The following is a 288,358-nucleotide window of genomic DNA, read 5'->3' as shown; positions in this document are numbered from 1 at the left end:
GCCCACCAGGCTCCCCCGTCCCTGGGATTCTCCAGGCAAGAACACTGGAGTGGGTTGCTATCTCCTTCTCCAATGCATGAAAGTGAAAGTGAAGTTGCTTAGTCTCGTCCGACTCTTAGGGACCCCATGGACTGTAGCCTACCAGGCTCCTCTGTCCATGGGATTCTCCAGGCAAGAGTACTGGAGTGGGGTGCCGTTGACTTCTCTGGCAATTTTGTATAGTTGCACGTAAATCCATGTCTACTTAACATAACCTTTGTTCCTATGATCCTGACCCACCTTTTACCTACCTCTGGATCTCTTTAACCTGTGCACACTGGATTTCAAGAATCTTCAACTTGTTCGCCTTACGTAATCACTAACATATTTCAGGAATATTCTAGTTGAGATTGACTAGGTGTACTTAACCTCTTTCATATTTCACATCTTCCCTGCTTTCTCAAAAATACCCCTCAAAAGCCTTATCCCTTAGAACTAACACTTTTGAGCTTTTGCTATGTGCCAACTCCTTTGCATCTTTAACCATCACAGCCCTAAGAATCATGAGTATCATAAGTATCATGGGTTCATCATTCTATAGATGAGGAAACTGAGGCTAGCAAGGTTTTGAGACTTAGTGTCATTTTCAAATAAATAGCGGAGTGAGGCTTTAAATCCACATGTCAGTCTCACAAATCAACATATCAAGTCTTAAATGATCAGCTTAAGAGACTTATCCATTATGTAAAAAATAAAGAGATGAGAAAAAATAAAGAAAACAATAAAGTAGGTAAAAACAATACATATTTATAATGGCGATCATTTTTAAAGCAAATCTTAGAATGTGAACTACTTGTGTTAGGGGTCATATATTTTGAATGCTCTAACCAATACAGAACACACTGTGGATGTTTAATTAATACTAAACCAAAAAACTGTCAAGATTATTATCTTGTGGAAAAATGACTGATGAATAAAAAAATTACAATTAACCAATAAATACTATATGATAAAATTTCTTTGACCTAATGATAGCTCACCTCTTTCAAGATTACCTTTTCCAACTGAGTTAGACCCTCATTTTCATTAAAGCTCCATACTGATGATATCACCGTGGTGCAAAAGGACAGATATTGTTATAATTCATTAAATCCCATTCTCTTTATCCAGGCTATTGCCATCCCTGGGTATTCTAAATTTTCTCAATTATTTGCAACACTTCTAAAGTCATCTTCATGTCAGTCCAGGAAACTTAGTCCACTGACATATTTCTAAGTTGTTGTAGTTTTCCAAGAAAAGATGGATTATGTATTTCAACATTTTTAATAATCTGTGTTGCTGCTGCTGCTGCTAAGTCACGTCAGTGTGCGACCCCACAGACGGCAGCCCACCAGGTAATTCATCAAAGATAAATCTCAAAAATAATAAGTGAAAAAACATAATAGGATAAACAGAATACCACAATTACCTAAGGTTTAAAAACACAACATATATCTATGCCATATGTGGATACATGTAGAGAACTATAAATCTTGCATGGAATGATGAATCTAAATTTTAAATGGGGATCCCCCTTGGCATGGAGAAGAGGATGGGATACGAATGGATTTGCCAAGGGCTTGGTGGCTCAGAAGGTAAAGCATCTGCCTGCAATGTGGGAGACCTGGATCGGGAAGATCCCCTGGAGAAGGAAATGGCAATCCACTCCAGCACTCTTGCCTGGAGAATCCCGTGGATGGAGGAGCCTGATAGGCTACAGCCCATGGGGTCGCAAAGAGTGGGACACGACTGAGCGACTTCACTTTCACTTTCACTTTCTTTGTTTGCATTTGCAAGTTTTGCTTAAGCTAAGCTGAGTATACTATTTTATGCTAGTGTTGTTTATTACTACCCTGTTTGCTTAAATATTTCATAATCATTATTTTAAACAAAAAAGAATAAATTAATACACGAGTGTATGGTAGAGGTAGTAAATCAGCACGGCCAGGCAGCTGATTGACTGAAGGGGTAGAGGGGAGGGAGAGGATGATTCACATATGACTAAGTTTTCCAGCTTTAGTAACTGGAAAGATGAGCTGGAATAAAGAACATAAAAAACTGAATGAGTATGGGATGAACAATCATGAGTTTGATTTTAGATGTGTTGAGTTGGAGGTGCTAACAGGATATCCATGAGATATCCAACAGCCTATTATGGACTTAAACCCATAGCTAAAAAGAGAAGCAAATGCAGGTCAGGGAGTTGGGAGCCTATAAAATAACAGAAAATAGACATATTGCTCTCTGTTCCCCCATCCACCCCTCCTTCCTGGCACAGAGCTCCTAACATCTTGTGATTCCCTGAGTGATAAGGGCATTAGGAGCATCTTTTGTTCAAATATTTGGTCTTTTACCCTGTATCTTGACACAGAGCTCCTAAATCCCTCGAAATTTCCTGGATGATAGGAGTATCTTTTGTTCTAATGAGTGGACTTTGAGTGGGGCTCCTGGATGGGGCTGAGCATCATAGATTGTTTTATTGGACAGCATTACAAAGATATAGAGAAATACTCATTTGAGAGAAAGTCAGAGGCCAGGTGACTTTTCAAGGGAGGAGAAAATTTAAGGAAGAAATATTAACAGTGTCAAATGATGAAAAAGAATGAGAATCAGGGTAGGGGCAATCCATGGATTTGGCAATGAGGAAGTCATTGGAATCTTTAATATAGTATTTTGTTGACACCATCCATTATAGTAACCACTACATTATAGTAACACGTGACTAGCGAGCACTTGAAAGGTGGCTATTGTGACCCAAAATGAATTTTTTTATTGTTTTTAATTAATTTAAATTTATGGGCTTCCCAGGTGGGGTTAGTAGTAAAGCACCCACCTGCCAAGGCAAGAGACGAAAGAGGTGAGGGTTTGATCCCTGGATTGGAAAGATCCCGTGGAGTAAGAAATGGCAATCCACTCCAGTATTCTTCCCTGGAAAATTCCATGGACAGAGGAGTCTGGAGGTCTGCAGTCCATGAGGCTCCAAAGAGTCAGACACAATGAGCAGGAGCACACATAATTTAAATTTAGATGGCCACATGTGACTACTAACTACCATACTTGCCAGTGTACTTTTAGGGTTTCTTTTGCTCCTTCCAGCCCCTAAGTGATGAACGTTACTCCAGACTTGGGTTTGGATTCCCTGAGCTTTTCTTAACAAACTCATCCCCAGGAAGCACCACCATTCCTCCAACTTCAGCCGTCTCTGAATTCAATCCCCAAGCTCTGTATCGTCTCCTGTTCCCTGAGTTCCAGTTCCATTACATCAAGCACTGTCAGTTCCTCTGGAATGTCTCTTTAACCTCAAACTCAGGACGTTCAAAGCTAAACCCATAACTTTCTACAGAACCAGATCCCTTCTCCCTGTGACATTCCTGTCTCTGACAGCAATTTCCTCATCCTTTTCTCACATGCCCATACATGAAATTGCCTTGGACACATTTCTCTCTTTTCTTTTTCACTGGCAGCCAGTTCCAAGGTGCTAACAAGTTTTCCTGCAGAATCTCCTTCAGGTACCCACTGAAACCACGTAATTTATTGAGCTTTATTCCATAAAGAAGGCTGAGTGCCGAAGAATTGATGTTTTCGAACTGTGGTGCTGGAAAAGACTCTTGAGAGTCCCTTGGACAGCAAGGAGATCAAACCAATCAATCCTTTGGGAAATCAATCCTGACTATTTACTGGGAAGGACTGATGCTGAAGCTGAAGCTCCAATACTTTGGCTACCTGATGCAAGGAGCCAACTCATTGGAAAAGACCCTGATGCTGGGAAAGACTGAAGGCAAAAGAAGAGGGTGGCAGAGAATGAGATGATTGGATAGCATCAATCCAACCGATTCAGTGGACATGAACTTGGTCGAACTCCAGGAGATGACGAGGGCAGCCTGGCGTGCTGCAGTCCATGGGGTGGCGAAGAGTCAGACACGACATAGCAACTAAACAACAAATTCCATAAGATAGTGCATAGCCCCTGCCTCCAAGCCGCAGATAATCCATTTATGAGAAGAAAGATAAACATACACACATTCAGATAAAATAGAAGAGAAATAACAAAGTCTAAAGCTGGCTATATGCATTGATAGGGGAGTATCTTCCAAATTGAGAAATCACTGAGGGTTAGTTGGCTCCTTCTGAAAGAAATCAGAGCATGCTTTGCCCTGTCTGGACTTCTATAGCTCTAGATAGTATTCCAGACTTTCCTGCTCCCACCCCTAAATTAACCTTCCACTGCCTCAAAAATGTTAGTGATTCCCATTATCTAACCTATACAAGGGTCTCTCTCAAAACCCTTCACTGCCCTATATGTAATCACTCTGTGCTGTGTGTTAAGTTGCTCAGTCGCGTCCAATTCTGTGTGACCCCATGAACTGTAGCCCACCAGGCTTCTCTGTCCATGGGATTCTTCAGGCCAGAGACTGGAGTGATTTCCATGCCCTCTAGGAGATCTTCCCAGTGCGGTGATTGAACCCACATCTCATATGCCTTCTGCATTGGCAGGCAGGTTCTTTATCACTAGCACCACCTGGGAAGCCCAAAAATATTGTATGGAGTAGTTTGCATGGGGTATTTCTTGCATTGTAGCACTTCAAGCCAAGTCTGAGACAGAAGAGACCAAGAGAGAGAGAATATGGAGAATACTAACCTTTTGTTTCCTTTCCTATGTGAGTCACTCTGGCATGTCCAACTCTTTGTGACTGCATGGACTGTAGCCCACCAGGCTTCTCTGTCCATGGAATTCTCCAGGCAAGAATACTGGAGTGGTTAGCCATTCCATTCTCCAGGGGATCTTCGTGATGCAGGGATCAAACCCGGGTCTCCTGCGTTGCAGGCAGATTCTTTACCATCTGAGCCATCAGGGAAGCCTGAACCTTTATCACCAGGCTTGTCGTGCCCTCTCTCCTGTGTTCTTGAAAATTCTAAAAAGCCTTTAAGCCTCAGTTCAAGCCTTAACCTTGTCTCCATAAAGCCACTGCGTCCAGCAATTAGTAATTCCCTCGCTTTTAACTGTCTGTGTGCCCTTAATATTACGCTTAATTCACAAACACGTTGTCCTCACTGTTTAAATCCTACACATTTTGTGCCCAAGCATGCTATCTCACCCTTTTCCTGTGACTTGTAAGCAGTGATTCTCAAGGAAGGACAGGAGTATGGTTTGAAAAGAAAACAGCTCTTCATTTGTCCCACTGGAAGTTTTGGTTTTTTAAGGTATGACATTAACTTATTTGAATTTCAGATATTAAAAGAAAATGCTAGGGCTTCCCTGGTGGCTCAGTGGTAAAGAATCTGCCTGCTAATGCAGGAGATGAGTTTGATCCCAAGATTCCCCATGCCTTGGAGCAACTAAGCCAGTGCTCCACAACTATTGAGTCTGTGCTTTAGAGCCCAGGAACCACAACTGCTGAGCCAATAGGCTCTAGAGCCTGCTCAGACGGTAAAGCATCTGTCTGCAGTGCAGGAAACACGGGTTCAATCCCTGGGTTCGGAAGGTCCTCTGGAGAAGGCAATGGCAACCCACTCCAGTACTCTTGCCTGGAAAAGCCCATGGACGAAGGAGCCTGGTAGGCTATGGTCCATGGGGGTCGCAAAAGAGTCGGACACGACTGAGTGACCTCGCTGTGCTGTGCAACAGGAGAGGCCACTGCAATGACAAGTCCACACATCACAACCAGAGAGCTGTGCAGCTAGAGGAAAGCTCACTTGGCAACGAAGACCCAGAATAAACAAATAAATAAAGGTGTAACCAAAAGAGAACAAGAGAGAAAATGCTAGATTTTTTAAAACTTTTTATTTTGTATTAGAGTAAGCTGATTAACAACGTGATAGTTTCAGGTGAACAGCAGAGCAACTCAGCCATCCAAACACATGTGACAAATCTCTTAGAAAAGGTTAGATTTTTACACTTTATCAAAAGAGACGTATTTAAGTACAAGAAACAATTATATTTGTTGTGCAAAGAAAAGATAATCAACAACCATATATTGAATGGCTCACTGATTTCAATACACCACAAATTTGGATTCTGTTAAAGTAAAAGTTTCAGACATCTTATTTTGATGGAGAAACTGCTAATAATATGACCTGCTGATTGTAATCAGGTCACAAAACTAGTATTGATCAGGTGAACAAATCATCAAAAATTTGTAATGAAATCTTTAAATATTTTTATTATATACCACTTGATATATATAAAATATGTCCAATGTATATGTAAATTATAAAGCATCATACATAAATTAAGTGGCTCTACAACCTAATTTAATATATTTCTGGTATTGATGCACTACCCAGAATGCAAGTGATCTATCATCCTTGACAGCAAGTGTCATTATTATATATATTTTTTTGGCCCCACCTCACATCTTGTAGAAACTTAGTTCCTGGGCCAGGGATTGAACCCAGGCCCTTGAAAGTGAGAGCTCAGAGTCCTAACCCCTGGACTGCCAGGGGATTCCCAAAGCATCATTATTTTTCCTTTAATTATACATATTTCAGTGAGTTATTTTCTTAGTCTACTATACTAAAGAAACAACGTTTTTACTTAAAATATTCATATTTAAACTCAATAGCCAATATTCCTTTCTTACTCATAGCATTTGAATTATTTTATTTATAGCATGTTTATTTACTCACCTAATGAGTTTCCACTCTTTCACTCTACTTGAACATTGTGATTTCATATTACTGTGAGGTAATCTTCCTACTTCATATTTCCTCCACCCTGAACTGAATAAGCCACTTATGTGCTTATGTTCCTAGTCTACTCAAGTCATTTCATTCCTGTTTTGTATCGACTGTCCCTCCCTCTGGTTTTGTATGACAAGCTTACTGCATGTTCCACTGACAAATAAAATGAATAAAATCGGTCTTAATATTGATCCCTAGAGCTTTATAATCCATCCATCCCAAACTATTCCACACGTTGATATCAAAGTCAATGTGTAATCTACTTAAGTAGTTCATCCCCATACCATACTTTACTTCTAGATTAGTTATTTGTATAGCATTCTTTGCATGATCCCAAATAATTGGTTCATGGCTTCCCTGAGCTGATATTTGTCGTTAGACCCAGAGATTAATTCCCATAACTGTGGCAGATAAGATGTGAATTCATGCTGATTTTTTAAATTAAATCATAACTTTCTGATACTTTCGATCATTTTTTCCTATGGAATTTACTTACGTCTTGTCCTCCATGAAATTTAAACTCAATAATTCTAAACCTTGTACTCAAGAGAAAAGGGGTATTTAAGAAATGAACAAAACTTTAATGAAGATTTTATTTATTATAACTGGTATTCAGTTCAGTTCAGTTCAGTCGCTCAGTCGTGTCCAACTCTTTGTGACCCCATGAATTGTAGCACGCCAGGCCTCCCTGTCCATCACCAACTCCCGGAGTTCACTCAGACTCACGTCCATCAACTTCGTGATGCCATCCAGCCATCTCATCCGCGGTCATCCTCTTCTCCTCCTGCCCTCAATCCCTCCCAGCATCAGAGTCTTTCCCAATGAGTCAGCTCTTCGCATGAGGTGGCCAAAGTACTGGAGCTTCAGCTTTAGCATCATTCCTTCCAAAGAAATCCCAGGGTTGATCTTCAGAATGGACTGGTTGGATCTCCTTGCAGTCCAAGGGACTCTCAAGAGTCTTCTCCAACACCACAGCTCAAAAGCATCAATTCTTCAGCCTCAGCCTTCTTCACAGTCCAACTCTCACATCCATACATGACCACAGGAAAAACCATAGCCTTGAGTAGATGGACCTTAGTCGGCAAAGTAATGTCTCTGCTTTTTAATATACTATCTAGGTTGGTCATAACTTTTCTTCCAAGGAGGAAGTGTCTTTTAATTTCATGGCTGCAGTCACCATCTGCAGTGATTTTGGAGCCCAAAAAAATAAAGTCTGACACTGTTTCTACTGTTTCCCCATCTATTTCCCATGAAGTGATGGGACCAGATGCCATGATCTTCGTTTTCTGAATGTTGAGCTTTAAGCCAACTTTTTCACTCTCCTCTTGCACTTTCATCAAGAGGCTTTTTAGCTCCTCTTTACTTTCTGCCATAAGGGTGGTGTCATCTGCATATCTGAGGTGATTGATATTTCTCCCGGCAATCTTGATTCCAGCTTGTATTTCTTCCAGCCCAGCGTTTCTCATGATGTACTCTGCATAGAAGTTAAATAAGCAGAGTGACAATATACAGCCTTGACGTACTCCTTTTCCTATTTGGAACCAGTCTGTTGTTCCATGTCCAGTTCTAACTGTTGCTTCCTGACCTGCATACAGATTTCTCAAGAGGCAGGTTAGGTGGTCTGGTATTCCCATCTCTTTCATAATTTTCCACAGTTTATTGTGATCCACACAGTCAAAGGCTTTGGCATAGTCAAAGCAGAAATAGATGTTTTCCTGGAACTCTCTTGCTTTTTCCATGATCCAGTGGATGTTGGCAATTTGATCTCTGGTTCCTCTGCCCTTTCTAAAACCAGCTTGAACATCAGGGAGTTCACAGTTCACGTATTGCTGAAGCCTGGCTTGGAGAATTTTGAGCCATTACTTTACTAGCATGTGAGATGAGTGCAATTGTGCGGTAATTCGAGCACTCTTTGGCATTGCCTTTCTTTGGGATTGGAATGAAAACTGACCTTTTCCAGTCTTGTGGCCACTGCTGAGTTTTCCAAATTTGCCGGCATATTGAGTGCAGCACTTTCACAGCATCAGCTTTCAGGATTTGAAACAGCTCAACTGGAATTCCATCACCTCCACTAGCTTTGTTCATAGTCATGCTTTCTAGTCTATCGGTATTTCAAGTCACCTTTAACTTTATTGATGAATTCAAACATCTGTGAAGAATCAAGAAGATAATATCTGAATTACAGTTTTAAAAAACCTAGTAGTCAAAAATTCATAGTCTTGTGTTTTAGAAGGATGTCTCCTTTAGATGACCGAGCATGCTATGCTCCGTCACTCAGTTGTGTCTGACTCTTTGCAGCCCCATGAACTGCAGCCCCATGAACTGCAGCCTTCAAAGGCTTCTCAGTTCATGGAATTTTCCAGGCAAGTATACTGGAGTGGACTGCCATTTCCTTCTTCAGGGGAATCTTCCCAACTCAGAGACTGAACCCAGGTCTCCCACATTGGCAGGTGGATTCTTTTACCACCCAGCCAGTTATACTTTGATTATATATATATATATATATATATATATATATATATATATATATACTGATTCTGAATTATTGGAATTTCTTGTCATAAAAATATTAAAAAATGGACTTCAAAAAATAAATAATAAAAGCTGATTCTGTGTGTGTGTGTTTTGTTGCCCTGGGTCTTAATTGTGGCACACGGATCTTCATTGCCAAGTGCAGGACCTAATTCCCTGCCCAGGGATGGAACCCAGGCCCCCGCACTGGGAGCACAGAGTCTTTAATCAGTGGACCACCAGGGAACTCCCTACCTTGATTTTTAAATGAGAGGGCAAAAAGTAAGAACCTTCACTTTAAAAAATCTAGTAGAAAAAAAAAATCTAGTAGGATACTGAGAGTGGAAGATTCTGTAAGAACAGCATAGGGACCCATGCATAGAGGGGTTTAAGCAATCATGGAAACTTTTTAGAGCAGGAGATGAGAGCATGTGAACAAAGGCTTGGAAATGAATATTTAAAATGAATATTTTAAAATCCAGGGAGAAAGCAATGGAATGGAAGGGAGTACAAACTTTTTAAACCTTTTTTAAAGTATGTTAAGAGTGAATGCACAAAAAGGCCAAATAAATAACCACACAGAATACCCTGCAAACAAATATCTCTGAAAACATAAACCGCAAGATAATACAAAGACAAGCAGTGTATATCTCATATATGGAAAGTACCCCCCCAAGACAAACCAGGGTGGTTAGTCACCCTACAATGTTAACATCTTATATGACCATAGTAGATCCGTCAAAACTAAGAAACCAACATTGGTGAGTTATTTCCAACTAAACTCCAGACTTTATTTGGATTTCACCTGTATGTCCACTAAGGTTCTTCTGTTCAGGATATAACTCGAGATGCCACACAGTGTTCTTTGTCCTGTCTTCATGTCCTCTGGCCCACGGCAGTTTCTCAGTCTTCCCTTGCTTCTCGAAACCTTGACTCTTTTGAGGAGTAATTGTATTCTGTAGAAGGTTGCCCTCAATTTGGGTTTGTCTGATGTTTTTCTCATGTGTAGGCTGGTATAATGGGCTTTGGGGCCCTATTTTATTTTTAAACTCTGCAAATGTCAGTGCTCATTTTCATGGTTGCATTAGTCATTGTGGACTTTAATTTCCTCAGAACATCATTTTAATTTTTTAAAAGGGATTAAATCATTTGTTTTAGTTCTAGAGAGAGTTCTTACATTACAATTTCACAGAAAGAAAAATCAAATTGCTTCAAAATTCAAAAAATTCTTATTTAAAATTTGAAAATGACAGAGCTCATTGCTCAAGTTACCTTTGAAGCCATAAGACTTCTTCCACTGGCACCATTCTCAGGGGGTAAAAATATATCAACATTTGACTAAATAAATAATGCCATGAAGGTTTATTTTTCTATTTGTGGAAAGAAAATATATTCTCTGTAGAAAATTTGTAAAACAGAGATGATGACAAGAAAGAAAAATTAACTACAATTCTACGATCTTAGAAAAACAGCTGGTTATAGCTGTTAACCTTCTTTTATATTCTTTTAGTGGGAATAGATTTGATAGACAGAGTGCCTGATGAACTATGGATGGAGGTTCGTGACATTGTACGGGAGGCAGGAATCAAGACCATCCCCGAGAAAAAGAAATCCAAAAAAGCAAAATGCCTGTCTGAGGAGGCCTTACAAACAGCTGTGAAAAGAAGGGAAGCAAAAAGTGAAGGAGAAAAGGAAAGATATACCCATTTGAATGCAGAGTTCCAAAGAATAGCAAGAAGAGATAAGAAAGCCTTCCTCAGCAATCAATGCAAAAAAATAGAGGAAAACAATAGAATGGGAAAGACTAGAAATCTCTTCAAGAAAATCAGAGATACCAAGGGAACATTTCGTGCAAAGATGGGCTCAATAAAGGGAAGAAATGGTAGGGACCTAACAGAAGAGGAAGATATTAAGAAGAGGTGGCAAGAATACACAGAAGAACTGTACAAAAAAGATCTTCACAACCCAGATAATCATGATGCTGTGATCACTCTCCTAGAGCTAGACATCCTGGAAGCATCACTATGAACAAAGCTAGTGGAGGTGATGGAATTCCAGTTGAGCTGTTTCAAATCCTAAAACATGATGCTGTGAAAGTGCTACACTCAATATGTCAGCAAATTTGGAAAACTCAGCAGTGGCCACAGGACTGGAAAAGGTCAGTTTTCATTCCAATCCTAAAGAAAGACAACGCCAAAGAATGCTCAAACTACTGCACAATTGCACTCATTTCACACACTAGCGATTTATGCTCAAAATTCTCCAAGCCAGGCTTCAACAGTATGTGAACCATGAAATTCCAGATGTTCAAGCTGGTTTTAGAAAAGTCAGAGGAACCAGAGTTCAAATTGCTAACAACCATTGGATCATAGGAAAAGCAAGAGAGTTCCAGAAAAACATCTATTTCTGTTTTATTGACTATGCCAAAGCCTTTGACTGTGTGAATCACAATAAACTGTGGAAAATTCTGAAGGAGATGGAAATACCAGACCACCTGACCTGCCTCTTGAGAAACCTGTATGCAGGTCAGGAAGCAACAGTTAGAACTGGACATGGAACAACAGACTGGTTCCAAATTGGAAAAGAAGTACGTCAAGGCTGTATATTGTCACCCTGCTTTTTTAACTTATATGCAGAGTACATCATGAGAAACGCTGGACTGGAAGAAGCACAAGCTGGAATCAAGATTGCCGGGAGAAATATCAATAACCTCAGATATGCAGATGACACCACTCTTATGGCAGAAAATGAAGAACTAAACAGTCTCTTGAAGAAAGTGAAAGAGGAGAGTGAAAAAGTTGGCTTAAAGCTCAACATTCAGAAAACGAAGATCATGGCATCTGGTCCCATCACATCATGGCAAATAGATGGGGAAACAGTGGAAACAATGTCAGATTTCTCCAAAATCATTGCAGATAGTGACTGAAGGCATGAAATTAAAAGACGCTTACTCCTTGGAAGGAAAGTTATGACCAACCTAAACAGCATATTAAAAAGCAGAGACATTACTTTGCCAACAAAGATCCGTCTAGTCAAGGCAATTGTTTTTCCAGTAGTCATGTATGGATGTGAGAGCTGGACTGTGAAGAAAGCTGAGTGCCAAAGAATTGATGCTTTTCAACTGTGGTGTTGGAGAAGACTCTTGAGAGTCCTTTGGACTGCAAGGAGATCCACCCAGCTCATCCTAAAGGAGATCAATCCTGGTTGTTCATTGGAAGGACTGATGTTGAAGCTGAAATTCCAATATTTTGGCTACCTGATGTGAAGAGCTGACTCATTTGAAAATACCCTGATGCTGGGAAAGATTGAGGGCAGGAGGAGAAGATGACAGAGGATGAGATGGTTGGATGGCATCACCAACTCCATGGACATGGGTTTGGGTGGACTCTGGGAGTTGGTGTTGGACAGGGAGGCCTCGCGTGCTGCAGTTCATGGGGTCACAAAGAGTCAGACACAACTGAGCGATTGAACTGAACTAAACTGAAGTCTTTCTTTCTATTCATCAGATTTTCTTTTGTTAAACTGGATTACAGTTATATGCTAATTTTAGCTAACTTAAAATTTGATATATTATGAATATCCTTTTATACAATTAAATACCTATGACATCATTTTTAATACATGCATATTTCATAGTATGGGTATAATATTTAACATCCTTGTAGCTAAATAGTTACACAGATCTCAGATAATTTCCTTAAGATTAATACCTTTTTCATTTTTGGCTGTACCGTGTGGCCTGTGGAATTTTAGTTCCGTGACCAGGGATAGAATTCATGTCCTTGCAAGTGCAGAATCCTAATCACTGGACTATCAGGGAATCCCCTAAAGTTAAATGCCTTTGACTAGATCTACTGTACTAAAGGGTGCACACAAGTTTAAGTTCTCTGATATACACTGCCACATTGCCCTCCAATATATATGCTCACTAGCTACTCATTAAGTACCCATTTCTCCACATACTCACCAACCCAGTTATTTTTAATCCTTACCAATCTGATAATCAAAAATATGGCCTTTTTGTTTAAGTTGCATTTCTTTGATTACTAGGCAGAGTGAGCATTTTTATATAGTTAGTACCATTTGTATTTCTTATACTGTGCATTATTATGCTATTATACCTTAGATCAAGATATTCACCATTTTCTTCTTGATTTGAAAGTGCATTTTTCAGAGGAGGGGGAAACACCGTGATACACAGCTTACAGTCTTGGTTCCCTGACCAGGAACAGAACCTGTGCTCCTTGCAGTGAAAGCAGGGAGTCCTAACCACTGGGCCACCAGGGAGCTCCTGAAGGGGTACTTTCAGATGACCTTAAGCTTCTCTTACATATATTTAAACATACTTTTTCCAGTTTTTAATTTGTCTTTTAATTTTGATATTCAGAGGTGTGAAATGTTCTCATTTGTTTCCTGCCTTTGATAGATGGTTTTGGTTTGTTTTTATATTGAGCTCAGCCCTGAATCCTGCTTGTCCCTGCTCAGGGCACCCCAGGTGAGTCTAGGCACCCTGTCATGTAGCAGTTTCAGCACAGGTTGACACGTTCTCCTTCCTAATAAGGCAATGCCCTGAATCCTCAGAACTCCAAGTTTTAGGAGAGAAAAAAGAAGGAAAGAAAGAAATGAAAGCAAATTCAAAAGCACACTGCCCTGAAAACTGCCAAATTCTGGCTGCCACCAACCTCCAAGGAAATAGATTCCAAGGATAGTAATAACTCTCAGAAAAAAAAGAAAAAAGAAAAAAAAAGACTAGCTCTTAAGACATTTCAGCTTCCAAGCCTCAAATTTATCTGTTTCAGTAGCTTTCGTGCTGTGTGGAGTAGGGCTTCCCAGCCCACTGTGAGCACCCCTGCCTTCAAGCCCTTCCCTGGGGCTCCTGGCTCCTACAGAGAGAGGAGAGCTTGGGCTCTGAAGTCAGGTTCAGGGAGGCCACCAGTTCTCTTCCTGTTTCTCCTTCTCCTTGCCAAAGTCATGACAATTTCAAGGCAGATGTCAGGACTGAAAGTTATTAGAAAGAATCAGAAAGATTCAAAAGACTTCTTCTCCCCCTCCCTTTTTTTAAAAAAATGTAAACATTTAACACAGCAAAGTTTTACCTAAATATAAGCCAAGAAAAAATAATAGAAAAGGAAAACAGGGGAGGAAGGTAGGAGTGGGGTACAGGAGGGAGGAGACACATGTATACCTATGGCCAATTCATATTGATGTACGGCAAAAACCATCACAATATTGTTAAGTAACTATCCTCCAATTAAAATAAATTAATACATTTTTTTTTTCAAAGAAAAGAAAAACATAAGGCAAGAAGAATTCTTGGTTCACAGACAGTAGACGTTGTCACTTTTGTGTTGTGAATCAAGGAACCTGGTCAAGGCTTCCTCCTCACACATTTCCCAGAACATCTCCCTACCACAAACTCACCATAAACAGCTCCTTTCTGAAGTGCCTGACCTGATACCCAGATAGAGTGGGTGTTTATGAGTAACTGTTAGAAATTCTTGGGAAGTACTGGAGTATATGATGGAGAAGGAAATGGCAACCCACTCCAGTATTCTTGCTCGGAGAATCACATGGACAGAGGAACCTGGTGGGCTGCAGTCCATGGGGTCACAAAGAGTTGGACGCGACTGAAGTAACTTGGCAGCAGCAGCGCTGGAGTATACGACCTAGGTGTTTATCTTCAGAAATACAGATTGGCCTTCCGAATATAAAGGAGTACCGCTATACCCCAGGGCACGGTTCTCCTTGATTTGCCATTTCCAGTTGAGAAGGGGATCTGATGAGGTGAGAACCATACAGCTGTGATTAAAGTGGGAGTAGCAACTGGGAGCGGAGAAGGCAGTGGCACCCCGCTCCAGTGCTCTTGCCTGGAAAATCCCATGGGCAGAGGAGCCTGGTAGGCTGCAGTCCATGGGGTCGCTAAGAGTCGGACACGACTGAGCGACTTCACTTTCACTTTTCACTTTCATGCATTGGAGAAAGAAATGGCAACCCACTCCAGTGTTCTTGCCTGGAGAATCCCAGGACGGGGGAGCCTGGTGGGCTGCCATCTATAGGGTCGCACAAAGTCGGACACGACTGAAGCGACTTAGCAGCTGCAGCAGCAGCAGCAGCAACTGGGAGAGGGGATTGCCTTCTCCCAGAGTAAGAAACACATGCTTACTCTGCACATCCAGTAATCTAGACTTGGTCCTGAGGGAGATACCACACTGACGTTCAGTGACCTTCAAAATAGGGAAAGGAGGCGGTTTTCACCCCAACCTACTCATGACTCCCAGAGGCCCAGTCTAATTCCAGAGCTGCAGATCAGAACAGCTCAACATCCTGGGTCACATCCCTGATTCTAAAAGGCTCCAGCCCAGCTCCTGCTCAAGGAAGTTGTGACAGAGAATTATTTTAACACTTGCAAATGGCCTGCTTTCTAGAGTTTCCTTGTTGGTGACCTTACTTTGCCATCTGGCTTCAATATTAACTCAGCATGCAAGGTGAGTGGAGGGATGTCCCAGCTCGAGCCTAAGCTGGGCTCACAGCCAGGGTTCAGATTCATCTGGGCATGTCTGATGGGTTTGCCAAGCAAGAGTCTCAGCACCAGGGACGCAGGAGGCTCATACATAATAACATCCTCAGGCAGTGGGTGTGGAGGGACACATCAGGGGTATCAGAGTCACGAGGGAAATGTTAAAAACAAATGGGTGCACCCTGCACAAATGCATTCCCCATTCTGATTGTGTGTGCATGCCTGTGTGTATAGACACATAGGTGTACATTAGCAAGGAGCACTGCTTTGGTGTCAATTGGCCCCAAAGGTTGGTTCTCTGGAGGACTCCAGAGAACACACTGTGGCTTCTGTGCGTGAGAGCTGCTCCCAGCGTGCTAACAGTCAGACTCTGCTCTGTAGCTCTGAACTCTGATGGCTTCCACACTTCAGGGACTCTCTACCTCAGGAATCCTTAAACGAGATCACGGATTCCTGGGAGTCCAAGAAGGCTGTACGGGTCCACGAACTCTTGAAAACTGTGTGTAACTATCTGGGTATATACATTTATTTCTCTGGAAATAGGTTCCATAACTTTCTCAGATGCTGAAAAGAGGATATGATTCTCAAATAGTTCAGAACTGGCAAGGCCCAAAAAAAATATTGGGGCAAGAAGATTGGGTAAGGTTTAGAAAGCCACTATAATAGACGTGGACCAAAGCCAGAAAAATACTGTTTTTTCAGTTGCCAGTTGCGATGACTTATTTTCACCTTGAGGCATCAGTGACCTGGTGAAACCTTGAAAATATGAAATCCCACCTGTGCTTCAAACCTGCCTCAAATGTCTCCACCTCCTCTTTAGCCAAAAAGTATTGCTTCCTTGCCTAAGCCTTCTTAGCGTACCTCTCGAAACACTGAATGCTTCCCGCCTTGTGTTTTAGACAGGCATGTGTACACATCATGTCTCCTCTACAAGCTACAAGCTTTGAGAGTAGGAACTGTGTCATACCATCTTCTTTCTGTTACTGTGTCCAACATAGCGTATTTACTTAGTTATTACTGAAGGAGGGAATGAACAGACAGATCACAAGTCTGTCCTATATGCCAGACTTTTTTCCTCTACTAAAAGCAATAAACCCTATTTTCTTGTAAATTATGCATTTTGAATATATTCAAGCATTCAATGTATTGTCATAGTTAATTGATTTGCTTTTTTACACCTTATCCAATATTTACCTGCTTTATCTGTTTACCTGGTAGTAAATCGCTTAAAGGGTAAGGATCATGTGTAACTCAAACTAGGTAAACCCACATGCCTCTTAGGAAGAATGCATGGGGCTAATCAATGAGTTCAGTGGCCAGCATACCCAAGAGGAAATCTTTCATCCGAAGACATAGACTCAGAGGGAACAGAGGTTGATAGAAAAGAAAAAAAAAGCAACTGTTAACAGAAACGAAGAAGAGCAAAATCATCAAGCTATGGAGCCGAATTCTAAAGAGGAGATAAACCAAAGAGAACAGCCGGAACCTGCATAAGGAAGACGAGTATGAACCAGAAACAGCCCTGCCTCCGAGGAGGCGTGGCTGGACCGCAGCTCAGCCTTTTGGCCCTGGCTCCAGGCAGGTTTTTCAAGAGCTGCCAGGTTTTTCCTAGCACTGTTACCCTATTTGGATTATTCCCTGTTTGTGTCAGGCTTTTCTTGTGTTCAAAAAACCCTGACTTTTTAAATATGTTATTATACGTGCAATGATGTTAATCAATTTGTTTTACAAAGTTAAGACTGTTTGCAGAGTGGAACACAAGCCAAGCAGAGAATTTCTCAACTTCTCTGAGCCCGTCCCTGATTATCAGAGCGAGGCATATGCAAAGACAAAGCAGCTCTCTCCTCTTTTTCTCCTCTTCGACCTCAGTTTAATATTTACTTACAAACATATCCATCCACATGTTACCACACCCTTAGTTCTCCACAGTCAAGTCTGGAGGGTTGTGTAGTCTTGTGGACCATATCAGTTTAATGACTCAATTGTACAGTATGATTGCTCTGGGGAAGTTTATTAATTGATGATGGGCAGAGCCAAAAATGTGAGACCAACCATTGCACAGACAAGGGTCACACCAAAGAAAGCGCAAGTACAAGGAGAAAAGGCCAAGCCACTTAGCGTCTATGTGGACAGTAGCTTAGCTAGTGAGTCATAACTGTCCAGAGACCAGCCTTAGGGCACAGGGGGCATTTTGGGGGTGAATGCAGTTAGGTAAATTAGATCTTCTCACATCGTTTATTTAACTTATCACAGGTTTGAAGTATTCACTCGTCATTCAACAGCATGTATTGAGTGCCTAGGTGTGAGATTCATCACTAAACAGAACAAAAATCCCTGCTGCCCTGGTGAAGTTCACGTTCCAGCAGCAAAGAGTGCCATCCGGGCATCATCTGTTAACCCGTGCGCTAGGTTTGCATCCTCTAGGTCTGAACTCTCAGGGGTCCTCATCTTGCTTGTCTCCATTATTTGCATCTCTGGGCCTCAGATGAGTTTGTATTCAGCTCCCTAAGTCTTTAGAAAAGCAGGGTCTCTACATTTCTGGGTCCCAGGTACAAGTCGACCCTCTCTTGTATGCATGCTTAAATATGACATTTTCCTCACCACCTCAGCCTGGCCATTGGAAATCTGTGACTACTGGGAGAGACTTCCAGGACAAAGGCTGAGGAAAATATGGCAGATATGGATATTTGAACCCATGTACTTCTCAGATGAGGAAGCTGAGATGGAGGAAGGCAAAGTGACTTGCCAGCATCACCCATGGGGACCTGGTCTTACCTCTTGGCTCCTTCCTCCCTGCCTAGTGCTTTTCTATCATATGATAAATAACACAATCTTTGGAATCAAACATCCACCCCAAACAGGATGGAAACAAGGCCTAGGAACTGGAGCTGGGTGTTTGTCCTAAAAGCTAATGAATCTATCGGCCAGACTATTGTTAAGTTAGAATTTTAAAATCTGTGTTGCATAAATTAATCCATGTATGTGTTTTCACAACTGCTTTCTCAGTTTGCTAGGATGAGCCAATTTTGAAAGGGTCCAATGTTGTCACAGCTGGGCTGGACTCCGCTAAGAGGAAAGAGAATTTTTCTAGATCTCATTCAATATTAGGACAAGGAAAAACAGTTGCTTGAGCCAGCAAACCTGACAAATATGGGACAGAGGGAGCTGAAGCCATAGGAAGCCTGAGCTTCCTAACTCACTGAGATTTCCTTTTAAAGAACTCTCACAAACTTTAAAACTTTAATAAGAAACCATATGATGCAAGACACATATACATAATTCATTCGCTTTTAGCAATCATTACCAAACTCATCAGTTAGGGGTTAAGGAAGAACATGGGGGTGGGATACGAAGTCTTACATTCTTCACGTGCCAGTTTTATGAGTTGGGACAAAAATCCTTAACTTTCCTAAGCCTTGGCCTCTCTGTTCATAAACTAGAGAGAGTAAAACCTACTTGGTGGCTCAGGGGTAAAGAATCCACTTGCCATTGCGGGAGACAGGGTTCAATCGCAGTGTTGGGAAGATCCCCTGGAGAAGTAAATGGTAACCCACTCCAGTATGCTTGCCTGGAAAATCCCATGGACAGAGGAGCCTGGCGGGTTATAGTCCAGGGGTCACAAAGAGTGGGACACAATTTAGTGACTAAACAACAACAGAAAACAACATCTTCCTTCCTCTCTACATTGTGAAAATTAAGCAAGCATGTGAATGTGCTTTATAAACTGTAGAGAACTATAAGATTTTATTATCGATGAACATTCAACTTGAAAACTTTCCTAATTAAACTCAATCTTAACTTTAGCAACAATATGAACTTGAAACTGCTTGGGGGGGAGGTGGCGATGGTTGCATATTACCAACATTAATATTTTAAAATTCAAAGAAACAAAAAAAATTCCTACAGATATAATCATATGAATAAAAATAACTTTTCTTTCTTCTTTAAATAAAAAATACAATTTCTTTCCCTTGTCAAGGAGAAGTTTTGTTTTCTTTTCTTTTCTTTAAAAAAAAAAAAAAAAAAGAGCCACTGGAGGCTTCCCTGGTGGCTCAGTGGTAAAGAATCCTTCTGCTGCCGCAGGAAACACGGCTTCCATCCCTGGTCTGGAAAGATGCCACACGCCCAGAGCAACTAAGCCCATGTGCCACAACTACTGAGCCTCTGCTCTAGAGCCTGAGATTCGCAACTACCGAGCCCGTATGCCGTAACTACTGAAGCTCGTGCACCCTAGAGGCCATGCTCAGAGACAAGAGAAGCCACTGCAATGAGAAGCCAGCACACTGCAACTAGAGAGTAGCCCCTACTCACCACAACTAGAGAAAAACCCTAGCAGCAACAGAGACCCGGCACAGCCAGAAATAAATCATTTTAGAAATACATTTTTTCTTTTTTTAAGAGCCAAAGGGGTGAATTTTTTTAATATACACTTTATGGAGCAGATAAGATATTATTTACTCAATTGCTGTAGCCGCCTAGCCTTCAAAAGGGCTCACACTTTGACTGCAGGCAAAATCTTGTGCTGTCACATCCTCTCCTTTCATTTTACATCATGGAAACGTTTGTGACTTAGTCCCAAACTGCATGAAGCACTTCTTTGCTGAGATAAGCAAAGCTTTGCCATTTGAGTACTTCTGATCTCAGACTGATTCTACAGCTCCGCCCAGACAAGCCGACGGTTGCGCAGGTACTTACCAGTATGCATGTAACTGAGGGATTCCCTTACAGTGCAGTAATTCTTAAGCCCGCATCTGCTGACCTTCAGGGCATAATTAGCATTATTTTATTTTTAAAATTGCACCTTGTGCAACACAGCCGTTGGGTACTTGTAGAGAAAATGAGCACATTATAACAAAATATTACAAAACAATAGCTTAAACCCAGTAAAAATAAGAACCCACAAAATAGCCTTTTTCCTGGGCCACTGGGGAAGAGCAGCGTCCTTTAACCACTGAGACTGGGATGCACTAGAAAGAAGAGACTTTGCTTAGGCAATGCAGGAGAAGCCAGAGTTGGTCACAGGCAGAGGGTTGGAGGAAGAGACATCAAGCTCTACCAGGAGCACATGACTTCTCAGCAGGCCCACCAGAGGTCCCTGTGTACGGCAGAGGGCCAGTACTGCCCTGGCAACCACAGGTGGGTAGGATCATGTTTGGTTTCTTGAGCTGTGTAGTCCCAATTTACATCACTGACTGAAGACTTCCCTGTTTCACTGCCAGACTTAGACCCTGATATCATCTCTTTTATTTTTTCAAATAGGAGAAGCTCTATATTATTTTAAAACTTAAACAGAACGTTTCTATTTCATATACACAAATCATAAGAGTAAAAATTTATAAATAAGTGTACACAGGCATATACACACACACACATATACATACGCACTCCCGCATGTGAACTTGTCCTTCTACAGACAACAACACAGGGTAACCTAATTAATCTACTAGCCAACATGCAAAGCCAGTAGGCGTTCTTGAAATAAGAGTGTACTCTAACTTTTCTTTAAGCCTCCTACAAAGTTTTGCATTGCTATCAAAATATTTTTGGAAATTCTGTAATGTTTCTCCTTTTCCCTTAGCTTCTTATTTCTGGCAAGGATTAAACCCCAAAATATCTTCCCTCTGGGACACTGAAATAACTGTCCCAAAGCAGCTGCCAGAGCTATAGCTATTCAGAATTTTAGGACTGATTTCCAAGGAAGGCCACTTGCAATTGTAATTGTTAGAGTCAAAAGCCCCACCCTCTCAGAGTCTCAAAGAACAGGTGTGAGGGGTGGTGGGTATGAAGGGTGGGGGTGGTAATGAAAGAATCTCCTGAATCCTTTCATTTTCGTTCATGACTATCTGTTGTTTCAGTTCTGCTTCTTCCCTCTTTGTCTTTGCCCTATCCCTCCTCTGGGTTTTATTTTAAATGCCAAGAAAAAACCAACAGAACGCTCCCTCTCCTTTCAGTGCTCTGCTGACTTTCCAAAAGCTCTCTTCCTATAATGGTGCCACAGAACTGGGTTCTTTGTACCCAGGACCACCTCCCTCAAGCTTGGAACAAGTTAGAAGAGGTATCTGGTAGATAAAGAGAGAAAGAGGTCTTCACCACCAAGTAGAGCTGCCTGACTGGCCCAAACTTAGGGCCTCTGGCAGATGAAGCAGGTTTGGGCCCGCTATGTAGCACCTAGGAACCTTGACTGTGTCCATGTCTAGGCTACCCAGCTTTTCCATGAGTGGTTCTCAACCCTGGTTGCATCTCTGAATCACCAGGAATGGTGACCAAAATTACCTTTGTCATACAAAACAGAAAAACAAAACAAAAAAACAAACAAAGGAAATTCTGTGCAAGTCTGATGCACTGAATCTGGACCTGGACCCGAGGGTCTCAATTTTTTTTAACAGCTCCCAGATAATTCCATTGTGCAGCAGGGTTAAGATTCTGCTCGTGGAAGTTATCCAACCCTGAGCTTACTCGCTTCCTTCCAACTATACCCCAGGAGATTCCTCTGCCTGTTCTCACACCAAGGATTTCTGGGAGCCAGGAAATAGAGTCCTGCAGCCTAGAGAATGCAGTTTAGATTTCGAAGGGAAAGGAGTTGAAAAGAGAGGTGGTGGTGCCAAGGCGTGGAGGAGGCTGGCCTTGGTGGTCCTCCTGGTCTCCCTGGATCTGACAGCACACAGCTGGTTCCTCTCCCCAGGGCCTGGTCCTCTTAAGACTCAGAGGACGAGATGTTTCAGGCATCACAACGCTCAGTTTCTTTCTTGCCTGTGTAGGAGTGGGGAGAACTAAGTTGTGGGGGGTGCTGGAGACTCGGGAATTGTGATGCTGAGACTTGGGAAAAGATTACAATCCCCAGGCAGCAAAAGGACAATTTGAAAATGAAGTCACATCTATGCTGAAAAGGTTAGGATACAATAACAAGTATGATTTTACATGCGGATTGTAGCTGGAGAGACACACAGCTGCTGCCATGACTCAGCCCACTCTGATCACGGGACTCAGCTGGCCGGGGGGAGGAAGCTCTAGAAGCCCCCAAACACCAAGATGGCCACTCAGACCCTCCAGCTGCTCGCCCTGCAGTTTGAAAAGAACCAGGAGGCCCCTCCTTGGAGTCCAGAGTTCTAACAAACCCCTGGGGGTTCCACCACCCCCTGGTTGCTGAGGCAACTGGAGGGTACCATCCAATTTTCTAGGCCTGCTGGTGCTGGGAGAGGAGCCTGTCCCGCTGCTCGGCTCTCACTCACAGACTCTTGGCTCCCTGCCTGCCTCCCTCTGGCACGTTTATGCTGCTGCTGCACTCTTGGCTTCTTCCACACAGAGAAGGTCTCCCTGCCTCCACCCTCTTTCTTCCAGTCTCTCTCTCTCTCTCTCCTCAGATAGATCAGGGGCCATGTGGGAAAGCATGTTCTTACAGCTTACAAGAGAGAGTTTCAGGGTCATGCTTGCCCTGTAGCCTCCGGAGTCCACGGTGTCTAGGTGGTGTATAAAGGAGTATTTGCAATGACTATTTGCATTCTCTGGGTAGAGTTGCTAAATTCTCTGCATAGAGTTTCTGGGTTTCCCCTGGCATGGTTCTGATTAGTCAGCGTCCAAAACTGAGCTCCTGGTCCTCAGAGACAATCGTGCAAAGCACAGGCAGTTGGATCGATGCAGATGTGCAACCTGAGTGAGCTAGGGAGGAGCAGGGGTTTATGTTTTCTTGTTCAGGTAAAATCCTCCCCATTCACACAACCTTGGTGCTTCCAACTTAAGTTCTATTACTTCAAATGTGGGGAGATGCTTTGTTTTGTTTTGTTTTTCCAAAAGAACTTCGAGCAATGACCACATGAGAATGAAAGATCTCTCTAAGATAATGACCCTCCAGAGACCAGACTGAGCAGTGTCCCAACAAACCAGCATGTGTCAGCCCATGCTGGTCACCATCGCTCCTTCCAGAGTCATACCATGTAGCCTGACTCCTCTGGGGCTTCGGGATGGTCCCTTCTTAGAGTTTCAGCATGATATTAGTAAACGTGTACCTCCCAACTTCACGAATAGTCTTTATTTTAATCAAATGAAACTGTATAATCTACTATATTTACATCTGACCCAACAGGCAGACCTGGACACCAAGTGTGATACATCTTTAAAACTTATCAGAGTGATCACATACCGAGGTAGGGGAATAGGAATGCCCAAAGGCAGGCCCTCCTACAGGAGACTGGCAGGAACGCCCTGCCTGGAACAAACACTCCTGCTGCAGGGATGTCTTGCCCTGTTTCGTTTTTAGAAACCAGAAAAACGTGAAATGAAAAAAGGGCTCCAGTTCTAACCATCCACTCAGGCCTGGCCCCAGGCAAAATGAGGACAAGAGCCAGCAGGACCAGGCCAGGCTTCCAGCCCCTTCTGCCCCTGTGAAAGCCAAGAACACAGCCAGGGGCACCCTACCCCTTAGCCCAGAGGAGAAGGAGCAGCTCAGGGGTGCATGCACTCCAGAGATCTCTGTTACAGGACAGAGAGCCCAAAACAGAAGCATATCAGGGAGCCAATATTATAACCATACGATGATAATAACAAAACAATAATGGCTCCAAGGATTCTTATCCTACTTCTGTTACTTAGAGGCTTTATAACCTCAGACAATCATTTAATCTTTCTTCACCTGTAAAATGATTATAATTATCTACCCTGTCCTTGTTGCAAAGTTGTCATAAGAACCAGTTGAGAGCATATGAAAGTTATTTTGAAAAGTGTAAAGTTGATTTGTAACCTGTTCAGAATATTTATTCTTTTTGAGACTACTTAACCAGATATCATACCTAATAGATAATATCTTAGTTAGCTATTGTTGTTGTTTAGTCGTGTCTGACTCTTTTGTGACCCCATAGACTGTAGCCCCCCAGGTTCCTCCATCCATGGAATTTTCCAGGCAAGAATACTGGAGTGAGTTGCCATTTCCTTCTCCAGGGGATCTTCCTGACTCAGGGACTGAACCCAAGACTTCTGCACTGGCAGGTGGATTCTTTACCACTGAGCCGCCAGGGAAGCCCCTAGTTAGCTACTGATAAGGGCTAAATGTGCACAATTCAGTGGGCATGTCTGCTGCACTGTATTTTCCTTATACTAGTCCACACTGTTACTGAAGACACGAAAACAGCCTCCTTGCACAAAACCAGTTATAATGCCATTTGCAAAAGTGGGCTTCTACCAGTGACGTGGCCTGGTTTCAAGGGTCCTTACCAAGTGCTCTGCACAGCTCTGAATGGGTGGTGCACATCTTTAACTAGACCACATAAAAATGATCTCTATTCTCACTGAGCACAGCTATCTCTGTGATTTGTGAGTAGGCTGTTCAATGAGTTCAAAAAAACATTTCCCTCTAGCTCCAGCTGGCAAGATGTCAAGACTGAAAAACACATTTCCTGGTTTTCTTTCTTGCCCCAGTTGGGATGAATGACCCTAATTCTCACCACCCCATTTCCTTAAGGCATTAGTGGTGATTGAATCTCTGCTCATTGCAATGAGCCTCACACAGATAATTTTAATGCACAGCAGCACCCGTAATATAGAGAACTATGTTGTGAAACTTCAAATTTACTTTTAATTCCATCTTTGACAGACCAAATTGCAGCCATGGGTTATACTTTGCTATGGCCACTTAACGCTAGCTGGAAATTCAGGCACCCTTCAGTTTGTAGAAGTTTCCCTCTCTCATTAGCCCCAGATCACTGGTGGCTTTCAGTCCGTGGAAAGGATTCATTTTGACAGGGAAGTGATATAGGAAGGACAGCCAGAAGCCAGCATCCCTGAGGAACTGGGAACCCAATAGGAGAAAGACAATGAGTTAGCCAAGTGTCCTTTTAAATGTATATACATTCACTGTCCACTTGTTAAGTACTGCTGAGTGAGGACAGTTTCATGAAACATACAAAAGCACTGCAAGAAATAGTCACTCATTCTTAAGTGACCAAGGATATCATCTATCTGCTGGAAAGTTTCCGAGAAAAGAAAGATTGATAGCAATGTCACCATTGACTACTATCTCCCTTCATTCTTTCAACTAACCTATGAGGTACTATGATCCTCATTTTACAGGTAAGGTAATAGGAGGCTTAGAAAGGCTCCCTAATAGGCAATAGATACTGAGCGATAGACCAAAAATTTGAATCCAGATTCATCTGATTCCCAAGGCTTTTATCTTATCCACTACACTCAGCTGCCTACTAAGTTGGCCAGAGAAGTCAATCAGGAAACCTTTAGGAAAATGAGGCTTGAATTGAGTCTTGAAGGCAGTGTATGGTTTGGATTGCCTTGGATTAAGGAAGAAGGGAAGAGGGCATGGTCCAAATTGCAGAGTTTGTATCCCCAAGACACAAAACACTGCTTCACATATAGCTTATGCTCAATATCCATTTAATGAAGGAATGAATGAGAAACTGTACAAATAAAGACAAAGAGACGGGTTCAAGGTTGGACAGCAAGAGCTGGGGAAGGGAAACTGAGAAAGTGGAAGGGGAAAGAAGAGCAAAGAGACTGGAGCACAGTGTTCACTGTGCCAAGAAGCTGAAGTCATCTAATCCAGGAGGGTAAGGACTTTGGATCTAATTCTACACATGCTTTAAAATTAATTCCTAAAGAGGGACCTGATAAAGTGAAAGTCATGATTTAGAAGAATTCATCTGGCTCTTGTGAGCAGGAGGGGCTAGAGGTGAAGGGACCAGAGACAGTGAGACCAGCAGATGATGAACACTGGGGGACCCACTAAGAAGGATCTGGGGTCTCTGATTGGTGAGCTAGGGTAAGAGTCAAGCCCAGACTTATGTTGCAGTTAGAGTAGAGACTGAAGTGTTTACAGCAGGAAAACATACAATCTCTCTTCATAACCAGCGTATTCCAATATGGAGGTACATTGAAGATATTCAGCTAAGCCTCACTGTACAATTATTTTAAAATTCTTTGGGGCTTCCTTGATGGCTCAGTGGTAAATAACCCACCTCCTAATTCAGGAGACATGGGTTCGATCCCTGGACCAGGAAGACTCCACATGTCGCGGAGCAACTAAGTCTGTGTGCCACAGATATCAAGCCTGTGTGTTAGAGCCTGGGAGCCGCAACTGCTGAGCCCACGTGCCTCAGTTACCGAAGCCCTTGGGTCCGAGAGCCTGTGCTCCATGAGAAGCGCCACTGCAGTAAGAAGCCTGTGCACTCAACTAGAGAGTACCCCTGCCTGCTGAAGCTAGAGAAAAGCGCACACAGCAGCAGACGCAGCACAGCCATAAATAAATACATGAAATTATTTTGAAAAAAACAACCTTGGATACCAGGTCAAAGGAATTGGCTCTGCTGGTCTATGCAAGAGGTTACATGTGCTTTTAATGATCTTCATTGACTTGAGTTTTTAAGTCCTCAGACTGGATCAGTTCTTTGGTTTACCTTAGGTGGATCTTCTTACTAATAAGAGTCATGAACCATAGGTAGCCATTTCTACAGAAACTTCCCCAGCCAGATGGCCATCTTATTGAAAACAAGGACAGCGCTTTCTCATTTCCAGGGACCCTCAGTGGGTTCAGCCTAGGTATATAAGAAATGAATGCTTCACAAATACATACTGTCTTTCCAGTCACTAAGAGGCTTTGTCCTTACATCCTATACAGACTGTGCATTCAGCTGCTTCTGGTAAATGCTCAAAGAGCAGATGGAGCATCAAATACTCGTGTCTAACATCAGTTCTCTGACTACACCTTGATCACATGCACCACAGGGGTTTTGCCTTTAAAAAATGCAGCTTAGGTTAGACGTTAGTAGAATTCTGTGAATAGAAGATGTTTTGAGAGTGCATATATATAATGTCCATCAATCATTCAACAAACATTTGCTGTGTCCTAGATATATACCAGGCACTGTTATATATATCGGAGAAGGCAATGGCACCCCACTCCAGTACTCTTGCCTGGAAAATCCCATGGACGGAGGAGCCTGGTAGGCTGCAGTCCATGGGGTCGCTAAGAGTCGGGCACGACTGAGCGACTTCACTTTCACTTTTCACTTTCATGCACTGGAGAAGGAAATGGCAACCCACTCCAGTGTTATTGCCTGGAGAATCCCAGGGACGGGGGAGCCTGGTGGGCTGCCGTCTATGGGGTCGCACAGAGTCGGACACGACTGAAGCGACTTAGCAGCAGCAGCAGCTGTTATATATATATATGGTAAACAACATGGGCAATCTTGTCTTCATGAAGGTTACTTTCTAGTAGAAGGAGGAAAATTATAAACAATAAATATAATAAATAAGTAAATTAGATTGGAAAGTGATATGGAGAAAAGAAAGAGTGTGATGGTTGTGGGTGGTATCACAATTTTAAATAAGGTGGTCAAGGACTTCCCAGGTGGTCCAGTGGTTAAGAATCCTCCTGCCAATTCAAGGGACACGGGCTCCATTCCTGGTCTGGGAGGATTCTACAGGCCACAGGGTAACTGAAGCCTGTGCCCCAACTTCTGAAGCCCGAGTGCTCTAGAACCCGTGCTCCGCAGCGAGAGAAGCCTGCTCATCGCAACAGGGAGCCCGAGTGCCTCGGCGAAGGCTCAGGGCAGGCAAAATAAGTGAGGCGGTCAAAGAAACGAATAAATCAGGTGGTCAAAGGTGGCTTCATGGAGGTGGTGATATTGGTCAGCGACTTGAAGGAAATAATTGTCTGTACTGTCCCTTAGTTATAATACTTAAAGTTTTCCTTCAAACTTAAGGTAAAAATTAAGCTTTCGCTTATATCAGGTATAGGAAGAATTGGGAACTGACCTGCTTATCGTGAAACTAATCAGACATGTATTTTATACCTCTGGATCTTAACAACAAAAGCAATCAGCAAAGTTAATCTTCTGCAGGAGACTGTGTTAAAATACCATCTCCAAAATCTTTCTGTGTAACAAAACTCCCCTTGTTAATACTCTGGCCTCATCTGTAAATGCTAGTCTCTCTCAGGTCCCATTATTCCTCTGAAGACTACAATAACAACTGCTCTTATATCAAGATTAAAAACAGAAACCAAATATTTATAAGGGATAGTTAGTAGCCGACAGCAAGTTTTAGCATTGATGCAGTGGCATATGGGGTCACAAAGAGTTGGAAACAATTTAGTAACTGAACAACAACAAAAAAAATGAATAAATTACAAAAAGTTCCTTTGCTAGAGAAACAATCAACTGTCTTACCCATCACCCAGCAGCCTTTATTTCCCCTTTCGTACTATATATGTGGCTTTTACAGGGGGAAGAAAGAAACTGAGAATTATGGGTTGAATAAATTTGCTATCTAACTAATGATAACAATTCACATTTAAGTGCATCAAGTTAAACTGTGATCTCTGTTTCAGATTCTAAGCTTGTGATATGCTTTAAGACTTTCAGATTTCAAATGGCTCCTAAATCTAGAAAATTATCTTACTGGTCAGCTAACCAAAAGACTGACCTTGAATGAAATCAGTTTAGAGAGCGTTGCCCATGGGGGATCTTTTAAGAACCCTGAAACATAACGTGTATCTGAGGAATTAGCTAATCCATTACATGTGTTTCTGTTACATGATAATAACTGGGTTTGTGAGTGGTGCTCGTGGCTGCTAAGTGGTTCTGCTCAAAGATTCACCCTCCTCTGCTCAAAGATGTCTGCCTCCTGCCTGCATTCCTCTGCTTCTGCATAAATCTTCAGCCTGACTTTGCTCAGCACAGCTCATGCCTTCCCCAATTCTGGGCTTCGAAGACCACAGTGTGTGGCTGAAACATTTTTGAATACTCATGTGAAAGGAACCCAACTTCTGCTTTTGAGTCATTTAGTAACAGTCGTTCTATTTCCTTCTCTTCTATTAAGCAATTCTATTTGCACAGGAAAATATAACCAACACGTGATTTTTTTTCAACCAAGTAATAAAAACAATGATAATAAATTAAACAATGCCAGATAATTACATAACCTACTCCATGCTCTCTGGTCACATCTGGCAATGTGCTGTGAGCCCTTTTCAAAGGAGAAATAACAGAGAACTTAAAAGACAAAAAAACATTTTTAAAGGGAAAAGAAAGCATGGTTTTGTTGTGACCTGACCTGATAAGAAACACTTCCTGCTTCAAGCAAAAAAATCTTCAGACTATTGGACACATTATCAAACTGATGTTGAATACCTCTGTTTATTTTCTCCATCTTTTGCTAGATGCTCAATTCAACTTGGTCTAGAACCAATAAATATTTCCCGTTAAAGCACAGGCAGGAAATAGATGCTTTCTTCCAGGGGAAGGCTCAACATACAAGCACTGTCCCCTTGGCCAATCCATTCTTGAGGCTCCATCCATGACTTTCTACATGCACCAAGCAACCCTGTATCTCACTATAATCTCAGCCATGCCCCTACTGTGTAGATGAATTAACTGAGACAAGATAAAGCAACGTGCCCAAGATCCAAGTGCAGGAGTCAGCATGGAGCTAGAACTCAGGTCTCACTGCCAAGGGGCTCTACTGCCCGAGGTTACACAAACAATTAATGAAAAGTGACATCATTCCCTACTTTCCAGCTTCCAGCAACACCCAACTCCCCTACCCTCGAGCACCGTCCCCCAACACACCTAGCCTGCGCCTCACACAGAGTGGGAATGTCTGACTGCTATAAAACGCACTTGTATCTGCCTTCTTCTGTGTCATTTGGTTGAGCGCCGCCCATCTTAGATAGAGGGCTGATATCCAAAATACTTAACAACTGGACTTCCCTGGTGGTACAGTGGGTAAGAATCTGCTTGCCAGTGCAAGGGTCGTGGGTTCCATTCTTGATCCGGGAAGATTCCACGTGCCCGTGGAGCAACTAAGCCCAGGAGCCGCGACGACTGAGCCCGTGCTCTCGAGCCTGTGGGCCACAATTGCTGCTCTCCTGAGCCACGGCTACTGGAGCCTGCAGGCCCTGGAGCCCATGCTCTGCAACGAGAAGTCCGCGCACCCCAACTAGAGAGTAGCCCCCACTCTCTGCAACTAGAGAGACCCCTCTCACAGCAACGAAGACCCAGCGCAGCCAAAAGGAAACAAGGACCTAGAGGCTCCCCTCTCCCTGAGACAGGCCCCTTAAGCTGCAGGTATGTGGGGGGATTAGAGGGACCCCAGGAGAGCCCTGCTTGGGGCAACTTCTGAAAGGAAACTTGTAAAGGATCCTGTCTTCTGTAATTTGTGCACCACATACATAATGCTTCCAATTTATTATTCATTCAACAAATATTAAGTACCTACAATGTGCAGAACCTTATAGAAAAGCAAAGGTGGTCAGACATGCCCTCGGGTCCTACCTTATTTCCTGGTTGGAGAGATAAGAAATGTATCTCAATAGCTACAGTAGAAACTAGAAATTTGTCTATGTTTTAGGATAGGTCCAGAAAAATGGGCACTGGCCAAAAAAATAAAGGAGAGATCCTTTCTGGTTGTAGATCATGGAAGACTTTCTGCAGGGCTCATTTCAGCTGTGGTTTTTAAAGGGTAGGGGAGGAGTGAAGATCATTTTTGTAATATACACAAATATTAAAACACTATGTTGTATACAAGGAACTAAGACTGTAGGTCAATTATACTTCAAAATCTAACAAACAAACCACTCATAGATGTGGGGCCCTACACGGGAAACCTTAAAAAAGAAGGACTAGCTTTGCGGTTTAGAACTAAGATGGCGCCTAGCGGACGAGATGAGGGCGTGGCCTAAGTTTGTTAAAACTTTTGATTGGCTCGCTTGATTTCCGTGCACGTGGACAGCACGTGATCACCATAGACTCTTGTTACAATGAAGCGCATGACGGCTTGACCTTTAACGTGATTGGTGCACCTATGACGTGATCACCATAGACTTGTTACAATGAAGCGCCTGACGGCTTGACCTTTAAAGTGATTGGTGCAACTATGCTATATTAAGATTTGACCTTTAACATGATTGGTGCAACTATGGTATATTACAATTTGACCTTTAACATGATTGGTCCTAACCCTCGCAAACACCCCCTTGCTTGCCTATATAAACCAAGAGTTTGTGGTAATAGAGCAGAACTACTTAGACGGAACTTTGTTTCTGTTGTGTCTAGTTTGCGAGGAGCTGGGTTGGCGGACAGCAGGCTCACGTCTTCTCGAGGCACCTCAGGTTTGCTGAGGGAAGTTCCATTGCCTCTCTCTTTCTGCAGAGCGGCCCCCCACACATAAAGAGATCAGATCTGTGGTTACCAGAGGCAAGGAGTAGGGGGAGTTACATGAAGGTGGTCCAGAGGTACAAACTTCCAGCAATAAATACTTAGGGATGCAAAGTACAGTATGATAAATATAATTAATGCCACTGAGTGCTACATGTGAAGGTTGTTAAAGAGAACAAATCCTAAGAGCTCTCCATCACAAAACTTTTTTTCTTCTATTTTGTATCTATATGAGATGATGGATGTTCACCAAACGTGGTGATCATTTCATGATGTGTATAAGTCAAATTACTATGCTGAACACCTTAGCCTTACACTGTATGTCAATTACATCTCAATAAAACTGGAAGAGAGAAGAATGAATGAATGGTGGAGAGGATTTGGCGAGGAGGAACTAAAAGGGACGAGTATTCCCGACAATGGGAAGAAGTTGACGGTACACATTTCTGAGAAATGGTAGGGTAGAGAAAGGCAGCAGTGGCTGGACTGAAAGGTGCTGGGCTGACGGGGAGGTGGCACTAGTGATGGCTCAGCAGGCATCTACTCCAATTGACATGTTCAACCAGGTAAGGGGACTCAGTGACAACCACGTGCTCTGGATCAAGGCTCCCTGGACTTCAGGACATGTCCCCTAGGGGCCCTCTGATTCCTAAACCGTCCAGCTACACCTGTCTCCGTTCTGACCATCCTAGAGAACAGACATTTGCCAAGTGGCCTAAGGGATTACATGCCCTTGCCTGGCTCCGACCAGCCGGGGAAGAACTGGCAACTGAACGCTGCCCCTGGGAACAGGATGCATTCTCTCAGGCTGCTTGGAGGCAGCCCAGCTCTGAATCTGGCTCCAGTTCAATCCAGGGCTGGAGCCAGGACGGAGGACATGGCGATGGACGGTGGGTGCTCCCGGTTCCTAGCACTGACTCAACTGAGGCTGGAGGTGGGGAAAGGGAGGGTTGGTCAAAAGCAGACTTAAAAGAGGAGTAGGCAGACAACACAGGCAGAAGTCATTTGAGGAAAATGATAGATTTCTCAGTCTGCTGTGGACGAATTGGAAGAGATTTAAAAGTTGTTTTTACCATCTCCTCTAGTACATAAGCGTCCCTCATAATTTTAGTTCAATGACAAAAACTAGCTACGAGGTAATTGGAAAGAGCACAGGCTCCAGAGTTTCCTGATCTGGTCCAAGTTCCTTCCTTGCCAGGAGAAGAGCACAGTTCCTACTTACCTATAAATGCTGCATTGACAGGCTTCATGAATTCATGGTCAAATCCGGGAAAAGGGAAGTTATTGTTTAGTCGCTGAGTCGTGTCCAGCTCTTCTGTGACCCCCATGGATTATAGTCCACCAGGCTCCTCCGTCCATGGGATTCTTCAGGCAAGAATACTGGAGTAGGCTCCCATTTCCTTCTCCAGGGCATCTTCCTGACCCAGGGGTCAAACTCTTGTCTCCTCCATTGGCAGGTGGATTTTTTTACCTTTTTTTTTTTTTTGGTCAATGTCCTTTTTTTCAAACCTTTTTTTTTTTTCCCCTTTTTTTGATCAATGTCCTTTTTTTTTGTGAACTCTTTTTTTTTTTCGTCAATCTCCATTTTCCTGAGCCACCATGGAAGCCCAAGGGGAAGTTACTGAACAATAATTTGTTGGTGCTTTTCCATCATAAGGCAAGAAAGATGGAGCTCTGTTCTCCATGACTGGTAGAATCTTAAAACAGAAATATCTGAAGAGCAAATGCAGGTTAGGATAACCAGCTACCTTTGTCTGAGGGCTGTGTTCCCTGAGAACAACCAACTCCCTCTGTTCTTATTCTACACCCACCAATCTGCCTTCTGATCTGCATTCTGGTTTCCTGAATGGACTTGCTTTAGAGTATCCTGTATACGTAACTAGCTCCAGTTTTCAAACAAAGCCTTTCTCCTATTGCATTGTTTTTCATATTTGAGTCTCAATTATATTCTCAGAAATCTAGGAATTCTCTAGAATAATTAAAAATTTTTGTGCTTTATTTTAAGGCTAACATAAATTTTAACAGAAGCATCACTTGGATTACCATCTTTTCTAGAGTAACACCATGTAATATCAATGTCCAGACTAGATTTATGACTTTTGATCAAGTGATCACCAAAAGTCCCATAATTTAAATGTTTCTCAAGTGGGATATATTCAAGAGTCTACAGGTTTTCAAGTTTGAGAAGTATTTCCTATTATAAATAATCTAACAAGCTGGTCTATACATCAGTTTCGTATAAGTTTGGCTATAATGAATTAAGAGGTAGCAAGAATACACAGAGGAACCATACAAATAAGATCTTAATGACCCAGATAACCACGATGGTGTGGTCATTCATGTAAAGCCAGACATCCTGGAGTGTAAAGTCAAGGAAGAATTACTACAAACAAAGCTAGTGGAGATGATGGAGTTCCAGCTGAGCTATTTCAGATCCTAAAAGACGATGCTGTTAATGCACTGCACTCAATATGCCAGCAAATTTGGAAAACTCAGCAGTGGCCACTGGGCTGGAAAAAAGTCAGTGTTTATCCAATCTCAAAGAAGAGCAGTGTCAAAGAATGTTCAAACTACTGGACAATTGCACTCATTTCACATGCTACTAAGGTTATGCTCAAAATCCTTCAAGCTAGGCTTCAGCATTATGTGAACCAAGAACTTCCAGATATACAGGCTGGGTTTAGAAAAGACAGAGGAACAAGAGATCAAATTGCCACCATCCATTAGATCATAGAGAAAGCAAAGGAATTCTAGAAAAACATCTACTTCAGCTTCATTAACTACACTAAAGCCTTTGACTATGTGGGTCACAACAAACTGTGGAAAATTCTTAAAGAGATGGGGATACCAGATCACCTTACCTGTCTTCTAAGAAACCTGTATGTGGGTCAGGAAGCAATGGTCAGAACTGGACATAGAACAACTGATTGGTTCAAAATTGGGAAAGGAATACGAAAAGGCTGTATACTGTCACCCTGCTTATTTAACTTATATGCAGAGTACATCATGCAAAATGCCAGGCTGGATGAAGCACAAGCTGAAATCAAGATTGCTGGGAGAATTATCAACCTCAGATATGCATATGATATGGCATATACATGATACTCTAATGGCAGAAAGTAAAGAGGAACTAAAGAGCCTCTTGATGAGGGTTAAAGATGAGAGTGAAAAAGTTGGCTTGAAACTCAACATGAAAAAAACTGAGATCAAGGCATTCAGTCCCATCACTTCATGGCAAACAAATGGGGAAAAAGTGGTAGCAGTGACAGATTTTATTTTCTTGAGCTCCAAAATCACTGCAGACAGTGACTGCAGCCATGAAATTCAAAGAAGCTTGCTCCTCAGAAGGAAAACTGACAAATCTAGACAGCATATTAAAAAACAGAGACATCTCTTTGCCAACAAAGGTTCACACAGTCAAAGCTACTGTTTCCCCAGGAGTCATGTATAGATGTGAGAGCTGGACCACAAAGAAGGCCAAAGAACTGATGCCTTCAAATTGTGGTGCTGGAGAAGACTCTTCAGATTCCCTTGGAAGAGTCAAGTTAAGGAGATCAAACCAGTCAATCCTAAAGGAAACCAACCCTGACTGATGCTGAAGCTCCAATACTTTGGTCACCTGAAGCAAACAGCCAATTCATTGGAAAAGATCCTGATGCTGGGAAAGATTCAAGCCAAAAGGAGAAGAGGGTGGCAGAGGATGAGATGGTTGGATAGCATCACCAACTCAATGGACATGAATCTGAGCAAACTCCAGGAGATAATGAAGGACCGGGACACCTGGCATGCTACAGTCCATGGGGTTGCAAAGAGTCGGACACAACTTAGCAATTGAACAACAATGAGTACTGCTACGGTTTTAAAATATACACAAATAAATCTACCAGTAGTTGAATATGAAAATGAACATTAAATTTCGGACTATGCTAATTGTGAAACACAAAAATAATGAGTACAGTTATTAAGTAAGGCAGTACTTCATAGCCTAGTATGAGGCAAGGAATGGGGAACACCAGGGTGTAGGGATGTTGTTAATACTCCAGAGGACCACATCTCTGGCATACCACTTTTTCAACTTGCAATATAGCCATTGAGAAATTAGATGTACTACTACTAAACAACAACAACATATAATGAATCAATCCTTTCCAGTCTAATCACTCTGAGTGAAGGGGCCAGTAGTTATTTAATCTGTAAAGCTGAGGATCAGATCTGTGGTGTTTGCACCAATATAGTGCCAGTCAGTGAAGCGACCAGCCAGATGTCCCCCTCCTAAAAAGCTCTGCTCTCTTCTATGTGATAGATAGATTGTAATTGATTAATCAGAGAAGTCTACCTTAGATTTGAAACAGAAGACATTCTGATCCTGGGTAAATCCCTTAATCTCTGCTCTCAATTTTATAAAATACAGATGATACTACCACCACTATCACTACCAACAACAGAAATCTTGTAACAATTCCACACTTTTCTGATGTGCCAGGTCTGTCTGGCCCTCTTCCTGCTTTAATGGGCTTACAATTTGCCAAGAGACCAATGAGATGAGGGAGGCATGGGAAGGAATATTTGGGGAGTCATCCCCGAGGTCTGGAGACTAGCTCTGGCGGAACTGTGAGAAGGATCTTTAGGCAAATAGTGCATCTGAAAGACATCTCAGGATCTGGGTGGGAATAACAGTAAACTTATTTTAGAGCCAAGTAACTAAGAGTTTCTCATGAGGCTCAGTGGTAAAGAATCCTCAACCCCTGGGTCAGGAAGATTCCCTGAGAAGGAAATGGCAACCACTCCAGTATTCTTGCTGGGAAATCCCATGGACAGAGGAGCCTGGTGGGCTACAGTCCATGGGCTCAGACACAACTGAGCACACACTCAGAAAACGACATTACAAAGGACCCACTGGCTCTTGTAACTGGAAGCAGAGAGGCAGATCAGGCTTCAGGCTTAGCACAGTCCTCAAGACCATTTCTTTCTGCCAGTCTGCCCTGCTGCCCACAGGCTGACTTTCCTCGTGGGCACACGATGGCTGCTATGTGCCTTCTCATCTGGATACGCTTCTGTTCAGCATTCCGAGGAAGGACTCTGAGGCTCACCTTGATCAGAGCCCTCCTTGATATTGTGCTTCTCCAGCATTCACATCCGATCTGTCAAAATGGCTCTGCCTTCAGATCTTATCCGACTTCAACATCAGGTTGTATCCTCTCACCATCTCCACTACTATCACTACGGCCAACCACCACCATTTCACCTGGGTTGCTGGAGTCATCTCCTAACTGGTCCCTCCCTGCTTCTGCTGCTCACCCTCCTGCTGAAGCCTGAACGATACTTTAAAAATGTAAGTCAGATCACATCACTACTCAGTCTTCCAGCGGCTTCCCATCTCACTGGAGTAAAAGCCGACAATCTTGCAATGCCCTGTAAGGACATGATCTGACTCCCCTGTAAGCCCCGACCTCAGCTTCTGCCTCCTCCATCCCTTTCATTACTCCACCCCAGTCACACTGGCCTCTTGGTTCTGTTAACAGGCCAGGTAAGCTCAGCTTCTGATCAGGGACTTTATACCAGCTGTCTCCTCTGCCTGGAACAGTCTTCTCAAAACCCACATGGCTCGCCTAAGTTACACTGTCAGTGAGGCCTACCCAGGACACCCTGTTGAACACTGTAACCCTTGTAGACCTTCTTCATTCACAACCCTTCTACACTACTTGCTTTGCCTGTAGTAATGCTCACCTGGTATATTTATTGATTTGTTGATTTCTTCCGCCCAGGTAAAATGTAAGGGATTTGAGTCTCTTTGTTTTACTGATGTATTTCCAGATCTTAGAACAGTATTTACTTCATAGCAGGTGCCCAAAAAGTTCTGTTGAATGAATGAATGAATGAATTGGGCTGGCTTGGACTCCCACTCTTCTTCTGAACATTTAGGACTTAGAATACCTAAGTCCTTAAAGCTAGGAGTACAACCTACCAAGCGTGGACCAAGCTGGGTGTCTCCAGAACCTGGAATTTAGATTATGCTCTAAGAAAGAATCAAGCAGAAATCAACAGATAATCATGAAGTTGACAGCACTGTGATGCTTACTTATTGTAAGTATTCTTGGGTCCTACCATAAACTTATAAATCAAAATTTTGAGGGACAAGGGTCACAAATTGACTTTTTGGGGGTCTGTTTGTCTCTTTTTTTTAAAATCAGCAGCTTCCAGTTTATTCCTTTGTTCACTAAAACAGAATAGTCTGTGGGGAACGTGTAAACGCTTGGCAGGAGCAACACAGGTGTACTATGAGACATAACTGGAGGATGGCAAAGAAAATTGAGACATGATGAATTGTATTTGAACCCCTGGTGGTTCAGACAGTAAAGAATCTGCCTGCAATGCACGAGACTCAAGTTCTATCCCTGGGTAGGGAAGATCCCCTCGAGAAGGGAATGGCTACCCACTCCAGTATTCTTGCCTGGAGAATCCCACAGACAGAGAAGCCTGGTGGACTACAGTCCATGGGGTCACCAGAGTCGGACAGGACTGAAGTGACTTAGCACAGCACAGCAAATGGCACTGACCATCAGAAAAAGAACGGGGGGGCTTCCCTGGTGGCTCAGTGGTAAAGAATTTGCCTGCCAATGCAGGAAACATGGGTTCAATCCCTGATCCAGGAAGATCCCACATATCTCACAGCAACTAAGCCTGTGCACCGCAACTACTGAGCCTGTGCTCCAGAGCCCAGGAACCGCAACTACTGAGCTCAGGTGCTACTGAGCTGAAGCCTCCATGCCTTGGACCCTGTGCTCTGAAACAGGAGATAACACTGCAAGAAGAAGCCCACTCACCGCAACTAGAGAAAGCCCACATAGCAACACAGACCCAGCACAGCCAAAAATAAATAAAATTAAATTTTAAAAAAAAGAAAAAAGACATAAACAGAAGAAGGGAGATGTAATATGTCATCTGCAAACAGTAACCTTTTTCTTTCTTCCCAAATTGAGTTTGTCCCCTAAAGACTGGGCAATGAATGTATACGGCTTAAGTAAAAATAAAAAGTTTAAGGTGTTTTCTAAGCCTCAACCGCATCTAATGAAAGGACTTATATATTTGAAAATTTTGACCAGTCCTTGCAATACGATGGAATAGGACTTGACCATGATAAACACACTGTGCCTATCAAGGACATAAGGAATCACAAAGCATACCCTTAATGTGTCAGAGAATGTAATAAGATGACCTAATTAAGACAAAGTATGGGGAAAAAATAAGTTTCACATCAGGAAGGACTACTATACTATACTACCACTACTTTAAGCTAAAGATTTGTAATCGGCCCAAATAACTAGTTTTCTATAAAGCTTTTCCTGCCTCCTCCTTCCCACTGTCCTCTAGACCCACTAGAACTGGCTACTCCTTTGTGTCCCACTGGCTGCTGTAGGTTTGTCTACTCAGGAATTTAGTAAAGTCCCTGCAGTAATTCTCTATAACTTCATTATTTTTTTTTAAATTTATTTAGCTGTGCCAGCATGTGGGATCTTGTAGTTGCGGCATGCAAACTCTCAGTTGCAGCGTGTGAAATCTTGTTCCCTGACCACGGATAGAACCCTGGCCCCCTGCATTTGGAATGGAGACTCTTGGCCACTGGACCATCAGGAAAGTGCTTGTAATAACATCATTATTTACATATACATGTCCATCAGTGAGACGCTAAGCTCTTGGAAGAAAAGGACCAGGTCTTGACTGGCATTCACAGCATCAGCACAGGCTATGGCATTTGGTAGGTAAAATTTTGATGAATGGATGAATGTACAGATAAATCAAGCTGTTGTCCTAGTTTTCAATAAAAATGGAAAGCAACTCTGAAGTAAACTGTAAATTTAAAATTAAAAAAAGGAAAAAGTGTTATAGTAATACAAGCAGAAAGCCACTGGTGCACCCCTAAGCCAAAAAAGAAAATCACTGGAAAGGTCAAAATTTATTAGATTGAGCTTGACTGAAATAACCATTAAGACCATTCTGCCTTGACTCTGGATTTAATATGAACTCTTCAGTGATTTTCGTTCCCAGCCTGGGATCTTGATCCTTCAAAGGAAATCCCTAAATAGGCAAGACAAGTATTCTGGCCACTGAACAGGAGACATCGTTATACTTCAAACTAATAAATTGATTTTCTAGCACAAATCAGAAAAGATTGGCTGGTCAGGAAAAAATAAAACTGTTGCTTTAGTCTAAAGATTTTTTTCCCTTCCATCTGAGTATCCAAAATATGATCATTTTTATCACCTAAATTATATAAAGTACTTTTCCTGAGTAACAGAAAAATACATACTGACTGTAGAAAAGTTGGAAAGGACCAAAAAAAGTATAAATAGGAGAAGAAAATACATTTATAATTCTACTCTAGCAGGGCATCTACTCTATACTTGGTTGTGTTCACTTCCAACTGTTGTTTTTACAGTTTTTAAAATATAATCATAATTACCTTTTTATGGTCCTAAACTAACAAGACAATTTCATTTATTAAGGGGTTTTTTTTTTTTCTGTTTACTCTGCCCCATGAAGAGTTTTCCCTTTCTATAACTTCAAAATTTTCTAGAAAAATCTCTTTCTAGGTATCAGAGAGATTTCATTAATCATTCAATCCACAAACATTTATTGACCACAAGCTATGTGAAATATATCAAACTGATGTCAGAATATACACAGACATGTATGTTTAAAGAACTTAGAAAGCATGTTAAGGGAACAATCCACCTATATGATGTACACAAGGAAAACATGTCATGCCACCTCCTTCTTAATGGTTTAGGTGGCAAAGTAACAGGATGCAAAAGAGGGGTTATCCAGGGTAGCGTAGGAGAAAGGGGGCTCATGGTTCTGACAGATACGGCTAGATAAACTCTGTGTGAATCATTTCATTGAATTCTCCAGTCAGTCTTGTTAGGTGGGTATTACTATTATTACCTTCATGTCACAGTGTTGGAAACTGCAGTGTAGCCGAGATTAAGCAATTTGCCTCAAAGCATTGAGTTAGTTGTCAGGTGGCTCAGACTGTAAAGTGTCTGCCTACAACACGGGAGACCAAGGTTCAATCCCTGGGTGGGGAAGATCTCCTGCAGAAGCAAATGGCAACCCACTCCAATATTCTTGCCTGGAAAATCCCATCAACGGTGGAGCCTGGTAGGCTACAGTCCACAGGGTCGCAAAGAATCGGACATGACTGATCAACTTCACTTCATTGAGTTAGTCAGTAGTGGAGCTGAGATTCAGTCAAGTCTTTCTCCAGAGCTGGGCTCTTGGCACTGTCTTCTATGAGATGTCCAAAAGCCAAAAGGAGTCAAAGAATAAGGGGAGACATCCAATCAAGTACTAGCAGAAACTAAAGTATGAGCTTGTTACCTGGAGTTTGGAGCAGAGAATAAGGAAGGAAAGAAACAAACGCAATAAACATCCCTATTCAGTGACCGGCTTCACAGATCACATGAGCAGGACAGGAAGGAAGGCAAGGTGCCTGGACCATTCTTCAGAGATGCTCAGCACTTTGGTTCTGTTGGAAGACAGGGCTTCCCAGAGGGCCTTCAAGCTTTTTGAATTCGGACAAACTGCGTCGCCTTCACTCCACCACTCGGTAGAGGTTTGGGGAGAGGGGTTCCTGGTACAAAAACATTCTTTTTCATGGATGCACAGTCCTGCTCACATAGCTCGGTTTATGCTCGCAATCACACATCTTAACCTGGAAGTTTCCCCCGCACTTTTTCTGCCAGTTTCCCATTTGAGGGCAACGGATATTCAGACCTCGGTCTCCGAAATGGGAGTCCCTTAGAGGGGTTGGTTGGGGAATCAGAGGAGTCACACTGAACATCAAGCCATCACGCTCCCGCCATTCAGGCCTGAGCACCAGAAGCGAGGTGCGCTCTTGGCCACTGCCTTCTACAGAAAGCCCCTCACGGCCACACTCCAGCCTCACACTTGCGTTTTGGGCAGGAGCACATCTGAACCGGCCTCGGGGGCTGCGGGGCCTCCTGCCACGGCTTCGGCTCTGACTTCCGCTTCCCCGCCCGGGCCAAGACGCCTCTGCTGTTCCTCGGGCCTCCCCCGGACGCGAGAAACAGGAGCTGGCGCTCCCCTCGACGTAAGCAAGCACTCACCAGCCTGCTCGCACAACTTCCCAGCGCCCCGCCCGAATTCTGGGGGCGCGGGCGGGAGGGTGGGGCCAGGACCCGCCCCGCCCCAGCCCCGCCCCCTCCCGTGCCCGGCGTTCCCCACCCCCGCGCCGCCCCCGCTCTTCCTCTTTCCCAGCCCCCACTCTCTTTCCTCTCTCCTTCCTCCCTCTCGGGTCCTGATCTCCCTCCGTCCCTCTTTCCCACGTCCCCTGCCCCTCCTCCTTCCTTCCTGCTTCCCTCCCCCGCACCCCGCAGGTAAGGGGGCACCCGGCCAAAGTGAAGACCCCCTTCCCTCCCCAGGGATGGGAACCGTGACACTTACGGCCCTGGCCACGCCGGCCGCCTGTGTCCGGGCGATTCTCGACCCGGAATCTGGAAAACCTTGAGCCAGTGACACACGCCAAACGGGTTAAAGGTGCCCAGAGGAGTTTGGACGAGGCTCTTTCGGCAAATCTAGCTATTCCCACGAGTGGCTCCTCCCTTAGGGCCGGGCAAGTGAGAGGCAGTTTGGAACCCCTTAGAGAAAATGTTTGGACACGCTCGGCCCGAAGGCAAGGTGAAGAGTGGGAAAGATTTTAGGTGAAGGAGCAAAAGGCCCGGGTCAGGCCCAGCCCGCCCGCGTCTTCAAGGGGATTTGAGTCCCTGGTGTCCGTGCAGGTGCCCTCCAGGCCCTCGAGATGCTGGAACCCCGTCAGTGCCTTCCCTCGGTAACCCTCCAGGCTTCACTTGAAAACTATTTCCGGTTGGGGGAGGGGATTTGGACAACCCCAAATCCTAGGAGTTTAGAGCCAGCATTCTGATTTGACCAGAAAACAAAGTGCTGTGCTCAAGGCGCGGGGGGGGGGAGTTCAGTTGGAAATACAGGAAGATTTCCCGACCTGAAGTATAAAGATTGACTTAGGTTTTGACGTTGCCTCAGGCTAGTTTTAGGTCTTGAGTGAGTCACTGAAGCTCTGAAACCATTTCTTCATCCATAAAATGGAATAATAATCCCTACCCTCAGGGTTGTTGCAAAGAGAAACTGAGGTAATGATCTGATCACGTAAACTAGAAAAAGCCGTAGAAATGTGAGCTATTACATCTTCTGAGATTTATGACTCAGGCTAAGGAGAAAAGAAAACAGGAAACAGTAACCCCAACTCCCAGCAAGACCACAGTGAAAGCCGGATTTCCCAATACTGTTTTGGCAATACCCTGGAGGAGACTCCGGGGACCTGTGCGACTGTCACAAAACTTGCAAAATTGTTTTTAACTGGGGATATTTGTATTTTATCATCATTTCTTAAAAGCTCACCATCTGAGAAGAGGGAATGTTACGAATCAAAGTTGGGTGTCAAAATAGTGAAAATATCATTGAGGATTAGGAAACACTCATTCAAGCCAGATAAACCCCCTTGTTTCTTTGTTGTTTTACTACAGAATTCCTCAGCGCCTTTGGTGTATTATGCTCCAGAAAACAAATTAGTGTTTGTATTAATGTTGTACTAATAGTTGTACAAATGTTGATGGGATCCAAGTATTTGCAACTTGGCATCTTTGTCAGCCTTAAGCTTTTACCCAGAAAGACCCCATCTTCCTTTCAGTAGGCAATAACCAAACCAGAGAATAGTGCAGACTACAGAATCACTGGGATAGACCCCAGGCGACATCTCCTCATCGTGAGTCCTTACCACAGTGCCCTGTGTGCCTGCCCTCCACCCTGCAGACTTCTGACTCAGCACCCTTCACCCTCGCTCTTCCCTGTCACCTTGCCTCCAACCTCTTGGAACTCAGAAACTCTTAGGTTTGCCAATGGTGCTTGCTGCGAGTGTTTTCTTATTTAAAGGAAACTGCTTCCGTGAAGTGAAAAGGAAATAGCAACCCACTCCAGTATTCTTGCCTGGAGAATCCCAAGGACAGAGGAGCCTGATGGGCTGCAGTCCACGGGGTCGCACAGAGTCGGACACGACTGAAGCGACTTAACAGCAGCAGCAGCCTCCGTGAAGAGAGCCTAGTTTCTCCTCTAGGCCCCTGTCCACCCTGCTTCTGTTCCCAGCCAAGCCATAGTGGATGTTTCCTCATCGAGAGGGGAGACCCTGCCTAGCCTTTGGCTGAAGTCACTGACCTTATGGACATGAGAGCCCTGTGGATATTGTTGGTCAAGATGAGGCTAACATGGGCATCATGTTTTTCAAATGTGAGTTTACTAAAAGAAAAATATTAAATGATAATCCATATGGCCTGTGGATAAAACAAAATCATGAAGGTTGTTCACAAATGGCTATAGTAAGGGAACATTTACCCAGTGAACAACTCAGTGAGAGCAAAGGGGACGGAATCCCCTTTGTGTCCAGCCTGAGCCAGAAGGGCCTTCCCTTATGTCGTCACACCTCCACACTCTTCCTTGAGTGGAGCTTCAGCCGCACTTTAACACTAATAGTGAGAAAATCCTAATGTTCTTGATGAGAAAACTCATGGGAATTTTCAGCAGGAGGGAAGGAGTGTTCATGACACTTCATTCCACAATTAAAACAGGGCGGGGATTACCCTTGGATGCTTGACTTCCTGTGCACGGAGGAGAGGGGCGACAACTGTCACTCTGCAGCAATCAATTGCCAATTTAATTATCTGCTAACGTCCTGCAAACTGTAACTCATTTGATATTTCCTCCAAGAAAACATCTCCAAACTGACAGCCATCTCCCCTGCGTCCTAATTATTTTGTCACTAACTATGTTGGTTCTGTTTCTTTTTTCCACAAAATGGGTCCTTCAGCATTGGCTGATCAGTTAGCATTCTTTAATGTTCAAATCTGATGGATTTACAGAGTTTCCCCAAAGCCGCTGGCCATTCGAGCCAAATGCATCATCGTGAGACGAATGTGAATTGAGTAATTCTATTTCAGCCATTTGTCAACACCTCAGAGGAAAAAATGTCAGCAGCACGTGACAGTGATCAAAACAGTTATGAATTTGAGTTTGGCTATACTCCTTTAGGATTATAACTGCATAATATTAACCATCTATGTTAACTACCTTTACATTTCCTAGTTTGTCTATAGTTTAATTTTCTACCATAATTCTTGGCTTAAGAACTATGGGTAGGATACCACCAAAGGAACTAGAGATTTAGAGTATATAATAATAGTAATTACAAAAACAATGATACCTAACAGTTAACAAGTATTTACTATATGCTAGGCCCTGTTTAGAGCACTTTGTATGTATTAACTCATTTAACCCAACAAAAACTCTCCGGGATAGTTATTGTTATTATCCCCGTTTTACAGATGAGAAACTGAGGCACAGGTTTTTTTAAGGTTACAAAGCCAGGCAGTCTGCCACAAGCCCATGAAGCAGTGGAATCTTCATATCATAAAAAAATATTTTGAATACTTATGATGGGCAAGTGAACTGCTTCACAAGCATTCTCTCAATTAATTCACACATGAACCCCATCAGTTCAGTTCAGTTCAGTTCAGTCACTCAGCCGTGTCCAACTCTTTGCAACCCCATGAACCACAGCACGCCAGGCCTCCCTGTCCAACACCAACTGCCAGAGTCTACCCAAACCCATTTCCATTGAGTCAGTGATGCCATCCAACCATCTCATCCTCTGTCATCCCCTTCTCCTCCTACCCTCAATCTTTCCCAGCATCAGGGTCTTTTCCAATGAGTCAGCTCTTCTCATCAGGTGGCCAAAGTATTGGAGTTTCAGCTTCCAAATCAGTGCTTCCAGTGAACATCCAGGACTGATCTCCTTTAGGATGGACTGGTAGGATCTCCTTGCAGTCCAAGGGACTCTCAAGAGTCTTCTCCAACACCACACTTCAAAAGCATCTGTTCTTCAGCGCTCAGCTTTCTTCACAGTCCAATTCTCACATCCATACATGACCACTGGAAAACCATAGCCTTGACGAGTCGGACCTTTGTTGGCAAAGGAATGTCTCTGCTTCTTAATATGCTGTCTAGGTCTAACCTTCCTTCCAAGGAGTAAGTGTGTTTTAATTTCATGGCTGCAATCACCATCTACAGTGATTTTGGAGCCCAAAAAAATAAAGTCAGCCACTGTTTCCACAGTTTCTCCATCTATTTGCCATGAAGTGAACAGACTGGATGCCATGATCTTAGTTTTCTGAATGTTGAGCTTTAAGCCAACTTTTTCACTCTCCTCTTTCACTTTCATCAAGAGGCTGTTTAGTTCCTCTTCACTTTCTGCCATAAGAGTGGTGTTGTCTGCATATCTGAGGTTATTGATATTTCTCCCAGCAATCTTGATTCCAGCTTGTGCTTCATCCAGCCCAGCGTTTCTCATGATGTACTCTGCATAGAAGTTAAATAAGCAGAGTGACAATATACAGCCTTGACGTACTCCTTTTCCTATTTGGAACCAGTCTGTTGTTCCATGTCTAGTTCTAAATGTTGCTTCCTGACCTGCATACAGGTTTCTCAAAAGGCAGGTCAGGTGGTCTGGTATTTCCATTTCTGCAGAATTTTCCACAGTTTATTGTGATCCACACAGTCAAAGGCTTTGGCATAGTCAATAAAGCAGAAATAGATGTTTTTCTGGAACTCTCTTGCTTTTTCAATGACCCAGCAGATGTTGGCAATTTGATTTCTGGTTCCTCTGCCTTTTCTAAAACCATCTTGAACATCTGGAAGTTCACAGTTCACATATTGCTGAAGCCTGGCTTGGAGAATTTTGAGCATTACTTGACTAGCGTGTGAGATGAGTGCAATTGATCGGTAGTTTGAGCATTCTTTTCCATTGCCTTTCTTTGGGATTGGGATGAAAACTGACCTTTTCCAGTCCTGTGGCCACTGCTGAGTCTTCCAAATTTGCTGACATATTGAGTGAAGCACTTTCACAGCATCATCTTTTAGGATTTGAAATAGCTCAACTGGAATTCCATCACCTCCACTAGCTTTGTTTGTACTGATGCTTCCTAAGGCCCACTTGACTTCACATTCCAGGATGTCTGACTCTAGGTGAGTGTGAGTGATCACACCATCATGATTATCTGGGTCGTGAAGATCTTTTTTGTACAGTTCTTCTGTGTATTCTTGCCACCTTTTCCTAATATCTTCTGCTTCTGTTAGGTCCATACCATTTCTGTCCTTTATTGAGCCCATCTTTGCATGAAATGTTCCCTTGGTATCTCTGATTTTCTTGAAGAGATCTGTAGTCTTTCCCATTCTATTGTTTTCCTCTATTTCTTTGCATTGATCTCTGAGGAAGGCTTTCCTGTCTCTTCTTGCTATTCTTTGGAACGCTGCATTCAAATGGGTATATCTTTCCTTCTCTCCTTTGCTTTTCACTTCCCTTCTTTTCACAGCTTTTTGTAAGGCCTCCTCAGACAGCCATTTTTCTTTTTTGCATTTCTTTTTCTTGGAGATGGTCTTGATTCCTGTCTCCTGTACAATGTCACGAACCTCCATCTATAGTTCATTGGGCACTCTATCAGATCTAGTCCCTTAAATCTATTTCTCACTTCCACTGTGTAATCATAAGGGATCTGATTTAGGTCATAGATGAATGGTCTAGTGGTTTCCCCCACTTTCTTCAATTTAAGTCTGAATTTGGCAATAAGGAGTTCATGATCTGAGCTACAGTCAGCTCCTGGTCTTGTTTTTGCTGATTGTATAGAGCGTCTCCATCTTTGGCTGCAAAAAATATAATGAATCTGATTTCGGTATTGACCCATCTGGTGATGTCCATATATAGAGTCTTCTCTTGTGTTGTTGGAAGAGGATGTTTGCAATGACCAGTGAGTTCTCTTGGCAAAACTCTATTAGCCTTTGCCCTACTTTATTCTATATTCCAAAGCTTAATTTGCCTGTTACTCCAGGTGTTTCTTGACTTCCTACTTTTGCATTCCAGTCCCCTATAATGAAAAGGACAGCTTTTCTGGGTGCTAGTTCTATAAGGTCTTGTGAGTCTTCATAAAACCGTTCAACTTCAGCTTCTTCAGCATTACTGTTCGGGGCATAGACTTGGATTACTGTGATATTGAATGGTTTGCATTGGAAACAAACAGAGATCATTCTGTCGTTTTTGAGACTGCATCCAAGTACTGCATTTTGGACTCTTTTGTTGACCATGATGGCTACTCCATTTCTTCTAAGGGATTCCTGCCCACAGTAGTAGATATAATGGTCATCTGAGTTTAAATCACCCATTCCAGTCCTTCTTAGTTCACTGATTCCTAGAATGTCAACGTTCACTGTTGCCATCTCCTATTTGACCACTTCCAATTTGCCTTGATTCATGGACCTGACATTCCAGGTTCTTATGCAGTATTGCTCTTTACAGCATTGGACCTCACTTCTATCACCAGTCACATCCACAACTGGGTATTGTTTTTGCTTTGGCTCCATCCCTTCATTCTCTCTGGAGTTATTTCTCCATTGATCTCCAGTAGCAAATTGGGCACCTATCGACCTGGGGAGTTCCTCTTTCAGTGTCCTATTTTACTGCCTTCTCATACTGTTCATGGGGTTCTCAAGGCAAGAATATTGAAGTGGTTTGCCATTCCCTTCTCCAGTGGACCACATTCTGTCAGACCTCTCCACCATGACCCGTCCGTCTTGGGTGGCCCCACATGGCATGGCTTAGTTTCACTGAGTTAGACAAGGCTGTGGTCCATGTGATCAGATTGGCTAGTTGTCTGTGATAGTGGTTTCAGTGTGTCTGCCCTCTGATGCCCTCTCTCAGTGCCTACCATCTTACTTAAGTTTCTCTTATCTTGGACGTATCTCTTCACAGCTGCTCCAGCAAAGCGCTGTGAACCCCATAAAGAAGTGCAATTAAGCTCCTTCCTCCAGAGAAGGAGTTTAATTTCTTTCCTCTTGAGTGTGGGCTAAATTTAATGTCTTGCTGGTATCCTTGTTAGGATACGGAAAAGAAAATTAGTAACTTCATAGTGGCAAAACCTAGCAGATAGCACCTTAGCCAAGTGACCAAGGTTCACATCGTCTGTAATATGTCCTGCTCATATCATGAGCCCCTTGATACAGTGTCATGAGAAAGGCACCTCCCCTTTGGGGTCTTCTTCCCAAATATTCATAACTCCAGTCTAGTCATGAGAACACATCAAGCCCAAGCCAAAATTGAAGGACATTCTACAAAATTCCCGACCAATGCTCTTCAGAAACATCAAGGTCGTGAAAGACAAAGAAAACCTGAGACGCTGTCGCAGGTTGGAGAAGACTAAGGAGGCAGGACAAGTACCTGGTGTCTCGGGTTGGATTCTAGAGCAGAAAAAATCAGATGTTAGCAGGAGAATGGGTGAAATCTGAACAGAGTCCGTGGTTAAGAGTCTCCTGTTGATGCTCGTTTCTCAGTTTTGATAAGTGTATCGTGATATATTAGGTATTAACAGTAGGGGGAGCGAGATTAAGGGCTTAGGGGACCCCTATGTGCTGGCTTCAGGGACGGAAGGGCCCAGAGGTGAGGGCTGGGTGGGGGCTGTTGATAACCCCTTGCCCCTGTAGGTTGCTGTGTGGTTCTTAGTGCATCCAGATGTTCTCTCCTCACACTGGAGCCCCCTCACCCAGTCTCGGGACTTTTTCTACCAGCTTTTGAAAGCCTGGCAGGGGCTTGTGAAAACAGGTAGCCAGATTAGGGAGTGGCAGAGCGGGCATGGAGACAACATCTTGGCTTGATGGTAAAAACTAAGAAAATCAGAATTCAACATGGACTTTAATTAATAATATATTATTACTGGTTCATTAATTGTAACAAATGCTCCATGGTAACATAAGGGGAGGTATGAGGGTGGGAGAGGCTAATATGGCAACTCTGTACTATTTTCTCAACTTTTATGGAAAATTAAATTCTAAAAATATAGGCCATTTAAAATGAAAAATACAGGACTTCCCTGGTGGTCCAGTGGTTAAGAATCCACCTTCCAATGCAGAGGACATGGATGTGATACCTGGTCAGAGAACTAAGATCCCACACATCCCAGGGCAACTAAGCCCGTCTGTGTGCCACAACCAGAGAAGTACACGCGCCACAACTGTTCACTCCTTGTGCTCTGGAGCCCGCGCTCCACAAGAGAAGCCCCCACAGGCTGCGACTAGAGAAAGCCCCCGTGCCGCAACAGAAAGCCTGCACCGCCTCGAGGACCCAGCACAGCTAAATTAAAAAATCACCCTGCCTGTGCTTCTAAGATAAACAGAGCATCCAAATTCACTGAAGGTTCGGCAGAGCTGCCCTGGTTTGGCTCCAGGGCACTGGTGATGATGCCACAGAGAGAATGCAACAAGCATCAGAAGAACCACAGAGATGACCGAAGGACACGGAAAAGGGGGACACAATTAGTCGAAAGAAAACAGGAAAGGGAGGGCAGGTGGGAGGGCAGATGAAGGACACCTGGGCTTCAGGCCCTCTGTTTCATGTGGCTGCCCTGCCCCATAGTTCACCCCCCTTACCTGCTCCTCTTCTTCCTAAATCTGTTGCCTTTTAATAAGCTCTATGACGATGCTACATACTCTCTCCCTGCAGATGCCCCCTCCGCTAGTTCCTGCTCTGTGTCCCAGGATACTCCCTGCTCGTGGCTTCCCTGGGGCCTGCCCAGTGGGCAGAGAGGAGACTGGGGTCTGAAGCATTAGGTGCCTTCCCTCTCTGTGTGTCTCTCCTAGCCTGGGGCCCCAGCAGAGGCCACAGCCTCTCCCTTCAGCTCTCCCTGGCTTCTGATGATCGCTTCTCCTTTTGTCCTTTTAGGCCTAGTGTGTGTGTGCTTCCCCACAAGGGGCAATTCTGGGGCACTGCACCATTCCTTGCTGGTTTCTGTAAAGTCAGCCCACCCTGGTGCATCCTCCCTTTATTAATCTCTTCTCAGTTACTCAATCAAATGCATCATCTGTTTCCTGCTGGGACCACAACCAATATGCTCATTGTCTCTTGTTTATCTTGTCCTTTAGAACAGAAACTCCATGAGGGCAGAGATTTTGTATGCTTCCTCCACTGCTGTGGCTCTTAGAAAATATTTGTTGGATAAATGAGTGAATGTTCATCTTATCTGTACTCATATAGTAGTTACTAATCTGCATGTGGCTATGGAGCACTTGAAATGTGGCTGGTACCACTGAAAAGCAATTTTAACTTTTATTTAACTCAGACAGCTATATATGGTTAGTGGCTACAGTGCTGGTCTAAGGAAACTGCCTGAGCTCAAGGCATTTCTCTAGCTACTGAGGTCCACTCTGCCCCAACAGGGGTTGAACAGGAATGACTCAAAGGCCTTGGCTATATCCCTCGCCCTGGGGAACTGCAATGCTAGGCTTTCTGGCATTCTCTCTAGGCTGGCAAACTTGGGAACATGTGTCTTGCTACTATTATACATTTACCTTTTTATTTCATTGCAAACTCAGTGTTCCTTGGGTAGTGGTGGTTGTTTAGTCGCTAAGTCATGTCCGATTCTTTGCAACCCATGGACTGTAGCCCATCAAGCTCCTATGTCCATGGGATTTTCCAGGCAAGAATACTGGAGTGGGTTGTTATTTCCTTCTCCAGGGTATCTTCCCAACCCAGGGATTGAACCCACAACTCCTGCGTCTCCTGCAATGGCAGGCGGATTCTTTACCACTAAGCCACCAATAGAGTTACAGTGTGCTCACCAGGCCCTTACAAACTTGCAGCTTACAAAAGAGCTCTGGCCCCTAGCCAAGGGAGTCTCCAGCTGCTAACTGACCCTGCCTGGAAAGTCAACTTGGAAAAGACACGAATGTCCTAATCCTCTTCCAAACCACTCTAAGTAGGTTTTATCCAGTGACCTGTAAAACCAAATTAGTAAAGGGACACTTTAATTCCAGCTCATTAGAGAGCTTCTAAAATCTTTGAAAAAGCCAACACAGCAAATTTTTCTGTGCTGGGGGGCTAAGAAACCCATCAGTTTTTAAAGCAAAATGTCCTTGCTTTCCCATGGTTTCTCTCACATCATGCAGCATACAGAAGATATTTTCTAAGGCTTTCACAGGGGGTCTCTGGTGAAGCTGGGAAGCAGCTGTCCAGAAGGAGAAAAATACGGTTGCCCAGCAAGGTCAAGAGATTTCCCCCAAGTTCTGCCAAGTTTGGTCCCCCTTCTGGTCTCCTGACTCTCATACAGGGAACATTTGCACTGTTCTGATTATTACCCCAGGAGCTGGTTTATTGCACAATATCAGGAAATAGTCCATATGAAATCCTGGCCCACAGAGTGTACATGTTCTGCTTTTTATTCTGCAGCTTTTTTATACAGTGTGTTTTCCTTTCCCATAATGTCATCTGGAAGCAATTCCTCCCAACAGCTGGATTTGCTTTCCCAATTGGTAAACACGTAAAATGGAAGGCAGGAGAAGATGCTGCGTGTCACCAGAGAGCCCTTTCCCCACCCGCTTGGCTCACGTTCTGAGGCTTATCTTGGGTCTCTGCACAATCCTCATCAAAACCGAGAATGTCTTCAAACAGACGACCGACCCTGCACTCCCTCCTTCAGAGGGGTCAGTGTGTTCTTTGGGGGAGACATTTTCTGAATACTTTGCAGATAAAATGGATCAGATGCAGACCAGATTCCAGCTTGCCAGGATCTCTGCACTACATGTGAGGGCCGACAAAGTAGCATCTCCCAAAGTTCCCACCATCTTGGTGCAGTCAGAACCTCTGGGGTCCCCCACGGAGCCTGAGAGCAGAGCCCTCCCAGTGTCACGGTCACCAAAGCCAGTAAAGAGAAGAGGGGAGCCCAAAGAGCCCTAAGTGGGTCATCAAAGAAGATGAATGTCCCCCAAACACACTCCGCAGGAACATTTCCATAAGGACACAAGCAGAAAGGCCGGCCCGTGCTCTGGAACAGCCAAGGCCCTGAGCACAGCTGGCCTCTGGGTGTTGGCTCACACCTCTCAGCTCTGTTCACAAGCATGGCTAGCTGTGGTCCTAGAGTTCCAGGGGCACACTGACGCTGGAATACCACAGTAGAGAACAAAGCTCAGGCTCCAGGCACTTCCTGCTCTCATGTAAAAAATGTTATTCTTTAGATCAGAGTTTCAAATCTAGGGGAAATCAGCCTCGCATATGGCTGAACTCTCAGAGGGAACGTGAGGGTATGCCAGTGACCAGGCAGCAGCTAAAGATATAGGAGACAACGTGTGCGACCTGGCGTCACTGCGTGGATGACCTCAGTGCAGTGCTGGCCAGCTTCAGGGTGGGTGTGGGAGTGGGAGGGACTTCCTGTCAAGTTCCACCAACCCTGTAGGTAGCCAGGGCCAGGAACCCATGAAGGGGCTTCCCTGGGTTGTGGGCCTTTGACTGCAGAGTTCTCCTGGCAGGCAGCAATGGGCATCCCTCCCATTGGACGTATTAAAGGAGAGTTAGGGGCAGTGTTCACCAGGGGGCCTTGAGGAGGGCGGCTACATCAGCCCCTCTGCCCGGACCCAACTGCATCATACATTTCCCCAAATCTCACGGTCTCATACCTGGAATTTTGAAAATCTGCGATTCTGGTTCCATGACAGGGCTGATACCTTCAGACTGCGGTCACTCTGGTCTGGTCACCTGAATTGCTCTGGGGGGCCCTCAGGATATACTTGGAAAGCATCACAGAAGCCTAGGATAGAAGGATGGGTGGCGAGAGCAACCCACTGGTTCACGCTGCACAATGATCCTCTAGATCAAAGCACCAGAAAAGACTTGCAACCAAATGCAAGTGTGCACCTGGCTTGGATTCCCAGTTCAAACAAGCCAATTATAAGAAGGCGTTTTTGGATAATCAGGAAGATTCGCATTTGAACTATGGCCACACCACCTTGACTGAGCCTGATCTTTCATTGGGACTGGATATTAGAAAATGTTTAAGACTTTATTGTGAATTTTGATAGGTGTGATAATGGTTATATGGTTATTATATAAGAAAATGTCATCATCTCTTTAAAAACATAGGCTAAAATGTTTAGGGGTGAAATATGACATCTGGCATTTATTTTAAAATACTTCAGGAAAAAAAGCTGGTGAAGCAAATTGGTTTCTTAGTTCATTTGGGCTGTTGTAACAAATACCACAGGCTGAGTGGACTACAAACAAGAAGCACTTATTTCTCATAGTTCTGGAGGCTGGAGGTCCAAGATCAAGGTACTAGCAGATCTGGTGTCTGATGAACCTCTTTCAGGCTCATATATGTCTGTTCTCTCAACCTCACAAAGTGGAAGAGGTGAGAGAGCTCTCTGGGGTCTTCTTTATTGGGATCCACCCTTATGACATACCACCTGCTAAAGGCCCAACCTCTTAATTTCACAGTAGGGATCAGGTTATTCGACACATGAATTTAGGAGGGAACATAAGCATGCAGTCTATATAGCATGTGGCAAGCTGTTAATGTTTAAATTTAGATGATGGATATATGGGAGCTTTTTTTTTAGTAAAATGATTTTAAAATTTTTAATGGCTGCATAGTAGTCTATCATATGGTTGAAGAAGAGTTTTTTTAATTAGTTTTTAGAATTGAGATATAACTGATATATTGTCAACACATTGTGTAAGTCTAAGGTGTACAATTTGAGATTCTTTATACTTTGATATATGTTGAACTTTTTTATAATAAAAAGTTTAAAATATAGACTATTTTATCACAAAAACAAGAACCAAACACCATTCAATGGTGGCTGAATTCTGCACTAAGATTCTTAATCCTAATGGCTAAACCAGGGGTCAGTGCTCAGGTATAATGGGGAGGTGACCCCTGCAAGCTTTGACTGGGAGTTTGACATACCTCCCAGGTCTTCCGCCTGGTCAGAAGTGGAAGGAACTAGTCTCCCAGGACAAACACAGCCTTCTTTGCTCCAGTTCCCACTGGCCTTTAGGGCTGTGGTTTCCTCCTGTGCGAACTGCATTAGTGCATGAGCAGTTTGGGGCCCGCAGGAGCTGAAGTAGGACACAGACCATATGCCACTGTAACTGCCAAACAAAGCTCTGGTTATTCCAGCTTCAGGTGATTCTTGCTGCCCTCACCCCCAATGTTCCACTGTGCTGACTGTCCTACACTGGTTCACACACAGGCTTGTAAATCAGGAATAATCCTCTGCTGGTCCCCTCTCCTCCAGCGGCAAAGGGAAAGCCTCTACTTAGAAGAGTTAGTGCAGGCGTGACACGTAATTCTCCTCCTAGCCCTTGCTCTTGCCACCTTCCCAACTTCTGCCTTCCCATTCCAGGCTAACTACAATAGTTAGCCTTAACCTGGTCTTGGGAAGGAGAGGATTCTTTGCTAGTTTCTTTCTTTTTTGTTTGTTTGGCTGCACACCATGGCACATGGAACTTCCCTGACTAGGAATCGAACCTGTGACCCCTGCAGTGGAAGCATAGAATCTTAACCACTGAACCACCAGAGAAGTCCCAGGTGATTCTTTGCTAGTTTCTTATCTTCTCTTTCTGGCTGAAACAGTATTTTCTAGAAAACCATCTTTCTTCTTCCTGCTTGAAATATGTGGAGTTTTCTATTTTCCTTCAAGTCCTGAGTGAAAGGTAAGTGCATTTTCATGGTACAGGGCCATATGTGGTACTTTCTCAGTCCCAGCCTGGGCACCCAGCCCTCTGGAGTGGAAAAAGGCCTCCCCATGTAGAGGTGGGGTCTAGAGAGTGCTATTGCCAAGAACCTGCCCAAGCTGTTGCCAGCATGTTATAAGGAAGACTGCTCTAAACAGAAAACAAATTTGAAAAGTCCTAATTACACTTCGTGTGACTAAAGATGTAATATTCTTACAACATTTTAAATATGTTCTCTCATTTTCCTTTTTTCCCTTCCTGTTTGTCTCAGTTATAAGTTCATGAGAACTTACTTTCACTTTTAAAATTTCTGCTCATTTTTAGTAAATACTAAGGGTACCAATCAGAGAAGGCAATGGCACCCCACTCCAGTACTCTTGCCTGGAAAATCCCATGGACGGAAGAGCCTGGTAGGCTGCACTCCATGGGGTCGCTGAGGGTTGGGCACGACTGAGAGACTTCACTTTCACTTTTCACTTTCATGCATGTGAGAAGGAAATGGCAACCCACTCCAGTGTTCTTGCCTGGAGGATCCCAGGGACGGGGGAGCCTGGTGGGCTGCCGTCTGTGGGGTCGTACAGAGTCGGACACGACTGACGCGACTTCGCAGCAGCAGCAGTGGCAAGGGAACCAATACTACACAAACTGTACTGGCGTGACATCACACAATAGCTCAGACATTTCACTTGTCAGTGGATACGTGAAAGTCCAAATTCAGTCTACAAAAGAAGGTTGGAGAAGATCAATGGATAAAGTTGTGAGTTATTCAAAGCCAAATATACAATAGTTGAAAACGATGCTCCATTTTCAGCCCAGCCCCAACTAGAATGTAAGTGCCCTGCAGGCAGGAATGTTGTCCATTTTGTACAGAGCAGTGTCCCAGTGCCTAGAACAGGGTCTGCCACATGTAGATGCTTAGCACTTACTGGATGTATGAATGGTCTGTGCTTTGAAATTCTTGTAGCCACTTGTCACAAGCTACCATTGCTATTACCACTATTGCATCATAATTCAAGACAGAAAGTTTCTCGGAAGCAGAAGTAAATCTTTCTGTCTCATAAGAGCTACATCATCCATAACTGGGATTCAATAACTGTCTATTGAACAGATAGAAATCCGTTCTGTTGGGAACTAGCTAGTTACTAAATAATTTAAAAACGTAATCCCACATAGGTCATGAGAAAAGCCATCGGCCATGCTATAGAAATGAACAGTTGCTGGAACCCCAGAAGTTTCTAATGTACTGTGTGGTAGGGAGGTAAATTTCCTGCCCTAGAAATCTGGCAAAAGAATTCGCTTGAGGATTTAAGTCTCAGAAAAAAAGACCACGGGAAGGAGGCAGAGAAGGGGGAGGTCTTTTCCAGGGCCAATAGATTAAGGGTATTTAGATACCACTTAAGAAAGGAACCAGATGCCAGCCAGGTTTGTGCTTCAGTTTAACCACATTCCCTGCAAAACGTGCTTACGGGGAAGATCAGAAGCTTTGGCGATCATTACTGAAAAGGATTCAGAGAAATTATCGCCTACTCCCGGTTGAAGAGAGAACAACCTCTACTGGTTTCGGTGTCAACCTCTACTGAGATGTGCTGTTGTCAAATCAAAAAGGGGACAGATCTGGAATTTTACAACTCTGATGAAAGTGAAATAAAAGGAAATCTGTATCATCTTGATCAAAGCGTGTGCCACCTGAGTCGGCTCCCTGTCTCGTCCCTTGGCCTTGGTGACTCTCCTGTGCTGGAGGTTAAGGATTTGTTAAAGAAGACGGGTTTTGATTAAGTGTTAACATTTAGTGCGATGTGACATGCTCTTTATCATTGCAAGGGAAGGTTGGGGGCCAAGAGGAGCTTTAGAGATAGTTCCCAATATAAATTAGGAGTCTTGGGGAATGGGTGCTTTGCAGTCAGCCTTGATCTCTCTATGGCCCACTGAATGTGTATATGTGAGAATGTGCACACATGTGCGTGCGTATGTGTGTGTGTTTGGAGAGATGGCAGAAAAGTCAGTTTTCAAGTGCCTGTGCTAATGGGCTGGTTACCCCTACTTGGAGTTTGGCTTGCAATTGTAATGCAAGGCTCCAGCTCTAAATTTGTCCACATTCTTAATGTGCCGGGCAAAGGTCTCTGCGCCTTTTACTCCTTTGGCATTTCAGTGTTGCTTAGGGAAATCTTGGTGGCTCAGACGGTAAAAGCATCTGCCTATAACGCGGGAGACCGGGTTCGATCCCTGGGTTGGGAAGATCCTCTGGAGAAGGAAATGGCAGCCCACTCCAGTATTCTTGCCTGGAAAATCCCATGGACAGAGGACCCCAGCAGGCTGCAGTCCATGGGGTCGCAGAGAGTCCCACGTGACTGAGCAACTTACGTATACGTATAGGGAAATCTGTCAGCATTCATTCATTCCTCTTGGGGACCACAGCGCAAATTTGAAGATGGAGAAGGAGGAGGAAGCATTCCAAGTGCCGCATGCCATTTCTAACCAGAGGCTGTGGGTAATGGCTCCCCTGGCTTCACCTAGAAAAAGGGGAGCAGGCGGAGCCAAGGTCACCTCCCTCCAAATCTATGATGTGCCGCACACCTTCAGATTCTGACTCTGGCTTAGCATGGGATAGTGAGAACATGGAGGAAATGCAGGCACAGAAGAGTCCCAGGCTAATGGGGACTGGGGGTCTAGGAGAATATCCAAGAGGGGACCCCCTTTCCAGGTTAATCTTCCTAAACTACTACTGGCATCAAGAACTTTTCCTGCCCAGAACCTTCCATACTCCTTCTCTTCCTTCCCATTGTCTGTGAAAGAAAAGCCACAGCCTTGATCCTGGTACTTGATGCTGCACAGCCTGGGCAGCATCAAGCCAGCCCACTTGCTGCCTCCCCAGTGATTTCCTTGCCCCTGTCTCTCAGCCTTTGCTCGTGTTGCTCCCCTGCCTGGTTGGCCTCCCTGTTTCTCTGATGGAAAGCCTGCCCATCCTCCAAGGACTGGCCAAAGCCCTTCCTGTTTCATGAAGGACTCATGGCTCCCTGGGAGAAGTCCTTTTTTTTTTTCCAAAAATATGAGTGGGGGGTGTACTAGTTGCCCACAATTGCTCCAAGCACCTGGAATAAGAGAACAAAATAGATAAATATGCCTGCTTTCAAGGCGCTTGCACTGTAGCAGTCAGGGGGAAATGTGCAGTAAACCCCAAAGATAAGGCATAAGTAGTAATTAAGTAGGATTACTTAGTAGCTGACAGCTGCTATGGGGGAAAAAAAGGAACAAAATAGGGCAGGGAAAGGAGCCCCTGAAGTTGGAGAGCAGGGGGCTGGCTGCCGTATTACAGGATGATCATAGTAGGTCTCAATGTTGGTGGAAGAGAGAGGCACACAGCGAGGAGAGACACCGGAGGGGAGAGTTCTGGGCAGTGGGCATATCTGCGGTGACGGATGGAGGGTCCCTCCTCCCTTTTCACTTTCCAGGTGGCCCTGCAGGCATTATGGCTCTAGAAAAGTGTCTATGGACAAAGGAAACGTAGGAAAATCCATAATGTCAAATATTGAACAGAAAGGCCTGCAGTGTTACTTATGGCCAGCTCTGCTTTAAGGAGGACGATAGCAAAGCAATGGAAAGGTGCTTCAGTTTTCATTGCCATGTTCAAAGAAATTTTTTTTTTAATCTTTTGCCCATTAAATAAATAAATAAATAAATAAATAAATAAATATATATATATATATATATATATACATACACACACACATACACTAATTTACTTATTTATTTGGCTGTGCTGGGTCTTTAGTTGTGGCATGTGGGATCTGTTACTCGAGGCATTCTGAGTAGTTGTGGCATATAGGATTCAGTTCCTTGACCAGAGATTGAAACCCGGACCCCCGCATTGGGAGGGTGGAGTCTTAGCCACTGTACCAAAAGGGAAGACCCAAAGGTAGTTTTTTTAATTAGAAAAAAATTATTTCTGCTCCTTTCTTACTACTGAGGAAACAGTTTTAAATATATATCTGAAACAATGTACTATCACACAGTTTTTAAAGGTAAAGCACCATAGATAAAGTTGATCAGCCATCCATGGTTCTCAGTATATGGAATCTTGCTTCCTGATTTCACACTAATTCTTGAAAATCAGAAACATCTCCAAAACATGTTAAGAGGGTTGTAAAAGAGATTGTTTTATTTGATCATCTAGTTGTAGAAATGGGGTATATTTTCTTTAAGAAGCGAAAAACTAAGATCATGTCACTTCACATCATTAATGTATGTCATATAGGTCAGCAGGAAAAAAAATACTGTGATAAGCTTCTCTCTTCCATATGCAGAAGGCTTTCTAGTCCGAGCTTTATATGCTTCCTATCTATTCACAGATGCTTCTTTTTCTGCTGCTTTTCATTCTTTCCCACATTTCATGTTAGAGGATTGATACAGCCTTCAAAACTTTATTAACAGGAGCAAATCCATTATCCACTGATTTTTTTCTCAGAAGGCATGTTAACATTCAGATAGCCTGGCAGTTTCATTCTCATGAATACCCTAGCCATGAAAAAACTCTATAGGACACAAATCCAATGAACAGAACAAGAAATCTATTGAGTTTTGGAATGTCTGCTGCATTGGATCAGCCCAGGATTATGAAACCTAAGCCTCCCATTGTAAACAGGAAGCTGGCTGCGGTCCTTCATAAGATACTGTCCATTTGCTCTGTAGGCCAAGAAAACTGCAGGCCTCCAAGGCCACGATCACCAGTCATGGACACGACACTGGGAGGTTCCACAGTGACGTCATCAGCCATTCCTCTGATGATGAGAACAAGACACCGCCAGCAGAGCACACCATCATGGTCAGGCACCCGGGGCCGCTTCTTCAGCCCAGCTTGGGACATCAGATTGCTATGCGTGGGATGTAGGACAAAGTCTCCCTGTTTTTGGCAGAAGAAGCTCTCAAACCCTGCAGGCTACCCCAAACCAGCTAAGATGATTTTAAAAAGAAATTAAATTGTAAAAGTATAAACTGGCAATTGTTTCTTGGTATCAAATACATTCATGAAATTGCAAGCACCGCTGCACTTCATTAAACAGCCACCCACTGTCTCCTTGACTGATTGCTGACTCACCAGTTCCCCTGCAGTTTGGCCAGGGCCCTCATCACAGACACTGCCCTGAGGCTCTCTAATACCACCCCCTGGGGACATTCTTCCAGCCTCACTTGCACTTGGAGGTAATCTCTCTCTTGTTGTGATGGAGTCTGAAGTGCAGTCCCTGAGTCTTCACTTCCTTCCTCTACATCTTTGGGCAGCTTAGCCCATCTGTGCCTCAATTCACTCATCTATAAAAACAGGTTTATCCTAACACTGACCTGCAGATCACCTGAGATGATCCCCACAAAGCACAGACCAGGGCCAGGCACAGACTCAACCCACTTGAGTGTTCACGTCTATTACTGGCCTCTCGCCCAGCGTTCAAGCCTCCTGGTACAGCTTTCTTCCTCTTTCTGCTGGAACCACTCAGACCTCATAGACCCTGCCGTCTTTACCATGTTTTCTCCCACCCCACGAGTGCTGAGGCTTCCCAGGCTCTCTGCCTGCACTTCCTACATGGCCTCTACACAACCACTGCAGCAGCTCCAGCCCCTGCTCCCCACCATTTATACTGGTGGCCCCCATCTGGTTCTCTATCCCAGCCTCTCCCCTGCCCTCCAGACTGAAGTATCCCCATGGACCCAGCACCTGTACGTACCCAGAGGTCGCACAGTCTGCTCAACCCAACCCTGTCTCTGGCTGCCCTCAACTCCAAACCCCCGCCACACCTGCCTTCTCCAAATCCTGTCCGTCTTTTGCACCCCATGCTGTCTCTCCCATCCCGTCATCCCTTCATTTAATCCCCAACACCTGGGAGCATTCACAAGGTTAAGAAAGATCTTCACAAAGTGGTCCCTACTCTCAGGGATCTCCCGGGGCAGCGGCAGATAATTACAATTCAAAGAGGTTTGATAAAAAGCAGCACAGGATTTAGGAGTGAGGGCAGGAGGGGGCCTACCTAGCCTCAGGGGTCAGGGCTGGCTTCTTTCAAGAGGGCATATTCAGCAGGGACAGACTTGAATACATTCTCATCTAGTAGAAGGGCAAGGTGCGGCAGGAGGCCTCTTAATCAACTGCTTATTATCTGAGGCAAAGAACAAGGAGACCTCCAAGACCCAGATACCCTCACCTGTGAAGTCTCTGTCCTACCTTAGAACAGGCTTATTAATACTATTATTATTATTTCAGCCACACCCTGCAGCACGAAGGCTCTTAGTTCCCCCACCAGGGACTGAACCAGTGCCTCCTGTAGTGGAAGCACGGACTTCCAACTACTGGACTTCCCTGGTGGTCTAGTAATTAGGCATTCAAATACATGTCTATCCCACAGGAAACAATTATATTGCTGTTTCAGAGAGATTTATCACTTTGCTTTTAAAAATTATATAGCTACCAAAAAAAATAATTTAATATATACTAGCTATGAATTTCTCTCAAAAGTCATGAATGTCAGGAACCTGAATATGAGAGAAATTTAACCTACAAATGGATCTCCAATTTAATGACATTTTTATGAAATCAAAGGTAACGATGAAAGAAGCTGACATAATTTACATTTTGTAACCACTGCAATAAATGTCTGTACATTTTAATTTTGTACTTTTCTTCTCATATTTTCGAACTCCTGCTTTCCCCACGCCTCACACCTCTGGATTTCAAGTGTTTAAGTAGGGCCTTGGCACTCTTGTAGCAAGAGAATTCACTGCATCATCAGAGCCAAGCCCACATCGTTCAGGATGGAGAGGACAGTTGGTTCATGTCCTCCCCCAGAGAAGCTAGCTTTCAATGCTGGTTCCATTCCACCCAGGATGGTGACATTAGACACCTACACAGACTGGCTGGTGTCCAGGGACCCAGGAGAAATAGAGGACAGCGCCTTCCAAAATGAGTGGAAGGCACAAGACTGACCTTAGAGCATTCCCTCCTTTACCAAAGTAATGCAGGCTCATTCAATAAAACTAGATGACATGGGAAAGTACACTAAAAAAATTATATCCCACATAGACCTGTTAACCAAACCACAAGCATTGCTTTTTTTTTTCCATCTTCTGGTGATTTTCTTTGCACAGTTTCGCCCCCTTTTTTTAATGTAGTTGTAATTGTTGTGTCTACTATCTCACATTCTGCTTTTCCTACAGACTGTACTGTGTTCCCTTCTCTCACTACTCACTTCAGCTTATTGTAACATGTCCATAAAATGTCATCATGGGATTTATCAAAATTTTCTTAACTGTTGCCCTATAGTCAACCATTTATAATTGTTTGCAATGTTTTGCTATTGTACATTTTTGGTTACTTTCAATGAGATTGCAACTTTAAACTTTTTTTTTTTTTTGACATTTAGGATTGTTTCTTAAGATAGAGTCTCGGAAGTGGAACTATTGAGTTAACAAATAGGAATATTTCTAAGAGTTCAAATCCATATTGCTGAATTGTTCCCCAGAGAAGGCTGTATTCATGTACACTGCCTCTAGCAATATGTGAAAATTCCAGCTTCTTGATGACTTCAAAAAAAAAAGGTTTTTTGTTGCCAGCTTAATAAGACTTTTTTTTTTTTTTTGGGTAAACCTTATTGTGTAGTTTATCATACATACAGAGAAGTATACAAATCATGAGTAAATGGTTACAAAGTGAACACCCCCAAGTAACCAGCACTCTGATCATGAAACTGAACATTTCCAGACCCCAGAAGCCCCTGCATTTCACCCGTTCACCCTCCTGCACCCTACCCAAGGGTGATTGCTATCCTGACATCTCACACCATAGGATAGTTTTGGAAAGCAGCATTATAGAGAATTTTCATTTCCTTGATGACTAGAGGAGCTAACCATTTTTCCATATATTACTCGATGAATACATTTTTTCATATGTTAGTCGATGAATACATTTTTCCATATATTAACAGTTCCTCTTTTGTAAATTGTCTTTTCAAGTTCTTTGTCCAGGAAATGGTTGACTCTTAAGCAATCTCCTAATTAAAGTTTGGCTAAAGTTGGACCGTAGTCACCATGACATTGTTCAAAAATGGAGAAGTGTGGGTATGCGGGTGTGTTTACGCTCCCATGACCTCACTCTGACAATACTCCTCCCATTTATTTATGCGTCTTTACTTCAAAGCAAGATGGCGCCTCTGTAGGCCACACCTGGGCAGGGGTAACTTTCAGTGACACAGAGCTGAGCCTAAATAGACTCTGCTGTTCTTTCGGTGTCTATGAGAATTACAGAAATAGGTCACTGAACCTTTTTAAAAATAGAACTGACACATTTGGGGAAAGCATATTTTCTGCTAAGATAGCTCAGTCTAAGATGAAATGATCTGTAGGGAGCAGATGAATTTAGACATCTGATATTAAAAATAAATATTCTTAATGGCAATAACTCACAGGAAATACAGTGTCTTTCATAGGAAAGGTCTCTAAACGTTGTTCCTGAACAGCTTACATAACGTTTTCCCACTCTGGTTCCAGTGTGGGTTCTTCTAAGGGGCAAGTAGTCACTTGCTAACCCCTGCCCAGCCACACCTGGCAGCAGCTGTGCATGGAGATCAGCCCGCATCACCAGCAGTGGTCAGCGCTTGCTCCATCACCAAAGTCGAGATCTCTGGTCTCACCCGGTTTGCCTTCTCTCTTCTTAAGTAGTACACAACCAGCTGCTCACCCTTGTATGGCTCTCCACAGCTGCAAAACAGGTGGGGACAAGGCCATCTCATTACCTTGGTGCAACTCCATTCCAGGCCTTCCCAGGGCTTGCCTGATTTGTGGAAGGCCAGCTCCAGCATCTTTGCACACCAGCTCCCCAAGAGCTATCTAGGAGCCTCAGGCCTGCCCTGTGGGGGAGAGACATCCTCAGAAAGTTCCCTCTAGCTGTTGCCCTGACCCTCCTTACACCCTCCACATCCTGCTGACTTCAGAAGCCCCATGCACCTCAGAGGCAGACACTTATGTCTTCTCCAGGGACTTCACTGCTTACACGGCCATGCTTGGGCTCCACTAATGAGAGAGCTAGATCTGTTGACCGAAAAAGTAGGGCCTGCAGGTAGATATGGGAAAGACACTTCAATTCAGCCCCCCAGATGGCAAGAAGGACTCATGAGGAGGCTGGCTGTCCCATGAGTGGGGGCTTGGCGGGAGCAAGAGAGGAGGATACAGAGCTGGAGACCTGTGTTTCAGGGAAGTTTGGCAGCAGGGAGATAGATACAGGGAATCTGGGGGTTTGGAGCAGGGCAGAGACAGCACGATGCATTTCTTAGAAGCTGAACACACAGGCAGGACCTGATGACACACGCTGGCACTGAGGGAAGAAGAGTCAAAATGCTTACGCAGCACTTCCTTTCTCTTTTTTAGAAGCTGGAGGCCTCTTTTTCACCGCTCTTATTTTTCTTTTCTTTTCTTTATTTATTTTTTGGCCACACCACTCAGCATGCAGAACTTCCCTGACTAGGGATCAAACTTCCGCCCCCTGCAGAGGAAGCACAGAGTCTTAACCACTAGACCATCAGGGTAGTCTTGATGCACCACTTTCTGCCAAGAACACGATTCCTTCTATGTAACACTTATACATTCAGTAAATATGTGTTGAGTGCTTCCCCACATCAGAATCTGATGCAGACCCTGGGAATACTATGTTACTGCCCACATTTCATTTTCACTCTGCTGAGTGGGGGTCTGGCAGTGCAGATAAAAAACAAGATGGCACAGCTGGTAAAGAATCAGCCTGCAATGCAGGAGACCCTGGTTCTATTCCTGGGATGAGAAGATTCCCTGGACAAGGAATAGGCTACCCATTCCAGTATTCTTGGGCTTCTCCAGTGGCTCAGACTGTAAAGAATCCACCTGCAATGTAGGAGGCCTGGGTTCAATCGCTCGGTTGGGAAGATCCCCTGGAGGAGAGCATGGCAACCCACTCCAGTATTCTTGACTGGAGAATCTCCACGGACAGAGGAGCCTGGTGGGCTGCAGTCCATGGGGTCACAAAGAGTCGGACATGATTGAGCGACGAAGCACAAACAAATAAAAAAGATGATTTCCCATAGTGATGGTTACTCTTGAAAGATAATTTGGGCTGGAGGAATTGTGTGATCAGGGAGGACTTTTCTGAGGAAGTAACCATACAACTGAGACCTGGATGATATGAAAGAGCACGTCAGGAGAAGACCCAGGGCAAGAATGTTCTAGGTAATCAAATATGCCTATGCAAAAGGCCCCAAGACAGGGATGATCTTGGCATATTCCAGGAACACAGGGAAGACCACTGCAGCATGACAAGAGTTTACAAAATTGTTTTTCTAATGTATTTGCTGAGCTGCCCCTGGACCACACTGCTTCAGGGTTTCACCTTCGCTTTTTAGACACCACAGACTCCTTCTAGAGCCTTCCCACATCTCTTTTATCCTTCTTTCCAGACCAGCTCCACTAAGAAGTGAGACTAGTAGCCAAAAGATCCAATCGGGCTGAGGAAGGAGCTAGGGCCAGTTTAAACCTTGCAGAGTTAAATGGGGAAGGGCCCCTGGGACTGGACTGGCTTCTTTTTTCATCTGGTTCTTATTCATATTTGAATGAAGAACTCCTATAGCAATCTGATAAAAGCTGTGAAAACTGCACACATATATAATTCTGTGCACAATTTCAGGGGGTTTAGCGATCCTTACGGAGAAGGCAATGGCACCCCACTCCAGTACTCTTGCCTGGAAAATCCCACGGATGGAGGAGCCTGGTGGGCTACAGTCCATGGGGTTGCTAAGAGTCGGACACGACTGAGTGACTTCATTTTCACTTTTCACTTTCATGCACTGGAGGAGGAAATGGCAACCCACTCCAGTGTCTTTGCCTGGAGAATCCCAGGGATGGGGAGCCTGGTGGGCTGCTGTCTATGGGGTCGCAGAGTCAGACACGACTGAAGCGACTTAGCAGCAGCAGCAGCAGGGATCCTTAGGAAAGCTCGTTGTGAGCCTCTTCTAGGGACTGTATTTCAGCAGTTTGTTTTAAGCTAATCTTCTAAATTTTCTCATGAAGTCTGTGTTGCTTCCACGAGAGGAAAGATACATGGAAAAATCACCTTTTACAGCAAAGTAGCCTATAACTGCAAATTCCTTTGGCCATTATATTCTCCCAGAGAGACAAATTCATATCTGATAAGATGTAACCATGATGACAGTACAAATGCATTTGTACAGTGTTTTTTTACTTTGCACACACGTTTCCATTTACATCACTTTATTCCACTGACATCTTTGGCATACAGGCAGGGAAGGCATTATTGTTCCATTTTACAGATGAGGCTACTGAGGAACAGGAGGTTAGGCATTTCATGCACCAGTTGGCAGTGGCTTTGGGCAGGAACTAAGGTCTTATCACCCCCAGGCCCAGGCTCCCAGAGAAGTAGAGGTCAGGACAGGGGCCATCTTGACCTCTCTGCCCATTGCCTCACCCCAGGGCCTGGAGACACCGAGAAGGCCATCTCTGTGCACACACACTCGGCCCACATAGCCTTCCTGCTAGGAAACAGAGACATGGAGGAAGTGATATTTTCTAACGTGAGGAAAGAAGCACCGAGCTGCCTATAGAAGTCAAGGTTGTGTGGATGGAGGGGAACTTCCCACTAGATGCTTCCTCTTGGCCAATGAAACCTAACCAGTCAGTCACTTCCTTTTTGTTCTAACGATTTACAGTATTTCCTCCTCCAGCCCCGCAGAAACGAATCTAGAGGAGCGCCACCTAGAGGCCGAGGCCATAAGAACGGCCGCTTATTCTCCCCACCGCCACCCCCGCCCCCGGGCATCTCCAAGGGCCACCTTGCCTACCAGAAAATAGGCATACCTCATACTTCCTACCATCCACCAGGACAAACGCCAAGTGGAACAGAAATTTAAGTGTAAAAGATGAAACCACACAAAAGTAAAAAATGTTAGTCCCTCAGCCGTTTCTGGCTCTTTCCGACCCACGGAGGGTAGGTAGCTCTGTGGAATTCTCCAGGCAAGAACACTCCAGTGGATTGCCATTTCCTTCTCCAGGGAATCTTACCGATCCTGGGATCAAACTCAGGTCTCCTGCATTGCAGGCAGATTCTTTACCGTCCAAGCCATCAGGGGAGCACACAAGTATTAGGAAAAAATAAGGTGGACTTATTTATACCCCGGATAGTCTTTCTCTGACTCAAAACCCGTGTGCAGTCCAAGGGCAGCTCGGGGTACCTGCTTTCCCAGCTGAGACAGAGAATGTGCAGCTTGCTCTCTCAGGGTGGCATCCACCACTCCCAATGAGAGCTAAGCAACTGTCCCCAACCAATAGGTCCTTGGGTCAAGGAGAGATGTGGAACTCCCAAGAGAGAAACAAACTAACCAGACTGGCTAGGCTCACAGCTCCCATGGCAGAAGGGGAAAGAAGTCTCCTCACACTGACTCACAAAAGGGAGATACAACACTGGCAAGCACAGAAACCTGGTCCAGGCTCAATCCAACTCCCAAATAAATGCTTTCTAATGAAAACTTAAGTAGCCAGATACAAAAATGAAAATATTAATAAATTCAATGTTTTAAAAAATCCTGCTTCATGGCAAAAAATAAAAAGATAGCTATCGTCTTGTCTATAATATTAAGGATATAGGAGACACTGAGCGGAGGGACTTCCCTGGTGGTCCAGGGGCTAAGACTCTGTGCTCCCAATGCAGGGGGCCTGGGTTTGATTCCTGGTCAGGGAACTAGATCCCACAGGCTCCAAAGAAGATTGAAGATCCCTTGTGCTGTGACTAAGATCAAACACAGCAAAATAAATAAATAAATATTTTAAATAATAAATATTGGGGGGAGGGAAGGGTAAGATGATAGAAAATTGGGAAATCATGGATAGACAGTTCACACAGACACAAAATGTGTAAATTGACTTTAAAAGTATGAAAAGATGTTCAGCTTCACACATAATGATATAGATGTATATCTGAACTACATTAAGAAACTAGTCTTTCTCAAATCGTCAAAAATTCAAAAGTTTAGTAATATACTCTGTTGGTGAGGCTCTAAGGAGAAAGGGATTCTTGTAATTACTGGTGAGACTGCAAAATGATACAACGCCTATGGAGGGATTTTGGAATATCTAACAAGACAACATATGCATTTCCCCTTTGACCCAACACTCCTGATTTCCAGGAATTCATCCTGAAAGTACACTTCCAGAAATATAAAACAACATATTTATAATGTTATTCACTGAGACATTATTTACAATAACAAAGTATTAGAAACAATTTAAATGCCAAACAGTGATGAATTCACACAATGGAGTAATATAAAGCTGAAAAAGACTGAGAAATACTTCTAGTGGATTAACATGTGGTGACTTCTAAGATACAGTAAGTGAAAAAAATCAAGGTGATAGAGAATGGATACTACTTTTGGTATACTATAAACACAGGAAGAAAACATCAGAACCTAATACAAATGGATGGATAGGACTGGAGCGAAAGGAATAAAAGTGGGAGGGAAATTTCTCAGTATACTTTTTATAGAGAGAGTTTTGACTTTTGAAAAATATACAAAATTTTAAAAGATTTGAAGAAAGCGTTTCTTGAAACTAAATGCAAATAGAAACAAAGAAAACTAACTGCATAGCAAATTGATAATGGACCCCCCCTCCCCACCTCCGACCACATACACACAGTTAATTTCAATGATGTGTGACTGCTGTACTCTGTATAACTTTGGTGGGATACATTCTAAGAATAAATAGAACTGCAAAGTCTGAATTTTTCTTAGAAGTCTTCTTGTTGGAAATGATATTAGGATAGTAATTCTGAAACTATTTTGAGTATGTTGTAGGATGGAACAAGTGATTAATATACAGTGTTTCTGAGAATCAAGGTTTTCACTGCGGAGAAAGAGAAACAGAAATATAGAGTGGGAAGGTGAGGAAGAACCCTGTGGAGGTGGATTTGAATTGGAGGAAATTTCTATTAGAAAATAATGCATTTCCTAGCTCTGTCCACTCAAAGGTCTATAAGCAATGATAACCCAGTGGCAATGAGCAAACTCAGTGATCAGAGCCTGGTTTCTGAAGGCCATTCTCTACTAAAAGAAACCTTGCAGAGTTGACTGACTCCAGGTCCGGGGCAGGAAAAAATACAAAGTGAGCCAGAAAGTAAGAAAGTACTCAAACATGGATGGAAATAGGTCAAAAGGATATAGACCTCAGCCTGAAAGAACGTCTCCTAACGAAATTTTGGACGGTCTGGTTAGAAGTTCTGATAGTCAATTCTATCACTCAGGTGGCAGGCCTCTGAAGATTCACTTTCCAGACTACTCCTGTGGACCTCTCCCTACGGCCACCTTCACACGCGCGTGCACACACACACACACACACATGAATGGCAACTGGCTTCCCCCAGGGCAAGTGATGCATATGAAGAGAGCTCCCAAAATGCAAACCACGGTCTTTCTATAACCTAATTTCCGGAGGGACGTTTTATATCTCCTACCATAGGCTAATCTTCAGAAGTAAGTCACTAAATCCAGCTCACACTCAAGGGAAGGCGGACACATGGGACATGAACACCCATGGTAGGGACTATTGGGAGCTATCTAAGAGGCTGCCCTTCACACCAAATAATCAAACATGATAATACCACCAATAACGTGACAAACTGACATCATGTGCCTCCTGATAAATGCAGCAGGACATACGCAATGACATGTATGTATGTGCCACTCTCGGGGAGAAAAATACAAGGGAGCAAATAGAGAAATCCAGAATGTGGGACACTCTACAAGAAAATTAGTCTGGACTCAAAATGTCAGTATCATGAAAAAGAAAAAAAAAGTCAAACTGTTTTAGATTATAGGAGACCAAAGAGATAGGAGACCAATTGAGATAACTCAATTAATTAGATCTTGGATCAAAAAACAAAAATAGGTATGAAAGGACATTCCTAAACCAGTTAGGGAATTTGAGTATAGACCATTAATTGGCTGGGTGTGATATTAACCATTAATTGGCTGGGTGTGATAATGGTATTGTGATTATGGAAGAGAATCTTTCTCCTTAACAGAAGCCTGCTAAAATATTTAGGAGTCTGCTAATTATTTTCAAATAGTTTACCAAGAAATCTGAACCATGCAGAAAATTTTAAATTCCTAACGTGTAAATACATATATTAGAGTTTATTTATATGCAAATATGAAGCATATACTCATGTTTATTGTCCTACTCTTTCAACTTTTCTGCAGGTTTAAAGTTTTCCAAATAAAAGGTAATGAGGATAGGAGAAAGGGTCGGGGTAAGGTGTGATTACCAGGAGCTCAATTTAAATCTCCAGGAAGAAGACCCTTGGTATTTGCTAGGCTATCATAAAGATTCCAAGGAACTGATAAACACCACGAAGATCTCTTGGTGGTGCCCAGGGTACATCTTGGGGGTTCTTTGAGTCAGTCTTCACTCCATGATGTGGGTGAAAAGGTGGACTGGGGAATCAGCAGACTTGCTCTGTCCCTTTCTGGCTGTATAACCTGGGGCAGGTCACTAAACATCTCTGACCCTCCCTTTTCCCATTTGTACAAAGAAAGATCATGCTTACCCTGCAGGGCGATTGTTATACACTCAATAAATAATGTTTCCTGTTCCCACCTCCCAAACTGTCAGATTATTCATTCATTCAGTAACCATTTATTGTTATTCCCTGCAATGGGCAAGGAATACAAAGATGGCTCTAGTTATTTCATGATCAAATGGGGGGACACACTGTGGTAAACGGTAAAAGATAAATGCCGGGTGTGACTTCATATGTAGGGTACATGGGGTGACAGGGTGCTCCAGAAGACCTCACAGAGGTGGTGCGCTCTGCAATGGTGAGTTTGGGGGCCTGCATGGGTGTTGAGGAAAGACAGTGATCTGTATGGAGGACCCTCAGGGGAAAAGAGTTAAGAGAGTTGGGCAGAGTGGTCAGGGCCAGGTCAGCAAATGGATGGGCCCTGGTGAGCCCATGTTGGCTCTGGTTGTAGGATGATGCGGTGCCCCTATAGGATGCATTTCTAAAGATCTTTTCTTATCACTGAGCACAGCAGGCCTTGATGTTTGGTTCAGAAAATATAGTCAGCAGAGCTCAGTTGTATTAGTTTAAAAAATACTTGTAGGAGAATAGTTTACCAATACAGAAAAGAAATAAGATAAAATAAAAATTAAAAATACTTGACTTGGAATTCCCTGGCGGCCCAGTGGTTAAGATTTGGCGCTTTCACTGCCAGAGGCCTGGGTTCAATCCCTGGTCAGAGAACTAAGATCCTGCAAGCCAAACTGTGTGTGTGTGTGTGTGTGTGTGTGTGTGTGTGTGTGTGTGTGTTGGTGAGGGGGAGAAAGGGGGATGAAACTTGACAAACAGAAGGAAGTTATGGACCCTAACCTTTTCCCTGTTGCCCTTTGCCCAGCCCTCTTCCCAGAAGAAGAGAGAAAGTGACAGAAAGTGATTGCCAAAAGTAAAGCTCCCCTGCCAGCACCCCCTTCACAGTCTCTCTCCCCAAGCACCTAAGATGGTTAGGCCCACCCACCGCCCAAGACAGGATTTCTACTTTCTAAATTCTGCATTTCTATGACGCACTGATACCAAACCCCACGCTGGGGGAGGCACGGAAGACACCGCCCCGGCCCCGCCAGCACCCAGGGCTGAGAACTCCTGGTCTCCTGTCCCAGCGGCAGGGTGGTGGGGGCCGGGGAGCGCCCAGAGTCGAGGGTGCACGTGGGGAAGGAAGCTTCTTGCTTAATTCCAAATCATTTTTCTAAGAACAAAAACTATGTACAAATGAATATTTCCATCTTTATTTCAAATTCTAGGTTTCAACTGCAATATTAATGCTACTCCACAGTGTAATTTACTTGTAATAATATATCATTATTTCCATTTTACAGTTCTCTTCTTAAAGTAGTAAAGCAAATGTTTAAAACAGCACCAATCCACAGCCCCACAATTCTCCATTCAGGCTCAGAATTTGTGCTCTCCTTTCAGAATTGCACATAATTGAAAACAATGAAAACCCCCGATGTGTTAAATGCTCTAGTCATTAAAACATTTTTTTTTTTTTAACTTCAGAATAAAAGACCGTTCTTGTGGTTGTGGCTATTATTTATTTATTTATTTCCAGACGCCCCAGAGAAGCTGCTTCCTGTTCCCAGACTGACATCTGCTGGGGGCACCAGGCTGACCCGCCTCCCAGTCAGGCCCGCAGCCGGCTGCCACTCAGGCTGGCCCTGGGGAGGCGGGGCAGGGGGCGGACCCCAGGGGGCCAAGGGGCCTCTGCTCAGGACAGCTCTCCCCTGGGCTGAGATCCAAGCTCAGCCACTGTCCCCAGCATCCCCAGTTTCTCTACTGCGCTCAGCAGTGGGGTTAAGCCCCAGAACGGCACTGGCTTGGCACAGGGTTCCTGGTGTTGGTAGCTCAGACAAGGGGCTGATGGGCAAGAAATAATTTGAAGGCAAAAATAGGCACGTAGACTACACTGGTGTCCTCCGCGTGCACACAGGCCCCCAGACTCTGCAGAGGCAAGCCCTGTTTCCTTGCTTTCTCTAGGGCGTCTCCATGCACATCTTTTGTTCTTGTTTTGGTATGGGTTCCTCTCCCTTTGGTAGAGCAGCTCCCTGCATTGGCAGTCCTGGGCATCCAGTCCTCTAGGGGAGGGTCTCCATCTTTTACCTGTTAGATCCCGATTCCACTGGCTTCTTGGTTAACAACAAGGACCAAGCCTTCTTTTCCACCTACAATGAAGGTCCCTCTGCCTATTTCGCACCGTGTAGGAAGCCTGGGATCCAGGCGAGGGTAGAGGTAGGGACGTGAGGGGCCAGGGCAGTGGAGTGTTCTTTTCTCTCTCCTGCAGATGTCTTCCAGCTCTAGGGCCCCAGTGTGCAAAAAGGTCAGCGTCCAAAACTGCCTCTCTGGCTCCGAGCTCTACTTCCAGTCCTACGAAGGTTTTTCTGTAAGGTGCCCTTGGTCCCTTCAAAGTCAGCTCCCTGCCCCAGCAGGCCCCCTAATGCACTCTCCTCCATACCCTGGCCCTGTTCCAGCATCTGGGGGGGTGGGGGCTGAATCCCCACCCCTTCGATCCTCCCACCTTTCTACATGACCACCAAACTTTCCCTCCCCTGCCCAGCTCCTCCTGCTTCAGCCAAACTGTTCACCCCATCCCCAGATGATACTCTCAAAGGTACCCCCAAATCTACTTAAACAACATTAATGTACCCAGAGCACTCACAGAAAAAGCCCAAACCCTTGGCCTGAACTTCAGAGAGCATGGCTTAGCCCAGACCCAGGCAGGGTTTCCCAAGTCTGGGAGCTTGCCCTGGGAGTTAAGGAATCAATCCATGGGGAAGATTACAGATGGGATGAGGAGGGAGCAATAGAAAATAAAATGACTGAATGAGAAGATGATTCTGCTTTTTATTCTCTTTAGTTCTCAATGTTAAGAGAAAGTTAACTTAAAAAAAATTAATTTTAGAATAGTTTCAACTTTCCAGAAAAGTTGCAAGGATATCACTTAGAATTTCTGTCCACCCTCCACCCAGTTCCCCAAATTGTGCATTGTTAGTGTTGCCAGGGGAGACTGAATGCCTACAGCAGGGGGGTGAGCTGGGCCTGAGTCACGTGGATTTCCTGTGCAATGAATATATTTTCTGTTACCTTCCATCTAAAGCAAGTGATACTACTCATCCACATTCTAAAATGCAAAAAGCTCTGAATAATGAAAAAAAATTTTTGGAAGTTTGGAGCCAAAGTTGATTTGAAGCAAGCTATGTATGTAGTATTTGTTTTCGTTGTTGTTCGGTTGCCAAGTTGCGTCCGACTCTTCAGAGACCCCCATGGACTGTAGCCCGCCAGGCTCCTCTGTCCATTGGGATTTCCCAGGCAAGAATACCGGAGTAGGTTGCCATTTCCTCCTCCAGGGGATCTTCTTTCCTTGACGCAGGGGTTGAACCCAGGTCTCCTGAATTGGCAGGTGGATTCTTTACCACTGAGCCACCAGGGAAGCCCTTATGAATAGTCTTTATCTTAGTGTAAATACGCATTTAGTGTAAAATTGGTGATGTAAAAATGGCATCACCGATTCAAGAGACAGGAGTTTGAGCAAATTCTGGGAGATGGTGGGGGGCCTGGTGTGCTACAGTCCATGGAGTTGCCAAGGGTTGGACTAAGCGACTGAACAACAAAATATGCATACATTTCTCTGAAGAAATATTCATCAGTTCTTTTGCCCTTGGGGGGATGTTAACTAATGTTGAGTATATGCATTATATCACCTTTCTGAATCAGAAAAAATCTGAATTTCAAAACACATCTGCCATTTTGAGCTTTCCATTTACTGCTGTGATATAATTTCTTTGAAAGATCAATTTAAGCTAAAAGAACATCATAAAAAAAGCAATAAGTAAATTATAAGTACAGATGACCTATATTTTTAAGTTTCTCCTTCACTCTTTTCCACTCTACATATAAACATATAACTAGTACCGAAAACAAAACAAAGAATCTGCAAGGCTTTCAAGATCCAGACCAAACTCTTCACGTGTGCTCTGCCCACTCCGTCTGCCAAACCACAGAGACCTCAATTCCCCCAACACATCAGTCATGCTTTCACACAATCAGGGGACTTCGCACAAACAGCTCCATCTTCTCAAAATGCCTTCCACCACTGGCTAAGTCCTGGCCCTTCTTTCAAACTCAGCTTGGCTGCCACTTCTACAGAAAGTCTTCCTTGGTTACACCCAGTCTTTTTTTTTTTTACTGTTTATTTATTTATTTGGTTGCACTGGGTCTTAGCTGTGGCACTCAGGATCCTCGATTTTCTTTGTGGCATGCAAGATCTAGTTCCCTGACCAGGGACTGAACCCCGGACCCCTGCATTGGCAGCATGGAGTCTTAGCCACTGGACCACCAGGCAAGTCCCTGCACCCAGTCTTGACCTGCGTGGTCCCGTACACTCTATAGCATTGCAGTAAGGAAGTGGTTTGACCCCTGGCTCTGCCCCTTTTCAGCTGGCTGATTTGGGTCAATTATACTCAATAAACTTAATCCGGGAGATTAGTAATGAAATGATAGCTATTATTTATTGAATTTATGTACTATTCTCAGCGTTTTACATATGTAAACTTATTTCATACTCACAAGCCTGAGAGGTAGAAACCAAGGCCAGCGAGATTACGTTCCTTTACCCAAGGTCACAGTAAGCAAGGACAGCTGGAATTTCTTCCTCTATCCCTCTCACTCTTCACTACGGAGCAACTGGGGCAGCACCTGAACCATAGAGCTACTGGGAGTATAGAATGGGATAAGCTTGGCGATGCTGTGTTTCATCCTCTCAGGTTCCTCCTGGCCAAGCCTGCACTGTACCCCAGGCACTGTAGGCTTTTACTTGCTACAGAGGGGAGCTCAGCAAGGGGGCTGCAATCCCTGCTCCTGCTGCTCAGAGGCAGGGGACTCCTGCCTCTGCTGCTCCTCTTTGCTTTATTTCCTCATTGGAATCTTCCGGGCCAAGCCCCAGCTGGGTGGGGCCTGCCCACAGTTTTATGCTGTAATCAGTATTTACAAATTTGGCCTCTCCCTCTGAGCTCAGCAGAAAGACGTGTGCCAAGCTCACATTTGTCTCTCATCAAGTACCCTGCACAGCATCTGAACCAAAGGAGTTTGGTAAACATGCAACGAATAAATGATGAAGCAAATGAATGGATAGATGGATGGATGGATGGATGGATGAAATGACAAGAAATGGACACATTTTTGTCTTTAGCATATCCAACACATTTGGCACACCATGACTAAAGCAGAGTGAAAAATAACACTATTCAGATAACACACTTCCAACCAGATGTTCAGAGGCTGAAGAAGAAAGGCGGGGGGAGGGAGGGGGAGAAATCAAAACAAAACCCTTCACACTGCATTGCACTCTGTGTCTGCATAAAATAATGTGATAGTCATATTCAACCCTTACAATTCTCACTTGAGATGGGAAGCTGGGAAGGGAACTACTGGCATTTGTGTTACTTAAGACACATTAACTGGCGTTGAATACATGTGATGATATTGTTCAGTTCAGTTCAGTTCAGTCGCTCAGTTGTGTCCGACTCTGTGCGACCCCATGAATCGCAGCATGCCAGGCCTCCCTGTCCATCACCAACTTCCAGAGTTCACTCAAACTCATATCGAGTCGGTGATGCCATCCAGCCATCTCATCCTCTGTCGTCCCCTTCTCCTCCTGCCCCCAATCCCTCCCAGCATCAGGGTCTTTTCCAGTCAGTCATATCTTCACATAAGGTGGCCAAAATATAGGAGTTTCAGCTTTAGCATCAGTCCTTCCAACAAATACCCAGGACTGATCTCCTTTAGGATGGACTGGTTGGATCTCCTTGAAGTCCAAGGGACTCTCAAGAGTCTTCTCCAACACCACAATTCAAAAGCATAATTTTTTTGGCACTCAGCTTTCTTCACAGTCCAGTTCTCACATCCATACCTGACTACTGGAAAAACCATAGCCTTGACTAGACAGACCTTTGTTGGCAAAGGTATGTCTCTGCTTTTGAATATACTATCAAGGTTGGTCATAACTTTCCTTCCAAGGAGTAACCATCTTTTAATTTCATGGCTGCACTCACCATCTGCAGTGATTTTGGAGCCGCCCACCAAAAACAGTCTGACACTGTTTCCACTGTTTCCCCATCCATTTGCCATGAAGTGATGGGACCAGATGCCATGATCTTCGTTTTCTGAATGTTGAGCTTTAAGCCAACTTTTTCACTCTCCTCTTTCACTTTCATCAAGAGGCTTTTTAGCTCCTCTTCACTTTCTGCCATAAGGGTGGTGTCATCTGCATATCTGAGGTGATTGATATTTCTCCCTGCAATCTTGATTCCACCTTGTGTTTCTTCCAGCCCAGCGTTTCTCATGATGTACTCTGCATAGAAGTTAAATAAGCAGGGTGACAATATACAGCCTTGACGTACTCCTTTTCCTATTTGGAACTAGTCTGTTGTTCCATGTCCAGTTCTAACTGTTGCTTCCTGACCTGCATACAGATTTCTCAAGAGGCAGGACAGGTGGTCTGGTATTCCCATCTCTCTCAGAATTTTCCACAGTTTATTGTGATCCACACAGTCAAAGGCTTTGGCATAGCCAATAAAGCAGAAATAGATGTTTTTCTGGAACTCTCTTGCTTTTTCGATGATCCAGCGGATGTTGGCAATTTGATCTCTGGTTCTTCTGCCTTTTCTAAAACCATCTTGAACATCAGGAAGTTCACGGTTCACATATTGTTGAAGCCTGACTTGGAGAATTTTGAGCATGACTCTACTAGCATGTGAGATGAGTGCAATTGTGTGGTAGTTTGAGCATTCTTTGGCATTGCCTTTCTTTGGGATTGGAATGAAAACTGACATTTTCCAGTCCTGTGGCCACTGCTGAGTCTTCCAAATTTGCTGGCATGTTGAGTGCAGCACTTTCACAGCATCATCTTTCAGGATTTGAAACAGCTCAACTGGAATTCCATCACCTCCACTAGCTTTGTTTGTAGTGATGCTTTTTAAGGCCCACTTGACTTCACATTCCAGGATGTCTGGCTCTAGGTGAGTGATCACACCATTGTGATTATCTTGGTCGTGAAGATCTTTTTTGTACAATTCTTCTGTGTATTCTTGCCACCTCTTCTTAGTATCTTCTGCTTCTGTTAGGTCCATACCATTTCTGTCCTTTATTGAGCCCATCTTTGCATGAAATGTTCCCTTGGTATCTCTAATTTTCTTGAAGAGATCTGTAGTCTTTCCCATTCTATTGTTTTCCTCTATTTCTTTGCACTGATCACTGAGGAAGGCTTTCTTATCTCTTCTTGCTAGTCTTTGGAACTCTGCATTCAGATGCTTATATCTTTCCTTTTCTCCTTTGCTTTTCACTTCTCTTCTTTTCACAGCTATTTGTAAGGCCTCTGCAGACAGCCATTTTGCTTTTTTGCATTTCTTTTCCATGGGGATGGTCTTGATCCCTGTCTCCTGTACAATGTCACGAACCTCCGTCCATAGTTCATCAGGCACTCCATCTATCAGATCTAGGCCCTTAAATCTATTTCTCACTTCCACTGTATAATCATAGAGGACTTGATTTAGATCATATCTGAGTGGTCTAGTGGTTTCCCTACTTTCTTCAATTTCAGTCTGAATTTGGCAGGAAGGAGTTCATGATCTGAGCCACAGTCAGCTCCCAGTCTTGTTTTTGCTGACTGTATAGAGCTTCTCCATCTTTGGCTAGAAAGAATATAAGCAATCTGATTTCGGTGTTGACCATCTGGTGATGTCACGTGTAGAGTCTTCTCTTGTGTTGTTGGAAGAGGGTGTTTGCTATGACCAGTGAGTTCTCTTGGCAAAACCCTATTAGCCTTTGCCCGGCTTCATTCCATATTCCAAGACCAAATTTGCCTGTTACCCCAGGTGTTTTTTGACTTCCTACTTTGCATTCCAGTCCCCTATAATGAAAAGGACATCTTTTTTGGGTGTTAGTACTAAAAGGTCTTATAGGTCTTCATAGAACCGTTCAACCTAAGATGGTATTGTTAGGAAGTTAGTATAGGGAAATGGAGTCCAAAATGGCAGTGGCTAAAAGAAAAGGAAGGGAAAGTCTGAGAAAATAGAATAGAGGAAAGTCAAAGGAAGGTTCGAGGACCGAGTGAGGACTTCGGGTAGAACAGCACTCCTGACTAAGCCCAATTTGCATAGCGCAGGCCCAGGGGGGAGAAAAAAACACATAAAAAGAGGAGCCAAAGGGCTCTCTCTCTCTCTTTCTCTCTCTCTCCACACCCCTTCACGTGCTGGGGCGCTCTTCTGTTCGTCTTTGGATGGACGTGCCCTCATGCCTCGAAGATGGATTTTCCTGCTATCTTCTAAATAAAATAGAGCTGTAACACTGATTTGTCTAAGAGCTATAACATGGTCTGTCCAAGACCCAAGAGCTGTGACGCGCCGAGGGGGCTTTAATGTCCATCACTCCAAATCTTTGTTGTGACGAGAAAAAGAACCAAGCAGCATACACTCGCCTGACAGTATAATGACACTTTTAAGTGAATTCGAGGCAGAAGCAGAAATGGAAGCAAACAGCTGCCGTGGACCAGCAGGGTACTGAAGGGAGCCAGGCCATGCAGGACGAGAAGAGATGATCGGCATGCTTCAGTGCTGGGAAAGTAGCTCCTTACAGAAAAACTACATAGATGACCAGTTATGATCCAAGATAGTCTGTACTTCAATGATGACAAAAGGATGAAATGTCATTGACATTTAATATATTAGAGCGCTGTCCCCCTTATCTTTTTTCTTCTCTTCTATATTTGGCAGAGGATACCCTATTCTTTAAGGAGTGCAGTTTTTAAAGGTTCAGTTCAGTTCAGTTCAGTCGCTCAGTCGTGTCCGACTCTTTGCGACCCCATGAATTGCAGCACACCAGGCCTCCCTGTCCATCACCATCTCCCGGAGTTCACTCAGACTCATGTCCATCAAGTCAGTGATGCCACCCAGCCATCTCATCCTTTGTCGTCCCCTTCTCCTCCTACCCCCAATCCCTCCCAGCATCAAAGTCTTTTCCAATGAGTCAACTCTTCACATGAGGTGGCCAAAGTACTAGAGTTTCAGCTTTAGCATCATTCCTTCCAAAGAAATCCCAGGGCTGATCTCCTTCAGAATGGACTGGTTGGATTTTTAAAGGTAGAAGTGTCTAATTATAGGATAAGAGGAAATTATTTTGCCAGCGAGGGCAGAAGAGCCCAGGAGTCTAGCAATGGCACCCTTGGGCACTACTGTTTAATTTATAAGCTATTTATCTCCTCACTTACACCTGGCAGAAACAATTAGCACTTGGTAATTTGTTGATCCTATCAAGGCCCTAGGATTTGTTATCATAGTTGCCACCAATATAAATGCTATCTGAAATAAACAAGGTAGACATGGCCTGCTATTAACCATGCCCGTTTAACCAGGTTTGAATCTATGTTAGTCAGGTGGAGTCTTTACCTTTTGGCGTCACTTCTATTGGCAAATCGGAGAAGGCAATGGCACCCCACTCCAGTATTCTTGCCTGGAAAATCCCATGGACAAAGGAGCCTGGTGGGCTGCAGTCCGAGGAGTCTCAACTGAGCGACTTCACTTTCACTTTTCACTTTCATGCATTGGAGAAGGAAATGGCAACCTACTCCAGTATTCTTGCCTGGAGAATCCCAGGGACAGCGGAGCCTGGTGGGCTGCCGTCTATCGGGTTGCACAGAGTCGGACACGACTGAAGCGATTTAGCAGCAGCAGCAGCTATTGGTAAATCAACATGCTATTTTTCCAAGAGATTTTAAGATGCTTTCGGAGTCCTATCACAATGCGGATCAGGGTCCTTTCCAGAAGTGCCAACGGCGCCTCAGAAATCAGGGCCGGTGGAGACACAAGTGCAAAGGCGTTGAAGGAGCAGTCTTACAAGTTTTCAAAACGCCACCTAGAACAGCAACCTCCCCCAACTCGCCCTCTGCAGCCCGGGGGCCCAGCTCCTCCAGGCCGACCTCGGCTCCACGCTTCGGCTTTTGGGTCTATGATCGGGAAGGGCAGACAGAATCCGGGGAGGAAAACCTCCCCTCCAGTCTGTGTGGGTCTGCAGACTGTGAGCCCTGGGGCCAGCCCGGGGCTCTCCCTGGGCACCTGGCAGGCTTCTCAGGGCGCCACCTGAGAAGCTGCTGGCAGACTTTCCCTGAGATAGCCCCAAGTTCAAACCAGTGTGATGGAGCCAAAGGTATTTTCAGAGATGAGCTTCTTTATCCCACCTCCCCCAATTTCACTGTCTCCCCCCACTGAAGGAGCTAGGGGTTCAGTGCTCAGAGCCATAACGGAGGCTTTAGTTAGGACAGAAAAAACGGCCAGTCTTTCTGGCTTTTGTTATTTAAAACCAAAAATCCTTAGGAGAATTCAGCCGATTTTCCAGCGAAGACTGGTTGACTAGAGAGGGATTTCCCTTGCCGGGAAAGTAAGTACTTGAGCTGGGGAAGGGAGGAGGGAAGGAACCAGGAAGGGGGGAGCAGTGGGGGGCGGGGGAGGCGCGGAGCAAGGAAAGCGGGAGTCGGGGAAAGAGGCAGGCAGGCATTCCCCGACTGCGTGTCGCGCAGCGGCCCAGGGCGGGGGCGAAGGGAAAGGTCAGCACGACCGGGACCAGGGCTTCAGCCAGGGGCTCTCGGGAGCCAGGAGAAAGCGGGGCCCAGCCCGAGGCGATGGGAGCGGTGCCGACAGGGGAGCTGGAGGGAGCGGCTCCCGCCTGCAAGACAGGATTCCTTTGCTCTGAGTGTCACAGAAGGACTAGCCCAGACCACAGGTCTGGCAGGGCTGTGTGGGCGGGGATGTGGGACGTCTAAGCAGTGCCTGCGTGCACCAGCGAGCGAGAACCAGAAAATTCCTGCAGCCACTTGGAAAGGGGGAGAGGGTAGTATGGTGTCCAGCCCCCGGGGGGTGGGGGTGGGGGGCCGGATACAGGTGGTGAGAGAACTTCAGGAAGGGAGGTTATGTTTGGTTTGGTTTCCCTATCAATCTGAAAGAAAGGGATCCAAAGTCAGAAATTAAATAGCTTCTTGTCAACTTGAGCCGGTGGCCTAAGATTTGTAACTATGCCATATGTTTGGGAAATGCTTATTTCAAAAATTAAACACTTTTCCTTAATGTGGGGCTACTAAGAATTTTAAAATGCTAAAATAATAGATTTTGCATCTCAGAGAAAGGATTCAATAGATCACTTGTGTGCTGGTAAATGATCAATAACTGACTCAGGGATCAGATCAGGGATTAAAAACTCTGATTTGGAGCCAGTTTTCCATGGTGGAAATAATCTGAAGAGCCATCCTAGCTCTAGATCTCCCCTGGGTATTTGCCGAGGCCTTTGTTATAGTTCAACAGATCCCCCGCCTTCTGCTGGCACTCTCCATGGGTGAGGGCATGGTGGTCCAGAGGGCTCTCACAATGAACTTCTCACATGCAAATCTGCCTTGCAGACCTGACCTAAGACTTGTCCTTTTGCATGTGTATCTTTAGTTTTGATTAAAGGAAACAAAGTCCTGATTCATTATAGTATTTCTGCATAATTGGGTTAAGTGATTATACCAATGCCAAGATCTCCGACATATGGGCATAACATACAGTTTGGGTCCCCATGGTAGCCAGAATCCAGAATGACCATAAATGATTCTTACTTCCTAATTAGGGGTGAATACGGGTGTATTCACACCCCCTAAAAAAGGGCTTTTCTGTGTAACCAGTAGGATATTTTGCAAATGAATGTGTGACTTACGAGTCTCCAGTCTCGGTTATAAAAGCCACTGTGGCTTTTGCCTTGTCCTTTTTTGGGTCATTCACTCTGGGGGAAGCCAGATGCCACGTCATGCAGACTGTGGAGTAGCTCTGTGGAGGAGTCCACGTGATGAGAAACTTTGTAGCATCAATTTGCCAGGGTGAGAATTCACTGTCTCTGGAGCAGATCCTCCAGCTCTAGTCAAGCCTTTACTTATATGACTGCAGCCCAACTCCTAAACTTCTGAGCTGCAGACACTATGCTAGAAAATAAATGTTTGCTGTTGTTTTAAGCTGCTAAATTGGGAGGTAATTTGTTATGCTAACTTACAACTAACAGAGCACCTAATCCCTAAGGAGCTTTGTAATTAGCAAGGGAGAAAAGATGGCCACGATACATACAAACATGGGAAGCCAGTGTGTGTAATCATATACTGCCTGCTACAGGTTCTGCAAACTGGGCGGGGGGAAGTGAGGGTGTGCAACTGGAAAATAAGGAGTTCCACGTGAGAAGATTTCAAGAGGCCAATTCTGGAAGAAAAGGTTTGAAGAAAGGCAGGACCAAATTTGGGGGTTTCACCTTTTTGGAGAAATCAAATTCCTGAGGAGTTGATTCAAATGTTCTTTGAAAAATGTGAAATTCATTTGAAAATCCAGAGTGTATCTTTTGGGACTTCCTGGCAGTCCAGTGGATAGACTCTGCACTTCCATTGCAGGGGGCCCAGGTTTGATACCTGGTTGGAGAACTAAAATCCCACACGTTGTGTGGCAAGGCCAAATATATGTATATATATCTTTAGAACAACATACAAGTCAACCTGTTTTTTAAAAAGTAATTCAGTCTTATACAGTTTGTTCTCTACCACCTTTTATGTTGGGTGAGAAATAACAGAGTATATATTTATTCAGTTCAGTTCAGTTCAGTCGCTCAGTCTTTGCGACCCCATGAATCGCAGCACGCCAGGCATCCCTGTCCATCACCAACTCCCGGAGTTCACTCAGACTCACGTCCATCGAGTCAGTGATGCCATCCAGCCATCTCATCCTCAGTCGTCCCCTTCTCCTCCTGCCCCCAATCCCTCCCAGCATCAGGGTCCTTTCCAATGAGTCAACTCTTCTCATGAGGTGGCCAAAGTACTGGAGTTTCAGCTTCAGCATCATTCCTTCCAAAGAAATCCCAGGGCTGATCTCCTTCAGAATGGACTGGTTAGATCTCCTTGCAGTCTAAGGGACTCTCAAGAGTCTTCTCCAACACCACAATTCAAAAGCATCAATTCTTCGGCGCTCAGCCTTCTTCACAGTCCAACTCTCACATCCATACATGACTACTGGAAAAACCATAGCCTTGACTAGACGGACCTTAGTTGGCAAAGTAATGTCTCTGCTTTTGAATATACTATCAAGGTTGGTCACAAATTTTCTTCCAAGGAGTAAGCATCTTTTAATTTCATGGCTGCAGTCACCATCTGCAGTGATTTTGGAGCCCAGAAAAATAAAGTCTGACACTGTTTCCACTGTTTCCCATCTATTTCCCATGAAGTGACCAGGCCAGATGCCATGGTCTTCATTTTCTGAATGTTGAGCTTTAAGCCAGCTTTTTCACTCTCCTCTTTCACTTTCATCAAGAGGCTTTTTAGTTCCTCTTCACTTTCTGCCATAAGGGTGGTGTCATCTGCATATCTGAGGTGATTGATATTTCTCCCGGCAATCTTGATTCCAGCTTGTGTTTCTTCCAGTCCAGCATTTCTCATGATGTACTCTGCATAGAAGTGAAATAAGAAGGGTGACAATATACAGCCTTGACGTACTCCTTTTCCTATTTGGAACCAGTCTGTTGTTCCATGTCCAGTTCTAACTGTTGCTTCCTGACCTGCATACAGATTTCTCAAGAGGCAGGTCAGGTGGTCTGGTATTCCCATCTCCCTCAGAATTTTCCACAGTTTATTGTGATTCACACAGTCAAAGGCTTTGGCATAGTCAATAAAGCAGAAATAGATGTTTTTCTGGAACTCTCTTGCCTTTTTGATGATCCAGCGGATGTTGGCAATTTGATCTCTGGTTCCTCTGCCTTTTCTAAAACCATCTTGAACATCAGGAAGTTCACGGTTCACATATTGTTGAAGCCTGACTTGGAGAATTTTGAGCATTACTTTACTAGCATGTGAGATGAGTGCAATTGTGTGGTAGTTTGAGCATTCTTTGGCATTGCCTTTCTTTGGGATTGGAGTGAAAACTGACATTTTCCAGTCCTGTGGCCACTGCTGAGTTTTCCGAATTTGCTGGCATGTTGAGTGCAGCACTTTCACAGCATCATCTTTCAGGATTTGAAATAGCTCAACTGGAATTCCATCACCTCCACTAGCTTTGTTTGTAGTGATGCTTTCTAAGGCCCACTTGACTTCACATTCCAGGATGTCTGGCTGTAGGTGAGTGATCACACCATCGTGATTATCTGGGTCTTGAAGACCTTTTTTGTACAGTTCTTCTGTGTATTCTTGCCACCTCTTCTTAGTATCTTCTGCTTCTGTTAGGTCCATACCATTTCTGTCCTTTATCGAGCCCCTCTTTGCATGAAATATTCCCTTGGTATCTCTAATTTTCTTGAAGAGATCGCTAGTCTTTCCCATTCTGTTGTTTTCCTCTATTTCTTTGCATTGATTGCTGAAGAAGGCTTTCTTATCTCTCCTTGCTGTTCTTTGGAACTCTGCATTCAGATGCTTATATCTTTCCTTTTCTCCTTTGCTTTTCACTTCTCTTCTTTTCACAGCTATTTGTAAGGCCTCCCCAGACAGCCATTTTGCTTTTTTGCATTTCTTTTCCATGGGGATGGTCTTGATCCCTGTCTCCTGTACAATGTCATGAACCTCATTCCATAGTTCATCAGGCACTCTATCTATCAGATCTAGGCCCTTAAATCTATTTCTCATTTCCACTATATAATCATAAGGGATTTGATTTAGATCATATCTGAGTGGTCTAGCGGTTTTCCCTACTTTCTTCAATTTCAGTCTGAATTTGGCAGGAAGGAGTTCATGATCTGAGCCACAGTCAGCTCCCTGTCTTGTTTTTGCTGCCTGTATAGAGCTTCTCCATCTTTGGCTGCAAAGAATATAATCAATCTGATTTATATTATCAATCTGATTTAGTTATTAGGTTGACTTAAAAAGATTCAGTTCTTGGTGGGTTGGTTTCTATGCTGGAGAAATGGATATAAGCTGGATTAAAAGGAATGAGTTCTATTTGAGAAGAATAAACAAATAAACAAAAGCCCATCAATCAGCCAGAGGAAATAAGTACTTTTTTCCAGTTTATTGTTTTACATTTAGCTTGGCTTTTTTTCTTTTTTATTTTTTTAAAGGAAGTTTAAAACCATAGTGGAAGTCACGATGGTGTGGAAATTCTGGCTGGGAGAGCATCTTGGTATCTTTTCATTTTGCTTGATTCTTATTCAAGATAGTTTCAAATGGCATGGAAAGTTTGCTTAAATCAATGAGAAAATTAAAGCACATAAATTAACCAGCTGGAAGAAAAAGTACTATAAGTATAAAGTAAATGCATAAATGTATTTAAAAAGATGCCCAGCCTCACAATAATTCAAAAGATGCCCAGCCTCACAATAATTAAAGAAATGCAAACTAAACTGCAAGGAGATGAAATTTTTAAAAGCCTATCAGGTTGCTAAAAACCAGAAAGTTGGATAATGCTCGAGTAAGGGGAATTTCAGGCAAATCACAGGCCAGGGGTAGGAATGTAAATTGGTACAACCATTTTAGACAGCAATTTGAAAACACCTAGCAAAATGCGAAATGCATATACCCTTTTGGCATACCAATTCCATTCCTAGAAATTTATCCCAGATGTGAATGTATAAGTACAAGCTCAAGGAGATTCATTGTGGCCTTGTTAGAAATAATGAGAAAATTAGATATAGCAATGTACACAACAGAGGGCAGGCTAAATAAACAAAAAAATAATAACACATGGAATGCTTGCCTGTTTTGTGTTAGTACTATTCTAAGAGCTCCTACATATGTGAAATCACGTGATCTCACAAGACCCCTGACACTTGGCTCCCTTCTTATGATGTCACAGCCACAGAAGACCACCCAGCCATCCCAAAGCCCAGGAGCAGGTCAGCTGCGCCGACACAAGGACTACTCATGAAATAGAAGGGATAGAAGGGGATTTCAGGATGGGCTGTAGAGCACAATTTCATCTATGATTAAAGGAGTAATAAAGTGTGTGTGCGGCTCAGTCGTGTCCACCTCTTTGTGGCCCCGTGGACTGTAGCCCACCAGGTTCCTCTGCCCGTGGAATTTTCCAGGCAAGAATCCTGGAGTAGGGTGCCATTTGCTCCTCCAGGGGACCTTCCCGACTCAGGGACTGAACCTTGCATCGCCTGTTTCTTGTGCATTGGCTGGTGGACTCTTTCCCACTCGTGCCACACATATATCAAGTGTGTATATGTTTATATTTGTGCAGGGAATGTCTAGAAAGACAAACCAGGAAGAAACAAAGTGGGATCCCCTAGGGGACTGGAAGTAGTGAAGCCAGAGAAGGGAGGAAAATCTTCCATTTTTAAATGAATACCTTCTTTACTTTTTTTAAATGTACCATGCGTGTGTGTATACTTTTTGCCTGGAATCAGACAAAAACTGCAACGTTTGAGGGCACAGTTCCCAAGACTGTCTTCCCAGTTGATACCAACTGCATGTTTGGGGAGAGTGATTCCCAAATCAGCCTCAAGTTTCATAATTCACTAGAAAGAAAATGAAAGTGTTAGTTGCTCAGTTCTGTTCAACACTTTGCAACCCCATGGACTGTAGCCCACCGGACTCCTCTGTCCATGGAATTCTCCAGGCAAGGATACTGGAGTGGGTTGCCATTTTCTCCTCCAGGTGATCTTCCCGACCCAGGGATCAAACCTAGGTCTCCCACATTACAGGCAGGTTCTTTGCCATCTGAGTCACCAGGGAAGCTTCCAATCTGATAATGCACTGCTGCTGCTGCTAAGTTGCTTCAGTCGTGTCCGACTCTGTGCGTCCCCATAGACAGCAGCCCACCAGGCTCCCCCGTCCCTGGGATTCTCCAGGCAAGAACATTGGAATGGGTTGCCATTTCCTTCTCCAATGCATGAAAGTGAAAAGTGAAAGTGAAGTCACTCAGTCGTGTCTGACTCTTAGCGACCCCATGGATTGCAGCCTACCAGGCTCCTCCCATGGGATTTTGCAGGCAAGAGTACTGGAGTGGGGTGCCATCGCCTTCTCCAGATAATGCACTAGAGGGGCTCTTATGCTCATGCTATGGTTTACTTCAGGAAAAGGAGACAAATTAAAATCAAAGGAAGAGAGGCAGCGGGCAGAGTGTGGGAGGGTTCCAGATGTGCAGCTTCCCTTATCCTGTCCGTGGAGTTAGGATGCCTTTCCCTGCAGGCATCTCCACGTATGTATGGAGTACTGGCTACAGGGGAAGCTCACCTGAGCATCGGTGTCCAGAGTTTTTATTGAGGTTTCATTATGTAGGCATGAATGAGTGCCCATACGGTTGAACTCAGCCCATAGGTCGATACTGTGTGACATAAGCCCCATCCTAAATTACCTGGCTGGTCTTTCTAGAAACACCACTCCCATGCTGTATCCAGTGTGTCCATCCTGGGCCCTACTCAAAGGACACAGATTAATCCCAGAAGCTGAGGACAAAGGGCAGACCTCTCTTTGGGTGAGGCCAAATTCTTTACTGAACATTTCTATAATTAAAAGCTGCAATAACTATGTGGTTGGTTTTCCATATGTCCGTCTGTATGCAATATAATTTCTAAGCTGTGTTTTCATGTAAGAGGATTGAGACTCACGGATCCTGTCGATTCTTCCTCTGTGCTTTCTTAGATTCTATATTTGTCTACTTGGCATCCACTGGGCTTCCCCGATGACCCAGTGGGTAAAGAAGCTGCTTGCAGTGCAGGAGACACAGGAGACATGGGTTCAGTCCCTGGGTGAGGAAGATCCCCTGGAGGAAGGCATGGCAACCCACTGCAGTATTCTTGACTCAAGAATCCCATGGACTGAGGAGCCTGACGGGCTACAGTCAAAAGGGTCAAAGAGTTGGACATGACTGAGCAATTAAACAAACATCCATTTATCCCAGGCCCAGATTAATGGCCACCATTGTTGACATCTTCCTGGAGAAAACAGTAGCGGTCTGGGACACGTTTTCCCTTTGCTGCTCTGCCTCCTGGCCAAACCTGTTGCTTCCCTGTGAGGCCCTACATGCTATGGTGAGCTCTCTTCTCTTGGGAAATGTAAGTAATCACAGTCCTCTTTCAATGGCATTACTATTAGCCTCTCCATGTTGTCATTCAGTCACCTCCGTAAAGTCCTGTGGATAAAATCAAGACAACTTGAAAACCCCTCCTCCATGGGCTTATGTTTCAAGTGGGTGATAGTCTTTACTAGTTGGCACAAGCCTGGCTCGTACCTGATAGCTGGATTTAATGAACAAGTTTACAGTCATTGCTCCAGTGATGCGGAAGATAAATTATTCATCTTGCTTTATGTAATTAGCACTCTATGTGGAATTTGAAAATAAATTCCATAAATCACTTGCGGAAATGTGCCTTGGCCTACAAATTCCGCACTGACGGAGTTTACTGGAAGTGCTTATGTCCTAACTTGGTCACTGTTCTTTTTGTCAGTCTTCCCTCCCCTCTCTCCCTCCTCCACCCTAATTCATTTAGTTAGCAGATAAGCTTGTACCTACCATCAGTAACTAAATCTGCCTTGGCCAACATAAAAGCTAAAACTTAGAATGACGAGAAAGAGGTGCTTATTCCACCCAGGCTTGTTGCATGGTTTATTTTAGGCTCTGAGAAAATGTTACTTTATGACTATTTTTGATTACTACAAAATGTCAGGGATTTCCTGGAGCTGGTTTTAACCCAAACACCTTAACTGTATTCTAAGATAAAGATATGAAAGAACAGAAAACCTGGTAAACTGAAGATGTACTTTTAGTAGTTAATTACAAATGACAGTATTATCGTCTTCCGTTTGACCCAGTAGTTCTCAAACTGAGATTTGGCCACATTTCCAGGGACACAAGGTGTAAAGATATGAATGGGTTGGAAAGGAGAAAACTGTGATAAAAATATTAAATACAGAACAAATATAAGTTTCTAGTAGTAAAAGTGAGTGAAGTGCTGAAGTTATGGACAAATAAAGTTTAAAATGCCAAGCCATAAAGGACGAAGGCTATTTGGGGTTTTTTAATAAGACAGGTGAGCTTTCATAGCAACAATAATAAAAGAAAACCCCTAGTAACTGCCTTAGGCAATAGCAGAAGCTGTTTATGGTTGGTTTCCAATAATTCCCAAAGGCTGACTCAATTAAGAGTTCACACTCTGAACCAGAAAGGTTGAAAAACACTTTAAAGAAGAAAACTCTAAAACGGCTATTTGAGAACACTGGCATTCTCTCTTCTACATTTAGTATAGTTTCAGTTAATGAAAAATCACTTTATTTATATTATTCCACTTAGCCAAAGTACACTAGAAAATCAGAAGAATTGAAACACTTTGCTGTTATAATTCTCTTGGATCTTTAACTATATTTAACAAGCTACTAAGAAACCATGGTTTAACAGCCAAGTAGAAGATGGGGAATTGTTTTTATTGAGTCAGGATAAGGAGTGCTATAGATGCTCTTGAGCAAAGAAAGTTCTGTGAAGTCAGGTGTATCCAGAGGCTTTTAGCTGCAAGTAACAGAATACTCAATTAGAAGCAGTTTAAACAATGAGAGCATTTAATTCTTGTAAAAAGCAAGAATCTGGAAGGAGGCTGACCCAGGATTGGTTGACAGTCAGGGACCCTCCTTTGTCCATGTCTTTCCTGGCTTTCCTTTCCCACAGTTCAAACACAGTTCCTTACTAAATCGATTTTCAAATAACAAAGGAATGATGTACAGAGGAATTCACTCCAAGTCCCTCAGAGCAGGAGGGAAAAGAGGGGAGCAATGTCTTCTTGTCTTAGTCTTTACATCAGGGAGGAATTTCCCCCCAAAGTTCTGCCAAGCCCTCTCCCTAGACCTTTCTACATTTCACAGGTCAGATCTGGGTCATCTGCTTATCCCTGTCCTGGCAAAGGGGAAGAGAGATTACATGATGAACTTAAACCAGAAATACTGTACTTCCTGGAGCTGGAGACCCTTACTCTCTGTTGAACAAAACTGAGATTTTTTTGCAAGGAAAAGGGGGTGTGAGATGGTTATGGGTAAGTAATCAACAGTGTTTGTGATATTTAAAGGCATTAGCAGGTAAAAGGTGAGACACTGGTTCCAGGGCTTTAGCAGGTCATCACTCTTCAAGGCATGCATAAGAAAGGAAATCTATCTTTCATTTGTTACACTGTTTAAATTGGGTAAAGATCTTAGTGAAACCAGACATCGGACTTTGGAGGAGTTAAGCCACAGGACAGACTCCTTGCTTGGAAATAAAACTTGGCCAAATCTAATACACTTCTTCATTACATCTATTTTCAAGTAAAAAAGGAATGATGTCCCAGTGGTCCCTGGAATTCAGCCCCAAATGATACAAATACAATAAGCCAAATGGCTGAAATCACTTAAAAAATTTGACCAAAGCAAATATGCTTGCTCTCACGCTGTGATCAGAAGAGCTGCAAACTGAAGGCTTTGTTCAAAGCAGAGCGAGCAGTGAATTCTAAAGATGAGGGTCTTCAGAGGGGGCCGAAAGATATTAGTAAACAGGCTTAGTTAATCCACTCAGGCAAGAGTCACAAGAGTCCGAGGGGTGCTCTCTGGTCTGCACTGTCATGAGATTTCAAAGGACTGAAATGAAAGACTATGAACTGCACACACACACACCCATAACTCCATTTATATTGCTGATAGCAGCAGGCGTGACTGCTGTTCTCTACTGAGACTGAAACTTTTTTGAAAAGGGTAGTTACTCTAAACAGGAACTACTCAGACTGGGCAGGCCTACGAGAGAAAGAATAGAGGAATCGTCCCACAAAAATAGAAAGATAAAGAGCTTCCTGAGAGATGACCTTAAATGCTGGTATTTCCTATTCCCTGGAAAAAGGTAAAAAGAGCAGGCGCACAAGGGGCAAGAAGATGCCCTTCCCCCAGGACTGACACTCAGCTGGTGCCCTGTCCCTGCTGAAACTGGAATCCTTCTAAAGTTGACTCGAACCCCAAGCACTCCTCCGCCTCCCCACGACCCAATAAATGAAGGATTAATGAATGAAGGCTTACAGGAGTCTGTTGTAGCCCATGGAAACTTGGCTAAAAACAAAACAAAACAAAACAAAGGGGCAAGTTGAAGAGGGCTGTGGAAAAGCTTCTACTAACCCTTCAAACCTACTCTCTTCACACACCCTGTTACGGCTTTGATCCGAACATCACTGGGAAAAACTATATCTCTCCTCAGGTTCTCACTGTCTTCTCCTGTCTGCCAGTGGAAGAAGCATTCTTGTGTCTACCAAAGGCCAGTCCCTCCAGCTGGGCTCCCCAGATCGAACCCTCCCACCCCATACCCTCTTAAAACTACACCTCTATCCTCTTCCTCTCTTTCCTCACCAGCCTCAAACTCTCCTTCTATCCAGGAGCATACCTATCAACACCCAGACATGCTCCAGTATTTCCCATCACACAAAACCAAAAAACCTACCAACCAACCAAAAAACCCCTATGCCTGAACATCTCCTTCCAGCCTCTACCCCATTTTTCTTGTTTCCTTTATGGAAAAACTTCTCAAAAGAGTAATCCCGACTTGCTTCAAATGAAACAGAGCTTGTCAACCAATATTTGCTTGCTTTCTGGAATCTGCTTCTCCTGGACGCTCTGTCCATACTCCCCCTTTTTTTTTTTACCTCATTAGCTGCTTCTCTTCTTGAGGTCTGGCGAGGCTCATTCTTGGGCTCATTCCTTTCTAGTTTGGTGACCTTCTCTAATCCTCAGGTTTTACATGCCATCCATATAGTGATGATTTTATTGATAAATTTTTATATCTGCGCTTCAAACTTTCTTCTGAGCTTCAGATGTAGGTAGTGGCCAACTCCAGACCTACCCGTCTTGAACTTACATTTTAAAAAGTATTTGACTGCACTGGATCTTAGCTGTGGCCTGCAGGATCTTTAGTTATGGCATGTGAAATCTTCCCTCCTAGCTCAGTCAGTACAAAGAATGCCTGCAATGCAGACCTGGGTTCAATTCCTGGGTTGGGAAGATCCCCTGGAGAAGGAAATGGAAACCCATTCCTGGAGAATCCCATGGACAGAGGAGCCTGGCAGGCTAGTCTGTGGGGCCACAAAGAGTCAGACACGACTGAGCAACTAAGCACACAGCACACACCGGTGAACTCTACTTGTGGCCTGTGGGGTCTAGTTCCCTGACCGGGGATTGAACCCAGGCCCCCTGCATTGGAAGCACAGTCTTTTCACTACTGAACTGCCAGGGAAGCCCCTTGCACCTATGTTTAAAACATTTTAAAGCTGGGTTGTTTCTTATTGTTGAGTGTTAAGAGTTCTTTATTTTAATATATTTTGGGTAGCAGTTCTTTACCAGATATATCTTCTGCAAGTATTTTCCCCCAGTCTGTGGCTTGTCTTCTCATTCTCTCGACAGTGTCTTTTGCAGAGCATAATTTTTGAATTTTAATGCAGTCCAGCTCATTGATGGATTGCCATCTTCGGGCAATTCATCTAAAATATTGTATTTATATGTTGTATCTAAACTATCATATTTAAATGTTGTATCTAAAATATCATCACCATGCCTAAGGTGATGCAGACTTTCTCTATGTTATCTTCTAGGATTTTTATAGTTTTGCATTTTACATTAAGGTCTGTAATCTACTTTGAGGTTTTTTTTGGTGACAGGGGTAAGGTCTATGTCAGGATCCTTTTTTCTTGGTATGTGGATGTCAGTGGTTCCAGCACCATTTGAAAGATTCGTTGAAAATCTTTGCCCTGTTGTATTGCCTTTGATCCTTGTCAATGGTCAGTTGACTGTATCTTATGTGGGTTTATTTCTGGGCTCTCTGTTTCGTTAACCTATTTGTCTATTCTTTCAGCAGTATCACACTGTTTTGATTAGTGTAGGTTTATAGTAAATCTTTCCCCTGGAGAAGGAAATGGCAACCCACTCCAGTATTCTTGCCTGGAGAATCCCATGGACGGAGGAGCCTGGTGGGTTACAGTCCACGGGGTGGCAAAGAGTCGGACACGACTGAGCGACTTCACTTTCACTTTCATAGTAAATCTTAAAGTTGGGCAGTATCACCTACATTCAAGATTCTTGACTCCCACCCTTATATACATCCCATACCTGCTCCTCTCCCAGGTCTTTCCCATCTCAGTAAGTGGCAGCACCAGGCATCTGCTTGCTCAGAATAAAAACCTGGGAGTCATTCTCAGTTCTTCACTTCCCACCTCTCATCCATTCCATCGATGTGTCTTGTGAACTCTTCCAATAAGCAGATCAAATCAAGCTGCATCTTGCCACTTCTTCTTTGTTCAAGTCAAGAGTCAATCTCACTGGTACCTTTTATAACTGATCTCTCCTGTGTCCTGCTCTAAAGTCAGTGAGCCCCCTCACCCTCTTTTCTTGAGGGAAAAAAAAAAAAAAAGCCAGGAATAAGGATTTATCATACTTTTTACATTCAGCCTTAAATGAAAACACAGCCAGTCTAAGCACAGTGGGTTTTTATGCACTCTGTTGAAATCAGTTGGAGATAGAGTTCAGGCTAAATTCCTGAGGAGGAAGGGTAAAGCCCTAGACCTTCACTGTCCACTACAGCGGCCACGAAGGCACATGAGGCTGCTGAGCACTGGAAATGCGTCCAGTTTAAGCCGAAGTGTTGTAGGTATAAAATACACTCCAAATTTCGAAAACTTAGTATGAAAAAAATTGAAAGTGACTTACAATTTTTAGGTTGATTATATATTAAAATGATAAAACAGGATATATTGGGTTAAATAAAATACTGTATCAAAATGCATTATTTAAAAATGTGGCAGTTGGAAAAATCTAAGTCACATACATGGCTCAGTATTTTTCTACTGGTCAGCAACACATGCTGGGTGCCACTCTCTAACCTCCGACACTGCCCTTTCCTACCCCCAGGATCTCTTTGGGAATGATGGCAGATGGGTCGAGATTCTAGGTGATTTTTGAAAATACAAACCAGATTGTAGATCCATATAGTTTAAAACTCTTTAATCTAAGAGCTAATCTGACTTTTATCTAAGTCAGAATAAGATGTCAGAACTTTTTCATGAGTGGAAGGTCCTGCATAAGCAAGAACCTTTTACTCATTACACTTTAGCCACTCTGCCCCCCCATTTCTCCCAAACTCCAGGTCCTATCCTGCCTCCCAACCTCTGCGTTTGCTCCTACTTCTGCCTGGGATGCTTGTACCCTGCTTGTTCTGATGGCTGCATACTTTCCCTTCTCCGCGTCTTGGCTTAAAGGAATACACGAATGTTCTGAGATATGATGTACCTCTAGATGCTTTCTTATTCATCCACTGCCTTTAAAACATTCATTGTTATTTGGGTGAAAACTGCGTAACAACTATGATCCCATTTATGGAAAAACATACGTCGATGTTGCAAAGTGTCAGACATGACTTAGCAACTGAACAACATGATATGCAGATGTATACATATATGTAAGTACAATGATAACCATTGGCAAGAATACACACCAACTAACTGAAGGTGACCTCTGTGACCACACTATGCATATCGCTCTGCCACTTACTTTTCACAAAGCAAAACGAGTAAGAAATCTTTCTGTGCTGCTCATATAGATTACTTTATTCTTTTTAATGGCCGAAGGTATTCTTTTCTGTGGATATTTTAGAATTCATCTCACCATTTTCCTATATGGATGAATATTTAAATTGTTTCCAATTGTTTTTGCTATTACAATGGAATCTTATTACAGCTGATATAGATTTCAGTTCTTTGGACCACAGAAAATAATTTATCTTCTCATCTATGGGAATGAGTCTTTTATCATAGTTTCTGAGATACCTCCCATTCAGCTGTGACTGTGTCCATCTTAAGCATTAACAATTTTTTTGTCTATAGTTTATATACTGATATTACTAACCAACATCTTTAAAAATTTAAAGTATATAAGCACCTTACAAAGACTCAACATTGCCAGTCACTCTTTGGATATAAGGGCTGTACCAAGCAATCATTTAATGGAGGGGTGCGTTTCTTTTCTTTCTAAAATTGAGGTATAACTTAGATACAGTAAAGTACTCAAATCTTGACTGTACAGCTGGATGAAAATTTACACATGTGCTGAGTGGCATGTAGGACCTAGTTCCCTAACCGGGGATGGAAACGTGCCCTCTGAAGTGAAAGTGCTTAGTTTTAATCACTGGACCACCAGGGGAAGTCCCAAGTAGGATACTTTTCAAGCTGTCTTTTCTTTAAGTTTCCACATTCTTCACTTCTTTAGGATAAATACTCCTTTATGATTCTCATGGTAATAATAATTTGAAGGAGGGAGGGTAAGGTGAAGAAACAGAGGCACCACAAGGGTCTGTTGGATATTCTATTATCTCTAAGCATCCCCAGTCATTTATTTATTTTTAGATAATGCTCATGGATATCCTAGGCTGGATTAATGGGAAAATCGTGGACTGCTGAAACCTTTGGTGTTTATGTGATTCAGGCCAGCAAGATTTCCATTCTACCCTCCCAAACTTGTTACTATTCATTAAGGCCAAACTGGGTCATTCAATGCAAATAATGCTCTACTGTACTGGTCTAAAAATTACAATCATTTTTTTTTCTTGGACAAATAATGAGCTGTGTTATTTGGTTAAGAGATTTAATTTCCTTGTGTCTTTACAAAAAAAGTAATAATGAGAGAGAAACAGGCCGTGGGCAGATTGTCAGTGACCTCAACTGCCAGCTGGAGATGTCTGGATCTCCTTACCCTTTCTTTTTCCCTTGCTGTCCAAAACGCCCTATGGTATTTCAGTTTACATTGTGTTGAATGGGATTTTGTGGCTATTCTGAAAATGTAATAATCAATTTCTGTGTGAAAATTTCAACTTCTAAATATAGAATTTATAATCTTTGCAACACAGTTTATTATTTGACTTGTCATTATGGTTAGTATTATTTAATCTTTCTGCTCCTCAGTTACTTCTTATTTATAGGATAGGTAAATTAAGCAAGATATTCTGAAACAACATTTTCAGCCTCAGAATTCCATGATTTAGATGAGGTCCTGGCATGTTATTAGCAAAATATCAACATTCATCACTCAATGCAACTATTTCCTCTTTCAGAATATTCTTTAGCAACAATCAAGTATTAACATTTATTCTACAGGACAGGTATTTGAGAAATATATGCTCTATAGTCTTCTCGTGTGTGGTTCATAAGGCCTGTTTAAGAGTGGTTACACTTTGGGGTGATGTTAGAGGTAACTATATGGAATTCACATTCACTGTGTGGTTACTATGTATCTGGAACGCTCTTTAGTCCTTTTACACTAGGCCAGTTAATCTATGATCTTCATCAAACATGTCAAGAGTCCAAGACAGGAGGAGGAACTTACAGAAGGCAGCACTGAAGCAGTAGCAGTGGTGCCTGACCCAGACCGGGTTAGAAGCTCTTTCCACCCACAAAATCTGTGCTCTTAACACAGAACAGAAGGTATAGATTCCAAAGAAGGTATGATGCAGACAAGGCCAGGCAATGTCTATATGTGCCTAGGTAAAAAGCCAGCTGCTACAAAAGAAATATGGTAGCTCGAATACAGGAGCTTAAAGAACAGTACGGTTTATTTCTCTTTCACGCACCAGTCCCAAGGGAAGTGGTCAGGTCCTGTGTGCTCTGCTCACCAGAGTCCTTCAGAGATGCAGGTTCCTGCCATACCTTTGCTCTGCGGTCCGCTAAGGTGCTGTCTTTGTTTGCGTGATTAACAGTGGGTTTTCTGGGAGGACAGGAGCTCCTGAGGGGAGCAGTTTCCAAGGTCTTAAGGCATTCATTCACATTCCTCTGACAAGAACTTAGTCACATGACCTCTGTCTAGCTGCAGAGTCTGCCTGATAGCCTGCAGCTGGGTGCCCAGCTATTCTCTATTTAAAACTATAAAGAATGCACTGTGGTAGACAACTAGCATACCCTCCTACAAAGTCATTTTCTCACAATAAAATCCACACAGGATGGATGAGATAACCTGCAAATAACCTTCCTCAAACAAATAGTTTATACTTATGATCTAGAGAGTTAAGTTTTATAAAACAATACCAACAGGACTAGGAATATGTGATTGAAAATTAAATGAAGATTTGTTCTACTCCTTATACTCTAAGGCAACCAAGATGGTTTATTTCACCAGAAAAAAATGGCAATTTGCATGAAGACCAGGAGGAGGACCAAAGAAACTGAACACATCATGTTTATCCCTCTTTTCCACCCTCCTGAGGCAAAAGACTGCACTCGATGGGCTCCACGGGCCCTCCCTGCAGGCCACAGACACAGGCCCCTGATGACAGGTTCTTCCTTCCTTGGTTGCTTGCCAAAGTATGAAAGCAACTCTACTATCTGTGTAAGAAAGCAGATACAGAAATGCTCCCCTGGAGTGGGATCAAAATAGGGTTTGAGCCAAGCCCAAAGTGAAGTTATGAAGGTGATATGATAAAAACGACATGAAAATGCTACTGGGAACTTTTTAAAATCAAATTTCTCTTACCAAAAAATCTGATTAAGATGGATCTATAGATAAGTGAAAAAAAATTCAGTTATAATCCTAAAAATACATTAACTATCACCAATATTAAAAGAGGGAAAACATGAAGATATATAAGCATATACCCAGTTAATCTATATGCAAAAGTTCTTAGAATTCTCAACTTTTGTAGAAAACAAAAATTTGTACACACATGCAGAACACTAGGACTTCTAACCAAATTAAACATCCTCAGCATTTAATTTCAGCCCTAATGAAGGCAGCTACCTCAAAATGAACTCCTGTCTCTTATTAAAACTTCTATTCTGCAATGTGCAATTATCATATTAGAAGTTAAGAGAAAGTAAAATTACACAATCTTGAAGCTTTTTAAATGAGATTCCAAACTTCTTTAAGAGATCTATGCAATTTATTTTGGAGAGGACTCAAAAGCAAGAGATTGGATTTCTTCTTATATTGGTGAAATCCCAAACAATCCACAAATCTCTACATTTCTTCAATTCAGAAGTATAACAGGAATTTTCACTGCAAACTTGGTCAACTGCAACTGTACCCGAGTTTCACTTATGTTTTACTTAATTCTTGAAAAAAAAATTTTTTTTTTTCACTTAATTTTATTATTTCCCTGCTACAGTTGTGATTTTTATGTTAGCAAAAGAATATCAGTATCTGACTCTCATAAAGAACATACTCAACTGAAGAGCTTCAAACTGTATTCATTACTCAATCAAATCCTCTTTAAGCACCCTTTCCTCTTTATAGCAAGTGAAAGAAGTGAAAGTGTTAATCGCTCAGTTGTGTCTGACTCTTTATGACCCCATGAACTGTAGCCCACCAGGCTCCTCTGTCCATGAATTCTCCAGGCAAGAACACTGGACTGGGTTGCCACTCCCTTCTCCAGGGGATCTTTCCGACCCAGGGATGGAACCCAGGTCTCCTGCATTGCAGGCAGATTCTTTATCATCTGGGCCACCAGGGAAGCCCTCTTTATAGCAAATTGCCCTTAAAATCACTTCTTGCTTTTTGTGCTACATTAAGTAACTTTCAATGTTAAGTTTATGTGTGTTTTTACCTTTAATGTAACAAAATAACACAGTAGAGGCAAGAGCTCACCTAGTTGGGGGTCTGCACTTGACTGAAATGGTCCTCTGATCAGAGGAGCACAAAAGGGCCATGGGTGGGGACAAGGGCAGCCTTGCAGGAGTGTTAACTGGGAGAGAAAGGGAGGGTTCAGGGAGGAAGGCTGCAACTGTCACCATAAGAGAAGAAGGCTAAGTGGCAAACGATCTCCAGATAACTGCTTAACCATATTTTTCTTTCAGAATTTTCTGCTACAATTTTGTAAAGTGCTTAACTTGCACATGCTAAAGTTTCAACTCATCTTAAAATATTTTAATAGCAAGTATTTTAAAAGTTTCATAATTTTCAAGATCTAATCTTTTTAGTAACTAATTTTTATACTCACTATTGAATTGAAACAAAATTATAACTCACCAGATATGAATGGGTTAGTTTTCACAACAATTTCATCACAATAATTACAAAGGAATAATTAAAAATGAACATTCTCTCCAATACGGTCAGAACAACAACAAGAAATCCTTTAATTTTTGAGGTAGAATTTTCCCCCAGCAGTATTTTCTTTCTGGTCATAGTCACCTTAGGATATATCTTTTGTGATATCATTGCTATCATCTTTCAATAAATGTCCATCTACAAATTAATTAACTTTCTGGAGACAAATCCCTGGTATACTATTCTTCTGATTCCTATGAAAGACCCACTTTTAAGATACAATTGCAGCTGCCCCACACGCTAGTTACTGTGTCATACACACGCCTTAAAATTCTGTAATCAGCAACCGCCAGGTGCCGTATCGCATTCAGCACACCACAGTCAGTCAATACAGACATCCCCAAACACACCAAGGCTGGTTTTGTCAAATGTTTTATTGAGTGTAGACATCTGGAGTACTGTAAAACATGCATTATCTGTAGATTCAAAAAGGAGCAAGCCACATTGTCCTCACTGTCAAATGTGTCAGGCTTGGCATACATGATGGAGATTAATGAAGTATCATGAGAGTAATATGGTTCCTGAAAAGCTTCTACAATTTGGAGTAGGGTCTTAATCACGTGAAAAGCAAAGCTGTTCACATTTGGTGAACTTGCATCTCATTGGAGGTACACAGTATTTTAATTTTAAAACAAATAAAAATAATTGTTTGTAGAAGATTCCCATCACCCCAACTTTACCTGCCCTTTCAGTTTTCAGAAATTTTAATTAAAAAAAAAAGTATATGCCTTTTGGGAGTTGTACATTTATCTGAGCAATAATTAAAATTTATTTCTTCTTTGGTTGCTGAGGTGTGTTAAATTTGAAAAAGATAATATCTCCATCTTCAACAATATAATTTCTGCCTTGTTGTCTGTACTTTCCAGCAGCCTGTAAATAAGAAATACAAAGAAAATGTGTTAGTTTACAACGAAATATATAAGGTAAGTGGTAGGAGCACATGCAAAAAGTATTCTACATCTTGGGTCAAATTAGAGAAAAAAAAAAACAGGAAGGCACACAAGTTCAAAACTAGACTTGGAGAGAAGCAAAGTATTCCTGATTTGGGCAGCACTAGATTTTCCATACATACATAATCATAATGTATTCTCCACTAAATTGTTGGTACATAAATGTAATTATACCAATATCATTAAGTTTCATTACATGCTGTTTATGGTACATTTCTGATGTGTCTGCAAACATCCGGGAAGTCACTGTAACAAACAGATCAAACCAGGCAGGAAAAAAAGATTATATAGCTAGGTTAAAGCTGCAATATTTACTTAAAGAAATTCTTTGGTGATACTGATGATGCCAAAGACACAGCATGCTACAAGTATCAACTGCAATTACAGATTCTAAATTGCTTCTTTGTAGTTTTTAATCTGATCTTGACAATGACCGTATACAGTGGTGTATACTAAAATTCAACACACTGAAGTTTACTGACTAATGGCCCTAGTTACAAGCAGACTCTAACAGGTTGGAAATGCAAAGACAGATTTTTTTTTCCCACTTGTAAATCAGTCGGCAAAGCAACTGATTCCACCTGCTGGCACGCAGATCAAGATGAGCAATCTTCCGGTGATTCTTATACAAATAAGCAGCAGTTACACAGAGACTCAGGTTCACCGCAGGGCACAGCACACACACTTCATCCTCAGCACAACAGGCTCTTCAACATCTACACATCTACACTGAACACTGCACACCACCAACCCTGCCCCACGTGACCTGACATCAACCACTCAACACAGAGGACCTGAGGATCTTTGAGAAAAACAAAAAATTCTCAAAAGTATTTTCCTTCTGCTAGAATTTATCGAGAACACAAAAAACCTTTGACCAACAAGATTAGTACTTCCCTTTGAAGATATTGATAAGAGTGTTCAAAGTCAAGTGCAATTATACTAATCAGAAATAAGACTGAGATCATACATCTGAGGTTAAAATCAACAAACCAGGTCATAGAGCCCTGGTAAGCATATTACAATTATCTAGACCACATATAAAAATCACTAAGTGCTTTTAAAAATGAAGCTAATTTTTAAAAAGTCAACATACCCTAACATTTTAAAAGGCATACACACACACACACACACACACACACACAATACTCTTGTATGATTTTTCCAAAGTTGTGATGTATGGAAGGCCGTGTGCTACTTGTTTTGAGAATCTAAAGTCCAATGTTATAAAACTATATAGACAATTTAAATCAAATACATAATTGGCATGACATATTAAATATAAGTTTATATACTTTGTTATGACTCAAGTTTACTACTAATTAAAGGTGACAGTGTTCCTTTAAATTCTCTGGAGACCATTTAATCCATTTCCACTGCTATCAGAAACACTGGTTGGAAAAAAAAATCAATACCCATTTGTGAATCTTGAGTATGTATTAAACAAGACACGTCTAACCAGTTCATTTGCACTTGAAAGCAGCCATCTGTAGAAGCCAGCTTTGCCTAAGCAGATATGATTGCTAATAATGTGATATCCCTGTAGACTACAAAGCCCACACAGAGCTATTCAGTATATAGTTCACAGCACTGGCATTAAATTAGTTATGCTGCACTGATGTCTGAAATACATATACATACATACACATATACACAATCTCGCTCTCAAACCTAAAACTTAGGTGATAATATGCAAGTATCTGTTGAATAAAAGAAATTCATAAATGCTTTATTTAATTTGGAGTTCAAATTTTGAAATGTTAGTTTTGTAAATTAAAAAAAAAAAAAAAACAGCAAAAAATACTTAATGGTATTCTAAGCTGAAAAGCCAGAGGTCAACCTTTTCCAGTTTATTTCATAAAACCTCCTAGTTAGTGTTAAGCATTTCTACAAGCAGGCAACATTTTTATTTTTTTTACGGTATATTATAAAATTTCTGTATTGTTAAAGGAAGTATTCACAATTTCTATAACTTTCAAGTTTATAAATTACAACATAGACATCTATTGAGAGTTGGTAAAACAGGCTTATCCTATGAGAATATAAAAAAGAAGTGTCTGATTTCTGAATTCTAGTAATAGAAAAATATCCTTATTTTAACCTTTAGTCTATGAAAAATATATATGCCAGCATGACATAACATGTTGAAAAATAATCTGAGATTTTTCAAGTCTAATTAGTATTCTTGACAAAGTTCAATCTTAATATACTGAAGTTGCATATCTAACTATCGCCACAGATGACAACATTAAGAAGTTAATGACTTTGTTTAGTTATAAACTGTAACTTCTTTCACGCCTTTTAAAAAAGCAAAATGGCTCTCATTCCACACTGAACCAACTACACCAAGACTTCCCCCTTCTCTTCCTGGGGTTCCCACAACTCTGTTGCAGTGCTGCTGTTCCGCATGATCTCTCCAATGATACCAATGAGAATAAACTTGAAACAGACTTTTTTTGGAGTTCTTTAAAACTAGGAAATATACAAGACTTCTCTAAAAATTTTTTAAAAACATTTTCTGTACTAGTCTCCAAATAACAGATTAAAGGTAAAGACACCTGCTTGCAATGTCAGTTTACCTCCCTGATCTGTCTGTTGGTTAGAGTTGACACACCTACTGGATTTTGCTAAGTAAACCTAATAAAGCCAAACAAAATCAAGTCTGTAACAGTTTACATTAAAAGAAATCATTCATTACGTCTGTGTAACACAGCTTCACTATTAGTGGATGCAAACTAAATTATACTTATTAGCTAAAATAAAGCACAATTTTGGACCTGCCCTCTAGTGTTGAGAAAGCAAATTAAGCTCTTAGAGATCTTTTTTTAAAAAAGTACAACCATGAAGTTCAGCAAAAACAGGTTTTATTTGACTAAATTTACATTGTTTCCCTTGAATTAACCCATATGCATATAATACTACTTTTATTTCAGATATTCAGGTATAACAAGTGCAAGTTTTCACTGGTCATCAGTGAACAAACTCTTTGAAATTATTGATAACTACTTAAAGCCAGCTTTAAAATTTCTTTTTCAGTTTTAGAAAAACACCACAAAATTACTAACAATTTATACATTTAAAAAACTGCCTAAAAGCATGTAAATATCTACGGCTCAGTTGATAGTACATACAGTTGATAGTTAACACTAATGCTGACACAATTTAAAAGATCGTTATCATTCATTTGAATCATGAGTGTCTTCATATTAGCAAAAATTATTAAGTATGAAACTAGAAAATAATTCCTTACCTTGACTGCATTTTCAGAACCTTCCTCTTTAAAATCTTCGTATTTCATTACTTCAGCCATAATGAACCCTTTTTCAAAATCTGTGTGAATCTTTCCTGCAGCTTGAGGAGCCTTCGTCCCTTTCTTTGAAAAGGAAGACCAGGGAAAACTAATTGCATTTAAGATGACTGATTGAAAGCGTTGAGTTTCTTTTCTTTTATCTGCAGTTGGGTTCGACTTAAACTTAGTTTAATAATAGTTAAGATGTCTGATATACAATTAGAACATTTTCAATATAGGGCACTATCTGTGTAGCAGATTTAGCACAGACAAATCAGTAGATGTTAAAGAAGCGTAGCTTTGTTTTTCCTAACAGTCATCCACAGATTTATCGATTTAGATGCAGTGGCCTGGTCTGGTGTAGGTTTCATTTCGATTTTCTATTCTTCACGGTGGAAAAAAAAAAATAAGGATTTAAAAAGTAGCTTTCAAGCTGAATTATCAAAGGTTTTAAAAAGATAAAAAGCCTTGAAAATTTCAGCTCATCTAAAGAACATATAAAAATCAATATATAAAGGGACATTTTTAAGATATTTCCAACAAATCATACAATCTATGTTCAGCAAATAATTTTTAAATCCTCATAAAATTTTGAACACTTTACATAATAAACCCTGCCTCTAACCACCATGAGAGAAAATTCAAGTTGATATAGGAAGAGAAATGTCTTATAATTACCCCATATGTTAAACTACAAGGACATACATTCCAGACACACACAACCATGGAAAGAAATTTGAGAAATAATGGTGACCTAAAGGCTGCTTAATAAAGCATGTTAAAGTGATAAGGAGTCTGACACTATAAAGCACAGTTTTTACAATAAAAGATGTATTGGGTTAATATGGCTACTCACTGATGCTTACCTGACTAAATATCCTAGCACATTAAATCATGGATACTTACAATCAGTCTTAAGATAAACCAGCTTTCACATTTTCAAGCCCAGAACATGTTATCTTTCCTTTTGCACATACTTAAGTTTGGAAGTTTTAAGGCTTTAAAATATACATTAAAAATAAACCCTAGCAATTTGTTTACCAACCCAAATTGCTTTGACATAATTTGTATGTCAATATAAAAGGACCTTAGTTATAAGTCAATCAAACATTTTTTTTTTAAACAAAGAAAAGAGGAGATCAAAGAAAAGTGAATCTCACATTCACAGGACGCCTTTAACATTATGCTGAACTGACTTCATGTTCCTATCCATCTTAAATCAAAATAAATGTAATAATAAATTAATGTAGCCAGTGAAAACAGGAATGAAAGCAGCCCTAAAATTCATAATAAAAGAATGAATAAGACACTGAATATTTCTGAAAGTTCAGATGTTATTTTTAGATTCTGTAACACGATTTTGGATTACATCTGTTTCAAAATATTTTTCAACAGTAACTACCGTATCACAACGTATTTTCATTTAAAAGCCAGCCATTACAGGTCTGTTTCTATTGTCCTTTGGGAATAAATTAGTCATTCTTTCTGGTGGCAATCAGTTATATATCAATATTTTAAAAATACGCATCACATTATTAAAGAAGACTGAATATAAAACACTGTAAAAATAAACACTATTTCTATAAATTCAAATTTTAAAAGGCATGAATTATTACACATTGAGTTTAGCTCTTTGAGCCCAACTGTGTATCTATGAAGAGCATAATGATGTCATATTGCTTTTATTGCTGAAAATGTAATCCGAGCAAAGCAAAGGAGGAAAGAACCACCCGCAACCCAAACAAACTTAGCGAATACAAAATGAAAAGCAACATCAATTTCACTGCAGACAAACCCAGTCACACAGATTAAGCAAGCACAATACTGGTGCGTCTTATCTCTGACCACAGGAGGAGGGTAGACAGATTCTACAGGATGAAGAAATTCAGACTATGTAATAGGCAGAATCAATTGTTACCTGCCTCAATCAATGCCGCTCCACTTTCACTGTTCAGCAGCTCACAAATAATTAAAGTTATCCTGGACAAAAACCTCATCTGTAATGACTAGCTAACCGCCACCATGACAAACTTCAAAGTCAGTGATATCAATCTGAATTCAATAGTGTGGAACTGGATATAGCTGATGAATAAGTATGAATCTTACCCTGATGGTCCATGCACGCACTTCATCTGGGCCTGCAGTGAAAAAGTATTCTAGTTGGAGTGCTGCAAACCCAGCCTTAATGATCTTTGGCAAAGCGCTGAAATAAAATGAAACAAATTCACTCAACATATAAGTAGATTGTGCCAGAGATCAGTACGAACTTAAAATATTCATTTCAAGCAGAAAATGTTACAGAGATTAGTAAATGACCATTTTTTTTTAATAATACACTTGAAGAGGTCAGAAAGCATATAACTATTCCTAAAAAAATCTCTTCAAAAATTAGTTTTAATTATATTAGTCTGAATATATCATTTTGAATTGTTTACTATAGAAAAAGAAAAATTTGATCTACCTATTCTATAGTTATTTTCCTCCAATATCAATTATTTCCCAGACGTGGGTCATGAAAGCAAAATTATTTGATTGAAATCCAATGTTTAAACAATATATTACTGTTACTCAGAGAAAATTTAAGGCAACTGATTCACTCTTTCCCCGCCCCCACTGAACATGACGAAAGAGTTTTGGCGATCATTCCGTCTCAAAAATATACATAACTAATACCTATGTTATAATTAAAACACTGTACGGAGATGACAGATGACAGTTAAAAACTTAATTTAAAATAAATCTTTTCACTCTGTCTCATGGTAAAGAAAGGAGAAGATTCCCTCTTTATAATGGTAATTACTCTGTCATTTATTATTCTATCAGCGCAAGCAATTAAATTACTGCAAGGAAATAGTTGATAATAAAGTGTAGGGAAAATGAATGCTAATTAACCTTTGTGTCATGTTCGCTTCCAGATACTTCTGTCTCTCCTCAGCACTCAATTCTTGCAACCTGAGCTCCAAGGCCCCACTAAAAGGGATGACCAAGGCACCTGGGTCATACTTGTCCACCCACTCTTTAATTTTTATCAACCTGTAGACAAAAAAGGGCACAACATTATCTTGTAGTGCATGCATGACTGTACCACATTCATTATTATCAAGTAGCACATACATATTCATAAGAATTGCACGGTTTTATGATGCCATCTTTTTGTGTATAGCTTTCCAAGGTCAAGGCATTAACAGGCAGCAACTGCTTCAGGTATACGCCATAATATTTTACTGTAATCTGGTTTTACTTTAACATATTATCTATAGGAACTATCGTACAAATATTTTAAAACTTTTTGCAGTTACACTAAATTCTTTCAGTATTAACACCTGTGACCTTGAGAATCTCAGTGTTATGATTTATTATCTTCCTTTACAAAATAAATTTTTAAAAAGCAAAAAACACAAAGTTCTGGATTTATAGGAATCACACCTAAAAGTATCAGCTAATTTTGAGGAGCTTTGACAAATAATTAATTTGTTCCCCCCAGATATCTATATATATGCCTGGTTCAATTCCTTCTTGGACTAACAAGACCTTACAGTTGTTACTGGTTTTGAGAGTTTTGCTAATCCCCCTCAAAAAGTCCAAATATACAGGTTTACAAACCTAGTTGATTGTGTATACATTGTTCTTACGAATCTCACTTTTGTAGGATCATGAATAACAGAACTACAGAGGAAATAAATTCCTTTAATAGAAAAGGGTTTGGAAAGTCAAATCAGTTAGGAAATTGATATCAAGTATTACCTGAAAAGACATTATTGATTCTTTTCAGAATCATTTCAAATTCTAAATCATTATTGAGTGATTTCTTCCCAAGCATGGAATTATTTTTATTTTTAATATATTTTTTTATTGAAGGATAATTGCTTTACAGAATTTTGTAAGCATGGAGCAATTTAGCAAAGTGGCAGTTAGAGCATAAATAAAATAAGCGTAGTGAGTATATTAACCAGGTTCTGAACCTACCACTATGCTAGCTTTTTACTCTTGGGCAGGTTTCTAAACCTTTCTAAACTTCAGTTTCCTTATTCACAGAAATAGTAAGAGTACACATTATACTGTAGGTAAAGAACCTAGAAAAGCAAAGCTTGGCATATCATAAACAAATATTAACATCAATTACTACTGATATTTTTTATTCTCAGTTAATCACAGCAGATATGCCTATGATTCTGGGATTAGAGCTTGGTATGGAAACGGGTATAGATTTCACAGTTCAATGTATATCACTTATACTTGTCTCCCCATATTTAGACCAAGGCTTTAATTAACTATCATGGTAGAAAATTGAGGCAGAAATCCTTAAAAAAAGACAATGTAAAATGTCACTATAGTGGATAAGAAACACAAGAACTAAACCCTAACACTCACCATCAAACAAAACAGCAGGGATCAGAGTTATCAGAAAGTTAAGAACATGGACTACTGAGTAGAATGGGATAAAAGAATGAAAAATTCACACAATAGTTTATACATGTTTGCTATATGAGGCTAACCTATAATTTATTTATTTAATATTTATCAATGGGGAACTCCCTGGTGGTCCAGTGGTTAAGATTCCATGCTTTCATTGCAAGGGGCACAAGTTCAATCCCTGGTTGGGGAACTAAGATCCCACATGCTGCATGGTGTGGCCAAAAAAAAAAAAAACAAACCTATCAGTGATTTTTTATCTTTGTAATATTTTTTCCCCCCTTTTGGTCATATCCTAGAAATAATGGACCAATCCCTAAGATGTATTTTGGAATCAAATATATGTCCTTTAAAAGAAGAAATCCAAACCAGTTGTTTTCTTATCCAAAATTATGAAGGAAAGAACATTATGAGATTCTATCTTATTTTATAGACTTACACTATTCAAACAAAGCTGTATTTTAAAATTTGTCATTGATGGTTTAGTAACCGTAAGCCAAAATCAGAAATCAGAAATGTAATAAAGAAAAAGGAAAAATAACATACCAAATATAGATTCAATGAAAATAAAACAAGCCCATGCAAAAGAAAACAAAAATATCATATACATTTTGTTTAACAAATATGGTCAACATAGCTAATAAAACTAGAACAGTTATGAGACAACAAGATAAGAAATAATGACTTTGGCTAAAATATCAATTCAGAATAACAATAGTTTTACCCTGTCATTTTAACAGCCTTTCCTGCAGATTCCTCAGAGGGATTATTTGCATTCCTCAGGTGTTCTATTGTACAATTCAGATGAATAAAGACTTACAAATCATTCCTCTACCGCCAATGTGAGACTTTGATCTGGTGAATACACTATTGTACCTTAACTATAATTGGCAAAAAACCTGACAGTGTAGAGCATCACAAGCTTAATAACAAAGGAGAATATCTCAAAGTGTTGACAGATGATCTTCATAATGCAGAAGCAGAGCTGGTACATTTTAGCAATAAATGAGCACTGAGGTCTAAAGGTCTCTAAAGTGACTGACATCAGACCTGCTATAGCCTCACTGAAAGAAAAAGGTACCGTGGCACTCTCCGTAAAGTGAGTTAGGTCTTTGCCTGCAAGCTTCACTTTTGTGACTTTCCCTGTCATAGAAAACACAGGGAAGATGAAAAGTGAGTTAGGTTCTTTGGCTGTCTGCTTTACTTTTATTACTTTTACTATCAAACAAAAGTGAGAAATGCCCCTAAGTAATTTTTAATTACATATTTGAAATAAACCTTGAGTAATTAAAAATATGACTTGATTTCAAGATTATAGACTAAAATACATATAATATATCTATTACGTCTGATGGTTACAAAAGTGTGATAATGAGGCCAAGATCACAAGTTTGAACCCCATTGGGACCAGTTACCTTTTGCAGAAAGCTATCTATTCTGTTGCTGCAAAACGTACCCCAAACTCATCTCAAAAATGTGAGCTATGGCACATGAGGGAATATGGAAAATCAAAGTTGCACTCAGGACCACTACAAGAAAAACAATTTCAAGTACAATACATTCTGTCAAAGTGACTGAATAGTAATCTCCATATACAAATGTTAGCAAATGTCTAAAGAAAACTATCTAATAGTAACCAAAATAATAATGATATTGTCATAGAATACCAAATTATAGGAGGGGGGAAGAAACAGTAAAGATTAAACTGTAAAGACTTCCACAACATTTATTTTATAAATTTATATAAATAGATTATTGCACAAAGCTGCAGATTACCGATAAGGAGTCAGAGCCACACTGATTTCCCCAAAGTTTTATGAGTGACAAATGGAAAAAAGAACTGCCATTAGTGGTACTTTTCTTCCTACTAATGATTCTACAGCAAGTGGACTAAGCAGGGACAATCAATTTTAAGGCTAAAGGGTTATGCTTTGAAATTCACTGGCAGGTTTTGATATGGTAGAGTCTTTGGCAAAATGAGATCTTTAGTATTAAGCTAACTTTAGATTTCTAAAAGATTATCTCAAATTTATTTTTGGTTTTATAATGTGACCTTCTTACCCAGTCATGAAATTTCAGATTTTATAATTTGATTTTCCTTGGGTTAATTTACATGGTTTGTATTTCTCTTCCCAGATGCAAATTTTATTTCTAAAAATTACATTTGCCTGTCTCTGAAATCTACCTGTTCTTTTTTGGTAACATTTTATTCTTGTTTAATGAATTCTCATTCCCTACAATATTTTTAAAAGATTAATTGAAGGTTTCTTTCAGACTGTTCTAATTACTGCTAGTTTCTTGTGTGTAACTCTGCCTGACTCCCTTTAACACGCCATCTTCTAACCTCTCAAAACAGGTGGCTCCTGTGTATGTGCTGTTGTTCTTGGATGTGTGATCATTTGGCAGGAGCTGTTTTGTTCCAAGAGAACCTGTGATCAAACCCCTGGGTTGCTGACATATATCTATGACATAGTTTTGTGGGTTTTTTCCTTCTAGGGAAAGACCTATGGAGGATTTGGGTCTCTGGATCATTTGGAGGCTTAGAGTTTCTGCACTAGGTTATTGGTAATGTACACAGTGAGGCCCAGTCTCTAGTTTCCTGAGAATAACAGTTTCTTCCCTTTTATAAAAGGGTGGGAGCTGGGGGTGCAGGTTTCTAGTGTCTGGCGTGGAAAGGACAGCTCTTTCTAGGTTTTACGAGTGTGCGGTTCTGGCACCTGTAGCGTGTGCCTTGAGTCTTATTCCTATATGGATACTAAGGCCTCTAAGCCATATGAGATATTTTCCCTGAGGGCCATACACTGTTGAGTTCACTGTCTACTATCAAAAGAGTTTCATTTGTTTCTGACACCTTGAGAGCCCCTTTTCTTGCTTTCAAGTCCTGCCATGTTCTAAAACTACCACATCATCAAAAATACTATCTTTCCTGGTTATATCCTCTGATGTTTCTATATACTGGAAACAAGAAAGGAGCTTCTTATAGTGGCTGAGTCCACCTCAGTGGTACTATTTGATATTCTGCATAAAACTAAATTTTTGCAACTTAAATTCCTGAAATACTTTTCTCTGATATACTTTAATATGAATTTTAATTCTTTTCTACACTTCATGTCCATCCAGCCATTCAACTATACCCAGCTATTCAAATTCTGATTTTCTAAAAATCCTTTAAAGATGCCACAATTTAGCACTAAAGCCAAGTTCAGTTCAGTTCAGTTGCTCAATTGTGTCTGACTCTTTGCGACCCCATGAACTGCAGCACGCCAGGCCTCCCTGTCCATCACCAACTCCTGGAGTCCACCCAAACCCATGTCCATTGAATTGGTGATGCCATCCAACCATCTCATCCTCTGTCGTTCCCTTCTCCTCCTGTCCTCAATCTTTCCCAGCATCAGGGTCTTTTCAAATGAGTCAGCTCTTCGCATCATGTAGCCAAAGTATTGGAGCTTCAGCTTCAACATCAATCCTTCCAATGAACACCCAGGACTGATCTCCTTTAGGATGGACTGGTTGGATCTCCTTGCAGTCCAAGGGACTCTCAAGAGTCTTCTCCAACACCACACTTCAAAAGCATCACTTCTTTGGTGCTCAGCTTTCTTTATAGTCCAACTCTCACATCCATACATGACCACCACAAAAACCATAGCCTTGACTAGACGGACCTTAGTCAGCAAAGTAATGTTTCTGCTTTTTAATATGCTGTCTAGGTTGGTCATAACCTTCCTTCGAAGGAGTAAGCATCATTTAACTTCATGGCTGCAGTCATCATCTGCAGTGATTTTGGAGCCCAGAAAAATAAAGTCAGCCACTGTTTCCACATCTATTTCCCATGAAGTGATGGGACCAGATGCCATGATCTTCGTTTTCTGAATGTTGAGCTTTAAGCCAACTTTTTCACTCTCCTCTTTCACTTTCATCAAGAGGTTCTTCAGTTCCTCTTCACTTTCTGCCATAAGGGTGGTGTCATCTGCATATCTGAGGTTATTGATATTTCTCCCGACAATCTTGATTCCAGCTTGCGCTTCCTCCAGCCCAGCGTTTCTCATGATGTACTCTGCATATAAGTTAAATCAGCAGGGTGACAATATACAGCCTTGACGTACTCCTTTTCCTATTTGGAACCAGTCTGTTGTTCCATGCCCAGTTCTAACTGTTGCTTCTTGACATGCATACAGATTTCTCAGGAGGCAGGTCAGGTGGTCTGGTATTCCCATCTCTTAAAGAATTTTCCAAAGTATAGATATACCATAAATCCAGGGGGCACTGATAAACACTGAGCTTATGTCTAGTCTTCTTCCTTGCAAGTTTCCTCTCATTTTTATTAAAACTGCTCACAGTCCCAAATAATGACTTTAAGAAAATCACATTTTTCTTTTCCATTTTCCAAACATGTTCCCTGCAAATTAATGCTCATTTGCAGCGTTCTAAAAGAGACAAACATATACCCCATAAACAATATTCATTCAAGATCAAATAATTAGCTCTAGAACATTCAAAGTTCCCAACCCTTCAAAATTTTGTTTGAATAAAGTTACTAGAGTGAGGTTATTAAGGAAGTCAAAGGGAAAAAAAGAGCTAGAAAGAAGTAATACCAAAAACTTCTAATCTAATTATTAGTCTTGGAAATCTAATCCCTCTTCTAAAAGAGATCCCCATCTGTTACCCACGTAACTGACTTCAGGTTTCAATGTTCTTGTCTGACTTGACGGAACTGTGCAGGACAACAATTAAACTCTGCTCCACAGAGTGTGGTCTCATCACCTGGGTGCTTTTTAGAAATGAAGAATCTCAGAATTTGCATTTTAGTAAGATCCTCAGGAATTTCACATGCACACTAAACTTTCAGAAGCACTGAATTAAAGGACTCTGAAAATAAAAGCACTTTAAGTGAAAACATGAAAATGTCTGCAAGAATTCTGCAGACCAACTGATAACTAAGCAGATGTTGACCACCTATCCCATTGACATGAGAGGAGTGAGAATAATAGAGAAATTCGTGCTTACATCTCCCAGGCTCAAAACTAAAAGAGAAAAAACTTACCAGAATTTCAGAAAGTATAAGGAAAATGTTTGCTCTGACACCCCTGCAGTATCAAAGACGTTTTAGATTCAGGGTAAAAATAACTGAACAGAATCACTATGGTCAACAGTTTCTTTATAAGACATAATTATGTCTCTCTTATTCTAGTAAGCCTCAATACCTGGAAGTTCGCTTTGGAATCTAGATTCAAATTATAAGAAATGAGCCCAGCAAAGAGGACTCTGTGAAATCTGAATTCATATCGAGTAAAAGGGATATTACCACAAATTGTTCCCTATGAGGACCTCACAGAACCACTGTCTGGAAAACTCTGTTCATTTTTGTAGTCACTGTATTAAAAGTGGCATTTGTACATATACACATTTGTGTACACACACATACACACAAATGTTGCAATGAATAAATAGTAGAAAACTTAAGGATGAATCCTAATTACTTTGAATAAATCATAGTAATCCCATTCTCCAGCTGGCAACTTGACTGAGAGTTGCCATGTGAACCAGTTCTGGTCAATAGGGCATGAGAGGAAGCTTGCTACAGGCTTCAAGAAGATTCTGAAAGGCTCCTTTAGCTCTTAAAAAGGGTAAAGAAGAGTGTCTCTGCTGGACACAATGTCTGGATTTTATCTCTAGAATTCTAACAGCTATACTTTGACCAAAAGAATGGATGTAAGGAAAGATGAGAAAAACCCTTGTTCTTAAAACTATCACAGGAACATTGAATTAACCAAACCTGGAGACAAACTACCCTGGGTTTAACTATTACCTGTTGGGACTGCCTTCGTTATTTGTAGCATCCTGATACTGACTCTGATCACATTTTAGGGTTCTCTTCATTTGAATATATGAATGCAGCTCCTCTTAAATGGTCTAACTTATTTTTTAGAATAGCAGCTACTGTAGAGCTTTCCCTGAGCGTCCATATAGATAGATGTTATTACTACACTCCACCCTATGTTATAAACTGCCTATTGGGTGGGGGGGGGGGTGGGGGATGCGGGGGGGGTGCGGGGGTTATCTCTTCCCACTATAATAAAAACTTTGTGAGGTCAGGCACTTGTCTTTGTTCCCTGATATATCTACAGAACTCTACTAGCACAGCACTGGCATAAAGTGAACATTCAAACATTTTCTGAATGGATAACAAAGTGGAAAGTGTTTTGAAAATGATTAGCTGAGGGACTATAGGTAGTATTTAAGTTCTCTTAGCTTTAGTTTATGCACCTGCAAAATGCTGAGTAGTTTTCAAATGGTTCTGGGTTCCCTACAGGAACTTTCAAGGTGCTAGGAGGAGAAACCGTGGAAAGAGAAAAAGAAGAACAAAAGGGAGGTTTGAAACTCTCCACTTTTGCATTTCAACCAAGAGCTGCATCATTCTGCCATGTTGGATTTTTGTATCAGAGTTCATCAGAAGAAAGAGTTCTGTTGATTTCAACAACTCTATGTATACTATCATGTGAATTGAATCGCCAGTCTATGTCTGATGCATATGGGGATGACCCAGAAAGATGTTACGGGGAGGGGGGTGGGAGGGGGGTTCATGTTTGGGAATGCATGTAAGAATTAAAGATTTTAAAATTTAAAAATAAAAAAAAAAAAAAAAAAAAGATTTCAACAACTCTAAAGTTCAATGATTAAGTGATCCTTTTAAGACTGCAAACTCTATCATTTTATGCCATATGCCAGACAGTGAATACAAATGCTGAAATCTTAAAGAACTTCAAATTTTTGCTTAAATGTTATTTTCTACCATCTTAAAAAAAGAAAAAGCTCTCCTTTTCCGTTTTCTGTCACTCTATTCCCTCACTTTGACTTATTTTTCTTCATAGCACTTATTATGTTCTTAGTGTTTATTGTCTTCCACTCATTATTTCATTCCCTACTCCAGGTGATCTTCCCGACGCAGGCATTGAACCTGTGTCTCTTGTGTCTCCTGCATTGGCAGGCGGATTCTTTACCACCAGTGCCAAGTGGGAAGCCCCACTGGTAAACCCGCTTACTCACTTATTCAGTTCAGTTCAGTCGCTCAGTCATGTCCGACTCTTTGCGACCCCATGAACTGCAGCACACCAGGCCTCCTTGTCCATCACCAACTCCTGGAGTCCACCCAAACCCATGTCCATTGAATTGGTGATGCCATCCAACCATCTCATCCTCTGTCGTTCCCTTCTCCTCCTGCCCTCAATCTTTCCCAGCATCAGGGTCTTTTCAAATGAGTCAGCTCTTCACATCATGTAGCCAAAGTATTGGAGCTTCAGCTTCAACATCAGACCTTCCAATGAACACCCAGGACTGATCTCCTTTAGGATGGACTGGTTGGATCTCCTTGCAGTCCAAGGGACTCTCAAGAGTCTTCTCCAACACCACACTTCAAAAGCATCAATTCTTCAGCGCTCAGCTTTCTTTATAGTCCAACTCTCACATCCATACATGACCACTGGAAAAACCATAGCCTTAACTAGATGGACCTTTGTTGACAAAGTAATGTCTCTGCTTTTCAATATGCTGTCTAGGTTGGTCATAGCTTTCCTTCCAAGGAGTAAGCAAGCGTCTTTTAATTTCATGGCTGCAATCACCATCTGCAGTGATTTTGGAGCCCAGAAAAATAAAGTCAGCCACTGTTTATTAGGGCAAGGAATTTTTAAAAATATTTTGTTCACTGCAATATTTCCAGCACCACTTATGATAGAAAAAAAAAATCACAATATAGTGGATTTTCATTCCCTAGGTAAATCTGTGGCTTGAACTACTACACCCCACCCTACCTCACCCCCAGCTGTGCAACAATCATTTATGCAAGGAACTATATTCAATATCTTATAATAAACTACAATGGAAAATAATCTGAAAAAATATATAACTGAATTACTTTGCCGTATACCTGAAACCAATACAATATTATATATCAAATATATACTTGAATAAAAAAGCACCACTAAATAATAATGAAAACTTACCACTCAGTAATAAAAAGAAACTCAATTTTAAATGGCCAAAGGATTTGAACAGACATTTCTCCCAAAGGTATACAAATGGCCAACATGTATATGAAAAGATGTTTCATATCACTAATCATCAGAGAAATGTACAAATCAAAACCAAAATGGGACATCATTCTATACCCACTGAAGTGAAGTGAAGTCACTCAGCTGTGTCACTCTTTGCGACCCCATGGACTATAGGCTACCAGGCTCCTCCGTCCATGGGATTTTCGAAGCAAGAGTACTGGAGTGGGGTGCCATTTCCTTCTCCAGGGGATCTTCCCGACCCAGGGACTGAACCCAGGTCTCCCACATTGTAGGCAGAAGCTTTACCGTCTGAGCCACTAGGGAAGTCCTCTATATCCACTAGGATGGTTAAAAACATAAAAAGATGGACAATAAGTGCTATATCCATACAGTGGAAAGTAATTCAGTCATAAAAAGAAATGAAGTAGTGATACATGCTACAACATGGATGAACCTTAAAAAACATTATACTAAATAAAAGAAGCCACAGACAAAAGGCTACATTCGTATGATTCAATTTATATGAAATATCCTCAATGGACAAATTCAAAGACACAGAAAGTAGATTAGTGGTTGCCTGGGCCTAGGCAGAGAAGGCAATGGGGAGTGACTATTAATGGGCAAAGAGCTTCTTTCTGGGGTGATGAAAATGTTTTGAAACTAGCGTTGATGGTGGCAAATTGTGGATATACTAAAACCCACTTTAAAAAGGAAACTTTTGTGCATATTAATTATCTGAAAAATAAAAAACCCAAAGTTAAACTGAGAATTTAAAAATAAAAGACAAAAATGCTAATACTTTGCACATTTTGATCCTATAATATCTAACCTTCCTGTAGAAATAGAAGGGATCAATAGAAAAAGCAGAGATTTTGGAGTAAGTACCAATTCAAATGCTAGTTTAATCACATACTAGCTATAAGATTCTGGGAAAGCTATTTAAGCTTCCTGAACCTCAGTTTAATCACTAACAACACAAATAATATATCCTCACAGGCTGATGTATTTAAAGTGCTTGGAACACAGGAGGCCTTCAAAGGTTAGTCCCCAATCTTAGCTGTCTCCTATCAGTGTGTGGGTTTAATACAAAATTTTAAAAAAATGTTAGATTGCCTGGAAATAAAGAATGATGGTTCTTTAAAAACTGGGTCTGTATTTCCGGGAAGAAGTCTTGCCTAACCAACTTTTTATAGATAGAAAAGTAACTGGAAAGAATGCAAGCACAATGATTATAAACACATACATTAAGTAACTAAGTGTACTGATAAGCATTATGTTAAACCTTGAACAATCAACTTTGAAAAGGGGGAGTGTAAGGGATGGGGAAGGAAAAACAGATAAATGCATAATTTAAAAAGAGAATGATGAGCATTGTGTAATGTACCACAGGCATGATTAAGAGGAGAAGATAAACAATCTTGATAAAGCAAGATTTTGGCCTCATTAAAATAGAGAATTTTAGGAAAAGAAACCAATACATTCAGTGGTCTTTTCAATTATGTAACTTATAAAAACAGGAAAAGCAGAAAAGGAACAGGGTTTTTGTTCATGACAGTAAGAAAGTAAGAAAGAAAGAAAGAAACCCCCAAGGGAAAGATCAATATGGGTATGTATGTCAGAATCAATCTGCACAGACTTCCTTTCCCATATGGATGCTTCTTGCTTGCTGCTGCTGCTGCTGCTAAGTCGCTTCAGTCGTGTCTGACTCTGTGCGACCCCACAGACGGAAGCCCAGCAGGGTCTCTCGTCCCTGGGATTCTCTAGGCAAGAACACTGGAGTGGGTTCATCCTCTGGAGGGGGCTTCCATATTCTAACAAAGGAGTCCATTCCCTCATGATCCAAATCCTCAGTCTATTTATCATGTGGGATACACACGGACTGCATAACGGAGCCGACACAGAAGGATACAAACCCAAGGTAAACAGTCATAAAAAAGAGAAAGGTCACCCATTTGTGTATTTTTGGAGAACAGTGATTTGGGGACAGTGGAGAAGCAAGAAGCACTTAAAAAGACACAGGTTCTTAATGCAAGCTTCAGTAGTTGCAGATAGGTACACTGCTTCTGAAAGAAGATTATTCTGTTATAGAAATATCTATTTCAACATAATTTGGTATGCATAGTCTTAAAGTGCCAACTGGCTTTAGTAGACTATGTTTATACAAGAAAAGGGATAACTAGGAAATGTCGGAGTAGAATCACATCTATCAAAATTTGTAGTTGGTTTCATAGCTTATAGTTTGTACTAGCAAGTAATAATACATTGGAGTCCATTATTCTATTGAAAAGACATTATATGTAAAATGAGCTTTTGTAAATAAGGCACAAAAGTTAATTTACTTTAATGAAAGGAATCCTATAATTAAAGGATACTCACACATAATCTCTTTGCCAAGAGAGGCAGTATAGAATATGGTTACAGAGTACTGAAGCCAGACAGACGAGATTATCCTAGCCATGTCATGGAATCTTTGTAAAGTCTCAGTTTTCTCATCAATAAGTGAGAGATAATAATAGCATCTACATCACAGGATTGCTGTGAAGATTAAATGAGAAAGTGCATATAAGATGCTTAGCATGCTGATACAAGGTAAGTGATCAACATATGCTATCTAGTATTAATAAAGCGAAGAATGGCTTTGCCTCTTTTGAACACCTCAATGTTGAGAACACAATTTCTTAAAAAGAAGTGTGTTGTATGTTTATCTGTGATCTGGCTATTAGTTAAATTTATCCGAGAAGACAGGTCTAGCACTAACCACTTCAAACTTTATTTATAGGGATTTCTTTTCTTTCTTATTTTCTTCTTAAACTGTCCTACCTGTGGTAAAGGAAAATGGAAAGATTTGCTACTCATTAAATTGCTGCTTCGTGATACTCTGGCAGTTTCCAAGAAGGGCAAAAATTTACCTAAGGTGCAAATATATTAAAAGAAAAACAGATTTGAAGTGAACCAGCAGGAAGTATATTTCACTTTGCTATAATTTCTAAACCAATATTAATCAAAGCAGTCAGTCTAGGCACCATTTGTTACTTGTCTCTGAGTATGAAAAGCAATGTCTTACTTCCTCTTCCCTGGCCATACTGGGAGACACAAAATTAATAAAACCTTTATTCCTTTGCTTGCATTCTCAGTTCAAAGGTTTTTCTCTATCACCTTTACACATTCCTGGCTATATTTATATACTGTTTTAGCTAAATTCACTTGAAAAGAAATTGCCAAAAGTAATTTTATTAATGACATATTAAACTATACTCTTGAATAGTTTCTCTTACTTTAAATAAGATTTCTGCTCTCAGAATACACCAAAATAATAACTATAAATGAGACATCAAATTCTATACAACTGACTTAAGCCCATGTTTAATTCTGTTCCTAGTGTAGATATATTTTTTCTCTAATAATTAGTCTAAAAGCCATTAAAGTTAACCTATCTTTACATCATAATCAGGTAAATAAAATTAAAATAACATACCACTTTGGGGCTATTAAATGAGAAACGATTAAAGCAAGACTAACATCCAGTATTGGCCGGGGTTAATGAAAATGTACTTTCTTGGATGTTCATTGTACCTTACTCACACACACACACAAGTCAAATAATCTCAACAGAAAACAACAGTGTGGGATCTGGATAACTGAAGAGTTAATATCCAAATTATATAAAGGACTCATAAATTATAATTACTTTATAATTATATAAAGGAATGCAAAGTGGTACAGCCACTACAGAAAAAGTACGAAGGTTCCTCAGAAAGTTAAAAGTAACACTACTATATGATCCATTAATTCCATTTGTAGGTACATACCAAAGAAAAAAAGGACTAATTTGAAAAGATACATGCACCCCTATGCTCACTATAGCATCATTTACAATAGCCAAGACATGGAAGCAACCTGTGCCCACTGATGGATGAATGGATAAAGATCATCCTCCCCCTGCACCTCCCCACTGAAGTGGCATTCAGTCATAAAGAAGAACGAAATCTTGCCGTTGTGACAACGTGGATAGACCTAGAAGGTATTACTATTCTAACTGAAATAAGTCAGAGAAAGACAAATTCCTATGATCTCAGTTACATGTGGAATCTAAAAAACAAAATGAAAACAGACTCAGATACAGAGAACAAACTGGTGGTTGCTAGAGGGGAGAGGCTTTGCTGGAGATTGAGTAAAACAGACCCAAGGATAGGAGGAACAAACTTCCAGTGAGAAGATATTTAAGTTATGGGCATGAAATATACAGCATAAAGAATATTTAGTGAAGTGCTGGGTTGGTAGGATAAACGAGATAAACACTGTCATCATTTTCACACAACTTTATCAAGTCAGCCTATTGATCTTTTCAGGTATTTTAACATATATTTGGATATACTTGCCAGGGGAACAAGGAGATTTTTTTATTTTATTATTTTTTGATGCAATATGATTAATAAAAATAAAATGTACAGATCTTAAATCTTCGATTCAATGAATTTTGAGAATTTTATATACATATGTAACCACCACCCTCAAACAGACAACACTTTCAATGTCCCCAGAAAGTTCCCTTATGACCTTTCCCAGTCAATCCCCACTGCCTCTCCATGCTGATCTATGTATTTTATTGGTGAGATGTATGATTTCCATCATATAAATATGTCACAATTTATTTATCTATTTTTCTACTAATGTGAGTTGCTTCCAGTTTGGGGTCATTATGAATAAAGCTGTTATTATTTTGCAAAACAATATTTATAAAATATGTATATATATTTTCATTTATTTTAGATAAATATTAAAAGTTGGAATCACTGGACTGGGTCAGAGGGTAGATGTCTACCTAAAATAAATGGCCAATTTTCCAAGGTGATACAACAATTCCTGTCCTCCTTCCTTGTCCACATTTGGTGTTCTTAGTTACTTTAATTTTAGCCATTTCAGTGATTATGAAATCATATCTTACTGTGGTTTTAAACTGTCTTTCCCTGATGACTTAAGAGATGCTGAGTACCTTTTCATGTTTATTCATGTATCTTCTTTTGTGAAGTGTATGTATAAGTCGTTTGCCCATCCTTCAAATTAGGTTACTGGCCTTTATACTATTCTTTTGTAGAAATTTAAAAATATATTCTGGATATAAGTCCTTAGTCAGATATATGTATAATGAATATATTTTTCCAGTTTGTGGCTAATCTATTCATTTTCTTAATAGTGTTTTTTGGTGAACAGAAGTTATTCATTATAATGAAATTGTTTTCTTTTATATTCAGTCAGTTCAGTTCAGTTCAGTTGCTCAGTTGTGTCCAACTCTTTGCGACCCCATGAATCGCAGCACGCCAGGCCTCCCTGTCCATCACCAATTCCCGGAGTTCACTCAGATTCATGTCCATTGAGTCAGTGATGCCATCCAGCCATCTCATCCTCTGTCGTTCCCTTCTCCTCCTGCCCACAATCCCTCCCAGCATCAGAGACTTTTCCAATGAGTCAACTCTTCTCATGAGGTGGCCAAAGTACTGGAGTTTCAGCTTTAGCATCATTCCTTCCAAAGAAATCCCAGGGCTGATCTCCTTTAGGATGGACTGGTTAGATCTCCTTGCAGTCCAAGGGACTCTCAAGAGTCTTCTCCAAAACCACAGTTCAAAAGCATCAATTCTTCGGCGCTCAGCCTTCTTCACAGTCCAACTCTCACATCCATACATGACCACTGGAAAAACCATAGCCTTGACTAGACGGACCTTAGTCGGCAAAGTAATGTCTCTACTTTGAATATGCTATCTAGGTTGGTCATAACTTTTCTTCCAAGGAGTAAGCATCTTTTAATTCATGGCTGCAATCACCATCTGCAGTGATTTTGGAGCCCCCCAAAATAAAGTCTGACACCGTTTCCACTGTTTCCCCATCTGTTTCCCATGAAGTGATGGGACTGGATGCCATGATCTTCATTTTCTGAATGTTGAGCTTTAAGCCAACTTTTTCACTCTCTTTCACTTTCATCAAGAGGCTTTTTAGTTCCTCTTCACTTTCTGCCATAAGGGTGGTATCATCTTGCTTCCAGCTTGTTTTTCTTCCAGTCCAGCGTTTCTCATGATGTACTCTGCATATATTAGCCTTTTTTAAAATTTTGTATTTCATCCAACGGATCTTTGCCTATCCCAAATTGTGAAGATACTCTCCTGTTTCAGAGAAGGATCATCGACTGAGAAAATGTCAGTGAGCATGTTTAAAGCTAACAATGTTTACAGGAAAACAACCTACAAAGTTAAGGATGATAAGCTAGCAGCCTGTTACCCAACTTTAAAATGAATTGATATGGCTTTGGTCTGGGTTGATAAGCAGTGTAGCGGAAGAGGAAAGAACAAGTAAGGGCCAGATTTAGAAGAAAAAAGATGTAACTTAGTGATGAACTGAATCAGATGTATGAAAGAACACATGTTAAAATGATTTGAAGAAATGAGCTTAAAAGATTCAAAGAGAGCCAGTAGTACTAACAAAGATAAAAAAGGTCGAAAGTAGTTTCTACCACAGTTGTATTATAGGAAAAAATAAGGAGTTTAGTTTTACACAGATTACACTTCCTAATGATAATGGAAGAGCCAAATGGAGATTCCCTGTTGCCAGTCTGGAATAATGAAACTTGAAAAGGGCTAAGAGGAAAATTAAGGCTACAGATTTGCATATCATTTGCAGAGAGCAGTACATCTCAAAGTAACACACCTATGTGCCAGCAGTACCTAGGAATTTGTTGGACTTGACAATTCTCAGGCCCCATCCTCAACCTAATGAATCAGAAACTGTGGCAGTAAAGACAGAAATCTGTGTTTTAATAAATACTCCAGAGGATTCTGGTGCACTTTAAACTTTGAGAACCACTAGCATACTGGTTCGGAGAAGGGAATGGCACCTCACTCCAGCACTCTTGCCTGGAAAATCCCATGGACAGAGGAGCCTGGTGGGCTGCACTCCATGGGGTCGCTAAGAGTCGGACTTTCACTTTTCACTTTTGTGCATTGGAGAAGGAAATGGCAACCCATTCCAGTGTTCTTGCCTGGAGAATCCCAGGGACAGGGGAACCTCATGGGCTGCCGTCTATGGGGTCGCACAGAGTCGGACATGACTGAAGCGACTTAGCAGCAGCAGCAGCATACCAGTTAGAGTTGAAGGCATGAGTGCAGAGGGCAAGTGAAAAAATTAACAAGAATCACTCAATTACTAATTGCTAAGGAAGACCTATGGCAGGCAGAGAGGAAATTAGTAAACAGGAAGAGATTACAACTGGAAGGCTGATACGTTTGTCACCCAAAAGCCAAGAAAGAGAATGTCATGAAGTTTCTAAGCAGTTTATTCAGAAAGAGACAGAACGAGAAAGGTACACAGAATGGAGCCTTCCTCCCATCTGTTATTTTATATATCTCTTCTTTCCCACCCTGCCTCCCAATGGCGTCTTATTATTTAGTTTTCTTTTAAATAAAATCTGCAAACAAAGTTAACACAAAAAAATACAACTGTACAACTTTTTTCTTTTGAAAGGAGAAAATGATAGGTATCTTAGATATTTAGGTTCATTTACTACTCATATATAACTTTTCAGAGCAAGGAGAGAATGTGCTGCAATGTGAAAGGCAAGTGGGGTCAAAATAAGTTGTTGTTCTTAAGACTGGAGAAATGACAGCATGCCTATATGCTGATGGGAAATATCCACTTGGGAAGGAAAAACTGATGATGCAGGAAAGGAAGGAGGAACTACTTCAGTAGATGAGTGAGGATATATAATCATATGCAAAACCTAAAGGCTGTCTCTGGCTAAGTACACAGAACAGGGATCAGCAAATCACTGCACATTTTTGTAATGCCACAGGTTGAAAAGGGTTTTTACATTTTGAAGTTATTTCTAGAACACAACAACAGCAACAAAGGAAGACTATTCCGTGGCAGTGAGATTATATGAAACTCAATGTAAGTGTCCACAAATGAAATGCTATTGGCACAATGCCATGCCCATTTGCTTGCATACTGTCTATAGCTGCCTTTGCAAGGGTGAGGAGCTGCTCACAGAGACTGTGTGGGCCTCAAAGCTGAAAATATTTACTTTCTGAAATTATCTACTGCCTCCTGGCAGAGACATCTATCTATCTGTGCTCTAAACCTTTGATATATCTAACCGGAACAGACAGACTTCAAGTGATCTACATATTGCTATTAATGAAGACTAAAAGTCAGAGTTGAAACATAAGGGATAAAGTTAATTGATTTCATCCAGCTAGCCATTCAATCAACAAAATTTACCGAGTCTGGTGCCAGGCACTGGAGATACAGAATAAACAAAGCAGGCATGATTCTCATTCCCATGGGAATGTAAATGCTTATGGGACAGAAAGAGAGGCAAATAGTGAGATTATATAACTTGTGATAAATGCTCAGAAGCAAATACACAAGATGCTGTGAACATAGGGGAGCCTGGGGATTATTCTAGACAAGGCAGTCAGGGAAGAAGGGGTTTCTTAGCCCTGAGGAGCCAACCATGGAGGGAGAAAGGAGGCGTAGACAATTAAGTGTTTTTAGGTTTCCACAGACACAGAAACATGCCAGGATGGAGAAATTTATACATTGTGAGGAGCACATGCATGGAACACTTTCCCTGATAAACTCTCCAATGGTATTTTTACTACAAAGTACACACAGAATAATTATATAATGGGTTCAAATGGTTTGGGAACAAAATACAAATTAAAAAAAAAAAAAAAAACCCACAACACTGTATAATTACCTAATTACCCGAAAGATAGGAATGGTTCCAGAAAGCCATTTCTGCTTATCAGGTATATACAGTAACGGCCTTTTTTTCTTTCTTTCTTTTTATTAATATGGGGAGGAAACATTCCACACGATATACATTTTACAGGATACTGGTAAATGCAAACATAGCAAGGAAAGTATAATGGTAGGTATTTCTTAATTGCTGAAAATAAAACTAAGCTTTTCCTACTACATCACAACAAATAAATATAAAAAATGATCATAAAATGACAAACAGTACTAGAAACCATAGAATGTGCTTCAATTGTAATTCATACACAGCTGCTGCTGCTGCTGCTGCTAAGTTGCTTCAGTCGTGTCTGACTCTGTGCGACCCCATAGACAGCAGCTCACCAGGCTCCCCTGTCCCTGGGATTCTCCAGGCAAGAACACTGGAGTGGGTTGCCATTTCCTTCTCCAATGCATGAAAGTGAAAAGGGAAAGTGAAGACACTCAGTTGTGTCCAACTCTTAGCGACCCCATGGAGTGCAGCCCACCAGGCTCCTCTGTCCATGGGATTTTCCAGGCAAGAGTACTGGAGTGGGGTGCCATTGCCTTCTCCCATACACAGCTAATTCAGTATAATAAACCAGGGGAAGCTTCACAAATGATAAGCTATGAACTTTGGCAAAGAATTAGTGCCATTTGGTGCTTAATTTTAAATTTCTTATTTGGCATATAACAAATTAACTATTTAAAACACAACCTGTCCATTTCATGGGTTGGTTATGTAGTTTCTTCCATATTAAAATAATCAATTTTTTCATTATCTTGATTTTCAGCCACAAATAACTTCATACTTTGAGCAGACTTAGGGAGTATAAAATAAAATGTTCAGTAATCTTTTAGATATTTATAAAATCATGCAATTCTAGTTTATTTCTCCTCATGAAAAATGATAAAACATGACTTTCAACCATTTGAAAAGCCAGACAGAGGTGTATCGAAATGTAAGGTACATTCAATGTAATGATTCATAGTGTCTCTAATAGAAAGATTCAGCAGTTCTCAATCGAGACCTTTATTCCTTCTCTGAATAAATGATGCCTGAAATTTTTATTCTTGTTCTAATGGAATTTCAATGGCCTTCACTGCAAATCTACTGGAAATTTTTGCATATTAAGTGGAAAAAATTAAATGATGTTAACCACATTTTAATGTGATTAAGGCTGACAGGGTCATTATTTCTGCTAATCACTCAGTTTAAAAAGCTCAAACAAAACTTTATAACAGACAAGGTTTTTAATTTTCTGTATATCTTGTTGAATTAAAAAAAAAAAAAAAAACTACAGAAGAAAAAGAAAGGAAAAAACCATACTGCAGTCTTTGACAAAAACCAACGAGTATTTCCTACAATTCACAGATGGGTTTCATTATACTTAATCTGGTGATGTAAAAACAAAAATGCAAAACAATCTTATACTGCACATGCTTCCCTGGTTTCTCTCCCTTTAAACATGAAGATGGTAAGAAAATACACTTTGTAGAATTTTGAGTTCTGTGTTTCCTATTTGCTGCTAAATGGAAACAAATATAGTTGTTTCTTTAGATCTTGGAGCAAACTAAAAACAGAATTAATGTATAATACAGCCTCAAACAATTCTTCAGTGTTCTTTTAGATTAATCTATGCCATGCAACATAAAATATTTCAATTATATCAAAAGAGTGATGCTAATTGCTGTAAGAATAATAGGAATTCTACTCACAGATAATTTGTTTTTTCTATTTTCTGATAAGAAATTACTTTGTTCGTGGTCATTCTATACTAGAAACTTAATATTAAATTAATTACTTAAGATGGCAGGTGCTCTACTTGCAAGGAATTATTTTTAAAAGTATAATATTTTTGAAACAAAAATGACTTGGAATCTAGCCTAAAAGACTCAGCCAGTATCTTCTCTAATTTTCTGGGCATTTCAATATTTTCCATAAATAATAAGTTACTATACAACTATATAATGAATAAGCCAAGTATCTCACTACTCCTTTTGTTGGCTGTCAGCTGCTTAACCACCATGGGTTGTTGAAAATCATTATCTTTCAGCTACTAAATGGTAACTTCTAAAAATTATTTTAGGACTGTAGTTCATTTTGACATATAAAGGAAATATGACTATTCCTAATCCAGGAGTTATAGTTTTTACAGAAACAAAATTAATTAGCCTTTAGAAAAATACGACGAGCAAATGATTTTTGAAAAGAAACACACACGTGAAGTTCAGACAGTCTAATTCATGTCGATTCATCCCAATTTAGTAAACTTAAACCACATTCAATGACTAAAAACAAAACACTTCATACATAAAAAAGATTAAGTAAATATTTTTTTGCATTGTAGTTTTTCTAAAGCTGTATAAACTATGATCACTGCAAATAATAGTTAAACCAACAATTATAAAGCTTAAGTTACAGGTGCAGTATCTTTATCCAAAAAAACAAACCCAAACCCAAAACAAAAAAATAAATGATCGTTCTTTTCATGGTAAATTACTCAACTGCATGCAAATAGATAAATGGGTTTACCTCACTGATCATCATCTAAGCAGCTAACAAAAGCAGAGCACCTGGACACAAACAAGTTCTTTGAAATACAATTCAGTATGAAGTTTGAGAGACTGCTGTTCCTCTTTCATATTAAAAATCATAACCAAATTACTTTCTAGAAGAAAGCTCAGTCTTTTGTGAAAAGAAAGAGATTAGGGTCTGTTAGTACATTATGTAAATATCAGTAAGTTTTAATGCTGCATTGTGTTTGTAATCTTTGATGCTTGTCCAAAGAATTAATATTACTGAACTTTTAAAAAAATTTAACATGATGCTCTGCAATGGTGCATCAACTAATAACCCTCCAGAATTTCTGTGCTCATCTAAAAAGAGTCCCTGCTGAATGTTCTAATGTATCTTATTGTGAATCTTCAGCAAATAAAACTTCATGTATGAGCTCATGATGTGCTTTGCTACCGGAAAGTCACAGACTCTGTGGGAAGCTCTTTATCTTCCCAGCAGTCAGTTCTCTGAGAACATCAGTGCAGCTACTGTAGTTACCTGTAGATTACTTGTATTTTCTCACATCTGTGTCCAGCAATCTAAACCATGATGATAAAGGGTCATTAGGTTTTGAGTGAGGAAGGGGATGGACTAGACAATTTGCTCTGATAAGCTCCTTGTCGGGAGCTCCAGTTTAGAATGTGAAATGTTGGTATGTTCAGTTTTACACTAAAAAGAAAAATAATTTCACTCTGCTGCACTAACAATTAAAAATGATGCAGTTTAACCACTCACTATGGTCTTACTGATTCACATTTTATTTGGGGGGTTTATAATTAAAAGTATTTAAGAAAAATAATTTTCGGCTTGTAAAATGGACTCTACGCTCTATTAGCCACAAAGAATTCAGGTACAATTACTAAGATAACTGCTGTTTGGAGCACAGCAAAGCAATTTCCCACAGTGGGACTTACAGTTCAATTTACCAGTTGGGCAAATATTTTGTGCTCCGTAGTGGCCTAGAGAGTTAAAAAGCTATAGGTAACAGTTGAGCCGTGTTATACCTGGAGAAAAGTTTCTTCAATTCAAATGGATGGTTTTGATTTCAAAGTAAAGACAATATCCCCCAAAACATTACCCCAAATTAAAATTATGCAATTTAAAAACTAACACAAAATAGTTGTCACAGAGATCCTGAGTGACCTCTTGTCCTCCCCCAAAATAGAGCTCATAATTCAGAATTCGACACTGTTTTATTTTCATATTTGTGTTGCATCCTAAAGCATTCTGATACTTAATCACATTTTCCTAGTAATCAGCTGATAGAATAGTGATATTCTTGATTAGATTATAGAACGAGAATACTAATTACTCAATTTCAAAAGGCTTAGAATAACATGTCAGGTTACAGAAATATAAAAAAGAAAATTTTCTGGCAACCTTCAGTTACTACGTGACATACCACATAGAAAGGATAAAAAAGGAGAAGTGTTTTAGTTTAGCAAAAGTAAGAAGAGCTTAAAAAAATGCTTGCCTAAATATGCATTCATAACTTATTTCTTTATTTAGATATGCTTATTTTTGTATGATATTATATCTTCTACACATCTTCCTCCAAAAAGAAATTTTAAGAGATAATAGTGACTGGAATAAATAAAATACTCCTCTGCCTTAAACTATATTAAAATTACAAAAGTATGTGAATTAAAAACATGTTGTTGTTGTTTAGTTGCTAAGTCATGTCCAACTCTTTAGTGACCCCGTGGACTGTAGCCCATCAGGCTCCTAAATAAAACACCAAGTAGTGATTTGGCTTTTTGGAAATAGCGTGAAAACACTTGGACCATTTGAAGGCTTTCCAATGCTGCTGGAGAAGAAAAACAAAAATACTTACTTTGAAAGTTATTTGCCTGTACTAAACACAAGCAAGCAATATTTTCCAACAGATTAAAGATAAAGTAAGCATTTAAAAACTCCTGTTCTTCCTTTCAAATATATGAATTGTCTAAAATCCTTTTAAGGAAGACCATAAGATGGAAGATATGTCACTACTACCAATAAGGAGATACTTCTTAAAATTAAAATTACCATAAAATACAACATTTGAGTAACTAACATTAACATCCTAAGGCAATATGGGAACACAAATCCTTAATAATTATTCATACACCAAGCCACTGTAAACCTAAATCATTTCTGAAGACCTGAATGTGTCAAGAACTTTGACAATTATGACTGGAGCCAGGAAACTGTAGCAGTGCAGAATTTCTTATGAATTTCTCCAGTTACTTTTTATAAATGCTGTCTTGGATGACAGCTTAATGTGTACCACATGCAATATTTATTCTTCTTCAGTGTCAGACTGTCTAGCCATCCAAGGGAATACAAAGAATGTCACTTATTAGGATAAAAGCACAGGGAAGGTAATCAAGGACATATGTAACATCAGCCAATCATGCCCTATTTCAACATCCTATTCCATTCATAACAGTTCAACAATTATTTGCTTACTGATAACTTGCTTTCAGGCTGTTTGTGTTCACCATAATGGTGGTTTGCATTTATTTTGCTCTTTAGAATTGGACACTTGCTGTGCCATACGTGTTTGTCAAAACTTTATATCTTCTGTCAGAAATGGCTTAGCATGTCAAATAATTTCTATTTGTCAGGAACTACTAATACAACAATCAGTAACCCTTGATGTCAATAGGGCACTGAAATAACCATAAGACAGCAAATGCGTAACTAAATATTTTACCAAAAAAAAAACCCTCTGTAAGTGATAAATAATAAGAAAGTTGTTACTATCAGCTACGTTATACACACATTCGCCTGCATATAGCTAGGAATACTAAATAGGCACTGGTTTTTCTTTTGTTTTAGTTTTTCAAGACTGTAAAGCCGTTAAGAATGTCCCAGTGTAATCTAGAGGTCTTTAAACAATATAGCCAAAATTTCTAAGCAACACCAAGTCACATTAAAATACAAACTTTGGCAACAATATAAATTTCACTTAATAATAGATTTAAGATAATTCCTCACCATACATCACAAACATGAAATGAGTAACTGTAGAAACACAATTATTTTATCACATTTAAACATTAAATGATATGACTTCAACTATTTATTCAATTTGCATTTAAAAACTTATAAAAGTACAAATTTCAAGAGATCTAGACAGCGAAGATGTTTACCTCTGAACACAGGAAAGGAAGGGCTTCCCTGGTGACTCAGACTGTAAAGAATTGGTCTGCAATGTGTGAGACCCAGGTTTGATCCCTGGGTTGGGAAGGTCCCTGGAGAAGGGAATGGCTAACTCCGGTACTCTTGCCTGGAGAATCCCATGGACTGAGGAGCCTGGCGGGCTACAGTCCATGGAGTCACAGAGTCAGACAGGACTGAGTGACTAACACAGGGAAGGAAGCGCAAGGTTGGTGTTCCCCATCTTCTCTCTCTTGATCTCTTCTTCTGCCACAGATCTGGCCTGAAGTAACGTTCTACAATGCAAGAAATAGTCCAGGAAAACTATTTTTCACAATATATTTTTTTAAAGACTCAGGAAAAAACCACTTTAAATAATAAAAACATTATTACAAGCTGTTCTTTTTCAGTCTACATCTATCTGAAAGTGAAAGAAAGCAAAGTGAAGTCACTCAGTTGTGTCTGCCTCTTTGTGACCCCATGGACACCAGGCTCCTCTGTCCATGGGATTTTCCAGGCAAGAGTACTGGAGTGGGTTGCCATTTCCTTTCCAGGGAATCTTCCCGACCCAGGGATCAAACCCAGGTCTCCCACATTGTAGACAGACGCTTTACCGCCTAAGCCACCAGGAAGTCCAACATCTATCTGAACTGCCTTGTAAACCACTGATTTTCTTAGCTACATAGTATGTGTTACAGCATACCTGCTGATAAGATAAGGAAAAATCCATTAGGATAGAGATGGAAAGGTATACAGATTAGTCTTGATTAATGACAAGGAGAAACAGCAAGATTTTCTAAGTGCTACTGTTCCATTCAAAAGTCTTAGAGCATTCATGAAATAGTAAAATCACTCCAAATACAAACTCTGATACTTATATTTCTAAATAGATTTTTAACTGGATCCCAAACCTTAAAATATATATATATATTTGGTAGGAAAAGGAGAGAGGAAACAAAGATGCAGTGAAAGGAAAAGAAAATGTAAGTGACCTTTATCCTTATAAATTTCAGAAGGCAGAACATTACATCATAAAAAATAAAAATATGTATATTTAGAATAGAAGAAAATGGAAAATTGCTATCCTTTATTTCTTGGGAATTAACAGGTTAAAAAATACTTTAAAGATACTTTTTAACTTGAGCTCATGAGAGAAAGTATGAAACACTTGATTGCATTTATAGCATGCTTTTCATTCAACTAAAAGTACAAAAAAAGACTTGTCTATGGTGGTTGTATACCAGTGAAAATTACAGAAATGCATCCTCAGCCAGTAAAGAATCCGCCTGCAATAAAGGAGGCCCTGGTTCGATGCCTGGCAGGAAGACCCGCAGGAGGAGAAACAGGCCGCCCACGCCAGCATTCCTGGGCTTCCCTGGTGACTCTGACCATGAAGAGTCCGCCTGCAACACGGGAGACCGGGGTTCACTCCCTGGGTCAGGAAGATCCCCTGGAGGAGTAAAGGCAACCCAAACCAGTATTCTTGTCTGGAAAATCCAATGGACTGAGAAGCCTGGCAGCTACAGTCCATGGGATCACAAAGAGCTGGACATGACTGAGTGACTTTCACTTTCATACTTGCCAGGAAGCAAACCTAACTGCAGTGTTTTACTTAAGCAGCACTCAAAAAGTTAAAGAGAATTTATTGTGCAATTGCAATGCCAGGGATTAGTTAACTATAGATCATATATTATATTAATACATGCTTTTTTCATCAAATTATGAGAATTAAATTCCAAGACAAATGTACTTATCTACCACAGAATAATTTTACTTAATATGCGTAAAATATTTCATTCAATTCTCATTCTATAAGAAAGTTATTATTCTTTCTGTTTCACAGATGAGGAAACAAGGGTTATAAGGAAACCAACCAGAGTATATTGAGTCCTGCTTACATAAAACTCTTGCTGGAATGAGTTTCTGTGTAATTTTTAGCAGGATACAGCCAAAATGTATTCTCTCATGTGCTTGAGAGAAAGACAGATATTTGGGTAGATATTTTCCTTTTTGTGAGCGTTAAACAAAATGAGAGAACATATGTAAGAGCCCCAAAGTGCAGCATATAATAGATGTTCAATGAATGGTAGTCATTATTTTGCTCAAGACTCAGATCTTTGGAGACATACACATAACATGAATATGCATATATAATGTTCTTTCAATTACATTGCTATGTGTTACCACAGTATTTGAACAGAACATTATACAAATTATCTGCTTACACTTCAGTTAACAAAAGAAATACACACACAATTCCATACTCCCAGGAAGTTCTCAAAAACACATCCAAGTTACTGAAAATGCAAGGAAATAGAACAAATCACTGTGTGGTTAAAAACAAACACACAATCAACCAAATGGTGGAAGAAAGTACTTATCTTCAAAAAGAACTGATAACATATATTTTCCATGTAAAAATATATAAATTATTTGAATTATTGACCCTACAAAGGACTATTAAATTGGTACACATTTAGGAAATAGCTTTCAGAGATAAGTTCATGAAAATAAAGATAAGAGTTTCAGACAAAAAGTTTTTATATTATCTTCAGTTAGCATTCTCTAGCCAGGTTACTGTGAATTTTTAGTCTCAAATTTTGTAGTGCATGAACTATGTCTGAACGAAATGTGCAGTGACAGGGAATGAGGCTGGTATGTTACCTAGTCTCAGGCCTTGTCTACTTTTCAACAGCACCAGTGCCCCAGCACTGAGATAGCATGGTGCAGAAGTAAGAACCAGAAGTCTGGACAGAAACTGCTTAGGTTTGAATCTTGGCACCATTCTCCACTAAGTTTCTCAGTCTTGCTATACTTGCTTAGCCTTCCTTAAAATAGTAATAGTTCTTACTCTACAAGGTTGGTGAGAGTCTTAAATGTAATGCATATAGTTAAGTGTTCAGTACTTCTTGACTGACCCTGACTACTACTAACACAGCAACACTTTAGGCGCATGAATTTATCTGTTGTTCTATTTCATGACAGTCTCCCATTTCCCTGTTCATTTACATATCAACTCCCTCACCTCAGCAGTGAAGAACAGTTCTTAACAAATTGCATGGTATGCTAGAAGAAAGAAAAAAGGAAAATTCTTTTTTATCATGTAAATATATAAGAACTGATCCATAGTCACAGCTGTTTTCTGGGGTCTTTTCTGTAGTATTATTTTAGATGTGGCAACTTGATGTAATTTTTATATGGGCTTCAATGAGAAACACAGTATTTTCTCCACCAAAATTTTCATATGTGGTATATTTTAAAATGGATGCTGAAGCAGGTGCTAAAATATTTTGCTGTAACCATATTATATAGTTAACAAAATTAAAAGGCAAGGCAAAAATGGCAGCAGCTGAAACTTATTATCCTAAGAAGAGCACACAGTTTCATCTTGAGAATTGTTTCCTTTCATTAACTAAAACTAAACAATTTCATAGAGATGACATTTTCTGAGATAAAACATAGCAGAACACAAAGTTAATTAAAGCAGTATTTTCAAAGATTTCTGAAGATTCACAAATATATCCTGCAGTGTCACGCATGGGACTAGCATAAACATTCTAATCAAATGGGTCTATTTCTTCTACTACTGTAAGAAATTGGGCACGTTTTGAATCTCTCCAACTGTCTTATCTGTAAAATAGGCATGATACTATTTATGTTTCATAAATATTCTTAAAATTTTCACATGTTTCACTACTTTTCCATTAACATCTCACCCATTTCTAAACTCAAAGGGGTGCCTGGCACATAGCAGGAACTCAATAATGAAGGTTTGCTATGTGTCCCCCTGTTGGTTTGGTACACGAAAAGCTAAGTCACTGTCACTTAATGGGAGGGTGGGGACAGGACAGAGAAAAGAGAAATGGCACAATTTAAAAGCTAACAATTTAAAATATAAATTACGTATGAAAACTACTAGTGACCTTCATGTTTCATACATTCAGATAGGCTCTTTGGGGAAAACACAATCACCAGCAGACAGATGTTATTTGATCGTTTCCTTTTAAATTTCAAAATGAACTAAACTCAAAGATGTTTTTCACAGACTGTTCTTTTTAAAGAATTTCTAAGGAAATGTTGATAATGACCTAGCAATACTGATGAGTACCCCTTTATATTAATGACAAACACTTGAAGTACTGAAAAGGCACTTTTGTATCTCTTAATGGAAACACAAAACTTATTTATCTGTTAGCTTAACCCATTAGTAAGCTAAAATGCAGATCTCTTAATCCAATTATGAAAATGCTTTATTGTAATAAAACTTCAATTCAAGGCAAATGACAGTGTCTGAGGCCATTTCAAGATCTGAGTATCCAATGAAGTAACGTAAATTAAAACACTGTAAAGTTGTGACAAATGTAGGTTGTTACTCTTAGTAAAGTTCATTCTACTTCTTTGAGGTCATACATCAAGCGACTTTTAAAAGTGGTTTGCCAGTAATAGTATGGGTTAGCAAGTTGCTAGACAAGCATCAAAAAGAAAAGATGAAATTTTAAACAAATCTCAGTTCAGTTCAGTCGCTCAGTCATAGTCAACTCTTTGCAACCCATGAACCACAGCACGCCAGGCCTCCCTGTCCATCACCAACTCCTGGAGTTTACTCAAACTCACGTCCATCGAGTTGGTGATGCCATCCAAGCATCTCATCCTCTGTCATCCCCTTCTCCTCCTGCCTTCAATCTTTCCCGGCATCAGGGTCTTTTCAAATGAGTCAGTTCTTCGCATGAGGTGGCCAAAGTATTAGAGTTTCAGCTTTACCATCAGTCCTTCCAAAGAACACCCAGGACTGATCTCCTTTAGAATGGACTGGTTGGATCTCCTTGCAGTCCAAGGGACTCTCCAAGAGTCTTCTCCAACACCACAGTTCAAAAGCATCAATTCTTTGGCACTCAGCTTTCTTTAGAGTCCAACTCTCACATCCATACCTGACTACTGGAAAACCCATAGCTTTGGCTAGATGGACCTTTGTTGGCAAAGTAATGTCTCTGCTTTTTAATATGCTGTCTAGGTTGGTCATAGCTTTTCTTCCAAGGAGCAAACGTCTTTTAATTTCATGGTTGCAGTTACCATCTGCAATGATTCTAGAGCCCAAAAAAATAGTCTGTCACTGTTTTCATTGTTTCCCAATCTAATTGTCATGAACTGATGGGACCAGATGCCATGATCTTAGTGTTCTGAATGTTGAGTTCTAAGTCAACTTTTTCACTCTCTTTCACTTTTATCAAGAGGCTCTTTAGTCCCTCTTTGCTTTCTTCCATAAAGGTGGTGTCATCTGCATATCTGAGGTTTTTGATATTTCTCCCAGCAATCTTGATCATTGCAAATTTATACTATATATAAATAATCTATATAATTGCAAATTTTACTTGCACACATTTAGGATACGTTTTAATCTTTTTAATTGCAATGCAGTTGAATAAGAATTTATTAGCTCTTATCAAATGGTTGCCTTCACATTTTACACTCTTTTTCCGATGGTCCATCACACTTGCCTTTGCATTTGCTATTCCCCCTCTCTAGACCAAGTTTTCCTCAGATCGTTCCTCTGTCATGTGTATTCCTTTACTTCTTAAGGGCCTTCCCTGACCACCCTAACTAAAATTAGCAACCTGTTACCTTGATTTACTTATTTATTTAATTCGTGCATTTATTTTTTCATTCATTTGTAAACACTGAAAATTCTGGGGGCAGAATTTACTATGTACCAATTACTATCGTAAATGATCAAAGTGTATCAACTGATATAATAGTCATAACAATTTTATGAGGAAGACAGAGTTATTATTTTTATTTTACCTTTCTCATTTTATTTTTAAAATATTTTTAAAATTTTTATTTTTAAAATGAGAAAGGCAAAATTTCCAAAAGACAGACTTTAAAAGCCAGATATAAAATTCCAGCAGCCTAATTTTCACAACTCATAAATAACACCCCAACATTATTCATTGAGCAAATATAATCTGGCTGTTAACTAAATTTTAGTTATGCATTATGCTACATGCTCGATTTATCTGAAAAAAGTAGATAGAGTGATAGTCTTAGAGCAATAAAATTATATGTGATAGGGCTGTGGCAAAGGAAATGGGGGAAAAAGACATTAAAATGTGAGAGATATGATGAAAAAAGTTCAAGCTAATAATTAATTTTGAAGAAAAAGTATAAATCTTAAATATTAATTCTGAGATTTCAAAGATGTAAACTAGCATAATGAAGGTATCATAAACAGATGATAAAGTATTTTATAAAAATGATCAAGTGAAAAAAAATGATCAAGTGAAATAGTGATATAAGTTAAGCCACTGAGGTTATTTTTCTTTCTTTTTCTTTGTTTTAAAAAAATGTTTTATTTATATTGGAGCATAGTTGATTAACAATGTTATATTATTTCAGGTGTACAGCAAAGTGATTCTAATCACTTCTTGACATTATATTAAATATTTGTTTGTTAGTTGTCTATTATCCCATGAGACTATAACCCTTATGGGGGCAAAGGTTTTTTCTGTCCAGGCTCAATGATTATTTGCTTAGAAAAGGAAAAAGAAAGCACAGTACCTATCTTCTTGATAAGCCTACAGTATTCATACGAATCTACAAATTTTAAATTCATGATGACAGTTTTTATAAAGTTAATTGTCTTCTTGATAAAGCATTAAAAAGACTGAACCAGCATGCAGCCCCCAGTTTACAGAGGTGTACTCAGAGTTCCTGTGTCAGTTATTCTGAAACATATTTTTTACCAGAATTTTAAACTGATAATAAAAATGGTCAGATACCAAAATATGTTTCACCCAAACTGTACTATTTTTACTACGTGGTGGATTTAGTAGGCTTTTGAGGGCATTTTGTAATCAAATGTTTTTGATGGGGAAACGCTTTCTAGGGCAATTTAGAATAAGGAAGTGTAATATTTTGAGTAATGTAACTAGTTTCAAATATAGACATGCCAATTCTACAAGTAAGTTTTATTTCCACTTTGTTCTCATTCTAGCCAGAGCAATAGCTGCCCACTATGAGAAAGACAAGAGCATGGTAAGATCCAAAAAAGACTTATTTTCAAGGGGTAGAGGTATGGGAGTGGGAATGAGAGGAGGGAAAAAGGCCAGGTCTTATCATCAATTCAATCCGGAAGAGTTGCTCATGAATTGTGTACCTGTAACCTCAGGAATGCTCTGGATTGTCCCACAGTTAGAAAAAAATCCTACCACGACAAACCTACATATGAGAGTTGAGAAGAAATCTGCATGGGCATCTCTTCTTTTGAATGACAATAAAATCCTCTAAACTGCAAATAATGAAGTCATGGGTCCTAACCTGACTATGAGATAAGGGCAGAACCCTACAGAAGATGGTGGTGATAAGGGTTTTATTGCTACCCATACTGCACAATAGAGACAGTTCTCAGTTTGTTTTGGATGACAACTGTCTCAAAGCATACATTTTTTCCATTATCTATATAATGGAAAGAAAAAACAAGAGAATGTATCCCCCAAAGACACATGTAGAAGACTTAACAAGTCCCTTTTCTATTACTGTATTTTTTGTGTTATGCTAATTAAATTTGGGAAATACTGTTTATACAAAACACATTTTATGTGAACATTCAGATGAACTGTCTTCAATATGTAAAAGGCTATCACTTGCCTGAGGTCAAAGAACCAGTTAGCATCAAATAAGGACCACAACACTAGCATTTCAAATTCTAAAGCAGTTATATTCTTAATACACCAAACTTCCTAATAACATACTATCTAATTATAAATAGACTTTATGCTCTAAGTTTCTTAGAACTCACTTTCCTTGTAGCACCAATGTTATCAGTGGTATCCAGCATTTTGGTCTAGCCTTCAGAAGTCTATTGAACTTACAATATAGTTAGACTATAGCAGTATCTCCAAAGGTAGGTCTAGTGACGGGGGAACACAGGAGAGGCCACAGAGGGAAGGGCGCAGAAAATACTCCTCCTCTCCTGTCCTGCGTAAGCACAGGGTATTAGGCCCAACAGTGGAACTGCCCCAAGGGGCCTCTTTGCTTTCCTTTTCCACACTGTTAGTTACTGAGATCACTTACACCGCAGTGAGACTGCGTTCCTCAGTCTTCACAAGGCCCTGCCCTCTTATCACCAACAGTTCTAAGATTTTGGAGCGTCAACATTCTCCTCTACCTTCACCAACTACTATTCAAAACTTCCATTTAATGAGTGTAGTTCACCTCAACTCATAGTTTTAGAAACAAAATCTGACTCAGCCATCCTTAATCTATAGGGACACAGATTTTTAAGAATAACAACAGAACTTGCAGTATTCACCAAAGTGAGTCAGGTAGAGAGGCAGAGAAACGTTCTGTGTACATGAGACTCACTTGTGATCTGAGGAACATTATATAGCTGTATGCCCAAGTTTGCCTTTTATTTCCTAGTTTTTATATGTGTGTGTGTGTGTGTGTGTGTGTGTGTGTGTGTGTGCATGTATGGAGAATATATGTTTTAATTTCATAAGAGAATCCTAGAGAACACTGTTTTTTTAAAAGAGCTTTAGTCTCTTAGAGCTGGAAGAAAATTTGTAAAACTACTCCCTATTATTAATATATACAGTGAAATTCTTCAGCTACTTCAGCTGAAATACTTCAGCTAAAAAAGATGAGTCCTGACACATTTGATAAAGCATATTGCTCATAAATCAATAAGTCAACGAACAATGGTGCTAATGAAAATAAAACTGACTCTCCTGAAAGTATCTTTCTCAAATTCAGTGAACAATCTTGCAAAGAGAAATTACTGTCTATAAACTGTACTGGGTAAAAAGGAAAATAGGCCAGGGGCAATTCCTACCATGCCTAATATGGTAGGTCAATAGCTTTATATCCATATAAAAAGATGCGCTTTCTTCTATAATTACCTTTTTCAAATATGGCATCAGACGTGCGATTTGGTTTCATTATGACTATATGATTTAGGGTAATAATATCTCTTGATAGGACTATGAAACTGCTGAACGAGTAACCCAAAACAATTTAATGAAAACCAGGAAAGTTCAAAAGTATTATTACATATACATACATTTATAAATTCCAAAGGGCATTTCAAATAAAAGCACTCCTGAATAGCTAAAGGTCTTTTCCCTCCTACTTCTTTCAGCCTTCCATGTTTTGAAATAAAAAGATTATCTTGCTTTAGTATATTCTTTTCAACTTTTAAGATTTTTATCAGAGAAATTAAGAAACAACCAACTCTACAAAATCCATTCACTAGAAATTATTTGAAATCCTAATTCATAGCACATATGATACTTTCAAAGCTTTATCATAACACAAATTAAAAAATAACTAATTGATAATTATTCAGTAGCAAAAACAAGAAAACAGAAAACAGAAAAGGATAAGAAAATATTTTCTTTTTAGATTTATTTACACTTACTTCAGTAAAATTAAGGCTATTTTTGTATAGCATTTACCAATTTAATCAATCCCATACTGGGGGAAAAAAAAAAAAAAAAAAGCTCAGTTTAGGCTTCCAGAATACCCTTGACCTGTCTTATCATCCTTTTCTATCTGGCAATGAAGAAAACAAGCAGTAGTCCTCATAAAGCAATCTCTAGTAAAAATTACAAATTATAGCTATCCAAATTTAATTCAGCTAAAAAACTCTTCATGTGTTAAATAGAAATTATAATCCCAAAGAAACACTGCTGCTACTGCTGCTGCTAAGTCGCTTCAGTCGTGTCTGACTCTGAAACCCCAGAGATGGCAGCCCACCAGGCTCCCCCGTGCCTGGGATTCTCCAGGCAAGAACACTGGAGTGGGTTGCCATTGCCTTCTCCAATGTATGAAAGTGAAAGGTGAAACTGAAGTTGCTCAGTCGTGTCCGACTCTTTGCAACCCCATGGACTGCAGCCTATCAGGCTCCTCCGTCCATAGGATTTTCCAGGCAAGAGTACTGGAGTGCGGTGCCATTGCCTTATCCACAAAGAAACACTATATGGATAATTCAGGGCTTTTACTTTGCCAGACTAGTGGATGATAAAGTGAAACATTAAAAAAAAAATCTTATACTTGTGAATCTTGTTTTAGATACTAGGGTATATTCCTGAAAACTTTACATGAATTGAACCTAATTTTATTTCTATTTGAGAAGCTTCCTGAAGTTAAAATGAATAATTTAAGAATAATTAATCATTCCCATTTTGTTTCAAGTAAATCAAATGTACAATGATTTTTTTCAAAGCAGTATATCTATGTTAAATTTCTAGCTTCAATGAATAATCTTGTCAGAAACAGAATACATCACAGCATTCTTGAAGCCCAAGAAAATGTTGTGTGAAGAAGGTTATATTAACCTTCTAGAAATATAATTGAGGAAGTGGACTTTTGCTCATGTAAAGTATATAGCCTGAAAATAACGGAAATCAGTGAACAAATCCTCCTATAGTGGTGAATACTGCTCCTGTTGATAAGACATAATGGAAATGTACATAATATGTATTGTGGAGAGAAATGTTCAAGGATGAGTTAGGTAGAACAATTTCTGTCAGACCTCCTACTGTAAATTGGAAAATAAAATCTAAGGCTCGCAGTATGGCAGATGATCATTTAGTATTACCTCCATGGAGAGTTGATAAACAACTAAATACCTGTAGGAACAGCAATAATTATAGTAGCTGTGTAAAGTATGCTCATGTGTCAACATCCATACTTTTTGTGAATATATGATGAGCTTATCCAAGAAAGCCTAAGAATCCAATAGATACTACAGCTCAAACTATTCCTATATATCTGAAAGGTTTTTTCGCCCCTGAATAGCATGTGATATACATGAATACAGTTTTGTTTTATATTATATATACATGAGAAAAAAAAAAAAAAAACTGGGCTTCCCCGGTGGCTCTGATAGTAAAGAATCTGCCTGTAATGTGGGAGACCTGGGTTTGATCCCTGGGTTGGCAAGATCCCTTGAAGGAAGGCATGGCAACCCACCCCAGTACTCTTGCCTGGAGAATCCCATGGATAGAGGAGCCTGGCAGGTTACAGTCCAAGGGGTCGCAAAGAGTTGGACGCAACTGAGCGACTAAGCACACATGAAAAATTATATGCAAAAATGTTCACACTTCCCACTTTGTAAATAATTGCTGAGACGTAATACCTGCGATTCTTAAATACAGTTCAAAAAGTCAAGAAAATATTGAGCTTATTCCATGATTCTCCCCTTGGCCAGGTACACACTGTACAGCATTGCCAAACTATATTTAGTTGTTAGGTACAAACTTGTGGAAAACAAACAAAAACAGAAAAGCTGGGATAAGAAAGACTGAATCATAGAAAAATAAGAATTAATAAAACATTTTTCTATTAAAAATTCATTGTGAACCTGACACATTGCCCTTCATTATATAATAGCTTAAAAGACTTTGCAAGTCCTGTCACCTATCAAATAAATTTCAACACTCAGATTAATTGATTTATGTAATATTAGAGAATAATGTTCAGTGACCACAAGCCCACCAGGGCATATGCAAATACATGTTTATAAATACACAAAGACGCACAAGAAGTCTGAATGTCTTAAATTTCAGTTATACTTTTCAGTTGAATATAAATATGTAGCATAATAAACAATAAAATAAAATTATCCTTTATTGACAGTTTTAATGGAGAAGGCAATGGCACCCCACTCCAGTACTCTTGCCTGGAAAATCCCATGGACGGAGAAGCCTGGTAGGCTGCAGTCCATGGGGTCGCTAAGAATCGGACACGACTGAGCGACTTCACTTTCACGCATTGGAGAAAATAAATGGCAACCCACTCCAGTGTTCTTGCCTGGAGAATCCCAGGGACGGGGGAGCCTCGTGGGCTGCCATCTATGGGGTCGCACAGAGTCAGACACGACTGAAGTACTTAGCAGCAGCAGCAGCAGCAGCAGTTTTAAGAAGGATGGGGACAAGAGAACACAAAAATGAAACACAATAGAAAGCTATGTAGGCGCACAAAATTAGTTTGTTCTGCAGATTTCATAACTAGATAGCATATACTAACAGAGCAACAAACGTGCAAAGACTGAAATTCACTCTTCCTAATCAAGCAACTGTTTAGCAGGACTAATGCCCTATACCTGCTTGACACCATGACTTAGCAGGCAATCTCAAATGAAAATTAATACTGCATGTAATAAATCTTAGTTATAAGTAACCGATCATGTTTAATATACGAAATCCTCAAGTGTTAAAAAATCACTGACATCTGCCAAAGACAACAATGACAACAACATAATAACAACGGCTGCATAGTTTTATTCATTCAAAGCATAACAATATATAATAATAATAATAAAGGTTTCTGTGGATATCCCTTACAACATCTTACTTACTGTCATCTGATCACAACTCAACCTAGCTGTGATGTTAGCTTTTCTTCAGGGGCTAGGTCTTAATCATAAATGAATGAAATGACTAATTCAACATTGATAAAACCAGTGATGTTTGGGGCCATTATGGTGTTTAAATCTTTCAAAAAGGTCAATACACCTACTCAGTAACACAATAGACTTATCTTTCAAAATGTTTACTTCTTTTCTAGGATTGAAAAATAACACATTAACATTTAAAGTGAATTTTAGTAATTAAAATATAGTTTTAGTCTTCCTCGTATGGCCAGAATCACACTTTTCCTCCTCTCTCCTGACCATTTAAAATAGTTTTCCAGATCTAAAAGACCCACGAAAATATTTATTACCGCTTCCTGCATTAGTTTTAATTTGCTACATTACATTACTTACTAACCTTAAAAAAAACCCTTTTCTTCTGCTAAGGGAGCAGCTAATGCAAATAGAGCTGAGATATAAACATTACCAAAGAACAAGATGCTAACACAAATTTAAAGGATTTAGCAATTAAAATATATTTTAACTATTGACATCTGCTTGCAATGTTATAAGTGATGAAAACCTAGTGTTCATATCCTTCATAATAAAAATTTATGCTGCACTTTAATACAAAGGATGTGTTGCATAAACAGAGGATTTAAAGCTGTAGCAGAGTGGCTGAATGAAAGGAAAATGGCAATCTTTCTGGCTCCAGTAGATGCCATTCCCTATCACACAATGTTTCCCACTCATAAATACATGACAAATACTTCCTCAATCATTTTTTACGAGCAGGGATGCACAGGGGGTAGTCAATGGCTAGCTTGAGGGAAAATAGGAACAGCAGGCGGCAGAAACTGTACAGAAAATGGCTATGTGGTAAATTCTCTTCTGGAACATCACTCAGTTACCCAGTCTTTGATCTTTCAGCTACAATTACACTAACTTCCACAAGATCTGACCCCCCCACCCCCCCACAACCTCCACCAAACCTACATACCCCCCCAAACCAGATCATTAGTTACACATAAAATTCAAAATTTGGTTTTATAAATAGGATCATCCATACCTCTACATTTTTATAAATTAAAATTTGCTATTTAGACAAGATTTTACTTTCAATTGGCTATAACCATATCATCATCACAACTGGTCTCACAAAAAACACGGGGTGTCTGGCGACAGCTAAATCACAGACTGGCGTCTCCCAAGCAGTCTGTCTACCATTAGGGTCTGGGAAATGGTATTTACTATACAATTAGAGCCAGGGAGTTCTACCTGTAATCATCCAAATACAGGTGTGAGAAGCCCCTTTGGGCAAGGAAACTGACTCATCCCTTTTCATGTAAACTTTGATGTCTGCATTGTTTCACCAAGCCTCAGGAAACCATACCATTCATACTACAATGAGATTTATTGACTGAAGTAAAATAATATATTTTAAAATTTCTTCCCAAAGGTAACAATTTTTAACATATTAATCATGAAATCTGTAAGAATTTTATATAAGAAATAAGACAGAACTATTTATTTTAAAGTTAATTATCTATTGGAGGATATTGACCAGTCAGACCATGTCAGGTTTATGCTTTCTAGAACATTACCAATAAAGAGGCCAAATTCAGTTTCCTATCAGGAACACAAACTGTCTTACAGTAATATCAAGAGGGCATTTTTAGTTGCAGTAATTTCACAGAATTTATTCTAATGATTTATTGGAGTTAACCATCTGACATTAATTATTGTTTTGGCTTCCAGTCTATGAATGTTTATTTTTCAGTTTAAAGCTTCTCACTCTTTGATATCATATGGAAATGAGAATTTTTAATGGAAAATTGAAACCATGTGCATCTAAGTACTTAATGAAGTACAGGGAAAAAAACGACAATATATTTTAGGAGAATTCAGATATTTTGCTTTGGATACCTTTGGCTTGTAGGCTTAACAGCATAAAATACTGAGACTCCAGTGAGTACTATGCCAAATATGTACATGCCCTTATATTACATGAACATATAATTTTTTGAAGCTACAAGTGAACAAAAAGGAAACCTTGTACATTTTGGTTACATATCAAAAATGACAATCAATACATGAGTGCATCGTTTTTACATTTGTATGTTTTAAACAAATACTTGATCTTTCCCTCCACCAGACAGTATTTTTAATTAATAAAAATGTTTTTAAAGCATTCAATCTGGATTTTAAAACTTATGTCCAGCTATGATCCTAAGCAGGTATTTTAAAGTCATATAAAACATCAACAAAGTTAAAATATCCTAGATTAAAAAGTTTTATTGCTCTAACTACATTTACTCTCATTTTGCAAAGGAAAAAAATCAATGTCTATTCAATTTAAGTTTGATAATTACATATGTATAATTCAATACTGCTTAATGTAATTCCTTTTTATCCCCCCTTAAGTTCTCCCAGTGTAAATCATTCAGAGACTCATCTCAAAATGTTAACAACAGGCAAAGCTTTCCCATCCATTTTAAAGTTTTTAATAATAAGGAGAAATGTATTAAAATCAAACACAGCAGTAAGTACATATGTGTGAGTTTGTATGTGTATAGATATGATATGTAAGGGTATATCTGGAGAGAAAAAAAACTTACCATTTGTTTTTCTTTCTAATGTAGTCTTTTTCGGAAAGATTAACCAAGTAGACCATTGGCTTTGAAGTCAGAAATAAGTGTTTATTCAATACTTCAATCTAAAGTGGGAGACAGAAAAAGAATCCTTTTTAAAAGTTGAGTAAATAAAGTCATTGAAGAACTTGAAAGAAAATTATATTTAAACAAGTAGCCATTTTTATTTTTATAGATTTCTTTCTTAAAGATTAGTTGTCATGAAATAATCAGTAGAGGAAAAGAAAAACATAACAAGTTTGGGAATAAGAAATCATTGAGAGAAATAAAGTTTTACTAGGCATAATAATAAATGAAAAATAATGACAACTCTAACTCGTTCTCTAAGAAATCAAATGGAATCATATTTATAACTTACCTCTTTGTCATTCCAATCATGATAGAATCGAACAGGTTTCTTCTGATCTATAACCCAGGATTTGACTTTGCACATTATGTCCTATATACAATTGGAAAAAAAGTAAATACAAGATGAATACTAAGCATTTAGATACTAAATATTAAAATTAAAAGTTTTCAAACCCTCAAAATAAAAACAAAGAAGTTTTTTTTTAAGAAAAGAGAACTGACTCATACAGATAATCATTTTCAATATCTCATTAAAAAACCAAATAGCAATGAAACATTAATGTGGCATTAACCTTTTAACATGTGAAACGTGGAATACTAGCAAAGTCAGTAATAATCTTAAAAATTTCAAGACAATTAAAACACACCAAAGTCTACAAGAGTTAATAATATTTCAATACTATTGAGTGATGTTAATTGCAAGATAAACATGTTATTAATTAGGAAATGGGGGGATACTAAAGAAATACTGAATTATAATTTTTCCTTAAGAAGAAAAACAAAATAGATGAAATTGAGCCTATTATTGATGATCTAGCCTCCAAAATATTAAATCAGCTGACCAAAACCCTTTTTATTCTGAATTAATTTTTTGCCAACACCTTCTCCCTGCCCACTTCTCCTGTCCCTGGCTCCAAACCCCCACCCTCCCACAACCTGCCAAAGCCTCCATTACACAATGGCAAGAGCCCTGCACTGGTGACCTCCAACCAGCTGCATTCACTTTCAGAACATCTCTCTCTGCTGGAAATCTAAAGGCCTTTTAGTTAGCAAGCTAGTGTGCATTCAGAAGGAGTAACTGCAGGAAGAGCCCAATGTGCTTTGTTTCTCTGGCCTTTCTTCACAGAAAGATTAATCATCTGTGAAATGGAAACGGCAAACAGCAAGTGACACAAACTGAACCCTTCAAGCCTTTCCTCATCAGTTTTGTGGTTCTGAATCTAAAAGCTGCGTGTGGCAAGGTTCTCCTTACAGGCAGGTGTTAATAAAAGGCTCTTGGGTCTGAAAGGTCAAACTTAGCTCTTCCAGAAGAAGTGCGTTTGAGAGTCATCTGTTTTTTTGTTGTTGTTGTTAAGGTAACTTATGAGTATGTTTTAAATATGCATTTCTCAAATTTTATTGTAATATACAATTATTAGTAATAAAGTTCTTAGATTTTCATTGATATATGTTACTTTATCATAAATCAGTGAGTCTTCTATAAATACCTACTTATAAATTACCTCAATATTTAGTATACCTTCGTCCCAAATCTTGCTGTTACCAACAGGAAAAATAAGGAAAAAGCTCTATATCCTTAGATCCTGATTTGAAACCCTCCAGGAAAAAGACTTCCCACAGACTTTAACAAGGAAGGGGCAAGCTAAAAACTTTTAATGAAATCTAACATGTTCTGCTTAAGAATAATCACTTTTACTCTTCTATAACTGAATTTCACTCATAAATGTTTAAAAGTGGCTAATGTAACACCATTTCCTACAAGGAGAAGATCAAAGTGCTATATTACAAATGCATTATGATTAAAAAAGCCCTGTGCAGCCTTGCTATTAACTGTTCTTTAAACCCTAAAAGGCTTCCCATAGATCTCACTTGGCACTGCATATACAACCTTTGACAAGTAATGTAGACCATTTTTATTCATTGCCTAAAATTGTAGGCAATTATGTGCGTCACACTGGCCACCTGCAAATTCTGAATGCCTGCTCCAGTTGTCAGTGCGAAAAACTGATGTCGGAGGGGATTAATCTAGGGGGAGAGAGTCCTCTTTAATGGCTCCAGCAGGTGAAATGGCCCAGCTGGTTACTATGATGAGTGGCCAGAACAGCTTATGTAGAGACACGCAACAAGATTATACAAAAGGAGGAGAAAAGTACCATCTCATATTTGGCTTTATTAGTTTTTTTTTTTTTTCAATTAAAAAAAGGAGAAGAAAACAGACAAAGGAAAGCCAAACCAAAACTAAGGAAGGAAATTAAACCTTAATCATATAAAAAGTGTAAAATACTTTCAAAACCATAAATATTTTTAGGAATCCAAAGGGTCTCAATAAATGCTGATTGCTAGTGAAGGAATTTCCGAATTTCGCTTTCATTTTAAATTAACTGGACCATGACTTTAGACATAGAGATCTTATCACAAAATCTTTTCAGCATTAGTTTATTTTCCTCCTTCTCACTAACGTATTATAAATAAGGAGCACTCACAGCTTAAAGAAAATTAACTCATAATTTAAGTTCTAAAGCAGTATATTCACTAAAGCCACGTTCAAATCTTCTTAGAAAAATTTATAGATTATAACCAAGTTTTTAAACAGTTGAATGTAAAAATACTTTAAGATTTAAAATATTTATTTTAAACTCAACACACTCTTAAATATCCCCACAAAAGATTTAACAGCCAAAAGACACCTTAGATTACTAAGATGTCAGTTTTACTTAAGACAAATCAAAAATAGATTGCTCTCAGATGAGATTATCTTATGTAAATGATCATTACATGATATACTACCAAACTGCATAGTTATTACAGTAAAAATTAATTTTTAGTTTTAGCAAAATTAGATGTTATGTTCCTTATCTGACAAACTTCTGATCAAATGAAAGAAAATATTTGGACTTATGTGCATTAAACATTTAATGGATTGACTGAATTTTTTCTTACGCTTGAATATATACACACATATTAATAATTATGTTTAGAACAATATTCCTTTAATTGAATGCAGTTAACTGAAAAAGTAATCTATAAGAATACATACTTAACCTACTTTTAACAAATTAGACCACAATAAAAACATTAAATAAAAAAACTAATGCTTGGTGCATCAGAAGTTACTTTAGAATTTTGTATTTCTTTAGTTAACATCATTACATGGAAATACAGATGTAGGAAGAGGGCAGTTCTGATAACCTTAACAAATTCCTCATTTTCAAAATAAATTCTGTACATAATGAAGATTATGCAAAAATTCCTAGTCATTTGAATTTTTTTGTTATATGGCAAAAACATGAGTGTACTAACTTGAGGTAACTATTTACTGCTTAAATGCAGGACTAAATCCTAGATCCACCACTCACCAGTCTATAACCTATTAGTTCATTGATAAATTGCAGTTAAAGACGCGATCTACCTTCTGGGGGTTGTTGTAAAGTTCAAAATGCATATAGGGTGTTTAGTATATGTCTTGGCAGAGTAAGTTCTCAGAAAATGTGAGTTGTCATTGCTATTACAATTATTGAAAAATACTAATGATCTACAAAATGGCAATAGTCTCTTGGGTACTCCTTTAAAGCATACATCTTCTCCAACTGGAATAACTGCTCATTAGTACTTTTCTTAAATTTCTGATGATTACCAATAATACTGGCTTTCTTAGTGAAATCTCAATTCAGGGTTCTAGTCTTAACATTCTATAAGGACTAGCTTTTGCTGAACTACACTTTAACTACAAAAAAAAAAAAAATCCAAATTCACCTTGAACACTTTGCTGTTCTGCCCTGACTCTTATTAACAATAGCCTCATATTTACACTTCAGAAATGCTCTATGTTCTTGGTGTAGTTCATTACTGTCATTGTTAATAGCAGTTGTAATATATTTAGACTCAGAAAGGATGTGTGACTTGCCTAAATTCTGATTGCCAGTAAGGGGCAGACCTGAGATTCAGATTCAGGTCTAAGTGACTCAAAAATTCACTTTCTGTCCAACCACCCTGGCATGTTTGTCTTCCTTGGAAGTGGAAGTGTTAGTCACTCAGTCATGTCCGACTCTTGTGACCCCATGTATTGCAGCCCGCCAGGCACCTCTGCCCATGGAATTCTCTGTAATTACTCCTTGGTTAGCCTAGGCATTCCAAGGCTGTTATTCAATGTCCTCATCCTCATTCCAATGTCATCAGGAAAATTCAATATTCTTACTAGTTGGTTTCAGTATCTGACTGTCAATCCATGTACCACAAAAATAGTATTTGCTTTGCAGACAGTACCATAACCTATGGACAGAGGAGCCTGGCAGGCTATAGTCCATGGGGTCGCAAGGAGTCGGACATGACTTAGCAACTGAACACCATAACCAAGTTATGCTATATAACCCTTAACTAGATTTTTCCGACTACTTGGCTTCTCTATTTTGTATTCTTTAGTTCCCAAAGCAGAAATTATTAGTTCATGATCCATAAATGGAATTCAGGAGTTTCCTAATATCCTGAAATTGTATTAAAGTTCTATGTTTATGTACCTTTGAAGGATAACAGACACATTTTCCAAATGCTTTTAAAAAGGATTCACAATCCAGAAATCCAAGCACCATGGTTATGAGTGACTCCATGGCAATATTCCAAAGCCCCAACAACAGTCAATGAAGTATATGTTCTAGGTTCATGGACTCCCAGATTTGCAGTCTGAGACACTGACCTAAAACTTGCTTCAGCCAGACTGTGCACTCAAAATTCATCTATTCTTATCAAAACCATCCTGATTAAAACTCTAGCCACTATAAAGTTTATCTAACACAATTACAGTTAAAATCATAATAGGGTTGTTGGAGAACATTACAAATTAAATATATCATTATTCTAGAAAATGAACTGCTTGAGAGTTAAGTTTTGGGCTTCCCTGGTGGCTTAGATGGTAAAGAATCCGCTTGTAATGTGGGAGACCTGGGTTCGATCCCTGGGTTCTGAAGATTCCCTGGAGGAGGGCATGGCAACCCACTACAGTTTTCTTGCCTGGAGAAGCCCAAGGACAGAGGAGCCTGGCAGGCTACAGTTCATGGGGTCGCAAAGAGTTGGAATGACTGAGCGACTAAGCACAGCACAGAGAAAAATAAGTATTAAAAGCTAGATTTACTATATATTTCAATAAATCATAGTTAGTTAAGTTGCTCAGTCATGTCCGACTGAGTAGTAGTCATGTCTGACTGGTAGTGCCATTTCCTTCTCCAGGGGATCTTCCCGACCCAGGGATCGAACCCAGGTCTCCCATATTAGAGGCAGGTGCTTAAACCTCTGAGCCACCAGGGAAGCCCAAATAAATCATAAAGCTAAAATAATTAGAACAGTTTGATACTAGCACAAAAAGAGAGGTAAAGATTAAAAACATCCTAAAACACATTAATTGGAGATTTATTAACAAATTATGGGACATTTATAGAAGAGTTTTCATGCAAGGAAAAATGTTAAAAATACACTGCTAAGTTAAAAAAAAAAAAAGCAGATTCAGAACAAAGGAAAGAAATTAAGAATATGGATATTATTGTCAAACAGATCTGGGCTCAAGTCTTGGCTCCGCCACTTTCTAGCTGTGCAACTTTGGGACAGCTATTGAACCTGAACCTGTTTGTTTCTGTAAAATTGGGACAGTAATGCCAATTCAACATATGACGATTATGAGGACTAAATGAGAAAATGAATCTAAAGGTCAGGTGTGCCCATGGGCCCCTGATGTGTGAATACCCCATCTGCCTACCCAGCCCCCATGACCTGTTGGACGGCAGATCCTCGCAAAGCACGTGTGTGTGTGTGTGTGTGTGTGTGTGTGTGTGTGTGTGTGTGTGTGTGTGTGTGTGTGTGTGAGTGAGAGCTCCTGAGGTGGGGGAAGGCCTGGACTTCATGGAGCAGAACTTACTCAGGGCAGAGAAAAGGGCCTGAGGTCAGCATAGCCGGGAGGAACCCAACTTACAGGCACGCAGTAAACATTCCATAGATATTAAGTCTTATTATTTATGGCAAAATGGCATAATGTGATTCCATTTGTGGTTCTGAAGCTATATATAATACATATAAATAAATGTACTCATAAAATGAAACTATATAGATGTCTTATCAAATCGGTAGCAACAGAAATCTGGAAGACTGGATTCCAGAGAGATTTTCTTTTTCTGCCTTTTTAATAACTACAATGATATTTTATTTATTTTTAACCAGTAATGCTATCTTTAAAACTGGGGGTGGGGGGGAATATAGGTATATTCACAGGATGAAGTGGAAGGGAGGATTTGATCTATCCTCTGCTCACCCTCTGTAATCCTCAAATTTGATGGCTAACTAGATAGCTCTGGCAGTTTATCAAGGTGACTCACTCTTACTCTGGAATAATTACAGCTTCCAAGCCTGGTACTTCTCTCCAGCCAAACCCACTACCCTAAAACCTGAGGCTAATAACCAGATGAGCTGACCTATGCTGGTTGGGTGGGTTTAACACACACAGCCAACAATGCACTCAGACCAAAAGAGTGGGGGGCAAGGCCTCCAGCTCAAAGTAGTCTGGCTAGAAGTCCACTAACACAGGTTCCTCCTGCTCCAACCAAGCATTCCCTTTAAACATCCCAAACTGAGGAAAGTCCAATCTACCCTTTCATCATTAAATAGAATGCTATCATATTCTAAGTTGAAATTTAGCATCTGCTTGAATCATGGTAATCCAAGTCTACACCCCAACCAGTAACGCTGAAGAAGCTGAAGTTGAACGGTTCTATGAAAATGTGAAAGACCTTCCAGAACTAACACACCAAACAGATGTCCTTTTCATTATAGGGGACTGGAATGCAAAAGTAGGAAGTCAAGAAACACCTGGGGTAACAGGCAAATTAAGCCTTTGAATACAGAATGAAGCAGGGCAAAGGCTAAAAGAGTTCTGCCAAGAGAACGCACTGTGAGAACACACTGGTCATAGCAAACTCCCTCTTCCAACAACACAAGAGAAGACTCTACACATGGACATCACCAGATGGTCAACATCGAAATCAGATTGATTATATTCTCTGCAGCCAAAGATGGAGAAGCTCTATACAATCAGCAAAAACAAGATGGGGAGCTGACTGTGGCTCAGATCACAAATTCCTTATTGCCAAATTCACACTTAAATTAAACAAAGTGGGGGAAACCACTAGACCATTCAGGTATGATCTAAATCAAACCCCTTATGACTATATAGTGGAAGTGAGAAATAGATTTAAGGGACTAGATCTGATAGACAGAGTGCCTGATGAACTAAGGACGGAGGTTCAAGACATTGTACAGGAGACAGGGATCAAGACCATCCCCATGAAAAAGAAATGCAAAAAAGCAAAATGGTTGTCTGAGGAGGCCTTACAAATAGTTGTGAAAAGAAGAGAAGTGAAAAGCAAAGGAGAAAAGGAAAGATAAAACTATTTGAATGCAGATTTCCAAAGAACAGCAAGGAGATAAGAAAACCTTCCTCAGTGATCAATGCAAAGAAATAGAGGAAAACAATAGAATGGGAAAGACTAGAGATCTCTTCAAGAAAATTAGAGATACCAAGGGAACATGTCATGCAAAGATGGGCTCAATAAAGGACAGAAATGGTATGGACCTAACAGAAGCAGAAGATATGAAGAAGAGGTGGCAAGAATACACAGAAGAACTGTACAAAAAAGATCTTCATGACCAAGATAATCACGATGGTGTGATCACTCACACTCACCTAGAGCCAGACATCCTGGAATGTGAAGTCGAGTGGGCCTTGGGAAGCATCATTACAAACAAAGCTAGTGGAGGTGATGGAATTCCAGTTGAGCTATTTCAAATCCTGAAAGATGATGCTGTGAAAGTGCTGCACTCAATATGCCAGCAAATTTCGAAAATTCAGCAGTGGCCACAAGACTGGAAAAGGTCAGTTTTCATTCCAATCCCAAAGAAAGGCAATGCCAAAGAATGCTCAAACTACCACACAACTGCACTCATCTCACACGCTAGTAAAGTAATACTCAAAATTCTCCAAGTCAGGCTTCAGCAATAGGTGAACCATGAACTTCCCAATGTTCAAGCTGGTTTTAGAAAAGGCAGAGGAACCAGAGATCAAATTGCCAACATCCGCTGGATCATGGAAAAAGCAAGAGAGTTCCAGAAAAATATCTATTTCTGCTTTATTGACTATGCCAAAGCCTTTGACTGTGTGGATCACAAAAAACTGTGGAAAATTCTGAAGGAGATGGGAATACCAGACCACCTGACCTGCCTCTTGAGAAACTGTCAGGAAGAACAGTTAGAACTGAACGTGGAACAGACTGGTTCCAAATAGGAAAAGGAGTACATCAAGGCTGTATATTGTCACCCTGATGATTTAACTTCTATGCAGAGTACAGCATGAGAAATGCTGGGCTGGAGGAAGCACAAGCTGGAATCAAGATTGCCAGGAGAAATATCAATAACCTCAGATATGCAGATGACACCACCCTTATGGCAGAAAGTGAAGAAGAACTAAAGAGCTTCTTGATGAAAGTGAAAGAGGAGAGTGAAAAGGTTGGCTTAAAGCTCAACATCCAGAAAACTAAGATCATGGCATCTGGTCCCATCACTTCAAGGCAAACAGATGGTGAAACAGTGGAAAGAGTGTCAGACTTTATTTTTGTGGGCTCCAAAATCTCTGCAGATGGTGACTGTAGCCATGAAATTAAAAGACGCTTACTCCTTGGAAGGAAGGTTATGACCAACCTAGACGGCATATTCAAAAGCAGAAACGTTACTTTGCCAACAAAGGTCCATCTAGTCAAGGCTATGCTTTTTCCAGTAGTCATGTATGGCTGTGAGAGTTGGACTCTAAAGAAAGCTGACTGCCAAAGAAGACTCTTGAGAGTCCCTTGGACTGCAAGGAGATCCAATCAGTCCATCCTAAAGGAGATCAGTCCTGGGTGTTCATTGGAAGGACTGATGTTGAAGATGAAACTCCAATACTTTGGCCACCTGATGAGAAGAGCTGACTCATTGGAAAAGACCCTGATGCTGGGAAAGATTGAGGGCAGGAGGAGAAGGGGACGACAGAGGATGAGATGGTTGGATGGCATCATCAACTTGACGGACATGGGTTTGGGTGGACAGGGATTTCTGGTGTGTTGCAGTCCATGGGGTCGCAAAGAGTCGGACATGACTGAGCGACTGAACTGAATCAGAATATTGAGCATTTGTTGCTCTACTAGATGAATGCTGCTAAGGGGTGGGGAATGTCCTCCAAGAATTAAAATGATAGATTAACTCTAGCAATAACCTGCTGCAATGTACGTTGGCAGATGTTTGTTTTCAGTTATGTGATTCACTTAAGCAAATAGTGTAAACTTAAAACAGCAATGTCCCTGAACCCTATTGACTATATTCCTGAACCCTGTTGACTATAAAGTGGCAACCTGGATGGAAACCAATTCATTTTTGAGGTATAGATCTCAGCAGAAGATTTGACCATTACTAGAAAGACAACAGGGCTTCCCTGGTGGCTCAGATCTGCCTACAATGCAGGAAACCTGAGCTCAATCCCTGGGCTGGGGAGATCCTCCGGAGAAAGGAATGGCTACCCACTCCAGTATTCTTGCCTGGAGAATTCCATGGACAGAGGAGCCTGGCAGGCTGCAGTACATGGGGTCGCGAAAAGCTGGACATGACTGAATGACTAACACTTTCACTTTTCACAAAGACGGCAACTACTCCTATGACTCCCATAAATTAGTAGGAATGGATTTTACCATGTTCAAGGAAGGACAAAGGGAACAGGAAAAGCCCACAAATCTGATTTTAATGAAAAGGCTACTGAATAAGGAGAGTCATAAAGGAAGAGGAAAACAATCACATACCCACAATACCCTCTTAATGAATCATTTTGCATACTTGGCAGAAGGCAAAAAGATACAGCATCTATGAAATAGAAGCATGAGGCCATAAAGAGAGAATAGTGTGAGGTTAGAAAAAATGGAAAAGATGTCAAGAGTGCTGATGAACTAAGATAGATTTTTAAGGAAGCCAAAATCAAAGCAAGAAAATAAAAATCCAAGTTGAAGATTCACCTTATATGGCAGAATATAATCAGTGGCTTGGAGGCCAAACTTGAACAGGGGTTATACTGAAGTGTAACAGAAACTCAGTGTAACATACATAAGTGTACAGCTTGATGAAGTATCACAGAATAAACAGATGCATGTAACTACCACCTGATCAACACACAGAATATTATTAGCAATGTAGTCACATGTTACACTCTTCTCCAGAGATAATCACTTCCTGGCTTTTTTGCACCACAAGCTGGCTCATTATTAAAATTTATGAAAATAAAATCATACAGTAAGTATTGTTTGGGTCCAGCTGCTTTCCTTCAATATTGTTTGTGACATTCATCCACACTGTTAAATAAGCTGTGGTGTGTTTTTTCTTTGCCACATAATATTCCATCATAGGACTATAACCTCAATTTATCTATACTATTGATAGACACTTAGGTTGTTTATACGTTAAACCTCTTACAATAAAGCTGCTATAAACATTCTTTGTACATGTATTTTAGTAAATTTATGCATGCATTTCTCTTGAGAATATACCTAAGACAGTTTTAGGTCACAGGTTTACTCTAACTTAGTATACATTGCTAATCAGTTTTCAGAAACAGATGTACTTTACACTCACATCAACACTGTCTGAGAATTTCATTTGCTTCTCATTCCCTCACACTGTCCGTTTTCTTATGGTAAAAGTGTGAACGTGTTAGTCACTCAGTTGTGTCTGACTCTGCAACCCCATGGACTCTATGGACTGTGGCTCACCAGGCTCCTCTGTCCAAGGGATTCTCCAGGCAAGAGTACTGGAGTGGGTTGCCATGCCCTCCTCCAGGGGATCTTCCTAGCCCAGGGATCGAACCTGGGTCCCCTGCATTGTAGACATTCTTTACCATCTGAGCCACCAGGGAAGCCAATTTATGGTATTTGTATACTATCTCACTGCAGTCTGAATTTGTATTTCCCGAATGATTAATGGGGGACTTCTCCTTTATGAAGTACTTCTTCAAGTCTTTTACCTATTTTTCTATTGTGCTGCCTTTTTCTTATTTACAGCTCTTTGCATACTCTGTAGACATGTTCTTTACTAAATACCACAAATATGTTCTTTTACTCTGTGTGCGTGTGCTCTTAGTCACTCAATCGTGTCCAACTCTTTGAGAACCCATGGACTGTAGCCCCCTAGGCTCCTCCATCCATGGAATTTTCCAGGCAAGAATAGTGGAGTGGGTTGCCATTTCCTATTCCAGGATATCTTCCTGACCCATGGATCTAACCCGAGTCTCTTGTATTTCCTGTATCGGCAAGCTTACCTTTTCAAATTCTGTTTAGTAAAAGTCCTAATTTTAATGTAGCCCACTTTAAAAATCTTTTCCTTTATGATTACTGCTTTTTGTTTCTGGTTTAAAAAAATATTTGTTTATTCCATGGTCATAAAATATTCTATGTTATATCAATATTGTAGATGCTTTATTCTATAAATTTCTATAAGTTTTACTCTGTAAACTTTGCCTTTTGAGTGTAGTGTGAGGTGGGTGAGAACTTATTTTCTCTCCCACAAAGATTTCCAACTGTCCCAGCACCATTCCTTTTTCCTTTTTCTTTTAGATCTTTTTATTTTTGGCTATGCAGGGTCTTGGTTGTTGCACAGCTCTCTCCCTCGTTGCAGAGAGCGGGGCTAGTCTCTAACTGGAGTGTGTGCGCTTCTCTTGTTGTGGAGGACAGGCTGTAGGGCGTCTGGGCTTCAGCAGTTGTAGCTTGTGGGCTCTAGAGCACAGGTTCAATAGTTGTGGCACAAAGGCTTAGTTGTTCCACAGCATGCGGGATTCTCCAGGACCAGGCACTGGACGTGGGTATCATGCACTGGCAGCAATATTCTTTACCACTGATCCACCAGGCAGGGGCCCCAACACCACTTCTTAGGAAAAGTATTTCTCCATTACTCTGCAGTGCCATCTCTACAACAAATTGAAGTATATTTGTGTCTGTATACCCATTCTCTTCCATTGGTCAATTTGTCTATTGGTGCCTGTCTTAATCACTGGAGATTTGTACTAGTCTTGATATAAGGTTGATGTGCACGAAGTCCTCCATCTTTGTTCTTTGAAACTGTTTTGCTTATTTGGGGACCTTTGCATTTCCATGTAAAATTTAGTTGTCAATTTCTAAAACAACATGATATGACTTTGACTGGGATCTGTTGAATCTACGGATCAATTTTAGACAGATATGACATCTTTAAAATATCAAGTTATTTCAATCAAAACAAAACTGGTATAACCTTCCATTCATTCATTCATTCATTTCTCTAAATAAAGGCTTTATTGTTTTTGTGTAGAAACTTTAGTATAACTTCCATGAGATGGAGAAGTCTCTTGAGAGTCCCTTGAACTTCAAGATCATCAATCCTAAAGGAGATCAGTCCTGAATATTTGTTGGAAGGACTGATGCTGAGGCTGAAGCTCCAATACTTTGGCCACCTGATGCAAAGAACTGACTCACTGGAAAAGACACTAATGCTGGGAAAGACTGAAGGCAGGAGGAGAAGGGGACGACAGAGGATGAGATGGTTGGATGGCATCACCAACTTGATGGACATGAGTCTGAGCAAGCTCCAGGAGTTGGTGATGGACAGGGAAGCCTTGCGTGCTGCAGTCCATGGGATCTCAAAGAGTCGGACACGACTGAGCAACTGAATTGAACTGATCTGAATTTTTAAAATGTCACTACAACTGCTGCTTGCTGCTGCTGCTAAGTTGCTTCAGTCGTGTCTGATTCTGCGCGACCCCACAGACGGCAGCCCACCAGGCTCCCCTGTCCCTGGGATTCTCCAGGCAAGGACACTGGAGTGGGTTGCCATTTCCTTCTCCAATGCATCAAAGTGAAAAGTGAAAGTGAAGTGGCTCAGTTGTGTCCGACTGTTAGCGACCCCATGGACTGCAGCCCACCAGGCTCCTCCGCCCATGGGATTTTCCAGGCAAGAGAACTGGAGTGGGGTGCCACTGCCTTCTCCATCTATCTTTTTAAAAACATTTCAAGTTCTGTATTATGAAATATAAGTCATTTTTTATATTGACCTTATATTCAACAATCCAGATGACTTCATATACTAATTCCAATGGTTTATATCCCAAATTCTGTCATGTTCTCTAAACACATGGCATGCTGTCTGTGAATAATAATCACTTTTATCTAATACGAGACTGAATAGAAGCAGTGATAGTAAGCATGACTGGTTTTGCTCCCAATACGAGGGGGAAAGCTTTCAGTATTTCACCATTAAGTATAACTGGTTATATATGTTCCTTCTTTGTAGATACCCTTTCTCAGGTTAAGGAGATTACCCTCTAGAGGTCTTTTATTTATTTTTTTTTTAACCCTGAGCAGTCAAATATTATCAAATCCTTTTTTCAATGTTTAAAGACAATCATGATTTTTCTCCTTTATTCTGTTACTTTAATCTTTAATATCAACCTGCTTTGCATTCCTAGGATTTTAGTCATAATTATTGTTAATATCTATTACTAGATTCAGTCTGTTAATATTTTTATTTAAGATTGTGCATTTATGTTCATGAAAGAGATTTGTCTTTAACTTCTCTTTCTTATATTGTATGGTCTGGGTGTCAGGATTCTTCTGACCTCGTAAAGCCAGTTAGTTTTCTCTCTTTTACTATTAGCTGGAAGAATGTGTGTGAGACTTCATTGTATAGAGAAGTCACCTGGGCCAGAGTTTTCCTTCAGTAGGGTTTTAAATTATGAGTTCAATTTCTTCAATAGATACAGGACTAATAAGATTTTTATTTCTCTTTACATTAACTTTGTTAAGTAGTCTTTAAAAATGCGTGTTCATTTCACATATTTTTCAAATAACTGTCATAAGTTGCTTATAATATCTTATTAGCATTTTAATGTCTGTTGGATCTATAGTAATACTTCTCTTTCATTTCTAGTACTGGTTTTGTGTTTCCTTTTTCACTCTTTCACCAGTCTTGCTAAGAATTTATCAATTTTATTAGTGTTTTCAAAGAAGCAACTTGACCTTTTTAAGCCTCTTTATTTCATGTTTCTTTTCTACATTATTAATGTCTGCTCTCATCTTTACTGTTTCTGTCATCTACTTTCTGAGTTCTTTTCTAACTCCTTCAGATGGATACTTTGAGAATACTGATGTTACTCTTTCTTATTTTAGATGTATACATTTGAGACTATACATTTATAAAATCTGATTGTATATATCAGAAAAGAATACAACAAATTTTGAAATATTGTTATTTTCATTATCATAGGGTTGAAACATTTCCATTAAGAGTTTTCCCTTAAAACGTAATCTTTTAGAAGTGCGCTGTTTAAGGCCTCCCTGGTAGCTCAGTGGTAAAGAATCCACCTGTTGCCAATGCAAGAGACAAGCGTTTGGTCCCTGGTCTTGGAGAATCCCACATGCCGCGGAGCAATGAAGCCTGTGTGCCACAACCATGAAGCCTGTGCTCTAGAGTACACGAGCTGCAGCTACTGAAGCCCAAGCATCTCAGAGCCTGTGGTCTGCAATAAGCGAAGCCACTGCAATGAGTGCTGTGCTCTGCAGTTAGAGCAGCTGCCCTTCGCCACGACCAGAGGAAAGCTCATGCAACAAAAAAGACCCATCACCACCAAAATAAATAAATTAATACAATTATTTTTTGAAAAGAAGTGTACTGTTTAACTTCCAAACATTTAGAAATTTTCCAGCAATCTTTTCATTACTGACTGCTACTTTTAATTCCATAATGACCAGATAATATATTCTTTATGATTTCAATCATCTGACATTTGTTCATTTGCTATATGGCTAATAGTAAGAACAATTTTGGCAAACATTTCATTGGTATCTGACAAGAGGGTACACTGGTAGTTGCCAGGTGCAGTCTTCTATACGTCAATTGGGTCAAACTCCTTAATCACACTGTTTAAATCTTCTATATTCTTACTAAAATTTTGTCTGCTTGTTATATCAGTTACTAAAAGAAGTATGTTCCATCATGATTATAGATTTGGGTCTTTTTAAAAGAAACTGAGAAGTTGCTAGAGAAGTAGGAGAGCAACTAGGAAAGCTAGGTATCGATGACAACCCACTTGAGGTTGGTAATTATGAGTTTATGGAGATAGTGATATGTCCTGTTTTTAATTCTCTCCATCTGTGTTCCACTAGCAACAGCAAGGAGAAAGAGGACAGACAGAAATTCACTCAGGAAAGTGTGCCGCTAGTATGTGCACCATAGCATCAGTTCCTATATGAGTTCATTCCCTCAGCGTATATAAACTCATGATTCTAAAGTATTCATTTGGTCTCATATGAGTTTAATCCTTGTGTGCCTTGACCCAAACACATGACATTCTTTGTGTTATCCTGCTAGTCTTAAACAGATTTGCACTTCCCAACTGCTGTCTTCAAATAAATAAGTGACCACTGAGGAACTATAAGCCAGACACAAAAGGACAAAAATCGTACAGTTTCACTTACATGAGGTACCAGGAACAGGCAAATTCACAGAGAAAGGAAGTAGAACAGAGGTTACGAGGGGCTGGGAGGAGGGGGAAATGGCATGTTATTATTTAAGGGACACAGAGTTTCAATTTGGGATGATGAAAAATTATGGAAATGGACAGTGGTGACAGTCATACAACATTGCGAATGTACTTAATGCCACTAAATTGTACGCTTAAAATGAGTGAAGTGGTTAAATTTTATTCCATGTGTAGTTTACCACAATAAAATTTTTTTTTTTTTAAAGTAAGAAACTTCTGTTTCAGGCTATGTCTAAAGGGTGACTAGGAAATGGAGTTGAATGAACAGCAAAAGGGAAGAGCTGTAGTTGTTGTTCAGTTGCTCAGTTGTGTTCAACTCTTTGCGACCCCATGGACAGCAGCACGCCAGGCTTCCTTGTCCATCACCAACTCCTGGAGTTTGCTCAGGTTCATGTTCATTGCATCGGTGATGCTGTCCAACCATTTCATCCTCTGACGCCCTCTTCTCCCTCTGCCCTCACTCTTCCCTAGCATCAGGGACTTTTCCAATGAGTTGTCTGTTCGCATCAGATGACCAAAATACTGGATCTTCAGCTTCAGCATCAATCCTTCCAGTGAATATTTAGGGTTGATCTCCCTTAAGATTGACTGATTTGATCTCCCTGCTGTCCAAGGGACTTTCAGGATTCTTCTCCAGCATCAGTGTTCAAAGGCATCAATTTGGGGGCATTCTGCCTTCTTTATAGTCCAGCTCTCACAACCGTACATGACCACTAGGAAGACCATAGCCCTGACTATATGGACTTTATCAGCAGAGTAATGTCTCTGCTTTTCAACATACTGCCTAGGTTTGCTATCGCTTTCCTGCCAAGAAGCAACTGTCCTCTGATTCCACGGCTTCAGTCACCATCTAAAGTGATTTTGGAGCCCAAGAAGAGGGAATCTGTCACTACTTCTGCCTTTCCCCCTTCTATTTGCCATGCGGTAATTAATCCAGATGCCATGATCCTAGTTTTTTTGACATTTAGTTGTAGAACTGTAGTAAATGAGCTCAAATATTTAAAACGAAAACCTTTATTTCACTGTTGTAAGAGCTGAGAAAGGATAAGTCAGGCAAGGTCAGATCACAAAGAAAACTCAAAAGCCATGGACCTCATGCTGGAAATATTTTGCAGGAAGATGGTGAGGTATCTTAATCAGCAGAGTAACAGTGAGAACTGCGGTTTCTAATTGTGGGGAACAAGAGCAAAACTGGAGGTAAAGAAATCAGTTTAAGCATGCTGCTGCTGCTAAGTCACTTCAGTCGTGTTCAACTCTGTGCAACCCCATAGACAGCAGCCTACCAGGCTCCCCTGTCCCTGGGATTCTCCAGGCAAGAACACTGGAGTGGGTTGCCATTTCCTTCTCCAAAGCAAAAACGAGGCCTGAACTAAAAAAGTTTTTAAAATAAGAAGGAAGAGACACAGGAAATATTCAAGAGATAAAATCAACAGGATGGATATAAACGGTGTATCAGAGAGAGGAGTCAAAGATTGTTGTTGTTCAGTTGCTAAGTCGTGTCTGACTCTTTGTGACCCTATGGACTGCAGTATGCCAGCTTCCTCTGCCCTCCAAGGTCTCAAGCTTGCTCAAATTCATGTCTGCTGAATTGGTGATGCTATCTAACCATCTTATCCTCTGCCACCCTCTTCTCCTTTTGCCTTCAGTCTTTCCTAGCACCACAGTCTATTTCAGTGAGTCGGCTCTTCGCATCAGGTAGTCAAAGCATTGGAGCTTCAGCATTAGTCCTTAGAAAGAAAATTCAGGGTTGATTTCCTCTAGGACTGACTGGTCTGATCCCCTTGCTGTCCAAGGGACCCTCAAGAGTCTTTTCCAACACCACAGTTCAAAAGCATTAATTCTTCATTGTGCAGCCTTCTTTATGGTCTGACTCTTGTATCTGTACAATGGCTACTGGAGAAACCATAGCTTTGACAATCCGACTTTGTTGGCAAAGTAATGCCTCTGCTTTTTAATATGCTGCAAAGGTTCGTTATAGGTTTTCTCCCAAGAAGTTAAGTGTGTATTTTAATTTCATAGCTGCAGTCACTGTCTGCAGTGATTTTGGAGCCCAGGAAAATAAACTTTGTCCCTGTTTCTATTCTTTCCCATCTATTTGCCATGAAGTGATGGGACTGGATGCCATGATGTTAGTTTTCTTACTTGCATTTTAAGCTAGTTTTTTCACTCTCCTCTTTCTCTTTCATCAAGAGGCTCTTTCCTCTTTGCTTTCTGCCATAAGGATAGTGTCATCTGTGTATCTGAGGTTATTAATATTTCTCCTGGCAATCTTGATTCTAGCTTGTGCTTGATCCAGCCTGACATTTCACTTGATCTACTCTGCACAGAAGTTAAATAAACAGGATAATAACATATAGCCTTGACGTACTGCTTTCCCAATTTTGAGCTGGTCTGTTGTTCCGTGTCCAGTTCTAACTGTTGCTTCTTGGCCTGCATACAGGTTTCTCAGGAGGCAGTAAGGTGGTCTGGTATTTCCATTTCTGTAAGAATTTTCCACAGTATGCTGTGAGCCACATAGTCAAAGGCTTTAGCATAGTCAATGAAGCAGAAGTAGATGTTTTTCTGGAATTCTCTTGCCTTTTCGATGATCCAACATATGCTGGCAATTTGATCTCTGGCTTCTCTGCCTTTTCTAAATCCAGTTTATACATCTGGAAGTTCTCGGTTCATATACTGCTGAAGCCTAGCTTGAAGGATTTTGAGCATTACCTTGTAGCATGTGAATTGAGCGCAACTGTGCAGCAGTTTCAACATTCTTTGGCATTGCCTTTCTTTGCGGCTGGAATGAAAACTGAAGTTTTCCAGTCCTGTGGCCACTGCTGAGTTTACCAAATTTGCTGGCATATTGAGTACAACACTTTAACAGCATAGTCTTTTAGGATTTTTAACAGCTTAGCTGGAATTCTATAACCTCGACTAGCTTTGTTTGTAGTAATGCTTCCTAAGGCCCACTTGACTTCACACTCCAGGATGTCTGCCTCTAGGTTTGTGACCACACCATCGTGGTTATCTGGGTCATTAAGACCTTTTTTGTACAGTTCTTCTGTGTATTCTTGCCACCTCTTCTTAATCTCTTCTGCTTCTGTCAGGTCCTTACCGTTTCTGTCCTTTACTATGCCCATCTTTGCATGAAATGTTCCTTTGGTATCTCTAATTTTCTTGAAGAGATCTCTAATCTATCCTATTTAATGTTTTTTAAGTTAGGTAAAAATTAACTTTAAAAACTGCCCTAAGAATAATAAGAAATCTGCTAATAGCTATATGTTTGGGGGACATTAATTATTTAATTCAGAGAGACTGACAAGAAAAACAGATCTATTATTTACAATTCCTGGTTGCCTTATTTAGTGGTTTAATCAGATAACTGTTAGTTTTATAAATATCTTTTAAGTATGATGATTTCCAAATAATTAGTCAATACAAAATAAAACGATCCTTAAAGCTTTCTACCTTCATTTCCAAATTTTGTCTTTCCAAATAGAATGTATGTGCTGCGCTATGCTTAGCTGCTCAGTCATGTTCGACTCTGTGACCCCATGGACTGTATGTAGCCCACCAGGCTCCCCTGTCCATGGAATTTTCCAGGCAAGAACACTGGAGTGGTTGCCACGCCTTCCTCTAGGGGATCTTCCCAACCCAGGGATTGAACCCAGGTCTCCCACAATGCAGCTGGATTCTTTACCATCTGAGCCACCAGGGACCAAGAAATACTGGAGTAAGTAGGTAACCTATCCCTTCTTTCTGACCCAGGAATCAAACTGGGTTCTCCTGCATTGCAGGTGGAATCTTTACCAGTTGAGCTACCAGGGAAGCCCAGTAGAATGTATCTACACTTTATTTATTTATTTATTTTAGAATGTATATATACTTTAAAATCAGTCTTGATCTTGATGTCTCTGGTGTTAAAGTTAAGGTTTTAATGTGTCCTCAAAAGATAGGTTGAAATCTGCATCCCTCAGAGTGTAGCGTTATGGGAATTAGGTAAAGATGCCTATCTGGTGTAGGGTAGGCTCTTAAACCGATTATAACTGGGATCCTTATAAGAAGCTTCCCTGGTGGCTCGTAAGATAAAGAATCCACCTACAATGCATGAAACTTGGGTTCAATCTCTGGGTAGGGAAGGTCCCCTGGAGAAGGGTATGGCTACCCACTCCAGTACTCTTCCCTGGAAAACCCCATGGACAGAGAAGCCTGGCAGGCTATAGTCCATGGGGTCACAAAGAATCAGACATGACTGAGTGACTAACACTTTCACTTATATGAAGAGGGGAACATGGACGGAGACACAGGGAAAGGTGGCCACTTGAAGATGGAGGTAGAGACTGGAGTTATACTGCCACATGCCAAGGAATGCTTGGGGCTACCAAAACCTGAAAAAGCAAGAAAGGACTCTCCTGTGGAGGCTTTCAAGGGAACATGGCCCTGCTGGCACCTTGATTTCAGACTTCTAGCCTCTTGAACTGTGAAGAATACATTTCTATCATTTTAAGCCATCTAGTTTGTGATAATTGTTATGGCAGCCCTAGGAAACTATTGGAGCTTCTTTGGTGGTTCAGTGATAAAGAACTCACCTGCTAATGAATGAAACTCAGGTTCAATCCCTGGGTTGAAAAGATCCTTTGGAGAAGGAAATGGCAATCCACTCCAGTATTCTTGCTTGAGAAATCCCAGGGACAGAGGAGCCTTGTGGGCTACAGTCCAGGGGGTGGCAAAAGACTCAGACATGACTTAAAGACCAAGTCACAAGAGACTTTTTATCTTATTTAGTACTCTCTTGGCTCCCATATTTCTTGGGTTACAGAAAATAATTATGCATTAGAATTTCTAAGGATCTTGTTGCAGCGGGTTCCTTACCACTAAGCCACCAGGGAACCCCCATAAATGCACATTAGGGGTAATATTACTCCTAGAGAGGCAAAAATTGACTCTAGGGAGTGGGGGAAAAAAAAAACCTAGTTATTAAAATCCTTTGTGGCCCTCCAATGCTCAATTCTATCCAACAAGTTTTACTCATTAGTACTTAATTTCTCTCATCAGGGAGAAATTTAATTAACTTAAATTTTCCTTAGGGACAATGATAATCAGAAAGAAAGCTGAGAAACATACTTTATTCTGAAGCAGTTAAATCAGAGGAAAGAAAATGATGAAATAATCTCAGTGTTTGGAAATAAGAAGTAATAGATGTTCTAATTTTTCTAATGTTCTAATTTTCTTCAAGAAGAAAGACCAGGAAATGGTAGCCCAAGAATTTCAGAAGAATGTGATGTCTCTTTTCCCCATGTATAAGTAAAAGCAAGATAAACAAATTTTATTTTTAAGACAGTTAATGCTTCTGAAACAGGTAAGAATGTCAGTAAGCATCAGTTAACTAAGGGATGACTGCTCAGCTTTTCCTCATCAGAAAACCATGTTGTTTGGGGCAAAGGAATTGCCTTCAATCCCAATATCTTTCTCACGATTTTTCCCCTTTTCAGAAAGGAATATCTTTGTCCATATGTGAAATCTCCTTTTCTGTCCTAAATCTTGTATAATTTCCACTGACAAATTGCTTTCCTTTCTCCACTCTATTTGCATAGGGAAAAAGTGAAATAACCATGATGTCAAGAAAAGTCAAATGACTTGGACTCGCTCCAAACTATCAAGAAATGAGCAGCACAACACAGGTCTCTCTGCTTTAGGACCAGGCACTTTCAACCATAATTTATTGGTAGCGTGCCTATGTTTAGATTCTGTAATTGATTTCTTCCTATTAGAGTTCCCTAATCAACTGTGTTTGCCAAACTTAAATGAGAAAACAAAAAGAAAAGATAATCAGAGAAATGAGAAAATAAAAAACAGGCATATTAAAATCACATGAAGAGTTAAAAAGAAAGAAAAAGCCATAAAAAGCAAGAACAGTTTATGGAAAATGTTAATAAATGAGGAAATATATAATTAAGCTGCTTTTTTATGGTAAAAGACAATTTTTTTTGTATTTAAACTAAAAGCTTCAAAACCAATTTTGAAACATTGATTAGAATATTATTAAAGAGTGGTCACAATGTGATAGAAAACATACTTGAACATTAAAGACAATGACATGTGTTTTCACTGCATAAAATGTTAAAATTATTTGTCTACTTTAATAGTGCATTCATTCAGTCAATTGCTATGGAAGACCAACTCCTTATATAAATCACTTCTTCAAATCCATAAAACTCATATTCAGTGATTTAGTTAAATTCGGCAAGTTTTCGTCAGAAAATTCCACATCTCCAACATTAAAGGTTTCCCCTGGTAGCTCAGACAGTAAAGGGTCTGCCTACAATGAGGGAGACCTGGGTTCAATCCCTAGGTTGGGAAGATCCCCTGGAGAAGGAAATGGCTCCAGTACTCTTGCCTGGAAAATCCCATGGACAGAGGAGCCTGGTAGGCTACAGTCCACAGGGTCACAAAGAGTCGGACATGACTGAGCGACTTCACTTTCCAACATTAAAACTTGAGGCTACTAATAGTAACCATATAAATACTCAATATTAGTGCTAAATATGGCTTGCTAAGAATACTTAGCCAGTCTATCACAATGATCCTTTGTTGCCAAGAGAAAACAAAGTTTTTCAATAATGTTTTAACAGAAATGATCCTTGAATCATTCTGAGAGAGGAGACATATGTACACCTGTGACTGGTGCATGCTGATGTTTGACAAAACACAACAAAATTCTGTAAAGCAATTGTCCTTCAATTAAAAAAATAAATTTTTAAAAAATTAAAGAAAAAAGGCAATGGGGAACTATAAATACCAATTATAAATAATGATGGGGAATTACAAATAATAGGGAAAATGCTTTTTTCTTGTTACATTTTTCTCTTTAAAAGTATTCGCTGCTTTAGTAAAAGTTAAAAAAAAAGAGAAATGATTCTTGAATCCTAAAATTCCATAACAATATTAGACATTATATGTGCTTTATTTTAAAAAATTAATCAAAGAAAATGAACTCAAATATCTAAAGAAGCTATAAATTTTACTTACATATTCAGGTTTTAGTTTTTTATCTCCACCTCTCACAGCCACTTTCTCTAGTTTATCTATAATGGGCCCAATCATTTCCTCATCTTTAAGCTGAAGCTCTTCATGTATTATTTCTATATCTCGAACAGGATCTACACTTCCTTCAACATGTGTGATATCATCATCTTCAAAAGCACCTAAAATAAATTAAAGCAAAGCAATTCAGTAAACAAATAACACAGAAGGTCATTATTAGAGTGATTCAAGATTCCTAGAAGGTTAACAATTTACTCAAATTATTCTCAATTCTTACAAGTAAGAGTATTTTTTCCCCCGATTTCATACTACTTAGGGCACTATCAGTAAAATAATAATTCAAGAGCTTCAACATTTCAAAAACTGATTGAAATAAATAAAATTATGATTTTTATAGAAAGAAAATTATGCTCCAGAACTACCGGTATTTTCAGGTTTGGTACATTAAAAGATACTGTATTCCAGGCATGAGAGTCTGAAGTTCTAAACTGCACTATTAGGGTTTCCAAGGGAAACCGGATTTGGGTGGGGGGTGTGTGTGTGAAATCATCTGGCAGACCTCTTCCCTGCTTCAATCTACTTTATCACTGTGGTTCTGACGGTGATTAGATAATGAACCACTCAGACACACAATTTACACAGCAGCTAATTTCATCGGCCTGATTTGAGGGTATGGTTTTTAGGGGGCTATCAAAGAAGCAGATGAAGGTGCATTTGTCATATATGAGTGACAACCATTCACACTATCTGAACAAAATGGTGCTGGCCCTTATTAGAAACACATGCTATTATCACATATTTAAAGTGCAGTTGAAGCCATAATTTCAAATTGCCAACTGGAAACATAAGGGTAAAACAACCAGATATTACTGAAGCATGTGTACTGACTTTATGCCCTTTTGAAGACATAATGTGGCAACATAATTCAGCTGGGATTTACTCAAATTATCAGATAACAGTATCACAAAAATGAACAAATGCTAAGAAATATTATAAACAGAAAGCAATGGTATACCCACAGAACAATAAACACATTTATAACAAATTAATTTAATTAAAATTACCAATTAGATTATATTCCCCAAATGAGATGTTTTCAAACATAAAGGACCAGTTATTTTAGATAGAAGGTATCACAGGAATCATGAAAGACAGTTAGATTGAGTTTGATAAGAGAAAAACAGTGACTATAGCTCATTCTTACATACTAGAAGACCAAGACATTCTCATTGCAGGTTGCAAAGTTTTTAAATATAATTTCCCAGAATTAGAAATAATTGATCTCCTCATATCTTAATGTGGAATTATTTGGTAATAATAAATTTAAAGTAAATTATTACAATTAAGTATAAGTATTTAAATTAATACTTAAGTATTACTGGCAAACAATGTTATACAGTATCTGATTCATATGAACAAAATTAAGTCAAAAATGAGGAGGTACATTATATCCTACTAATAAACACACCAGACAACGGTTTAGGTAAATTTTCTGAATATCCAAAAAGTATGAAAAAAGTCTCCCTGGAGGCACAATATTAACTTCTTATCATCATGAGGCAACTTATACAAATAACACAATAAAACAGGAAAACTGAAAATAAAGGTTAGATCAGATCTGGCAGTCAGATCAACAAAGGAAACATGGTCAGTTCAGTTACAGAAATAAAAAACTTATGACACTTAGAATGAAATATTTCTTACAAAGCCATCTTGATGTAGGGGCTAATGAGTAATTATAGTGATATCCTCAACAACGTTCCTAAAGTAAATGCATCAGCAGATTTTAAACGCCAATCTATTCATTTCAGCACTCAATTTTAACCAAGGAGACAATAGAAATTGAACTGCATTGTTGTTCCCATGCTTCACAGTATCACTATTTTATTTATTTATATATGAGGTGGAAACATATTATACAAATAACAAGTTTATTTTTGAAAATATTGCCAAAAAATTAAGATAAAAAATTAAGTGAAAGGAATATTAAATTTAGCTTTCAAAATTGAATAGCCCTGGGATCAACTAGGTCTAAAAGAGCTGTAAAATACAAGCTTACAGAAAATTCGGTGGCCATTTGGACAACTTCCCATTCTTTTTTTTTTTTGACAGCCAGATCGATTTATTTTTCCTTTTAAAATTAATTTATTTTAATCGGAGGCTAATCACTTTACAATATTGTAGTGGTTTTTGCCACTCATTGACATGAATCAGCCATGGGTGTACATGAGAACCCCCCTCCCATATCCCTCCCTATCCCATCCCTCTTGGTCATCCCAGTGCACCAACCCTGAGCACCCTGTCTCATGCATCAAACCTGCACTGGCGATTTATTTCACATATGGTGATATACATGTTTCAGTGCTATTCTCTCAAATCATCCCACCCTCGCCTTCTCCCAGAGAAGTCTGTTCTTTACATCTGTGTCTCTTTTGATGTCTTGCATATAGGGTCATCATTACTATCTTTCTAAATTCCATATATATGTGTTAGTATACTGTACTGGTATTTTTCTTTCTGACTTACTTCACTCTGTATAATCGGCTCCAGTTTCATCCACCTCATTAGAACTGATTCAAATGCATTCTTTTTAACGGCTGAGTAATATTCCATTGTGCATATGTACCACAGCTACACGAATGGACATCTAGGTTGCTTTCATGTTCTGGCTATTGTAAACAATGCTGTGATGAACACTGAGGTACACATGTCTCTTTCAATTCTGGTTTCCTCAGTGTATATGCCCAGCAGTGGGATTGCTGGGTCGTATGGCAGTTCTATTTCCAATTTTTTAAGGAATCTTCACACTGTTCTCCATGGTAGCTGTATTAGTTGGCATTCCCACCAACAGTGTAAGAGCATTCCCTTTTCTTCACTCCCTCTCCAGCATTTACTCTTTGTAGACTTTTTGATAGCAGCCATTCTGACTGGCGTGAGATGGTACCTCATTGTGGTTTTGATTTGCATTTTTCTGATCATGAGTGATGCTGAGCATCTTTTCATGTGTTTGTTCAGTTCAGTTCAGTTCAGTCGCTCAGTCATGTCCAACTCTTTGAGACCCCATGAATCGCAGCATGACACGCCTCCCTGTCCATCACCAACTCTTGGAGTTCACTCAGACTCATGTCCATCAAGTCAGTGATGCCATCCAGCCATCTCATCCTCTGTCGTCCCCTTCTCCTCCTGACCCTGATCCCTCCCAGCATCAGAGTTTTTTCCAATGAGTCAATTCTTCGCATGAGGTGGCCAAAGTATTGGAGTTTCAGCTTTAGCATCATTCCTTCCAAAGAACACCCAGGACTGATCTCCTTTAGAATGGACTGGTTGGATCTCCTTGCAGTCCAAGGGACTCTCAAGAGTCTTCTCCAACACCACAGTTCAAAAGCATCAATTCTTCTGCACTCAGCTTTCTTCACAGTCCAACTCTCACATCCATACATGACCACTGGAAAAGCCATAACTTTGACTAGATGGACCTTTGTTGGCAAAGTAATATCTCTGCTTTTTAATATGCTATCTAGGTTGGTCATAACTTTCCTCCCAAGGAGTAAGCGTCTTTTAATTTCATGGCTGCAATCACCATCTGTAGTGATTTTGGAGTCCCCCCTCAAAAAAATTCTGACATTGTTTCCACTGTTTCCCCATCTATTTCCCTTGAAGTGATGGGACCAGATGCCATGATGTTCGTTTTCTGAATGTTGAGCTTTAAGCCAACTTTTTCACTCTCCTCTTTCACTTTCATCAAGAGGCTTTTTAGTTCCTCTTCACTTTCTGCCATAAGGGTGGTGTCATCTGCATATCTGACTATCTGTGACTTTGCAACACATCTATAGATGTGTTTGTTAGCCATCTATATGTCTTCTTTGGAGAAATGTCTGTTTAGTTCTTTGGACCACTTTTTTGACTGGGTCGTTTATATTTCTGGAATTGAGCTGCAGGAGCTGCTTGTTTATTTTTGAGATTAATTCTCTGTCAGTTGTTTCGTTTGCTATTATTTTCTCCCACTCTGAAGGCTGTCTTTTCACCTTGCTTATAGTTTCCTTCATTGTGCAAAAGCTTTTAATTAGGTCCCATTTGTTTATTTTTGCTTTTATTTCCCTTACTTTGGGAGGTGGGTCATAGAGGATCCTGCTGTGGTTTATGTCGGAGAGTGTTTTGCCTATGGTTTCCTCTAGGAGTTTTATAGTTCCTGGTCTTATGTTTAGATCTTTAATCCATTTTATTTTTGTGTACGGTGTTAGAAAGTGTTCTAGTTTCATTCTTTTACAAGTGGTTGACCAGTTTTCCCAGCACCACTTGTTAAAGAGATTGTCTTTTCTCCATTGTATATTCTTGCCTCCTTTGTCAAATATAAGGTGTCCATAGGTGCATGGATTTATCTCTGGGCTATTTTGTTCCATCAAACTATATTTCTGTCTTTGTGCCAGTACCATACTGTCTTGCTGACTGTAGCTTTGTAATATAGTCTAAAGTCAGGCAGGTTGATTCCTCCAGTTCCATTCTTCTTTCTCAAGATTGCTTTGGCTATTTGAGATTTTTCTTATTTCATTACAAATTATGAAACGATTTGTTCTAGTTCTGTGAAAAATACCATTGGTAGCTTGATAGGGATTGCACTGAATCTATAGATTGCTTTGGGTAGTACACTTGTTTTCACTATATTGATTCTTCTGATCCATGAACATGGTATATTCTACATCCATTTGTGTCATCTTTAATTTCTTTCATCAGTGTTTTATAGTTTTCTATATATAGGTCTTTTGTTTCTTTAGGTAAATTTATTTCTAAGTATTTTATTCTTTTTGTTGCAATGGTAAATGGAACTGTTTCCTTAATTTCTTTTTCTGTTTTCTCTTTGTTAGTGTATAGGAATATAAGGGATTTCTGTGTTAATTTTATATCCTGAAACTTTTCTGTATTCATTGATTAGCTCTAGTAATTTTCTGGTGGAGTCTTTAGGGTTTCCTATGTAGAGGATCATGTCATCTGCAAACAGTGAGAATTTTACTTCTTTTCCAATCTGGACTCTTTTTATTTCTTTTTCTTCTCTGATTGCTGTGGCTAAAAATTCCAAAACCATGTTGAATAGTAGTGGTGAGAATGGGCACCCTTGTCTTGTTTCTGATTTAAGGGGAAATGCTTTCAATTTTTCACCATTGAGGATAATGTTTGCTGTGGGTTTATCATATTTGGATTTTATTATGTTGAGGTATGTTCCTTCTGTGCCTGCTTTCTGGAGGGTTTTTATCATAATGGATGTTGAATTTTGTCAAAGTCTTTCTCTGCATCTACTGAGATAGTCATATGGCTTTTATCTTTCAATTTGTTAATGTGGTGTATCGCACTGATTAATTTGTGAATACTGAATCCTTGCATCCCTGGGATAAAGCCCACTTGGTCATGATGTATAATCTTTTCAACATGTTGTTGGATTCTATTTGCTAGAATTTTGTTAAGGATTTTTGTGTCTATGTTCATCAGTGATACTGGCCTGTAGTTTTCTTTTTTGTGGCATCTTTGCCTGGTTTTGGTACTAGGGTGATGGTGGCCTCATAGAATGAGTTTGAAAGTTTACCTTCCTCTGCAATTTTCTGGAAGCGTTTCAGTAGGATAGGTGTTAGCTTTTCTCTAAATTTTTGGTAGAATTCAGCTGTGAAGCCGTCTGGTCCTGGGCTTTTGTTTGCTGGAAGATTTCTGATTACAGTTTCATTTTCTGTGCTTGTGATGGGTCTGTTAAGATTTTCTATTTTTTCCTGGTTCAGTTTTGAAAAGTTATACTTTTCTAAGAATTTGTCCATTGCTCCCAAGTTGTCTATTTTATTGGCATATAGTTGCTGATAGTAGTCTCTTATGATCCTTTGTATTTCTGTGTTGTCTGTTGTGATTTCTCCATTTTCATCTCTAATTCTGTTGCTTTGATTCTTTTCCCTTTTTTTCTTGATGAGTCTGGCTAATGTTTATCTATTTGATTTATCTTCTCAAAGAATCAGCTTTTAGCTTTGGTGATTTTTGCTATGGTCTCCTTTGTTTTGTTTTTCTTTTTTCATTTATTTCTGCCCTAATTTTTATTATTTCTTTCCTTCTACTAACCCTAGGGTTCTTCATTTCTTCTTTTTCTAGTTGCTTTAGGTGTAGAGTTAGGTTATTTATTTAATTTTTCTCTTGTTTCTTGAGGTAAGCTTGTACTGCTATGCACCTTCCCCTTAGCACTGCTGATGCTTACTCCTTGGAAGGAAAGTTATGATCAACCTAGACAGCATATTCAAAAGCAGAGACATTACTTTGCCGACAAAGGTCTGTCTAGTCAAGGCTATGGTTTTTCCAGTAGTCATGTATGGATGTGAGAGTTGGACTCTAAAGAAAGCTGAGTGCCAAAGAATTGATGCTTTTGAACTGTAGTGTTGGAGAAGACTCTTGAGAGTCCCTTGGACTACAAGAAAATCCAACCAGTCCATACTAAAGGAGATAAGTCCTGGGTGTTCACTGGTAGGACTGATGTCAAAGCTGAAAACGCCAATCCTTTGGCCACCTGATGCAAAGAGTTGACTCATTGGAAAAGACCCTGATGCTGGAAAAGATTAAGGGCAGGGGTAGACGGGGACGACAGAAGATGAGATGGTTGGATGGCATCACCGACTCAATGGACATGGGTTTGGGTGGACTCCGGGAGTTGGTGATGGACAGGGAGGCCTGGCGTGCTGCGATTCATGGAGTCGCAAAGAGTTGGACATAACTGAGTGACTGAACTGATAGGTTTGGGGTTGAAACTTCCCATTCTTAAAACCAAAAAATTAGAGATTACTTTCCAAAGACATGCTCCTGGGTCAACAGACATCACCATATACTCACATTATAGTAATCTCTCATATCTTTATTTAGTACAAGATCTACTGGTTAAGAACAAGGGCTTTAATGGGCCTGTGGTCATAAAATCCTAGACAAATCACTGAACCTCTAAGGATCTCAGTATCATATCTTTAAAATGAAGATATCTCTACCTTTCAGAAGATGGGTATGATTAGACTAGATAATATATGTAAAGTACTTAGAGTACATAGAACTCTTTCAGTAACCGGGGCATACGCTATTTTTTTAGGATACAGGAATTAATACTTCAGAAGAAATTTCATAGTAATGTATTCAAACTTTAATTTTGAGAAATATCATTTCATGTCCTCAATTCATCTGAAAACAGGACAAAATAAACTTTGTAGTTTTCAGGTTTCTGCTCCCTGCCCCCACTAATTCTTACTTTGACCAGAATGTTTTTTACCCTAGTCCATGGTGAAAGTTATTTCAACTTCACATTAACTAAAATGATTATTATCAAAAATGTTACAATTACTATCACAATTCTCTTTTGGGGAAATATTTTACCAGTAAAGAAGTCATCATAAAGATTATACTATATCATATTAAATTGCTTGATCAGAAAGTTATTTTGCTTTTAATTCTCTTTTAGTCCTGATTATGCCAAGGAGAAAATGTCAGTTTGATGTTGCTGATCTTTAATGTTTAACATTTGTAAATTTGACTTTTATCAACAGAGCACACCTCACCTCAGAACTTCTAAAGGCTAGAAAATTCAGTAAATATGTAGTTTTCACTGTATTTATTCTTATTATCTTCAGTTTTGGCAAGTAATACCAATTTTCCACTTAAATTACAAAGTTTCGTATTTAAAATTGTTTAAATAGGAAACTGTGACAAAGCTTCCTATTTAAATAAATTAAAAATGTGAGATCACACTTTTTTTGTAAAATCAAGAAATGTCTGAAAATATTACCTGTGGTCATTTTAGTGGTGGGATGTCACCTGATTTTTTAAAACTATTTTAGTACTGCTGCCGCCGCTGTATCACTTCAGTCATATCCAACTCTGCGCGACCCCACAGACGGCAGCCCACCAGGCTCCCCCGTCCCTGGGATTTTCCAGGCAAGAACACTGGAGTGGGTTGCCATTTCCTTCTCCAATGCATGAAAGTGAAAATGAAAGTGAAGTCACTCAGTCGTGTCTGACTCTTTGCGACCCCATGGACTGCAGCCTACCAGACTCCTCCGTCCATGGGATTTTCCAGGCAAGAGTACTGGGGTGGGTTTCCATTGCATTTTAGTACTATTCTATATAAAATAGGACAATGTGATAGAGCATGTGTGTGTGGAGGGGAGGGGGCAGCACTGCTGGGCAATACTTGAACTAGGATAGTCAAAGACTCCTCTCTGAGGAGATGATACTGGAGCTGAGACTGGACTGGCCAGAATGAGGGAGTAATGTGAAGACCTACAGGAAGAGAGTTCTAAGAAGTAGGAAGAAGGTCAGTGTGGGTGAACCACAGCAGACGATGGTAAATCAAATTGATATTGGAGAAGCAGAGCAGTTCACAAACATTTGTAACCATGGCTGTTTGAATTTTATTCTAGCTATAATGGGAAGCCATTGATTAGAGCTTTAAATAAAGGGAAAGTAGCATGATGATATATGATTTATGAGCTAAATAAGCTACTGTGGTTACTCTAAGAGGAACAGATTCTAAGGGAGAGGAGAAGAGTGAGGGCAGAAAGATTAAGGTAGGGGGTAATTGCAGTGGTGCAGATAAATGGTAATGTGAGATGAAACTGTTGCTGTAGAGAAGATGGGAAAGTTTGTACTGGGCACGTACTACGGAATGGACTACATGCAGGATGGAAGGTGATGACAGGAGATATAAAACTGGAAATTATCAGATGCGTTTAAAGTTATCGGTCTGGACAACATCATATAGAGAGACCACTCAAAAACTCAGGTCTGATAGGAAAGGATCCGGCAAAAGAGAGTACAAAGTGGTGACAAAGTCTGAGAAAAAGTAGGAGTGTGCTCTCATAGGAGTAAGGGAAAGAAAATGTTTCAAGAAGAAAGGAGTATTCAACTGCGTCAGATGCTGTTTAGTGGTAAAGAAAGCAAGCAGAGAAGGCTGATCATTGCTTCTGACAAAGAGTGATTCTTGAAGAAACACTTGGATAGTTATATCCCTTTCCACGAGAGTCTATTACTTCCGTATATCAGAGATGAGAATAACATGACTAAAGGATGTAAACATGGACCTATCCTCTTACGTCTTGCAACTGAGGAGTACTAAAATAAGCTAAGTCTGAGCATCGTTCAGTTCATTCGGTTTTGAAAATACTCCTCTCTGTATATACTCTAAGTGGATTATATACACAAGGTAAAATACCATAAGATTTCTCAGTCTTTGAAAGAGATCCTACCAGTCAGCAAGGTGGCCCACTTTGAAATTACAGCCACTTTCAAAATTTCACATTCTAAGTATGCTGGCACAAACAAACACTGAAACAAAATTGGACTAACTGCATGCTGGTCACCCAACTGGTACAGAAATACTAATTTCTTCTGTATTATTTTATAATGAACATGCATTGCTCATACAAAACGAGTCATTTTTAAAAGTCATTCTTTTTAAAAACAACAAACAAGCTTAACTTGCAGAAAAACTTTAAACAAATTGTACTTAAAATTTTGGTTTTGCAGTGACTAGCCACAGGGAGAAAATCATTATTACCATGGAAATTATTTTATATCTGTACATGTCTTTATATACACATAAAATGGGTGACTGAAAATAATACCAACCATAGTATAGTCTCATTATTAAATGATGTGTTATAAGAGAAATTTAACCATAAGCTAGGCTCAGATTGGATTCCATCACAAAAAGTTTTCACCCAGCAACCCTGCAATGTTTCCTTTCCCAACAAACGACCCTTTCCAAACCATCTTGACTTCTCTCGCATTTCCAATGCTTTCCTCTTCTCTCCTGCTACCTAGGAAATGATCTAATCTTTCTGACTTCACAGAGAAAATGTAAGTCATCTTGGGGGTTTTCCGCAATTTTTCTTTCTTTCTAGAAGCAAAACGGAAAGCATTACCTTCTATTACCTCTGCTCTGGATCTTATCCTCTTCCAAGGAAGTTTGTCCACAGACTGTTCTTTGTACTTCCTGAGACCTCAACCTATCATGCTTCTTTCTCTCCCATATTTGAAACATCTCCATTTTCACTAATACTTCCCCATCAATATTTAAGTGGCCTTAAGAGTCTATCAGGTTGGTAAAAAAGTAACTGCAGTTTTGCACTGAGGAACTTTGCAGTTTGATATGGAACACATTCTTAAATAGATGAAGTTATGTTATACATCATTTTAATGTGCATCTCTTGCTTTGTTTTTTGCTAATGACATTACTTGCAGTTTATTTTATACTTATTTTAAACTACAGAAATGGTGTTAGATAAAAAGCAAATTCGAGCTTTTTTTAAAAAAAAAATGAGTCATAAAGCAGTTGAGAAAACTTGTAACATCAACAATGTACCTGGCCCAGGAACTGCTAACAAACATACAATGCAGTGGTGGTTCAAGAAGTTTTGCAAAGGAGATGAGAGCCTTGAAGAAGAGGAGCACAGTGGCTGGCCACTGGAAGTTGACAACAATCAATTGAGAGCAATCATCGAAGCTGATACTCTTATAACTACATGAGAAGGTGCTGAAGAACTCAATGACAACCGTTCTACAGTCATCCAGCATTTGAAGCAAATTAGAAAGGTCAAACGGAGAAGGCAACGGCATCCCACTCCAGTACTCTTGCCTGGAAAATCCCATGGGCAGAGGAGCCTGGTGGGCTACAGTCCATGGGGTCGCTAAGAGTCGGACACGACTGAGTGATTTCATTTTCACTTTTCACTTTCATGCATTGGAGAAGGAAATGGCAACCCACTCCAGTATTCTCGCCTGGAGAATCCCAGGGACAGGGAAGCTTGGTGGGCTGCCGTCCACAGGGTCACAGAGAGTCGGACAGGACTGAAGTGACTTAGCAGTAGCAGCAGAAAGGTGAAAAAGCTCCATAAGTGGGTACCTCATGAGCTAACCAAAAATCAAGATAGTCATCATTCTGAAGTGCCACCTTCTCTTATTCCACGCTCAATGGCGAACCATTTCTCGATTAGATTGCGACATGCGACAAAAAATGGATTTTATACAACTGGTGACAACCAGCTCAGTGCTTGGACTGAGAAGAAGCTCCAAAGCCAAACTTGTACCAGAAAAGGTCATGGTCACTGTTCAGTGCTCTGCTGACAGTCTGATAAACTATAGCTCTCTGAATCTTGGCAAAACCATTACATCTGAGGATTATGCTCAGAAATCAATGAGATGCACTGAAGACTGCAACACGTGTAGCTAGTAATGGTCAACAAAATGGGCCCAATTCTTCTCCATGACAATGCCTGGCCACACGTTGCACAACCAATGATTCAAATGTTGAACTAATTGGGCTATGAACTGTTGCCTCATCTGCCATATTCACCTGACCTCTTGCCAATGGACTACCACTTCTTTAAGTATCTTGACAACGGTTTACAGGGAAAACGCTTCCATAACCAGCAGGAGGCAGAAAATGCTTTCCAAGGGTTAGTCATATCTCGAATCAAGAAATTTTTTTTAATTTTTATTTTCTATTGGAATACAGTTGATTTATAATTGACTATATTTTAAAAAAACCCTTATACAACTTAACAGAAAAGCAAAAAAAAAAAAACAATTTAAAAATGAGGAGAGGCTCTGAATAGACATTTTTCCAAAGACGACAAACAAATGGCCAATAAATACAGGAAAAGGTGCTCAACACCACTAATCATCAGGGAAATACAAATCAAAGTTACAATAAAAGATCACCTCACACCTGTAAGAATGGCTATTACAAAAAAAAAAACCCCAAGAAATAACAAATGCTGACAAGAATGTGGAGAAAAGGGAGCCCTTATGTACTGCTGGTGTGTGTGTGTGTTAGTTGCTCAGTCATGTCCGACTCTTTGCAACCCCACAGACTGCAGCCCACCAGGCTCCTCTGTCCATGGAATTCTCCAGGTAAGAATACTCGACTGGGTACCCATTCCCTTCTCCAGGGGATCCTGCCAACCCAGGGATCAAGCCCGGGTCTCCCGCACTGCAGGCAGATTCTTTACCATCTGAGAGCCACCTGGGAAGCCCTGCACTGCTGGAGGGAATGTCAACTAGTGCAGATATTATGAAAAACAGTATGGAGATTGCTCAAAAAATTAAAACTATCAACTACCATATAACCCAACAGTTCCACTTCTTGGTATTTACCCAAAGGAACCAAAATTACTACTTTGAAAATACATCTGCACTCCAGTGTTCAATGCAGCATTTTTTACAACTGCCAAGACATGGAAACAAGAGATCATCAAGAGATTCTTTTTTAATGTGGCATGTATACAACTGACTATTATTCAATGATAAAAAGACAGAAATCCTGCCATCTATGACAACATGGATGCATCTTGAGGGCATTATACTAAGTGAAGTCAGACAGAGAAAGATATATGCCAGTACTGTATGATCTCACTTATATGTGGACTAGGGGGGAAAAAAAAATCAAGAACAAAAAGATGAAACTGAAGCCACAGATACAGAGAAGAAACTAATGGCTGCCAGAAGCAGTGGCTGAAATGTGTGAAGGAGGCCAAAAGCCACAAATTTCCAACTATAAAGTAAATAACTCATGGGGATGTAATATACAGAATGGTGATTATAGTTCATATTACTTGATTTGAAAGTTACTAAGAGAGATTTTTTTTTTTAACCAGTCATCTTTTGGGGGGTGTTAATTCTCCATTAGGCTTTGAAAGGATTCAGGGGTCCCTGGCAAAGGTCATGGCCAGGAATGCAGAATGTGCCCTCTTCAGTGGTACTCGATGGCTGCTCTTGTTTAAGTTCCTTGTAAGAATGGCAACAGTTGAAAAGCATGTAAGCTGCCAGCACCATAGAAAGCCCAGCGACCCTCCCTTTCTTCGTGTTTAACTTGTTGTAATACCAGCAATAAGCTCTTTGAAATGCTCCAGCAATGCCTTTAGGGATGAAATCTCGCATTAGTATCCAGCTTGGCAGCTCCCTTAATTTGACATCCAGGAGTTTCTTTTCCTTCAGTGGTACAACTGACGCTATCTTGGAGTCCTGGCAGTCTGCTCCAGTAAGAACTCTTCCGTGTTGAGCAAAGTTTGAGGCACGACAAAAAGCCTTCCCACATTTTTCATATGGTTTCCTCACCACCATGAATGATCTGATGCAGAAAAAGAGATGAATGTTTCCCAGAAATAAATGTTTTTCTATCGCTGATTATTTTGTAACTTGAATCCAAATCTGTATTCCAGCTTCTTGCTTCTTCCCTCACAACCATCCAGGGGTCTCTTCCTTCCTCCAATAACACAATTATGTCTGGCTTAGAAATGGAATGGCCCAGTGAGATTAAGTTACTATAGTCCTTCATCATCACATTGCATGAATCACGGATTTTTTACACTACAAGAATAAACAAACTTACTTCTCATTGGCAAATATGTGTTGATTGTAATGGTTCCTATTTTGATTAACAAAAATGTGTTTTTTAACCTAGTTAACAACAAAAAAAAAGTGTTTGTTAGCCTAGTTATGATGATTTAAAACTCAAGGTCCAAAACTACAATTACTTTTTTGCCAACCTAATATATTAAATCAGTCAAGTCAGTCACCCTCAGACATTAATTCCCTTTCCACCTATTGCATTCTTTCCTCTTGTTCGGACCCAAACTTCTTGGCTCCAAGCTGTACCTGTCCTCTCCACTTCTTTACTTCCTATATAAAACATAGCAGTTTGGAATGTGCCTCCACCATGCTATGAGCAATCAGTCTCAAAAAGGGAGACCGATGCTTTGTCTTCATGATGCTCAATCTAACAGCCATTCTTCAGGAATCTTATAGCACCTCTCACTAGCATCTAACTTCAGAACACTGACAAAGTCTCTTTCGTTGCTTCTTTTCAACTGTATTCTCCTGATTTTCTTCTGTTCTCTCTAGCCATTTCTTCTCAGGCTATACCTTTGCTTGCTCTAACCACACCGTAAATATTGGTGTCTCTTAGCTGTCTTCTCTTAACCCTCTATTACACACTCATTAACAGAATTTCCAGTCCCAAACTCCCTTGTTTAACTCCAGTATACTTTAAGGTAATAGCAAATAAAATAAACAAAAAAAAATTTGTAATTAAGTGTGCTCAGTTGCTCAGTCATGTCCAACTCTCTATGACCCCATGGACTCATAAAGAGTCCTCTGGGCTCCTCTGTCCATGGGATTGTCCAAGCAAGAATACTGGACTGTGCTGCCATTTCCTTCTCTAAGTTATTAAATGAATTATTTCTATTATAAAATTTATTCACTAAGTGAATAAATGCAAAATGTCAATGCTCATATTAAAACTGACTTTAAAATTGTGTACCTCTCTACTAAGAGCCAGACAAAAATACAAAATATTTGACTTGATGAGATACACTTGACTATCCACATGGTATTGGACACTGCACATAATACTTATTTCTTGGTATAATGTCATAAATGACTTGGCTATTTTCAATTATAAGTGGATTGAAGACTGATTACTCATTAATTCATTCAAAGCCTGTCTTATTTCACAAAGATTTGAGTAAGATGGATAAATCCATACTTTTAGGATGCTAGATCTAACTAGGAAGGACTTCAGAAATAAAAACATACCTTGAATATTCAGCACTTCAGTAAACTGTTTTGCTATATTATTACTTATATCTGGGTTATATTCAATTTTCAGAAGCAAAACATCCCTAGCTATATGCAGAAATAGATCTTAGAACACATAGATGTGTTTAAGGATTCACTGCAGTACTTTACTGCTACCTATCATGGAAACCTTGATAATCCAAATTTTCTACAATCAATAACTACTGGAGAGGGTGTGAGGAAAAGGGAGCCTTGTTACACTGCTGGTAGGAATATAAACTGGTACAGCCACTATGGAGAACAGTCTTGAGGTTCCTTAAAAAACTGAAAATAGAGCTACCATATGATCCAACAGTCCCACTCCTGGGCAAATATCCGGGGAAGACCATAATTTGAAAAAACACATGCACTCCGATGTTCACTGCTGACTATTTACAATAGCCAGGGCATGGAAGCAACCTCAGTGTCCATCAACAGAGGAAGTACGTCAGACAGAGAAAGACAAATATCACGTATCGCTTGTAAGTAGAATCTTAAAAATGGTACACATGAACTTATTTACAGAACAGAAATAGAGTCACAGAGATAAAAAACAAACTTATGGTTACCAGGAGGTAAGAGAGTAAGGGAAGGGATAAGTTGGGTGATTTAGAGAGACATATACATACTACCATATATAAAGCAGATAACTAATAAGAACCTACTGTATAGCACAATGAACTCTACTCAATACTCTGTAATGGCTTATATGGAAAAAGAATCTTTTAAAAAGTGGAAATATATGTATGTATATCTGAATCACTTTACTGTATACCTGAAACTAACACAACACTGTAAATCAACTATACCCCAAAAAAAATTTTCTTAGAAAAAGACTCTAGAAAAAAACACTTACTACTCAAATATATTAAATCATAGTCATAGCACCAAAATATCCTGCGTCCTACATGGCAAATAATAAATGTTCTGATCATCTATCTTCTAATCCAGAGTCCCACCAAAATCACTGAAAGGCTAAGGGCCACATTCCTAAACCAGTAAAAAATAAACTATTAAATAAATGTTAGAAATCAAGACAACGATATCTTGCTCAAAAAAAACCTTTTCTTATCAAATTTCTAATCCATTCTTCAAAGCAAAGTCGTATTTTGTGTCTGAACTATGATGCTCAACTTCCTCATAATTTTACAGTTCATTAATTTTTAAAGAGAAGGGAGAGAGCTGAGCTTGCATTGGTAATTCACTTAATATCTACAGCTTTATTCATGGGAAATAGATGGGGAAACAGTGGAAACAGTGTCAAGACTTTATTTTGGGGGCTCCAAAATCACTGCAGATGGTGACTGCAGCCATGAAATTAAAAGACGCTTACTCCTTAGAAGAGAAGTTATGACCAACCTAGATAGCATATTCAAAAGCAGAGATATTACTTTGCCGACTAAGGTCCGTCTAGTCAAGGCTATGGTTTTTCCAATAGTCATGTATGGATGTGAGAGTTGGACTATAAAGAAAGCTGAGCACTGAAGAATTGATGCTTTTGAACTCTGGTGTTGGAGAAGACTCCTGAGAGTCCCTTGGACTGCAAGGAGATCCAACCAGTCCATTCTGAAGGAGATCAGCCCTGGGATTTCTTTGGAAGGAATGATGCTAAAGCTGAAGTTCCAGTACTTTGGCCACCTCATGCGAAGAGTTGACTCATTGGAAAAGACTCTGATGCTGGGAGGGATTGGGGGCAGGAGGAGAAGGGGACGACCGAGGATGAGATGACTGGATGGCATCACTGACTCGATGGACGTGAGTTTGAGTGAACTCCGGGAGTTGGTGATGGACAGGGAGACCTGGCGTGCTGCAATTCATGGAGTCACAAAGAGTTGGACACGACTGAGCGACTGAACTGAACTGAACAGCTTTATTCATAAATAGTGAAAAATACCAGTGCCTATTTATTTTTTTTATACATGACAAAAATCCTTTATTGTATGGAGGAAGAGTAGGTTAAAGAAGTAGCTATAGCCATAAATAAATAAAATCTTGCCATTTGTGATAACATGGAAGAATCTAGAGAGTATAATGATAGGTGAGACCCAAAGACAAATATCAAATGACCTCATTTATGAGGTCTAAAACACAAATGAACCAACAAAACAAAATGTAAATAGAGTCTTAGATACAGAGACTAAACTGGGGCTGCCAGAGGAAGGGGCTGACTGAGTGAAATAGGCAATGGAGATTAAGAAGCATGAATTTACAGTTATAAAATAAACAAGTCGTGAGAATGCAATATACAGTATAAGAAATATGGTCAACAATATTGTAATAATTTCATATGGAAACAGTTGGTTACTTGACTTATTTTCTAATGTATCTAAACATTGACTATATTGTACACCTTAAACTAACATAATATTGTCAACTATAGTTCAATTAAAAAAAGAGAACATATCTATCACTAGAAAGTTCACTTATGTTCCTTTTTCAGTTAAATTGCTCCTCTCCTCCAAAACAACCACCATTCTGATGCTATCACTTAGATTAGTTTGCTGATTCTTGAACTTCATATAAATAGAATTATGCAGTTAAAAAGGGAGAGGGGGTTAAAGCTGTTTATTGTACACTCCAAATGCTATGATTTAGTTTAGTCTAGTTTAAGCCCAGGTTTATAGATGCACTTTAAAATTCTAGTCTAAACCTAGATAAAGCGCCTTCTCATCTTGATAATAAAAGCAGTTTGAGAAAAACCAGAATCTAATTCATAGCTGGATCTCAAACTTGTAATATTAATCTCTGTTAAACAAGATATGTAGTTTTAATTACCTTCCTCAAGTAAGAAAGTGGGAGAAGAGCATCTCAACTTATTATATTTACTTCAAAAATAAATTGTCTCCTTAAACCTATCAGTGAAGAAGATACATGGAAATGGGCTTCCCTAGTGGCTCAGGTGGTAAAGAATCTGCCTGCAATGCAGGAGACCTGGTTTCGATCCCTGGGTTGCGAAGATCCCCTGGAGGAGGGCATGACTACCCACTCCAGTATTCTTGCCTGGAGAATCCCCATGGACAGAGGACCCTGGTGGGCTAAAGTCCATGGGGTCACAGAGTCAGACACAACTGAGCAGCTAACATACACAAACATGGAATTAATTGGTCTAGGAACATAAACTGTCAGTTACTTGATGGAGCAGCATAAATGGAACAAGCAAAACTAGCCTTGGTGGATTGTTGTTATTTATAATGACAGATCATTTTAAAGTAACCTTTTTAAGTCTTTGACCTTTATTTTCCAGGAGAAAACCTATTGTATAAGATATAGAAAAGGCCCTAGAACAGTTCAGTCTATGTTACAGGCTCTGTTTAATGCTGAAACTATGAATTGGGATAGCCAAAAATATTTGCTTTTGCTTTGCTTCTTTTCCATCCCCTCTCCATTCCCACTCTCTTATTATAGGAAAAGGCTCACACCCCAAATCCGGAGGAAAAAAACTTCCATCCCTCTGACATTCATAAGTTGATCAAGGTTTTCAAAAAGTTTAATAATAAAAAAAAAAAAGCACATATGGCTGACTCTGAGGGGCCAATCTAAAATTAAACAAATTATAGATGATTCATTTAGGAGTTTAACACAAAGATGTTACCTTAAATGGAAGCAATCAAACAAAACACTAGAAGTAAAGAATCATTCCCAATACGGAAACCTTAATTTTTTTCATTTACTATTTTATCCTAAGAGTTCATATAAATTAAAAAAGAATACACTTTTAAGTAATGAATAAAAAACAAAACATTATGGTGAATATATTTTTTTTTTTAAAAGAAAGAAACAGACTTGCAAATAAAGAGAACAAACTAGAGGTTACCAGTGGGGAGACGAGAAAGACATGGGTAGGGAATTAAGAGATACAGGCTACCAAATATATAATAAATAAGCTACAAGGATCATATTATACAGTACAGGGAAACAGAGTCAGTATTTTATAGTAACTGTAAGTGTAGTATAACCCTTAAAAATTCTGAATCACTAAGCCTTTGACTGTGTCAATCACAATAAACTATGGAAAATTCTGAAAGAGATGGGAATACCAGACCACCTGACCTGCCTCTTGAGAAACCTATATGCAGGACCGGAAGCAACAGTTAGAACTCGACATGGAACAACAGACTGGTTCCAAATAGGAAAAGGAGTCTGTCAAGGCTGTATATTGTCACCCTGCTTATTTAACTTATATGCAGAGTACAGCATGAGAAACGCTGGGCTGGAAGAAACACAAGCTGGAATCAAGATTGCCGGGAGAAATATCACTCACCTCAGATATGCAGATGACACCACCCTTATGGCAGAAAGTGAAGAAGAACTAAAGAGCCTCTTGATGAAAGTGAAAGTGGAGAGTGAAAAAGTTGGCTTAAAGCTCAACATTCACCAAAACTAAGATCACGGCATCTGGTCCCATCACGTCATGGCAAATAGATGGAGAAACAGTGGAAACAGCGGCTGACTTTATTTTGGGGGGCTCCAAAATCACTGCAGATGGTGACTGCAGCCATGAAATGAAAAGACGCTTACTCCTTGGAAGGAAAGTTATGACCAACCTAGATAGCATATTCAAAAGCAGAGACATTACTTTGCCAATTAAGGTCCGTCTAGTCAAGGCTATGGTTTTTCCAGTAGTTATATATGGATGTGAGAGTTGGACTATAAAGAAAGCTGAGCACCGAAGAATTGATGCTTTTGAATTGTAGTGTTGGAGAAGACTCTTGAGAGTCCCTTGGACTGCAAGGAGATCCAACCAGTCCATTCTAAAGGAGATTGGTCCTGGGTGCTCTCTGGAAAGAATAATGCTAAAGCTGAAACTCCAGTACTTTGGCCACCTCATGCAAAGAGTTGACTCACTGGAAAAGACTCTGATGCTGGGAGGGATTTGGGGCAGGAGGAGAAGGGGACGACAGAGGATGAGATGGCTGGATGGCATCACTGACTCGAAGGACGTGAGTCTGAGTGAACTCTGGGAGTTGGTGATGGACAGGGAGGCCTGGCATGCTGCAGTTCATGGGGTTGCAAAGAGTCGGACATGACTGAGTGACTGACCTGAACAAAACTGAAAAATAAGTAGAAGGATGAGATGGAAAAAAAGACACAGGCATAAAAGCATGAAAAATATTAAAAAGTGGAGCTTACATTAGTGTGCTGCTGCTGCTGCTAAGTCACATGTAGTAGCAAGCAAAAAAGACTTTTGATTATTAATGATACCACTTAACTGATCAGAAGCAACACATTTCAGTATTATACAATATAATTCTTTTAAATGTACAGAACACCAGAAAATTCTACCTAATAGTTACTGGTATTGTACTTATACTGTAGATAATTAAGACATTCACATCATTAAGGAATCCTTAAAGTCATTTGAAAGTTATGAATTATAACCCAGAGTCAACACCTGTACTTAATTATATTTAGTTGCTCAAGGGTTTTACATTTTTAGTTGCTGCAACATATCAACTCTCTCCAAAGAAGCAGGCAGAAAAGAAGTATTTTAATGAGAACTAACATTCATCTCTCAATAAGATTTTCATTTCTTATTCTATATAATAGATTCTTAGATGTATAAAACATAAATTCAATCAATGGTACTTTGAATTAATATTTATTGAGATTCTGCTCTACTTCCAATGTTGAGCAAACCGCTTTTGCTGTATTTAATCTTCCCAACAACTATCTTACTAATTTTTTAATTTCTAAAGTATCACTTAGCCTCTGCCACTAGAAATGCACTCTATAAACTGACCTTGCTACACCCTCACTCTCCACAAACCCTCATCTCAAGTCAAAGTCTCATGCTGACTTCCTAAGCCCTGAGAAGTTCTTAATACTCAACTGTCAGTAAATTTTTGCCTACTCTCTTCCCTGGGCCTCAAACATACATATCCTTTCTTTCTATTACAAGTCACACCTATCCCTAAAATGCAGAGCATGACTTCCCCTCATCAGCATAGCAGTTCTAGAGAGCCCAGGTCTAAGAGATCTCTACCACCCCTGGGTCACAAGCGGAATTGGAGATACTTGTTTGGAGTAAGGTGTGGTAAAACCGATGGTTTAATACCTTACCCTAAATATGACTCCTGAGAAAATCCATTTTTATACCTTTTTAAAGAATCACGTTATAATGAGGGAAGACACAAACAGAATAATTAATAAAACTAAAATTTTATCTTTATTACCAGTTGTTATTTAGTTGCTAAGTCGTGTCTGATTCTTTGCAGCTCTATGGACTGTAGACTGCTAGGCTCCTCTGTCCATGGGATTTCCCAGGCAAGAATACTGGAGTGGGTTGTCATTTCCTTCTCCAGGGTGTCTTCCCAAACCAGGGATTGAACCCAGGTCTCCTGCATTGGCAGGCAGATTCTTTACCACTGAGCCACCAGGGAAGCCCTTATTACCAAATACTGTAAGCAACGAATAAAACGAGTTATGTGAACTCTCTGCCATTGAAGAAATAAGCTAAATGATAAATCAGAGCTTTAATTTTTCTAATGTTGGTGCCCATTAATATCCCACGTCTTTCAATCAAATTAACCTACATTCAACCCTTTCATTTTACATTTGCAATGCTGTACTCATCATTCTGCATAGAATAGTCTTCCTCCCCATTTCTGCCTTTCAAAAAAAGTTATTAATACATATCTTTCATGACCTTAATTTGATGTCACTGAAATTTATCTCAATGACATGTTCTCTAACCATATCCTGACCTGTAATATGTATATCTAATATTAGACTATGTGATTCTATCTCCTAGTTATCTAAGCTCAAGGATTCTGTGTTACATGCCTTTCTAGTTCCCTCCAGTGCCTTAATCTGAGCTGATAGGTACAAGGTGAAGTGAAGAATAAAGGAATCAGTGAATGTCTCAAGCACTTATTAAGCACTCAGAATGAACAACTGTAAGAAGAGAATGGTGGCTCAATGGTAAAGAAGCTGCCCGTCAATGCAGGAGATGCAGGCTCAACCTCTGGATCAGGAAGATCCTTTGGAGAGTGAAATGGCAACCCATTCCAGTATTCTTGCCTGGGAAATCCCATGGATAGAGGAGCCTGACGAGCTATAGTCTACGGGGTTGCAAAAGAGTCAGACAGGATTTGGTGACTAAACAATAACAACACAGCAGATTCTAGATGAATCCAGACAAGCAGCACAACAGCATAGGATCAATTTTATAGCACACAAGACACTGAGGAAGTATTTCAAAGAAACCAGTGCTAAGCATGCCAATCACATGAAGTAACAGAGTGTAAGTAAAGCACAAAACAGCAAACTGAAATAACAGATATGAGAAGTTTCTTCTGTTTCATCTCTTCACCTTTGAACTGCTTGGCTATTAGTGCTGATTGATATTCACTTAATTATTTTCTGAGGGCTTCTTGGGCATATTGCACTGAATTACATATTATAGTGTAATTTTTAACGTGAATAAGTCAAATTAAGAAGAGGGCAAACATACCCATCCACTGTAAGACCAATAAATGCAACCATAAAAGAAAACGAGAGAAGGGATTGATCAGCATGGATCAAGATTAAGGATGGAAGGCTTGAATACAGTGAAGACTTTTAGGGACAGATATTAGCAAAGCAAAGCAGAGAGTCAAAAGAAAATTCCAGGCAGGAAAGAAGTATAAATAGAGTAGAGATGATGAAGGGCACAGACTCTGAAATCAGGTTATCTGGGTTCAAATCTGTATTTCAGGCTGTTTGATTCATTAGCTCTGTGAGTATTTAATTTCTCTGTGTCTTAAGTTTCCTTGCCTGTAAAAACTAGAGAATAATGCCAACCTCCTAAGATTGTTCTGAAGATTAAGTGATATGTCAAGATGTTAGGATGTAAACACTCAAAATAAGCTAACTATACTTACAAATGGAAATCTAAAGAAAAGGCACATATATATACCAGGGTTTCTCAACCTTGGAATTACTAACATTTGGGACAAGATAATTCCTTGTTGTGGGGGCTGACCTGTGCAATGCAGGATGTTCAACAGCACCCCTGGCCTCCACAAACCAGATGCTGATAACACACACACACCATACTAGGCACAAGGCTGTGCGCAAGCACACAGGCAGACCTCCAGCTATGGAGGTCAAAAATGTCTTCAGACACTAAGCCATAGTTCAGAACACCAGTGTACACCAAAAGACAAAGGTTGTGCTACAGACCAACCAAAAGATGGTGCCTTCTTATTACTATTATTGGCTTTACTAAGTTTTCGCTGCAGTGTGCAGGATTCAGTCTCTAGCTATGGTGAGCGCAGGGGTTTCTCTTGTGGAGCACGGGCTCGGTAACTGTGGCACCAGCTCTCTAGTTGTGGCACGTGGGGTTAGTTGCCCCACAGCATGCGGTCTTAGTTCCACGACCAGGAAGCAAGCCTGTGTCCCTTGCACTGGAAGGTGGATTCTTAACCACTGGACCACCAGGGAAGTTCCAATGAAAAGGTTCTAACACTAAGCTCAGGAGTTGAAATTTAATCTCCTCAATTATAAAATTCCTAATGTAGATTTTCAGAGAAGTGCTCTTGTAATCTTGCCCTGGTTTGGTTACTCACTCACGCTGTCTTTAAACGATTCCGTTAGTTATATACAAGATCTAATAACAGCTTGGAGAGAGACTACTGGTCAAAAACAGAGCAGCTGACTGTTGGGCACTAGTTATAGAAATAACTCGAATGTGGTTACATCTTAAAAATAAATTAAAATCTTTATAAAGATTTTTTTTGGTTTAGTGGGTAGGAAGAATTATATTAAATTGAGAAGAAATGACATGTGACCAGTCATAAAACTGGAGATGTATAATAGCTAGTTAAAGACACCTATTTTAAGCAACATATTTAACAAATGTGTACTGAATGTCAATCACAAAGAGAATGGGGCCAGGAGCTGGAAGGCAAGTTTCAGAGATGAGAAAAAGCTGAATAACACCTTCAAAGATGTTTACAATCTAATAGGACAGAGACAGATTAGCATATAATAAATACAAGAAAGTAAATCCAGGATGAAAGGAAGCAGGGAAGTGGTTAGTATTCAGTACAAGCTGATAGAAAGTCAGCCTCAAGGCTTCAAACTGGAATACTGGTGTTACACAGATGTCATTTAAACTTTGGATTAAGATTTGTGTGCAGGTTTTGATGGAGGCATAAATTATTTTTTAGTTCCACACTTAGGTACACTGATGTTCTGCTAAGAGATAATATTGTCTGTTAAGAGTCTGAAACTGGTGTTTAAATGCTTGAAAAATGTAAACATGTGACAGGTATTAATCAGTCAAAGAAATGGCTGGCTATTAATCTTTAAAATAACTATTTTTAGCTTTGTTTGTAATATCAATGGATTATTACTTTTACCTAGTTTCTTAAAAATATGGTGGAGTAGGGGTGAGGATAGAAGGAAAAGGAAGGACTCACCAAGAATATTGGTGTTAGAATAGGAAAATAATGGTTTGACTAAATCTATGTTATATGATAAGGATCATTCTTGGGTCCAAACTGCAAAGGTAGATGTCACAAAACCAGATAACATACCTCACAAAATAACTGTGCCCTTAAATACAACAATCCAGTTTTGAAATGAGAGCAGAAACACAGAAGGAAGGGGAGGGCCTAGACAGATTAAGGACAGGCAAGTGACTGAACCTTTGGAAGCAGACTGTGTAAAGCAGGTCACTGCATACCCAGTAGTTTTCCAACTCAACCCACCGCAACTGGCTCAACAAAATGGGTATCAACTTACCTGAGAGACTCCTAGAATTCTGCTGCTCCCCTAAAGTCCCAAAGACCTAGTCATCACCATCACCAGCCAAGTCAGAGCAAACCACCACCAGCAGGTGGTGCCAAATCAAAGCCAGTATCAGAATGGACTTGGCTGGGCCAGCACCTTGCCACACCCCTCACCCCCTGCAACTAAGGGTGCAAGTCTACCCGGGTCATTCCATTCACCTAGAAATACCCTGACCTCATATTTTATGCAACTGTAACTCTTGGACACAAGTAGCACATTATAGCAGAGGAGGAGTGGCTACTGTAATGCCTTCTTTGGGTGGAGGGAGGGGAAAGATGAGAACTAGGGCTTAAGAAATCTAGTTACAAAGGAATAAATTTTAAAATTTTTTCTTGCTTTATGCCAGTTCTCATTAATACAGACTCAGATAGAGCCTTAAAAATAATCAGAAAATCATAAAATAATGCCATCCTCAAAAAGGTCTGACTAATCAAGACTTTAAACAGTTAAATATGAACACAATTAATGCTTCACGGCTTTCCCACATGGCTCTACTAATGAATCATGATCTTCAACAAGAATAAAAGGATGTAATATTGTTGATCCCCCTAAGTAAAGTTAAATGATCCTACAGCTCTTTTGTCTTTAGAGCTATTTTGTCTTCAGAGCATAAAACATGGGAACTACAGTATCTCCCTACCCCTTCCCTAATGTTAAAAAGAAAAAGGAAGTTCCTCTCAATTACTTTAAGAATCACCTCAAAATTTCTCACAAAAGACTTCATGGCAAACATTTCCTTCCATTTCCATCTTATCCCCACTACTACCAGATTTTAGCACGGCTTATATGTTATACCTGTCAAGATCTGATGACTGTATGTTATGTATTCATCTGAACAGAACCACTACACTTAGTTACAGGCTATCATCAACCAATTCATTCTCTTGCTAAAATCAAGTCATCCAATTACTCCTTGACTAATCAAGGCTGTTTTGGCTTTTTCTTTTTTCAAAAGGTACTCAACAGCATAAACAGTTCACTTACAAGAAATGGAAAGGGGCTAATCAGCAGAATTATTGTTTTGCTGCTACAATTTGCAGTATTTAAATTTAGTTGCTGATTGGACTGAAAGTTTTATGATACAGCATATGAAACTAGTTTAATACAACTGTGAAGCTGTGTAGCTGTATTGTCTTGCCTTGGATATACTGGTCTACTTTGTGGGATAGACTGCTTTCTTTAAAATAAAGATATTGTAAAGAAATAAGTTTCAGTATACTTTCGCACATATATTGCTTCTATAATGGCAACAAGCTATTAATTCCTGGGCATTGGTTTAAAGTTAACAGCTCTGTGCATGCATGTATGTCTGTTACATGTGTATAAAGCCCACAATTGCTTAGGTGTTTAAAACACATTTATTTTGGCTTCTAAGCAACAATAAACTAAAGGGACATTATTTGATTATTAGTTTAGGAAATAAGGATTATCTACAATATGTGTATCTTTTAAATAAACACATGCTACCCCTTGTGTAATAAAACAGTGGATGCTATATTTCTAAAATAGAAGTATTCCAATTACATGAATAATTCTGATGCACAAAAGCTGTGGAAAGACATTATCATTCATCAGCTTTGTTACTCTTTTATCTATAAGAATTTCTGAGAGAATATTTAACATAATGACTAAAGAATAAAATCTAAATACTAAACTATAACTTTGAATTTTATTTACTCTTTAAAAAATAAAAGATTTATATGTCAAAACCTGGACTAAAAATTTTGAAGAGGGATGCAATCAAACTGTTTAGCTCAGACTTATCTTGCTAAATGTGGAAAAACATTAACAAAAAGGACACATTTTATTTTGCAGGAGGAAGACATACTTTTACAACAAGATGAACAGTCTGGCTTTTTTGAAAACCTTAAAACATATCCAAATTCTTTATACACTAAAATAATGTTGTGCAGTAACCATCAACAGGAAGTTATACAGAGAGAAGAAAACAACACCCACACATAAAAGGGATTACAATGATTTCTGAATCTTTTATATATGTGTAGATATATTACACAAGTAATACTCTAAACATATCTTTTGCATGCTAAGGTCCAACCAGAAATGAAATTCTATACCGAACTGTAATATATATATATACTTCTATCATATGTCTCACAGGACCATTCAACACATACATAAACATTTCAGAAAAGTCTTAATTTCACAAATGCACTGACAAGGTATAAAATGCCAGTACATTTCAAACCAATTCTACTTAATATAAAAAAATATGCTATTTTAATATTTTTAAAAGATTCAATCTGGTTATCTATGCCAAAATTCAAAGAAGAAAATAAAAACTAAAATACATTAATTAACAACAGAGAACTAATATTCATTAAAGCCAAACATTTCTCAGAGTATGCACACCTGCCAATATATTAAAAATAAGTAAAATCAACTACAAAAGTAATAAATCAAATGCTGTGGTAGACTTGACTTCTCGAGACAGCATTTTCAGCCGTCTTTTGTGGCTTTGTTTGGCGCCATAGTCCTTTAAGTTTTGTCTTCATAAAGCCCTAACTAGTTGTAATCATTTGCAGCCTAATTGTGGACATTTATCTGCTTTTCTTATGCATAGAACATAGCTATTAAAGCTGAATGGTGATGGTGTGAAGTATAGGTTAAATTGGGTGAAATTAAAGCAAATTACTCCGGGATGTGGAAATCTGAAAATAGAAACCACCAATGATTTGCAACCCTCTTGATGATCAGCTTCACAGAACCCTAAACGACAAGAAAACTTACATATTTTAAAGTTAACTAGGTTTTTTTAAATAATATGTATAAATGTATTTTTAACTACATGCACTTCATAGCAATGATGGAAAGATTATTTGTTCAACTCAGCTGCAATGTGAAAAAGATCTCAGGTTTCTATTTTAAATGGTCGGTTTGTTTCTTAAATAAGATTTCCTTCTATCATATAAATTTTTACCTATAAGAATTCATCCAACTATATCAAACACAAACTATACATATTATATAAATCACTTTGCTAAGTTTTAACCCTGAATAAAAGTATTAATACTAGAGATAACAGAACACAGAATTACAATAATAGCAAATTTCATATAGAAACACAAATGTATTATATATGAGCTTATTTATACATATGCCATATATAAATCCACATGTGTGACTAGCATTTACAGAAAAAAACATACAGAGGCTTAGCAACAAAGGTAAACACTAAACTACAAGAATTTGATTTTATCTGAAATCTTATTGCTTGATCCACAATTTGGATAAAACAATAAAAACATATCCATTTGCACCCTGCATATTCTTTTAGGCAAGCAAGCAGAGTAGTATAAAAACATTTACTAGATCACAACTTAGTCCAGCTATAGCTAGAAAAGAATTCTAGTAACAAAAATGACACCCAAGAGCTTCCCTGGTAGCTCAGTGGTAAAGAATCCATCTGACAATGCAGCAGACACGAGTTTGATCCTTGCGTTGGGAAAACACACTAGAGAAGGAAGTGACAACCCACTCCAGTATTCTTGCCTGGGAAAGTCCATGGACAGAGGAGCCTGAAGGGCTACAGTCCATGGGGTTGCAAAGTTGGACACAGCTTAGTGACTAAACAACAAAATTGATTCATCTTTTATTGACTGCTACATAGAAGGGAAGTGAAAGTCACTCAGTCATGTCCAACTCTTTGTGACCCCATGGACTGTAGCCTCCCAGGCTCCTCTGTCCATGGAATTCTCCAGGTCAGACTACTCAAGTGGGTAGTCATTCCCTTCTCCAGGGGATCTTCCCAACACACGGATCAAACCCAGGTCTCCCACACTGCAGGCGGATTCTTTACCATCTGAGCCACCAAGCATATTTAAATACCTGAGGAGAAGTGAAGTTACATGGTATGGCTCACAACTTCAAGGCGCTTACAGTCTAGTTAAAGAAATAAGATTACCACATGAAACTAAATCATGGCTGCATGAAGTGGTGCCTATCACTTTAAGTGAGCTACTGACCTCAAAGATAAGAAAGAAAGAGCAAAAGGGGGTTGGGAGAGGTAGATCATCGAGGATACGATCTTAAGAGAACAAACTTAGCTAGGGGAACAGCACAGACAAGGGTGAGATGCAGAAGAAATATTCAGAACACACACAGCACATCTGTCTGAAGACAATTTGGAACAGAAAGAAGAGCACTGAAAAAATACTAACGCTTAACAAAGAAGAGTCTTGAGTCCTAGACAGAAAATGGAATTCCCAGCGAGGCACAAATGTCTTACAAGAGACAGTGACATAATCCAAATACAGTGATTCACAATCAGCAGTACACCTAATTTTTCAATGGCTGTATCACAAGTAAAAAAGTGGTATGCCAGAGATGTGATCCTCTGGAGTATTAACAACATCCCTAGACCCTTGGTGTTCCCTATTCCTTGCCTCATACTAGGCTATGAAGTACTGCCTTACTTAATAACTATATCCCTATGTACTCATTATCTTTGTCTTTCAGAATTAGCATAGTACAAAATTTAATGTTCACTGTAATTTCAGGTACTAGTAGATTTATTTGTATTTTAAAACCATAGCAATTGTTGTTGTTCAGTTGCTAAGTTGTATCTGACTCTTTGCAACCCCATGGACTACAGCACACCAAGCTTGCCTGTCCTTCACTATATCCTGGAGTTTGCTCAAACTCATGTCCATTGAGTCGGTGATGCCATCCAACCATCTCATCCTCTGCCACCCCTTCTTCTTTTGCCCTCAATCTTTCCCAGCATCAGGGTCTTTTCCAAGAGCTGGCTTTTCACATCAGGTGGCCAAAGTATTGGAGCTTCAGGATCAGCATCAGAGCTTCCAATGAGTATTCAGGGTTGATTTCCTTTAGGATTTGATTTCCATTAGGTTTGATCTCCTTGCAGTCCAAGGGACTCTCAAGAGTCTTCTCCAATACCATAGTTCAAAGGCATCAATTCTTCAGCACTCAGTCTTCTTTATGGTCCAACTCTCACATCTGTACATGATTACTGGAAAAGCCATAGCTAGACTGTACGGACCTTTCTCGGCAAAGTGACGTCTCTGCTTTTTAATACACTGTCTAAGTTTGTCATAGCTTTTCTTCCAAGGAGCAAGTTTTAATTTCATGGCTGCAGTCATCATCTGCAATGATTCTGGAGCCCAAGAAAACAATATCCGTCACTGCTTCCGCTTTTCACTCTTCTATTTGCCATGAAGTGATGGGACCGGATGCCATGATCTTAGTGTTTTGAATGTTGAGTTGTAAGCCAGCTTTTTCACTCTCTTTTCACTCTCATCAAGAGGCTCTTAAGTTCCTCTCCTCTTTCTGCCAATAGAATGGTATCATCTGCATATCGGAGATTGTTGACATTTCTTCCGGCAATCATGATTTCAGCTTGTGAGCCATCCAGCTCGGCATTTCGCATGATCCACTCTGCTTATAAGTTAAATAAACAGGGGTGACAATATACAGCCTTGCTGTACTCCTTTCCCAATTTTGATCCAGTCTGTTGTTCCATATAAGGTTCCAACTGTTGCTTCTTGACCAGCATACAGGTTTCTCAGGAGGCAGGTAAGGTAGTCTGACATTCCCATCTCTTGAAGAATTTTCCACAGTGTCTTGCGATCCACACAGTCAAAGGCTTTAAAGTAGTCAATGAAGTAGAAGTTTCTCTGGGATTCCCTTGCTTTTTCTACAATCCAGTGGATGTTGGCAATTTGATCTCTTGTTTCTCTGCCCTTTCTAAATCCAGTTTGTATATCTGGAAAACTTGGTTCATGTACTGCTGAAGCCTAGCTTGAAGGATTTTGAGCGTTACCTTGCTAGCACATGAAATGATGGCAATTGTATGGTAGTTGAAACATTCTTTAGCATTGCCCTTCTTTGAGACTGAAAACTATCCTTTTCCAGTCCTGTGGCCACCACTGAGTTTTCCAAATTTGCTGGCATATTGAGTGCAGCACTTTCACAGCATCAACTTTTAGGATTCGAAGTAGCTCAGCTGGAATTCCTTCACCTCACTAGTTTTGTTCATAGTAATGCTTCCTAAGGCCCACCTGACTTCACACTCCAGGATATCTGGCTTCAGGTGAATGATCACATCATCTTGGTTATCCAGGTCATTAAGACCTTTTTTGTACAGTTCTTCTGTGTATTCTTGCCACCTCCTCTTAATTTCTTCTGCATCTTTTAGGTCCTTTACCTTTCCTGACCTTTATCGTGCCCATCCTTACATGAAATGCTCCCTTGATATCTCTAATTTTATTGATGAGATCTTGAGTCTTTCCCATTGTATTGTTTCCTCTACTTCTTTGCACTGTCCATTTAATAAGGCCTTCATATCTCTCCTTGCTATTTTCTGGTATTCTACATTCAATTTGGTATTCTTCCTTATCAGTCCTGGGTATTCATTGGTAGGACTGATGTTGAAGCTGAAAGTTCAATACTTTGGTCACATGATGCAAAGAACTGACTCATTTGAAAAGACCCTGGTGCTGGGAAAGACTGAGGGCAGGAGGAGAAGGGGACGACAGAGGATGAGATGGTTGGATGGCATCACCAACTCAATGGACATAGGCTTGGGTGGACACCAGGAGTTGGTGATGGACAGGGAGACCTGGTGTGCTGCAGTTCATGGGGTCACAAAGAGTTGGACATGATCGAGCGACTGAACTGAACTGTTCTCTCTTGCTTTTTGTTTCCTTTTTCCTCAGCTATTTGTAAAGTCTCCTCAAACACTTTGCCTCCTTGCATTTCTTTTTCTTTGGGATGGTTTCAGTCACTGCCTCCTGTACAATGTTACACACCTCTGTCCATAGTTCTTCAGGCACTCTGTCTACCAGATCTAATCCCTTGAATCTATTTGTCACCTCCACTATATAATCATAACGGATTTGATTTAGGTCATACCTGAGTGGCCTAGTGGTTTTCCCTACTTTCGTCAACTTAAGCCTGAATTTTACAATAAGGAGCTCATGATCTGAGCCGCAATCAGCTCCCAGTCTTGTTTTTATAGAGCTTCTCCATCTTCAACTGCAAATAATATAATCAATCTGATTTCGGTATTGACCATGTGGTAATGTCCATGTGTAGAGTCTTCTCTTGCATTGTTGGAAGAGGGTATTTGCTACGACCAGTATGTTTTCTTGGCAAAACTCTGTTAGCCTTTGCTCTGCTTCATTTTGTATTCCAAGGTCAAACTTGGCTGTTACTCCAGGTATCTCTTGACTTCCTAGTTTTGCATTCCAATCACCTATGATGAAAAGGACATCCTTTTTTTGGTGTTAGTTCTAGAAGGTCTTTTAGATCTTCATAAAACTGCTCAACTTCAGTTTCTTCAACTTTAGGGGTTGGGCATAGACTTAAATTACTGTGATGTTGAATGGTTCGTCTTGGAAATGAACCAAGATATTCTGTTTTTCAAACTGTACCCAAATACTTCATTTCAGACTTTTTTGTTGACTATGAGGGTTACTCCATTTCTTCTCAGGGATTCCTAGTAACAGTAGTGGATACAATGTTCATCTGAATTAAATTAGCCCATTCCCATCCATTTTAGTTCACTTGATTCCTAAGATATTGATGTTCACCTCTTGCCATCTCCTGCTTGATCATGTCCAATTTACCTTCATTCATGGACCTAACATTCTAGGTTCCTATGCAATACTACGGAGAAGGCGATGGCACCCCACTCCAGTACTCTTGCCTGGAAAATCCCATGGACAGAGGAGCCTGGTAGGCTGTGGTCCATGGGGTCGTGAAGAGTCGGACACGACTGAGCGACTTCCCTTTCACTTTTCACTTTCATGCATCCACAACTGAATGTCATTTCTGCTTTGGCCCAGTTGCTTAATTCTTTCTGGAGCTATTAGTAATTGTCCTCTGCTCTCCCCCAGTAGGATACTGGACACTTTTCGACATGGGGCGCTCATCTTCCAATGTCATATCTCTTTGCCTTATCATACTGTTCATGGGGTTCTCACGGCAACAATACTGGAATAGTTTGCCATTCCCTCCTCTAGTAGACCACGTTTTGTCAGAACTCTCCACTATGACCTGTATGTACTGGGCGGCCCTGCATGGCATGGCTCATAGCTTCACTGAGTTATGCAAGCCCCTTTGCCACGACAGGGCTATGACCCCAAGGACTGTAGCCTACAAGACTCCTCTGTCCATGGAATTCTCCAGGAAAGAATACTGGAGTGGTTAGTCGTTCCCTTCTCCAGAGGATCTTCACGACCCAGGAATCGAATTCTATATCCTGCATTACAGGCAGATTCTTTACTATCTGAGCCACCAGGGAAGCCCCCACAGCAATACGTACTGTTAAATAAATGCTGCAAAGTTAATATAACTTTAGAATTAAACAAAATGTATAATTATTTTCTACTTTGTGGAAAAAACTGGCATTTTTTTTTCCGCTTCATGATATGGGACCAAAATTCTTGGATACAGTCACTATGGGAACAATAGTTGAGAACGACTGTTCTTGAAGGAAGAAACTGGAGGAAGGAAAGACCAGAACAGTGATTTTTTAAAATCTCCTAGGATGCAGCTGATGCCCAGCCTTCTCCCTGGATCTGATTCTGGATCACCAGTCTCACCTAGGATTCTCCATTTTAAACAAAATGTATCTGACACAAAGGATCAGTTGCAGGGTCACATTGATCAGAAAGAGAGAGGCTCAGTAGGAATTTATTACGAAGGTCAGTTATAATGCATAAGAAGTGGAAACAGAATAAAGTAAATAAAGAAGAACATCCAGAAAAGACCAACAGAAATGATACTGATTATAGCAGTAATATAAAATAAAATATTACCTCTAAACAAAAGTATGGGTAACTACTTAGAAAACTGATCAAAAATTTATATCAAAAGAGAAAATTTAACCTAAAAATGTGAAAAAAATATTTTTACATTTGGAGAACAGAATCCCTTATTTAACCAAAGACTGTTTGAAAATTAACAAAAACAAGTTTTAAAAACATGCCATTAAATAAAATTTGCACTAACCAGTACGGAGCACTATGAGGAGGCTCAAATACCATTTCTGTTTTATGTTTGGTGACCTCACAAGGTAACTTGTCAGTTTCATTTTCATGAATAATAAACTTCACCACATATTTAATGAAGAGGAAACATTTTACTACAACTATAGTAATGAAATTTCATCAGAATTATACTGCTTTAACTCATAATAATGGGATGTTTTAAACAAGTATTATGAGGTATTACCCTGAAAAGAAAGATGGTATGTGCCAGACAAGAATCGAAATATGGAAGTGAATTAGTTCCTAAAAAATTTTCAACTTAAAATTTAATAGGCATTTTCTCTCCCTCCAATTAACAAAACTGCAAATAATAATGTTCAAGTTGACACTGGAACATATAGATTTATTGTCAACTCCCCAAAATCTATGTTCCCTCTCTTCTAACTACCTCCCATTACTGCTTTGGAATTTAGGGAGTTTAGATGATTCTATCTACCCACAATGAATGGTCAAAGATTGGGCCTGTCGAAAGCAGGTCCAAGTGGAGTAAATCTCAAAGCTTGTTATTGGAAGGGTGGGCCAGTGTCACTCTTTTTCCCTGACAGATGTGAACTAGAAGCCAAGTGGCCAATGAGAGGCTGGAAGCCATCTTCAGACCACAAGAGTAATCAGCCTTAGGATAAAGTTGTTCAATTCAGAAAGCAAAGACAGAAAGAGATTAAGTCTTTAGGGTCAGTTTTGAATCAATGGATCAAACACTGCCTGAAACCATCTCACCTGCTTAATGGCAAAAGCTAACAGATAAACCTCATTTTTAAGCCATTTTAAAATGGAATTCTATTGCAACTGGAAATATTGAAACTCAGATATTATGTTTCCTCTCATATGTAAAACAATATATTAATGAGTATCTAATACCCCATATTTAAAAATGGATGCATCCACTTGGTATAAAGTGTCATCAGGCCAATAGTCCTGGCTTCAGAAATTATGAGTTCTGCCATTAACTTGCCTAAGGTAATATAGTTAACCACCAATTTCTGACTCCTGGTTTCCTCATCTCTAAACAGAGATATTATCTACTGAAAAAAAAAAATCCAAAAAAAAATTTTGTGTGGCAAAATCTTTGATGCACAGAACAATTGTTTGTACTATCCCCCTTTCTAGAGAGTCCACATCAAGGAAATTCTTGTTCCCTTTTTTCTAGCCACAATCTATCCAGTTCAAGTTTTACTTCTTCCTTAAGCAGAAAATGACTCAGTAAATGATTTTAAGGCCTCATCAACTGTATGCAAGATTACCACCTATCAAAGAAACTGGATTAGCTTTGTCGAACTCATTAATTTCAGTAAAAATGCACCTTATAAGATGCTCAGAATGCCTTTCATCTTTTCATTGTCTAGCAAATAATTTATCACTGATGGCTTAAATGTTGCCTCCTATTACTTATCAGAAGATAATATCCAACAAATTTTTTAATTACCTGATGAACACTTTACTGCTGACCTAGCTTTAAGAATTTCAATGCACATAATAAAAATAAGCCAATGTACTCACAAAAGTAGAACCTAAATTTCCCTCTTGCTGAAGAGGAAGATATAACAAAGCTGTTGAAAAGCAGTTCCCTAGGCAGAATGAAGACAGCCACCACTGTATCAGTTTTAAGTACGTACACACAAAAGAAGACTAGGAAGCCTTGACAAGAACCCAACTGTGGGAGTGGTGGTACCAGTTGATATACCTTAGAAATATGATCTGAACATGAACTATAACACCTCAAACCAACCAACCAACCAGAAGAATAGATTACCTGAATGGGGCTCTGGTCCCCAAGAGGAAGGTTGTTTTTATTGCTACTATTGCAGAGTACAATACCAGTTCTTTTTTATTTTGGGAAGTAAATATCTGCAAAATTCTGTTCTGTACAGTTTGCTGCAAATTTCTGTTAGTAATCACCAACAGTAGCACATTTAAAATAAAGGGACACAAAGCAGTGGTAAAATACATTCCTTGCACTGTTGATATATCCACCAACTAACTCCAGTGTTTGGCCCAAATTTACCATTCTAGGAGATATTAATTTAGACTTTCTTTAAGGGAAAAATATTTTAAGGTTCTCTTCTCTTTTCTACTGTGCATATTTAGTTAAAAATTCACTTTATACACCTCCTTTCATAATATTGTCATTATAATTGTTATATAAGATAAACTCACATGCAGTATTATTTCAAAAAAATATATAAACTCACATTAAAAGGTATCAATAATGATGTCTCAAAGAATCTCGAGTAAATTTTTTTAAAAAAGGGAAAGAACCTGTAGATCAATACAATGTTTAGCCTATCCCCAACAAAAATATTCCCACAGTAAATACAAACCAGTTACAATTTAGTCACTAAAACACTGCCCTGAATCTTCTCTATCTTCTTCAATTAACCCCAAAAAGATATATGAGAGATAATACTGCAGCACCACAAGTATATTCAGAACCCTCAGAAATACAATACTTACCATGATCAATTCTTCACTCAAATGAATATTATTAGATAATAATCAAAGCATAACAATAATACATTATTACTAAGGATAAATACAGAACAATGATAAATTCAGAAAAGTATTTTGGCAAGAAGTTGAATTTAACCAGAAATCTCAAATATATTCTTCTTAAGGTTCAAAACTCACTGCCTTAAGATTCAGGCTATCACTTTAAGAAGTGCTGGTGTACAAATCTGAAAAGAAATGTACTCCACTTTTGGCATGCCACTGAGTTATTAAGTAGCCGAAAATTCCATCCAAAGGGTTTCCATTTCCAACAATGGCATACTAAAATCCCCCTGAAAAACTACCATTCCCACTCAAGAGAAGAAGCACCATAGAACAAAATACAGGAAAAAAAAAAAAAGCAGCAACCTAAAGGCACTAAAAAAAAAGACCGACTGGTTAAGAATACATGCATAAAGGAGAGGAGCTGTATGACGTGAGTTCCCATTTTCAAGACATTCAGTCTGGGGCCAAGCATAAGCAGCACAGCACAGAAGCAGATAAACTGTCTGGTCTGGGCAACCAGAAAGATAAAGTCAGGGAAACTATGGCAATGGAAGAATACACTGGGACAGGAGAGAGCAAGGGAAGCTAGAGGGAACCCCCAAATTCTGTACACATATCTTTTTGACTGACACCAAAACTGCATTGGCAAGGCACACTTGAAGCAGACTACTTAAAGACAAAATATCTGAAGCGACAGGGAAGCTACCGACTAAGAAATGGAGTTTGTAGTTCAAGCCCAATTGCCTACTAACACAAAGGAAACAACACACAAAGGAGAAAAACAATGGAATCCAGAATCACAACAAAACATTCACAATGTCCAAGATATAATCTAAAATTATCTAAGGAAAATCAAACACATTGTTAAAAGAAAAGAAAGCAAGTAAAAAACTGAACTTGAGATGATCCAGATACTGGAAGTAGCTAAGAAAAATTTAAGTTCCTATTAAAATTATCTTCAATAAACAAAAACAAATATGCAAAAGATAAACAAAAGGTCAGGCATTCCCAGCAGAGAAATAAAAACGATCTTTTAAAAAATCAGAACCAGACTTCCCTGACAGCACAGTGGGTAAGAATCGGCCTGCCAGTGCAAGGGGAAATGAGTGTGACCCCTAGTCCAGGAAGATTCCACATCCGCAGAATCTTCTAAGACCATGCACCGCAACTACTGAGCCTGCACTCCAGGGCCCATGAGCAGCACCCACTGAGTCCAGCGTGCAACTACTGAAGCCTGCACACTCTAGGGTCCACAAGCCACAACTGCTGAGCTTGTGTGCTGTAGCTACTGAACTTGGTATGCCCTAGAGCTTGCATGCCGCAACTAATAAGCCCATATGTCTAGAGCCTGTGCTCTGCAACAAGAGAAACCATGGCAATGAGAAGCACGCACACTGCAACAAAGACTAACCCTCCCTCACTCACCATGACTAGAGAAAACCCATGCAAAGCAATGAAGATCTAGCACAGCCAGAAAAAAAAAATTTTTTTTAATGCAGAACTGATAAAAATACTTAAAAAAAAACACTGCATGGACATAACAGCCAAACTGAGATGACTGAGGAAAGAGTAAGTTAACTTTAGATTGTGAAACGAAGTGAAAGTTGCTCAGTCATGTCCAGTTCTTTGCGACACCATGGACTGTAGCCTGCCAGGCTCCTCTGTCCATGGAATTTCCCAGGCCAGAATACTAGAGTGGGTAGCTGTTCCCTTCTCCAGGGGATCTTCCCAATCCAGGGTTCAAACCCAGGTTTCCTGCATTGCAGGCGGATTCCTTACCATCTGAGTCACCCAAATACTGGAGACAGTAGCCTATCCCCTCTCCAGCGGATCTTCAGGACTGGGAAATCGAACCAAGGTCTCCTGCATTGTAGGTGGATTCTTTACCAGCTGAGCTACCAGGGAAGCAATCAATACAAACCATCTGATTTGATAACATAGAAAAAAAAGATTAAGCAAAAATGAACAGAGCTTCAGGGATGTATTAGGTTATTTAAAAATGGCCCAGCATATATGTAATTAGAGTCCTAGGAGGAGAGGGAAAAATGGGACAGAAAAGATATTTGAAGGATTAATATTTTAAAATGTATCTAAATTTGTTGAAAGACAGAAATTTACAGACTGAAGAAGCTCAATGACTAACAGAAAGAATGATCTCAAAGAAGTCCATGAACAGACACGCTCAATGGCAGACACAATAGCAGGGGTGTAATACAAATGTCAAAAGTAAAGGGCAAATCTTGAAAGTAGAAAAAGAAAATGTTTCAATACCAAGGGATTCCCCTGGTAGTCCAGTGGCTAAGACTCCGCGCTCCCAGTTCAGGGGGCCTAGGTTCAATCCACAGCCAGAGAACTAAACACCACATGCTGCAACTAGGACGCCGCATGCTGCAGCGGAAACTGAAGAGCTGAGCGCTGCAACAAAGACCCGGCACAGACAAATAAGCAGTCAAGTTTTTAAAAAGGAACATAGACTATTTTCTTAAAAAATTAAAAAAAAAGCCAAAATACCTATCAACTTAGAATTTTATACCCAGCAATAACATTTGTAAAGAATGAAGCCCAGATGGACATTTTCAGATGAAAGAGAGCCAAGAGAATAAATTGTCAATGGCCCTACACTTAAATATTTGAAAAAAGTCTTCAAGCTAAAGGGAAGTGATAATAGATAGAACCTCAGGTTCTCAAAAAATAAAATAAAAAGCATCAGAACGGCAAATATTTGAGTAAATGCAAAAGACATCTTTGCTGTTGCATTTTTCCCCTTCATCTATTTATATTAGAGTGTTAGTCATATCCAACTCTACGCGACCCCGTGGACTGTAGCCCGCCAGGCTTTTCTGTCCTTGGGGTTTCTGAAGCAAGAATACTGGAGTGGGTTGCCATTCCCTTCTCCACAGGATCTTCCTGACCCAGGGACTGAACCTGGGTCTCCTGCATTGCAGGCAGATTCTTTACAGTCTGAGCCACCAGGGAAGCCCTATTTATATATTATATATATATATATTTTTTAATTTATAAAAAACCATATGTTTAAAGCAAAAGTTATTTTGGGGATGTATTAATACTAAAGGCCACTAAAATGTACACTTTTAAAAGGCTAATTTTATAGTACATGAACTTTACCTCATATTTTTAAATTGCTGCATTTATGTATGCATAATATTACAAACAATAACTATGGCACAAAGGACTGGAAAGGGATATGGACTTACATACTTGCAAGGTTTTTATATGTTACATGAAATGATTCAATATCAACTATGTAAACTGTAAGAAAGACACCTTTACACTATCTGTGAAAAGTTAAAAATGTGTATTATAATCACCAAAGCAACCACTAGAGAAAAAGGTAAAGAAGTCTAGTTAAAAACCAAGATGAATATTAAAGTGAATCCCTAAGAAATCTTCAAATAATAAAATAATACATAGAGAAAGAGAAGAACAAAACATGGAAGCGACAAGCAGAACACAAAGAAATACACACAAATCTAAACTTATCAGTAAGTAATTAAACACTATATTTGAAGTTGCTGATTATCTAAGTTAATAAAACAGGACACAACATATACATATCTCTTGTATATGCTCTGTACAAGAGATGCACTTTAAAATATACAGACATTGATGGACTAAAAGTAAATGAATAGAAAACAATAGGCATAATCTAGTTATACTGGCTCTAACTATCTTATGAATTCAAAATTAAAAGTATTCTTAAAGATAAAGGATATTTTATAAAAAGAAAAAGTAAATTCATACATATATATGTATATGCTTTATAACAAAACTTCAAAATATAGGAAGTCAAAATTAAAGACAAAATAGACTATTTCACAATCAAGAATTGGAGATTTTTTATATCCCTCTCTTAAGTGATAGAAACAGACCAAAAACAAGATACATATAAAATATGAAAAATGCTGATCAACTTTACATAAGTGATATTTATTGAACATTACAGCTAATAAAAACAAAGTATACATTCAAGAGCACATAGTTCTTTTGGCCCACACTACACACCGAGTCAAAAAATAGTCTCAATAAACTTTAAAAAGACTAAAAATCACACAGAATATGATCCTTGACCACAAAGAAATTAAATTAGACATCAGTAACAACAGGAACAGGCAAACACTATAAATTCATAAATATACATACTTCTTAAGAATTAAGAAGAAATTACAAGATAAATAAGAAAATATTTTAAAATAAGAAATATACAACATATCAAAATATGTGGAATGCAGTAAAAGCAGTACTTAGAAGAAAGTTTGCAACTTTAAATGATTACATTAGGAAAGAAGTTCTAAAATCAATGATCTAAGTTCCCAGTTTAAGAAATTACAGGGGAAAAGCAGATTTAAACCAAATAGGTAGAAAGAAGCAAATCTGACAGTCTAGACAGCATCAAGATGCTAAAAACACACAAATTACCAAAACAGAACAAAGGAAAAAATATATATATAAATAAATAGCCCTATATCAATTAAAGAAACTAAATTTGCAAATAAAATTCTCCCACAAAGAAAATTCCAGCCCCAAATGGCTTTATTATTAAATTCTATCAAACATTAAGGGTAGAAATAACACTGCTGCTGCTGCTCCTAAGTCACTTCAGTCATGTCTGACTCTGTGTGACCCCACAGACGGCAGCCCACCAGGCTCCCCCGTCCCGGGGATTCTCCAGGCAAGAACACTGGAGTGGGTTGCCATTTCCTTCTCCAATGCATCAAAGTGAAAAGTGAAAGTGAAGTCGCTCAGTTGTGTCCGACTCTTAGTGACCCCATGGACTGTAGCCCACCAGGCTCCTCCGTCCATGGGATTTTCCAGGCAAGGGTACTGGAGTGGGATGCCACTGCCTTCTCTGAGAAATAACACTAATTATTCACAAACTCTTTCAGAAAAAAAAGGAAGAAACACTTTCCAACTCAATTTATAAGGCCTCATATCCAAATCAGACAAAGATCTGAAGGAGAAAAAAAAATAGAAAAACACAGAACTGATCATCCCTCATTAACACAGATGCAAAAACCCTTTTTAAAAATATCTTAGCAAATCAACTCAAACATAATGTAAAAAGGATTATTCATCATGAAAAAGTGAGATTATCATGGGAACATGAGCAGCTTATTATCCAAAAATCAGCCTCATGTAAGTCATCATATTAATACAATAAAAAAGAAACTCTATGATCATTTTACTAGCTAAAAGAAATACAGTTGATAAAATCCAATAGTCATTTAGGATAAAAGTCCTCAGTCAACTAGGAATAGAAGAGAACTTCCTCAAACTTATTAAGGGCATATACAAATAACATAATTTACAATAGCAAAAAAAAAAATTAAATACTTCAGGATAAATTTAACAAAATATGTACAAAATATATACTATAAGCTACCAAATACTTTGATGGAAGACTTACATAAATTAACAGATTTACCATGTTCACAGATTGGCAGTCTTCATTCACAGTTTCAATACAAAGTCAAAAATCAAAAACCCAGCAGCCTTTTTTTTTTAACTTGCAGAAATTAATGCTGATTCTAAAATTTATACAGAGAACCTAGAAAAACCAAAACAATCTTGAAATAGAACAAAGTTGGAAGATCTATACTATCTGATATTAGAACTTACTACAGTTACAGTAATCAAGACAGTGTGGTATTGGCAGAAGAATAAAAAACCAGACCAATGGAACAGAATAGAGTCCAGAAACAGACCCTACTTTTGACCCAAAAATGTAGGATCAACTGATTTCTAATAAGGTATCAAATTAATTCACTGAGAGAAAATATTAGATGATTCTGGAATCTGTATGGGAAAAAAATTACTTTAATCCTTTAATTCATGCAAAATTAAAATTGATAAACCTAAATGTAAGTACTAACATTGCAAAACTTCAATTAAAAGAAAATCTCTGTGACATTGAGTTGGGTAAGGATTTCTTAAATGGCACAGAAAGCATTGAAACACTGGAGGTGAAAAAAATCATAAAATGAACAACGTAATAAAAAATTTTGCTCTTTGGGTTTTTGTTTTTTTTTTTTTTTTTTTTAACAAATATTTATTTGAATCCACTGGCTCTTAGCTGCAGTATATGAGATCTAGTTCCCAGACCAGGGATTGAACCCTGGCCCCCTGAACTGGAAGCCCGGAGTCTTAGCCACTGGACTACCAGGGAAGTCCCAAACTTTTGCTCTTTGAAAGACAAAATCAAGAAAACAAAAAAGCAAGCCACAGTCTGAGAGAAAATTTCACACAACATATATATGAAAAAGAACTTATAGCCAGAATATATAAAGAACTCTTATAGCTGAAAATAATACAAACACTTCAAGTTTAATGTAGGCAAAAGGTCTGAACAGATACTTCATCCAAGAGATAGAGATGAGCATGAAAAGATGTTTATCAGTAACCATCTGGAAAACAGAATTTAAAGCCACAATGAGAAACCCTTTAGAATGACTAAGCTTAAATGACTGACAATATGAAGTTTGAAGAGAATCAGAAGTATCTGGAACTCACATATTGCTGGTGAGAAACCAAAATTGCAGCCGCGTGGTTTTTTGTTTGTTTGGCTGTACCTCGCAGCTTGCAGGATTTCAGGACCCCAGACAAGGGACGGAAACCATGCCCTCAGCCCTAAAAGCACACAGTCCTAACCACTGTACTGCCAGGGATTCCCAACAGCCACTTTGGAAACCAGTATATGGCAGTGTTTTACTAAGCTAAACATATACTTCCCATATGCTTCAGCAATCCCACTTCTAGGTATTTATCCAAAAGAAACAAACATATGTTCACACAAAGACTTGAATATATTCATAATAGTAAAACTAGAAATTTGAAATTCAAATAGCCATCAGCTAATGAATGGATAAGCAAAGTGTGATATATCCATACTATTATTACTATGGCAAGAGTGTTAGTCGCTTAGTTGTGTCCAACTCTTTGCGACCCCATGGACTGTAGCCCACCAGGCTCCTCTGTCCATGGAATTCTCCAGGCAAGAATACTGGAGTGGGTGGCCATTTCCTTCTCCAAATAAAAAAGAACAAAATATTAATACATACAATATGGATAAATCTCAAAAACATTATGCTTGTTTAAAAAAGTAACACGAACTTACCAGATGAGACTACATGAAATTCTAAAAATGATAAAAATTTAATGATAGAAAGCAGATTAGTAGTTGCTAGAGCAAAAGAGTTGGAGGAACTGCAAAAAAATGTGAGGAAACGTTTTAGGATGAAAACATATTTTCCAGTTGTGATGGTGGAAACATAACTGTATACAGCAAACAAAATTCATCAAACTGCACAGTAAGAATGGGTGATTTTATTATATGTAAAATATACCTTAATAATGTTTGGGGGAACTTATCTAGAGAAATGAGATATTAAATTACTTTTTATAAGATTTCATATTTGATTATAGAAGCTCAACATTATAAACACTTAGGAGACTAAGGCTGAATTTCACCTATTTTGAAATCTTTATTATAGCAGAAAAGCAGATTACAATGACTTGCTATCAAACAAATTTCAAAAATTATTCTGGTCTCAGGTATATAGAATAAAAAGTGAAAGCTGAGAGGGACTTCCCTGGCATTCCAGTGGTTAGAAATTCGCCTTCCAATGCAGGGGATGCGAGTTCGATTCCTGGTCCAGGAACTAAGATCCCATATGCCATCTGGCAACTAAAACTGAACGCCGCCAACTACTGAGCCCACATACTCCGGAACCTGTACACTTCAACTAAGACCCAGTGCTGCAACTAAGACTCAAGATAGCCAAATAAATAAATAAATAATCCTTTTAAAAGTGAAAGGTGATTTAAAAAATTTTTTAGTAAAAATAGAAGAAAAAATTGTAAACAATATCAATTTAAAATACATTTCACAAATAATGAATAATAAAAGAATTGAGGGGAACAATTTGCTATAGAGGGATTAATTGCATTCTACCCCTAATAATTTAGGGGCTCTCCTAGACTCATTTTCTATGATTTGGGGGCTTTGTAAAAGTCCTTCTCCTGTGACCATATGGCTATGCAGAGAGGCTCTTAACATAGCACTTAGGATATTAAAAGCCGAACATTTCACCATGGCCCTGGACCCGGAGAAATAAAGAGCACTTTATCATGAAAGGTGGGGGTTAAGGTGGATTAAAACAGAACAAAGTATGTTTACGCAAAAACTTTATTTTAAAAAGGAACTATTTTCTTTTAGATATCAAACTCATCAAGGCAAAATTTTGTTTCAAAAAATTTCCTCAATGAAGCAGTTCCTTTCTGTGCTATTGAGTTCACTGTATTTTTATAAGCTCCAGGCTGAGCAAACTATGACTGAGAGGAGCCATCTTATGCACATTGCTGTTGTCCCACATCATTCAGAACAAACCTTTTTAGATCGTTAACTACCACAGGAGCGCTGATTACACAGGCACCAGCAATTTCCTAACCAATGACCACCTGAACAATGATGTGTTCAGCTCCTCAGACCCTGCCGCCTTTCAAAGGTGAATCATTTCAGTTTGGAACTAGATCTCCATAGCAACTTCCCTTTGAGGGTTTTAGAATCACCATCCAGTAATTCTATGATCATCAAGCTCAACCATTCCCAATGGTTCTTTTCACAGCAGATGGAAAAGGAAGCCTTGAAATTTTACAGTCTATTTCAAGCAATTCATCTGGCAGCCTATTAGAATTCAAAATATTTCGACCTTCAATCACAAAGCATGTTATCTGAAGCTGTGGTGATCTCAAGTCAAGACAAGCAGACGTTTTAGTCTAATCATCCATGATGAGAAGAGACTGACAAAAACTCTTAATTCAACCACCATCAAAATGCTTATTTTAACTGCATGAAAGTCTTTCAACAGGCAATGAAAACACACCATGTACCATTTTATCACAACCTTCTGTTCAAGGAAAATATGAATTCTGAATATTGACATGGATCTCTGTGCTTCTTAGACTGCTTGGAACAAATATGTTTCTTAAAAGTCAGCATAAATCCAATTTAAGAGCACTATTATTCTCCACTTGAAAAAGCCAGAAACCATAAGCAAATGGCAATGGACTTTTGATAAAGTCATCCAGTATAATAAAGTACATTTGGATAATTTAAAATTTTTTCAGGCAAACCCTGACATGCTTAATCAGAAAATATCAATTCCTCAGGAAATTAATACCAACTAAGAGAAAAAGACAGATCTTAAAAAATATCTTGATTTACAAAAAGTCGTTGACTGATCCCAATTCAACCAATTCTCTAACAGGATCAAAATATACTAACCCTCCTTCTTTAAAAGTAAAAAGTTGTACATTTCAAATTGCAATAAATTCAGTTAAGTTTTTATCCAAGCCTCTTTATACTTGAAATATCAACTATATGTAATCATTTTATTAAATAATTTTCAAAATTTTTAATAAACCTAACATTGATATTTTTCAGTATTCTTAGCAATATTTAATAGCATTTCAGAAGTCTATGAAAAAAAATTTAATGCCTATTTTCTAGTTACTGATCAAATCAAAACACAGTTCCCTATAAAGAACTAAACTAACTTTAAGGATAAACTAAACTCTGGTGTAAAAAAAAAAAAAAAAACAAAAAACCCTCTAATCTACAAGTCATGAAATAAATTCAAAGCAGATATTTTTTAATATCAGAATATAAATATTAACTACTTTTGTACAACCTAAAATATAAAATAGAACATGGAAATATACATGGTTTTTAGATGACCACTATTGAACCAATAAGCCAATTTCAATTTAAGAATTCACCTCCACAAATGAAAACTATAAACAAACACCACCAGTTCCAAAGCCTCAGTGCTTTGGAAAAAGATCCAAATTTAATTACTTAAATTTAGGAAGCAAGAAAAAATTTTATAGACTTTACTTTCTTAAGACAAACAAACACAGGCATACACATACTTCATATGATCAAACTTTTATTACTTTCTGCATAAATTGTGCCAGTTAATTTAGTTTCCCAAAACTTGTACAAGCTAAACTCCTGACTTCTGAAAACAAGCATAAATTTTTCAAGGAAAAGCAAGCAGCTTAACAATTATTTTATAACAGCAATATTAAACTCTCCTAAGGAATATACCTTCTTATCTTCAAAATTTTCACTTTTACCAGAAGATGTAGAAGTGTGAGGAAGATCTTAGATTATGCCTTACTTGCCTTTTTTGTTTTTTAATATTTTTTTTCTTCATGTGGACCATTTTTAAATTTTTTATTGACTGTGTTACAATACTGTTTCTGTTGTTTATGTTCTGGGTTTTTCGGCTGTGAGACATGTGGGATCTTAGTTCCCCAACCAAGGGTCAAATCTACACCCCCTGCAATGGAAGGTGAAGTCCTAATCACTGGACCACCAAGGAAGTCCCTACCTGGGGCTTTATTTTGGTTTGGTTTAGTTTAGCATCTGAGGGATATGACAAATTTAGACCAATGATGATGCTTAAATTATAAGGAGCAAAAGATTATATGTACATGTTCATGCATTTTCTATTTTTAACTGTCAGTAGTTTATTTTATTCATATCAGGGGTGGAGGGTAAAATACAACCAAGAGGCTCATTAAAAAGTTACTAGTAAAATTCTAACACCCCAGATCCTCAAAGTGCAATTTAATGGCTACAGTATGACAGTAACATGACAAATTGCAAACTATTAGTATAATACATCAAAAACACTATCAATATTCTTATCAAACACCTCCATTTTAACAACAAAATACTAAGAACACATAGGCAAAATCAAACTATTCGACTTTCAGTCCATAATCAGAAATCTACTCATATAATCAGAATACAAATTTGGTTGTGTGTGTGTGTTTTCTTTCGTGTTGTATTTCTTCAGCATTCCTGCTATAATCAATATAGCAAAAGTGTAGTTACCACAGTACTTGACCTCTGACTAGGGCAGAAATCTAAAGGAAAATACCTTTAGCAAATGTGTTACTCCTCAGATAAGAGAGCAGGACACAGCATAATGGGTAAAACTCCTTTCCTAAAGACAGTCACACTGCTCCAAGGACACTCCAAGGCTCCGAGCTCTGTGAACACACAACTTCAGGAGCACTTTTTCCTATTAGCCTACCTAGCCCTGACAGAACATGAAAGTATGAAACTGTAAGTTACACTGCGATTTTGGCAATCTGGGAAAAGATAGAAATTTAAAACATTTAAGAGGTGTTCATAATAAATGCTAAAGCCTTAAAAATAAACAGATACTAACAGTACATTCTGGTTAAGGGGGCAGCTTACGAACAGGTAACAAAGACTTTACAATGTGTATACGCTTCGGCTCAGTAATTTCTACTTCTAGCAATTTACCCCAAGGAAAAAAACTCAGGCAAGTGGACAGTGGTGCATGAAAGGTATGTACAAGGACATGTGAAGTCTCACTTATCCATGCAGCCAAAAATATCACATGCATCCATCTGCATGATGTCACGGAACTTACATACTAGTAAGGAGAAACATAATAAACAAGTAATTAGATAACTGGCTAGAATTTAATCAGAGAGAATGATGAGAAGGGAGCATTTGGCAACATGGAGGTCACTGGTGACCTAGACAAGAGCTCTTTAAATGCTCTTTTGGGGGCAAAAGCTCATTGGAGTAGGTTTTTTTTAAAAAAAATTGAATGGAATGCAAAGAACAGTAAAAACAACCTCTCGTCAGTTTCATCGTGGAAGAGAACAGAGAGTAATAGCTGGAGGGGGTCATTACACCATGTTTGCATGGTCATAGGAACAAATCAATAGAGAGGAAACACGACACAGGAAAGAGAGGGCACAGGCAGCAGAATCACAATCACGTGAGAGAGAAGGAAGCAGATTTCAGGTACAATTTGGCCTTGGCAGGGACAACTCACCTGTTATACTAAAACTTTGAAAAGCAGAGTATAAGGTGGATGTAGGATAACAGAACTCAAAAACACCAGGCCCGACTCTGCCTCCAGGCCCTTTCATTTTCTACTGTGCCCTGAATATTTACATAGTTTCATCCCTTACCTCCCTTAGTTCTTTACTCAAATGCCAACTTCTCAGTGCCACCTTCCTTTGCGGTGTTTAAAATTGCAATCCCCCCCTCCCACCTAAACACTTCTAACTTCCTTCCATACTTTATTTCCCTTAGCATTTATTACCATCAAATATACAATATAACTTCACTTTTTAAACATTTCATTTACTATCTATAATAAATCTCTGAAGCTACCATTAAAGAAAACTCTGACCTCTCTTTAATAAAATGGGACACCACATCAACAACAACAAAAAAGGTCTATCTTTTCTAGTTTCACTACTATATGTGCATATCATATACTCTCAGAAAAAACTATACATTTACTTCTTCGTCCTCATCATCGGGTCTGGGGGGAGAAATCAGTTAAGTAAGCCACTGGCATCAGAATCTAACCCTCAGCTGTGCAGCAATGAGCTGGAACTGAGACCAGGAGAGACCCTGTCTCTGTGGGTTTCTGCAGGTATTCAGGTACACACTAGGGCAGAGAAAACAGGGCAGCACAAAATCGCGTTGGGCAAAAGAGGATCCTAACTCGAAAATCTGATTACATCACATAGCATTAATAATGTTTATCTCTTCATACTACTTGTTAACTATACCAAACAGCTATCACATCCCTCTATCTAATGAAAACTAGGTTTTTCTCACTGATGGAGCGACAAGAGAACTGGTGGCCCTGTGATATATAACCGGGAAAAAAAGGGGAAGGAAGGTAGGGAAGAAATAGTTTTGATCTGGGCATTACCACTTATAAACTGAATGATGTTAGGGAAGTCAAAATCTAGTCTCAGTTTCTTTGTGATAAGCGGCACTTTCCTCTCAAGATTGTTCTAAAGATTAAATATGATTCATATAAAAAACCTAGAACAGTACTGGCCCCAAATGTAACTCAATAAATGGTACTCAGTTAAACCTTCTTCCCATTAAAGTACCAGAAATGCTCAAATCTCCAGAGACAGGGATTTTGACTCTGATTTCCAGATCAAGATGACAAACAGAAAAAAATGAGGTATCTGGAGAAGGATACAAGTATATTCTCTAATCCCACTTACTATTCTCTTGTTCCCAACTAGTAGGCTAAATTCTGTGCACTTAAAGAAAGAAATCCCAGCCTGGTTCCATGCTGACTAGTCAGCTGCCCATAGTATCAAAGCAGAAAATTTCAAGCACCTAGTCTGGCGGACATTAAGTTTGATATCTAGCAGATTAAATCCAGCCTTCAAAAATGGGTAATTTCCCTTTTCCCTTTCAGTGGGGGCTACATTTGGTTTGCTTCCAAAGAAAAGGGAAAATGTGAAAAGGAAAAAATAGAACTTTACAGTTAAAAAAGCATGGCAAACACCACCTTCATCAAGTGATAATGGTTTACATATCCCTGATGTCATACAGATACCATGTCACGTAGATATAATATGAACGGCATTTCATCTCTGTGGTATTCTTTCCAGAAACCCATAGCTGTAGTCTAATCGTGAGAAAAAAGTCAGGATAAACACAATTTGAGGGTACTACAAAACACAACAGTAAAACTGTCAAGGGAAAGAAGGAAAGACTAACCAACTATCAGAGGAAGCCTTGGAAGACCAAGGAAACATCACACAGATAAAATGCGGTCTCCTGAACTGGATTCTAGAATAGAAAACAGCATCAGTAAATAAAATGGTGCAATCCAAATAAAATCCAGAGTTTAATCAATAGTAACCAGTCCATTCTGAAGGAGATCAGCCCTGGGATTTCTTTGGAAGGAATGATGCTAAAGCTGAAACTCCAGTACTTTGGCCGCCTCATGCGAAGAGTTAACCCATTGGAAAAGACCCTGATGCTGGGAGGGATTGGGGGCAGGAGGAGAAGGGGATGACAGAGGATGAGATGGCTGGATGGCATCACTGACTCGATGGATGTGAATCTGAGTGAACTCTGGGAGCTGGTGATGGATAGGGAGGCCTGGCGTGCTGCGATTCATGGGGTCACAAAGAGTCGGACACGACTGAGCGACTGAACTGAACTGAATGTACCAATGTTGGTTTAATAAAGGTACCATGTTTTACGTACTTAGTTTTGACAACTGTACCACTGTAAAATAAGGGAATACTGAAACAAAGATAACGTAAGAGGAAACTGAAACTGGGTATATATATGAGTACTCCCGGTGCCATCTCTGAAACTTTCCTGTGAATCTAAAATTATTCCAAATACAAAATTTACTTAAACAAAAGTGGGCACTGATGGCATGGAAAGACATTCAGGATATTTTAAATGAGAAAATTAAGTTTCATTAAAATAAGCATAACATGATCTTACATTCTTTGAAAATGGATTTTTTTTTTTAGTATAAAAGTAATGTGTTCACATATTTAGAATACTTAGGTATATTAGCCAAAGTAAATACTCAGGTATGTTAGCCAACAGACGACAAAAGAGAACCAAAACTCAGGTGAATTAACAAGCAAAAACTTTACTTCGCTTTAATTTCAATCTTGAAACAAATGGTCCAACTTAGTGAGGCAGCTCCGGTCCTTGCAGTCAACTATCCGCTAAGGCACCACCACCACCTCCATGATCTAAGCACTTCCAGTTAAATCTGCTTAAAAAGAGAAAGGGCTTCCCTGGCGGCTCAGACAGTAAAGAATCTGTCTGCAGTGCAGGAGACTGGGGTTCGATCCCTGGGTTGGAAGATTCCCTGGTGGAGGGCATGGCAACCCACTCCAGTATTCCTGCATGGAGAATCCTATGGACAGAGGAGCCTGGCAAGCTATAGTTCATTGGGTCGCAAAGACTCGGACATGACTGAAGCGACTTAGCGAGCACACAAAAGGAGACAAGCAACTGGGCAATGCCTTAAAATCTAGAACAAGCGTCACTTCTTTTCACAATCCACTGCTGAAAATGTAGGTACACGTCCATTCTCACTGCAGGTTTGGAAATCTGGTAAAGATGAATGGACATGTGCGAGGAAGGAAAACATGTCCACTTCTGTGGACAGCTAGTAATTGCCAGAAAAGGTTCTCACAATCTCCAAAAAACTATTGTTAACATTTGAATATGAGACTTTTTTCTCTAGGGCTTAAATAAAACCAAACACCTACTTTTTTACTTCATGTGTCATAGGGACCTGTCCACTTTAATATAATGTGCATAGTATTCCACTGAATTAATGTACTATATTTAATTTCACTTAATCTATATTTTATCCATTTTTATGACTTTCCTACAGTACCTAACAAAGAATCAAATGAACAGGCTGATTTTTTTTAAACATTCTTAACATACAGACAACAACAGAAAACATAATGAAAAGAAGATCACATTTATAATACCAAACGCAACAAAAAAAGATAAAAAGCCTAGAAATTAATTTTACAAGAAATGTGTAAAACCAACACAAGGATGAACTTTCCAAACACTTTAAAAGTAGACCTGAACAAGTAAAAGAACACCTCATGTTTCTGAATGAAAAGATTAAAAATTATTTTAAACTAACTTATAAATGTTATAATAATAATGCCAGTAAGATTTCTTTTTCTGTGATGAAGAAAGTTTATACAGGAAAAATAAATAGCGAGACTAGCCAGAAACAGTATGAAAATGAGGGGAACAGCCCTACCGGATACTACAGTATATACTGTCTTTTAATATAAAATAAACTTGGATGTCATTAAAATACTTTTCATGATTTTAAAAGTGTCATTAGCAAATGAATAAACTAACATGCTGGTGAAACACAGTAAGATTTGAAACAGACCCAAGAGTTTACAGGAGGGACTTACCTGGTGGCCCAGAGGCTGACTCCTGCTCCCAATCCAAAGCGGCCTGGGTTCCATCCCTGGTCAGGGAACTGGATCCCATATGCTGCAACTGAAGATTCCACATGCCACAACTAATGACCCAGCAGAGTCAAATAAATAAACAAAAGGATTTCTAGGAATCTAGCATATGACAGAGGTGGCATCTCAAGTTAGCAAAGGATAGACTTTAATAAATATTATTTGGCAATCAAAGAGCTATTCTCAAAATATATATAGATGTATATATACAGTAGAATGGATGTGTACACAAAGATAGAACTCTCAATGGGTTAGAGATTTACAAGTAAAAAATGAAACCATAAACATACTTAAAGAAAATATAGATGAAATATTTTATAACCCTGAGTTGGGGAAGGCCTCTTTGATAATAATTTAGAACTTTATAGAGCAAAACAGACCATAAATAAAAACAAAGACAAATGATCAATTAAAAAATATTTGCAACACATAGATCTAATACTCCCCACATATAAAGATTTCTTAATTATTACAGGGGGGAAAAAAGAAACACGCAGTAGAAAAACAGGCAAGCAACATAAACAGGCAATCTGAAGAAAAACACAAATAGCTATTAAACATATGAAGAGTTGCTCGACTTCATTTATAATTGAAAAAGCAAATTAAAACTAACCCACAGGTCTTATCCCTGGGTCAGGAAGATCTCCTGGAGAAGAGAATGGTAACACACTCCAGTCTTCTTGCCTGGAGAATCCCATGGACAGAGGAGCCTGAAGGGCTACACAGTCCCTAAGGTTGCCAAGAGTCGGGCACAACTGAGTTCCTGGAAGTGGTATAAAAACTGCACACTCCTAGGAAGGAAATTTGCATTATCTGCCATAATTACCAATGCATTTTCCCTCTAACTCAACAACTCCATTTCTGTGAGTCTCTCATAAACTCTCACATATGAAATAACACATGTACTAGATTATTCATTGTGGCATTATAACATAATCAGAGTAAAAAGCTGGAAGTAAACCAAGCATCCAGCACTACCAAACTTGTTGAATAAATGATCACGTTAGTCACACAAGGAAATAATGTGTCTGTGAAGAAAAATGAAAACAATCTCTGTGCACTGATATGGAAAGCTGTTCAAGACATTTTAAATGTCAAAAACAAAGTGTATCACAGTTTATATGGTTGCTATTCTGTTTAGGAAACGGAAAGGAAAAATACTTAATTGTGTTAGCTTGTATTTGTATAAAAAAAACTATAGAAGAATAAGCAAGAAAATAGTAATAAAAAATACTAGAGTCAGGGGGGCACGGTAGATAGAGATAATGGAAGACTTTCCAGTGTCTGTCTTTAGAAATCATTTTACTTTTGAGCCACAGAAGTTAGTCAGGTTCTTTCTCACTGTAAGGGAGTAGTAACAACTCTCCAGCTCTCTACATCCCAGGGCAGAAACTAAAAGCTCTGATAACTTTTTTTATACCCTCTTTTGGAATAAAAATATTTCCTGATGACTATTCTCTGCTTCCAAGATTTAAAAATCCCACTGTCTAAAATAACATGTGCCCAATTCTCATTCAAACCCTCTGCTCTAGATACATTCATTTTTCTCTTAAGACTAACTACTTTAGATTGCAACCTTTAGTAAAACTAAATATGATCATAAGAATTTGTCTTCTGTGGCTCGTTGATTATAAGAATAAAACAAACATACATATACCACAATTCTCTGCCTGCCATTATCATCATCTGGTATTCTACAACGTGTCTGGTTAGAAGTTTTTACTTCATGTGAAACACGTGAATGTGCACATCCACTTTCCCTCCTTTGCCCACCCTTCCTCTCCCTCTCCCCCACCCTCAGCTCTCTCTGGTGGCAATTTTAAACCTACAGGAACACTCCAGCTCATAAGGGATCCAAAACACAGGCTTCTGTTTTAGTTAAATATCCTATCTGAATCCTGCTGTGCTTCAGGTTCCATCTGGATTTCTTTCCTATTGTAACATCAGTATTTGCAAGAAAATTTCCTGCAGGAAGCATTTGTAGGGCTGCAATGTAAAATCCTACCATAAATAACCACTTTAAGGTAAGTAGAAGTTTATATGTTCATTACCATCCCTAAATTATTACTATGCTAAAAAGAAAAATCATTGCTAATTTTTTAATTCAGATATCACACGCATAATCTTTCCAGTTGCATTCATGAAAAAAAAAGATCTGGTAATATACTGTCTTCATATAGTAACTAATCCAAAATAGAAAACTATCCTCGCACCCACTGAAGTCTCAGGGACAGATGCACTGATTAGACACTTCAACGGCATAGCATATGATGTCTGAAAGGGCTTTCTGAGGCAGATGTTCCATCGCATGACTCATTTGATCATTTACTTATATACTAATGTCCACTCTATTATAGCAGTTACATCAGAAAGTAACCATGCAGTGAAAAAGAAACCAAATTTTATTCCTGCAAATATAAAGTTCGCTTTTACTTTCAGGTTGTTTCTGAAAAGAACAAAAAAAGTCTTATTTGTGAGTAGTTTTCTGCTTCTGAATCACTGAACCCATGTAGAGTTTCTATATACAAACTATTGTCAAGGGTAGGAACTCAATTATTGCAGAGATATACCACTGGCTACCTTGGAAAATGTACTTATACTACACTTTACCTTTATAATGTAACTGAATAATGGCATTCCTAAAGCTTTTTACAAAATATAAAATAAATTTGCTCTAAGTGAGTAATTTTACATTAGTTCTGAAATCTGCTCACTGAAAAAATTATCTGAAGAAAATACTTGTCATTTTAAATAATGTCAATATATTAGAGCTCTTAAGTTATTTTAAAAAATTATAACCAGGACTATTTAACAAGAAATAGTTAACAAAGGGGAAATATTCAGATTACTTAGAATCCACTGGTAAAGTTATCTAAGCTTCCAGATTGCTGTGTAGAGTTAATGTTACTGTAAGTATAAGAGAAGTTACATAACTATCTAAATATTTATTCTAGTATCACTCTTAAGTCTTAATCAAATAGCTATACTTTGTTCTTTTTTTAACGGAAGAAAATGACTAAAAATGACTGCCATACAGTTTCAACTGGGAGTTTAAAAATTAGAATACTCTTAAAGTGATCATGAATATATCATAAGTATTATACTTCATTTGAAAATCAAATCATATGAGGATTAGCCACACACACAAGGTTTTCAACATTTTATCTCTTTATGTAATATTTACTGAAGGCAAATTTTTAAATTGAGAAACACCTTTAATAATACAACCACCTTCTTATCTGCTACCAAAATAAGGGGGAAATTTTTATGAATCTGTCATGTAAAATAGTAGTCAGTAGCTGCATACAATCAGTAAACAAATTTAGTTCAAGGCAAGAATTAAATCACCATTTAGTGGTTGCAATTTAGATTATTCTAGCGTGTAATACTTTAATTGTATAAAACAAAGCTGATGTCACACACACAAAAGAACTTCTTACAAAGCAAGTACCACAAGCAATTTCTATGTTGCCACTGATGGCTGACAAGTGATGAGCACTTTGTTCAAAAGTATACACCGGGCACATAAGACAACAGGTGGTTTATAAAAAGAAAATACTGAAGTGAAGCTCTTAAATTGTTCATAATCAACATTTTTATGTTTTGCCAGAATATCTGCTTTAATCTTTGAATAGGCAAAAGGTTTCTTATACAGGGAAATGCAGTATTCCCAACATAAAAAAGGATAAGCTGAACCAGACAAACTAGGATTAATACTGGGCTAAAAGGCTTCCCAGGCGGTGCAGTGGTAAAAGAATCCACCTGCCAATGCAGGAGACACAGATTCTACCCCTGGTCCAGCAAATCCCCTGGAGAAGGAAATGGCAACCCACTCCAGTATTTTTTGCCTGGAAAATTCCAATGGCCAGAGGAGCCTGGTGGGCTACAGTCCATGGGGTTGCAAAGAGTCAGACACTACTGAGCATACACGCAAAAAGTATTTATATGAAACAACATATTAATATATTGCCAATGTGTTGATATATTGCCAATGTACTTCATAGTTTAATAATTTAGGTTAAAATATTCTCAAAAATTTTTAATCTATTCTTATTAACTGGTATCTGAGTACTGTTATTCAGTGCTAGAGAAAAGTCTCCCCATAAAAACAAGAAACAAACACCAAGCTCTTTAGGCCTATTTAGCTACCAGTGTAAGAGGTGTTTTCTCATTGATGGAAAAAAGTATAACAGATGGTAGTGTCCCAAATGACTAGCACTCCTCACTACCACCACCACTCAACCCAAAAATCTAAAAGCTTTTACGGGAGCACTAGAAGCTATGTTATTTTTGATACTGCTCTTTAAAAGAGAATAAAGTAAAGGAGAATGAAATAAAATTTCAAGTTTAAGATATAGGTATTCACTATCCCAATCCACCCACTGCAATAAACTAAACACAAAAAATTTGATTTGGAGTGGATTATGATTAAAAGATTTTTTCCCATTCCTAAATATTCCTATACACAAAAGATCCTTATTTGTGGTAAATGATTTTCACTGTTTTAATTTAAAGAGCAGTGACTAGGGATGGAGAAGGGTAGACTTAAGTCACTAAAAAATAAGGAAAAAAATAAACAGGCAAGTGTGATTACAACTTCCCTTACTGTCACATTAATACAGCCAATAAATACTTAAATATCTCTAAAACTCATACAACAACTGTTTAATTCTGGGATATATATGTAACATCCAATTTATTTACACACGCTAGCCAAATATTCATTTGTAGACAAAGCGCCTAACACAGGCAATGTCTATTATTCAAAGCCTTTCAAACGACCATGTAGCTGAAAGCTCTGCACATTAGAAGTAAAAAGTTTTATGCAATGCTTGCAAAACAAAAATGGTGAAGTCAAGCGATAAATTATTTTTATTTACCTGCAATAGCGGAGCCTGAAGAAATCCGGGTTGTATTAACGAGAATATAGGGAGATTCATAAAGAATAACAAAGACTTTGGGGCATTTTCAAAGAACTTAGAACAGTGGTTCTCAAAGTGTGGTCCATAGACCCCTGAGGGGTCTGCAAGTTCAGACCATTATGCCGTAATAATAAGATGCTATCTGACTTCCTCACTGAGTTGACATTTGTAGTCATAGTGCAAAATCACCAGGAACTTAGCATGAATCAAGGTAGTGATCTCAAACTGTACTAGTAATCACTGTATTCTTCACAGACACAACTAAGTTTCAGTTAAGAATGTCCTTAATAAAAGTAAAAATCATTAACTTTACAAAATCTCAGCCTGGGGTATACAACTTTTTAATATGCTGGGTAAAGACAAAGAAGTACACATGAAACACTCTGCTACATACCAAAATAAGAGTGGTTTTCAAGGAAAAGCATTTGAATTGCAAGCCGAACTGGTCACTTTTTCTGTGGAACGTCATTTCTACTTGAAAGAACAACTGACATTCAAACCATGGTTATATCTGGCAGCCATTTTATTGTACATAATAAAATTTAGGCTCTCAATAGAAAATTAAAATTTTGGAAAACTTGTAACTGCTACCATGACCTTGACAGCTTCCCCATACGTAAAGACCTTTCTGATGAGATCTGTGGTGATATTAACAGATGTGATTTTGTGCTACAGTATAATGAAATATGTTATAATTTAAAAGATCTGCAGAATACTCAATGAGAATTGGTATTTTCCAAATGACTAAACGTACGCATGGGTAGAAGAGTCATTCAAAAGACAAACTAGACCAATGGACTTTAATGTAAGAGAAAAAGAGTCCATTGCTATATTGCAGACTTTATAATTAACTTTTAAGAAACTATTTATCAACTATTTAAGAAACTATTTATCAACTATTTTTGATGTAGTATCAAAGAATAATATTCACAATTATCTAAAATGATTACTAAAACACTCTTCCTTTTTCCAATCACATATCTGTACAGGGCCAGATTTTCTTCATATACCTCACTCAAATAAACATTGCAAAAACTAAATGTACAAGCAAATATAATCCAGCAATCTCCTATAATGTCAGACATTAGCAATTTGCAAAATATAAAACACTCCCACTCTTATTAAATATTTTTGTTTTAGAAAATAAAATTATTTTTCAAAAAATGTTAACATATAGTGGGTTTATCATTGTTATTTTAAAGAGCATTAACAAACAAAGACATTTTTTAGTTTTAGTTTTAATTTCTAATATGGTAAATATGGATTGATATTAACCTATATAAATACCAGCTTTTGGTATATTTAATAATTTTAAGACTATAAAAGAGTCTTAAGGCCAAAAAACTTGAGAAATGCTGCCTTAGAGGTTATTAATTCAAACTTAACTTTAAGATATTTGTCCACCTTTCCATATAGACAAGTGGCTGGAAAAATTGCATTCTTTTTTTTCTTAAATAAATTTCTCTAGGGGATATAAAGAACGATAGCTGAGTGAGAAGCTATAGCAGTTAGAAAAAAAGAACAAGTGCTCTTTTAGACACTTTGCTATTTTCAGACCTGGGGCAGAAAATAAAAAAGATAAGCCAGGAACGTCCTACACATCAACCCAGATAGCATAAAACCATCAAAGACTACTAGTGTGGCATCAAAGACATTGAAAATGTTTCCATTAATCACCTTTAGAGTATGCTAATGAATCAACTCATCATTGTGCCAACTTTATCCTAGGAAAATGCCAACATATCCCATTCTTTTGTGTATCACCCAAATGACCAAGGGAGACGGTGGAGACCTCAGGAAAGTGTTTCAATGGGATCCTAATTTAGTGAAAATAAGATCCTATAACCTTTAAATATATTTTTAAATTCCAGATAAAATACTGATACATTGATGCTAATTAACAGTAAGCATCCACTTTCTAAAGCTGTATTTCGCTTACCATACATAAATTACCTTGAAAGAAACCCACATAAAGCATCTATGAACCAAGAAAAACTATAACTTCTCTGACTAAAAACATCTTTCTTTCTCTCTGAACTTTATCCCCAGAAGTGCTTGTGAACATCAAAGTAATTACTATGAGTACTTTAGGCTCAAAAACAGAATGTGAAGATTTTCTTGAAGTAACTAGGTTCTAAGGTAAAGGAAACTAAAGAATTGAAATGTGGGACCAAGAATGTTAAAGTCAATTAACTAAAAATGTGCACAACATATGAGAGATAATTGTAAATAGGAAGGGTTTTAGATCAAAGAGCCCCAATTCTACTTCCAGTTCTGCCATTTACTAACCTGAGTGAGCTACTTAACCCTCTTTAATTGTTGCTTTAGTATGTAAAATGGGAATAGTAGTGCATACTTCAAGTAAACCTTGTGAAAATTTAAATGAGGCAACAGATGTAATAATAAAGCTTTAAGCTACTGCTTATAACATATTGTGTGCTAAGTTGCTTCAGTTGTGCACAACTCTTTGCGATCCCATGGACTGTAGCCCGCCAGGCTCCTCTGTCCATGGAATTCTCCAGGCAAGAATACTGGAGTGGGTTACCAGGCCCTCCTCCACATATTCATCCTCAATAAATAAAGCTTCTGGTACCAGTATCTGTCATTCTTCATGTCATGTAAAGGAAAAGAAAGGAGATGATGAGAAATGTTGGGAAGAACAGTTTTTTCCAACAACTATCAAGAGATGATATTATCAGTCCAGTAAAGATTAGCTACCACTCTGCCTTAGCTGGTATGGGGCAGTTAACAAAAATGAAAGGAAAATACAACATATAAACATCAGGGTTAAGTATACCACGTAAAATAATATTAACTTTCTCTCCTTTATTAGATTTCCTAACACAGTATTACCTAATAAGTCATTTAGTGAAAAAACAGAGACGTTTATAACATAATCCTTGTATGCAAATACTCAGTATAAATCTTCTATTTGCAAGTAAAGTAATTAAATTTCCTAATGCCTCTCAAATGAAATGAAGCAAAGTTTAGAATTCTCATCCACGAATTACAATGTCAGCAAAGAAAGGCTGACAACAAGAACTGAAAGAGGTTATAACAAAGAAGGATTAAAATTAAAATTCAAATTATAGTCTGGTCTTAATTTACATCAAATTTAACTCAGAGATTAACCACAAGGCCCTGCCAAGAACAGCAAACCAGGTAAACACCATCCCCCTAGTAAATTCCAGTGCGTTCAGACTCCTCCATTCTCTCTTCCAACAACTGCTCTTCAGGAACAGTTCCACTCTTGGGGCTCTGCCAGCTGTTTCCTTATCAAAGTCACTTAGCTTTTCCCCTTTACTCTCAATAGGGTAAACAGTTAACATGTAACCTTATTTCCCTGATTTATGTATACTTTAAGTTGTTCCCAATATACACTGTACAACTGGTATTTATAGCTGGTTAAATGCAGTATGATAATTTCTACAAAAAAGCAAATTCAAGAAACCCTACTGAAAATCAACATGGCAATGGCTAGCAAGTAATGAAATGTAAAAGAATGTACCCTTTGATTCATTAATTTCTCTCCAATAAATATTTCTTAAGCAAACAATGGCTTCCCTAGTGGCTTAGTGGTAAAGAATCCACTTGCAATGCAGGAGATGCAGGCTTGATCCCTGGATCAAGAAAATCCCCTGGAGAAAATGAAAACCTATTCCAGTATTCTTGTCTGTGAAATCCCATGGATCCTGGAGGGCTACAGCCCATTGGGTCCATAAAAGGGTCAGACATGACTGGGCAACTAAACAACAAAAAGAGCAAACAATACAATAAAAGCAAAAAGATAGGTGAATAAAGTCACTCACAAAAGAGTCATCTATCACAGCAGAATAACTAAAAACATACTCTAGTATCTAGGAAATGATAAATTGTAGATCACTGGCAATGAAATATTATCCTCTCATTAAAAATTATTATTACTATTAAAGCTACCCTAAAATAAGAAAAATATTTGACAATTTTAAGCATTAAAATAGCTTCAAGAAGTAAACACAGTAAACACAGGGTAGCAATTAAAGGATGAGTTTTGCTAAAAAATCTTTGACTCTGCCAACTCAGTAGCTGTGTGGTTTTTGGAAGTTATTTAAACTCCCTGAGATCCAGTTTCCTCATTTCTAAAATGGGCTAATAAGATCTCATTCACAGGAGTATCATATGAGAGCCCTGAAAGTGCCTGCTCCTAACTCAGTAAATTCCTTTCCCTATTTACTCATTCATCTGATTCCTTCCTATTACTACAACCATGAGTTTATAAACAGCAGATCATATTTTAAATGGTGAAATATAATAAGACTATGATTCTGTATTTAAAATCATAACCTACAGTAAATTTCCTTTATGGGACTTTATTTTCCTCAGTTCTTTAAAGTAAAATATCAATCCTTGATCTGACTAAAACCCCAAATATAACACTTTCAATTGGTTTTAAAAATCATATTCAAAATAATTTTAATTAGAGTTCTTTCTCAACCTTTTTATACACAATACACAAATCAGAATTCAGCCTGAATATACAAAGATGGAAAAAAATAAGTTAGGAAATGAGTGGGGTACATGTAATCCCCTGCATTTTCATTTTCACTCTAAGGATTTAACAACATTTGAATAATAAATTCAACTGGGGAATGAGGGAGAACACTATTCCCAGAAAGCTATAAATTAATGTATAAACACCATTTCAGTTCTACGGACCTGACAATTGGCATACAAGAGAAGATCTTCACAACTGACTTATGGAGAAGGTGGATACAGCCGTCCCTTTCAACTCAGGGAAGAGCAAAGAGGAACAAAACCACCTTCGCCTCCTTCCCCTGACCCAACTCTTTACCTATATGACGGGTAAAGTATCTAGAGGTCTGGTGAAACAGTGGGGTCTTCTTTAGTTCCCAACAGGAAGAACTCAGTCAGTCAAATCCAAGCCAGCCAGGCAACGCGCCTTCCTCCCTCCTACACTGGGAGCAAGGACAGCAAGACAAAGGGGAAGATGGAGCAGAAGCAGACATCACAGACCTGGACGACATCATTCCAGGCTCTTGAGCAGTCTGGGGGTTCCGGAGGGACACCCTGACCTCACCAGTGGAGAGGAGAGGAATCTTTCAGTTCTAAAGGACTAGTGCTGCTACACAGCCGGCAGCCCTTTAAGGAAGCCCCGCCTTTCCCTCAACTGCCTAGGCTGGCAACCCACAAGCTCAATATTTTGAGTCATTGATGCAGGAAAATGATACTGGGCCTACAATGGGTGGTTTACAGGTGTCAATGTAAAATTTGCAAAGGGACAAGTTATAGTAAAACTGAAGACTTACGTTGTAATAAAACACAAGTGTTACGATTTCATTCATGTAAGTCAAGTATAACAATGAACACACTGGTTTACAAAGCCAAATCAGTCCCAAACTTACGTTTTTAACTTTATAATGACAGTGTTCTGACATCTAAGAAAAATGTAGTTCAAACATTAATGTTTAAAAGATCAAGAGACTCTCTAGGACCTTAGAAGTTGCCCTTCCATCCCTGAGTAATTTCAACGCTTAGTGAGAGAAGAGCTTTTTAAAGAATCCATATAGTTGCTATTTTGAGCAGAGAGGACAGGAAAGGAGATTTCTAAAATGAGATCTCTAAAATGTGTCACAAAAGACAATCAAGAAAAAAAATGAGAATGCCTCAAGCACCTAAGTAGATATAAAACCACCAAGAATATGAGGATACGTTTAAGTAATTAAACTGGAAACAGCTAGTAGATTAAATAACTTCATACAATGGCACAGTGTAAACGAGAAGGAACTGTTTCCTACTGCTGCAATGTTTTCCACAGTAAACAGAAGTTCATTATTAGAACGCATTGTATATGTAGACGAGAACCACTGCATGATTACCTAACCCATTGAATCTGTACCAAGGAAACAAAGAAAACATATGTTTTTTGGTCAGATTGTTTACTGCAATCCAATACTAGATTAATTTAATAAATACTGCTGAAAAAGAAAATTACAGGACCCAAAGAAAAAAAAACTCCATTATTTTAGGATACAATCAAAGACCGCTTTATATTGGCAATTTGTGTCTAGGCAAAAATGTGTGACTCATTTTAAACTCTTAAATGACGTGCTTATGAGGAAGGGGGGAGGTGGTCTCTTGAAAAACAGCAATTTATGTTCGTGGTAATTAAAGGTGATTTACAAAACATATAAACACCTAACTTAACCTAAAGGGGGGGTGGCAATTAAACGAAAGCATTTTTACCTTCTCATTTAGCAGTTCAATAAAGTTGTAATGCCTTGAGGGCTAACATTCTATATAAACTAGAAAGGCAACTTAAAACCTTTTCTTCTATCAATGCTACTTTTTTAGCAAACACAGGCAACAAAACTAAAGGAACTCTGGAATCTTACTGTTAAAACTCTAACTGAGCAATTTAGACATATGAAATTCAAACAAGACACAGAGGAATAGTAATACAAAACAGAATGAAGACGCATCTGTCATTAATAACAAAAGAGAAAGGATGGGGCTTTTATTTTTCCTGGCCAAAAATTCTAACCATCTGCACAGAAATCATCTACATAGATTAATCTTAATTCTATTTCATATGAACTTGTCTGCCCAGTTTAAGAGAGGTAAGCCCAAAAGAGAAATAAAATCAGTCAAGGGCTTAAAATCATATTGGGGAATGGGAGCAAGGGGGCAAGAAACATTTTTTAAAGAATTATAAAACTTCATAGATCTTTCAAAATAAAAAGAAATGACATAGAAATCAAGCTACAATTAACAGCTATTAAGAAAATTGAAATGCTCTACTTATTAGATTTTTTTAAGGAAAATAAACATTGGAAAATAAATTCAAAATAAAAAGAAAAGAAATTCAAATAGAAACTAAACTCCTCCATGTAATCAGGAGAGAAAAATAAGCACATATCCTTTCAGATTTTAAAGAAAAGGCAGTTACTTCTGAAGACTGGAAACAAGGGACAAACATGAAATTTTATTGTGAACACCTTCATTATTTCCTATTTTGTTTATAATAACCATGTATCATTCAGAATTGTTAAACATTATGAATATTTTTAAAAGTATCAACATCTGTTTAGCCTTATAATGAAAAGGTAGAGTGAAATCTGATAAAACCAAAACTGCCCACTCATTAGATTTGATAGGGAGGGGGGATAAACAAATAATCAACTTATAATTCTATGTGGACTACTGGATAACACTATCTAAATTATACACAATTCAACCTATTATAAGGGAATACTTTTTGATATCACACAGATGGCTAATCAGAGAAGGCAATGAATGGCACCCCACTCCAGTACTCTTGCCTGGAGAATCCCATGGACGGAGGAGCCTGGTAGGCTGCAGTCCATGGGGTCACTAGGAGTCTGACATGACTGAGCCACTTCACTTTCACTTTTCACTTTCATGCACTGGAGAAGGAAATAGCAACCCACTCCAGTGTTCTTACACGGAGAATCCCAGGGACGGGGGAGCCTGGTGGGCTGCTGTCTACAGAGTCGGACACAACTGAAGCGACTTAGCAGCAGCAGCAGATGGCTACTGATTATATCACAAAATAACAATGGGATGGCATGACAAGCAAGCCTTTCCCTTCACTTTGACAAATCAACAAAGGAATTTTCTTCAGATGACTCTGCACTGGGGATATTAAAACAACTGGTGTAAATACAATAAAAATGTTAAGAATCTATTTAGAAGACTACACTTCCTTTCCTATTATCATTCCTCCTGGGGGGGGGGGGGGGGGGGCGGGGAGCCAGATGAAATGAAATACTGAGTTCTTAATGATCTTAACTCAATCTTTTCATCTCTCAAAGCCCAGCTCAGGTTAGGTGGCCAGTTCTTGGCTGTGTCTGTCAAGGGCACAGATAAGGTTCCTGTGGTGGAAGGAGGAAACTGGATAATATTCCCTTACCAAGAACACATAAAATGAGGAAGAGATAACTCTACAAAAAGGAATTCGTTATTAGAACAAGGAGGTATAAAGGCAATCTGCCTTACATACACACACACTCAACTACACACCACTAAGTTACCTTAGAAATTCAAGTATCATTTAATAGCAGAACAGAACATACAAATATAATGCTGTGAAGCGCTCAAAGAAGTAACTTCTTTAACAACAGAATCCACTAATTTCATTATCTGAGAATAAAATCCTTAACTAAATCATCCTGGCAGAACTATCCTTATTAGCCCAGTTTAAAAACCAAACATTTTTACAGAGATAGCAGATCACTGACAACTCTTGAATCACAACATTCTAAGCAAAGTCATCTTCTCACTGATTTAATACAGAATTATTTAGAATTTTACTTGAATCATTTGTACATACCTTACATCGGACTTCCCTGGTGGCTCAGACAGTAAAGCATCTGCCTACAAAGGGGAAGACCCTGGTTCAGTCCCTGGGTCAGGAAGATCTCCTGGAGAAGGAAATGGCAATCCACTCCAGTATTCTTATCTGGAAAATCCCATGGATGGAGGAGCCTGGTAGGCTACAGTCCACAGGGTCACAAAGAGTCAAATACAACTGAGTGACTTCACTCACTCACTCACTCACTACATTGGTATTTAAATAAGAAAATTTCTCATGTTTTAAAAATCAGAATAATACAAGTTCACTTTCTAAAAAGCTAGCCAAGGGTCTAACGTAAGAAAGGAAAGTCACCCACCTCTCTCTCCATCCCAATTCTATTCTCCAAAGAATCTATTAACAATTTGATGTCTCTCTTCAAATTTCTTTCTATGAACATAAGCTAACTAATACTGTAGCCATTAGCCACATATGGCTATGCTGCTGCTGCTGCTGCGAAGTCGAGTCAGTCGTGTCCGACTCTGTGAGACCCCACAGATGGCGGCCCAACAGGCTCCTCTGTCCCTGGGATCCTCCAGGCAAGAATACTGGAGTGGGTTGCCATTTCCTTCTTCAATGCATGAAAGCAAAAAGTGAAAGTGAAGTCGCTCAGTGGTGTCCAACTCTTAGCGACTCCATGGACTGTAGCCTTCCAGGCTCCTCCGTCCATGGGATTCTCCAGGCAAGAGTACTGGAGTATATTGCCATTGCCTTCTCCGACATATGGCTATAAAGTACTTGAAATGTGGCTAGTCCAAATGGAGGTGTGCTCTAAGTAAAAATTACACACCAGATTTCAAAAACATGGCACCAAAACATATATCAATAAATTTTAATATTGAATAACTGAAATATTTTTGATAGATTAAATGTTATTAAAGTTAATTTCATCTGTTACTTTTTTAATGTGACTATCAGAAAACTTTTAACTACATAGGTAGTTCACATTATATTTCTATTGGTCAGCACTGATACAAAGGCTAACAGTGCAGGTTTTGGAGTCAGACTGGCCTTACTGAGTACTATTCCCAACTATACCACCTACCAGCTATTAACCTTGGACACAGGTTCTAACCTCTCTGTACATACATCTGACTTACTTTGGGAATTGAATGAAATTCCTCACATAAAGCACTTACCACATAGCCTGGCACATAGTAAGGACTTAATAAATATTTGATGGCAACAAAGAATAAAACTATAACCTAATTCTTTTAAAATCACTATACAGGATGGCGGCGGGTGATGGGGACATTAAAAAAATAAAATAAAATCACTATACAGCATCTGTCTCTTCAGAAAAGTCTCCAGATATGTCTACAGGTCACTACTGTGAAGAGCAGGAAGTCTCTGAAAAACAGTATACACTGGGCACTTAACTTCTCTTTTTCTTTCCCCACACCCACCACACACACAAATACATGGATCTTTAACATGGTTACTATATAGATCCTAAACATTCAGATCTAAAAATGAATAAAAGCAGTGTGGTATGGTGGAAAAAAAGAACCTGAAGAGAGATGGGGAAACTCCCTCGCAGTCCAGTGGTTAGGACTCTGGCACATTCACTGCCTGGGGCCCAGGTTCGATCTCTGGTTGGAAAACTAAGATCCCACAAGCTGCATGGTGTGGCCAGAAAAAGAAAGAAGAAAGATGGGCTCGAGGACACATTTACATTTACTGTGTACTTGAGCAAGACTACTTAACCTTTTTCTCTCAATACCCTCACCTATACAGCTGGGGTAACACCAATCCTGCAGAATTGTTAAGATTAAATAGAATACGTTAGAAAAACATCTACCATAGTACCTAATATTTGGAGAAGGAAATGGCAACCCAATAGTACTCTTGCCTGGAAAATCCCATGGACAGAGGATCCTTGTAGGCTACAGTCCATGGGGTCAGAAAGAGTCAGACACGACTGAGTGACTTCACTTTCACCTAATACTAGGTGCTTAGTAATTATTTCCCTTCTTTCGGAAATCAAAATAAAATGCCAACAATTCAGACACATGCTAATATTGTTAGTACTGAATCGCTAGCCAGGCCATAACTGCCAGAGTCTGCTCATACCCTAAAGAAGTATTTAAAAACATGCTAACTCTACGGTCATCCCAGGTTCCTACATTTTGTCCCTTTAACAAGCAACTGGGGAACAGAACTCTGGAAAGAACAGGGTACCATACATCCCATCTTCCCACCATTACCACCAACTACATACACATGCAAACACACAACAATTTAGGTGAAAATAATCAACTGTATTTGAAATTTTGTTGTCTATAAGTATAAATGAGTACATACTTCACAGTTAACAGTTCTATGAATCTGAACCTCCTATGTTTCTAAACTGGGAACAAAACTGCCTCATATTTCAAAAAGCAGAACTCTTATTTCCAGGCTAGAAGGGCATATCTCTAAGTGGCTGCTGAGAAACTAACAAGTTTCGACTATAAACAGCTTGACAGTAGGTGTAATGATACAGCCAAAGGTGTTGTCCTTCAGATAACACACAAGCACTTTAGCTTTCTGTTGAAAAATCACTTCAAAACTTCAAATGCCAGCTTTAAAAAGCTAAGGATTCCATGAAATCAATAGTCCTGTCATGTTCAAAGCTTTAAATATCTAACAATAGGAAGTTATATTGCTTTTAAAAATTGGTAGAAGCTGGCTCACTGAACTCTAGAGAAAAAAATTAATTACTTTTCTAAATAAAACACCTATGAGAAGTTACCACATATATAAATTTTGAAAGAATTTGCTTCCCATAATGTGGTTACTATTTCCCTATTTTGTATTGTATCACTTTTCTTTCTTAACAACATGATCAAGTAAGGAAAACTAAAAGCACACAAAAAAGGAAAATTATGAATTCAGAAAGAAATTCTGTTCTATAGTTAATACATACAACTCACCATATAGTATACCCATAGCTCATCAGAGTTGTTCATTCAAAATTATAGATGCCATTTATGGCAAAAATAGGGAGAAATTCCCACTTTTTAAAAGTTTTTCAGTTTTTTACAATTTCATTTCTTTATTTATTTTTGGCCGCAATGCGTCTTTGCTGCTGCACAGGGCTTCTCTAGTTGCAGCGAGCAGGGGCTACACTCGAGTCGCAGTACACAGGCTTCTAGTGGCAGTGGCTTCTCTTGTTGCAGAGTGCTGGCTCTAGGGTATGTGGGCTTCAGCAGTTGCGGCACCTGGGCAGTTCACAGGCTCCAGAGCACAAGCTCAATAGCTGTGGCACAGGGCTTAGCTGCTTCGGGGCATGTGGGATCTTCCTGGATCAGAGATCGAATTCAATATCTCTTGCATTGGCAGGAGGATTCTTTACCACTTGAGCTGCCAGGGAAGCCCAGTTTTTCATTTTTTTTTTAACTCATGCAAACCATTAAAAAAAATGTTCATGGTTCAAAAATAATCTGTCTCTCTTCTCTGTATACAATTACAGAATGACATCTGGCATTTACAAGACCATTTATTCAATGTCTGTTTCTTCCACTGGATTGTAAGCACCATGAGGGAGGGTCATTTCTGTTTCCACTCACCACTGTATCCCTTAGCACAATAGACAGAGGTGCTCCACAAATAATGTGTCAAATAAGACAGAGTGGTCTAAAGAGTTAAAGCCCCTCCATACTCACAAACATACAATCTTATTCTTTGCCTACATCACAATCTCGTATATCTTCACAATTCTCGTATATCTTCTCGTATATCTAAAGATTTAAAGCTCCTCCATACTCACAAACATAAAATCTTATTCTTTGCCTACATCACAATCTCGTATATCTTCATCCAAGTAAAGCTACCTAGAACAGTGCTTCTCAAACTATGTTATGAGCTTTTGTGAAATAAAATAAAAATGAATTACTAAGCAAAACTTCCTAAATGCTCATTCTCAGTTGCTTATAGTTACCTGTCTAGGACCAGTAACATAGAGAAGCACAGACCCCACCTCTCATTTATATTTCCTTCATTTGCATTAATTTGTTCATTACAATATTATTACTATAAAGTACAGTGTTGACCTGGACCTTAACCTAAAACTTTCTATTTTTTCAGAGGATTACTATGTTCGTGGGTCACTTTTGTAGAACTCAAACCAACACATAATTCCACCTATTCTCTCTCTTTGCTTTATATCCCTCTCTTCATTAACAACTAGCTGATCTATAGTTTCTCCTTAATCCTTTCATCTCTAATATATAACCCAGATGCTTTTCTCTCCTCTGGAATAGTGGAATCCCCTCCTTTATCAATTCTGTCTTCTCAACACATGGAAAGCAAAAATGAAGGGAAATGCCACAAGTTAAGAAAATTTCAAAATGCCTTTTATAATCAACAAAATTACTTCTGCATAGAAACACTTCTCAATGGGTCTAATCCAAAATGGGATAAAATTCAATTAGAAACTGACAACAACACAGCATATACTGTAGAATAAGCCTTTTCATGTGGAGATGATACCTAATCACATTAAGTCATAATTAACAGACAAACCACGATTCACCCTGTGAAACTAAGCAAATCTTACTATTTATTATTTTATTTGCACAATAATGGAAAGAAAATATGAATCATAATGGAATCAATCAACTAAATAAATAACTGTACTTACGTGTTAAATGAAAGATTCCATCACAGGCACTAATATGAGATAAAAAGGCATTCCCCAGGCCTTGCCCATTGTGAGCTCCTTTCACAAGGCCAGCAATATCCACCACATTTAGAAAAGCAGGAATTTTGCTGAAAAACAAAAGATGACTTTAATATAAGATAGTACTAAGAACCTGTTTATTAGCCAAATGGCTTTTCCAAACACATTACATAAATTAATTTTTTCCTTTCTAGAACAATGGTTCGGAAAAGGCAATGGCACCCCACTCTAGTACTCTTGCCTGGCAAATCCCATGGATGGAGGAGCCTGGAAGGCTGCAGTCCATGAGGTCGCTGAGGGTCAGACATGACTGAGCGACTTCACTTTCACTTTTCACTTTCATGCAATGGAGAAGGAAATGGCAACCCACTCCAGTGTTCTTGCCTGGAGAATCCCAGGGACGGGGGAGCCTGGCGGGCTGCCGTCTATGGGGTTGCACAAAGTCGGAAATGACTGAAGTGACTTAGCAGCAGCAGAACAATGATTATTAGACTCTCAAATGAATAAAAAAATGCAAGCAAGAAATAATCTTTTAAAAAAATAGGACTTTCTTAACTAGGAAAATTTTAAAACAGAAGGGAAAACATTTTAAAACAGAATAGATGTTTTTATTTATGTCTCTAAAAACGAAAACTCACATCATTAATTTTATTATACTGCTCCACTGGCACAGGCACACATACACAAAAGCAGAGTGGGGGATGTTTCAGAGCACGCTGATACAAGGCCAGTTATGAGCTAACAGACAACTGACACCGTGTGCCAGGAACTGGACTCGGTGATGTGCACTATCATTTCAAAGTTCAAAACAACTCTATAAGGTGGATGTTATTTATTAAACCCACTTTACAGAGGAGGAAATTGAGCCTTTGAGGAGTTAAGAAATCTACTGCACACAGGATCATTCAGGTTAACAGGAGTGAAACTGGAATACAGGATATCTAGGTTTGCATTTTTTTAATTTAAATAAAAATGATTTTATTAATACCTCTTATTTTTATGTATTAATTTATTTTAATTGAAGGATAACTGCTTTATAGATTTTTGTTGTTTTCTGCCAAATATCAATGAATCAGCCGTAAGTATACAGATGTCCCCTCCCTCTCACATTTAATCACCATGTGGGTTTTACAGCCCCAAAGTGCATGTAATGATGTGAACCAATTAACAGAATAGTAACAACCTAGTTGTTAACAACTGCAACAGAATAAGACAAGGTCAAGTATCAGTTAACACAAACTAGAAAACAAGTTAACAGAACCAGTCAGCCATGTAAAAAAGGAGATTAAAGCATGAGTAAATAAAGGTACTTTCAACATCATATGACAAAGGTGTTCGGCATACATATGTATATCCTTTGTCAATTTTAAGAACATGCACTTTTCAGAATGTCAATTTTACTACATGATAAAATAAAACATAAAGTTCCACTATTATCTACATGGAAAATGAGTATTTTAAAAATAACTGTTCCATAAAATTTTTTTATACAAATAGAAATAGTTGATAGCTCTTACCAGCAAATCCACAAAAAACATACATGAGATATGGTTCAGTTTTTGGTGGATACTGTGGTTGCCTCACCAGTGGTGTCCTCTGCCCTTCCCTTGGGGACTATACTGACTATCACTTGGCTAGCCATCCCTCCCCAGTGTAGCCCAGAGCTTTGGAGAAGCTGGCTCTATACCTAACTCTAGAAGGGGCATGTTCAGTTCAGTTCAGTCGTTCAGTCGTGTCCGACTCTTTGCAACCTCATGAACTGCAGCACACCAGGCCTCCCTGTCCATCACCAACTCCCGGAGTTCACCCAGACTCACGTCCATCAAGTCAGTGATGCCATCCAGCCATCTCATCCTCTGTCGTCCCCTTCTCCTCCTGCCCCCAATCCCTCCCAGCATCAGAGTCTTTTCCAATGAGTCAACTCTGCGCATGAGGTGGCCAAAGTACTGGAGTTTCAGCTTTAGCAGCATTTTTTCCAAAGAAATCCCAGGGCTGATCTCTTTTAGGATGGACTGGTTGGATCTCCTTGCGGTCCAAAGGACTCTCAAGAGTCTTCTCCAACACCACAGTTCAAACACATCAATTCTTCGGCGCTCAGTTTTCTTCACAGTCCAATTCTCACATCCATACATGACCACTGGAAAAACCATAGCCTTGACTAGACGGACCTTTGTTGGCAAAGGAATGTCTCTGCTTTTGAATATGCTGCCCAGGTTGGTCATAACTTTTCTTCCAAGGAGTAAGTGTCTTTTAATTTCATGGCTGCAGTCACCATCTGCAGTGATTTTGGAGCCAAAAAAAAAATAAAGTCTGACACTGTTTCCACTGTTTCCCCATCTATTTCCCATGAAGTCATGGGACCAGATGCCATGATCTTAGTTTTCTGAATGCTGAGCTTTAAGCCAACTTTTTCACTCTCCACTTTCACTTTCATCAAGAGGCTTTTTAGTTCCTCTTCACTTTCTGCCATAAGGGTGGTGTCATCTGCATATCTGAGGTTACTGATATTTCTCCTGGCAATCTTGATTCCACCTTGTGCTTCTTCCAGCCCAGCGTTTCTTCACAGCCTTGTCTAACTCAATGAAACTATGCCATGCCCGTGGGGCCACCCAAGATGGATGGGTCATGGTGGAGAGGTCTGACAGAATGTGGTCCACTGGAGAAGGGAATGGCAAGCCACTTCAGTATTCTTGCCTTGAGAACCCCATGAACAGTATGAAAAGGCAAAATGACAGGATACTGAAAGAGGAACTCCCCAGGTCAGTAAGTGCCCAATATGCTACTGGAGATCAGTGGAGAAATAAGTCCAGAAAGAATGAAGGGATGGAGCCAAAGCAGAAACAATACCCAGTTGCGGATGTGACTGGTGTTAGACGCAAGGTCCAATGCTATAAAGAGCAATATTGCACAGGAACCTGGAATGTCAGGTCTATGAATCAAGGCAAATTGGAAGTGGTCAAACAGGAGATTTGCAAGAGTGAATGTCGACATTCTAGGAATCAGCAAACTAAAATGGACTGGAATGGGTGAATTTAACTCAGATGACCATTATATCTACTACTGTGGGGAGGAATCCCTCAGAAGAAATGGAGTAGCCATCATGGTCAACAAAAGAGTCCGAAATGCAGTACTTGGATGCGACCTCAAAAACGACAGAATGATCTCTGTTCGTTTCCAAGGCAAACCATTCAATATCACAGTAATCCAAGTCTATGCCCCAACCAGTAATGCTGAAGAAGCTGAAGTTGAATGGTTCTATGAAGACCTACAAAACCTTTTAGAACTAACACCCAAAAAAGATGTCCTTTTCATTATAGGGGACTGGAATGCAAAAGTAGGAAGTCAAGAAACACCTGGAGTAACAGGCAAATTTCGCCTTGGAATACGGAATGAAGCAGGGCAAAGACTAATAGAGCTCTGCCAAGAAAATGCACTGGTCACAGCAAACACCCTCTTCCAACAACACAAGAGAAGACTACACATGGACATCACCAGATGGTCAACACCGAAATCAGACTGATTATATTCTTTGCAGTCAAAGATGGAGAAGCTCTATACAGTCAGCAAAAACAAGACCGGGAGCTGACTATGGCTCAGATCATGAACTCCTTATTGCCAAATTCAGACTGAAATTGAAGAAAGTAGGGAAAACTACTCTACCATTCAGGTATGGCCTAAATCAAATCCCTTATGATTATACAGTGGAAGTGAGAAATAGATTTAAGGGCTTAGATCTGATAGATAAGAGTGCCTGATGAACTATGGACTGAAGTTCGTGACATTGTACAGAAGACAGGGATCAAGACCATCCCCATGGAAAAGAAATGCAAAAAAGCAAAATGGCTGTCTGGGGAGGCCTTACAGATAGCTGTGAAGAGAAGAGAGGCAAAAAGCAAAGGAGAAAAGGAAAGATATAAGCATCTGAATGCAGAGTTCCAAAAATAGCAAGAAGAGATCAGTACGTTAAGTGCAAGCAAATTCATCTACATAATGTCTTACACCTAAAACTATCACCCATATGATAAATATTAAGTACAGTAGCATAGGTATGAGTGGAAAGGCCCTGAATTTGAAGAAGACTTCAGCTCCTGCTTGACATTAACTATCTGTGTGACCTTGGACAAACCATTTTACCTTCTTAGATTTCCATTTCCTTTTATGAGGAAACAAGACAGGTCAATCTATAGTTTTGAGATTCAGTTTTCTAATGGAAATCAGTTTAATTCTGATCCTTGATTTAAGGCCATGATAAAGGTTTAAACCATTAATACCATATATCAAAAAACAAAAACTTGAGCCCTTATTCAAGGATTTTTTATACACACGTACCAATGATTTTTAAGACTACACTATGTTTTTAGATCTTATGAAATTTAGATCATTGTCAATGTCCTGATTATAATGGTTTACTCTGGCAATGCAGGAGAGTGTCTATATTTAGCAAATAAAAATTGAAGAATTAAAGTGCAGTGTGGCATCATGTCTGCAACTTATTTTGAAGAGTTCAGAGAAATTTGAGTGAAACCATACAAGCATTCTACATATAATTTTTTAGCTTATATATAAAATTGAAATCATTTAAAAATAAAATGTTTTTAAAAAGGATACAGAAGCCAGCTTGAGGAGTCAATGTGAGGGATATAATTTGAGCTACGTCCAATGATTATAATAGATTACAACAACGTGAGTAACAGCGATAGGAATAAATACACGAATGAATAAATGAAAACAAGCAAGCTCTTCTTACAGCAGAATGCCATGTAATAAACGAAAAAAAACTGATGAAATTACAAAATCATCATGCGACAATCATCACAGTAATAATTTGTCAAAAATGAACAGATGCTAAAACTAGAGGATGAAAGTAAGAGAATGAAATGAGTTTGGTATATATTTTACAGTTGGAACTCAAGAATTTCTGACATATTGGATGTCGAGGTGAGCAAAGTAAAGAACCCAGAATAAATCTTGGGCTTTAACTTGAGCAACTAGAGAAATAATATGGGTATTTACTGAATTATAAACGTCTTGAGGAAGCACAAAATTGACACAGGCAGGGTGAAACCAAGAAGTTCATTTTGGGCATGTCAAGTCAGAGGCACCTGATTAGTCATCTAAGTGTCAGTGTCAAAGAGGCAGTTAAGATACATGTCTGGAGTTCAACAGAGTTCAGGACTGGAGATGAAATCCTGGCATTTACCACCACGTTCAAAATAGTGAGAAACTAGACACAAACAAAATCTCAATAGTAGGGAAATAGCAAATAAACTGTACACACATTCATATAACATAGTATTAAGCATAAGTATTATATTGAAAATCATTTAAGTCTGTATTTTTACTCTAGAAAAATATTAATAATACCCCAAGTAAAAAATATCAAAAGTATGGAGGTTTCTACCTCCAAAGTACTTATATTTATTATATCAAGACAGAAGCATACGTGATTTTTACTCCTCTCTTTATACATTTCCATACTGTGAATTTCCTACAATAAAACTGTATTATCTTTTTTTCCTAATTAAAAATATACTATTTAGGTTGGTACAAAAGTAATTGTTTTTTTGCGTTGGAACTGCAACTGATATTGGAATACATTCTTTTTTTTTTTTTTTACCTGTTTCATTGCATGTTTATTTATTTTTTTCTATGTCTTTTTTTTTAATTTTAAAATCTTTAATTCTTACATGTGTTCCCAAACATGAACCCCCCTCCCACCTCCCCTCCCCATAACATCTCTGTGGGTCATCCCCATGCACCAGCCCCAAGCATGCTATATCCTGCGTCAGACATAGACTGGCGATTCAATTCTTACATGATAGTATACATGATAGAATGCCATTCTCCCAAATCATCCCACCCTCTCCCTCTCCCTCTGAGTCCCTCTTTGGACTCAGAGGGAGAGGAATACATTCTTAAATAAATGTGGTTATGCTATAGATCATTTTAATGTGCAATTCTTGCTTTATGATTTTTGCTAATGAGTTGTTACTTGCTGTTTCTTTTATATGTATTTTAGACTATAGAAATGATGTGAGACAAAAAAACAAATCCAAGCGTTTTTCTTACTCAAGTTCAAAATGGGCCATAAAGCAGCAGAGACAACTCACATCAACAATGCATTTGGACCAGAAACTGCTAATGAATGTACAGTGCAGTGGTGGTATAAAAAGTTCTGCAAAGGAGACAAGAGCCTTGAAGATGAGGAGCACAGTGGCCAGCCACTGGGAGGTGACAACGGCCAACTGAGAGCAAACACTGAAGCTGATCTTCTTACAACTGCACAAGAAGGTGCCGAAGAACTCGACGTCAACCATTCTACAGTCATTCAGCATTTGAAACAAATTAGAAAGGTGCAAAAGTTTGACAAGTGGGTGCTTCAAGAACTGTCCAAAAATCAAAAACATCACCGTTCTGAAGTGTCATCTTCTCTCATTCTACATAACAACAATGAACCATTTCTCTATCAGACTGTGACAAGCAATGAAAAAGATTTTATACAACAACCAGCAATGACCAGCTCAGTGGCTGGACCAAGAAGACGCTCCAAAGCACTTCCTAAAGCCAACCTTGAACCAGGAAAAGGGTCATGGTCACCGTTTGGTGGTCTGCTGCCAGTCTGATCCACCACAGCTTTCTGAATCTCAGCAAAACCATTACACCTGAGAGGTATGCTCAGCAAATCAATGACTCATCAAACTGCAATGACTACAGCTGCTGCTACTAAGTCACTTCAGTCGTGTCCAACTCTGTGCCACACCACAGACGGCAGCCCACCAGGCTCCCCTGTCCCTGGGACTCCCCAGGCAAGAACACTGGAGTGGGTTGCCATTTCCTTCTCCAATGCAGGAAAGTGTAAAGCGAAAGCAAAGTCACTCAGTCATGTCCGACTCCTAGCGACCCCATGGACTGCAGCCTACCAGGCTCCTCTGTCCATGGGATTCTCCAGGCAAGAGTACTGGAGTGGGTTGCCAGTGCCTTCTCCCAATGCCTGCACCAGGCACTGGTCAACTGAATGGGCCCAATTCTTCATGACAATGCCCGACCGAACACTGCACAACAAATGCTTCAAAAGTCGAATGAATTGTTCTACAAGGTTGGCCTTATCTACCATATTCACCTGACCTCTTGCCAACCAGTACCACTCCTTCAAGCCATCTCAGCAACTTTTTGCAGGGAAAATGTTTCCACAACAAGTAGGACGCAAAAAACGCCTTCCACAAGTTTGCTGAATCCCAAAGCACAGATATTTATGCTAAAGGAATAAACAAACTTATTTCTCATTGGCAAAAATGTGTTGATTATAATGGTTCCCATTGTGATTAATAAAGATATGTCTGAACCTAATTATAATGATTTATAACTCAGGGACTGAAACCACAATTACTGTTGTACCAGCCTAATAACTTGTTTGTTCGAAAAACTTTAAACAACACAGAGAAATACAAGAAATAAAAAATGAAATTCCATTCTAAAAATTCCATTCCTTAGGGAGAACTATCAATTAGTTTGTGATCTTCAGTTCATACATTTTCCTATGAATACACACATACATGTATACTTTTACATGAGTGGAATCACATAATACAGACTAATTACTCCCTTTACTTTACACTCCCCAGAAAAAAATAACTGCAATGTTAACAACGGATGTATCCTTCCTTACCCTTCTCCAGGCTCTACATTACTTTAAAGTGAAGTCGCTCAGTCGTGTCAGGCTCTTTGTCGGACTGTAGCCCACCAGGCCCCTCTGTCCACGGGATTCTCCAGAAAGGAATACTGGAGTGCGTTGCCATTTCCTTCTCCAGGGAATCTTCCCGATCCAGGGAACATCACTTTAATAATCACCCCAAATAATGGCAACCCACTCCAATGTTCTTGCCTGGAGAATCCCATGGACAAAGGAGCCTGGCAGGCTACAGTTCACGGGGTTGCAAAGAGTCAGACACCACTGAGTGACGGAGCACTCATAAAACAACAATTCCAAATTAATTTTGAAAAAAAAATTAAAACACATGATTTTAAATGCACACTAACATATACGTACTTAATCTATACAGGGCTACCACATGAACAATGGCATAAAGATTCTTCTTACCTTGCTGGTTTGTGGTACTGGCAAAGAAAGTCAAATCTTTCATCAGGCACAGGTACTCTGCTCTCATTCGGATCAATAGTGCAAAATGGGAAGTTTTCTGCTGAAGCTTGACTATTGGTTAATACATTGAAGAAGGTAGATTTCCTAAAAGGAATAAAAACAACTTCAATCAATTTTTAGGCTAACATAGAAAAATTTATCCTACTCTAATTTCAATGCTCAAATAAAATCCATGAGGGTTATAAAAACAATCTGGGGAAAAGAGGGAGATACATTTATACTAACAGAAATGAATTAAATTTACAACGGTGCAGCTCATGATTTACAACTAAGTTATGCTCCTATCTCAGTCTATTTAGAATGTGAAAAACATTTCCCCAAAGAATCTTTGTTATAAATAACTAGTTTCACATCATACCACAAAGCCTATATATTTCATTCCTAAAGTTGCTGGAACACCAGTATCATTTCACCTTATCTAGTATAATTTCCTCTGGCATAAATGTATGTATTTAGTTAGGTCAATTACTTTCCAAGCATTCTGAATTGGGAAACAGATGCTAACTGCCTAGTAGGAAATAAAAGTTTGGAGCTCAGACTCCCTTCCACTTGTTAATGCATAAAGATTACTGGTAGTCTAGAACTGTGATCTGTGGATTATGAAGGTAAAAATGTGAATTTTTTCCAAAGTACAACTTTAATCAAGAAAAAAGCTAATAAATAACAGACACTCAGAGAATGCCAACTTGTACTACTATTCTCTTTTTTCCAAACACTTCTTTAAGGTAAAAATGTCTATTAGATGAGATCTAACCCTATACTCATCAGCAGTTTATACTTGTTACAGTTAGTTCATATGATTGAACTTTTAAATAAGAGAACCACTTTTTTTTTTTAACCTCTGAGACCCTTTTAAAATAGTAATGAACAAAAGGCAACGTGGGAGACTCACCAAAATACTACTGGTGAGAAGTACAATTCTCACCAGTACTACTATTGGTGAGAAGGCAATGATATATTAACTTGTACCTGCCCATCGGTCTTTAAAATACAGCTCTTATATCCCATTCAAACTAAATATTTTGGATTAAAGTAGAGAAGTTTCCCAAAACAGCCATTTAAATCATTACTGGTTACTTAGAGCATCACTGGTCAAATCTGCTTGCCTATAATAACAGACTCAGCTGAGAATTTAAAGGCATGCACCACCAGTCCTCTTTCCAGATTTGGTATAGATTACTAGAATAATCTACAAGTTCATATTTATCAAAAAAGTAACTAAAGGGAATTCCCTGGCAGTCCTGTAGTTAGAATTCTGCACTTTCACTGCTGAGGGCATGGATTTGATCGCTGGGCAGGGAACTAAGATCTGCAAGCTGTGCGGTGCAGCCAAAAAATAAAAAATAAATAAAAGGTATTGTATACCTGCAATAAGAATATAGCAAAATAATGGTACAATAAAAATATTTTAACCAAAATTTAAATATATTAATTAATCCACTTATAAGACATTTGTGCCTTTCTTGGAGGACAAAAAAAAATGCAGCTGTATTTTTGGATACTGTAGATAAAAAACTGCTTGCTGCTTGTTGCTATTACCACAGGTTCAGTAACTGCAATATAAAAAGGCCATAGGGAGTTCATGGAGTCGGTTTTCAAATTTATTGGTATTATTATCTATTGCATTTTGACTGCCTACCTGGACAAAAATATGTCTCATAATAAAGAAATAAAATTAAAACATATTATATAACAAAAACGTAGAAAAGAAAGTCCCAGTATCTTTTAGGCCAAAAGAATTCTTACATGCATCAACTAAACTTGGAAGACAGCTCCATTTTCACAGATCACCTCCTCTCGGCCAGGATTTTAAATTTCACAAAGCCCAAGTCATCTATATTTTCCAATAGCTTTGTAAGTACAAAAAAAAGAAAAAGAAATTTTCTAAGGATTATTAGTATAGGCTTTGGTGGCAAGCTAAGACATTTTGATCAATTCAAATCTATTAAAGAAAAGCCTTGCAAAAGCAAAGAATTTTAAAGTTTTGGCTTAAATTAGAATCGTAAAGCCTATAAGACTTTTTGGTGAAATAAGGACTTTACACACACACACATGCACACACACACGCACACACACATTCAGATCCCTTAAGGTTATTATTGAAGCTTGAAGGTATAGGAAAGGTTCAAAATTGTAGGGATCTCTAATGCAAGAAGAGGTTTACCTAAATATTACTTCAGCAATGAAAGGAAATATTATTTCTTTTTTCATAAGAGGAGCTAGACTTAACGTATGCTTCCTCCATTTAAAATCTATTTTATATCTGAAGCTATATACTTTACTGTAATAGGTAAATCTGACTGAATATGTTTAATCTAAAATCTTACGCAAAATTATATTATGTATAGGGAAGTTAGGATACCAATGTAAACTCCATTATTCTGAATTAACTATTTATAAAATACACATCCAAAAGCATGGAAAACGTAGAATTTTTTTTAATGTTTTTAATTTATATTAATATTTATATTAAGTATATAAATATATATTATATGTTATATAAATATAATTTATATTATCATAAAAGATATAACTAAACTGTTAAAAAGTATCTACCTATTAGATACAGAAATAAAAATGACAGAAATAAATACCAATGTGTGTATACATGATTAGTAAAATATCACCAGTAATAAATCATGCTGCTATTACACAGGCCCTCAATATAACACAATGAGAAAAGCACTTCACCTCCATACTGTTCTTTCCAAAAGTCCATAGCATGATTCCTGATATCAAAATATAAAACTATAGTAATCCAAATAGTGTGGAACTGGCATAAAGACAGACACATACACTAGTGGAACAGAATAGAGACCCCAGATATACAGCCTTCCGTATACAGTCAAATAATCTTTAAACAAGGGTATCAAGAAAGAGGAAAAGACAGTCTCTTCAATAAATGATGCTGAGGAAACTGGACAGCCATATGCAAAGGAATGAAGACCCTTATATACAAAAATTAACTCAAAATGGATTATAGACCTAAACCTAAAACTATGAAACTTATAGAAGGAAATGTACAGAAAAAGCTTTGTGACGTTGCATTTGGCAATTACTTCTGAGATATGACACCAAAAGTACAGGCAACAAAAGCAAAATTAGGGGAAAAAAATGAGACTATATCAAAGCAAAGGACCTCAACAGACATTTCTCCAAAAGAAGATAAACAAATGGCCAAGAAACATGTGAAAAGATGCTCAACATCACCTATCATCAGGAAAATGCAAATCAAAATCACAATGAGGCATCACCTCACACCCAACTGAATGGTCACTATCAAAAAAAAACAGAAAATAAGACTTCCCCTGGCAGTCCACTGGTTAGGAATCCACCTGTCAATGCAGGGGAAACAAGCTTGACCTCTGGTGGAAGATTCCACATGCCATGGGGCAGCTGAGGCCGTGTGCCACAACCACTGATGCCCAGGCGCCCTAGAGCCCCTTCTATACCACAAGAGAAGCTACCACAATGAGAAGCCCACGCACAGCAAATAAAGAGCAGCCTCAGCTCGCTGCAGCTGGAGAAGACCCACGAGTACCGACCAAGCCCCAGTGCAGCCAAAAATAAATAAAAAAAGAAAACAGTAAGTGTTGGCCAAGATACAGAGAAACTGGTACCATCCTGGTAGAATGTAAAATGGCGCAACTGCTATGCACACCAGTATGCAGATTCCTCAAAAAAATTAAAAAATTAAATTACCATGTGACCCAACAGCTTCACTTCAGGGTATTTACCCAGAATAATTATAAGCAGGATCTAAAGTGATATTTACAGACTCATGTTCACTGCAGCATTATTCACAATAACCAAAAGGTGGAAGGAACCCTAACGTCTACTGACAGAGAAATGAACAAAGAAAAAGATCACAGCACGAGAAAACATTAAAATGGAACTGAGGGTCATTATACAAAATACCTGATCGGCACTTTTCAAAACTAAATGAAAATTGTTGTGACCTTTAAAAGATCCATACTGGAAAAGAAAAAGGACATTAGTGGGAAAACTGGTGAAATCCAAATAAAGTATATCGTTAATAGTAAATAAATAAGAAAAAAATCTATCTGAATTACATGAAGATACAGCAACAATGACCAGAATTCTGAAAAAGAACCTATGAAAATTAAAAGACTTAAAAGAAAGTAGATTAGGAAGTACTTTTAAGGCATACAATTACTGTTGATAACAGGAAAAAGTGAGTAGGAGGGCATATCTGTTGTCCAAAAGATTATTTTAAACATATTAAAAAAGAAAGCAAATAATTCCCAGTCTCAAATTTCCATAGACAAGCAGGTATCCTGGAATACTGACAGAAATAATAAGAGTTAAGTTCATTTAAATTGGGGAAATTTGCTTCCCCTTCTATTTATAGAACTGCTCTCCTGCCACAATCAACTAGGAAATCAGACAAAACATATGAAATAACAGTTTTCAAACAGTGGACAATATACCACACAGGACTGTGTTCCCTGCAAGAACAGCAAATGAACTAAGCTCTGAAACTGCCCTAGCTTACTGCCCAGAGGTAGTTTCAAAGCCACAGCACAGGAAGGGGGAACCAAAGGAACTTGGCAGTCGTGCCAAGTTAAAGAGACTGAGACGAGTTTTGAGAAGGCCAAAGCAGCTAGAATTTATAGGACAGTGCACTAGAAAGGAAGCTGCTGCACAGAGAGAGGGCTCTGGAGATCAGCAGAAGGCATCTGCAAGAATAAGGCTGAGTAACATTGTTCATGAGTAAGGTCAGTGTCCACAGGCCAGGGGAAAATACCCAAGAGCAGCACAGCGAGCAATTCTCAGGTTCACACAGAGCTTAGAATAGTTCACATCCCTACCAGCTAGAACAGACAGAGATATAATAATGTAAGGGGGCTTGGGTAGAGTCCTCAAAGCCACATCTTAGTATAAGAGCTAAAGTAGCACCACAGCAAAAAATACTATGAACCTATCTTAAGAAAATATAATAAAAAGTCTCAAAAAAATCAAAAACTAAATGTGAGAACAAAGTCCAACACTCATTAAAGGGCTACTATAATTTTCAGCAAGCAACATAAAATCCAGCATCTAGAATCCAATAAAAAGTAAGAGGAATGCAAAGAAGCAGGAAAATAAAACATCAAAATCAGGATAAAAGTCAACAAACATAAACAAACCCAGTAATGATAGAGATGATGGTATTAGCAGACGAGGACCTTAATTAAGGTAAATGTTATAGATATTTTAAAAAATTTCTGAAGGATATAAAGGTAAATATGAAGACAATGAGGAATTAAATTAAAAGCTACCCAGGCAGGACTATGGTATAAAAAATATAATATCTAAAAAAATGAAATTGAAATGATACTAACTGCACAATAGACACTGCAGAAAAGATCAGTGAACATGAAGACAGAGCAACAGAAACCATCAAATGAAGCACAGAGGGGAAAACTGGACAAAAAAATAACCACAGCTTCAGCAGAATACTAATGAGAGGATTAACTAACATATAATAAGAATCATAGAAGGAGAAGAAAGGAAACAGGGAGAAGGGGAGGGAAAAGCATTTGAAGAAATACTGGCCAAATATTTTACAAAGTTAATGAAAATCATAAACTCACAAACCTAAAAATCTCAACATATCCCAAGCAAAAGAGGCATAAGAAAAACCATAACAATGCATATGAAAATCAAATTTCTGAAAACTAGTATATAAAAAGGAAATTTTAAAGAAAGTTATAGGGGGACAAAACACATTATGTACAGAAAAACCATGAAAACAATGACAACAGACTTCTCATTAGAAAGCTGAAGAACATGGAAGATACCCTCAATGTGCTGGAAGAAAAACTGTTCCTAGAATTGCCAACAAAAATCTTTCCGAAATGAAGGCATAGTAAGCACATGAAAAGATGCTCAACATTAATAGGAATCAAGGAAATGCAATTCAAAACCACAATGAGATACCACCTCATGCTTTGGCTATAATCAAAAAGATGATAACAATCAATGATACCAAAATAACAAATGCTGAAACTAAGATATGAAGAAAAAAGAACCCTTGTACACTGTTGGTGGGGAGGTGTAACTACTGTGGAAAACAATATGGAGGTTCCTCAAAAAACTCAAACTAGGGACTTTCCTGGTGGTCCAGTGGTTAAGAATCTGCCTTGTAAAAGCAAGGGACCTGGGTTTGATCCCTGGTTGGAGAAGTAGGATCCCAAAGGCCACAAAGTAACTAAGTCTGCATGCTGCAACTATTGAGCCTGTGCACTCAGAAGCCAGCACACCACAGCCAGAGAGTCTATGCACCACAGTGAAAGATCTCGAATGACACAATGAAAATCCCACATGCCGCAGCGAAGACCTGACTCAGCCAAATAAATAAAGTATTAAAAAAAAAAAACTATAACTACCATATGATCCAGCAATTCCACTCCTTGGGTACATACCCAAAGAAAATGAAAACACTAATTCAAAAAGATACATGCACCTCAATGTTCAAAGCACCATTATTTACAACAGCCAAGATATGGAAGCACACTGTGTCCACCAACAGATAAAGGGATAAAGATGATGTCTCTCTCTCTCTCTCTCACACACACACACACACACACACACACACACACACACACACACACACACACACACACACACAGAGGAATATTACTCAGCCATAAAAAGGAAAGGGAGGGAGGGAAGGAAGAGAGAAACAAAGAGAAAGGAAAAAAGAAAGTTTTTGCCATTTACAACAATACAGATGGCCCTGGAGAGTATTATGCTTAGTGAAATAAGTCAGGCAGAGAAAAGATAAATACTTTTATCTTTTATGTTATCATGTCATATATGTATGTTATCATTTATATATGGAGTTTAAAAAACAAACCAGTGAATGTAACAAAAAAGAAACAAACTCACAGATGAAGATGATGAGGAATGCAAAAAATATGAAAACTCTCAGAACAACTGTATAAATATCTGAAGTGAAATGAAACCGAAATGAAGATATAGAGAACAAAACAGTGGTTATCAGTGGGGAAAGGAAAGGGGATAACAATAAGACAAGAGCAGGGGAGTAACGTATATACAAACTACTATGCATAAAATAAGCCAAAAGGATATAGTATTCAGCACAGGGGATAGAGCCAATATTTTATAATAACTATAAATGAAGTATAATCGACAAAAATCTTGAATCACTAGGTTACACACCTCAAATTAAGATAAAATTATAAATCAACCATACCTTAATTTTCAAAGTGCTTAATAAAGGTAATAACAAGCATTGGTGAGAATGTGAAGAAAGTAGACCCTACGTACATTGCTGACAGGAATACAGAATTACGGGCTCGCTTTGGAAAATAGTTTGGCAGTTCCTCAAATAGTTAAATACACAGTCACATACAACCTAGAAATTCCACTCTTAAGTATACACTCTAGAGCGATGAAAACATATGTCACACATAAATTTGTTTATTCCAAAGCTGGAGCAGAGAAAGTACAAATAAGCCTGGAACACAATGTGGAGCCAGAAAGCAGAAGATACTGAAAAAATAGAGGACACGTCAAAAGGTGTACTTGCGAAGGGCAAGGCGCCTGCTGCCACACACGGGCAGGGTGAGCGGCACAACAGCAGCAGCAGTAACCCATCACAACCGACAGAGCAGAAACGGGCCCTGAGGCAAGCGAGTCGTAAGCGACAGAAGAAGGGGAGGCGCTTCTTTACAACAGAATTCTATGCACCAGGATTTCCACTGTTCCTTCTGTAAACATATAAATACAGAAGGAACAGTAGAAATGTTTAAATCACCACTTGGTAAACACCACAATAATAACTATTTCAAACAAGAACCATTAATACATGCCATAATTGGGAGGCAAAAGTATGAGAAACACAATATTTACATAATTTCAAAGCATCTTCCTACAACATATATTTATTAATTGTAATGGGAAATACAGAAAACCTTTCAGTGCAAGAATCCTGTCAGACATCTCCTTAGATAACTGATAAAAGTTAATTAACATCACTAGTATTAGGACAAACCAACATTATATGCTTCCTGATGTAATGTACTTAGAAGCATATGTCAATTCTGCATCCAAAAGTATGAATTTTACCACAGGAAATAGTAGAGAAACCTCAAGGTTTAAGGGCCTAAAGTAAATGGCCACCACTCCCCAAAAGTGTCAAGGATGTAAAGAAACAAAGTGATAAACTGTTTCAGATTAAAGGAAACTAAGGACACAGCTACTGTTAAATGCAACATATAGGTAACCCTGGACTAGATTCCACCCAAAAATGAATATTAGTAAGAAAATTGGTAAATCAATTTCCTAATTTTTATGACTATACCGTATTAACAGTTGGAGAATGTAAACAGACCTCATATAGGAATTTTTTTTTAAACTAGTTTTGCAAGCGTAAAATTTTTAAATTGTGAAACTTCTTGAAAAAAACAATTTTTATTTAACCTTAAGCAGAGTCACACAGACTGGGAAGAGGTAGTTCTAATACATATCCAACAAGGAATCCATATCCAGAATAAACAACATCTAATCATTACAAAAAAAAAGAAAAAAGAAAAAAATCCTTCACAGAAGATGACCAATAAACATTTTAAAAGATGCTCAAAATCATTAGCTATCAGAGAGATGCAAAACAATCATGACATACTATACCTGAAGTATGACCAAAATGAAAAAGAATGATAATACCAAGTGCCAGTGAGGATGCAGAACAATTAGAAATTCTACAATACCAGCACTATAAGTTAGAATAATATTAAATAATTTGGAAAACTACGTGGCAGTATCTACTTAGAGCTATTTAACTAGTAGGGGTGGGAAGTTTGGAGAAGAGGCAGGGTAAGTGGGTAAGTGCACCCATTCACACAACAGAAATGAGTTCTTAGATCTACGCACCAAAAGATATGTACATGAAAGTTCAAATCACCTTAGTCCATAATAGGCAAAAACTGGAAACAACCCAAGTGCCCATCGCAGCAACCTGGGTAAATATCCTGTATATTCTCTCAGGTATAACGTTGGCTTATAAAAAGTGTCAGAGTGCGTAATGTGTGATTCCATCTCTATCAGGCAAACTAACCAACATGGTGATATAAGCTGGCATGTGGTTATCCTAGGAAAGACAGTACTGACTGAGAAGGGGCACAGGCAAGTCTTCTGTGGCACTGGATTTCTTCTAGATCTTGATGTGGGTACTGGGTACATGTGTGAATTAAAACGTAAAAACCTGATATGTACATTTAAAGTTTTCACATTTTATTGTATATGTTATACCTCAATGTAAAAAACAAAAACAAAAAAATCACTTGGGCAAAATAAAACAAAAAGATTCACTATAGATAATGCTCTGACAAAAAGCCCACTTAAGAAGCCTCTGGAATAATTCAGTGGCAATGAAGATGTGAAAAAAAACAGATCAGAGAGAGACTCGGGTACCAGGTCTACAGAAAAATACAGCTGAGGAGAAAGGATGCAAAGATAAATATCACAAGTATCTGGGCGGAAAGCAGTATTACCACACAAGATAGGGAATATAACAGCAGGACTATAGAAAAGAGAACCAACAGATGATTAAAATCAGGAGAGGATGAGACTAACCAGGGAGAAAGGATGAGAGAGAAGACAGCCAAGGCAGGAATCAACTATTAAGAGCGCAAACAGAGGAAGCGTAGCAACCACAAGAGACTGCAGAAGAGCAAGACAGGTGGAGAGTTACAAACAGGGCCAAATAGGGCAGAGAAGTTAAAGACAAAACATGAGCACCAGCTTTCAGATCACTGCTGCATTTTGCTATAGTCTTTGTCAAAACCAAACATTTTTAAAAGGCCTTAAATGACCTAAAAAAAAAAAAGTTAAAGTACACAATTTGTGATTTCCCTGTACCTTCATTTCCAAATTAGTTTCAAACTAGTTCATGCAAGCAATCTGCAAAAACAATTAAGTCATAAGTGGAAGATACTGTTAAGAATTTTTAACTATAAAAGAAAAATATAATCTATTCCAAGGATAGAATACACATAATTGGTTATTTCTTATATATAATGTATATATAATAAAACACTACTCTGTATGAAGTTAGTGGCTTTTCTGTATACAAAATTTTTAATAATCAAATACTGGAAAAAAAATCTGGCCAGCATGAAAAATAAACATATGCATAAAGAGCAAGTTATAAATTGAACACTAAGAGAATAACCTTCCACCAGTGAGCTTCTTGAAGCAATCAAGAATGGAGCCTCAGGCTTCCCTTGTGGTCCTGTGGTTAAGAATCTGTGTTGCAATGCAGGGGACACTGGTTCAATCCCTGGTCTGAGAAGATCCCACATGCCTTGGGGCAACTAATAAGCCCATGTGCCACCAACTACTGAACCCACTCGCTGCAACTACTAAAGGCCACAAGCCTTACAGCGCATGCTTGGCAACAAGAGCAACCACTGCAAAGAGAAACCACACACTGCAGCTAAAGTGGCCCCAGCTGGCTGCAACAAGAGAAAGCCCATGCACGGCAATGAAGACCCAGAGCAGCCAATAGATAAACAAGAAACAAAATACATATTTTTAAAAAAAGGAATGGAGCTTCTTCAGTAAGAACAAGAAGCAAAGAATCAGCCAGAAAGACCTCTCCAGGAAACAAATGGGTGTCATACAAAACTATACTGGAGAAATAACAGAATGCAGCAGATTAAAGATGGCCACACATTCTTTGCCACTCCTCCCACCAAGAAACTGGTCTATTTCCCTTCCCTCCTTGTCTCTGGGCTGGTGTCATGACTTGTTTTAACTAAAAGAAATAGGTGGAAGCATGTTGTACCACCGACACATCTTCTCTCTCTTGGGAGCTAGCCACCATGCTATAAAAAAAGTTTGGAGATAACCTGGAGAGACAGAAGCCAAGCAAAGGAAGGCAGAAATGACCCAGACTTCCAGCCAAGCCTGATAAGGCCCCAGCCCTGTCGGTATGGCCACTTGAACCCTCCAATCCTGACTGGCCACCAGCTGAACGCAGGCACATATAGGATCTGAAGTGAGACTAGTAGCAAACTCTCCCAACTAAGCTACAGAACCAGGAGAAATAATAAATAGTCATTGTCTTAAACTACAAGCTTTTGGAATGGTTTGTTACATAAAACTAGATAACTAAAACACTGAACATAATTATTCTGCAATTTTTTTTAAGCATTCCCTAAACAGTGTTTTCCTCAACAATAGTACATAGCTTTGAAAGAATCTGTAGTTGGTCTCTGGCGAATTGGAAAACAGCAAGTCGTAGGAACAACCAAAGGACATTCCCAGAAGTATCAACTAAGCAAGACAAATAGTCCCCTAAGGCAGCTGTGCGTGCTGGAACAGAGTGTACAGTGGTCCCCCAATTTTCATTCTCTCCTCCTTTCACAGTAACAGATTTTTTAACTGATCATCTGTCCATCAAAATAAAGACTACATTTCCTAGCCTTCCCTGAAAAATTCTTATGACTAAATCTGGACAAAGGAATGTACGGTGTGGCAGCTTACAGGAAAAAAAGTCCACAACAGACTGCAGGGCAAGTCATTTGGCCCTTTGACCTTCTGGATAACCAGCTGTCTGGAATTCACAACACTTTGGATGATGAGAACGAAAGGCCACTCCCTTAGGATTGCCAAGGCACAAAGTGAAAGGAGCTGGGGTTTCTAAGACTCATACAGCGAAATCAATATACCAACCCATGACTGCTAAATTTATTTTTACATAAAAAAGAAATTTCTGTTTAGGCCGTAGTTTTGGGGGGGTTTTCTGACACCTGCAACTGAAACTAACCACATCTCACGCAGTGACAGCATCAAGAAGAGCTGTCTCACGACGGAGTATCAAATTGTAGTTTCTCAAGCAAAGACAATATAATGCAGCAAGGACAGTCTTTTCAACAAACAGTGCTGGAACAACTGGACATCCATATGCCAAAAAAAAAAGAATCTAGATACAGACATTACACCATTCACAAAAATTAACTCAAATGGATCACAGACCTAAATGTAAATGCAAAACTAAAAAACTCCTAGAAGAAGTGAAGTTGCTCAGTCGCTTCCAATTCTTTGTGACCCCATGGACTCTATAGTGGAGAATGGACTCTATAGAGTCCATGGACTCTACAATCCATGGAATTCTCCAGGCCAGAACATTGGAGTGGGTAGCCTTTCCCTTCTCCAGGGTATCTTCCCAACCCAGGGATCGAACCCAGGTCTCCTGCATTGCAGGTGGATTATTTACCAGCCAAGCCACAAGGGAAGCCCAAAACTCCTAGAAGATACAGAAAAACTCAGATGACTTAGGGTATGGCCATGACTTTTCAGTACAATACCAAAGGCATGACCCAAGAAAGAAATAGTAAGGTTTGCAACCCCATGGACTATAGCTTGCCAGGTTCCTTTATCCATGGGATTTCCTGGGCAAGAATGTTGGAGTGGGTTGCCATTTCCTTCTCCAAAGGATTGTCCCAACCCAGAGATTGAACACGTGTCTCCTTCACTGGCAGGCAGATTCTTTACCATTGCACCACCTGGGAAGCCCAATAAAAAGGTAAACTTATTTAAAACGAAAAATTTCTGCTCTGCAAATGCAACATCAAGAGAATGAGAAGACAAGCCACAAACTGGAAGAAAATACTTGCAAAACACATATTTGATAAAGCAGTTATCCAAAATATACAAAGAACTCTTAAAACTCAGTAATAAGAAAACAAACTAATTAAAAAATGGGCCAAGACCTTGACAATCATCTCACCATAGAAGATATTCATATGGCAAATAAGTGTAAGAAAAGATACTTCACAATGTCATCAAGGAAATGCAAATTAATAATGGAATACCACTACACCTATTAGAATGGCCAAAATCCAGAACACTGACAGCACCAAATGCTGGCAAAAATATGGAGCAAAAGGAACTCTCACTCATTGCTGGTGAAAATATAAAATGATACAGCCACTTCAGAAGCTTCTTATAAAACTAAAAACATACTCCTGCCATACAATCCAGCAATCATATTCCTTGGCTCAAATGAGTTGAAAATTAATGTCCACACAAAACCTACAGGTGGATATTTATAATAAGTAGTTTTATTCATAACTGCCAAAATTTGGAAGCAACCAAGATGTCCTTAAGTCAGTGAATGGATAAAAAAAAAAACTATGGTACATCCAGACGATGAAATACTATTCAGCACTAAAAAGAAATGAGCTATTTAAGCCAGGAAAAGACACAGAAGAAACAAATACATATTACTAAGTAAAAGAAGCCAATCTGAAAAGGCTACATACTGCTCGATCCCAATTTCATTCTAAAAAGACCAAAGTATGGAAACAGCGAAAAGATTAGTGGTTGAGCAGGGTTCATAAACAGGCAGAGCACAGAGGATTTTCGGGGTAGTGAAACAACTCTGTGCGATACTATAATGGTGGACAAAGGTCTTTATACATTTGTCTAAACCCATAGAAGGTAAAGTACCAAGAGTGTACCCTACAGTAAATTATGGACATTGGGTGATGTATCAATGAGGTTCATCAATGGTAACAAATGTGCCACTCTGGTGTGGGATGTTGATAAGAGGGGACGGACATGCATGTATATGGGCAGGAGGTATATGGGAAATCTGTGTCCTTCCCTCAAAGCTGCTGTGAGCCTAAAAACAAAACAAACAAGCAAGCAAGCAAAAAACCTTTAAAAAAAAGTGTCAGTAGTGTCCCCCAACATCCTCCAAGCCTTATACCTGCAATGATATACTTGCCCAAGAAGAGCTCATTTATAAAGGGTCATTCAGGTAAGAAAAAGCAGAACAAACCTGGAAATTAAATTTCCATATTTTTGTTTTAGTATTCTTTCCACTTCATTTCACTAAAAGTGGCCATCAAAACATGTCCCCTTATCACTAAATGTACACATGGCATCAAGGGCAGAAAAACTACCCCATTCACAAATAATTACTGAGTGCCTACTAAGTTCCTGGGCTTCCCGAGTAGCTCAGTTAGTAAAGAATCTGCCTGCAATGCAGGAGACCCAGATTCGATCCCTGGGTCGGGAAGAACCTCTGGAGAAGGAAATGGCAACCCACTCCAGACTTTTGCCTGGAGCACTCCATAGACAGAGGAGTCTGGCGGGCTACAGCCCATGGGGTCGCAGAGAGTCAGACACAACTGTATGACTAACTTTCACTTTCTTTTTCACTGTCACTAAGTTCCTAACACCAGTCTGAGCTGCTGTTGCCGCTAAGTCATTTCATGTCCGACTCTGTGCAACCCCATAGACGGCAGCCCACCAGGCTCCCATCCCTGGGATTCTCCAGGCAAGAACACTGGAGTGGGTTGCCACTGCCTTCTCCAATGCATGAAAGTGAAAAGTGAAAGTGAAGTCGCTCAGTTGTCTCTGACTCTTTGCGACCCCATGGACTGCAGCCCACCAGGCTCCTCCGCCCGTGGGAGTTTCCAGGCAAGAGTACTGGAGTGGGGTGCCATTTCCTTCTCCGAACACCAGTCTAAGTGCTACAAATAATAACAATGAACAAGAACAAGGCTATCCTTGCCTTCATGGAATTTAAAGTATAATGGGAAGAGGGTGGGGACATCAAACATTGATTAAATTAGATAATATATATAATGTGCCCAATGATAGGCATATAGCAAATAAGTGTACAAATAAGTATCAGCTATTGTTACCTATAAATATTACCTCTATATTTTTAGGTAGTCAGCCTTATGGTTACTAAAAAGCAAACCTTTTTATTCATCCAGTTCTCTAAAAACCAAGAGACTCTTCGGATGGTTTCTGCACTGTGCTTAGGTGCTCAGTCGTGTCCGACCCTGCGACCTGATGGACTGTAGCCCACGAGGCTGCTCTGTCCATGGGGCTTCTCCAGGCAAGAATACTGGAGTGGGTTGCCATGCCCTCCTCCATCGGTTTCTATACTTAAGGTCCTTATTTTTTAACTGTCCCCTCTCCCCAATCCATTTCTTGTGAGCCTATCCAGAGGAAGACAGGCTCAGTCAGATTTCCCTACACAGGAACCGGCATTCCTCTGGAGAGGTAGCAGGTGATGAGAAACACCCAGAGGTCCATACCTCTGGTCCATACTCAGAGGTTCATATGGCTGGGCTCCATGCAGACCCACCTCCGCCAGGCTATCCAAGCTCCTGTCCTTACTGAGGCTTGGCCATTCAGCTTCCTCTTCAATGCTTTTCTTCCAGTGTCTTTTTCTTGCTTAAAACAACAAGAATTTGTGCTGTTTACGAAGAACCCTAACTGATACAGTTAGGCAATGTAAGATCATTCTATAAAAAGGAGTGTTCATAGCCAAACACAATTGCCAAAACTCATCAAACTGCATTATTAAAATGAGTGAATTTATTGTTTATGAAGTATACGTCAACAAAACTGGAGAAGTCTTTAAAAGGATAAATAACACATTTAATAAAATATTTTAGGTTATTTTCATATATATTGACATTATGCTCTATGCTAAAAAACTCATTTAGGAAATACTTTTTAAGATGGCCCATTTTAGGACTTCCCTGGCAGTCCAGTTGGTTAAGATCTATGCGCTTCCACTTCACGGGGTATGGGTTCAATCCCTGGTCACCAAACTAAGGTCCCACATGCCATGCAATGCAGCCAAAATAAAAGGGAAAAGTTTAAAGACAGCCATTTAAAGCGTTTCCACTAAAATCAAGCGGCATTGACTGCAATGATTCTAGAATAAGAGAAGTCTGTTAGTATCTAAAACCTATGTCTTGCTTACTAATGTAATAAAGCTCACAGCATACATAATGACCATACCTTGCTTTCAAATTTATTGACAGCACCCCTACAGTACTTTGCTTAATTATTTGTTTTGCTTATATTCCCACTCTCTATTTAGTCTTACTTTGCAAGCAGCCTATATCACAGCAGGAAACCCCCTCAAAATGCAAACCTCTCCAGCTCCAGTTGAAATTAGGACAGCCACACTTGTCATGTCTTACAAGAATTTCAGAACTGCCTCACTTGGTCACACCATGCTACATTCACTAGGCAATCTCTATGACAGGGGCTCCAAGGAACACATCAAAGAACAGGGTTGTTCCACCTGCCAATCTTAAGCCTAACTCACATTCCAAAACATCTTCTGTCACCTTAACAAATCCATATTGGATTTGATACTCCTTAGTACACCCTAATCATTTCTGAGACATTTTTGTATTTTAAGGTTAGTAAAAGGTATTAAAATAGAAGGGCAAATAATGAAAAAATAGACTTTGAGCATCCAAGTTGCATGTGCATCAGTTCAGTTCAGTTCAGTCGTTCAGTCGTGTCCAACTCTTTGTGATCCCATGAATCACAGCACGCCAGGCCTCCCTATCCATCACTAACTCCTGGAGTTCACTCAGACTCACGTCCATCGAGTCAGTGATGACATCCAGCCATCTCATCCTCTGTCGTCCCCCTTCTCCTCCTGCCCCCAATCCCTCCCAGCATCAGGGTCTTTTTCAATGAGTCAACTTTTCGCATGAGGTGGCCAAAGTACTGGAGTTTCAGCTTTAGCATCATTCCTTCCAAAGAAATCCCAGGACTGATCTCCTTTAGAATGGACTGGTTGGATCTCCTTGCATTCCAAGGGACTCTCAAGAGTCTTCTCCAACACCACAGTTCAACAGCATCAATTCTTTGGCGCTCAGCTTTCTTCACAGTCCAACTCTCACATCCATACATGACTACTGGAAAAACCATAGCCTTGACTAGATGGACCTTTGTTGGCAAAGTAATGTCTCTTCTTTTCAATATGCTATCTAGGTTGGTCATAACTTTTCTTCCAAGGAGTAAGCATCTTTTAATTTATACAAAAAAAAACACCACAAATATCTCCTAATTACTGTCTCACTCGCAATAAATGATTCACTCTAATTTTAAACACTACAAAACTCAAACTTTTATTCCCACAACTTTCAGATTTAACCACTTTATAACAGATACCCTCTTATCGTACAATTTCCAATATTAAGTTCAAATTCATCACCTACTTTTCAAGTAAAAATTCAGTCATCTTATCCCTGATCTCCCCAAGAATCTAATCAAATTTATAATGTGGGTTTTTAAAACTATTTCCTAAAGTATCCTCCTGTATGGCCTTTGGTAACCAGCCTAGGTATCCTACATAGCCAACCAGCGAGAAAATCTAAACTACTCTGCTGCTGCTGCTGTTGTTAAGTCGCTTCAGTTGTGTCCGACTCTTAGCAACCCCATGGACTGCAGCCTACCAGGTTCCTCCACCCATGGGATTTTCCAGGCAAGAGTACTGGAGTAGGTTGCCATAAACTACTCTAATTCCACATAAATTCATAACTGTGTCTCCCAACAAGGTTTGAGGCAAACCAGTGCTGTTCTGGCTCAACTAGATGTTTCAATTCCCACAGATTCTTTCTCTGAGTTCAGCAAAACAAACAATGCAAGCTAACTCAAGTTTCAATACAGTATCTGTGTAGAAAACCAAAAATAAGATACATCTAAATGAAAACCTTGCTTTGCAACAGAGTAATATTCCAGTTTCCTGGCCTCTTCAATCTAAATTTCAATTACCTCCAGAGCTCCCCTTTGTACCACAGGACCAAAATATTGACAAAAGGAAAATGTGAAAAGGCCAATATTCACCTACCCAACATTTGGTAATCCAACAATACCAATTTTCAAGGAGGTTCCAAATCTTCCAATGATTGGGGGTGGTTTAATTCCATCACCTCCCTTTTTGGGGGGCATCTGAAATGTCAAAACAAACATACATGTGAACAAAACATTTTACTATCCCCATTGACCAAAAACACATTTCATCACACAAAATATATTATTGAATAATAAAGAATAAACTGTACTGTATATGTTAATTCAAAACCAACACTTTATTTTTCAACAATATAAACAGAAAAGTTGTTAACATTTGATTATGATAGCTAAGCAGTCACCCCTGAGAAGTCCTAGAAAAACTGATCTAAATATATGTGGCGCCAGGGATTCCCTGGTGGCTTCACCTGCCAATGAAGGAGACACAGGTTAGATCCCTGATCTGAGAAGATCCCACATGGTGAGGCCCAACTAAGTCTGTGAGCCACAAATACTGAGCCTGAGCTCTGGAGCCCAAGAATCGCAACTACTGAGCCCACGTGTCCCAACTACTGCCTAGAGCTCCTGCTCTGCAAGGAGAGAAGCCACCGCAGTGAGAAGCAAGTACTTCACAACTAGAGAAAATCCAGAACAGCAAGGAAGACCCAGCACAGTCAAAACTAAATTTAAAATATGTAAGTAAAATAAAAATATGTGGCACCAGAAACAAAAAATAAACCTTAAGCTGCCAATCTTCCATTCAGACTGTTCACAAAACACTTTCTTAACCTGAGGTGTGGTTACATGAATGAAGGCATTTGGAAGCAGGAGCACAGATAAGAGTGTCAAAGAAAATCCATTTTAGAACCACTAGCAACCGAGTCACCTCCCACCAAACCATTCCCCCTTAATCTGGAACCTACTCTTTCCCATTTCGCACAGAAACACCACGTTTCACGTGAAAGAACACTCGCCAACATCAAGGTCTTTCCGACAAGTTTCTTCCACCTTTGGCACTGTAGGTATGAATCCTCAGACCACATAAGCAACGAACGGAATCTACCCTTTGATTACTCCTAGTCCTAAAGGGATCTCTAACCCTTTTCGTTTAAAGGTCGAAACTTTCTGAGTCCCTGACAATCTTGCTCCAAGTTTCTCCGCGCGGAACTGACCCCACTTCAGTACTGCAAACTGAACTTAAGAGGACTGCTAACCTCACGTTTTATAAGCTGGGAACTAAAACTGTCCCTATCTTCTGGCTCCAGCTGAACCTCCGCGCGCCACACTGAGGCCCCGCTCATAAAGTGATAGTCCAGCCTCTGATCCTTGACCCCAGAGGCCGAGGAATCTCCCTTCTAGGATCTTAACTCCCACCAGTTGCCAGCCAAACCCCAGATCTCCGAAGCACAGTTACAGGGAGGAGACTCCAGTCCCCTGGCCTCCTACCGAGGGGTGGCCGGCCGCCCAGCCAAAGCGGAGCCCCTCCAAAAACCCTCCCCCTCTGGATGGGGCCACTGGCCACCCCCGCCTCGGTAGGAGGCTTTCCCCAGAACGTGCCGGGTGAGGCGTGGGCCGCTCTCGCGAGGCGCGGCCTAGTCCAACAACGCCTCATTCATCCACACGCTCCACGCCGCCGGCTGCCCTCGCCCCGTGCCGGCCACCTGGCCCTGGCCCGACGCCGGCCTCAGAGCAACGGTCGGAGGGTCGAAGACGCGGCTGGGGGCGCGCCCGCAGGCTCCCTGAGGACCTCACCGTGCTCGGGGCGCGCGATGACACGGGGTCCCAGCGGCAGCGGGAGACGGGTCCTACCGGCAACGGGAGGCGGGGAGGAAGGAGGAGAGAGCGCAGGCCCAGCCCCTCAGCCGAGCGGCACGCACGTCGGCGGCGGCGGCGGAACGGGCGGGCCGGGCGCCGGGCTGCACCTGCGCGCAGGCCGCGCGCCCCGCCCCGCCCCGCCCCGCGCGCGCGCCCGCCCGCCCGGCCCGTTGGTCCGGCCGCCTGGAGGCGGGAGAGAGTGGGAGGAGCCGCGCGGCACCAGGGCGGGCGGGAGCTAGAGATCCAGCCCGGCTCCCTGACCCCGCGGTACCCCCGAGAGGCGTCTTCCGCCCTCTCTACACGTGGGCGTCTCGGCCTGGGATCTCCGCTTCCTTCCCTGTGCGTGCTCTGCGTTGCCAGTACGCGCACATTTAAGCCGCCGGACCTCGAACCACCGTCGCCTGAGCGCCGGCCGGCAGACGGGTCGACTCAGGTCTAGTAATTAGCCGCGCCAGCTCTGCTTGGCTGCCAACTGAGTCATCGGGGACCATGGCCCCAGCTCGCCTTCTTTTTCTATAACACTTTACTCAATCTGATGATAAGAAGCTGGTAAACTTTCTTAAAGGAAAAAAAAGGACTAAAGGAAGCCTGTGATCTAAGGAATCCTTCGTTGCCTTAATTTATGTTCAGGAATTTTACAGGCACAGAATCCCTGGATGAGTTTAACACAGCCAGTATTCACACACACACACACACACACACACACACACACACACACACACACCCTCCTTTTCCTCTGGAGGGTTAAGAGCAGGGACCTTTAGAATTTAGGAAATGTAGGTTTCAATCTGGGTTCCACTACTCATAAGAGTTTATACTGATGGTGAGTACAAAGTGTGGGCTATTTAGCTTCCTTCTGTTTCATAACTACCCTGTACTCAGACACCTGTTTTTATAAATACAAGGTTTTGGTGACAAGGGAGCTAGACTGAGACAATTTAAATAGTGCATATGTATCATACACTCTTCTTATGAAGTTCTACAGTCGGCTTTCACACGGCTGCTTGTGAAAAAAGAGGAACCATTACTTAAAAAGCTCAAGAATCCCAGAGAGCCCAATCTGTCCAGCAACCGGCCACTCCAATATTGATTGAAAACGTTCCCCAGCCGAGGGGTAATAGCACTGTCTTCAACTTACCACTGTTCTTAGGCCAGATCTCAACACTTCTTCAGTCTCTATTTCTCTGCAATCTACCCATTCCCTTCAATTCACACTATCACGTTCTTGAGTCAATTACCTGTTTCTCTATTTGCAGCTACCATCTTTTACTTGCACTTCTGACCACATTGAAAGTGCCTTGACAAAGCAGGTCACAAAGATATTAGTGAGCTAGGCAGAGTTTCAGGAGTGGCCAATCGCTGCTGCTAACAAGTTACCCAATAATAAGTCTCCATTTCTAACTCACTGGGTGAAATGTGACTCCCGATCACTGAAGTCAGTTCACACTCATGGGGGAGAGGATCTGACTGGCCTGGTTTAGGGAAAGTTCTACCAAAGGTCCAATCAGCAGTCATGTGGCTAAAAACATCTCTGACTGATCTCTCTCTACTAATGAAGCAGGCATGTCTCAGAGGAGATCCTAGTAGGTACATTGTATTCTACATAATAAATGACGACTCAGTGAGACAAACAGGATATTAAGAGTTAACACTAATGCCAAGCCTGATAAAATGACTTTGAACATAGGAAAGCTTGTCCTTGAGCCTTTTGCACAAAGGGAACTCTACTCAGTACCTGTTGGGCTCAGTGATTAGGTGAAGCCTAGAGGAAAGAATCAGGAGTAGTCTAGAACGGAATTTGAGCAAAAGATCTCTGTCAAAGGAAGGATAAGAATAGACCATTAAATCAGCTCAACATAAAGGTGCTGCCAAAAAAAGATGAATGGGCTGAAAGAAAGTAGAGCCCTTGGGATGGGGGGTTGGGGTGGAAGGGAGGCACAAGAAGGAGGGGATATATGTATACATATAGCTGATTCAATTTGTTGTACAAGATAAACATACAATATAGTAAAAGCAATTATACTCCAATTTTTTTTAAAAGTAGACAAGAGCTCATATTTTTCACTCTTGATTATTATTAGCTTTCAGAATTTTTATTACCTTTCCAGGCATCAGTCAATGACCAGGGATCAAGTGAGTTGACCAAAGGTCACAAAGGATCTAGGAAGTGGATGACTGAGTGAGTGAGTGAAGTCACTCAGTCGTGTCCAACTCTTTGCAACCCCATGGACTGTAGCCCACCAGGTTCCTCCATCCATGGGATTCTCCAGGCAAGAATACTGGAGTGGGTTGCCATCTCCTTCTCCAAGGGATGTTCCCAACCCAGGGATCAAACCCAGGTCTCCTGCATTGCAGGCAGATGCTTTTATCCCCCACCACCCCATACAGTAGCTCAGTTGGAAATCCAGAGATTTACTGATCTTGTACAGAAACCTAAGGGCAGGAAACAGGAAGACTTTACAGAGAGAAGAAGAGAAAGAAAGGAGGAAAACGGAATAGTGACACATTCATCATAGGCTTGCAAGGCTGGACTACACCTGTTGGCCAACCTCATCCACATCTGTTACAGGTGTATCAGATAGCAAAATAATAGTAATAACTACACCAAAAGGGAAACTGAGTCCTGATAATAACTTTAGAGGGGAAGGGAACAGCTTGTAAAACAAAATCAGTACCTTGGGGGAGGAGGCAGGGGGAATTGAGTACCTATTGGTCAAAGGTCTAACAAACTTGTAGTTAGAAGCTAAATGAGATCTGGAGATCTAACACACAGCATTGTGATTATAGTTAACAATACTGTATTATACATATATTATATATATATAATATATATGTATTTGAAAGTTGCTAAAAGACTAGATCTTAAATGTTCTCATCACAAAAAAGAAATAACAATTGTGTGGGATGACAGAGGTGCAGTGAAGAACAAGACAAATATGCTCCTTGCCCTCAAGGAGCTTGCAGTCTAACAGGGAAGGCAAACAAGTAATTATACAAATAACTATCTAAGAACTTGATTAAAAAAAAAATCTATGGAATACTTAAGTGCTTTGATTACAATTTCATAATTTAAAATACACCGTTACCAGGACTTCCTTGGCAGTCCAGCAGTTAAGACACCATGCTTCCCCTGCAGTGGGCACAGATTCCATCTTTGGTTGGGAACTAAGATTCTGCATATAGCACAACTTGGCCAAAAAATAGGAAAAAAATGTGTTAATAACAAAATAAAATACTCCACCACTTTGACTTTCATTTACTTATAGGACTTCTGATATTATGTTCCAGACAGTGCATAATCAACCCCTTTCCCTGTTCCATTACCAGCAGAACTCAGACCCAGTCAGGCATCAGCGAAGAAGCAGATTTTCAATTTTCATTCTTCCACTTGACAGATCATGATTTTTGAATCTTTGAAATTTGACCATAAGTTACCTGTGAAGTAAAATATGTTTAATCATCTGCCCTGTATTCTGGAATTGCTCATGGTGTTTGAAAGAATGTTGATTGATTAAGGAGTCCAGCTATCATCATAGAAACTGCTAGAATTTTGTTATCTAATGTCTATCCTAATTCATGCGTAAAGATTTAGGAAGTCTTTTTTTTTTCCTCAGGAAGTCTTAAAAGAAGATTTTACATGCTATTTTCCCAGAGGCAACAGAAAAAGATATATGCTAATCTAAAAAAGTAAATATACTATTAAAGCGTTAGGTAGGATGCTTTTAGTTAGTTAATTAAGTCGCTCAGTCGTGTCCAACTCTTTGCGACGCCATGAACGGTAGCCCACCAGGCTTCTCTGTCCATAGGATTCTCCAGGCAAGAATACTGAAGTGGATTGCCATTTAGCTGCAAGTAATAGAAATTCCTTCAATGGGAATTTGTCCTATATAACAGAACGTCCAGAGAAGTACTTCAGGACTGATGGGATTCTGTAGCTCAACACTATTTTCAGGGATCCTGATTCTTTCTGTATCACAGCTCTGTCTTCTCTGGACATCCTCTGGTTTCCTCTTCAGACTAACAGCAAGAAAACTCCTATGGCACTTCTAGGCAACACATCCCGAAATGACAATATTCAGAGAGGGTAAATAATCATGATGATGTGACCACTAATCTAGAGCCAGACATCTTGGAATGTGAAGTCAAGTGGGCCTTAGAAAGCATCACTACAAACAAAGCTAGTGGAGGTGATGGAATTCCAGTTGAACTATTTCAAATCCTGATAGATGATGCTGCGAAAGTGTTGCACTCAATATGCCAGCAAATTTGAAAAACTCAGCAGTGGCCACAGGACTGGAAAAGGTCAGTTTTCATTCCAATTCCAAAGAAAGGCAATGCAAAAGAATGCTCAAACTACCGCACAGTTGCACTCATCTCACATGCTAGTAAAGTAATGCTCAAAATTCTCCAAGCCAGACTTCAGCAATACATGAACCATGAACTCCCTGACGTTCAAGCTGGATTTAGAAAAGGCAGAGGAACCAGAGATTAAATTGCCAACATCCACTGGATCATGGAAAAAGCAAGAGAGTTCCAGAAAAACAGCTATTTCTGCTTTATTGACTATGCCAAAGCCTTTGACTGTGTGGATCACAATAAACTGTGGAAAATTCTGAAAGAGATGGGAATGCCAGACCACCTGACCTGCCTCTTGAGAAACCTGTATGCAGGTCAGGAAGCAACAGTTAGAACTGGACATGGAACAACAGACTGGTTCCAAATAGGAAAAGGAGTACGTCAAGGCTGTATATTGTCACCCTGCTTATTTAACTTCTATGCAGAGTACATCATGAGAAACACTGGACTGGAAGAAACACAAGCTGGAATCAAGATTGCCGGGAGAAATATCACTCACCTCAGATATGCAGATGACACCACCCTTATGGCAGAAAGTGAAGAGGAGCTAAATAGCCTCTTGATGAAAGTGAAAGAGGAGAGTGAAAAAGTTGGCTTAAAGCTCAACATTCAGAAAATGAAGATCATGGCATCCGGTCCCATCACTTCATGGGAAATAGATGGGGAAACAGTAGAAACAGTGTCAGACTTTATTTTTTTGAGCTCCAAAATCACTGCAGATGGTGACTGCAGCCATGAAATTAAAAGACGCTTACTCCTTGGAAGGAAAGTTATGACCAACCTAGATAGCATATTCAAAAGCAGAGACATTACTTTGCTGACTAAGGTCCATCTAGTCAAGGCTATGGTTTTTCCAGTAATCATGTATGGATGTGAGAGTTGGACTGTGAAGAAGGCTGAACGCTGAAGAATTGATGCGTTTGAACTGTGGTGTTGGAGAAGAGTCTTAAGAGTCCCTTGGACTGCAAGGAGATCCAATCAGTCCGTTCTGAAGGAGATCAACCCTGGGATTTCTTTGGAAGGAATGGTGCTAAAGCCGAAGCTCCAGTACTTTGGCCACCTCATGAGAAGAGTTGACTCATTGGAAAAGACTCGGATGCTGGGCGGGATTGGGGGCAGGGGGAGAAGGGGACGCCCCAGGATGAGATGGCTGGATGGCATCATGGACTCGATGGATTTGAGTCTGAGTGAACTCCGGGAGATGGTGATGGATAGGGAGGCCTGGCATGCTGCAATTCATGGGGTTGCAAAGAGTCGGACACGACTGAGTGACTGAACTGAACTGAAGGAAAATAAACCATTTCTTCTTGTAACTCTTTCTTAGAAAAAAGGAAATGGATCCTAGAAATCCTCTAGCAGACTTCTTCCATTGGGCAAATTGAAGTCTCACGCCTATACTCAAGCCAAACACTGGCAAGGTAAAGTGGAGTTAGCCTGAGACCCTTCAGCCCAACCTTGGGCCTGGAATATAGCTCAGCTTCATCAGAGGCACCTGACTGTGGATAGGTCTCTGAGCAAAATCAGGGTTGTATAAGAACAGGGCACCTGTGTCCACTTATACTTCCTGAACCATTTTTCAAGATAACAGCTTGAATACAGAATGATAATTCTGAAAGAAATTAGTGGCATTGGTGGTCATCTGATTAAATGTGCATAGTTGTAATAGATATTGGTATACCTCGTTCAATAAGAAAACACAAGAAAATTGATCATCTTCTGATAACATAGTGGTGTTACATAATGAGAACCTGTGAAAATAATATTTTTATTAACCTTTGCAAGATACTTAAAATCCCAGTCAGGAGAAGTGAAATTACTTACCAAAATGTATCATGAATCCCACCAATTGAACTGGAAGTTGGGGGATCTTGCCTGTAGGTTACCAAACTGATGGCCTCTCATAGTAGCACCAGCTCAGGATAATATTTCACCTTCATTACACTATTGAACTTGCATGGTTCATTTCAGCGAATATTTGTACTAGTCAGCATAGGACAGATTATAATCCAGTAACAGACTACTTCGGGACTTCTGCGGTGGCCCAGTGGCTGAGAGTCCACACTCCCAGCGGAGGAGCCCTGGATCAGATCCCTGGTCAGGGAACTAGATCTCACCGGCCACGACTAAGAGTTTGCATGCCACAACTAAAGATCCTACGTGCCACAGCTGAAGAGCTTGCACGCCACAACAAAGATCAGAGATTCCTTGTGCCACAACTATGACCCCACATAGTCAAATAAATAAATAAATATTTTTTTAAAAACACAACTCCAAAATGTCCAGGGAAGAGGAAGTCACAGAATAAAATAATTCTCTTACATAAAGTCCCCTGGAGCTCTGCTAGTTTTGTCCATGAGTTGGCTCAGCACTTGCAGGCTGTTTCAGTCTCTGAATCCTCCCATTTCAAAGTGCTCCCCCCACAAAGTGATATTCAACAAAGTGCTCCCCCCACAAAGTGATATTCAACAAAGTGCTCCCCCCACAAAGTGATATTCAACAAAGTGCTCCCCCCACAAAGTGATATTCAACAAAGTGCTCCCCCCACAAAGTGATATTCAACAAAGTGCTCCCCCCACAAAGTGATATTCAACAAAGTGCTCCCCCCACAAAGTGATATTCAACAAAGTGCTCCCCCCACAAAGTGATATTTCACTGGCCAACTGAAGTCACATGACCACATCAACCTTCAAGGGGCAGAGGGTCCTTGTACCTAGCAGTAGAGGAGAATTAGATACTAACAAATAGTGATGATGCCTGACACAATATTCATAATAGATTCACAAATAGATGCTATGAAGGATGTTCTTTCTAAATCAAATTTCTATTGTTACTATATGAAACACAGCAATCAAGGGTGCCCTTCTTTCTAAATGATTCTTATGAAGAAGTCATGACTGATGTCCCTTTGGTGGTGCCTGTTCATCCCATGGCCCCTTCCTTCCAAGAATGATTCACTCCCTCCCCAAACTGAGGGGGCAAGCCTAAACCCTCCTGTTTATAGCACATGAATTTTAGCCTCAGGAGATTGGACAAGCAGTGGGTGAAAGCCCAATCCAAGCTGCGCTATCTAGATTCTCTTTCTCTTGAGAAGTTGGACACGACATAGCAATAATTGCTATCAATTACTTAAAGGCAACATAGAATCAGGGCTATGTCATACACTTTCTTGGCAGTACAGACAAAGCTCTTTGAAAGAAAAAACAGGCAGGCAGGAAAAAAGCAGTAATCAATCACCCACATGGTCCTTTAATCACAAGTTCTGACTTTAGGGTCACAGTCTAGTCCTCCTAAAGTTCTGTGTATTTTCTGAATTTGGACTCTGTGAAATACCTCTATATTCTACCAAGACTTTCATCTTCTGTTTAAATTGGTTTCCAATGGGTTTCTATTTTTCACAGCCAAACAATGATTGCAATAGACAAAGCAAAGAACAACTGATACTGTCCTGAAAATAGTTCATGTCTGTTAGGGGTCTATTGGTCCAATGTTCCTCTTACCTGTAGTTTTAAATTATAAGGCTTTCTTTCCCAGAATGTGTTCTGTACAATGGTGATCCTCTACGCTCTGCGGAACAACAGATCTAGGATCGGTTAAGTTTTGGAAGGTGGCTTCCCTGGTGGCTCAGACGGTAAAGAACCTGCCTGCAATGCAGGAGACTCAGGTTCAATCTCTGCGTCAGGAAGATCCCCTGGAGAGGGAAATGGCAATCCACTTCAGTATTCTCGCCTGGAGAATCCCATGGACAGAGAAGCTAAACATGACTGAGCAGGAGTGCTGTATCCTGTATCTCCCTTTGGGAGACTGTAATATACATTAGTATATTTAAGGATCTGAGAAATTCTACAATAAAGAGACCTGTCAAGTCTCCTTATCCCTACATTACCTGCATTTTCATATAACACACATTAAAATCTCTGAGAGCATGTGCTCTAAGGAATCAACTCTTCTGAAGTTGATATTAAATAGTGATTTAGGAGGAGTCCTTTTTCTGCAGCAGAAACCTGTTGAACAATGCTTTCTTCCCTTGCTTTTTTAACAACTACCTAGTGACAAAAAATGATTATTTTACGAGGAAAAAAAAAATGAGTACCAACCTAAAGAAAGCATTGCTCCCAGATGTCTCACTACCAAGACAAAACTTAAGAGTCTTGTGCTTTATCTTACTCTAGATGAGAAAGTGCCTTTTCAGGAGAAGGGAAAGATCTCCAAAGAGTGGGATGAAACATGTATGTTTTCTTGAGTGACCTTGGAAATTACTGATGAATCTCCTAGAAGCTATCTTTGGGTTATCCTGTCCTACAGCTGATAGGCAAAGCCCTAACTAAGATAACCACTGTTTTATATTACCTCTGTGCCTTATACAAATTAACAGGACTTTAAAGACTACTCAGTGCTTTGGCTTCCTGGCCAACTGAAGCAATACCAGCTTAGGTTGGCTCTCCCTGAAAGTTGAACCAGATTACACACAATGATCTGAGAATCAAGACAAGAAGTAGCACTGTACTCACAATCATCTTCAAGATCAAATGATTTTTTTCTGCTTCCATTTCTGTCCTTCTTAGGTTTTTAGGTAGAGAATGAAAATAGTTACTATCTTCCTATTGCTTATCTTACTAACCTCTATTGGGTGCCAGATACCATCTTTACATTTTACATTTGCGACCTAATATACTAACTGTACAGGTAAGGGTTGTGCTAAGTTGCTTCAGCCATGTCTGACTCTTAGCAACCCCATGGACTGTAGTCTGCCAGGTTCCTCTGTCCATGGAATTCTCCAGGCAAGAATACTGGAGTGGGTTGCCAGGCCCTCCTCCAGAGGATCGGCCCTCCTCCAGGGGATCTTCCTGACTGAAGGATAGAGCCCATGTCTCTTATGCCTCTTACATTGGCAGGCAGATTCTTTACCACTGAGCCGCCAGGTAAGGGTTGCTGCTGCTGCTGCTGCTAAGTCACTTCAGTCATGTCCAACTCTGTGCGACCGCAAAGACAGCAGCCCACCAGACTCCCTCGTCCCTGGGATTCTCCAGGCAAGAACACTGGAGTAGGTTGCCATTTCCTTCTCCAATGCATGAAAGTGAAAAGTGAAAGTGAAGTCGCTCAGTTGTGTCTGACTCTTTGCGACCCCATGGACTGCAGACCACCAGGCTCCTCCGTTCATGGGATTTTCCAGGCAAGAGTACTGGAGTAAGGGTTACTATGCCCCTTTTGTAACTAAGGACCCCAAATCCATAAAAGATTAGGCGATTTTATTAGCATTCATTATTAGGCAATAACCTAACTACCAAACCAATTCCATCTGATTCTAGATGCACTTTCTATTTAAACATGCTTGTCACACAACAGCCAAATGTTTTACATATAGTGAATGATACAGTCTGTCTAACAGTATAGATGAAGAATAAAGGGGTGTATATATGTGTGTTTGTGTGCCCACATGTCTATGTATGCTTTTAACTGGAGCAAAAGATTAACTCAAATATTTCATGTAAAAAAACTGACCTCAAAGCGAAATTCTGGCTAGGATTTCTTTTTTTAATCATGAATATTTCAGTCAGTAAATAGGACTATTAACATTATTGGAAGACATCTTCAGTGTATCTATAGGCTTTGATATTCAAGGACAAACAAGAGCCTGGAAACATTAAGGCTTCAGTGTTTATGACATGACCAGGATTATCTAAATTGATGCAGTGATTAAAATGTTTTGTCAGGGAACAGTTTATTCCGGGAATCCTGGATGAATTGCTGTGAAATCATTGGTGAACTATTAAATGATGCATATAAGCAGGAAGATGAGGTCCCAGAACTGCGGTTCTTCCCATTTCATCTGTCTTTTAACTTCAATTCTCATTACAGCTTGAAGAAAAGTATTTTCTAATGATGCTTGTAAAATAAACAAAGAATGCTGCCTGACAAAGTACCAAGAAGACTGTTTTAAAACAAATAAGTGTAACTGTATATCATGTTGGTGACACAACCACACAAAGAGAAGAACCATTTTAAGTTTTTTTTATAACAAAAGACTTTGACTATATATTCTTAGAAATAGGTATTCTAAGGACAAAAAGAAAGGTAAATTTTTAATTTCTTCTGGTAGTCTCATGAAAACTGATTAAAAAAAACTGGTATCGTTTTGAAATTATTTTATGAATATCATAGAGCAAATGATTATGTTAAATGTGTTTGGATCCAAAATGTATAAAATGAGCCCACAATACCTTCTATCTGAAAGCAAGGAAGTTACCAAAGACTGTTGGGATCATATCAAAATGACACAAAAGTCAACTTCCTCCAGGCTTCCTCCAGCCAAATATGGAACAATTTAACCATCCAATGTAAAAATTATTGCAACAAATTGAAACATGTTGAGTGTATAAAATCCATGCATTCATATGATATGAAAAAGACAAAGAAAGATAATTAATTACATAAATACATAGAAAGTTATTGGTCACCATTAGAAATAGTTAGGGCATTGTGTGAGCTTGTTAGAGCTGCCATAATAAAGTACCACCAACAACAGAAATTTATATTCTCACAATTCTGGAGGCTAGAAATCCAAGATCAAGGTGTCAGCAAAGTTGATTTCTTCTGAGGCTTCTCTCTATCTTCATATGGCCTTCCCTCTGTATATATCTGGGTCTACGTTTTCTCTTCTTATAAGGATACCAGTCCTGTTGGACTAGGGACCACCATAATAACTATGTTTTAACTTAATTACCTTTTAAAGACTTATCTCCAAACACATACGGGGGGTTAGAACTTCAATATATGAACTTGAGGGAGGACACAACTTAGTATTGATATAACAACAGGCACCAAGTCCTTACTTTGAAAATTAAAAAAAAAGAAAAAATAATTTATTCTGTCTGTTGCATATAAAATACACTAAATATCCCTAATTAAGGAGGGGAATCCAGTTACTAAATGCAAACAAAATGATAGAAAAACACTATTTTTGTGGTATAGGCAGTGCTCATCAACGGATGATTAAACTATTAAGGAAAAAAGGTTGATAGTACACTTTTTAATGATTAAGCTATTACCACTTGAATCTACCAATCAATGTAGCATCACTAGAAGTAGGATAACCAGACATTACCTGCCTGCTGATGTGACGCAACGTAACCTACACGGCACCACCTGTGACATATTCTTGCTTAAGAAGCTAAAACTGAATTTAATTGAACCTTTAGTTTTAACTTTCACTTTATAGGGGATACAGTGGATGAGGGAAAAGTTGAATTACACTATGAAGAAGCAGTTTTCCAAATCCAGAAGGTAAGATATTCTACAGGGTAACGAACCTGATTTGATCAAGTCAAGAGCATGAGTATGCAGGTCAGGAAGCAACAGTTAGAACTGGACATGGAACAACAGACTGGTTCCAAATAGGAAAAGGAGTACATTAAGGCTGTATATTGTCACCCTGATGATTTAACTTATATGCAGAGTACATCATGAGAAACGCTGGGCTGGCAGAAGCACAAGCTGGAATCAAGATTGCCGGGAGAAATATCAATAACCTCAGATACGTAGATGACACCACCCTTATGGCAGAAAGCAAAGAACTAAAGAGCCTCTTGATGAAAGTGAAAGAGGAGAGTGAAAAAGTTGGCTTAAAGCTCAACATTCAGAAAACGAAGATCATGGTATCCAGTCCCATCACTTCATGGCAAATAGATGGGGAAACAGTGGAAACAGTGTCAGACTTTATTTTTGGGGGCTCCAAAATCACTGCAGATGGTGACTGCAGCCAGGAAATTAAAAGACGCTTACTCCTGGGAAGAAAAGTTATGACCAACCTAGACAGTATATTCAAAAGCTGAGACATTACTTTCCCAACAAAGGCCCATCTAGTTAGGGCTATGGTTTTTCCAGTGGTCATGTATGGAGGTGAGAGTTGGACTGTAAAGAAAGCTGACCACCAAAGAATTGATGCTTTTGAACTGTGGTGTTGGAGAAGACTCTTGAGAGTCCCTTGGACTTCAAGGAGATCCAACCAGTCCATCCTAAAGGAAATCAGCCCTGAATATTCATTGGAAGGACTGATGTTGAAGCTGAAACTCCAATACTTTGGCCACCTGATGCGAAGAACTGACTCATTTGAAAAGACCCTGATGCTGGGAAAGATTGAGGGCGGGAAGAGAAGGGGACAACAGAAGATGAGATGGTTGGATGGCATCACCAACTCTATGGACATGAGTTTGAATAAGCTACGGGAGTTGGTGATGGACAGGGAGGCCTGGCGTGCTGCAGTTCATGGGGTCGCAAAGAGTCGGACACAACTGAGTGACTGAACTGAACTGAACTGAACTGAACAGAACAGCATGAGAAAATTAAAAAAGGAAAGATGACAGTTCAGATTAAAAGAGTCGCAACAAAATAGAATGTAGTGACCTTGTTTTAATCCTGATTGAACAAACCAACCATAAAAAGTGTTCTTGAGATAATCAGAAAAAAATTTATCATTATCAGTGCAATGATATTAAGGAAGTAGTGTTAACTTTCAGGTGTGATACTATTATATTTTTTAAGTCTTCATTTTATACAGAAGTATTTAAGATACTTCTTAAATTATAGAGAAATATCAGACAATTGCTTTTAGAAAATACAGAAGAGAAAGAAAGAGGGAGAAAGGGATAAATGATTGATATGGCAAAATGTTGATAAGTGTTGAAACTGCTAGACCAATAGTTCTCAAAAGGGGTCTCCCAACCAGCAGCAGTAGCATCATTTGAGAATCTGTTAGAAATGCTAACCTCTTGGACCCACCTCTAACTCACTGGATCAGAAATTCTGTGGACAGGGTCCAGCAATCTGCAGATTAACAAACCGTCCGGGTGATTCTCATGCAGCTGAAGTTTGAGAACCACTTCAGTAGACAAAGCGGGAGGAGTCTGAGAATTTTAAGTGTTGAATATTTTTCAGTATGATTAAAAACTGTCATTATAAAAAAAAAAGTTGAAAAAAAGTATTTGTGGTATATGCAAGAGTCTGAAGGAAAATAAATTGTAACTACCTCCAGGGGGTTGTCATAACATAAATCATCTAAGAAGTGAACTGTAGAATGTGTGAATTATCTCTCAATAAAGCTGTTTAAAAGAGACTCTGTGGTTCTCCTTGAAGGTGACTTTCATATTTATTTACTTATATTTTAATTCTTTCTTTGGTTGTGCCAGGTCTTAGTTGCGGCACACAGGATCTTTAGTGGTGGCATATGGGATCTACTTCCTTTACCAGGGACCAAATCCGTGTCCCCAGCATTGGGAACGTGAAGTCTTAAACACTGGCTCACCAGGAAAGTCCAGAAGGTGCCGTTATAAGGCTTCCTATTTTTCTTTCTAAGCCAGAGAGCTTCCCTTTCATTCTCTTCTTTATTAAATATTTATTGAATTTAATGCTGTACAGGAACTTAGCTGTGGGATGGGGAGATAAAGATGGAAAAAACACAGTTGTTTGGGCCTCCCCACTGGTCCAGCAGTTAAGAATCTGCCTTGCAATGCAGGGGACACCCATGCCATCCCTGATCCTGGAAGACCACACATGCTGCAGAGTAACGAAGCCCCTGCGCCATGACCACGAAACCTGCGCCCACCAGCCGCAACCACTGAGCCCAAGTGCCGCAACCGCTGAAGCCTGGGTGCCGCAGAGCCCGTGCTCTGCAACAAGAGAAACCGCTGCAAGGAGAAACCCGAGCACCACAGCTAGAGAGTGACCCCCACTCTCTGCAAGGAAAGCAGAGCGCAGCAATAACAACCCAGCACAGCGGTGAATGAATAAGTCAAAATAAAAAAAGAGAAAAGAAACTCAGAACTAATTGAAACACACACAGAGTTGCTTTCCTCAGTGATTCCGTAGCGTAATGGGGAAAGGAGATAAAGGAATCGCAGTGTAAGTGACGGCTGAACTGGGATGAGTTAGTGCAGTGTGGCACCAACGCTGACAGTGACTGGAGAAGACACTTGTCCTGAGTTGTAAAGACTGAGTTGAGATTAAAGAGACGGAGGGAAGTCTTAGAGAAATGCAGGAATACCGTTCACTCACAAAGTCACAATAAAGGGATGCAGGTGGCTAGAGCAAAGCAAGGAGTTTATGGTGGCAATGGAAAGAGACCCAATCCTAAAGGGATCAGCCTGCCAGGCTTTTCACAGTGCTGTCTCCATAAATATTTCTGTGAATGTACACAGGGGTAGTGAAGTCTCTAGCGACTGGAAAATAATCCTAAAAGTCAGAATATGAAATTTTGAAAGTCTAGAGCCATCAAAAGGAACAATTTGGCCTAAAACCATTGCTTACATTTATATAGAACTATACTGCTGAAGAGAATGCCAAGAGACGCCTTTGTATAGAAGCGTTAGCTAAATATAGCTACCTAATCATTTGTGAATAAATTGAAATGAGCTATCTTGGAAAAGTATAGAAATGTCACTATTCTTTAACCACAGATTCCATCTTAGATGTGAGGTGTTAAAGCAGGTATTGCATACTATTTGAAGATATTTTTAGTGCTGGTGTTCTAATCCACGTTATTTTTTTTTTAAGTCAAAATCTCAGGAATGTTTTGCCTATCAAATATAACTATCTTCTGTTGCATTTTCTATCTATGCTGCAAATGTTAGTGTAAAATAAAGTGAATGTAATGAATAGAATTTTGTCAGCTGGTTTGACAGCATTAAACCAACCAAAGAATTCCATAAGTAATGAAAGATTTTTATATAGAAATGTAATTAAAAATATTATCAAAATAAACAAGGAACATAACTCCCTTCTCCATGTTGTTTGAATAATACATGCTGAAAGAGGAAATTAAGTTCAATAAAAGTCAATTCATTGAGACTGATAAAGCAAGGATTTGGAGTTCAGTTGCTCAGTCGTGTCTGACTCTTTGCAGCCCCGTGGACTGTAGCCTACCAGGCTCCTTTGTCCATGGAATTTTCCAGGCAAGAATATAGGAGTAGGTTGCCATTTCCCCATCCAGGGGAATCTTCCTGACCTGACCCACAGATTGAACCCTCTTCTCTTGCTTCTCCTACATTGGCAGACTGACTTTTCACCCACTAGCGCCACCTGGGAAGCCCCTTCTATACATTAGCTTTATAAAATAGGAATTTTATTTTATAAAATGTTTGTTATATTTTATTTTTTAAGAAAGAATTTTACTTTAATGATATAAATAAGGTTTCTAGAGTAGTATTGCTTAAAATCACCAATCATAATTTTCTCTATGTTAAACCTGAAGTTTTCCCATTAATTGTTAAATATTGTTGAGTGTTATGGTATGCTAAAAAGAATACAGGCTTTGGAGCCAGATAACCTAGACTTGAATTCTGGTATTATCGCTTACAAGCTGTGTCATTTGGACCGACTTGTTTGTCTCAGCCTCCATTTCCTGATCCTACCACCATCTTCCTCACAAAGATTTTACGAGGTCTAATGACAAAGGTGGTATATAGCAGCAAGCAGGCTACCTGGCACAAGATGAAAGCATTCTCTGGATATTATTAGTTCCCTTCAGCTATAGTCTTCTGTACAAACAAAACTTGGTGGCTTTAACACAAATATTTAGTACTTCTCATATTTTCTGTGGTTTATTTGGGTAGTTCTGCTTCAGTGGAATTGCTAGGCTAGGCACTGGGATTGCTAGAAGATCCAATATGGCCTTACTTATTTGACTGACATTTGATGGTTGTCAGCAGGGACTGTTGGTTAGGGCACCTCAGTCCTTCTCTACATGCCCTTTCTCTGCCACTCAGGGGTCTCACAGCATAGTGCTGGGCTCAAAGAGGGAGCGTTACAGTAGCAATAGGCAATTGGAAGCTATCAAGTCTCCTAAGGTCTAGTTCCAGAGACTTAGATTATCACTTTGTCCACATTCTACTGCCCAAAGCCAGCCTGGATTCGAGGACTGGGAAATACTACCATTTTTTAATGTGAAGAGTGGCAGGTCTACAAGTAGGAGAAGTGTTTGTGGGGGACAATCTTTGGAAACACTACTCTAACGCACCTCTGGCCACAATTCATATCTTTCTCATGTGCAGAATATTCTCACTCCTCAGAACCCCTATCACTTATGATATCACTTATGTGTGTGTGCTTGATTGCTCAGTTGTGTTCGACTCTTCATGATCTCAGAGCCTGTAGCAGGCTCCTCTGCCATGGAATTTTCCAGGCAAGAATACTGGAGTGGGTTGCCATTGCCTAAAGCTATGCTTTTTCCAGGAGTCATATATGGGTATGAGAGCTAGACCATAAAGAAAGCTGAGTGCCAAAGAATTGATGTTTTTGGACTGTGGTGCTGGGGTAGACTCTTGAGAGTCCCTTGGACCACAAGGAGATCCAACCAGTCAATCTTAAAGGAAATCAGTCCTGAACATTCATTGGAAGGACCGATGCTGACGCTGAAACTCCAAAACTTTGGTCACCTGATGCAAAGAACTGACTCACTGGAAAAGACCCTGATGCTGGGAAAGATTGAAGGCAAGAGGAGAAGGGGATGACAGAAAATGATACGGTTGGATGGCATCACCAGCTGGATGGACATGAGTTTGAGCAAGCTCTGGGAGTTGATGATGGACAGGGAAGCCTGGCATGCTGCAGTCTATGGGGTCTCAAAGAGTCAGACATGACTGAGTGACTGAACTGAACTGCAAAGGATCTTCCTGACCCAGGGATCAAACTCGCGTCTCTTGCGTTGGCAGTCAGATTCTTTACCCCGAGCCACCTGGGAAGCCGAGTATTACTTATATGTGGAATCTAACAAGTGACACAGATGAACTTATTTATGAAAGAGAAGCAGACTCACAAACATGGAAAACAAGCTTATGGTTACCAAAGGGAAAAGGGATGAGGGAGGATAAATGAGGAGTCTTGAACTAGCAGATACAAAATGCTATATATAAAATAGACTATAGGTCCTACTATATTGCACGAGCTTCCCCGGGAGCTCAGATAGTAAAGAATCTTCCTGCATTGCAGGGTACCCAAGTTCCATCCCTGGGTCAAGAAGATACCCTGGAGAAGGGAATGGCTATCCACTCCAGTGTTCTTGCCTGGGAAATATCATGAACAGAGGAGCTTGGCAGGCTACTGTCCATGAGATCGCAAAGAGTTGGACACAACTTAATAACTAAGTGTGCAGTGCATAGCACAGGGAACTATGCTCAATATCCTGCAATAAATCATAACGGAGAAGAATGTAAAGAAGAACTATATATATACATATATATATATGCATAACTGAATCACTTTGCTGTACACCAGAAAGTAGCACAATATTGTCAATCAACTATATTTCAAATTAAAAAAAATTTTTTTAAGGGGTGAAAGGGGATAGGAGGCACATAACAGTCACCAGACCATAGTAATTCTGGAATTAGGCAAAGCACATTCCATCATTTCCTCCAACTCTGAGATCAGAGAAAGTGCTTTGGTTAAGGCCCAGTTCTGCTTGCTAGAGTAGTTCTTTCAGGTTCTCTAGGCCCTTAATTCTGAGTCATTCTCCATCTTCCATAAGAAATGGTCCATGTTTACAACTGAGTAATATTCTCTGCTTGCTTCTTGTCTGGAGAAAGTTCTGGGCTCAGAGGCCTCTTTTGTTTTTATACTATCTCTGCCCTTCGGACCATGCTTATAATGGGTTTCCAGCATATCACATTTTAATCCAGTCTATTAGATAAAAGCCACATCCACAAGTCTCTATGAGACAGGCCCTCCCCCCATCTAGGATTTAGAGACAGATGCTATGCGACAATGCCTTTAAGATTCTTAGAAATCCTTTTTTCTAGCAAAGAAAACCCAAGCAGTGTGCACTTAAAATTCTTGGAAGCCCTTTCATCTATCCAGCAGCACCTTGGATTGATCCTCACCAGCAAAGTCCTAGCTGGGGACTCTCTATTCATTCCTGTCTCATCATATGCAGCTTAGAAAAACCAGCTGGTACTTGGAACATGCTGTCTGCAAATCTTCTTAGCCATCTTCACAAGTTCATGAGGTACGTTTTCTATCTTGTATATTACTATAGTCAGCAGGGCTGCCAAACTTTCCACTCTTACTTAACAGGAGTTGCTTTTTCTCCAGGATCCAATAACGTTTTTATCACTCTCCTTCCAACTTCGTTTAGTCTCCTCAAAGCCCTTCTGGCCTCTGCCCTCCAGCTGGTCCTAAAGTCAATGCCACGTGTTTTTAGGTTTTTTATTACCATAGCACCTTAATTCCAGATTCCAATCTCTCTTAGCTTTCTATTGTTAAGTAAATTTTTTTTAAAGCCCCAAACTTAGTGCATTAAAATGACTGTAATCATAGTGATCAAATCGAGAACATACATGTGCTTCTTCCCTCACGTTTGGTCCCTCAGCGCTCATCCTGTGGCCTCTCTCTCCACGTGACATCTCATCCTCCAGGGTCACCTTAGGTTTCTCTCCAGAAGATAGTCTGGACTTATTACATGATGGCTCAGGGTTCTAAGATGCCAGAGGTGAGATGCCAGCCCTCTTAACCTCTGCACTGGAAGTCCTGGGAAACCACTTCTGTTGTGTTCGACTGGGCAGAGCAAGCCATAAGACCAGTGCAGATGGATGGGAGGGGAAATAAACTCTGTGTTATGAACTGAAGTTTTCCAAACCCGTAAAAATGTATATGTTGAAATCTATTCCCCAACGTGGTGGTATTATGAGGCCTATGGGAGGTAACTCGGTTATGAGGAGGGAGCCCTCCTGTGTGAGTTTAGCGCTCTTCTAAGAAAAGGCCAGATTAGCTGGCCCTCGCTTACTGCCATGTAGGGGAGGGTACCACTTGAAGTCAGCCATTGGCAACCTGGACGAAGGCTCTCACCAGGACCCCCAAATACGCTGGCAACCTGATCTCAGGGCTTCCTACCTCCAGAACTATGAGAGAGAAGTTTCTGTTACTTAAGCTACCCAGTTTTGCGCGAGCTAAATGACTAAGCTGACTTTAGAAGTCACTAAGCTTCACTTCTAAAGATGAGGAACAAAAGGTGCACTCAGGGAGGGGGTAACTATCGGGGCTTAATTGTAGCTCCTAATTTTACTGCAACAGTTAAGCCTTGCTTAGGGTAAATGGCAGGAAGTCTGGGCTCTGATTCCTTTCTTCCTAGTGCGGGGGTAGATCTCCGCCTAGAACAAACACTGCCGCTCTCATCCTCAAACCCTGATTCAGGTCATCAGGGAATGTTATGCCAGACATTAGAAGACTGCCAAGTTCTTCCTTCCTTTTTCACTTTCTTTTCTTCTTCGCTTTCTTTCCTTCCTTCCCTCTTTTTTCTCTCCTGTTTCCTTTCTTTTTTTTTTTCTTAAAGAGCCCATGAATGTATTCAACTGGTCTTGGTAAAGAAGTAGATCTTGTTTCTTAGTCAAATTAATGGTATTTCTTTTGACTCAATCACCTACTTTGCTTAAATTATAAAACGTTATTTAAGACTTCCCTGGTGGTGCAGTTGACAAAGAATCCACCTGCCCACGCAGGGGAAACAGGTTTGATCTCTGTCCAGGAAGATTCCACATGTGATGGAAGAACTAAGTAGTTGCACCACAGCTACTGAGCCTGAGCCCTGGAGCATGTGAGCCTCAACTACTGAGCCTCCGCGCTGCTGCTGCTGAAGCCCGAGCGCACCTAGAGCCTGCGCTCACAGCAAGAGAAGCCTGTCAACCAGAACAAAGGGTAGCCCCACTAGCGGAAGTCAGAGTGCAACAACGAAGACCCAGTGCAGCCGTGAATAAATACATAGAAATAAGAAATTTTAAATGTTATTTAAATCAATTACCATTTGACTGGTTCTCCCAGAGCACTTACAAGAGAGTATGGCAAGCTGTGTAGCACTTATTACTGGCAGATTCCACTCCTGGTTGTTTGACTGGAAACTCAGACTCACTATGAAGAGTTCAGCACAGGTAGTGAGACTTTTCAACAATGGGCATAAGTAAGATGTTTAATGTAGATAGATATTTTCAAGTAAAGAGGAAATATGACCAGTCATTAAGAGATTAAGCTTGACCCCAGATTTTAAAATCTTAAATCAGGTGACTTAGGTGTGATAGCCAAGTATAACAAGGGAAAATAAACTAGCCATAGGGCAGTAAATTGGAGTAAATGCTTAATATATATTTCTATGTACCATGTCTCTAGTAGTTTTATTCACTTTATTTTCTTGTTGAGATATAATTCACATGTCATAAAACTCACCTTTTTAAGATGTACAACTCGGTGTTATTTAGTATATTCACAATGTGCAACTATTACCACTATCTAATTTTAGAACATTTTCACCACCTCAAAAAAACACCTTATACCCATTAGCATATACTCATTGGCTCTTTGAGTCTGGTGTCTTTCTCAGCAGTACCATGTATCAATACTTCATTACTTTTTAAGGTCAAATGACATATGGATAATCCAACATTTATTCATACATCAGTTAATAGACAATTGAATTTTTACTTATTGGCTATTATGAATAATACTATGAAAATGTGTGTACACCTTTATTCACTTTAAAGATTCCTATAGAATATCCTAAATAAACAAGGTAAATGCTGTTTCATTTTTTACTTTTTATTTTAATATTATAGAGCGGGGGTTTTTTTGGAAAACAATGCTGTCTAAAAGAAAACTGATTTCTAAGGGAGAAATTAGAGCAAATAATGAATAGTTAGATAAAGTGCAGAGTGTGAAGTTAGAAATTACAGGTCCACTTTACTAATCAAACTCATAACCCCAGGAGGATGACAAGAACATAAAAGAGAACTCAAGCTGTTTTTCAAGGGTAGGGGGGATTTATATAACAAAACTTTAAAGTTCTCTGGTTTCAAGATTTACAGGAAGTATAAACCAAATAAAATTGCCTTATTATGAAGATTTAGGCAAAGAACTCTTTCTAGCTAGTTATTTAACGTCGCAAAAGGCAGAGTGCTTACCTCTCCTGTCCTGTTTCTTGTTTTGAGGGTGTTTTTGTTTTTACATATAATTAATGATCCCCAGATGTACTTGCTTTTCAGAGCCCTATCTTTTCACTTTCATCTTCCTTAGGGAACAGAGGTTTCCAATATTTCCCCAAGCCCAAAGTTTTAAAAAGACCAAACAACAGAGCCATGTTGACAGCATTTTTAAGAAATTTTCCTTTTGGGTCTGATATCAAACTTTCCTGTGAAAGCTCAGCACATGCCTCTCCTCATTAACACTGACTTCAGGACCTTGTCACTACCTGAAGTTGCTCTTTCCCCTGAATTATTTTTCCCCTGAAATTTTAAATTAGAAGCCTCTTTGTTTGCATCCACCACTTCCTTTCTGCCTGCACGTCATGTGTCCTCTCTTTCATTAAACCAGCTTTTCAGTCTTATCTCTACTTCAAATGTCCAGAGTTGTCAGACTTCTGACCCCTTCCAGTTCCTTTTCGTTCCCCTGGCCTGGATCCCAAAATATCAGCCACTCTCTCACCAGCCCCACCCTATTCCCTCAGCCTGGGATTCTGGTCTCATCAACTCTCTCAGGTGTCCAGACAGAAATTTACCTCGTTCAAGTTCCACCCTGCTGTGAAAACCAGCTCAGAAATTATTCTATTCCCTTTCTATTCATGGTGGCCGCTCCAAACCTTT

General features: G+C 39.6%; 2 protein-coding genes and 1 long non-coding RNA gene across 5 annotated transcripts; all 3 read right to left on the bottom strand.

The window, feature by feature from the left end:
* Positions 1-60,442: 60,442 nt before the first annotated feature.
* LOC121818703 (uncharacterized) lies at positions 60,443-81,140 on the bottom strand. Its single transcript, XR_006058740.2, has 2 exons — positions 80,576-81,140; positions 60,443-64,249 (listed from the first exon to the last, which is right to left on the bottom strand). It is a non-coding gene; the product is annotated as an uncharacterized LOC121818703 (long non-coding RNA).
* Positions 81,141-100,544: 19,404 nt separating this feature from the next.
* On the bottom strand, positions 100,545-266,411 carry OLA1 (Obg like ATPase 1). 3 transcript variants are annotated; one of them, XM_012133444.4, is made up of 11 exons: positions 266,331-266,411; positions 264,637-264,737; positions 246,918-247,061; positions 238,781-238,908; positions 169,052-169,227; positions 146,717-146,797; positions 146,326-146,423; positions 107,320-107,460; positions 106,534-106,630; positions 104,389-104,511; positions 100,545-101,058 (listed from the first exon to the last, which is right to left on the bottom strand). In XM_012133444.4, exons 2-11 carry the CDS (start codon positions 264,735-264,737, stop codon positions 100,957-100,959), a joined length of 1,191 nt encoding a protein of 396 aa, XP_011988834.1. In that variant the 5' UTR covers positions 266,331-266,411; the 3' UTR covers positions 100,545-100,956. The 3 variants fall into 3 exon arrangements, with proteins under 3 accessions (XP_011988834.1, XP_060265745.1, XP_060265746.1); XM_060409762.1 differs by having other exon boundaries at positions 100,545-104,511; XM_060409763.1 differs by lacking the exons at positions 100,545-101,058; positions 104,389-104,511; positions 106,534-106,630; positions 107,320-107,460 and adding an exon at positions 133,363-143,243.
* LOC132659204 (ATP synthase subunit f, mitochondrial-like) lies at positions 181,647-182,287 on the bottom strand. Its single transcript, XM_060409764.1, has one exon. The coding sequence runs from the start codon at positions 182,186-182,188 to the stop codon at positions 181,751-181,753; it is 438 nt and encodes a 145-aa protein (XP_060265747.1). The 5' UTR covers positions 182,189-182,287; the 3' UTR covers positions 181,647-181,750.
* Positions 266,412-288,358: the final 21,947 nt, after the last annotated feature.

The sequence above is a fragment of the Ovis aries genome, chromosome 2 (genome assembly GCF_016772045.2).
Source record: "Ovis aries strain OAR_USU_Benz2616 breed Rambouillet chromosome 2, ARS-UI_Ramb_v3.0, whole genome shotgun sequence".
Classification (NCBI taxonomy): Eukaryota; Metazoa; Chordata; class Mammalia; order Artiodactyla; family Bovidae; genus Ovis; species Ovis aries.
Note: the sequence above shows the minus strand (reverse complement) of the source record. Positions and strands in the feature narration are given on the sequence as shown.

Excerpts from the sequence above, each read along its gene's own strand:
- LOC132659204 (XM_060409764.1), bottom strand. The coding sequence starts at position 182,188 with ATGGTGGTGAGGAAACCATATGAAAAATGTGGGAAGGCTTTTTGTCGT.
- OLA1 (XM_060409762.1), bottom strand. The coding sequence starts at position 264,737 with ATGCCCCCCAAAAAGGGAGGTGATGGAATTAAACCACCCCCAATCATT. Across the intron at positions 146,798-169,051 it reads AAAAACTAAAACCTGAATAT|GACATAATGTGCAAAGTCAA; the intron begins GTAAGTAAAATT and ends AATTGTATATAG. Across the intron at positions 107,461-146,325 it reads ATTAGAAAGAAAAACAAATG|GTTGATAAAAATTAAAGAGT; the intron begins GTAAGTTTTTTT and ends TTTTGTCTACAG.